General features: G+C 40.5%; 1 protein-coding gene and 1 long non-coding RNA gene across 6 annotated transcripts; one reads left to right on the forward strand and one right to left on the reverse strand.

The window, feature by feature from the left end:
* The first annotated feature begins 3820 nt into the window (after window positions 1-3820).
* On the forward strand, window positions 3821-12611 carry LOC140496813 (uncharacterized). Its single transcript, XR_011964403.1, has 2 exons — window positions 3821-4206; window positions 6607-12611. It is a non-coding gene; the product is annotated as an uncharacterized lncRNA (long non-coding RNA).
* A 10005-nt stretch (window positions 12612-22616) lies between these two features.
* On the reverse strand, window positions 22617-207687 carry PEMT (phosphatidylethanolamine N-methyltransferase). 5 transcript variants are annotated; one of them, XM_072597072.1, is made up of 9 exons: window positions 207593-207687; window positions 207235-207374; window positions 206900-207109; window positions 188043-188150; window positions 101744-101859; window positions 75501-75646; window positions 47097-47208; window positions 29012-29086; window positions 22617-22969 (listed from the first exon to the last, which is right to left on the reverse strand). In XM_072597072.1, exons 3-9 carry the CDS (start codon window positions 207041-207043, stop codon window positions 22912-22914), a joined length of 759 nt encoding a protein of 252 aa, XP_072453173.1. In that variant the 5' UTR covers window positions 207044-207109; window positions 207235-207374; window positions 207593-207687; the 3' UTR covers window positions 22617-22911. The 5 variants fall into 5 exon arrangements, with proteins under 5 accessions (XP_072453173.1, XP_072453174.1, XP_072453176.1 ...); XM_072597073.1 differs by having other exon boundaries at window positions 206900-207046; window positions 207593-207681; XM_072597075.1 differs by lacking the exon at window positions 188043-188150 and having other exon boundaries at window positions 207593-207681.
* Window positions 207688-288358: the final 80671 nt, after the last annotated feature.

A 288358-nucleotide genomic window follows, 5' to 3' on the forward strand; every position in this document is an offset into this window, starting at 1 on the left:
TCCATCTTTGTAACAACCCGGTGAGGTCAGTTCTATTATTCTCTCCCCCCCCCCCCCATTTTACAGTTAAGAAACTGAGGCAAACAGGTTAAGTGACTTGCTCAGGCTCACACATCTAGTAAGTGTCCAAGGCTAGATTTGAACTCAGGTCTTCCTGACTCCAGGCCCAGCATGCTGTCTGCTGTGCCACCTAACTGCCTTTCCTCTCTCTAACCTCCCATATACAGCCATGGGTCAAGCCTTAGCAATTCTACCTCCAAAAGAGCTCTCCCATCTGGAACTTTCTCTCTCTAACCTCCCACATACAACCATTGGTCAAGCCTTAGCAATTCTAGCTCCACAAGAGCTCTCCCATCTGGAACTTTCTCTCTCTAACCTCCCACATACAACCACTGGTCAAGCCTTAGCAATTCTAGCTCCACAAGAGTTCTCCCATCTGGTCCTTTCTCTCCATTTACACTGCCATCGCCTTAGTTCAGGTGCTCATCAGTTCTCTCCTTGTCTCCTAATCTGTCTCCATCCTTTATACAGTTGCTGAAACAAGATTCCTAAGTGTGAGCACATCACCCTCCTCTTTAAAAACCTTAAGTAACTCTAAGATAAAATACAAATTCTTGCTCTGGTATTTAAAACTCTCTACAATATTGGCCCTAACCAACTTCCCTAGCCTTATTTCACTTTGCCCTTCTTATACTTCATATTCTAGCCAAGCTGGACTATAAACTCAACATTCCTTCCTTGGCTCTCGATATTAACTGTGATTTGTAACAAGGTAAGGCCATTGCTGTCCAGGAATGTACTCAGTCCTTATCACTGCCTTTCAGATTCTTTATCTTCCAACAAAGCTCAACTCATAATTCCTGTAAAGTGCACAATATGAAACGTTAGTGCTGAGCCCAGCACCCCTAAGAAATTCACTGGCTAAGATTTAAAAGGGTACCAACATCAATAAAACCAAAGGAAAACGCCAATGGATGCAGTCCAGGGCTGCATAAGGAGACAGCAGAAGCATGCACAAGGGAAACATGAAACCACTATCATGTCTGGTAAACAAGGCCTGAAATCAGCGGGATCTTGGCCCTAGTCTTTTGGAGCAACAGCAAAGTACACAAATCACACGCTGGCAGGTCATTGTGCAAGGACACCTAGGTGAATTAGCCCCAGGCCGTGCATCTGTGCATGTGGGTCCTCTGGGAGACTATGGCCACAGCAGGGGACATAGCCAAGCTGCCAGTAGAGGTATGCCTAAGGAAACAGTGGGCTACAGTGCCTTCCAGAAGTCCTGTAACTAGTATGATCTCTAAAATTTGGTAGCTTTCCCAGAGGATTGAGGAGACAGAGCCAAGGATCATGAGCCAGAGTAAGAGGTGCCTTGGGGCCCTCCAGAAGGCATGAAACCATCAGTGGTTTCCAGTATCACGTTGTGGCTTGTCAAGACTCCAGCAGGGTATAAAGCCAACTTCCATTTGGTGATTGTGCAAGGAAAAGGAGACAAAATCAGAGATGAGGCCAAAACTCGTATTGGGGCACCAGGAGACCAAGGCAGAAGTCAGTGATTGCAACAGAGAGTGGGGGCATGGTCCCAGCTCTGGAACTGAGTTCCCCTGTGTTGGACCAGGACTGCAGAAAAGGGTGGAAAAGTAGCAAGGCAGCTGCGGCAGTAGCCAGACTGAAGTAGGGATAGGATCAGAAAAATTGCCCACCCCATTAAGATATATAGGGTAGGTCAGGCCCTGGAACAAGGTTCCAGTCTGGGAATTGAAACTGGAGACATGAGAGAACAGAAGAAAATTCTGAATACTCTAAGTTGAAAGAAACTCCTGAGGTAAATCTAAAAGAGTAAATCCACAGTACGTATAATCAAAACATCAAAGAAAAGAATTGTGACATGGCCACAAAGAGTCCAAGAGTATATGAAGGAACTAAAGCTAGAGATTAGAAAGAAAAGACATTAGAGCTCTCAAGTATAAAAAAAAGGAATAAAAAACTTAGAACAGAAGGTGGAAAACACCCATATGGAGATAGTGAGCTCCCTGAAAAATAGAATGGAGCACAAAATCCAGTGGTTCTGTGAGACAATAATATGTATTAGAACAAAGTCAAAAATTAGAAGAACATGTGAGTTATGTATCATAAAAAAAAAAAACTACTATAGGGAATAGGTTAAGGAGAAATCATTTAACAAAATCAGATTAACTGAAAAGCATGACCAAACCAAAAAACATAGATACCATAGCTCAAGAAATTATAAAACTGTCCAGGTCTGTTATAGCCAAAGGCAAAATGAAAATAAAGAGGATATACCAGTTACCTCCTGAAAGAAACCACAAATTGGAAGGTACTAGAATGTCACAGGCAAAATTCAGAGTTTCCAGAAATTCCAAGAAATTTTATAATCAATTAGAGAGTTTAGGTATCAAGGAATCACAGTTAGGATAACATAAGACTATACTGCAATTATTTTAAAGGAGAGGAAATCTTGGAATTTATTTCAAAAAGCAAAAGAGAAATGGCTTATAGTTATAAATAACTTACCCTGCAAAACTGAATATAATTCTATAAGGGGGGGAAAGTCCCTTTAACAAAATAAAGGACTTTAAAGTCCTCTATTAGCATTTCCAATGAAATGGCTAGAGAAAGGTAGAATCTTTGAAATGCAAATATGGGAAATGAGAGAAACCTAGAAAGGAACTATAATTTGAGGATTTGGAAGTGAAAGCAGATTAAAAAAATAATAAAATGCTCATGTTGTAATAGAAAGGGAAGAATAAAGTCTTCCTTAAGAATTCCATGGTCTTCAAAGAATCACAGAGTCTAAAGAAAGATAATTTTGCTCTGTTTTGTTGGTTTTAAGAAAAGAAAGAAAAGGGTGGGGGAAATGAATACACCAGGACAGAGGTGGGGAACCTTTGAATAGTTTGCATTCAGTCAAAGGGCCACAGTAGAGGACCTAGAGAGTCACATGTGGCCTCGGGGCTGCAGGTTTCCTACCCCTGCAATAAGGGGAAACGAAGAAGAAGGAGAAACTTATTGTTTCTTATAATTGGCCTGAGCCAGAAGAAGGATATACAAACATGAAGGAAGGAGTGAATGTGTGGCCATCTCATGAACCTAACTCTTATGTGAACTAAGTAAGGGAGAGCTGAACATACATTCTGTTGGGATTGGAAGCTCAATTCCGTGTGGACGGCCTCGGGCGGGTAAAAGTGGGACTTCTAAATCTTAGAGTCTTACGAGGCCCTCCATGAACAGCGGGGGATTCGAGAAGGTTAGACTGAGCTAGCTCGGCTAGCTCGGGTATTTCCGCCTCTCCCCGGGAGATACGTGATGGGTGGAGTCTCCCTGCCCTCGAGGTCGTCCCGGATTGGAGCACACCTAGTTACCTAACAGCACGGTATTTAGATGCAAACTATGCTGCTGGAGAGTTAAGTAGGATTGAGGAAGCCTAAAAGCTCTCTTAGCACGTGTGGAGCCAAAGAGGACAGTAGGGCTCCGCTTCTTTTCTTTCCTCTCTCCCCTCCCCCTCTCTCCCCGCTTGTACTTCTACTTCCAATCCCTTAAGCTTAGCCTCCTTAGGAAATCTCCCCCTCTTCCTCCTAAGGAAGACTCCCCTGCATTTGTAACCCAGACCCTGAAATAAAGCTCAACCCCTGTTCGACTCCGGAACGTCCTTTCTCTCATATGTGCATCCGGCGTGGCCAGCCGAAGACCTTGGAGGTGAGGTAGGAAAGACTCGGGTAGCCCAATACAGGCCTCTAGGCCTGGCAACATTCCTTTTCTCTTTCCTCCCTGTCTCCCTCCTTCCTTTCTTCTTTCTTTTCTTTTTTCGTTCAGCTAGATATACAGAAGAAGAGAGAGAGAGACAGACATTCAGACAGAGAGAGAGACAAAGAGGAGAGAGACAGACAGACAGACAGACAGACAGACAGATAGACAGAGACTAATTGCTGGGAATGCCAAGTGGGAACTCAAGCTAATACAAAACCAGTTCTCTGGTGAGGATGAGGTGTGGTATGTGAATGGCACTCAATCTTGTCAGAGGCAATGGTCTCAAGCATCTTTCCTTGCTATTGCCTCTCAGGAAGAAGATTTTTTTCCCTATCGGAGAGTCTGAGGATGGTAATTGGGGAGAAAGTCCTATCAGAACAGAAGAGTTAGGCAACAGTAGTGCTGACCACAAGAGAACAGGGACAAGAGAAAGAGAAGGTGACCAGTTCTCCTCCTTTTAACCCTCACACAATTCTAGTAGTAAAAATTTATCTTGGGATTTTCTTCAAACTTTTAATTTAGAGTTCATATATTTAATTCTTTCTTCCTTTAAGCCTAACTTTCTAGAACTACTAGCAAGCCTTGAAGATACCTATACTATGAAAATCTTAATCTTTATTTTTTTAAAGTGCTCTTTCTGTTATTTCACTTTTTTCCATTGATGCTTTGAGTTTATAATTAAATTGAGCTGCCCTCTTCGCTGTCTTTGGGAAGACTAGTTGATTGTTGAATTTTTTATTTTTGACATATCGTTTTGTTTGCTTTTGAAGTACACTTTTCATTCCTTTGGATGCTCCTTTATTTCCTTTCCCAATGCTATTTGCAGTTTGATTTTGTTTTGAATTCTGTTTCTATTTCTTTTGATTTGATTTGTGCTGTATTTGGTTTTTCAGTTTCCCTTGGGGAAATGCCTCCATCCCAACAGCTGTGCTTTGTCCCTGTGTTCCATTTACATATGAAAACCTGTTATTTAATAATGCTAACTGCAAGACTGGTGTTGCATTAAAGTGTTATTTAGTTGTCTGGAGGAGAATGGAATGTTGGTACTACCATTGCTGCTGATTTACATATTTGCTTTTCTATTTTTTACTGTGTACCAAAGAGCACTGTTTTCTATTACCATTGTAGTATGACTTCCTAGCTAGTCCATTTTCACCCTGTAGTCCGTCAAATATTATCATTATGGATTGATCTTCTGAAAATTTGTTTCTTATTGGACATTAACACCCATAGGGACTACTGATATTTGAAGAGGCAGCTGGATGGCTCAGTGGGTGGAGCACTGACCCTGGAGTCAGGAAGTTTTATTGTTGTTCAGTCTTATCTGACTCTATTTGGAGTTTTCTTGGCAAAGATACTGGAGTGGTTTGCCATTTCCTTCTCCAGTTCATTTTATAGATGAGAAAACTAAAGCAAACAGAGTTAAATGACTTATCCAGTTAAATGCTTTCACAGCTAGTAAGTATCTGAGGCTGGATTTGAACTCAGGAGGACTCATTTTCCTGACTTCAGGCATGGTACTCTATCCACTGCATCACCTACCTACCCTGGAGTCAGGAAGACCTGAGTCCAAACCAAGCACGAGCCGTGTGACGCTGGGAAAGTCACTTAACCTCTGTTTACCTTGATCCACTGAAGAAGGAAATGGCAAATAACTCCAGCCTCTGCCAAGAAAACCCCATGGACAGTATGGTTCATAGATCATGAAGAGTTGGACATGACTGAATGACTGAAAAACAACAGTAACATATGCATGGAGCTGCAGATATCACAAAAATTATGAGGGACACAGCAAAAAAAATTGGGGTGGGCTGCTGTAGAATAATTTACATATTATAAATAATGAGAGTAGGAGAATCCACTAAGAGCATGTTCTGTGAATCAACGGATCCATTTGACCAGCAATTCTTGACAAAATCCACATGGGAAAGTGCACAGGAATTAGCTGGCAGGCTCCTGTTTGAAGTGGAGGAACTCTGTTTAAAAAGCTGCAAAATGAACAAGTAAATGGGATGACATAGTGCAGCAATTGAGGGACAGACTTAGGTCTGCTCTAGGGGCTTCCTCAGAAATGGATACTTCATTTGTGGGTAAGGCTGATTCCATATTCCCTATGCCAGACAGGAGAGCTTTAATTCTTCAGGGGGAAGGTTAGTTCCTCTAAGCCATATAGAGGAGCATGTCCTGTGGAAGAGTCAAGACTAGGTCTCTTGTGGCACAAAGGGGCAGCTCACCCTCCAGAGGAAACCAGGTTAGCAGCTCACCTGTAAGGAATGCCAAGGCTAGGTCTCTTATGGCAGAAAAGGGCAGCTCATCTATGCATAAGGTGAGGCCTAGTTCCCTTGAGGATGGAGGGTTCCTCTATAAGGAGAAGCTCTTTTTGAACTTTAGGTAACAGCTGGATCCCCTGGGAGTCACAGAGAAGCCTCACTGAGAGCAAGCCTCACACTATCAGCGGTGGGGAACCAAACTTAATGGACTCAGAGGGCTGCACTTGAGGACCTAGAGGGCCACATGTGACCTTGAGGCCACAGGTTCCCCACTCCTGCACTAGATAGATACCTCATTACAGCAGCAAGGATCGACCCAAAATAGAAATTTTAGGATCTTATAACCAAAGGGCTGGCTGGTAACAGGGGCATGATGTATTATTTGATGGGAAGTACTAGAGACTCTGAGTTTGAAAAGAAAACCTTGGAACCGCACCTCAGGTACAATTTCAAAAGCCTGAGTAGTTCTATATCCTTGTCCTAATGGCTGAAATGGTGTTTACTGTGTTAAAACAAAACCCAAAACCATTCAGTTCAGAGGGAGTTACTATCCACATTTGCATTGCAGGTGGATGGCCACTTATTGAGAAGAAAAGATATTGACGTTGAAAGAGCGTATCTGACTAGACTGACCCAAAAAGCCAGAGGAGAGAAGGGAGGACATCCCAGGCATGGACAGCCAGAGAAAATTCCCAGAGCTGAGAGATGGAGGGTCTTGTTCAAGGAAGGGCCAGAAGGCCAGTGTCGCTGGATCTTGGCTTGTTTCCTCATTTATAAAAGGAAGAGGCTGGACTAGGTACCGTTTAAAGCCTCTTGGAACTAACTCTAAATTCTATGATGCTTTGAGTACCCACACCAATGGAATTATGACTCTATGGAAATAACGAAACAAGAAGTCTTCTCATTTTTTTCACCTACCAAGTGACGCCAGCAGGTGATCCCCAAAGGGATCCTCACTAATGGTCTCAAGTGCCTGGGAAGGATATTGAGCACAGCTGGGCAAAGGGATAGCTTATCTGGGGCAGATGTCCTACATCTAATTTGGCCAGAAAAAATTCATTTGCTCTTTTCCCTCAAGAAGGGCAGAGCTAGAGGCAATGGTGAGAGGTTGCAGAGGGTCAGGTTTCAGCTTTGAGTAAGGCAACGTTTCCTAACTATCCTGACTGTCCAAAAGTGGAATGAGCCTTTGGAAAGCAATCTATTCCCGACCACTGGAGGACTCTTTTTCAAGTTCAAGTCTGCTGGGGATGCTGGCAAAGGGAGTCCCATTCTAGCATACGTTGGACTAGAAGCTTCCAACTCTGGGACTCTGATTCTGCACCCTTGGAGGGTGACCTCTCATTAAGCCATTATCAGTCATTTATACGTTATCGTGAATGAGTTTACTAAACTTCTTTCTCCTGGCAGAAGCTGAGAGTACTCCCATGCAGAATATCAGCCACTATAGGGTAGGTTTTAGTTGAGAGGAAGAATAGAGAGGCCCAGGGGTAGGCACAAAGTAGAGGGGACAAGATGAAAGGGCTACTTTCTTAGGGGAAGCAACAGAGAGGGTGGGTCTCAATGTTGCACTCAATTTTGCCTTGGGATGTTCCTTTGTATAGGGATCACATGCCACCTCCTCCATGAAGCCTTCCTTGAACCCTACAATTAAACATTCACAGCTTCATAGATCTAGAGCTGGGAAGGGACCTCAGAAGCCACAAATTCCTCTTTCCCTGAAAACCTCATAAGTACTTTGTTTATCTCAATACATCTTGTTCTGCCTTATAGTTTTACGTCCTTGTCTTTATCTCCTCTACTAGTCCCTTGAAGGTCAAGTCAACATGTATTTCTTAAGGGTCTACCATGTGCCCAGCACTGTGCTAAGTGTTGGGTTATAAATATGTCTCATTCATCTTGGTGGGGGAGCAGCTAGGTGACACAGTGGATAGAGCACTGGGCCTGGAAGATCCGAGTTCAAGTCTGTCCTCAGACACTTTCTAGTTGTATGATGGGCAAGTTACTTCACCCTGTTTGTCTCAGCTTCCTCATCTGTGAAATGAACAGGTGAAGGAAATGGCAAACCACTCCAGGATCTTTGCCAAGAAAACTCCATGGACTATGAGTTCAGGTAGAGACAGTACTGAATGACTGGATAAAAGAACAATTCATTGGTACTCTCCATCCTTTTTGAAAGCAGGCACTGTGCACAGCAGCAGGCTTGATCAATATAGAATTGAACTGAACAGAGCAGCACCCAAGAGAAACAAAATGTTTCTTCCACAAAGCTCTGATGGAGGCAGGTAGTACCAATGGGACTCAGCTTTGGGACTGGTTTGTCATGGGCCTCCAGTGACCAACCATGATCCCAGAGGATTGATGAGAAGGTGAAGCATGCTGCAAGCTTTCTGACAGAGAAGTGATAGACTCAGGGGGAGGAGTGAGCTATAGCTTTTATCCACACATGGTAAGTGTGGAAATTAATTTTGTTTCTCCATGCATGTTTGCTACAAGTATTTTGTTTGTCTTTTCTATTTTTTTCATTGATGGCAGTGGACAGTAAGTGGTAGGGAGAAAACACTGATTTTTGTTCAAGGAAAAATTTAATTTTAAAAACTGGGGCTCTTAGTTTCTGGTCTCCTCCATACCTGCCAAAGGAAAAAGTAAGAAACATTTCTGTATGAGAGGGTCTCTCCACCATTATCAGAGTACAGCAGCCCCCGAGGTGAGGCAAGCACCTCAACAGTCCCCTAAAAGAACTCTTTTGAAGAGTGACCCCATTATATGGCATGCATGGAAGTGGGCTCCCTCAGCAGGAAGGGGCCCTGGATCCCCTTCCAAGAACATCTGGCCTTAGCGGCTAATGGAACTAATGAATGATCGTCTGGTCTCCAGACTTTGCGTCCAAATTGTCCCAGCAGTTGATCTGTCGCTGGGAGCACATGAATAGCACTTAAAAGGCTGCAGAAATAGTCCAGCCAAAACCAGTTCTCTCAAGCTTGCCTGGAATAATGGAAAATGCGTTTGCTTTCTCCGGTGACAGAGGAAGCAGATGCTTCTAGGACTAGGAACCGAGACAAGCTGCTGAGTTGGCAAAACATGTCTGTCTGGATTGGGAGAGCTTTCTAACAGAGACCCACATCCAAGGGGTTGACTGAAATTGCAAGGAAAAGCTTAAGGAACATGGCTTGTTTTAAAACATAAAAATAAACTGCCTTACTGAAAAATTACTGATACTTTATCCCTTGAAATGAGTTCATTTAAACGTAAATAGTTACTAAGCAGTTTTAGTTGCTTATGTGGGTACTCAGTTTTGTTTTTAATAAAACATTTAATTTAGAAAATCCACTAATTTTGCATAATACTTTACATTTTTCAAAATACTTCCATATGGGACTATTTTCATCTTTTATCCCTAGCACCTCAAATGTTGTATTTCACATTTTGTTGTTGTTTAGTCATTTTCAGTCATGTCCAACTCATCTTGACCATTATTTAGAATTTTCTTGGGAAAGATGCTTGAGTGGTTTGTCATTTCCTTTTCCAGTTCATTTTGCAGATGAGGAAACTGAGGCAGACGAGGTGAAGTGAATTGTCTAGTGTCACATAGCTAGTAAGGATCTGAGGACAGATTTCAACTCTAACCATTGTACCACCTAATTGTCCTTGTTTTTTTTCGCATAGTAGGTACTTAATGCCTATGAATAACTATAATCTTCTTGTAGTATCAGTGTTTGCAAAGCCCTAGTATGCATAGTATCTCATATCATTCTCATGACAACCCCTGAAATAGACAAGGAAGGGAGAGATACAGTTAGATACAGCTAGAATACAGTTGTCCAGACTTCTCATCTGATATGCCCTTTCCACTGTACCATACTGTTTTCTCACAACTACTTTATGAAGTAGGTAGAATGAATATTATCACCATCCTTTTACCGATGAGGAGATGGAAATCTGGAGAAGGAAAGTGACCTGGCCAAAGTCTCTCAGCAAGATAATGGCAGAGCCCAAACTGGAATCCTAGGGCTCTTTCTATGTACCCTTGCTGCCTGGATGGCTGGATAGATCTCTCCTGGGCAGGACTTAAAGGTTGGAGGAATGCCCCAAAATCCACCAACATCCTCTGGGACCTCTTCCCTGGGTCCTCTGCTCCTTATTTTCTTCCCCTCAGGCATCTCACCACTTAAGGAACTTTCCTTCCCTTGCTTCCCTTCCCCCAAGAAAGAAAGAGCATCCCCACCCCAGCTTCCAATTTCAGTTATGAAGTAAATCCCATTCTCCCATCCCGCTTTCTTTTTCTCTTGCAGATTGCTTCTCACAGGGCTGCTCAATTTGGGTTAATTGGCTCATCACTAGTTGGTAAGATATTTTTTTCCAAGGAAAGAGCCTGGGAGGATACAGATGCTAATGCAGGTGCAGACTGGAAAGACAAGATGGCCTAGTAGAAAGAATGATTGCTGAATGGGGAATCAGAAAAGCTAGGCTTGAGTAGCTCTGCCACTCACTAGCTTTGTGACTCCCAAGCCAGCCATTTGCACTCTCAGTTTCCTCACTTGTAAAATGGGCGTATCCATCTTGCAGGGTTGCTGTGAGGCAAACATTATAAAAATTCAGATTGCAAATGAGATGGTGTCACTTCAATGGCTGTCCCTCGATGTCTACAGTATCAGAAATATACTCATTCTCTCCTCCTTAGTACTGTTGGTTTTTTCCCATCTTGTTTATTTTTATTTTTATCCACTTTGCACTTAGCATAGTACTTGACATGTGTCAAGTCAGCTCTTAATAAATTGTCTGTCTATCTACTTCTCTCTCTTTCCTCTCTCTCCCCCTCCCTCCCTCCCTCTCCTTGTCTGTCTTCCCTATCAGGCAGACTCTTTTTTTTTCTTCCCTAGAAATGTTCAATTTTCTTTCCATTTTGGGGGTGTTTTTAAAAATTCAATTTTATTATATTTTCAGATCTGCATTCTTTCCTACCATTCCTGCTCTACCCCCTCGAGAAAACAAGAAAAAAAAACCCATTACAAACATATATAGTCGAGCAAACCAAATTCCTGCACTAGCTATGTAAAAAATAAAAAAGCCTTCTCTACACTGAGTCCTCACCTCTTTGTCGGGGAGGTGCCTCCTTCAGTCTAACAGGTTCTCAACAGCAGCCCTCAGGCAGAGTCAGGCCAAAACATCTCTGCAACTCTCTCAAGGTTTAAAAATTCCTTAACTGTCCTCCTTCTCCATGAAAGTATGAATCTATCTTTATATCTTAAGAGAGTAGCTTGTTTCAGTGAAACAGGTGCTGTAGGACTGGGCTTATACCCTAAAGATGTCTGTGGTAAGCAGAAAATCCCCACGCACACCAAAATATTGATAGTAACACTTTTTGTGAGGGCAAAGAATTGGAATCAAGGTAGATGCCCATCAGCTGGGGGAAAATGGCTACACAAATTGTGCAACATGAACGTGTTATCATTCCTGTGCTATCTTGTTGTTCAGTCATCCCACTTGTATTCCACTCTCCACAATCCCATTTAGGGTTTCCTTGGCAGAGATACTAGAATGGTCTGCATGTCCTTCTCTGGCCCATTTTAGAGATGAGGACCTGAGGCAAACAGGGTCAAGTAACTTGCTCAGGGTCACATGGGCAAGTAAGTGTCTGAGACCACATTTGAACTCAAGCAGATGAGTCTTCCTGACTCCAGACCTGGCACTCTGTGGGCTATGGCACTACCTAGCTGCCCCATGTCTCATAGTGACAGATACCTAAAAGGAAGCAGAGGGAATAAGCATTTATTAAGCACCTGCTAAGTGCTGGGCACATATATTATCTTTTAATCTCACAACAACCCTATGAGGTAGGTACTGTTATAATCTCCATTGTACACTTGGGGAAACTGAGGTAAATGGGGTTAAGGGACTTGCCCCTGATCACACAGCTAGTAGGCCAAATTTGAACTCAGGAAACTGAGTCTTCCTGACTCCTGGCCCAATAGACTATATATTGCACCACCTAGCTGCCCATTACTGTGTTATAGGAAATGACAAGTATGATGAATATAGAGAAGCATGGGAAAATCCATCTGCACTGATACAGAAGTGAACAGACCCAAGAAAACAGCATGCTCAATGACTGCCACAATAGAAATGGAAGGAATCACACCACAGATATAGACAGACAGAAACACACACGCACAACTGCTGCCAATTAACAAAGAACCAGCCTGGCTTGGAAGAGATATAAGAAGATACCCCCACCCTACTCCCTTTGTGGAAGTGGGAGGTTCATGAGTGTGGTACACTTCCCTTTTTCCCCTCAGATTATGCTTTTTATTCCTTTTTTTTGTCTCTACTTTTGTTATCGTTGCTATATGGGATGGCTCTCTGGGACGGGAAGGGATGCTGGGAGAAATTTTAGTGACTTAAAAGAACATATGTCATCAATAAAAACTTATTTGGAAAGAAAGATCCAGCAGGAAGCAGCAACCCCAAAAGGTTGCTGTTAACTCTGCTATGGAACAACTGTAAATAAAGCAATCACTGGACAACTTCTCATTTTAGTGGATGCAGTCACCAAAATAAATGTACTTTACAATATCACATGTAAGGCCCATTTCGTCTCTACTACGCTGAACTTTGCATCTCTCCTTTCTTTCCACACACGATAACATTTGGGTCACCTGGTTGGTTTTATGAGATCATGTTTGTCTAACGGGGCCAGGCAGTGTGTGTTTCAGAAATCGTGGGTGTGTGAAAGATGTCATCTACTGCCAGACCAGGCTAGGTGCAAAGCAATATGTGCTAAGTGGTAGGGTGGGGGAGGAGGGAGATACAGCCTCACCAGCTCCTTTATCGTCTCTGCTGACTGGCTCTTTTCCCAGATAACTTTCTCTCTGGGCTCATAAGTAGTCTAGCGCGTGAATTTGATCAAATTTACCCCAAATGTAGAAAGCTTTTTCTCTGTTTGGCCTCTCTTTGCCACTCCCTTTCGACAGAGAGAAAAATGTGTTATCCCTTTAGGCAAGTTTCTCAGCTCGCAATTGCAAACTGTGCCCTTATAGACGTGGACACAGATCATAAGTTAATTGGTCATGACCTTTAATGGCATTATCAAATAGCATAAAGCACAGATAGGTATTAAGTTATAGCCACAATATGGCTTGTAGGAGGAGGAGGGAGGTAGTAGGCCTGTTTTTTCCACCCCACTAGTCAGAAGGGAAAACAGGAAGAAAAATAGTCGGAGAGAAGTTTCCTCAGGCAGCCAAGACAAGGGTGTGGGAAGGAGCTGTGGGCTGTGCTTCGTTCTCACCAACTGCCAGAGCTACTGGCTTCTGGTCGTTTCTTCTGGTCTGGCCAGTACCTTGTTTTCATTTATTTCTGCTATAACTCTGCTTTCCTGCATGCCAGTCCTAAGCTACTTTCTGGGCTTGGGAGAAACCTAGTTGTGAATTGTTCTTTAACCATCTCCTATTCGCCTTCTTCTACTATAGTCTCAAGGATAGGGACAATATTTTACTTTTCTCATGCTCTGCCCACATCCCCCAGCTCCCTTTAATGCCTAGTATGGGGTCACCCACATAACAAATGATCAGCTAGTGCTATTGGCTGGAGTCCTTATGGACTCCTGTTCTTCAAGTCTAAAGAGGAGAGGCCTTGGCTCCTCTCTCTCAGGGGCCAGAGTGGTAAGGTTAGGAAGCAGGACAGAAAATCTGGGGCCTCAGGTACTTCTAGAAGGACTGGTACTAAGGAATAAGGCACAAGCAGAGGTCAGAAGACCTGGGTTTGAGGTCAGGCTCTGATATCCATTAGTTGTGTGACATGGGGCAAACCATAAGATCTGAGAATGAGTAGAACTTTGAGTTGGAAAGGACCTTAGTTCACCATCTTGTTCAACCTATCAGGCAGTCATCAAGAATTTATTTTTTAAAATTTATTTTACTTTTAATCTATAGAATAAAACAAGCATTTCCATAATATAGTATCATAAGAAAGTTGATTGCATGTCAGGCATTTATTAAGCACTTCCTTTGTGTTAGGCACCTTGCTAAGTGCTGGGGCTAAAAAAAGAAGGGTAAAAAACCAATCCCCGCTCTCAAAGAGCTAGAGGTCTGTGGAAAGTAAGGACCAGAGAAGCCAAAGTCACAGAGGTTGCTGGTAGGCCAGTGCAGACTCCCTACAGTCCACTCACTTTGTATTTACTTTGTATACGTACTTGTTTCCCCAATAGAAGGTAAGGTCTGTGAGGTCTGGAGCTCTTTCATTCTTGTCTTTGTAGCCCGAGTGCATTGCGCACAATAGATGCTTAAGAAGGACTTGTTGATTGATTCTGATTTCAAATCCAGTGAGCACTATTTCCACACACTCCATCTTCTTATCAGTTCACTGATTCCACCTTCCCTAGGAAGCAGGGACAAGGGTTAAACTAGGCATTGTGGACAGGTCCTGACTTGGTCCAGGTTCTAAAATCCCTGGATCTGAAGTGACCAAGTAATGTATCCTCAGTGGGGCAAGAGTCGAGACCTTGGAATCACTTTGTGGCCCTGTTTCCTTATCTGTTACCTGGGGATGGGAATGCATGTCACCCAACTCATAGGTTGTTTGGGCAAAGTACTTTGTAAGACTAATAATGTCGGTAATAATTATTACTATTTACTTTAAGGATTGCAAAATGTTATATATTTTCTCATTTGATTCTCTGAAAGATCTGTGGGAGTATATACTACAGGTGCCATCATTTCTATACAGATCAAGATACTGAAGTCCAGAGCAATCAAATGAATTGTCCAATGTCGCAAAACCAATCAGTGTCAAAGTTAAGACTGGGACCTGAATCCAAATCAATCAGTCAACAAACATTTTTAGAGCATTTACTAAAGGGTGGTGCAGTGGATAGAGCTCAGGCTTAGAGTCAGAAAGACCTGAGTTCAAATCTGATCTCAGACTAGATTTACTATCTATATGACCCTAGGCATGTCCCTTAACTCTGCCTCAGTTTCCTCATTTGTAAAATGAGCTGAAGAAGGAAATGGCAAATCACTCTAGCGTCTTTGCCAAGAAAACCTGAAATGGAATCACAAAGAGTGACCAAAAATGACTGAATAACAACACAGGATCAGGCCCTGTGCTAAGTATTTTGGTTACAAATACGATCAAAAACAAAGAAAGTGCCTGACATCTAATGACAAAGACATTACATAAAGGGACATGAGAAGGGGTGCAATAGTGGGAATGCAGCCTGGTGAGAAATCCAGGCCAAATCTGTATAAATAAATGTGTATTTATATAAATATAAATTATATTATGTATTATATAAATGTATTCTTGTTATTATTTTTCCCTGTGTGGATGAAGGGTGGTAGTGCTGTGGAGGAAGGGAGGGAAGGAGGGAAAAGGGGACACCTTAGTCTTATCAGGTAGTGTTGTTGCGTTCATCTGGAGGCCCTGAGCAGTCACACTTTCTGATATAGTTTAAAGTCCTGTAGGTTGTTCGGGATTAGGGAGGAAATGTCATTGGTAACCAGAGATGGGTTCAGCCTTGCAGCTCATTGTGCTGAAATACCAGGCACAGAGAGTACTGAGGGAAGAGAGCCTGCTTGGCCTCTCCCTGTGGCATGCCCCCTCCCTTGTCTCTTCTGCCCAGTTAAACCTGGCTCAGATTCCACTCTCACAGCCCTGGCCGATTTTAGGTTATTTTTTCATTTTATTCCCCTGACACTTACGGTGTTTATTATTGGCCCCACACACTTTAATGCTTGGTCACAGACTTCCTTGAATAGTTTCCCCAAGATGTGCTGTGTGTAGGAGGTTACTGTCTCTTTCTAAGGGCACACAGTCTCTGCTTTCTCACAGTATCTAGCATGAAATAGAGGTTCATCAACTGGAACCTACAATGTTGGTGCTAGAAGAGACCATCTTATCCAACATCCTCACTTAACAAGGTAGAACTAAAGCCCAGAGATGGGAATTGACTTCCCCAAAGTCTTACAGCCTTGTCAAGTTCCAACCTGGCTAGCTTCACCAAAAACTGTGGCAGTTAATGAATAAAAACTGAGGAAAACATCCAAGCAACATGATTTATTATCAAGGCAGGTGTAATAAATAGGTCAGTGGACTCCTCAGGCAGTACAAAGACCTTGAATACAGGGGGAGACACATTTTTGTGTATTAAGAATGATCAAATAAAGCTAATTAATTTTTAAAAAACAATCAACCAGGATACAAACCATATTAGGTAATCTGATTTCTAATCAAGGGAAAGATTAGGGGCTTTCCAAGTTGGGACGAGGTAAGAGTTAGCTTCCGTCAAATTGCAGGGGGGACGACAAGTGGGTTTTGGGGTCTGTCTGTTTGCAGAATTGAAATGCTGATTAATTGTGTCTGCCTGCATTTATGAAACAATAGATGACTTAGAGCATCCAATTTTCCATGGATGTGGCAGCACAAGATACACTGACTCCATTTGGTTCTCCTGATTCCCGCACTAAACCAACTCCATTTTGTAACTGGCCTTCACTCTATCTTATCAATGGGAAGTGATTTACTCAAGGTCTCACAACCTTCCTTTTTTTTTTTTTTTTTTAAAGGAAGAAGCTGAAATTAGATAATGCTTGGGAGCATTCTGGCAATCCAGCATAATATATCTAAGTTATAGTTTCTAAGTCAGGATGTTCTGGGTTCAGATATAGTCTCTGACACTGCAGAGCTTTTGTGATCCTGCCTGGGCAAGGATTTTTCCTCTCCAAGATTTATCTACTGAGTTCTAGATGAGATGAAGGAGTTCCCAAACCAAATATAAGCACAAAGCATTGTTGTATTGGTGGAGGGTTCTAGGAAACCATCATGTGACAAAACCTTGAGCCTGGGAGCATCTTTCAAATGTCAACCCATCCATTTTCCTACTTTCATTCATCTGACCCTCGGCTGGAAGGAACAATGTGAGAAGAGTGCTTGGGCCAATGGATTTTGGTCCTAAATAGTGGGGTAAAAGAAGGGAATGACTAAAAAGCTCCTGAAGACAAAGTTTTGGATGAGTAGATTCCATGGCCCTATTGACCTTGGTTCTTCAAACCGAGAGAGGGGGAGGTCCTGGTTCTTTTCTGTCAAGGGAGAGAATGGTAAGGGGCCAGGGATTTAGAGGGTAGAGGTATTGTGCAGCATGCTCCTCACATGTCTGCGCAGATGACTTTTGTCTATGCATGAGCTATGCCCACAAGGAATTTTCCTATATTATGGCCAAATTTGTCTCTGTTGTATGGAAAAGATCTAGGGATGGCCTCATGAAATAACAGATCAGGTAGCCCCCTACATACTTAGTTCCCTCATTCTTGGAAATACTTAGAAAGCGCCCCTAAAGTAATTTTCTCATCTGTTAGCTGACACCTGAAATTCTGTCATTTCTTTTTCTTTTCCTTGAAGGTTTTCTTCTTTGATTTTCAAATGCCCCCTAGGATCACATTGTAAACAATGATTAGCTCCTCAGTGTAAATGACTTTATGAGAGCAGATTTTGATAGGCAGGAGGGGATGGGGGCAGGGAGAGAGCAGCTGGTAATAGTACTTGACATTCATACAGCTCTTTAAAATTAAAATGCAAAGCACTCATTTGAGCCCGGATACTCCCAGGTGGCTTTGGGTCACGAGAGGCTGGAAGTACGGGAGACAAATTCAGCTAACTTGAAAATTCAAGAGGGTCATGGAAGCTCGGAAGGAGGAGGTGAGTTGGAAACTGAACCTTGAAGTGTGGGAAGGATCTGAGCGGAGAGCATTCCAGGCCCAGGCAATCAAGTCCTTTTAGGACTTCAATACTGAATTTATTTTTTGAAATTCAAGAAGGACCCAACTTACACTGAATTCCTCTTTACAGTGGAATGTCACACAGGAAAGTCTCAGTCATCTCTTGTGTTGTGATTGTTAAAGCATTTTCCATTTGGGTCCTAACCCAACCCCATTTGAAGTTCTCTTGGCAGGGATCCTGGAGTGGTTTGCCATTTCCTTCTCTAGCTCATTTTATAGATGAAGAAACTGAGGCAAACAGGGTTAAGGGACATACCCAGGGTCACACAGCTAGTAAATGTCTGTAGCCAGATTTGAACTCAGGAAGGTAAGTCTTCTTGACTCCAGGTCCAGAGCTCTATCCACTGTGCCACCATTAAGGGTCTATGACTTCTCCTGTAACCCTGACCACAAACTACTCCTTCAAACCCCAGCCACAGATAGAGCCCTAATTTAGCGTGTTCATTTGCCTCCTAACCTTGTTTACCCTAAAGAGTTGATGTAGCTCTCATCCCTGTCAGTCATTTATTTATTAAGTGCCTTATGGCCACAGTCTGAAGCCCCTTTCCTTTCTTTTCCCTTTGGGTCTGTGTCATTTTTCACAGTGACTAACATGGTAATGTTTTGCATGATTGAACATGTATAACCTATAACAAATTATTTACTATCTCAGGTGAGAGGGAGAGAGAAAATTTGGAACTGACATTTAAATAAACGGATGTTAAAAACTGTCATATCCCTGCTTTTCATTGAGTACTTTTTTAAAGTTGTCTCTCATACATTACTAGATCCTCATGATAATCTTGGGAGGAAGCCAGGGTTTTGGCATTATTATGTTCATTTTACAGATGAGGACACTGAGATTGAGAGAGGTCAAGAGACTTATCCAGTGTTCCATTGCTACTGAGTAGCAGAGCTGGGACTTAGAGCGCATTGAAATCTCCTTATTGGAGGACCAACCTTGGTTGGTGTTTTTTCCCACCCACATGTTGCTTCTAGGTCACATTCACTTACTCTCATTTTCCTCTTCTCTTTATTCTTCTTAAGAAAGCTGCTGGTTGTAGAGTGAGGAAGACCTGAGTTCAAGTCCTCCCTCTTGATCCACGTTGGTTATTTGAGGCTAGTCAAACCTTTAAACTTTCCATGTCTCCAGACAATTGTAAACAAATGGCGGAGTAGGTACTGATCTGCTTTGGTAGAGGGAATTTCTTCTCTTGGAGTCCCTAATACCAGTGAAATCATAAGTCTGGTCTGTGCTCTTCCCCTTCTGCCTCTCCCCCCCCCCCACCCCAAAATAAACCAGTGAAATCATCATTTTCTTCAACTTCCAGGGCAAGAGAATCAATTAAAGGTAAGTAAGTGCTGGGGAGGGAATAGAAGTGGAGGAAGGGAGAGAGGGGAAGAGAGGGAGAGGGAAAGGGAAAGAGAGTGTGTGTGTGTGTGTGTGAGAGAGAGAGAGAGAGAGAGAGAGAGAGAGAGAGAGAGAGAGAGAGAGAGAGAGAGAGAGAGAGAGAGAGAGAGAGAGAGTGTGTGTGTGTGTGTGTGTGTGTGTGTGTGTGTGTGTGTGTGTGTGTGTGTGTGTGTGTGTGTGTGTGTGTGTGTGTGTGTGTGTGTGTGTGTGTGTGTGTGTGTGTGTGGTGTGTGGTGTGGGTGTGGGTGGTACTTCTCCCCACCACCCCTGCAACATAATTTAGCAGAGCTCAACTTGTACTATATTTCAATTCAGTCTCTCACCTAATGCAGGGGACCCCTTTATGGTATCTCTGCTACATGGTCACTTAACTTCTCCTGCCATACTTTCAGTGTGGATGGGGTCCTCTCTCCCTCTAGAAACTTTTTTTTACTGTTGGACAACTCTCCCCAGGAGTTCTTCCTTTAAGACAAATAAGTGGGGAAGGCTGTTTACAAAGTGTATCAGCTTATGAAAGTTCTGAAAATAATGGTTATAAGCGGTTTGGGTGCCTTGGGAATTTCAGATTCTGCTCTCTACTTTTGGCAAAAGGTGGTATGTTAATTGTCTCCAAACCAGGAATTTCTACTCTGACTTCTTCATGATGACTCCTCAACGGGTACCTCTGCCTCCCCATTGCTTTTTAGCTCCCTTTTGTGTGCTGTGGGCTCCCATTAGATGGTAAGCTCCTCCAGGGCAAAGATTTATTTTTGCATGTGTATTCCCAGCACTTAGGCATTTAATCAACATCTACTGATGAACACTGCTTGTTTGAGGACTATGCACTGGGTCACAGACTAGGTTTGATAATGTCCAAACAGTAGGGAGATTCCATGAGGCTCAACCCAAGGCATTAAGTGCTGACTAAAGCTTGGTGCCAAGTGACAGAAGGGGACAAACATCAAGGAGTTGGAAGACTGAAAGACAGGAGTAAAAAGTAGATCCCAGGTTGGGTTTGAGAAACAATAACCTACCTACGTCACCTACTCATTTCTCCTCTGGTCTCTTTCACGTGGCTTGCTCTAAACACTGGCATTAGGGAGTTCTGAAAAGGTCTTTGGTTTTAACTTAACCATAAGGCCAGAAGACATCAACTATGACCTTTATTATTGTCAGCTGGATCCTGGCATGGTGTTATCCACTTGTGGAATTCCAGGGCCCTGCTCAGACTTTGGGGTTTAGGGAAGGGTAATGAGAACCTGCCAGAATCAGGGAGAAGCTGAAGAAGAGAATGTAACATTACAGGAGACCATAGGAAGAGGGAAGAAGCTCTTTCCAGCTCTAAAATTCTACAGTATTGACAAGGACACCTAACTAGTAGATTGAGACGTACCAGTAGATCTCAAAGCCATCATTAAAGGCACAATCTGTGACTGGGGTGAATGAGTTTGGTTTGTGGCTGGGGTTCACTTTGAGATCATCCACACAACCTTCTCATTAGTACCTGCACTGAAACATTGGGCAAACCAACAAGATGGGGCCACAGACAAGCATCAAAACAAAGGGGGCCTATGGATGGGTAGAAGAACCTTGGATCAGATCGAGAACATTAGTCAGTTAAACCTATACATTAGGGAAGATATTAGAAATAGAACTGAGTCCATCTCAAAGGAGAAACAGGTCGGTAATAAGATGGGAAGAAAGGAAGTAAAACCCCTCTGCAGGCCACTTAAGGAAGCTTTGCGGTTCAGTGGTTAGAGCACTGGTCCTGGAAATTAGGAGGACTTGAGTTCAAATTTGACCTCAGGCACTTACTGGCTGTGACCCATTGCAAGTCACTTAACCTCTGTTTGCCTTGGTTGCCTCATCTGTAAAATAAGGCCAATAATAGCACCTACCTTTCAGGGTTATTATGAGGATCAATGAGACAACATTTATGAAGCACTTAGCACATGTCTGATGCATTGTTTCCCTCCTTTCCCTTCCCCTTCAAAGGGAATTGTCTAGACTGAAGCTCACCCCATTCTGTGTTACATTGGCTTACTGAAAACAAGAACTGGCCCATCTCTCTTCTGAGTATTTAATTCTGGTCATTCTTTAAGTTTCACCTAATGCATACAGGCCTCCCTAATTTATCCCAGCAACAGTAATCTCTTACTCTTTTGACCTACAGCACTTACTGCTTGAGTTTATCCAATACAATATTTAATTATACTGTATTACAATTAAATTTTATTGCAAATATATAAGTGATATAAATATATTGCATTATAATTAAATTTATATCATTCACTAATATTTCATAGTCTTATCCCTTCAAACTTTCTGGGGCCTCCTTACTCTTTTTCATCGTGGCCTTTCCACCGTACCCTCTCACCCAAAAACCTACCTAGCACAGGGTTATATTTTGTAGGCTCAATAAATGTTGATTTGAGGTGACAGTCTCTCTCCCCACGTTGGATACGTTTGTGGTAGTAGAACAGGCAAAGGCCTAGAAATAGAGGGACCTCGAAAGGCCAATGTGAATAACGAATTACATTTTAAAAGAGAAACATAAACTGCCTATATCATGGGAAAAGCATAGGACTCATCTGGGGGCCTGGGGCAAAATGTCAGAATGGGTCCATGGCTCCTCACCACCTTCCTGCACTGCCTTACAAATCCCTGGGAGTAGAGGCATCTCACCTCTTATTCTCCTGTCTAACATAACCAGCCTCTTAGCCTCATTGCCCAGATACCCAAACCATGCTTTATTCTAGGTCTGACATGTCTGCAAGGGCTCATCATTTGGTCAATGGGTACAGAAGTTTTTCATACGGTGCAAGAAGTGCATCCAAATTTATTCTACTCACGATGCAACCAGTCTTCCAGTGGCTTGAGAACCTTGGTTTAGTGGAGATAATAGTTCTAGAAATATTCCTGACTCTGTGTATTTAAGTGCATGCGCACGTGCATACACATGTTTCCCTAGCAAGACAATCTTGCCTCTCCTGGACAACCTTTCCCCAAGACCATATACAGTTATATCTTCCACACTGAGACTTTCCCCATTGTGGTTTTGATATATCTTGGGTGAGGATAAGAAGTTAAATAGGAATTTAGGGGGAGTTTTGTGCAAGCCACAGATGACATGCCAAGGCCTGTAGATGATACAGAGTCTATGACCAAATACTTAACCCACATTTTATAATAAGGTACTATAAACACCACATAAAAGAAAAAGAAAAAAATTCGGATTTCTTCTCTGGTATGAAGAGAGGGCAAAAGAATTTTTCACAGAATTGCCAGATTGCAGAAGCGCCATGTCTCTAACCCCTGAGTTATGGAAGGGATAATTGTATTACTTTGTAGGTTTTACTCAGTGTCTGCTGATTATTCAAGATACCAAGAATTCTTGCTCTTACTTACTGTACTCATGTATGGAAAGATGAACGGAAAGGTAGATATGAATTAGGTTATTATTTTATTATTGAATTGGGAAGTTGGGGGTGGGTGGGTGAGGGCACGTACCCAGTGGTGTACTCCCCCAGCCCCTAGCCCCCAGGAGGCAGTTTTAAAAGGCACTTTATGTTACCACTCTGAGTCCCTGGTGGGGTGGAGAGGGGCTGGAGTACCCAAGAGGTCACCAAGCATTTCAGCTGAAATTATCCAACACATGTAGCCGACAGAGCTTGGCTTCCAGCAATGCAGCCAGCCCGACTCCTTCTACCACCCATTCTCCAACACATCCTGCCAGAATTTATTTATTCTTCTTTGACTTCGGAGATTTTTGCTGGTAGATCTTCTCAGTGAAAGGCCTGTATGAGGTGGTTTTTTTGGTGGGGGTGGGTGTGGGTGGGGAAAGGATTAGAGTAAGGGGAAGAAAGGGATAAGGAAGAGAGGGCAGAGATGAGAAAAAACCATTAGCCAATTGTTTTTCAAGGAAGATCTTCTCTCTCCTCCCAGCACCAAAGTTTTGAGCAATTACTCTCAGATTATCCAGATACTGGCAGTAGAGTAGGCAACTAAGCCTTCTTACCCAGGTGGCCCTTAGCTAGATGCCTCCATTCCCAGCCCCTGCCCAAGAGCACCCTTCTCAGACCCCAGGAGTTGCAGACTAAGTTCCCTCATAGAATGACCATATGTTCTCACCTGTCCCCTATTTAGGGATAGGGGTCTGATGAAATGTTTAGGCTGAGGATATATATCCCACTTTCTTGGGAGTTCTATCTGCCTTCTTCAGTACCTTTCTTTGCCCCCAATTTTGGGGATGAGATACAAAAGGGTAAAAGTAAAGGGGAACCATGATGATCAGTCTTTTTCAGAATGATCCCCGCAGCCTAAGGGATTATGCCTAAATTCTTTAGAATGACCCTCTACTACAAGCCCCCTGAATCTGACTTTCTAGCCACATTTCACATTATTCTCCTCTACTGCAGACACAGTGGAGTCATCATTCCCTGGATACTCTCTGTGCATCCTGACTTTCCCTGGAATATCCCCACCCATTTACTCAAATCCTATCTGTCTTTTCAAGGTCCAACTCAGATATTGTGTTCTGTGGGAAGACTTCCCTGGGGCATGCCAGTACACAGAGGAAGGAGGTATGGTACAATGGAGGGTCTGCTGGATTTGGGATGCTGGCTCTACTACTTATCTGTCTTAGAAAAGTCACTTTCCCAGGTTTCTCACCTGTGATGTGAGGAGATGGCTGAGATTGAACTAGAAACTAAAGTTCTTTCCAGTCCTTTAAGTACTGACCGTATATACACTACTAACTGTGACACTCATCACATTATAGTATCTATATTAGTTACTTGTGTGCATGAATTAGTTCCCCTATAAAAAGCTAAGTCCTTTAGGATAGAGAGACAATCTTGCAAACATTTCTCAATCTCCCTCAGAATCTGACACGGGGTCTGTACTTAGGCAAGAATAATATTTTTTAATATGTCCTACTATTTGTTTTTATGATATAGTCATGCCATGCTTGCCTCCATTTTAGACCCCCATGACCTTTGTGACAAAGAAAAACAATTAAGTAAAAATATCTGATTGGATGAGTCTTGACTTGTTCATGAATTGGATTTAAGTGAGGCAGAGTTGGGCGAAGTTGTCAGCCTCACTCTCTCCTCCCGAGTCACTGAAGTCTAGAGCAGGCCAAAAGTCAGGACAACAGGAGATGGGCTTGGATCTAATGGATGACCTTGGCATCTTCCATGTCTGATGAAGCTCTAAGCGCTACATAGAGCTAGCTTCAGTTGCCTTCATGGTCAGTGGAAGAAACTGTTCTTATCTATTCATTCTGCTGGGGGAAGTCTTCACATGCTTGAATAGACACCCCTTAAATCATCAATGGGTTTGAGGCCTGTAGATTACTCTCAACCTGGTTTAGCCCATCTGTTAAGATAGTCTTATGGGTTGTGGCCACTGTGCAAGCTACAGCTTCTTGCAGCCATGTGTATCTGATAGCGTGACAACAGCTGACAAGAACACAGTATTCGGTTCCAGCGTTCCCCCCACCTCTCTGTAGTAAGGGAGAAAGTCTATTCCGTTGTCTGTTCCTTGAGATCTTTGTTGGTTTCTCAGTTATGCATAGTTTGACTTCCTTTTAGTGATCTTTTTTATTTACAATGTTGCAGTCATCGTGTATATTATTCTTTTGGTCTGGCTTATCTCAGTCTGCATCAGTTCATACAAATCTTCTCATACCTCCTGGGTCCCTCATTTGCTATTTCTTTTCTCTTTTTTTCCAACTCGACCTCTTTGTACCTCAATTTCCTCACCTAACGCCATGTTTTGAACACAGTTCTTCTCAGTGTTTTAAGGTCTTGCTATTTCTTACTTACTTTCATTACATTTATATACCCTGGTTATTTTTTTAGCCATTCTGCGATTATTGGGGACCTATGTTGTTTCTACTTCTAGTTCCTTTGATAAAAAGAATGCTGCTATGTTTTGGTGCATTTTTTGTTTCTATCTTGGACCCAGGAGGAGGACCAGCTGGGCCAGAGGATGTTGCTACTTTTTCTTACAGAATTCCAAATTCAAGTCCAGAATAATTAATTCCCTGTATCACAGTTCATCCAGAGTGGAGCAATCTGAGTTTCTTCATATCCTTTTATCTCTTCAACAGTGACTACTGTCATCTTTGTCAATTTGTCAACTACACAGTTGTTTTAATCTACATTTCTATTGCAATGAGTGATTTGGAGCATGTTTCCAACGCTGTTTATAATTTGCAATTCTTTTGAAAATTGCTCATGGAATGACTCCAGACTTTATGACATCTGATACAGGTTTCCCATCCAAGTACTAACCAGGCTCGATCCTGCTTAGCCAAGATCCGGTACGTTCAGAGTGGCAAGGCTGTAGACCTTTCTTTTTTATATTTAGCTAACATTGCCATTTTGAGTTTATTGTGTTATATGGCATAAGGCACTGATGGCAAACTGAAATAGAAATGGGGGCTACTAAGGCATATATAAGGACCCCTGTGGGCTGTATATTGAGTTAGAAAACCACCTATTAATAATACCTATGTTTTATTGTCTTTTATTCATTTTGTTAAGTATTTCCCATTATATTTTAATTTACTCCAGTGCACTTGGGAGTGTGGCTTTGATGGGACTGAAGGCTGTGCGTTTAATAGCTATTTGTAAGGTGTTCCTGTAAACCTAATTTCTGCCAATTACTTTCCAGTTTTCTTAGCAGTCCTTGTAAAAAAAAGTCTTTCCCCGAATAATTTATGTTCTTGGGTTTATCAGACTACTCTTCCCCATTGCTTTGACTCTTGCTTAATTAAGTAATCTGGTTCACTGATTTTCTTTTCTGTTATTGTTTTTTTCAATCAGGACCATATAGTTTTGATGATTAGTTTTATAATTTAGTTTCGAGTCTAGTATATTACTATGCTACATTCACACTTTTTTGCTAATTATCTCTCTTGAGATTCTAGGCCTTTTGTTCTTCTCAATGGATTATTTTATGTTTTTGTCCATCCTCAAGCTTCCCCCCACCCTCTCAGGTATATACACATATATACACAGTTGTTTGAATGTTTCTCCCCCATTAGAGACTGAGCTCCTTCAGAGCACAGCCCTCCTTTGTGTCCTATGTGCTTATCACTGTGGCTGGGACATGGAAGGTGTTAAATAAATAAATAATGCTTGTTGACTTAACTTGTCTAGTTCAAAAAAAAGCAAAACATTTCTACAGTCCCTGATTGGCTAAATTTGTAAGTCAGAACAGTATTGCAATGTGTATTATACTGACATGGGCCAACTGTAAGTAGTGAATCTCTCTCCAGTTTTTTCAATCTCTCTATTTCTGTCAAGAGTGATTCATAGTTGTATTCCTATAATTTTCCGTGTCTCCAAGTTAACTCCCATATATTTTAGGTATGTTTTGTAGTTATTTTCAATGGGATTTCTCTTTCAAATTTCATTCCTTTTAAAAAAAACACTGTAGAGAAGTGCTGTTGATTTTTCTTATGGATTTATTTTGTCTTTGTTACCTTACTGTACTTATTAAATATTCCAATTTAGGGCGTGTTAGGGGCTGTGCAGTTTTTTTTGAAAGGTATACCATTATGCCTTTGAAAATAGAGCCAGTTCAGTATTCTCTTCGCCATTTTTGTCTTATTGCTATAAGTAACATTTTTCTAATTCTGTCCAACGATGGGGAAAGGGTGTTGTGTTTTTCCTGTTTAGTATAATCTTGCTCTTACACATTCTAATCTTCTTAGAAAAAACATTTTTTCCACTCATTCTCCTTCTGCCTCTGCATTTTTGCATTCCCATTCCGCCAGACACTTTACAGATAATTTACTGTTGGATTAGACTTGCTAATCTTTTCCTTCAGGGCTCCGATTCCTTATTTCCTGCTCTTTTTACTTAATTCTGACTGCTCTTTCCAGCCATCCTTGAATTACGTCATTGCTGTTACTGGGGCCTTGCAGAGTCTGTGGTGATATTTTTGCCTTCCTTTGCAGCCTGAGCTTTTTCTCCTGAAACTTTTTTCCCCTTCCTCGGCCAGCTTCTGGCATTCTTCATCACTCTGTCTGCTTTGCTACCCTATCCTGGATGAACAGTTGCTTGTGGCCAATTGCTTTCCATCTGAAGGTCTGGCACTGACCGTTGCTGCTCCCCCGTTAAGGCTATCAGAGTTGGATGCCATCTGCCTTCCTCAATGAATGAGGGTGACCAAGTGGAACACTGCGGTAAGGAGACCCCCAATTGTACAATGCAGGGAGGCCTATTCTAAGCCTTTACTATGCTATGATGCTCTATGTAACTGACTTTTTGGGCTATTTGTAAAAGGGTTAGAGGAAGGTCTCCAAGGATACTATATAGAGAGTACTAAGAGAGAGTACTCTTCTCCATCTTTCTCTCCCTCTCTCATCTGGCCCCATTTCCTCTGGTGCTGGGTTAATGAATTCTAATCGGTGCCATATTTCTGATGTCTTGCTTCCTCTACTTTCTTGTCCTCCAGCCTCCTCAGCCATGCCCCCTTTCCTTCTTGAGCTATGGAGCTGTAATGATTCGTGGGTTTTAACTCATCCTGGTAGAAGGAAACAATCTACCAAAGGATTAACTTCCAAAGTCTGGTAGTTAAAACTGTCTAGTCATTTAGGTTGTATTGCTGCTCCAGGCCAGCACGCTGACAGTAATGGGGGAATGAGAGGAAGTTAGTGAATAAGGGGATCTCCATCCATTCTGAGTATGGGGACCCCCTAGTGGATTGCCAAAAGTAACTGAAAAAAATCTGTCTAAAACTGTCACAGCCACAAGGGTTGGCCCCAGGCCTAGTGCTGGGGGTGGGGAGGGAAGGGAGTTGGAAACAATGGGGACAGAAGTGATGGAAGCTGTAAGAGTGATGGGCTGGTGAGATGGTTTTCAATTCTTTTTTCTGTAAGAATTACTTGGTGGTGAGTTCATTCACTTATCCTTTTCTTGTCCTTGCTGAGTTTTTTGAATCTGGGGTCTCCTACTATTTGGTATGGTGAGATGGAACATCCTTCCAGGATTCTGTCCATCGACATTTTTAGCTGACTTAAATGATCCTAGGTTTTAGTTTCTAATAAAATTTTTGCAAAGAGACCACTTTTTTTTTGATATGGACTCTGGGATGAGTTTCCTCCTTTCATGAGGTTCCAAGCTCCAAGTTCAAGGTGTCCTTGGGCCTGGTCAGTATAACCCATTTCCCTTTGCCAACTTCTTTGCTAGGACAAGGTCATGGAATAAAGGACATCAGAGAAGAGTCTAACTACTACTAAGAACTACTTTCAGAGTTGGATTCAGAGTCTATGCTCTTGAGCTGTGATTATTTGACTTGCAAACATCCTTTATCCTCATAGTTCCATTGACTGAAGTAGAGCAGTTTCTCTTCACACAGGAGAGGTTTGTGGGCATAATGCTGGGAGAAAGAAACATGGGTTAAAAGAGCAGGGAAAGGCAGGGAGATGAGGTGAGGAGAGCTCCACTCCTGAGATGATGCCTAATTAACAAAGCCCTTACCCAAAGGCAGGAGAGAAGCCAGATGTGTTACCAGCTGTGTCCTGCCCCAGGTGGATACTAAAGCCACCTCATTTCTACCTTCCTCTTCACTGGTAACAGATCCAGTTACCAGTGACACAGGCAGTGGTTAATGAGTCTAGTGAGGGCATCCAAAAGGTCAGACTGGTTCCCTGGGCCATGCGTAAGTCCCCCACTGTCCTCAAGAGAGGAAGAATCAATCATTCTCTCTAAGTCAGGGAACTAGAAGTGAGCCAGGCTCTGTCTAGTCTCATTCCTGCTCCCCACCTCCTCAGTCCATCATCTCTGACCATGCTAAAGATGCCATGCTTCAAAGCTACTTACTCTTCATATAAAATGGCAACTGCGTAGGTGAGAGCTACAACGACGGTCAGCAGGAGGCCTGTAGGGCTGGCATTCCTGGAAAAGAGAGAGGGAGAAGGAGAGGAGGAGAAGGGAAGGGAGGGGAGGGGAAGGGATGAGAGAGAATGCTTAAGTATTTGCATAAAATTCTAGCCCTGGCTCTGCCCCAACTAGCTATACAACTTTGAATGGATCACACTGCTCTAGGTCTCAGTTTCCTCACTTATAAAATAAGGGAATTAGCTTAGATGGTCTCTAATACCATTGAAGGTTCCTTGTAATTCTGATGGTCCATGATTTCTATATATGTCATTTTTAAAGCATGTGAGCTTAGGGTAGAGGAGGATCCCCTCTCCTTTTAGGAAGCAAACTACAGTTATCCCTTCCACATTATGGCAGCTGGGGGGGGGGGGGGGGGAATGCACTTTGGAAGGAGGGTTGTTACAAGTGAGGCCCCCCCATCTAGAAAATCCTCATAAAATGTTTTGGACCACCCTTTGTACCAAGGAATAAAGCTGAATTTTTCTTTTTCTTTTGTGGGGTGTTTACAGTACCTTATTGTAAAGTTTTGGTACATTTATGGTATTAAAAGATAAAATATGTTGATATCATACAACACTGGACATATAGTTTATGCATTTTTGAGTTACTAAAATTTTTCTGTGTCACCTGCTGGCCTTTGTATATCGTCAGGCTTCTGCAAAACTCTCCCAAAATTTCCATTTAATTTATTGTGCTGACTGGAGATATATGGAAACTGATGTGGGGAAAGACTTGCTGTGGAAGGGATAACTATACCTGGTTTCCATTATTTTGATTTCACAGTGAATTTTACCTTAAAAATTAAAACCAGCTTCTGTGGGTCTCTTCACTTTGAGGAGTTCTCATTGCCCCTTAAAAATCACTGGATTTGAGAGGTGGAAGGGAACTCAAGGATTGTCTGGTTTAACCTCTTCATTTTGTAATTAAAAAAAAAAACAACAAAATAGCCCCAGAGAGACAAGAAGTAATTCAACTGATGGAATTCTAATAAAGCTGCCCCCAGCCCCAGTATTCTAACTTCCTTATAGGCCCCACTGAACTGCAAGCCCACTGCCCTACATATACACACTCTATATCCTAACTTCTCCATACATGCCTCACTGCTCACTAGAACAACAGGTGTGTCTGTTAACTCCTATTTCTCACAGAACAGAAGGCATGTCCATGTGATGGGATCCCAGGTACTGCCTCTAGCTAGCTGCTGCCCCTAGACCTATTCCTCATCTTTCTTACAGAAACAGCAGATGTGTCCATGCACTCAACCACAACCACATCCATTTAGTCTCAGACAGGATCACAATACTCAGGAAGTCAGAAAGTAGCAGGATACCCAAGCAGGATGTGAACCCCAAAACAATAGAAGGGACTTTCCCTAAGTAGGCATCTGAGCAGTAATAGTAAAGAACTGAGTGAACATATACTGTAGAGAGGCTTATTATAATATCATTATCATATATACATACATACCCCTCCCCAAGGTATGCATTGTGGGTAATTGCATCAGCAGTTCCACCATGCCTAGTACCCCTCCCCTATTACCTAATCCCTTAACAAACTTCTCCTGCCTTTTTAATATTCATAATTTTTGTTATGCATTTGCATCTTTACCCTATAAAAATCCATCTTGCTTTCTCTGAAGTTGCTGGTTCCTCTTGGAGCCTCACTTCAGGAGAAGTGTCAGTCTCAATAAATGCCTGTACTTGGATCAGAGGTGGTCTGACTCTGAATTCTTTGAGAAGGTTTCACCACAACACATCATGAAACCCTGACAGTTTTTGGTATCCCTGGGTGGGCAGAGTTTAAACCGCAACACAACCACAGTAAGTAAGTAGCAGAACTGGATTAAAAACTGGGTCTTTCGATTCCACATTCAATGTGTCTTCCCTATGCTTACCTCCTCACATTTATTCATATCTGTCTGGAGGGTTTGTATGATTCTCTGACACTGAAGGAGATCTGAGAGGCAGCAGATCACATGATCAGCTTTAGTGCTGGAAGGGACCTTGGAGCACATTCAGTCCAACTCCTCTTTTACACATGAGGAAACAGAGGCTCAGAGAGGTTGTGATTTGTCCAAAGTCATGCACTAATAAGCATCAGGGGTTGGATCCCAAGCCCTCAGTACAGCTAGTAATATTTCTACTATACCAAGTTTATCTCCAAGGAAGCTTCCTTACATTTATAATGATTATGAGGTTTCCAGAACAAGGATGGGGGACTCAGGCTCACCTTCTATAGGTGAATCACAGACCACTTTTGGCTACTGGTCACTGAGAGGCAGATAGGCTACAGGTTGGTTAAAAAGGCTACAGAAATGTAAGGTGGCATTACTATCCTCCCTTGCCAGACTGTGTTTATTCTCTAGAAAACTGGAATACCTTGAACTTGATCAATATCAAAAGGCTGGTTCAGATTAGTACATAGACCCAGAAATGTTCTTTGAATATGGGGCTGTGGAGTAGTTTTCTAAATAGATTTTAATCTCTTTGAAGGCAAGGATTGTGGCTTTTATATGTTTGCATTCTAAGAGCTAATACCAAGCTTTACATGCAATAGGTGATCTATAAATGTTTATTGTTAGTGGTAATGATAAATACTTACTGCATATGATCAAGTCCTAGTACCTCCCCTGAGTCTACCCCAGGGAGAATCTGTGTACCTGAGTGTCCAAAGTCCAGGCATTACAGATGAGTGCATCAAAAAGAAAATAAAACACTCATCTTTCACTGTACATCTTGTGCCTATTTACGGAAAACATTTTTCTTTTGTTCATTCAATCATTGTACTTCATTGTGTGCCCGGCCTTGTGCTATCACACAAATACAAAGAAAAAATGAAATGGTCTCTGCCCTCAAGAAGTTTATTTTCTACGTTAGACAGCCTTGCAGAGAACCACTCTTCTAACAAAGAGGAAAAAAAATGCAATAAAATTAACCAAGAAATCACACACACACACACACACACACACACACACACACACACACACACACACACACATTATATGCAGTGTTACAAATCCATAGTCTGTAAAAAAATAAATAAATCAAAATGGGGAGACATCACTTTCCACGTCGTCCTTGGAGGCAGAGCTTGGTCACTATCATTTCAGAGCATTCTGTTTCTGTTATTTTGCTGTTGTCATTCTTTCCACTTATGCTGGTTATGTTTAATTTGTTTTGCAAAAAAGAGTCTGATAGTGTTTTCTTTCCCATTTTAGGGGGATTAATTTGCACAGCAAAAGCATCTGTTGTTCTTTAAAAAGTTGATCAAATGTTCTTGTAAATTCATCTGGACCAGTATTCCCCACTGCCTTTGGTAGATCCTTTATAAAATTAGTTATTCTTCTGGAATTGGATTGTTTTAAGATCTCTCTACATAGCATTAATTTGGGTATTCTATATTTTTATAGATAACTCCCTGTTACTGTCAAAAGCACCGTCACATCCTCAGTCATCCAGGCTTGCAAAGTAGGTGACATACCCTCAGACTTGCTCTCAGCTACCTCTATTCAATATGTTGATGAGTCTTGTGGACTTTGACAGTCTGGGTGATTTTTACCTTCACAGCGTCTCTCATATAAGGCCCCTTATCTCCTCTGACACTGCCGCATCACCTCATGCCTACATATTCTAATAGCCTGCTGGTCTGTCTCCCTGGGGTGTCTCCTTACTCCAGTCCACTCAGCTGTCAAAGTGATTTTCCTGAAGCGTCACCCCCCTCACTCAATAAATGCCAGAGGCTCCTTATTACCCCTAGGATGAAATAGAAAATCCTGTTTGGAGTTCAGAGCTCTTCAGAAAGTGCCTCCTTCTTGTTTAGTCTTCTTATACCCAACTCCCTCTCACCCCACTCCCCAGTCAGCTACCCTATGTACTCTTTGATCCAGTGACACCAGCCTCCTAGCTGTAGTTCAGACAAGGCACTCCATCTCTCAGGTACAGGCACGTTCTGTCTGTCCCCATGCCTATAATGCTCTTCCTTCTCACCTCTGCCTCCCGCATTCCCTGGCTTCCTTCAAGGCTCAGCTAAAACTTCACCTTCTGCAAGAAGCCTTTCCCTGTTTCCCCCTTAATGCTAATGAGGTGCCTTCCTTCTGAGATTAATCCCAATTTATCCTGCACATAGCTTGCTATTCCACAGCAGGTTTGCATGTTTTTTCTCCCATTATTAGACTGTGAGCTCCTTGAAGATGGGGGTTGATTTTTGCTTTCTGTGTCCTCAGTGCTTTGCATACATTCCATGCTTAATAAATGCTTGTGAATTGTTGACTGAGTGCTCTATCAAGTCTGGATGATATAACAGTGTATATACTGATAATTATTTTTATTTTTGCTTGTTGTGATTTCATTTTGTTCATTTTTTATTTTGTAAATTTGATTTTCCTTTTCAAATGTCAGGGTGGGCTGACATTTTATTGATGCTGCTTAATCTTTTCAAAGAATCAACTTTTAGTTTTTATCAGTCCATATTTTCTGATTACATCCCCCCCCCCCAAAAAAAAATAAATTTAAAATCTGTTTTGGTTTTCAAGATTCCTTTTTCTTGGTGCATTTTTGGATTGGTTTTCTAATTTTTAATATTCAATTTGATAAATCTTCCTTTTTCTATTTTGTTAATCAGTGTTCTCAGGGATATAAGTTTTCCTCTTAGGTCCATTTGCTTCATGTCAGGAACTTTGATACACTGTCTCATCCTCTTAAATAAAGTTATTGTAGCCTCCTAGGGTAAAAGTGCTTCATAAGCTTTAAGGAACTATTGGGCAGTTGGGTAGTGCAGTGAATAGTGAAGTCAGGTCCAGCCTCAGACACTTACTAGCTGTGCTGTACCCTGCTTGCCTCAGATACTCATCTATACAATGAGCTAGAGAAGGAAATGGCAAACCACTGGAGTATCTTGGCCAAGAAAATCCCAAATGGGGCCATGAAGAGTTAGACTTGACTGAACAACAATGAAGCAAATTACTGCTTTTATTATTTTATCCCAAGGTAAGATCTGCCCCTTCAAGACATTCCCTTATTATAAGGATCATACTTTACAGACTGGCATGTTGCTGCGAAATGAATAATAATAAAAGTGTTAACTTTTACTTAAGCGGGGAAGGAGGGTGATCAGGAGGGAGGAAAGATATGGTTATGGAGGCTTCAACGAACTCTGCATTTTTTGTTTGTGCTCTCTATATTAATTACTATTTTTATTGTTATGGTCTATAAAGGATATATTTAGTATCTTTTCCTTTTTTAATGTTAATTTACTCTCTGTGCCTTAATATCTATTTATTCCTCACAGGTTCTTTCCCTTTCCTCTGTCCCTGTATATCTACCCTTACCCGATTTTAAAAATTTTATTTCTGTTACTGATTTCTTTTATTTGTTTATTTATCTCTTCCCCTATATTACTCCTTCCCTTTTAGCTCTCAGTTAAAAATCTCCCATCCTGTCTCCTTCACATGTCTTAATTTTTTTACTATGACTTTAAAAAAGAAGTTTTCCTTGGTCTTGTTCTATTTGCTATTTCTCTACCCTTTCAGTTTATTCTGATTTTTCTTTTATTAACATATTAGACATTTCTTTGTTTCTTCTTTGTTTTTCTTTAGTCTCTTTATGGGGTTAAAGCTTTTGAATTACTGAATTTGAGTTCCCTCTTCTAACTAATTTCTATATTGTTGCCTTGATAGATCTTGCCTCATCATCCATACCCATCCTTCCCCCCTTCTCCATTACACTGTAAATTCCTTGAGAGCTGGGAAGTTTTTTTTTGCGCCTTTCTTTGTATCCTTGGTGTTTAGCACAGTTTCTAACAGAGTAGGCATTTAATTAACGCCTGATGACTTAGTGCCTTTTTGCTGTGCCTTATACATAGAAAAATATCAATTCATTAGAAGTAATGTTGGACAGAAACATTAAAACAAACAGTAAAAAATTACTCTGTATTAAATTGTATGGTTCAGTCCTACTCTCTCTCTATCCATGACATGACTGATTTCCTCATGACATTTCATCTCTGAGACTACATCATTCCCCTTCCCATCTCCCACCCCCATTCTGGGTACCAGCCTCCCCTGAGGAGCTTATACAGGTACTCTGTCTCAGAAAAGGTGACTTCCCCATGCTCTCATTTCTCCTAGTCTAGATCTATCACTAAATATATACACTTCCCACTCTGGACATATTACAGCTACTGCCTTCTCCCAGGGTAATGCCCTTTGGGGGGGATCTCCCCTATGTTGGGGTAAAATGCCAGCTTTAAAAAAACCCAGAATTTTACTCATTTTTTTGTCTTTATGTTGTTCAGATTTTCTCCCGTATCTCTCTCCCAAATATTCCTAGAGAGCTATCTCTTATAATATTAAAAAAAAACTTTTAAAAGAAAAAGAAAAAAGAGAAAATTCAGTTGATTTAACTAGTTAACACACTGAAGAGATCTACATGCAATGTTCTATATGTGTGGAATAATGAATGAGGCCCCTAAAGTGAACCTGATCCCTTATTTGAGGGACTTGATTTTCACTACATTATCTGAGCTACCTTAGTCTTGACTCAGCATTCTAGACTGTTGAAATCTTTTTGGAACCTATCTCTGTGGTTCACTGTGATACCTCTTCCTTCCACCCTCGTGTCATCTACAAATCTGATACATATTCCATCTGTAACTTCTTCCAAGTAACTGATTAAAAATTCAGAACAGAATGTGGCAGATTCCTAGAACCCTCTGCTAAAGATGACCCCTCAGGCTGATAATAAATCATCATAGATAATAATGATGATGGCCATTAGAGAGAGATCCAGAGCTTAAGGTTTACAAAGAACTTTACAAATATCTCATTTTATTCTCAGAACAACCCTGTGAAGCAGGTGTTACTATGGCCTTTATTTTTATAGGCGAGGAAACTGAGGTAAGTAGAAGATCACACAGCTAGTAAGAATCTTAGGGACAGATTTGAACTCATGTCTCCAAATCCAGTGCTCTATCCATGGCAACCCTAGCTCCCTCTCAGCAGGGGAGGGTGAGAAGACTAGATCTGAGCTCCACCATGGCCAAGATAAAGAGTTGGAAACAAAGTTGGTAGGAGGTTCCTCTAGGTTCTGGTGGGGTGTGAAAGGGAATAACCAGACTGTGTGGTTAATGAGAACAGAGATAAGGGTTGTTTTTCATAAACTGCCATCATTCTTGTGTGTTAGAATTGTCACCCTGTCTAGATGGAGAGTTCCTTGAGGTCAAAGTTCATCTCTTCTCCTTTTGTACAGCTTTGAACTTTTCAAAGCTCTTGCACATTCATGATCTCACCTGATCCTCACAACAATCCTGAAAGGGAGTATTATTTCCACAATCAATCAATCAATGATCATTTATTAAAAGCCCAGCACTTCACCTGTTAGGTAAACCTGTGTCTAGGATGGGGTCATCTCTGTCTATGTTCTTTCCTTTGGTACAGGACCTTATGAGATGATCAAAGGTCTGAAAAACTACCAGAAGTTCATGGCATATATTGCTGTGGCCAAGCTAGTGAGATGACACTGTAGTCCCAAGGAACAACCAGAGATCCAGACCAGAAGGGAATTGATCTGGCAGCTGAGAGATGCTGCGTCCTGCAAGTGAGGCAGGGAATTCAGAAAGACCACATGTGGGAGTGATTTTGGTGAGGTGAATGTTTTTATAGCATCAGCTTTAATTCTGAGTTCATTTTCTCTAGGGACTGAGATGACAGAGAGCAGAGTATGCTCTGGTTTGAGGAAATGTTTTTATAATTTGGTTCTTGCTGTATCTTTGAAGTAAAAATTCCCTTGTAAAAGCTAATTGATGTTAATTGGTTAGATGATATTAGGGAGCTGATCACGGGTAAGGATACTGAGTAGACACAGGAATTGGGAGTTCAGATCTGGTGGCATTAGAAAACACAATAACCACTCAGCAGCAGCCTGAGACTGAGAGATAGACAGGCCTGGAGACCCAGTCAGTCAGTGCAAGCGAGGGTTGGAATAAGAACTGCTAGAGTTTATACAGGCCATATTTACAGCAGTAGGCCCATAGTAGTTATTCAATACACCACAGTGACTTGACTTGTTGACTACCAGGTTCTGAAGGGTGCCACTCAAGCCATAGAGGGTGGAATACGTGCTTCTAAGTTGGCAAAGAATTCTCAGTATAAGAAATTCTTAAACTTTTTTTTTTCATCAAAGATCTTTTAGCAGTTTGGTGAAGCTTATGAACACCTCAGAATATTGCATAAACTAAAATTACACAGGAAACCAATCATATCGAGATAAAGTTATCAAAATGTTTTTTCAAAACATGTTCAGAGACTCAAGGTTAAGAACTCTATGTTTTCCTCTGGCTGGGAGAATGCATCGTTTTTCAGTGGCTCTAACTAGGGAACACCAAGAGACTTTCCCCTGCATCTCACCTTCCTCCCTGTCCCCAGGGCACTGATGTCTAAATCAATCCAACAGAAGCTGGGATTAGCAAATACCTGAGAAGAAAAGTGCTAGGCTGCCACAGGCAGGAGTCAGACAAGGGCTCCTGGGTACAATGTGTGGCTGTGGTAGTGTATCATCTCCAAGCCTTCTCACTGCCCTGAGAAACACTGAATCTTTACCCCAGCTCATGACTGCCCCCAAAGTATCAAGTAAGAGCCCAAGGGAAGAACTGAAGAGAATAAATAACCAGAAGGAGAAGATACAAGGGGAAAAGGGCCCCTGTTCATGAACATACTAGATAATCATCCCGTGATAAGACATACCAAACGCACAAATACTTTTAATAGCTAGTATTTATATTGCTGGCAAAGCACTATACATATTAATTCATTTTTAGCCTCAACTCTGAGAGGCAGGTGCTCTTATTATCTGGAAGATTTCTGTTCTTGCTTATTTCCAAGTTTCTGCCTCCATTCCATGGCTAGCTCAGGTGTTTATTTCACGGCACATAAGGTACAGACACCTATGTGATAAGCTGTGGGAAGGGTGAGAACATATCATCAGGGTCATGGTACTGTGTCTACTATTAATAATAACATATAAATTATGCAAGAAAATGGATGACCATTCACTCAAGGCCACCTATGCAAATTTAGGACCTAATGGCTAGCTCGCCAGACAAGGTGGCTAAAATAATTTTTCTGGAACTAACAAATGACAAATCCTCATCCTCCCAAAACAGATCTCCAAGTAGCCTTGAGAATTCAACCAGTGGATAAAACAATATACCCTCACAGGCTGAAGTGCTACCTGGCATTGCCTGGACATAACAGTGACAGACTTTATGCTGCCAACTGCTCAATCTCTAAGCTGAGGAGGGGGGAGGAACCCAAAGCTCTCACACTACTGAGTCCCGGCAGAAGGAATCAGAACCATGTGGAGCTGCATGAGGCACATGTCCCTGTCATCTGCTTTGCTCCTTTAGTTATACCAAGCTTACTGAAGACAAGTTTTCATGCTAATAGTTTTATTCAGATAAAAAAAGCAGCTTCTTAATCCACCTGTGCCACCGTCCATAGAACATATAAAATAAGAGAATTAAATAGCAAGATAGTGACTTGTCCCAAGACCATTTGTGCACGGATTCCACTGATTAAAGATGACGATTTTTCTATAATCACAGTAAGAACTGACATTTACCTAATACTATATGCATACATATGTATGTGTATATATAATATAGACATAACACCATATACATGTGTGTATGTATATATAAGTATGTATGCATACAAACACACACACAAAGTCATTTGAAGGTAGGGACTACTGTTACTATTCTCCTCATATTACGATGAGGAGACTGACTTGACTTGAGGCTTCTCCTTTCTTCTCTAATAAAAAAGAGGGTTGCAGCTGATGATTTCATCTTGAAGGACCTTTCCAGCACTGATTGGGACATCTCATTTGGGACGGGGGGTAGGGTTCAGATGTATGATTCCATTGGTAGACAAAGTTCCCTCTTTCAAAGTAGAACAGCAGTCGTGCTATAGATTGTAATTTTGGAGAGTTCTCTTGAGCATTGAGACGGTAAGCAAACCCAGGTCTTTCTGATGCCAACCCTTGCCTACTGTCCATCTAATCAGTATGATTCAAAATAGCTCTTTTTGAAAACAATAGCCCCTGAACCTTCCCCTCTAATTTCTGGGGATCTTTTTCTAGCTTAGTTGATATAATCAGGGCTGGGTAATGAAATCTTCCAATTCCCATTTTCAAGTCCTTCACAGATGATACAGTGGATAGAGCACTGGATTGGAAGTCAGGAGACCTGGGTTCTTCTTGAGTTGTGTCTGATATTAAACTGTTATTTTCCCTTGACTAAGTCATGTCCCCTTCAGTTTTCTCCTCTGTAAAATGAGGAAGTTAGAGAAGAAAAATGGATGAAATGCTTTCTGGAGCTAACATTTTATGATGCTGTGGGTACTTGGAGCTAGAAGAGAGGTATGTGGGGGAGAGTTGTTTGTAGAAATTCCCATCCCCAAACCTGTCACTACCTGGTAAGCAGTGTAGCCTTGTGCTGGAACACTTGCTGTCTAATTAGAGAGAGACAAACAAAAAGGCTACTGCAAGTAAATGGCCAGAGACCAAACCTTGGTAGTTCATAGTGGAGTCAAATCAACCATATGCTACTCTCTACATGAGCATCATGATTCAATTACTGTCCACTGGGACTGCCAGGCCCCATCTAGGTGCCTGTGTATGCTTTATGCTAGGATAAAGGAGAAAGCTGATAGTGGAGGTCTCAGCATAAAATCTGGAACATGCTATTGGATCTGCCTTTTCATGTGACACCTTATCAGTCCTCTGATGGAACCTTTCTATAATGTTTTTTTCAAGAATTTTATCATGGGATGCCCTCATATGGGGGAAACTGCCTCCTAACAAGGACCTTTCAAAACTTTAGGAATTAAGCCCCTGGGTATAGAAGACAGATCCATCTTAAGCAGTGTGGTATTTACAGTTTGTAGGTATTATAAGGAAGTTCTAATATGCCATTATTATTACGAATTTCATTGTCTGTTGGACCATACAATCATAAATTAAGAGCTGGAAGGGACCTTAGAGGTAATCTACTCCAACTTCCTCATTTTACAGATGAGGACACCAAGACCCACAAAGGGTTAATGACTTAGCAAGGTCATACAGAGGCAGGATTTGAACTCAGGTCTTCTGACTCCAAAGTCAGTGTTCCTACCATTGGACAGTAGTATTACTGTCCAAAGTCTCCTTCATCCCCAAATCTACTAAGCTGCTTCTTAGAGTAAAACCAGTATGAGATTTCCACTACTGGTGGCATTGACAGTGGTAGTGGCTGTCTATTCTTGAACATTCCATACAGCCCAAGGATCTGGTGCCCAAAAAATTCATTGGCCTCTGCACTGTCTTGTCATCTGTGCCTCTTGGAGCTGTATGCTCTAAGTTCTAATATCTTGGCTAAATAAGAATGTGGAGTTTAGGGACCCAAGAGCTCTTTGTGATTCCTCCTCCCTCACCCTAAAACTGCCACTGCATGTTTGGCTCTGCCCTGGTTACAGGAGAGGCAGGGAAAGGAGAGGCTCTTCATCATCTCTCTAAGCAGAATGGCCCATATGCCTGGCTGAGGGCAAAGAGAAGCGGAAATCCTACTGTTTGTTCATGGAAAGTCTTTTTCATGGACACGACTTACTTTTGACTTCTAAGGCTAATGAAAAGGAACAGCTCCTTCGTGACAAAGGCTGAGGAGTCATAGCCACATCTGCTTCCTGTTTCTAGAAATAGCCGCTGTCACACTGCTTCCCCAATTTATTTCTCTAGCTACCTTCTGATCCTTAGGCTGGAATAAGCTAGTTCTTACAGGCTAATAGTTAATGGGCTAATGGTTTTAGATGAATTGAAGGAGGGAGGTCTCTAGACAGCCAGCTTCAAAGTCAGTAGGCTGTAATCACTGGAAGCTCTCAATATCTGCTTAGTTTGGGCACTGGGCACCACAGTCTTATAACACAAGTTCTATATTGGAGCTGGTACACAAATTTTAAATCTCTCACATACTTTCTTCTAGGTCAGTGATGAGGAAAAGGCCAGGATAATATCCTCTATGTCTGCCCAGTAGGGTGGCCTTCTCAGGTTTTTCAGTGAAAACAAATTCTGGAGATAACAGTAGCAGTCAAGGGAAGTTCTAAAAGGATTTTGCATGTCACTCAGGGATGATTTGAGTAGGTCACCAGGCAATTCAGTTGAACAAATATTTACAAAATCCTCACTATGTTCAGAGCACTGTATCAGGTGCTGGGAGACAGGCAAGAGTGACAAGGAAAAATACGCCATTGTCCCTGCATTCGCAGCTCCTACAAGGCAGAAAATAAGATGAGGATCTGTTCATGTGTGGTGGGGAGTTGCTTATGTTTTTGAGACAATGGATGCTCTGATGTCAGTAGAAGTGTGGCTCTTTACTGGGGCTGTCCCTTGCCCTACTTTTCACTTTCCCCTCCCCCACTCTACTGTACACAGGTATATCTGAGAAAATAGAGAAGAGGTTGCTTACAAACAAGACCCTTTTCCATAATATCAGTCCCTTACAATTGCCCGACACTACGTTCTTCCACTCAATCGAAGAATCTTAGAAGGAGCTTTGCAGGTCATGTGGTCCAGCCTTTCATCCAAAGGAGAATTCCTTCTGTAGCAAACCTGGCAGATGCCTGCTTGCAGACTGTTCCCTTTTGTTTTGTTTTTTAAACAGGAATTTTCAAAATCTTCTCAGTGTGACTCAAATCTCTTCTTAGGGCTGAGAGGGAATGTTTGTCCCCCTGACCTATGAAGTCCAGAATGTCTCAGACCCCTACTTCAAGATTTCTTAATCACTTTGCCTTCATATTTCCAGGCTAAATAGGCCTTTTTCTTTGTCTTTCTTCATAGGGAAACACCCAACCCTTTGATCACTTCTATTCCCTGTCTCTAGCTCTGTCTCCCTTGAGGCAAAATGCCCAAAACTGCATGGAATTTTCTGGATAGGTATCTTGTAGTTTGGTACCCTGCTTGGTGGACTTTTCTTTCTTAATCCATGTTTTTGCACAAATTGTTGCATCCCCTTCCAACTTGTGCTGCTTAGAAGCTCTAGTTTCTTTCAAAGTTTAGCTTAAAAACTAATTTCTATGAGGCCTTTCCCGATTTCCCTTCCACGTTATACCCCTGACTTGCCCCAGGCTCTAAGACTCTCCTGCCAAAATTACCTTGTTTTTATTTTGTACGTTTTGTGTACCTTATATGTGTACATGTTGTTCCCCTGTCCCCCAGTTCTTTGATGATGGGGACTGTTTTTGTATTACCGGTGCCTAATAGAAACTTTAACAAATATGTGGTGACTGATAAAAGTTTTGGGGTTTATACTTTGGGGAATAGTCAGCAGTAACTCCTAATTCCTTTTTCTGTGTCATAACCACCCTTCTCTCCTAGGTCATTTATAAGAAACAGCCTGAGCAGCAATTGGGATCCTGTTGTTTATACTTCAGTGACAAGAGAAGTACCCTTTGGTCCCTATTTCTGATCACTAAGCTACTTCCCTATTAATAACAAAACATTCAATTAAAAAGAAAAAAAACCCTTTAAGTCAGCAACTTTGTTGAAAGTTTAAATAAATGGCATCTTTGTGTTTCCCCTTTAATTACATGTTTATTTACTTCCTCAAAAAGTTGAGTAGCCTTATGAGAATTACCTCTGCCCAGATGTGGATGCCAAGCAATGGCACTCCTTTCCCAGGGATATGGGCACAAGTGGCAGCTTTTTGTCTTGTTTTGTTTTAAATATGAGAACCAGTATGTTTTATGGGCAGGAGTTCCTAGGGTATACACGAGCTTTGTGACTTGTGGCACTGTCCTTTGGGTCTTTGGGTCTCAGCAGAACAGCTTATAAAATCATGGTAATGTCCCCAAGTCTTCTCTGGATTCTACACAATCGTTTAATGAATACCTTGGCTTCACCTTTCTTCCAAGAAGCTCAAAGCATCCAAATAGAGCCTCTCTTTGGCTCTCCTAATAACAGCTCTAAGTTGGTAGGAAGATTTTTCTTTTTTAAGCATTTATTGAGTCTATTACCTGGCAGGCACTGGGCTAGATTTTGGGGATAAAAATACAAGGAATGAAACAATCCCTACAAGGACATTTATTAATATGTACAGAATAAATGTACAAATAAGTACAGAGTAGTTAGGGAACTATACTATATATGTATATATGTGTGTATATGTGTGTGTGTGTGTGTGTGCTTATGTGATATACACACACATATATATGTATGTATAGTGGTTGAGAGAAATCAGGATAGGCTTCACATAAAAAGTGATCCTTGAGCTATCCTGAAGGACAAGAACTCTCACAGGCTGAGGTGAGGAGGGAGGGCATCTTAGTAAAGACCTTTATCTTTAGTAAAACCAGTTATAAGGTTCCCTGGGGAGTAAGTGTAGGAACTTCAGCCTCTTAACCAAAAGTCCTGTGATCAGTCTTTGTTGTTTTTAAAGGGTCTTGAAACCATGTGGCCAGTTGTATATAATACATTAGATATACAGATCAATTTACAGATGAATTCTGTTCCAGTCTGGGGAATAGGCCATGTGGCAGAGGGGCAAGAACTCTGGATTCTTAGCCCAGATTGACCGCTAACTAACCATGTGACCTTAGGAAGTCATTTCATTATTCAAGGCCTGGGTTTTCTCATCTGTAAAATGAATGGCCAACCGAGGTTTCTGAGGCCCCTTCTAGTGCTAGTATTTTAATTTAAATGTCTATTTTCTGTTTCAAGTACAATGGGATTAGCGGAAAGGAATGGGTCCTAGACTTCAGATTTCATTGCTATGGAGACTCCCTATCTGTGAAAGTCAACAGCTTCTCTGCACATTATAGTACTGGAGAGTTGCTTGAAACAATGATATCAAACTCAGGGGGTGGAGGGGTGGGATGGGGATGAGGGGGCTGCAAAACTCCTTAATGTGGCCAGAAGCAGATTAAAAGGTAATTGGGACAGCAGGGATCAACTTCTATTTGAGTTTGACAGCAGGGTATCAAAGCCAGTATGAGTCAGAGGCAAGACTTGAACCTAGGTCTCATTTTACCACTATACTATGTTGCTTCTGATTGGAGTAAAAGGGAGATAATCTGGAAGTTCTTACATTATTTTGGTCTACTGATTCTGATTTTAGTTCGAACTAGTTCTCTGAATTTCTTGGGAGCAGGAGAAAAAGAAGTTGAAAAAAAAAACCTAACCCAAAGAAATTTTGGTTCAGTTTGGGGTTTAGTTAAAAAACAATTTTTGAGGCTTAGCATATTAGCCTACTTCACTCCAAACTTTGGGCTGATGATTTGCTTCAGTTCAGTGCCTGATAGATATAGGTATTTATCCAAATGGTCTAATTTTCCTTTATGATGGAGCATCTCCCTCCAACTTGTGCATATCAGTTAGAAAGGTGGAAAGATGGGCAAGGAACGCAACTGAGGAGAGGACCCTGACTTTCTGGTACCTTCCACAGGAAACCTGGGACCAAAGCCTGGAAAAATGTGAAGTCAGTCAAGCTTCCTTTCAGTGACTCCCACTGCTCCCTTCTGCATCCTCCCCTGTCTCAGTGCTTGTATGAAAGTTAGGAAAGTTCTTGCACCACTCCATGCTTGGGTTTCTTATGTTACCCCAGTTCCCTCCATTTACTGAGGAAAGTAAGTAATGTTGGGAGTTTAAAATGGGATTCTTAACCAAGGGCCTCAGATTATACAACACTTTGTGCAGGTTCTCTGTGTCTTAATACAATCCATGACAATTCCTCCTTTCTCCTCCACCCCCACTTTCTCTCTGAAGCCACAAAGAGGAAGGGCACCGGGGGCTGAGGCAGATGGCCTTCAGTGAAGATTTACGAGGAGTCCTGCTTGGTCAGCAATGTGGGGCCTGCATGAAACATTGCCCATCTTTAATGGGCTCTCAGACAGGCCACAATCAATCCTTCTTCTCTCTTCCCCTGCTTCCTGACAGCAGCAGAGCCGAGTTTCCCTCACAGAACAGTAAATAGGAGGCATTCTCCCGAGAGTCCCTAAGGCTTACTTAGCAGTTCACCTGGGGAATCTGGGTTCCTTAAGTACTCCCTGGCTGACAGTCATAATCTCCAAGAGACCCATGAGTATTTTCCCCCATTAATAGTGAAAAAAACTTCTTGGTTTTTGCACAAAGGTTTACTTACTCTCACTGAGCTGGGAGTAGCTCAGACCATGTTTCCCAACAGCCATATTTTTTCCTCTCCACAAATGAATGATATGTAGCCTCAACTCCCAATACATGAACATATGCTTTTACACAAGCTATGGCCTTTCTTTGTCTGGAGGCCTCCAAAATCCCACATCTTGGGCTGGAGTCTATTTTTGTTTCTCATTTCTCCCAACCTCCCCCAGTGTTTTCAACTTGATGACTGAAATTGTTGCTAATACCTAGGCTGCTTTGTTATAGCTAAAACGATTTTGTAAGAGTCATTAGCCATCTCCTAAACATACTCCGGATCTAGCCCCATAAATAAGTGTACAAAGTCTGCCTCTCTGGGGCTGCTAGGTGCAGCCGTCCTTTTCTAACTGAGTAAAGTATCTGACCAAAGGAATCAATCAATTAACATGCATTAAGCACCTACTATCAGTCAGGCAAATGACAGCCTGAGACAGCAGGGGAAAGTTGTCATAACAGAGAGAGTGATAGACTTGGAGCCAGGAAAACCTGGGGTAAGAATTTGCTTCTGGATGTATTACTCAGTCACATCAACTCTATGGCCTCAGTCTCTTTATCTGTAAAATAGGGATAATACTACCTCTAGTACACACAAGGTTGTTGTGTGGCTCAAATGACTTTATACGTAAAGCACCATAGATATGTCTGCTACCATCAACTGAGTCTACACTTGTCCAGCTAAGAGTCGACACCATTCTCCTTGGCCAAGGAAAAATCAGAAAATATTAGGACATTATGGCTGAGAGGCCTGAAGAGGTCATCTTGTCCATCTTCCTCATCTTATAGGGGAGGGAAGGGAGTCCCAAAGACATGAAGTGACTTGCCCGATGTCACTGAGTTAGCTTTGAAGCCATGTCCTGTCCTCTGGACCACTCTGACACTGAAAGTGATTAAGCAGTTCTGATTTTTTTTTTCCACTATGGGAAAAATGATGACTTTACCTATAAAAATACCCTCCTTCCCTCTATACAACAATGCTCAATATAAATACCCTAGGGGCTTCCCATGTGGGTGAACATGAGATCGGTCTGGGTGACCACTACCTCAGCATTTATCAGGGATAATCACCTTTTTTTTTTTTTTGAGGCAATCAGGATTAAGTGACTTACCCAGGGTCATGAAATAGTAAGTGTTTGAGGATGGATTTGAACTTAGATCCTCCTGACTCTAGGGCTGGCACTCTATCCTACTGTGCCACCGAGCTATCCTGAATTCCCTCTTAAAAAGATCAAAGTGTCTTGACTGATTTCATGTCTCGCTAAAATCAGTCACCAATGTTTATTGAATATCTCCCTGCGTAGGCACCTGGCTACATATTACGGGAGAACTAAGAAGCATGAAAAAGAATAGAACAAAAGACAACAAAACAAAAACAAAACATAAAAGAAAAAAGCAGGAAAGAACTATAGACTGAATTATAGACTTGAGTTCAGCCCCTCCTCTATTATTACTAACTATGTGACCCTAGGCAAGTTACCTCCTTTCCCTGGATCTCAATTTTCTCATTGTGAAGTAACAGGATTAGAATGTCTTTTAAAGTCTGTTTTGGGTTCCAAATTCTGAATAAATCATGTTTTCTTCCCTTAAGAAGATTATTGTCAGTCAATCAATCAAGCATTTGCTAAACTCCTACTATGTTCTATGAACTATTTTAGGCACAATAATTGATAATATTTAATAACTGGTAATAAAAATAATTAATTATGGAGATTACAAGTAATATTTACAATAGATTTTAAATGACAGTATTATTAATAACAGTTTGGTATCTTACAGAAAGATGAGATTCATAATGACAGTAAAAAGACTACACATAGACTTATACTTACATTATTGACCACCCCAGGTAGTTGGCTGTGCTCCCCCAATACATGGGATTGTCCAAGACATTAAATGGAAACGTTGTCACTCTTGCTTCCTTCAAGATTCCAAAGTAATCACCTATGGACAAAAACAGGACCAGGAAAATCATTCATTCATTCAACAAATACTTATTTTTTTTTTGGAGGGGGAACGGGGTATGTGTGTGATATCTTTTGATTCATGCAAAAATTAGATTTAAGTGAGGCAGAGTTGCACGAAGTTATTGACCTCACTCTTTCTTCCACAGTTATCACAATCCTGTGGCAGAACAGAAAGAATCAAGCAGGTTGGTGACGGCTCAAGATGCAGGGAATGACCTTGGCGTCTTTGACGTTTAACCAAACTATAAGTTCCCCACAGCTTCTGTTTTAGCTCCCTTCATGGCTGTTACAACAGGTTGTTCTCATCTACCCATTCCACCAGAGGAAGTCTTCACATGCTTGGGGAGACACCCCCCTAACTCACCAATGGGTGTGAGACCCCTTGGTTACCCTTGACTTGGTTTAGTCTACATGCCAAAACAGTTTACCAGAGTGTGGCCACCATCCTTGCTGCAGCTTCTTAGAGCCACAAGTGAGAGTTGGATGGAATAGGTGAACATTAAAGGTGGAAAGCAGCCCCAAAAAGGGCTAGGCAGCCATCATATTGGAGGTACTAGTCTTTCCTGAACACATCCTATACCCCATAAAAAGTTATTACAGTCTACTATATGCCTAACACTTGCTAGCTACAGAGGAAGGACAAGGAGAATTGGGAAGGAGCAAGATGTATGAGACATCTGTCCTCCAGGAGTTTATAGCATCACTGAGGGATGTGTGCACAGGTTTAATAATAACAGAGTTGGCCCAAAGCAACATGTGTCCTCACAGAGCAATAGAAAGTGATGCACGGATTTGGAGGCAGGGAAGATGACTTTACTACATATCATTTTTCTCCAGAATTAAAAACATATAATCCCCAAACAATCCAACAGCTCACTTTGAAAGATGTAGTAAAAAGAAGTCAGGACCATAAATCAGGAGACACAGGTTCTAATTAGGACTATGTAGCATCAGAAAAGGGTGTCACAATCATCCAAGCTTCTGAGCCGCAGGTCACCAAAGCCTGTGCTTCCAATGGCTCACTCAGAGGTTGGGAAATCAGTGTTTGCCCTGAGGGCAGGTTGTCTTTTGGGTGTGCCTGATCCCCTATTGGGATGAAGCTACAGAGGTGACCCTGAATGTGTCCTGAGAACTCAAAAACCTCAGACACCAGAACAATTTCTGCTGTTATCACCCCAACTCGAATTCTCCAAGATTTGGAGTAAACATCACTCACTCCATGCTCAGTTCTCACAGGATCGTTCTACCACAGGCAAACTTGAACTCCTACAATTCAGAGTTAGCATCTGTTGAGGTGGAAATCTCTTTTTCCTGCTACTTCTCTCTTTCCTATCATCCCTGTTCACCTCAATCCCTTCCCGTTTCACATTCTGTTGATCCTATGGTGGACCAGATCTGCAATACACTTGTTGAATCCATTGCTTCCTGGTCCCACCATCACTCTTGTGGTGGTAAATTCAATCCTGGGTTACCCCCACCACCTGACTTGGCTATTTATACTTACATACTTCTGAAGCCTGCTGAAGAAAGTCATACAACCAAGCCAAGAGGGTCCACTACAAATAAAACTCAACTGGCTCCTCAGTGCTGCATGGAATTCCCTAACTGATTTTCTAACAGAATCCCTTCTCTTCTCAAGCAGGAATCTATTCCATTCACCATTTTGAATCCATTCCTCATTTTTTACCTTTATTCTCTCCTTATCCAATGGCTGACTTCAAACATGTTCAGGTGTCCCTCATCTTTAAAATCTGAGCCTGCATTCCCCTCAAGCAGTTCTACATCCTGTCTTCTTTTCAGTCACACTCTTAGAACATCACTTATAGTCACTGCCTTCACTTCCTTACCCGATCTTTTACTTCTCTGATGGTATTTTCTCATTTGTCCTTAGTCATTCCTCCTTCTGTATCCTTTCTTCTTTCTGGTATTTGGTGACACTTCATTTTCCTGGCTCTCTTCCTATCTGTCTAATGGCTCCTTCTCATTTTCTTTACTGGATCATCATCCATAGGTTCCTCATCCCCTCTCATGGCTTTATTTATCCTCTCTATGCAGATGACACACAGACTTATAAATCCAACCCCAGTCTCTCCCACATCAACTGCCTAGTGACATTTCAAACTGGATCTCAAATGTTGAGAGACATCTCAAACTCAACAAGTCCAAAACAGAACTTACTCTTACCTTTTCTTGTAAATCCATTCTCCCTCAAACTTGCTTGATTCTGAGGAAGGCACCACCAGTCAACCACACACATTCCCAATCTCAGTGTAAACCTCTTTTTCTCCTTCTTCCTTGACTTATTCAATTTGCCAAGTCTTGTTCATTCTACCTCCACTACATCTCTTGCATCTGTCTCTTTCTCTCCACTCATAATACCACCACCTCAGTGTGAGGTGAAGCCTCAGTTTTAATTTGCATTTCTCTAATTATTAGTGCTTCAGGGGTATTCTTTAATATAGTTGATAGAGAGCATTTATTATTTTGAAAATTTCCTCTTCATATCTTTTAATTCCTTATGTACTGGGGAATGGGGCTCTTACTTTTATAGATTTGTATTAATACCCAATATATCTTGGATATCAGGCTTTTATCAGAAATACTTCCTGCAATGATTTTCCCCAACTTACTGCTTCTTTTCTAATTCTAGCTGCATTAATTTTATTTGTGCAAAAGTGTTTCAACTTTATGTTTATGTAGTTTATTTCCTAGGTTCAACTCTACCCCTTGTTTAGTTAAAAATTCTCCCCCAGTTGTACTTGTGCAAGGTACATCTTACCACTGAACAGCCTTTCTAAGGAAAAAGATGGCCTTTTTCAAATAGTTGGGTTTTTTAACCAACAATGAATTTTAAAATGTTACCGTTCAAGTTTTGTGATTTTTCTAGATGAAAACTGAACCTGAGACACATGCACATGGGTGTTTTGTTTTTTAATAAATGGATTTTGGAGGAAGTTACATTGTATGAAAAGTCATTTTCTCCTTGAAGTTAAATATAATAAGATGTTGAAGAGCCAAATGAATGTACTGTTCTGGACTGGTAGGTAGGTGGAGGCTTTTCTGCCCACACAAGTTCTCTCAAAGCACAGAGAAAATAAACTTTGCCAGAGCTCTTAACCTGGCAATGAAAGTCTGGCAATGTACTATCCATAGGGTTGAATGATTGTGGACCATGTGTGTTTATGTTTATCTGTGTGTGTTTGTGTACATGTGAGAAAATCTTTTCATCACCACTCAAATTCACTGAGGACATGCAAATGCCCAGTCAGAAAGGGTTATGTTATAACCTCCTTCCTCACCTCTAAACTCTCAGGATTTCCCTTTGTTCTTCTCTGTAACCGAAATAGTCTTTCATTAGCTTCTGTGCAGAGGTACTGGGCCTTCAGCTGTTTTGCTCCTTATTACCTCAAAGAAGATCTCAGAAGTACTTCATAGAAAAGGAGAGTCCATTGGCAGAATGTCATATAGACATACTGTTGGAAGCTGTCAAAGCACTGAATCTGATGCTTTTGCTTAAGTGCTTTGTTGAGAAGTTTCAATCTAGATATTTACAGAAATAATTTGTAATATACAAAGGCATCAATAAGACATTTTAAAAAATTAGATTCCATTGATATACTGTGTTTTATGTATTTGCAAAACTGAGGTCTGTCTTTCTGGAAACAATTTGGTCAAATTAATATTCAATGTCCCTACCTGTTTAGGATTATCCAATCTATGGACATCTACTTTGTTTTTTATTCTTTGATATTATGAAAAGTGCTGCCATTTATAAATATTCTTGTGCAGATGGGACTTTTCTATGTTTGGCCTTCTTGGAGTATATACCTAGCAGTGGGATTTATGGGTCAAAGAGTATGGAAACTTTAGTCACTTTTTTCACACAATTCCAAATTGTTCTCCAAAATGGCTACACCAATTCATAATTCCATCAAGAATACAGCAGTATGCCTATCCTTCCACAACCCTCCCAACCTTGACTGTTCCTATCTTTTCTTTTATTTGCCAATTTGCTGTGTGAGGTGAAACCTTAAGTTGTTTTGATTTGCTTTTGTCTTACTATTAATGATTAAGAACACTTGTTTATACAGTTTTTTAATAGTTTGCAATTTTTTGAGAACCTCAATTCATATCCTTTGACTATTCACTGGGGGGGGATGTTTTTTGTCCTTATATATTTTTGTAGTTCCCTATATACTTCTGATATTATAATGTTACTGTAAGGTTAATGGTGGATGGGGGAAAGAGTTAAAGATCTTCCCCTCCTATTAATAGGCCCCAATACTTTGTTAATTTCATTGAGGCACTGGGTCAGAGGGTTGCCCTCCAGCTCTGAAAAGTGTATAAATACTCTGAGGTGAGGTTTTACTTAGAGGCTCACTCACTGGAAGTGTTTGTTTGGCCAGATGAGACTCTGGGCAGCCACTAAGGAGCCCACTTTGAAAACCCAGATGTTGGTACTTCTGTCTCTGGAACCTATGTATGTATGTATGTAATGGTCAGACAGTTGGATCTGTCTGTTGATTTGTGATATATATATATATATATACTGCTTATGGTCAGACAGTTGGAAGCCCTGTCTGTTGGTCTTTATTTTTCTGCTTGTATTTTCTCTATTGGTATATGTGCTTGATTAAAGGGATTGTTGACCTTTCAAAAGTTGCTATCCTTTTAGAAAAGTAGATCTAAGAACCTGTGATAGCAGGCCATCCTAGATGTGTCAGGGTGCTTGCTTTTTACAGATACCCTTATCAGAGACACTGCTGTTGAAATTCACTTTATTAGACAGGTCAATCCTCTAATCTGTGAAGATCTTTTGCAACCTAAATTTGACATCCACGTGTTAGTCTTACCTACCAGCTTTGTGTGTTTTACAAATCTGATGAGCATGCCATGCATGCCTTTACCTGAGTCACTGATAAAAATGCTAAACAGTACAGTCAAGCAAAGATCCCTGTGGTCCTCTACTAGAAACCTTCTGCTGCATAAATGTGGAACCATTAATGAATACTCTCTAACTGGTGATCCAACAAGTTCTGAATATTCAGCATTCGTTGGCTGGTTCACATATCTCTACATTCTCCACTCAAAAAATTATGATATATTTTATTGAAAGCATTGCTAAAACCAGGGTAAACAGTCATCGTCATCATCAGAGCATTTCATGTAGTGCTTTAAGGTTTATAAAATGCTTTTACAAATATTATCTCAACTCGTTCTCATAACAAGCCAGGGAGAGTGTGTGTGCATATGTGTGCATGCACTATTATTTTTCTCATTTTACAGATGAAGAAACTGAGATAGACAATTGTTAAGTGATTTGTCCAGGGTCATAGAGCTAGTTAAGGCTAGATTAGAACTCAGGTCTTCCTTGATTCTAGGTCCAACTCTCTATCTCCTGTACTTACTGACCTGTACTTACAAAATTCCCTTCATCTATCAGCTAATCACTGCCTCTTGCCCACTCATTTGCCCTACCATCTTTTGCCCTGTCATTAGGATGCTGGTGATCTCTGGGACATAGCACTACTAGCTGTTTCTTGTACCTGTTAAAGGCCAGATTTCTGGAAGTTTTGAGGAACCAGCAACCATGACTGCAATGAGGCCAAGCAAATGAGGAAGACTTTGAGGGCCTTGGTCCAGCATAGACCTTGAACCTTTTAATCATCTGCCTTACTCAGCAGATCTCCTCTCTTCCTCTGATATGCTGCCGGACTTATTCTCCCAATGGTTAACATACTTCCACCTCCTCATACCCTCCCTGTCCTAATGATATTGAACTCCTGATTGCCAATGAACAAACAGATAAATACCAATCCTCTATCCCAGTTGTATACCCTCTCATTTCCATCCACCTGAACCTTAATCCCCTCCCTACTCTGGATCTGTCTGCACCTTCCACTGGGCTATCCAAAGGACTTGTTCTGTAATTCTATAATGTTCTATAATTCGTTTGAGATTTCTTCCAATTCCAAAGGACTCATGATGAAAAATGCTATCCACCTCCAAAGAAAGAACTGATGGTGTCTGAATACAGACTGAAGCATGCTATTTTTCACTTCCTTGTTTTTTGATTGGTTTTCTTCTGTGTTTTCTTATACAACATGACTAAAATGAAAATTTGTTTTACACGATTACACATGTATATAACCTATATGAAACTGCTCATTGTTTCAGAAAGTAGGGAAGGGAGGGAGGGAGAGAATTTGGAACTCAAATTGATGTTCCAAAAAATGTTAAAAATTGTTCTCACACATAAGTGGGGAAAATATTATTAAAAAAATAATAATCATGGGAATTAGGGCTATTCATACCCTCATTTTACAGATGAGGAAACTGAGGAAGACAGTGTTTAATTGATTGATACTTTCTCTGAGGCTAATTTTAAACTCAGGTCTTCCTAACTTCAGGACCAGCTCTCTATCTACATTAGGCCTGCTACTCACATACTGTGTAACATGTCTGCAACCTTTAAATTTAATATACTTTTTCAATATTTTATTTTCCAATTAGGTGTAAAAAATTTTAATATTCATTTATAAAAAATTTTTAGTTCCAGATTCTCTTCTCTTCTGTCTCCTTTTCTCCTCCCCCCTCAATGAGAAGGCAAGCAATTTGATATGTTATACATGAGCAGTCATGCAAAACATAATTTTAATAGATTTCTGAAGGCAAGCCTAAGGTACAATCTAGCTTAAGCTAGTTATTTCAACAGAAGGCAATCTGTGTACCTTAATTACAATATTTAAACATTTGACATTCAAATCATTCATACTATAAAATGTGACACGATATTCTTACTCAGGACTGTTACACACTAGCTAGTATGAAATGTCTTTCAATAATTGAAAAACAATATTTTAATTGAAGACTTATTATTAGGCTAATTACCATATGGAAAATTAGGGAATTTAAGGTGGAACTGCCTACTTTTATTTAATTCAGTGGACCTGCTTTAGCAGGTCCTACCTTTGGATAGGCTGAGGTATACTGACTAACCAAGATGATTTTGCATACTAAGTAACTTATTCAAAATACACTCTATGTCAAAGGCATACAAAACCATTACATAGTTTAATAAATTTGTGGTGCTAGAATAAATTTTAAGAAAAATTCTTCCAAGATATTGAAAAGTAGAAACAGCTGCCTTTGGTCCTTGATCAATTCAATGAAATGTCAAACTTAATTAAATCTTTCAAAGAAAAACAAAAGTGTAATAACTTAGTTGTACCTGGAATTATGATCAAGATTGAAAATAATAATAATATAATAATATTCATTTAAACACAATCTTACCAAGTCTACACAATTTCTTTTTTAGGACGGATGCACAAATTTATTTTTGTATTAATTTTATTTTTATTTCTAAGTTTTCCCTTTTCTTCCTCTTCCACCCATGGAGCAGGCAAGAAATATGCTACCCATCATACATATGAAACCATGTAAAATATTTCCATATGAACCATGTTCACTCCTCCCTCCCAAAAAAATGGCAAGGAAAATAAAGGTAAAAAATATCCTTCAATCTGTATTCTCAGACCATCCTGAAGAAAACTTTTAAAGAGCCACTTGTGATTCAAGTTCTCTGGCTGATGAAACCAATTTAAATAGGAGACAGTAATAGTACATGTAAAATAAAAGAAAATCTCAGTGTAAGAGACATCTTTCTGTAATAAATTAGGTAGGAGATAATTATTATTCACTAGTAGCTTTTTTTTTTTTTTTTGCTATCAAGTCTCTTTCCTCCCCCTTTTCTTAATGCCAGCAAATATCATTTTTGTTTCAGGGATATGTTACTTGGGGTTTTCCAAGTATTCCATCAGTGCCACCAGCCTCCCTACAGGTGATGCTTTTGTTTCCGTTGGCATCTGGATAAAAGAATCCTGAAGGTAGAATAGTCTTTCATCCAGAGTCCAGTCAGATTAAATCTAGTCCTGTGCCTGAGTCTCTTTTCAACTACATGGTACTGTGCATACTTCTTAACAAAAATCTTCTTACCCTCTAAATACTGTCATTGTGAATTTGGCTCTGCCCCACAATCTTACTTGCTAAGCCCCATCCTGTGTCTTACTTCCTCTGATTCAGAGCACTTGGAAAAATAATATCATGGCCAATTTGACCTGCTGTTCTTCTTTTCATGCAAATAAAGCTGAATTATGCTGATTGTTATGCAGATGAAGTAAAAGGGAACTTTTGAGTTTCAAGAAGAATTTGGACTTTCAAGACTCTAGGAACTGATTATCCCTTTGCTCAAAAAGGGTCTGCTATGCAAATGCAAGAAAATGAGATGGAATTGTTATGTTTGGAACTTCATCTCTACATGCTAGTAAAAGAGAGCTCATTTTCTGGGAAGTGTTACCTCACAAAGAAACTCATTCTACTTGGAATGCACACTCTTCATAAGAAGTTGCTATCATGTGTACTTAGAGTTAACGTTTCTTGAACTGGGAGCCATGGAAAAGTTCCAGGGGGAAACAGCTACAGGGATCCAAGTAGGAGTAGCAGTGTGGCTCCTTGCTTTTTTGATGATAAAGAACTGCCCAAGACACAAACCCAAAAGAAGAGAATGACTCTAACATCTACAAGCAAAATCTCAAAGAAAAAAACTCCTTGGCCACAAAGACAACTAAAATTCATGACTTCTTAAACTTTTTCCATTCACAATCCCTTCAGTGGTTCTTAAACTTGAGACCCACAGTTTGAGAAGTGCTGAACTAAATGAAATAAGAATTTTAAAATGACACTATACATGAAAGAAGATCTCTAGAATAAGGAAGTGGAAAAAATGAGAACTCTAGAGGACAGACATGGAAGGAGAATTAATAGGTTATATAAAACCTTACACAAGTAACAAATCCGAATGGATCAAATAAAAGTAAATGAGTCCATAAAACAACAGGAGATATTAAAATAGTCAAAAGACTGGGAAAAAAGAGAAGAAAGGATATCAGATCTCATATTAAAAACTGACCTAGAAAGCAATAATCAAGAAATGAGAATTATTACCATGTTTCAAAAAATGCTGCATAAAAACTTTCTAGACCCATTAGAACTAGAAAGTAAAGTGAAAATAAAACCTTCTGAAAGAAACCTCAAAATGAAAATTCCCAGGAATGGTACAGTCATAATCCAGAACTTTCCAGTCAAAGAAAAAAAAATACTGTAAGCAGCCAGAAAGAAAGAGTTCAAGTACTGAAGAGTCACAGTCAAGATCATGTAAGACTTGACAGCTACCATGCTAAAGAGAAGAGTGCTTGGAAAGTGATATTTCAGAAGGTAAAAGATAAAAGTTTGCCATCATGAATAACTTACCTACCAAAACTGAGTGCAAACTTATGGAGGAAAAAAAACAGACCTTGAATGAAATAGAGAATTTCCAAACATTCCTAAAAAGAAGACTGAATAGAAACTTGAAATGTAAAAACAGGAGTCAAGAGAAAAATTTAAATACATTTTAGCAATTGGAAAAGGAATATACAAGGATGAAGTGTTTACTGTTTAATAAGGGAAAGAAGAATCACTTGTCTAAATGACAAAAAGAAAGAAATAGTTTTGATATATGATCTTAAGAGCAAAAAGAAAAGGGAAAAGAAAAAGAGAGCTAAAGGGAGAGAAATCAAGGCTGTGTGAAACTATCTCATATAATCTGGAAGTGCAAGTAGAAGACTATACAAAGAAGGAGGAAGGGGTAAGGAAAGTGTCATCTGAATTTCATTTTCATTGGAACTAGTCAAAGGAATATAGAAAATACATACATGTATGTAAATACCTTGAATTTATGAAAAAAATACATTTAAATCAATAGAGAAACAAGAGGAAACTGGGAGAGGAGGAGAAAAAGTAGATTCAGAGATGGATTAGTTATAAGAAAAATGAACTTCAACCTCAAAGGGTGGATTGTGAAGGAGAGTTTAAAAAAAGAAAGAAAGGGTACAAAGGTTATGATTGGGAACAGAGAGTACAAATGAAGAGCATCAAGCACAAATCACTAGTACCTTCTTCTCTCACCATCATCTCTTACTTCTACCTATCTAAAGTAGGTGAGGCAAAGAGGGGAAAAAGCATAAGAGAATAATATGAAAGGAAATACAAAATTAAGGACCACAACTGTGAATGGAATGAACTTTTCTATAAAAAGGAAGTGGATAGCAAAATATTAGAAGGCAAAATCCAACAATATCTAGCTTGCAAGAAACACACTTCAAGGGAAGCCTAAATGGTGGTGAAGCAGGAAAAAGTACAGCTGATCTCTACCCCACAACTTTTTACCCAGAAACAGAAAATATACCAGAATGAGTCCTGACTGGGAAACCTAAAAAAAGAAAAAATCAAAGTGAGTCATTTTTTCAGTGCAGGTTGGTAGAGAGAGAGACAGAGAGAGGTCATGGACACTGGGGACAGAGTCTGGCCAGGAAGGACCATGTAAAGCCTTCCAGTACAAGGAGAGATAGTGCACTAGGGCAAGAAGATGTCCCAGAGCCTGCAAAAAAAAAAAAAAAAAGGATTGTGTAGGGAATAGATACCAATTGGCATCTCTGTGAGCATCCAGTTCTAAATCATAGCTCAAGGTGGAATGAAGAGGGGACTTCTTTCTAGGGGTGATGTTTCAGGGTGAAGAGCAGTCCCAGGCTGTAGGTTGCATACTGAGCAAGGGGCAAAATCTGAAGCAAGCAGCAGGTATGCGTGGGAGTTCAGTAGGGTCTCAGTTTCAGCCTCTAGCACAGTCTGAAGCCTATAGACAGAAATCTTAGATGAAAAGGGAGATTCTGGTTCTGTCATTCTGAACCAGTAGAGCTTTCTATCTTGCAGATAATGGTTAAATCCAGTAGCAATCTACTAGAACTTCAAGCAGGGGCAAGCCCACAGGTGTGTTGTTCATACCAAATCCAGGTTAGGAGCTTGCAGAGTTCAGAGCAGGAGGGCAGTTATCAGTCTTCACTCTGAATCAGAACAATTTAGGAGCATTGCAAGTCTGTGGCTCCCCAGCCTGAGCTATCCATGAGATACTAGAATATTGCAACATTCAATACTCCCAAGAAAGTAACAGCAGGATCCTAGAGGACACACGTTCAGTCAAGACATTCCCCTCTAGCAGTGTAAAGGGTCCTATTTAAATATAAAGTCAAATGTCAGGAAGAATGCGGAAATTGCGAGCAAATGAAAAAAGAATCCCATCACAAAAAGCTATTATGATTGCAGGAAACTTAAGACACAAACGAGAATGATCACAAAATATTTATAAGCAAAGTTTCATGGAAAAAATACAGTTTGGGAATAAGTTTAACTAGATCTCTTGCAAGAGATGAAGTGAGAGTTTTTAAAAGCTTAAAAATGTTTTCATAAGCGAGAGAGAGACAGAACCATGATGGTAGAGTAGGAATAAATACAATACACTCCTCCCACCAAACTCTTCCAAACAAATCTCAAAAATGCATTCAGACTGAATCCTGATGGGAAAATCCAAGAAAAAGTGATGGATCATTTTTCTACCCCAGATTGGCACAGAGAGAAAGACAAAGAAGTCTGCGGATGCTGGGGTCGGGATCTTGTCTGAAGCAACTACATAGAGCCCTCTGGCACCAAGGGAGGACAACACAGAAAGAGGAGGATCCCTATTCATACCAGGGCATCACAGGGTGTGAGAACAGGTGACAACTTGCAGCTTTTTCATTCACTACCCAGTTTCATGTCACTGCACAAGATGAACTGCACAAGGGAACCTACAGCCAGAGGTGGTGCTCCAAAGTAGGGATTGTTCCTGGGTAAAGAGGAGCCACAGACCCTAGGTTGTGAGGAAGTTCAGAAGCAAAGAGTAGTGGCATGGCACTAACCCTAGGAACAGAACAGGGTCTCAGTTCAAACTTCTGGATGAGTCTGAAGCCTAAAGAGGAACAACCAGGGAAAGAATCCCAGAACAAAAGGGATGCCTGCAGTTGTGTCACTCAGAACCAGTAGGGCTCCCAGAGTGTTGATAGTGGCTGAGTCCAGATGCAGCCTATCCAAAGCTCAGTCCCAATACTAGGTCAGGAATTTGTAGAGCTCAGAGCAAGGGGGTGGCAATAAGATTTTACTCTGGATCAGATCATTTTGGGAGTTCTGAAAGTTTATAGGTCTCTGGTCCACTGAGATCTATAATAATACAAATTTAGTATTCCAGGAAAGGAGCAGCAGGAGCAGCAGGACCTTTCCTCCAGAAGTGTGAAGAGACCAGCTGTAACACAAAGTCTGCAGTTAGGAAATAGGCAGGGGGCCTAGCTGTAACAGATCTCAAATTGTATGATAAAGCAGCAATCATCAAAACTACTTGGTACTGGTTAAGAAACAGAGAGGTAGAACAGGGAATAGGTTAGGTATGCAAGACAAAGTAGTCAATGAATATAGCAGTCTACTGTTTGATAAACTCAAGGGCCCCAGCTTCTGGGCTAAGAACTCACTGTTTGACAAAAACTGCTGGGAAAACTGGATAATAGTGTGGCATAAACTGGGCACAGAACAATGCCTGACACTGTACACAAAAATAAAGTCCAAAGGGGTGGGTACATGATCTAGGTAAAAAGGCTGATACTATAAGCAAATTAGGTAAACAAGGGATAGTATATTTGTCAGATTTATGGAGAATGGAGAAATTTATGACCAAATAGGAGACAGAGAACATTATGAAGTGCAAAATGGATAATTGTGATTACATAAAATTGAAAAGTTTTTGCACAAACAAACCCAATACAATCAAGTTTAGGAGGGAAGCAGAAAACTGAGAAAGAAATTTTGCAACTAGTGTCTGTGATAAAAGTCTCATTTCTAAAGTATACAGAGAACTGAGTCAAATTTACAAGAATACAAGTCATTTCCCAATTGATAAATGGTCAAAGGATACGAACAGGCAGTTTTCAGAGAAAGAAGTTAAAGCTAAAATGCTCTGAACCACTATTGATTAGAAAGATACAAATCAAAACAACTGTAAGGTACCACATCACACCTGTCAGATTGGCTAACATAAAACAGGAAGATGATATATGTTGGAGAAGATGTGGGAGAGTTGGAATACTAATTCATTGTTGGTGGAGCTGTGAGCTGATCCAACCATTCTGAAGTACAATTTGGAACTATGCCCAAAGGGCTATAAAAATGTGCATGCCCTTTGACCCAGCAATACCACTTCTAGGACTGCATCCCAAAGAGATCATAAAAAAGGGAAAGGTATCACATGTACAAAAATATTTAGAACAACTCTCTTTGTGGTGGCCAAGACCTGGAGATTGAGGGAATGCGCATCAATTGGGGAATGGCTGAATAAGTTGTGGTATATGAATGTAATGGAATACTATTGTGCTATAAGAAATGATGAACATGAAGACTTCAGAGAGGCCTGGAAAGACTTACATAAACTGATGCTGAGTAAAATGAGCAGAATCAAGAGAACATTATACATAGTAACAGCCACAGTGTGTGAGGACTGTTTCTGATAAACATAGCCCTTCATAGCAATGCAAGGACCTAAAACATTCCCAAAGGACTCTTGAGGCAAAATGCCATCCATATCCAGAGAAAGAACTATGGAACTGGAATGGAGAATGAAGCAAACTCTTGTGTTATGTTTTGTTTTTCTCATGGTTTCTCCCACTCATTTTAATTCTTCTATGGAACATGACTAATGTAAAAATGTGTTTAAGAAGAATAAATGTGTAGAACCCATATAAGACTGCATGCTATCTCAAGAAGGGAGCAGGGAAGGAGGGGGAGAAAATTTGAGACTTATGAAAATGATTGTTGAAAACGGAAAACAAATTAATTTTTAAAAAAGGAAATAGGAAAAATGAGCAAACAAAAAAGAATTCTACCAACGCTATTTTGGTAATAGCTTTTGATAATGGTAATTATGTATGCTCAAAACAAAAACCCAGAAGAAGAGAATGATTCCAAAATACCTATAAGCAAAGCCTCAGAGAAAAACACATCTTGGGCATACATTCAAGAAGAATTCCTGGAAGAGATGATGCATGAAAGTAAAAAAAAAAACAAAATGTTTTTATAGAAGAATGTTAGAGGGAAAAACTGGAAAAGAAATGAGAACTTTGGAAGAAGGAATGAGAAAAAATTAATAACTTGGTACAAGAGGCACAAAACCTTGACCATTCAACAAATTTCCTAAAAATTAAAATGAACCAAACAAAAGTTAATGACTTAATGAAACAAGAAATATTAAATCAAAGTCAAAAGACTAAAAAAAAAAAAAAGTAGAAAATGTATATCCTAACAAAAACTGACCTGGAAAACAGAATGAGGAGAAAAATAAATTAAGAATCATTAGATTACCTGAAAGCCAGGGGTAAAAGAGCCTATTCATCATCTTTCCAGAAATCACAAAAGAAAACTGCCGAGATTTCTTAGGAGGCCAAATGGAAACAGAAAGAATCTATCATTCACCTCCTGAAGAAAACATCAAAACAAAAACTTCCAGAAACAATTGAGCCAAAATCCAGAGTTTTCAAGTTGAAGAAAAAAAAATACTGCAAGCAGTCGGAAAGAAAGAATTCAAGTACTAAAGACTTGTAATCAGGATCACACATGATTTAGAAGCCACCACTACAAGGGAACAGAGAGCTTAGAATACAATATTTCAGAAGGCAAAGGATATAGGCTTATAACCAAGAATAACTTACACAGCAAAACCGAGCATAATCCTACTGAGGGGGATATGGACAGAGGAAATGAAACAGAGGACTTCAAAGCATTCCGGACCAGAGCTGTATAGAAATTCTGAAATTCAAACACAGGAGTAAAGAGAAACATAAAAAACTTGAGCAAAGAATCATAAAGAACTAAACAAGGATAAACTTTTTATGTTCAATTATGAGGAGAGGATACATAGGTCCCTTCTGAACTCTATCAGCATAGGTGTCAGAGAAGGGGTCTAATTAGACACTAGAAAGTCTGGGAATTGTTCTCTTATGTCTTGATGATCTTAAAAGAAGAATGGAAAAGGAGGGGGAAAGGAGTACACTGATGAGTGGAGGGAGGAAGGGAAAAGATGGATGAGAAAAATCTCAAATAAGTAGGGTATATAAATAGTCTTACACAAACAAGGAGGAAGGAGTGGGGAGAAGGCAAGAACATTACTCTTATCTGAACTGGAGGGAAGGAGACACACAGAGTACTACAGAAACACATCACTCAACAGGGAAACAGGAAGAAAAGGGGAAGAAGGGAAATGGGGAAATGTAAATAAGAATCCCACCATAAAGAGAAAATGAGGGCAATATCCCTAACATAATGTCAGGAGTGAGGAAGTAGGCTGGAAGAAAAAGCAACCAAAAAAACCAATGTCACCATAAAAAAAAAACAAAAAAACTATTATGGTGACAGGTATACTTAAAACACAACCCCACAAGAGAGTGACTACAAAACATTTATAAACAAACCTCCCATAAAGGGAAGGGTTAGTCCTAAGCAACACAAACTCTAACTAAGAATCTACACAAATATTTATAGAAGGTTTTTGTGGTAGCAGAGAATTGGAAACTGAGGAGACTTTCACTAATTGGAGACTGGCTGAACAAATTATGGTATATGAATGGGACAGAATAATTTCTTTGCTGTAAAAAATGAAGCAGGGGATGGTTTTGGAGAAACCTGGGAAGATACGCATGAACAGATGCAGAATGAAGCTATTATATAATAATATAAAGAAAAACAACTTAAAAAGATTTAAGAATTCTCAATCAATATAATAACCAGCCCTAATTTCTGAGTACTGATGATGAAGCATGTGTTGCTTACTCCTGATATAGATAGAAATGGTAGAATCAAGGTAAAGGATAGATATATTGTTGGATATGGCGAATGTGGAAAATTGTTTTGTTTGACTCTGCACATATTACAAGGTTTTATCTTCATTTCAGTAGGAGAAGAGGTGGAAGGAGGGGTTAACAATAGAAATTCTACCTCTTTGCCCCCAAATCCTTCAAATGAGAAGACCACAGAAAAAAGGCCATTAGGAATCATAGATAAGCAGGACAGCTTTGATAAATTTATTACATAAATCAAAAGAAAAGCAAATGCAACATAAAAGAGATTCTTGGTTTTATGTATAATCTCCTGTTCAACAATGTCTATGGAAATGCGCACTTTATTTGGTGTTAACAAACTTAAAAAGGGGGGAAAACACCCCATCAGCATACTGACATCATTTTGTACTCTAAGGCTATCATTTCTGGAAAGAGGTGGAAGGTCTAATTCACCATCAGCGTAGCCATGATAAAGAAACTAAGTTATGTCTATGGTTGCATTAATTAAGGAATCTTGTAGGATCTGAACATAGGCTAGGGATAAGAACAGGGACTGAACCTATGATGTCATTGGATTAGAACATCTCCATTGGGGAATTCCTTCTATCAATGGAGACCAATACTTTCTAAGCAGTGAGAAGTAAAAGGCATTTGCCCAGGGTTACACATCCAGTACGTGTCACGATGGGACTTGCACTTAAGGTTTATCTGACTCTAAGGCTGGCTCTCTATCTACCATTTTTTTTGTATTATTCCAAGATTTCAGGGATAGCTCAGACTGAGAACCCACAAGCTTGCAGTGTTCCCAAATTGTTTTGCTCCAGAGCAAAGATTGGTAGCTGCCTTCCTGCTCTGATATCTGCAAATTCTTGAGGAAGCAGCACATTGGTGGGCTCTCTATCTACTACTTTATCCTAACATAACATGAAAAACAATTTAGTGGAAGAGAAAGTAAGTTTTGTTTTACTCAAATACTTTTATAGAACTAACAAAAAGATGCAGCTAGGTGTCACAGTGGATAGAGCACCTGACCTGGAAACAGGAAGACTCACCTTCCTAATTTCAAATCTGGCCTCAGACAATTACCAGTTGCATGACTCTGGCCAAATCATATAACTCTGTTTGCCTCAGTTTTCCCATCTGTAAAATGATCTGTAGAAGAAAATGGCAAAAATATTCTTTACCAAGAAAACCCCAGTGGGGCCACAATGAATTGGACATGACTAAAAATGACTGAACTAATAAACAGAATGGTCTTGTATTTCTTACACTAGACACTGATCCATTATGTGACTGTTGGTAGGTTGGTTGTCGTTCTTTGTTCTCGAAGAGGACCAAAATGACATCACTGTGAGAGAGTGAAATTTCAGTGTGTCTGACTGTGGCTGATCAGACCAATATGAGCTCGCAATGCTCTACCACAGGTTGGGCACATGTAGTTCGTTTGAATATTTGGGGTGAATATCTCAAATTTGCACATTCTGCATTTACTTTGTGCTGTCTCAATTCTGCTTTGCTCAAAGAGCACAGCACCTTTTCTTATGTGGGCACGCCATGCTGAACGGTCCTGTGCCAGTATCTCCCATGTTGCACAGTCAAATCCAAAGTTCTTGAGAGAGACCTTGAGAGTGTCCTTGTATCATTTCTTCTGGCCACCATGTGATAGCCTGCCCCATGCAAGTTCTCTGTAAAACAGTCTTTTTGGTAAGCATACTTTTGGTATTCGAACACTGTGGCTAGCCCATTAGAGTTGCCCTCTCTGAAGCATAGTTTGAATACTTGGCAGTTCAGCTCCAGCAAGGACTTCAGTGTCAGGTGATCCTCAGAATCTTCCTAAGAATTTAAATGGAAGTGATTCAGTTTCCTGGCATGGCGCTGGTACTGTCCATGTTTCACAAGCATATAACAATGAAGTCAGCACAACAGCTCTGTAGACCTTCAGTTTGATAGTCAGCCTAATACTTCTTCTCTCCCAAACTTTTCTTCAGAGCCTCCCAAACACTGAGCTAGCTCTGGCAATGCATGCATCAACCTCATTGTTAATGCGCACACCCCTGGAAAGTACACTACTAAGGTAGGTGAACTTATCCACAGCATTCAAAACTTCTCCATTTGTTGTAAATGATGGTTCCACATATGGATGGTGTGGTGGTGGCTGATGGAGCACCTGTATTTTTTTGGTGTTAATTATTAGGCCAAAATTAGCACAGGCCATGGAGAATTGATCCATACTTTGTTGCATCTCAGCTTCAGAGGCTGCATTGAGTGCACAATCATCTGCAAACAGAAAATCACTCCCTTCACTTTGGTCTTGGCTTGTAGTCTTTTCAAATTGAAGAACTTACCATCAGTAAGGTAGGTGACCTTCATACCATGTTCATCATCACTGAAAGCATTTGTCAACATGGCTGAAAACATCATGCTAAAAAGCATGGGAGCAAGTTCACAGCCCTGTTTTACTTCACTGGTCACCAGGAAGGCACAAGAGCATTGTCCACTATCCAGAACCTGGGCAAGCATGCCAGCATGAAATTGATATACAATACTGATGAACTTCTCTGGGCAACCAAATTTTGACATAATTTTCCATAATCCCTCATGACTAACAGTGTCAAAGGCCTTGGTCAGATCTACAAATGTTGGGTACAGACCTCTGTTCTGCTCCTGGCATTTCTCCTGGAGTTGTCAGGAAGCAAATACCTTATCGTCTGTTCCTTGGCCCTTTCTGAAGCCACACTGGCTCTCAGGTATAAAACCATCTTCCAGGTGAAGAATCACCCTATTATGGAGGACTCTAGCAAGAATTTTGCCAGCAATGACTAAGAGAGAGATCCCCCTGTGATTGTCACAGGACAATCTATTCCCTTTACCTTTATAGAGATGGACAATGGAGGCATCCTTGAACTCCTGGGGAATAACCTCCTCTTGCCATATCACCTGGAAAATTTTAGTCAGCTTTTGTTTGAGCAGTGGTCCCCCTACCTTGTAAATCTCAGCTGAAATAGAATCAGCACCAGGTGCTTTGCCATATGAAAGGAGCCTAATGGCCCTCAAAATCTCTTCTTCAGTTGGAAGTTCAGCTAAGGAGGGATTGACTTCAACCTGAGGTAAACAAGTCAATGGCCTCAGCATTGATTGATGATGGTCTGTTGAGAATACCATGGAAGTGTTCAGTCCATCTCTCTAGGATCATGTCCTTATCACTAATCAATGTGGCTCCATCAGCACTGAGTAGTTGTGATGCACTATTGTTTTGGTCCATAGACAGCTTTCAAGGAATGATAAAAGTGCTTTGGATTGTTACTATCAGCATAAAACTGAATTTCATCTGCCTTCTTACTGAGCCAGGAATCTCTAAGCTTTTCCTATACTTTGCTTTTGATAGAATTAAATGCTGCCTTTTTAGAGGTAGATGAACTATCCTGCTGGTAAATCCTGGAGTTCAAGTTTTTCATTTAGCAGCTTCTGAATTTCCCCATCATTTTCATCAAACCAGTCTTGGTGTTTGCAAGTGTTCTGACCCAGATGAGCCCTGAGTGAAACAAGGTTGGCAAATGAAGGCCAGCTTACTGAGGTTGGAGCTGGATACACCTTTTTCTGGAGTGGGTGCAGTGAAGGGTGGAGCTGTGAAGCTGGCATGAGTTTTGTAGTCAAAACCAATCTAATCAGCAAGCTGGCTTGCCTGCCAAAAAGGAGTGAATGACAAGATCATGACAATGTGATTGCCACTCACAGGAAAACGCCATGCCACCATCATCAGTGCCTATGATCCCACCATGACAAACCCTGAAAAAGTCAAAGAAAAATTTTGTGAAGACCTAGAGAGCTTATCATCAACGTGTCAAAAGAGGACAAGCTTATAATTCTGGGTGACTTCAATGCTAGAGTAGGCTTAGACTACCAGACTTGGTAGGGAGTCCTAGGAAGGAATGGAGTTGGAAACAGCAGCAGCAATGGTCATTTACTGCTGAGAACTTGTGCATCGCATGACCTTCTCATCACCAACACTGTCTTCCGTTTACCTAAATTCAACAAAACTTCATGGATGCACCCTCACAGCAAACACTGGCATCTAATAGACCAAGTGTTTGTAAGGAGAAGAGACAGACAAGATGTGAGTGACAAAGGTGATGTGTGGTGCAGAGTGCTGGACTGATCATAGACTTATCCTTTCCAAGCTAAATATTTAGATACATCAAAAGTGCCACCCCCAAGGCAAAATGACTACCAGAAGAATTAATGTCAACCAATTAGAGCTCTTCTCTGAGCGTGAACAATTTGCTGTTGACTTGGAGGGAAAGTTGAGCCAACACACAGTTGGCAACAGTGGAGCAGAAAAGGAGTGGGCAGCATTCAGAGATCTGGTGTACAGTACAGCAGTGCATGTGACTGTAAAGACATATTCTCTGCAGAAATTCTTCTGTGAAAGATTATCTGTTTCTCTGTCATATTTTCATCCAGGATATCCTCAACAGAACATTCTCATAAAGATTTAATGATGTTGAAAAAGTCAAGTTGCATGTTTGTAGTTGGTGATGCCACTAGCTTTATTTGGCAATGATACAGTACATCAATTTCTCCATTATTCTGGTATCCACCTCGTTGAGATATTTTCAGCATGGAATTTACTTCTTTTTTTGAATTTTTTTTCCACATACTTGACCATCTATCTGCTCTCCCCCATCTTATCTTCAGGGTCATTTCATTAGGTACGGTGGTGTCTGAGTCTAAATGCAGCAGCTGAAGATAAGCTTATCAGTAAAAAGGATAAGCTGTTACAGAATCACTCACTTTGCATCCATTTATTGCCTTCTTTCCAGTCAAATCTATAAATGTTCTTGAAAATGATGACTTGTTTAGGTCTCATACCAAATTTTCCTCAGGTTTGTTTTCCCTTCCATTACTTTTCATTGTTTTGTAAGGTGGTACCACTTGTAATATTCCTCCTCTTTATCTATAAGTGAGCTTGGACTCTAGGCCAATGCTCCTCTTGGCTGCCATGTAGAAAAATCATCAAGTGTTTGCTGGTTGAGATGGTTTCTGTGCTCTTCTGGCCTTGTAGTTGGAGTATGAGTAATTTGCATCATAACCTACTCTAAGTGAGAATTAAAGCTCTGACTTTCCATTCTTTAGAGTCAATAGCTTGTTAAAATAAATTGGGTTGGGAACTGTTGAACACTGTCTTCTCATCTTCTCTGTACTTTTAATTTGGTATTGACTTTTATCTTTTCTCCTGTCTGATGGCATACAGAAAGTCAATTAAGAAATGAATTCCTCCTTCAGTAATCAATTGTTTCTTATCTGTTAGGATATGGTCAATTTCATCACTGATGTTCTTTTGATTCTCTTCTGGATCGATAAAAGCCTTTCGGTGGTCTCAAAGCCTCTGTCTTCATCTTTCTGTCTCCACAATATCTCTCTTTATTCACACATGCATGCACATACACGTGCGTGTGTATATGCATATATATATATATATGCATATACACATAGTATAATATAATATATACTATAGAATTATATGACATATAATTCTATAATATATATTATACGTACATATATATGTACGTGTGTGTGTGTCTAACTCCTTCTGTCTATACATACCACCATCACTCCAGCTCAGGGCTCCATCACTCAAACTGCTGGTCTCCTTGCCTCATTTCTCTCTCCCCCATTTCAATCTTCTCACCTATCAAAGTGATTTCCTAAAGCATAAGCCTGACCATATGACCCTCTATTTATAATGTTAATAAACAGTAATTTAATTATTGGTATTCTTAAGGGCCTGGCACATAGTAAATGTCTAATAAGTCCTTGCTTACTTGATGTGAGATCTTAATAACTTCCAGTGCCTTCCTATTACTTCCTAGATAAAATATAAATTGCTTTATTTAGCATTTAATATTCTTCACAATCTGGTCCCTTTCTACATTTCCAGTCCTTGTCTTTCCATTGGCTGTCCCCCATGTCTGAAATGTTTTCCTTCCTCAACTCCACCTCCATCAAGAACCAACTCAAATGCTGTCTTTGGCAGGAGGCCTTTCCTGGCTTCCCCAGCTACTAAAGGTTCCTTTCCATCTACTCTGTCTATGCCTATTGATTTACACGATGCCTTCCCCATTAGAATGGAAGCTCTTGAGAGCAAGGACTGTTTTTATTTTTTCCTTTGTATCCCTAAATATTGAGCACAGTGTCTGACAAAGAGTAAAGACAATAGACATGCTGACTAACTTTGGATCCTTTCATTTTATAATCTTACTGAGTATGAAGTTAGATAAGAACTTGATTTAGAAGACCTATCATATGCTTCACAGAACTTCTGTGCTCCTTCAGCTCTTCAACAGATTCTACATAAGCTGAGGTTGTCCTGTTTATACTCACCATGAAATGAAAAACAAGATGTCAATACTGACATGGCTCAATTTCTTCAGTAGTTTTCTCATTTTTATCAGACAAAGATCTCATATCAATCAATCAATGGGAGATACTTAGAATACCAATAATTAAATTAAATTGTTTATTAACCTTATAAATAAATTAATGTTTTAGACAGTTTAAAAAGCATGTAGTCCTCACTCTTTAATGTTACTCTACCCTATCACTGCAGTAATAGTAGTAGCAGAGGGCCATAAAGGAATGAGGATGATTTTTTACAAATTGTTCTTCATTTCATGGGTTGCCAGGGGCAAATAATTCATTACCTAATAGGCAAATTTACCAGGACCTGCCAACTTGGCCTTCCTGAGGACATGAAAGACATTTGCCAATCAAGATTACACATCAGGATAGAACTTTTGTGGAGGAAGGCCCTTGTTAAAATGACTACTGAAGGTGGCACATGCCTGTGGTCCCTGCTACAGGGAGAGGTTGGAGCTGGAAGCTCATTTGAGTTTGGAAAGTCTAAATTGTAGTAAGGTTAAAGCTGACTGAGTTTCTGAGTAAATTACAGTGCCAATATGGTGAGCCCCTGGGAACCTGCCAGGTTGTGTGAGGATGGGAGAACTAGCCTAGATCAGAAAAATGGAACAGATTAAAGCTTCAATACCGATCAGCTTTGGGATGTATAAGTGGTTGTTGCCCTTCTGGCCCACGAGACATGGGGAGACCTAGTCTCAAAAACCAAATGTGCAATTTGAGAAAAGAGGATATCTTCAGCTTTCCCAGATGAGAGAAACTGTCCTTTTGTAAGGCAGAGATTGGGGCCATAAAGGGATGAAGCAGAGGGTGTTAGGACTTGGAAAAAAAATCACTATAGTGCAAAGTCCAGGCCTGTAAATGAGATGGGGATGGGCTGGGGCTGATGGACCCAAATTATCCCCACTTTTACCATTTGTCCAAGAACTAGCCCTGTTAAATACTATGATTTTACCCTGCTTCCTTACATATATAGGGCAAATCTGAGATCCTCAGAAACTTTTATGAGTTCATCCAGGCTATAGAAACTAGAGGCATTCTGTTCCCATCTAGAAAGATCCTAATTTGTCTCCCTTCTAAGAGGCCAATTCTGTGTAACCAAAGGTGGAAAAATAGGGCAAAGAGCCTTTACAATGGGCACTGCTTTGGGATCCAGTTAAATGAGTTTGGGGCCCTTTGCTAACTGCATCACAGCAATTGTGAAGGCACAAAGGGCAGAGGAAACCCTGAGGTGCTGGCCCTGGGGGCTGCTAGAAAGCTTATTCTTCCAAGGAAGCAGGAAGTGGCATTATGGTGGTAGGGGTGAGGTGATAATGCCAACACTTCAGTGGGGGAGAAGCCACCTGGCACAGAAACCTTGTTTGAGAAGAGTGACTCATAGCCCTTGGGCTCGCCCTACATTTGATGCCAAACACAATGTTCCCATTTCTAGGTCAATTCCACTCAGGATAGGCAAAATCTAAAGACCGGACTGAGAATAGTTTTAATGGGCTTCCTCCTTCCTCCCAGAGGACACAAGGACTTCTACCATGGCCATTTCCCATACCAACTGGATGGCAAGATGAAGGAGAACCATGAGACAGTGTTTGCTTTGTGTGGCTACGGCAAAAGGTGCTAGATTTGGTGGCAAAGAACCTGCGTACACCATCCTGGCTTTGCCACTGACTACCTGCATGGTCATGAGCAAGTTGCCACTTCTCCAGGCTTTAATTTCCTCAGTTGAAAATTTTGGGGCTTAGACAAGGTAGCCTCTAAGGTCCCTTGCCAGCTTTAAATCTATGATCCCATGATTCTGTGATCCTAAGATTAGGGTCCCCAATCATTTCCTTATGAGGAGCTTTTGATTTTTATTTCTTATTACTGCCAAATAAAAAATTATAAAGGGAATGGCAATGGAGAATTCCCATAATACAGGAGAGCATGGGGGCAGCAGGTAATTTGGAAGTCAAATAGGTGAGGATTAGAATTGAATGGTAGAAACAGAATTATTTAAAAGAGTTAGGGGAAAAAAAGTAGCATTTCATATTAAGATATACTCATAGTTCAGTAAGCATCAATCAATTAACCACCATTTATTATGTGCCAGGTACTGTCCTGGGTCCTAGAGATAGAAATACATAAAGTCCCTGCCTTCAATGAGTTTACATTCTATTAAGAGAGACAACATGTACACATATAATAACATCCAAAATTTATACATAATAAGTATAAAGTAATTTTGGAGAGAAAGGCACTAGTAGCTGTGGGGATCAGGAAAGGCTTTGTGTAGAAAGTGGTTCTTGAACTGATCTTTGAGGACAACTAACTCATATATATTTGGAGATTTCACATTCTCCATAGCAGCTGTTCCAAACCTTCTCTTCTCTAAAGCCACCAGCTCTACCTTTCCCACTCTCTTTTGGCACAGGACCTTGACTCATACTTTGCTGAAAAAAACTGAGATTATTTTATGCATACTCCCTTTCCAATTCCACATTTCAATCAGTTTGACATCCTCCCTAATCCCATCCTCCTTTGCTCCAGTCTTAGAGGATTCCAAATCAGTCCACCATGTACCCTTCTTTATTAAGACACCTGTTCATCATTTCTTATAACACAATAGTATTCCATTACATTGATATTCATAACTTGTTCAGTCATTCCTCAATTGATAGGGATCCCCTCAATTTCCAGTTCTTGACCACAACAAAGAAAGCTACAATAAATATTTTTTTACATATGGAATGTATGTCTAGAACCCATAAGACTGCATGCCAACTCGGGAAGGGAGGGGAGAGAGACAGGGAGAAAATTTAAGACTTATGGAAGTGATTGTTGAAAATGGAAAACAAACAAATTAATTTTTAAAATAAATAAATAAAATTTTTGTTGAAGGACACCTGAATCATTCTACTTTCTTTTTGTCAGATACAGGACAAGCTGTTCTACTTCCCTGTAGACATGAGATCAGAGGATATGAAAAAAGTCTTCCAAAAGAAGAAATATAAAAAAGAAATACCAACAAATATCTGAAAATTATTCAAAATCATGAATGAACAGAGCAATTCAAAATAATTTAAAATAACCCTGAGGTATCATTTCACACCAAATTGCCAAGACAACAAAAGCCAATGTTGAAAGGGCTGTTGGAAGATGAACATTAATTCAATGCAAATGAAGCTATAAGTGGGTCCAAATGCTATGGAAAACAATTTGAAATTATTTAAGAGAAGGTACTGAATTATTTATGCTTTCTAATCCCAAGAGCCTGAGAGCCATTTACATGGGAACAAAGTCAGTGACAGAAAGAAAGACTCCTAAAAAACATTCTTAGTAACACTAGTGTAATAATAGAAAACTAGAAACAGATTACATGTCTCATGACTGGAGAACGGCCGAAGAAAGTATGATTTACAAATGTAACTATGAAATAACAAATATCAAGAATTCAGAAAAACATGGGAAGATTTATATGGCTTGATAAAGCAGAGCCAAAGGAACAATAAACCCAAAAACCATGGGCTACAACAACATAAATGAAAAGAGTACTGAAGGCAGCAAAACTCAAGACAAAATACACAAGACAAACTACTGAAGGGCAAACCAAATAAAATTAAGTAGGTTTCTTCCCCCAAGATTTGTCCCTATTCTTTCTGACAAGCTCCCTCCTCTTTCTCCTTCATCCTCCTAGACTCTCCATAGTTTGTTTCCACTTGCTGGTTTCCAAGATAGAGGGAGAAGTTGCATCGTTGGTGCAGGTGCCTCGGCTAGTCTTACAAAGCCTGTGTTGTTGATTTCGGACATCAAATAGTGACAGCCTGATCTGAAAACCAGGACCCATGAGTGAACAATATTAATAGTAAACTACAGCAAGGGAGCCCTATGCCAGAGCTGTTCAGACTCTGGGGGCAGGAATCTCCATTCAGAGGCAAAGGATCTCATCCAAGGCACAGACTCATCTACTTTATAGGAAACTGGACTGCTGCTCAAGGGAAGAGTCTATTTCCAGGCTAACTTCAAGAGGCCTGCTAGGACAGGAGTTTTTCCCAGAACTGACTAGACTGGAGTTGTTCCACTTTGTTGGCTATTTAACTCATGCCCTTTATTTTCCAGTAAAAACAAACCTCCAGGAGTTTTGTGGAAAGCAGTAAATCAGGTTGAATATAGAAATCATTCCACCTGAAAAATGTTTATATGACAGCACATGTATAACCTATATCAGTTTGCTTACCGTCTTGGGGAGGAGGGATAGAAGGGAAGGAGGGAGAAAAAATCTGAAACTCAAAATCTTATAAAAACGAATTTTGAAAACTATCTTTACAAGTCATTGGAAAAAATTACTATGTATCCAAAAAAAAAAAAGGAAAAAAATCATTCCACTCTAAAACTCATTGCCCTGTTTTCCATTTGGAGGTAGAAAAAGAGGAATAATTCAAGTCCCTTATGCCACAAGTGAGAAAACTGAAGCAAGAAAAGTAAAGTGATGGGTCCAAATTTCCATATCTAGTACATGGCAAAGCCATGACTAGAACTAGTCATTCCTTCATTCCAGCAGAGCTAAAATCCCATTTCTTTCATGAGCCCTTCCCTGAGGGCAAAACCAATAGGTCAAGGTCTTCATGTAATAGCTCTGAGCTTCCTGAACTTTTTAACAATGGGGGTGTTTTAGAAATGGAGTTCCATACCTTGCCATGAAATGTTCAAGTTCAAGCCAAGTCTAGGTGGTAACCCATTAGTTCTATGGAGAGCCTTTCTCTTTTGGGTTGGCCTCGAAGGTCCCTTCAAACACTAAAGTTCTAAGAGTCTGTGGTTCCATTTTATCCCAGGTCCCAGCAATCTCTCCTACAGCTGACCGAGCGTACCCAATGTCTATCACAAAAATTTACCATTTAGTGCTTTATCCGGCTGGCTATCTTTCTATATCTTCTTTCTTTTTTTAGATAAGATGGATGTAAAAGAGACCAAAGGCTTTTCATAGTCTACTAGCTAACTAGCAGTTAAGAGTGTGACAAAGCAGCAAAAAATTAATGCAATCTTGGTCTCCACTAAAAAAAACAGTGTTCAGAATGAGGCAGATTCTAGTTCTTTTGTACCTAGATCTCACCACATCTAGAATGCTGTGTTCCGTTGTGGGGTTCACATTTTAGAAAGGTTGCTGAAAAGCATGGCCAAGGAGACACAACTCAATGGTCCATGGACGAGAAGCCATACCAAGATTGGAAGACTGGTTGAAGGAACTTGGTAGTGGGGAGAAGACTTGGTATTAAAGGGAGAGAGAAAAATTATAATTTAAATATTAACATGCGATGCGGAAGAGGGCTTAGATCTTTTCTCTTTGGTGTCAAAGAGAAGGTCTAAGAATGATGTGTTTAAGTTGCAAAGGAGACCTTGACCTAAAGTAAAACTTTCTACTAATTAGAGCACTCCTAAACTGGAATGGACTGATGGGAAAGGTGACTGAATTCCCTATCACTGGAGGTCCTGACTCAGTGGCTAGATGACCAGCTATGGGGTAATCTGTGAAGCAGATTCCTGTTTGGATATGGGCTGGGCTGTAGGTCCTTTCCAACCCTGAGCTGTGATTCTATTTGGTAGTATACTCCCAGCGGAGAGGGACCAGGCTTCATTCAGCTTTTTATTTCACATGGCACCTAGATGCCAAAACAATATTCTCTCAACATGTTGGGTGTTTAAATATTTCTTCAAGGCATTTATAGAATCACAGAATACTTGGGTTGGAAGCAATTTCAGAAGGTTTTTGGACCAATCTCCTTATTTTACAAACTAAGGCTCAGAATAAATTACTCTCTTAAGGTAGCAGAGTTGCTTGTGTTTTTTAAATTAAATCTGGAGGCCAGAATTCTTGAACACAAGTTTTATTTTCTTAGGATCCTTAGGGAGCTTTTTCCTACTAAGATAAGGTAGTAGAGCTAGTTATATGATGCCATTTGCAGTGAACCTTGAGAATATAGTTGATATTGAGTGTGGAGCTTCCCCAGTCTCCCCCACTGCCAGCGCTGTCTGGGTGAGGTAGGGACAAAAACCGTGTCTCAGAGTCAGGTGTTCTGTCATAAGCTCCTCAGGATCTTACCTAGATAAGTCCCAATGAATCCAAGGGCATAGAAGCTGGAGAGCACAAAGATGATGCCAACTCCCAGGATGAAGAGGCCTACATAGTAGGCCCCTGTGCAGTCCAAGCCTTCCATCTTCGGCTGCCTCAGCATGGCCTGGGTAAAGCTAGAAGGACAGAGGAGAAAAGACAAGAGGAAGTTGTGGTCTGTAAGAGCCAGGGACTTATTCCTTCAAATTTGCCAAGTCCATTAAAGCCATTAAAGCCATCATATCCAGATTCTTGAGTTGGTTTTACATAGCAGTAGAACCCTATGATGACTCAGGTTATTCAATTCAATTCAACAAGCATTTATTAAGCACCTACTCTGTGGCAGGCCCATGGTGAACCATGGGGAATACAAAAGCAAAGATGGTCCCTGTCCTAAAGGAGCTCACTGTCTAAAGAGGAAGACAAAATGCAAGCAAATATATACAAAGCAAGCTACATAGAAGATAAATCGCAAATAATTTAAAGAGGAAAAGCATTGGATATAGCAAACACTTCCTTTAGGAGGTGGGATTTGAGTTGGGAAATCAGTTATTCAGAAGGGACCACAGCAATCACTTAGTTCAAAATCCTTATATGAATATGGGTTATTATTTTTATTAATAATAACAAGCCATTGTCAGTTATTAACACATTAGTTTTGTTTAGCTTATCCAGTTACTCCAGGTGATCAGGGTTAATCTTCTCTGAGGGAGGAGGTCATAAGACTAGGAAATTCCAAGAGGGAAGGTGGATCAAGGCACAACTGTAGAGGTGAGGTAATAAGGAATGGACCCCCACAGATACATTTATCCTAGACTGCTTCAGCAGACAATCAGAAAAGTTCATGATAAGCAGGGATTTCAATGGTCATTCTAGTGTAGCCTTCCACTCATTATACATATCCCTTCTACCTCAATAGTTACAGCAATGAGATGCTTGCTACTATCCAAGGCAGTCCCTTTCTAAGGGTTAAAGTTCTTCTACTTATTAATCCCTGTTTTACCCTTGGAACCACTCAGATGTCTAATGCCTCTTACACAAAACAGACCTTCAAATATTTAAATACATATATTTGTTAGTCATTTTTTCTCCTCTCCTAAGCATTGTATAGGAGCGACTAGGTGGTACAGTGGATAGAACACCAGGCCTGGGTCAGGAAGACTCATCCAGCCTCAGACACTTCCTAGCTGTGTGACTCTGGGCAAGTCACTTAATTGTGTTTACCTCAGTTTCCTCATCAGTAAAATGAGCTGGAGAAAGAAGTGGCAAATTACTTTAGTGTCTTTGCCAAGATAACTCCAAATAGGGTCATGGAGAGCTGGATGCTACTGAAAAACAACTAAACAATCACAAGAAAAGCATAGACAGTATGACCAGTTGTTTCAAGTATCCTTTACATGACACCGGCTTCAGATCCCTCATCATTGTGGTCACCCTACAGCTTGCCCCTCTCTCCCTTACACCAAGAAAAGAACATACTACTTCAGATGTGCTCTGATCACGATGTTATTCTAACATGGTCGAATCTTGATTCCAATATCAATGTATTGCAAGTATCCTCTCCAGAAATTGGTATGGTGTTTCCTCTCCTAATTCAATCCTAATTCATCAATAAGATGGACTATTTTGTGGCAAAGTTCTGATCCTCCTGTTCTTGGCAGGATGAAGGAAATTGGCTCTGTACTTTGCTTCACACATCTCTCTCTGGCATTTGTGCCAAGGGATTGAATGACTGCTTCTAGTAACGTTTCTTTTTCCACTCTCTCAAAGTTTGTTTGGAAATTCAGCATGCTTATCTATAGCTTTAGGAGAGGCCAAAGAGAGATGACTTATAGATTTCCAAAGGCAGAAGTAGGAAGAGAGGAATCTGGAGGACGGTTGAGCCATAGGCTCATTTGCCTCCCAGTGTCCTGAAATGTAGAGGCTCATATACTTTCAGTGGTTCTTCATAGCCTACTGGACAAAGTCCAAACTCTTCAACGTGGCATTGAAAGGCCCTCTAAATCAGTTCTCAATCTACTTTTCCAGCTTTATCTCCCCCTTCCCTAATATACATCCTTGACTCAAGAAAGGCAGGTTTTCTCATTGAACTTGGAATTGGAGTTTGCAGAGGGCAGAAGGGTGATGTGAATATGAGGAAGCAAACTAGAGCCTTAAATGTTAGGACAAGAAGCTTTTATTTTATCCTGCAGGGAAGGAAAGGGGAGAGGCAACGTATGGAGAATAGTTTGGAGGCTATCATAATAGTCCAGACAAGAAGTAATGAGAATTTGGATAGGCTGGTAATGATAAAAGGTTCTTATAAATACTTGATAAAAATTGGCTCATTTTATTCTCACAACAACCTTGGGCAGGAGTTGCTATGATGGTCTCCATTTTATAGATGTGAAAACTGAGGCAGAGGTTAAGTAACTTGCCAAGGGTCATAGAACTGAGTATGTCTGAGGCTGGATTTAGCTCAGGTGCTCCTGACTCCAGGCCCAGCGTTCTATCTATCTCACCACCTAGCTGCCTAGTAGTAGTGGAACTAGAAAGAAAGGTACTGATGGGAATTATCTTATACTTTACATAGAGACAAAGGATTTGGCAACAAAATGCATGTGGGCGTTGAGGGAAAGGAAAAAGTAAAAGCTAACCTCAAGTGTTTGAGCCTGGGTAATGAGGAGGTTAGTGATGCATAAATAGAAATAGGGAAATTTGGAGGAAGTATGGGTGTGGAGAGATGATAAATTGAGATCAGAACATGTTGAGAGTAAGATGCCAGTGGGAAATCCACGTGGAAGGCTCCAACAAGCAGCTGGAAATGTGGGAATGGAACCTGGGGAGAGGTCAGGGCTGCATATGTATGCATGTGGGAGTCATCTACATAGAGAGGGTAATTAAAAGCCAGGAGAACAGATTGTCAAGGAAACAAACTAGAGGGGGATAAAAAAGAAAGAAGGCCAAAAATGCCAATACTTTGTGGGCAACAGGAAGAGGAGAAGAAGTTTTAAAGATGTTTTATTGGCTACACTATCTGTGGACTCAGTTCTGAACACAAAGAAGGCATAAAGAGGACAAAGAGCCAATAGATTTAGTCTGAGGTTCAGATTTCAGCTCTGATCTGGCCAGACTCTGGACACTTAATCTATACGAAAGCCATCTGCTAATTCCTACCTGTCTTGACTGCACCCCCTCCTCTTCCCCTCACTCACCTTGATTCTTTGTCTGTGTTATTCTGTCAGATAACTTCATGATTTTCTTGATTACTGATCCTGGCCCCTCATGTCCCCTGCTGTCCATATTCCACAGTGAATTTGGGGGGCAGAGGAGGGGGAAGGCTATGACATCACATTAAGTCCAAATGTTTTTTCTTCGTTTTCAAAATTCTCTTCAATGTTTCCATTCCACTTGGCCAACATGCAAACTCTGTTTCAGCATCCCAGATCACGTCCCAGTGCTATGAACACACCATGTTCATTCTTACTTCCTTATTTTATGTCTTCTGCATCTTGTCCTCTCCAATCTTTAAGACCCTCCATCTTAAATTCTCTATCTTCTGGGAAGGTGAAATTGAAGTGACAACTTCAGCCCATAGAATTTCTCCTTTCTGATCTTTTTCCTTCACTCCATACAATATAATTTGGCACTTAATGATAGCTCATTAATTAAATTAATTAATATGGAGAACCCTGGTTGTCCATATTTCCTTTTAGACCAAATCTGGTATTTCACTGGTATTGGAAAATTCCCTCTACCAACAAAAATCAGTGTTTGCTTTTGTTAAATCATAGTTCCCTTCACATTTTGGAACACAAAGTCTTGGAGAAATCCCTGGGACACAGAGAATGGTTAAGTGACTTGCTCAAACAGCCGCTATGTGTCACAGACAGCACTTGAGCTCAGATCTTCCTGCCTTTGAGGGAAGTTTTTTATATTTTGCGTCATGCTGCCCCTTAGGTTCTCAATAAAGATCTTTTCATTGATTTGTTGGGGAAAGGAGATAAAGGGAAGGCAAAAGGGAGAAGATGAAGACCTGGAGGAAAGAGAAGGTGAAAGGAGTGCCCCAAAGGAGTCAGTGTCATTTCTGAAATTAGGACTGAAATGAAAATTGATGTAACACAACCCAAGTTACCTACCTAAAAAGTCTGGAATAGCTAGCTCCCTGCTTTAGCGGGGAAAAGGGCAGGAAGGGGGAGACATAAGGGGGAGGGGGGCAGGGAAGAAATGTTAAATCATCTTTCAGTTGGATAGATTAGATTCCTTTTCTTTGGATCATAGATCAAACCAGTATAATTTTTCTTCTTAACAGATACTCTAAACCAGGGTTTTTTAAACCTTTTCTACTCATGACCCCTTCAGTGCTTCTTAAACCATGAATCACGACCCCATACCCATGGTTTAAGAAGATCTGCTAAATCTTGATAAAGATAATAGATAGGTAGTATTATGGTTAGAAAAAAACCATCTGACTGGGAGTCAGAAGATTCATTTTCTGGTTAGTCTTACCACTGCCACTGGGTGACCATGGGGGAAGTTAGTTTCCCTAACATTCAATTTCCACATCTCTCAAATAGAAATATTATTTTGGGGGTATAAGGAGTTAGTGGTGGTTGGATTTGGGAGGAGTTGAGGAGCTCCTCAAGAGCTGCCTAGTCCCATCAATATGAATTCCCTTTATAACTCACCTGACAAATGACCATTCATCCACCTTTTGTTTTAAAACCTCCAGTGAGGGAGAAACTACCACTTCTGCAGGCAGTCCATTTCTTTCAATGGTCATTTTTCCCTTACATAAAATCTAAATCTGCCTTACTGCAAATTCTATCCATGACTCTTATATCTACCCATGGGGGTAAAGTCGAATTAAATCTTGATTCCTATTCCACCTGGCATTTCAAATTTTTGCAGACAACTACTGTGTTTCCCCTAACCGATGTCAATTTTTGGAAAATGTCCCTCTTTCCTTTCATTTTTCCTCATGTGGCATGATCTCAAGCCTTTCACTACCCTGGTCACTCCCTTTTGGATATTCTCCAAAGAATATCAAGGCTTTCCTAAAATGTGGTGCCCACAACAACAACACTGTTGGATGACTAACTTTGATAGACTTAGCTCTTCTCAGCCATGCAAGGATCTAAGACAACTGCAAAAGACTCACAATGGAAAATGCTGTCCACATCCAGAGAAAGAACTATGGAGTCTGAAAGCAGATTGAAGCATATTATTTGCTCTCTTTTTTGTCGTTTCTTCTTTCCTGTGGTTTCTCCCATTGGTTCTAATTCTTCTTTATAACACAAGTAATGTGAAATATGTTTAATATGAATGTATATGTATAACCTATATCAGATTGCACACCATCTTGAGGAGGGGAAGAGGATGTGGTCTCTCAATGACAGAGTATAATAGGTTCATCACTTGTTCCTGGACACTATGAATCTCAAGGCAAACTAAGATCACATCAACCTTTCGGACCATGATGTTCCACTGATGAATCACACTGAGTATGCAGCACACTAAAACACCCAGATACTTTTCAGGGTCGTTGCTCTCTAGCCATCTTGTCCCCATTTTGGATTTGTTAGATTGATTTTTTTAAACCAAATGTAAATCAAATTTCATAATAATCCCTACTATCTTTCATCTTCTTGGATGTGGCTCAGATTTTAGTCTATTGAGATCTGCCTGTATCCTGATTCTTTCATCTAATATTTTAACCAGCCCTGTCCCCCTAATTTTTGATAAAAATGTAAAACAAGAGGCAAACACATCCCTGAGGTAGGTATTCTGTTAGAGACTCCTTCTAAATTGACACTGAGCCATTATAATGACTCTTCTTTAGGTTTGGCCACTCAATCAGTTCCATCTTACTATGATAAATATGCCAAATGGTTTGCTAAAATATAGATAAATCCAGCATTTCCCTCATCAACCAGTTTAGTAAAAAAGGTCAAGGTCTCCCACTGCATCCAAGACCATCTCCAGTTGTCCTGATCTATATCTTGCCACTGGACCCAGATGATTCTGGAAGAGAAAGTGAGGCTGGTGCACAGCCCTGCCTCACTTAAATCCAATTTGCTTGCATGTCATGGCATCACCTCCCTGATGTCATAGTCCCCTTCTGACAATGAAGGACAAACAACAACACTGTCAAAAAAAGAAACAGACTAGCCTGGCATGACCTGTTTTGGTGATCATTAACTACTCCTTTAATAATATGTTCTAGAATTTTACCAGGAATCGAAGTTAAGTACATTAGCCCATAATTTATGGATTCGATTTTCTTCCCATTTTTCAAAATTGGGACATTTGATCTTTTCTAGTCCCAAGGCACTTTTATTTGGGTAGTTAACTAGAAGGTAGATCAACAACAGCAGTAGATAGACCTAGAAATTCATTCCAGATAAAAATCTAAGAAATACCAAAACCTGCAGTTTCAAATGTCAATACACAGGGTATGGGTAACAAGCACAGGGAGTCAATGATCCTAAAGTCAAGAGGCAAATTTGACTTTGTAGGTCCATTGAGACTTCACAGAATGAAATCTAGTTTTAGAAAGGTAAGCCTTATTCAAAAGGAACAGACAAGGTTGACAAGAGCAAAGGAAAAGTAGCACTGAATTTTACAAGAAACCCTGATGGGGAGATCTAAGGGTCAGAGAGGTAAGCATGGTGGAGATCCTATGGGTGAAGATCAGTGGAGACAGAAACAGAACTGAAATTATCATCAGAATATGCTACAGACCACTTGGACAGAAAAGGAAATACAAGAAGACATTTAGGAAATAGACTAGAAGCCTGGTATGGAGGCATAATATAGTAGTAATGGGGGATTTGAATTATCTGAACATCTGCTGCCAAAAGTTGTACAGTCAATAATGTCTGGACTTGTATTAATGATAATTTCATCCTTCCAAAGGTAGAGGAAGTAACAAAGGGAAATGCTATTTTGTAGCTCATCTTTGCCAACAAGGAGAAACTGGTTGCTGCAGTGAATTTGATGAGAACTTTGTGGGAAAAGTGCCAGCCTAGTCTTAAGAGCTGGCGACAGGAAAGAAGAGAAAATCAGGGCACAGTCACAAATGTAGGCCAGATTGTAGGAAAGTAAAAGCATATTTCTCAACATTTTATTTAAAGTTTTGAGTTCCAGATTTTATCCCTCTTTCCCTCCTCTCCCCCTTCCCTGATATGGTAAGCAATCAGATGTAGGTGATACATGTGCAATTATGTAAAACATTTCCATATTAGTTATTTTGTACAAGAAGAATCAAAAGAAAAGAAATGAAGGAAAGAGTGAAAAAAATAGCATGCTTCAGTATCTATTCAATCAATATCAGTTCTTTCTCTGGAGGCAGATAGTATGCATGAGTGCTTTGAGATTTTTCTTGGATCGTTGCTGAGGGAAGCTAAGTCATTCACAATTCTTCACTGAACAATATTGCTGTTACTGTATACAATGTTCTCCTGGTTCTGTTCACTTCACTCTGTATCAGTTCATGTAAGCCTTTCCAGATTTTTCTGAAATCATCCTGCTTGTCATTTCTTTAAGCACAATAATATTCCATTACAATCATATACCACAGCTTGGTTAGCCATGACCTAAATGAAGGGCATTCCCAATTTTTAGCCACCACAAAAAGAGGTGCTATAAATATTTTTGTACAAATAGGACCTTAAGAAAACATATTTCAAAGAGAAAAGATAGGTAGGATCTCATGCCCTTAGAACTTTAAGAAAACATATTTCAAAGAGAAAAAACATGTAGGATCTCATGATCTAAAATTCTATCAGGAAAGTTAGTCCTATAGGAAAAGGAAACTCTACAGAATGAAATTCAGAAGACATTAATAGAAACAATTATAACGGGGGGAAATGGCCTTTGTCTAAAGAGATGAGAGTGAATGTCCAGAGAATTTATCAATTAGCTTAGATGGAAAAAAAAAAAAGAGAGATGTAGAAGATGGGAAGCAAAGGCGGATGTAGCTATGGAAGAATAATGCCAGGAACTTAGAATGAGTTGAGATTGGTGAGAAAATATATGGGCATTATAATCTAAAAAAACCCCAAAAAACCCAAACCTATATATTGGGGAAAGAGGCATCATGGTATAGTGACTTGGAAAGATCTGCATCCAAGTCCCTCCGCTGCCCCACAAACTGGCTCTGTGACCCTGGACCATTCACTTAATTTCTAGTCTGAGGCTAGTCTCTAGGACCTTAGAAGAAGGAGCAGAACGCTTGCTTATTTATACCAGTACAGGCAGCTCTTCTTGACTTGTTCCCTACATAGGTCTAAACTCTCTTACTCCCTGAAAAACTGAGGGGAAGAGAAATATTAAAGAAGAGAAAAGATTACAGTTCATGGTGGATGACACTGGATAAAACAAAACAAAACTGCTTAATGCTTATTTGTCTTCTAATTCTTTTCCTCCAAGGAGAGTAATCTTTGGACTGGAACAGAGAGAATAAAAAATGGCCAACAAGGAGTTGAGACCCAAGGTATATAGGAAGATGGGAAGGCACTGCTGAGCTTCCCATGATGAGGTGCAGTCCTCAGGCCCACATCAATAACATTCCCTGATCTTCAAAATACTGGAAATTAGGAGAAGTGATGCTGGACTGGATAAACACCAATATTGTCCTAATTTAAAAAAAAAAAAGGACAGGGGAGATACCTGTAAACTATAGTGACTGGGACTAGGAGGTGATAGCACTAGTGTAGCCTGTCCTGCCCTGGTCAGTTCTGGGTACTTTGGAATGAGTATATTCAATGGTCATAATTTCTGGTTTACAGGAATCATATATTTCAAATCCAATTAAGTCAATAGTTGGTGTCCTCAGTTCTTCCATTCAGAGAGAAGGTACAGTTCTTTCCACACATAAAATTAATGGAGGAACAAGCAGCTCTTTTGGGCCACTATCTCAGTAATACAATAAAGTAATAGAAGGCAATTTCCTTTGGAAAGTAATCTGTATGGGGCAGAAAGGTGTTGGACACACAGAGAGTGAATATTTATTTACATTTAGATCTATTTTTGAAGTTTCCATGGTATCTTTTTTTCCCCACCAATGAAACCTCAGGACATTCTTTCCTGTTCTTTATGAAATACGGGAAATCCTATAACAGGGGTGGGTGAGTGGGGAGGGAGAGGAGATGGCCTCACCAAGTAGCTCCCTCCCAGGCTCCTTGAATTAGAGGTGCTTAGGTCATGACTGCTTCTACTTATCAGAAGAGGGAGGGCAAAGAGGGTCTGGCTCTACTGCAGAGGTCAAGTTATCTAATCCTGCTTCCCACTTTCTTTCAAGCTTCATAAAACTCCTGCTACAAAAAAGAAAATAAAACTCCACATCCTGACTACAGTAACTCCAATGCCAAAATAATCCCTTGCATTTGTTATGACATTTTGCACTTTTCAAAGTGCTTTTCACTTCATTATTTCATGAAAGTATCACTAAAAGCCTGGGAAGTTAGCAGGTCAGAGACTTTTGTTCACTTTCTATAAGTGAGGAAATTAATGATCAGAGAGCTGTGACTGACTTCCCTATGGTTATATAGCTATTTAACACGAAGGTTAGAGTACCTCCTAATTTTCAGCACTACATTCTATCCACTGCAACATACCATCTCCTTATCACCCCTTAAAAATAAAGGAAGAGTTTGCTTCATCCTATCATCATAGAGCCCCATTAGGCTACAGATAACAAATAATAGATTCTACTTCTTAATCAATGTTTTTAAAATATATAGATAATGAACCCTTTAACACTGTCAAAAAAAAAAAAAATAAGGGAAGAGGATGTCTTCCCTGTCTTTACTGGGAAGTTTGTGACTTTGGGTGTTGCATTGGACTCAGGAGTCATCAAATCTTGGTTTTGGTCCCAGTTTCCTTTCCTTACATAAAGGCAAGAAGGACTTTGCTATGGTAATAGGAATCAGACACAATTGTTTGTGTCCTCCGCACCAGGGTTTTGGGACCTTCTTTGCATTTACAAAAGACAATTTTACATGGCAGGATATGATGGGAATAGAAGGAAATAGGCTTGATGCAGAGGAAGACTCCTGAGTCTTCACTACCTCACCCAATGGGCACAGAGACAGCTTGGGGCTGACAGCGACAGGGATATGATGGGAGCCTCACTCAGTAACAGGGGAGAAAGCAAGGTGTTCAAGCTATAACCCAGGGCAGTTTTCTCTATAATCTCCTCAGAGGCATAGGTTAGGAGGCAAGAAACCGCCCAGAGAGGCATTCTAGAGAAAACACAAAGAAGGCCTCCCTCCAGGGTCACAAGAGCCAGTTCTAGTATCCACCCCAAAACTTATTCCCTGGGGAGGAGATGATTTTCAATTGGTTTTTGAGTTAGGAATCATAATAACAATGGGAACAGCAGCTGACATTTACACAGCACCTACTAAGTGCCAGGCCTTTCACTAAGTGCTTCACAACCATTATCTCATTTGATTGTCGCAACAACACTGCAAGGGAGGTGCTATTATTATCTCATATTACAGAAGAAAAAAATGAGGCAAATCAAGGTTAAGTGATTGCCCAGGGCCATACAGCTAATAAGTGTCTGATCCTGAACTCGGGTCTTCCTGACCCAACACGATCCACACGCAGCTGCCCTTTAAATTACACAGATTTTCCTGTTTGGGTTTTTTTTTGTTGTTGTTAATATCATTCCATTTAATTAAAAAAATGTGATTTCTGGTGATTTACCAATGGATAGGGCTCAAGCTAAGACTATATTTCCTTTTCTTCTACAATGAATCCAATCATAGTGAGGGCCCTCAGAGTGGAAGACTCCCCATCACATGTAAAGTGGGGGTAACAGGACCCCTACCAGCTGTATGCAATCTCTAAATTACTACACGAAGGTATCCTACTCTTACTGTTGTATTGTAGTTGCTACCCAAGGGAAGGTAAAGCCAGAGAGTCCAGCAGGCCCTCAGCAAATATGAAGTAGGAGAGGTCTGGAGAGGTCTTTAGGCTCCCATTTTTTCTTCCTCCTTCTTCAGGCTGCCGAGGCCCATCTCTCATCAGTCAAAGAACTATTCTACTGAAGTAATTTACAGTGTGTATATTTATTTGGGAATACTGTCTTTCACTTCTCAGGGTGTAGCTGCACTACAATAGAAGAGTCTCGAAAGTAGGGAGTGCAATTCTAGGCATCAGTGGAGGGACTCTACCACACAGGCTATTAGACTGAATGTAATGCTGTCCTTGCTGGCTTTTCTAGTCAAGGGTAGAAATAAAAACAATTCACGTACCTATAGCCCACTAATCAAGGCCAGGACACACTGCTAGTCCCAATGTACAAGAGGACATTCCTTAGTTGGAGCAGTGCCAGTACTTATCCCATCAGTGGGATAAGTGCTTAGTAACATCCTGCTCCAGGTGATAAGATGTCACGGGAACACCTAGCTGAAGGACTTCTCTCTTTATCTGGGGTAGAGTGTGAGGATTATGGGAGAGGGTGTGTGAGTTATATGTACTTTGTTTTGCTAGGACACCCCCACCAGAGCCACCTAAGACCTCATATATTTTTCTCTTTCACGCTTTGTGGGCAGTACAAACACATCCCACTGTAATCCAGGCGTCTGGCTGTAGTCTCCTGTTTAGGTTACAGAGAGGTGTGGTACTGTTTGCCCAGAGATAACGGACTATCTCAAACCTTGGCAACAAGGCCTCCTTCCCCAAACAGAATTTGTGTTTACCCTGCCTCAATGTGAGGAGGGTTTTGCAGGATTGCTAAAGACTCCTTGGGACTGGCTCTGGGCTACCAGCAACCACAGCAGGCAGGAAGGATTCCATTGCCACCAGCTACTGTTGCCTTCTTCATATATACAAAGCCACTCTCCTGGGTTCATTCAGACAGATTGGACAAGGCCCTATAAACACTTGGGAAATTTGGTTCCTTGAGACTACTCCTGGTCTATGTTAGTTCAGAGAGCAAAAGTTTTACTTCTGACTGTTGGAAATACCCTGTGTGACTGTGGACAAGCTTACACAGAAAGGACACCTTTATTTTTTGTTATCTCCTCTTCTTAAAAAATTATTATTTTTAGCATTCATTTAAAATTTTTTTCAGTTCTAAAATTTGCTCTCCCTCTCACCCCAAATGAGTAAAAATGCTCCCAAGCAGCACTGGCCATTTACCCAATGAGAAGGCAAGACGTGATCTCAATTATAAGTGTTAAGAAAGGATGTCTTTAAATGAGGATGTTGGACCATATGAACTTTTTTCTAATTTTTTAAATTTTACACTTAAATATAAAATGAGAAAAGGAAAAAAACTGCTACGTACACAGCAGACCCTAAGAGAGGACTCAGTATAAAACAAATTTCTATTTCAAGAAAGCCTACATAAGAAATATCACACTTTGTTTTCCAAACTACTTTTCTTTGCTTCCTTATTGGTTTTTTCTTGTTCTCTGTTGAATACTTTTACTTTTTTTTTCTCCCCCCACCCTAAAATGGTTACAATTATGCAAGGATATACATACTTAGATATCTATAAGCATGGACATATATACAAATATACACTCATACACATACAAGTAACACCATACTATATTTATTTCCACTTGTCATCGGTTTCTCTGAAGGTGGATAGCATCTTCCTTCATAAGTGCAAGTCTTTCCATGTTTTTCTAAATCTATCAGCTCATCATGTCCTACACCACAACAATATTTCTTTCTGGATTCAAACATCAGAGCATATGATCTCCAGGGTCAATCTGCATCTAACATTCCATGATTCTGGTTTATACTATCATTTGGATGGGTCTCTTTGAATCTGGGATGATGCTTAGAGACAGGTATCGGGATTCAGCACAGCACTTGGTATGTAGCAGGTGTTAAATCCATGCTGAATGCTGAATGAATGGAAGAACAAATGCTTATCACTACAGCTCTCAACCACTTATTTGTTGCTCCAGGCCCACTTTATCTATCTAGATTGTTAACTTCATAAGGACAGGGAGTTTCTTCAGCTGTCAAAGGAGGAAAATGGCCTCTACCTCCTGGGAGTGCCTGAGGATCAAATGAGATGGTATCTATAAAGCACTTAGTATGGTGTCTGGCACACAGTAGGTGCTATAGTAAATGCTATTATCATGATCATGCTGCTTGTGGTTTTTCCTTCAACCTCCAGTACTTAGTACAGTAGTAGGAGTCAATCCAACCTAATGAAGCCCTCTTCCTCAAAGCAGCTACTTTATCTACTTCATATATGTTATTGCTTTGCCCCCTACCTGGAATGCTGTCCAGATGTCTATTTCCCACAATCAATCCAAAACTTTTGAAATCTTGCTGAATTTTTAGTTACAATGGTTGTATGAACAGTTGTATTCCAGCCCTATCCAAAGACCTCCTGCAAAGATCTAAAAAGAGCACCAGAACAAAGAAAGATGGAGAAATCCAAAAAGAAACTACACTATGTGCCTTTATCAAGTCTAAGGCACACAAAAGACAGACAATGCCTTCGTTCCTGTGGGCACTAGAAAAGGGGCATAGCCAGAAAAGCCAGCATGCATACTATAGACAAAAAAGCCAGATGCTTTTTTCTAGAACAGAAATGAGATGCTGCAGGGACACCCGATGCTTAGACAGTTCAGTATCCAAGGGCTAGAAGACTGGAATCTTTTCTCAAATGAAGATGTTCCAGGGTGCAGTGCTCAAAGCACGAGCCCTAGGGACACTGGAAATTTGAAGCACTCTGACCTGAGGAACTTCAGAAAGCCCCAAAGACCACATCACTCTGAATGCAATCTGAAGTGAGAGGGGAGCTGGCGGAAAAGAGAGGGGAAGGGACCAGGTTAGAGAGAGAAGGGTACCAAAATCAGAACTCTGGAGAGCAGACACAACAGGGAAAGTGGAAGACAGCAGTAACCTAGACAATCAGGACCAAACAAGGACCATCTGAAAGTGTGGGAAGGGGTGGAACCCAGATGTGGCACAGGTTCCCTAATCAGGAACTGAGGCTGGAGAAATGAATAATTAAAAAAAGATTTCAAACACTACAGAGAAATATTATGGATTCAGGGATACCCAAGACTCAAAAAGTAATTCCACAACAACCACGAATAGGGCATTAAAAAAAATGTCTTGGTAACAAGGATCTAAAAAAGAATGAAGCAAGAGATTAAAAAAAATTATAATTGAAATGAGATCTCTGGAGAAAAAGTATTAAAAGGTAAAGATATAGCTCAGAACAGAAGACAGAAAATCTTACTTTACTCAAGAAACAGACTCCAGGAAAATTGAAATAGACCAAACAGAAATCAATGACTTCATGAGACAAGAAATATTAGATTAAAAAAATAGAAGAAAATGGTGTTCAAAAATTGACATGGAAAACAGGTCAAGGAAAGATCATTTAAAATCATATTGAAAAAAAAAGCCTAGATTCCATTATTTCAAGAAATCATAATAAGAATTCCCCAGATCTATTAAAATGAGAGGGCATATATAGAAGCAATCCACAGGCCAACTCTTGAAAGAAATCCCTCAAATAAAAACTTCCAGGAATGTCATTGTTAAAACTCAAAGATTCCAAATCAAAGAAAAAGTACTGTAGGGAGACTGAATATCATAGTCAGGGTCACATAAGACTTTGCAGTAGCTGCTACAATGGAGAACATATTCAAATGTTATACACCAAAAGGTAAAGGATAAAGGATTACAACCAAATGTAATTTTCCTTGCAACATAGAGTATAATTCTACAGTTAAAAAAATTAGAACAGAGGGCATGCAAACATTCTTGATGAAAAGAACTTTGAAACGCACACTCAGCAATCAGGAGAAATCTAAAAAACAAAATACACTTGCACAATCAGAATGGGGCTAAATAATGATGAATGTTTACAATACAATACAACAGAAGAAGAGATATATAACCCATGAGAACACAAGGTCATGAAGGAGTTAAATAATAAAAAAAGGTATTTTGGTCTGTTTGATGGTCTTGAGAGGAAAGAAAATGTAAATAAGAAAGGAGGAAGAAGGACTGGTAGAACTTATTTCTCATAAATGGGTTATGCTAGAAATGACTTTACAAATATTGAGGAAGGAGGGCAATAACCAGGCTTCCCATGAACCTCACTCTAATCTGAATCAGACAAAGGAGGGTTGAATCAATGCATATGTGCATAAGCACAGAGCATGCACACACACAAACACAGGAATCAAGAGAAACTGAGTTCAAATCTGACCTTAGATACTTACTAGTTTGTGTGACCCTGAGCAAGTCACTTATCCCCAACTGCCTTTAAAATCATTGATCACTAAGTTATCTTGTTTGCCAGTGTCTTTCTTGACACATGTGTGAATGCATGTATGCATGTGTATATGCTTTCTCCATATCTCTTACTATGTGCTCTTTGAGAGTAAAAACCCTGACTTCTACTTCTATCTCCCACAGTACACATCATGGAAATCATGATAGAGTAGATTCCTAATATGAGCCTTAATTAATGCACAATAATAACTTTATTCTAATTAACTTGATCTATGTGATTTTGCTAGGCTGTTTGTTTTCCAGAAATAGGTGCAATTTACTGCCTCTGACTCTCTCTCAAAATCCAATGCCCCTCACTGCTGTCCTTCTGAGTCAGCATCCGTCTCCCCAGGTACCAACAATGTGGGCAAGCTGTCATTTTTTCCCCTAAAATATAAAGGAAAACAAAAGGCCTCTAGCGTTCCATGACCTCCATCTCTCTCCACATTGAATCTCTCCCCCAGGTGGCTAATTAGTGAAGTTAAGTGTGAGGAAATCAGAGGACGGGGGAAAAAAGAACCCTAGGCTAGGCACAATGGTGACATTCAAAAAGTCTGCAGAGAAAGAAATGGATAAGAATATAGACTTTGTCACCAGTGTAGAAATATAATGATTCCTTCTCAACTACCTCAGAGTCAGTCTCCTGAGTCTCAAACTGACATGAACCAAACTGTTCTAAGCCACAGGCCATGGTTTAGGAATTGGGCTTCAGGTAGATCTGTTCTTTCCATTTCCTCGGTAATCACAGTCTCAGGTTAGAGGTGAGAGTGAGGGGAGGTAGAAGAACTCCCCCTATTTCTCTGCTTCTAGCTATAAGCATCACCCTGGCACCCTGACCACTGGTGAGAGAGAAACTGCCAATCAATCCCTGTTAACAAGGAGAGTCAATATTGCTGACAGCCAGAGCATTTTTCTTTGCTTTTGTTAGTTTCATTAAATATAGGACATAACACAAAAAAATTAAGAAGGAAACAGAAAGCAAAGTGAAGTGGTCCAACAGGTACCTTTGCAAATGTTAATTCTGAAGCTTCAGTAACAATAGATTGGAGAGGAGAGAGACTGGAAGAAAGGCCTATTAAGAGACAGGTACAAGAGTCTAGGTCAGAGATGCAGAAGGCCTAAGCCAGGGTATTGGCTGCATGAGTAAAAAAAAGTGGTTGGGTGCAAGAGATGGTGTAGAGGTAAAGTGGACAAAAATCCTTGCCAAGAGCAAAGATCTAGAGTTATAACTCTGAGGCTTCCTAGGCTAACCTCATTTTACAGATGAGGAGACTCAGGTGGATGAATTTGAACCCAGGTACTCTAACACCAGAGCCAGTGAACGTTGTTCAGTCATTTTCAGTCATGCCCTAGTCTTCATGACCCCATTTGGGGTTCTACTGGCAATGATACTAAAGTGGTTTGCCATTTCCTTCTCCAGCTTATTTTATAGATGAGGAACAGAGGTACTGTCCAGGATCACACAACTAGTAAATGATTAAGGCTGGATTGGAACTTAGGGAAATGACTCTTCAGGACTCCAGGCCCAGCACTCTATCCACTGCATCACCTAGCTGTCAATGAGTGTTCCCCTAATATAAAGAACAAAGGAGAGAAATCAAAGAAAATTCTAAACAAGGTGATGAATCTGTATGACTGGAAGATGGTTAAAGCCCTTAACATGAATGGCGAAGTTTGGAGAATGGCAGGTGTGGGGAGGATGATCAGTTCTGTTTGGGCATGGTGAGTTTAAGGTGCTAGCAGCCAGAATTACATGCCTGGAGCTCAGGGAAGAAACTATAGCTAGATATATAGATTTGAGAGTTATCAGATGAGTTCACCAGAGAGCTCACCAGGGAAACAAGAGGCCAAGACAGAGCTTTAGGAGAACCCATACTTAGAAGACAGGATGAAGACTGATGAGTCATCAAAGGATCACACCAACAGATAAGAAAGAGGAGAGACTAGAGAAGAAATGTCAGATTCCAAAGAGATAAGGAATAAGTAAGAGAAGAAATGGAGTCAGTGAATGCAGACATATTTAAAGACATAGCTCAATAGTTTATGGGGACAAGAAGACGCAGATTTTAACGACATAGGAGACTCTGGCATGTCTGAAGCCAGTTAGGAAATAAATAGTTGATAGACAGTTGACAGACAAAGATCTGAGGTGGAGGATGATTGAAGATGCAATCTGCTGGAGATCAAGCAAACATGTAGAGGGGTTGCTCAGAGACTAGAGGAAAAGCAAAGGTGAACAAAGATCTATAGGGGATTGAAGGTATGAGGAAAGAATAGATGGCCCCTTAAAGGAAGAAATGAGGCTATCACCTGAGGAGAGGGGCTGGGTTGGTCTAGTGGGGATGAAGGAAAGACTTTATAATAATAACTGTGGGGAATGTGATAATCTGCCAGGGAAGAATAAAAGGACTGTTGTGTAATAATCTCAGATGAGATTAAAGGACATGAATGACATTATGGTATCCTTAGCATGTTCAGTAACATAGGAGTAGGAGCAGAGATGGTTGAAGGGGGAAGGGGGAGCTGTAACCCAAGGTTGAGGATTGGAAAGGTTTCAATGAATCAGACACAACTCAGACAAAGGATTCAAGGGTGAAGAGGAATGTACAGTTGAACATAACTGGAGGAACAAAATTGAAGAAAGGAAAGGGAGACCGGCTTGGGGAGAAAAGGAGGAGATGGGGTGGATGGAGGTCACAGTTAGGATTAAGAACAGTTAAGAGAAACGAGATAGAGTGAGAATACAAATACAGAGGTTCAAGAGATTTTGAAAGGGGAATTTCAACAGTATCATGGAAGTGGTACAATTGTGGGTGATGGAGAGATCTAAGGTTTGACCTATGGGTGATTAAAGTAAAGTCCTTTAGCTCATGAGAATTGTAAAAGTTAAAGAATTTGAAGGGCAAGGTGTTTGAGGGTACCTTCTCTCACTGGCAAGTTGTTCTTGGAACCTACATTTTGAAGAAGGATTAAGACCAGCCACCCTTCTTTCTGCAGACTTGTGCCACCTCTGCACATGTAACTCTCCCTACTCTCTTTCCTATTTCCCTTTTCAGGTCCCTTTTATGTGTTATCTTCCTTCATTAGAATAATTAGAAGAAGTTCCTTGAGGGCAAGGGCTGTCTTTCTTTTTGCTTCTATCTAAGCACAGTGGGCAGCTAGGTAGCACAGTGATAGAGCACTGGACTTGGATTCAGAAAGATCTGAGTTCAAATCTAGCCTCAGACACTTACTAGCTTGTGCCCTGGGCACATGGGCCCCATTCTGACCATACAAAGTGATGGGAGTAGGCAGTGACCACAGCAACAGACAATTATTTGAGCTACCAGTTTAGGAAAGAGGGCACCTGTTCAGAAACAAGCCAGAAATATCTTATGGCACTGGAAAAGCTCTAGACTGGAAATTTTGAGTTCTGCCCAAATTAGTATGTCCCTCTTTTCTTTACGAAGGCAGTTGGCTGGTGCAGTGGATAGAGCACTGGGCCTGGAGTCAGGAAGACCCAACTTCCTTTGTCCAAATCTGGCCTCAGAGACTTAATGAGGTATGTGACCCTGAGCAAGTCACTTAACCCTACTTGCCTCAGTTTCCTGATCTGTAAAATGAGCTGGAGAAGGGAATGGCAAACGACTCTAGCATCTCTGTCTAGAAAACCCCAACTGAGTTCACACAGACATGACTGAAAATGAACAACAACAAATTTCTTCCTAAAGTCCTAGGAGTTGTTCACTTGAAAGGCAGTGATAGCAAGCAAGCAAAAGAGAAGTTTAGGGGCAGATGGAGGGGTCATTTGTTCTACTTAGTTTGTAGGCTGCCAGGAATATGGTCAGGTTATATAAGATGAGTTCAATAATACAAAATGGTGGGATTGGTAAGGAAGGAAGCTGTTACAATTTCCTCACAGTTGACTCTTCAAAAAGCAGCACTTGATTGCGGAGTAATTGGACAAACAGGACTGACTGGGAAGAAAGAAACAAGCCAATTGCACTAGAAACAGCCAATCCAGGAAATAAGGTTTCATAACAACGGAGTCACATACAAAGCTTTCTGCCAGTCCACTGTCTTCCAACAAAGTCAATCTGACCAGTTTCTTCACTGCTTACTCTCATCCACCGAGCTTTCTGCTTCGCAAAAATTATTCACAGGTTTCTAGGTTATCATATAAATACTTGATTCTCTGCCCAATCCCTGTGCTCCAGGGCTGCTGAACCAAAAGACTGAAGCTCTGAATAACACAGAAAAGCATTTACAACAGTCATCTGGTTCAATGGTACTCATATTTTAAAAGCATTCTACTTTTTAACACAGCATAAAAATCTTTAAACTGCTGTTCTATAGTATCAGGTCAAATCTGGATTTCAGGACCCCATTCTAATTACTCAACCTTATCTTTAATTGCCCCAGTCAGATAAGTTGCCCACTATACATGTTCCCAACTAACTTCACTCCTTTGTGGAAACTATTCCCCTTCCATAGAATGCCCTTCTCTCTTCTTTCATTATCCAAGCCTTATCATCTGTCCTCAGCTCAAGTTCCCCCTTCATGAAGTCAGTGAGTCAGGTTCTGGGTTTCTGTATTTGTATCCCCAGGTCCTGGCACAGTGGCTGGCACCTAGCAGGCACTAAATAAATGTTTGTTGATTTACTGATTGGTTATTCAAGATTCTATTATGTGTATACCTGTGGGCAGCTAGGTGGTGCAGTGGATAGAACACCAGTGCAGGAGTCAGGAGGACCTGAGTTCAAATCTCAGCTCAGATACTTGACACTCACTAGCTGTGTGACCTTGGGCAAGTCACTTAACCCCAATTGCCTCATCCTGGGTCATCTTCAGTCATCCTGATGAATATCTGGTCACTGGAATCAGATGGCTCTGGAGGAGAAGTGAGGCTGGTGACCTACATAGCCCTCCCTCACTCAAAACAAGGTCAAGTGCAAGTCATGTCATGAGTTCTCTGATGGCATGGTCTTCAGCAACAAAGGACAAACACACATGTGGATATTTGTTATCATCTACCTACATATATAGGCATCTGTATGTATCTATATGTATGTGTATGTGTATATATAGAACTTTGGATTTGCAACATGAGAGATGCTGGCATAGGACCATTCAGCACGGCGTGCCCACATCAGAAAGGGTCCTGGGCTCTATGAGCAAAGCAGAATTGAGACAGCACAAAGTAAAAGTAGGATGCGCAGATTTGGGGTATCCACCCCAAATATTCATATGGACTATCTGAGCCTGGTCTGTGGTAGAGCATTCTGAGCTCACATTGGTCTGATCAGTCAGTCAGACACACTGAAACTTCACTTTATTATGGTGATGTCATTTTGGTCTTCCTCGAAAACAAGGGACACCAACCAACCAACCAAACACACACACACACACACACACACACACACACACACACACACACACACACACACTTCTAGTCAAAAACTGTCAAAAGGGAGGGACAAACCTTAAGGCATTTTGATGTGCCAGGTGTTCCTTCAGGGCATCCTGAAGCGTTGTTTGCAAAGACTGGGAAACAATAAACACAAAACCTTCTGTGTGCCTCTTGTCATTCCTCTGACAGGCACTTGGCTAGGGAGACGAGGCTCAGACCCTCAGCACTGGACCCTCTCACCCTTCTACTGCTATGGGCTATCACCACCATGTATCCAACTTGCCCAGGTCAATTTAGCACTTGCTTCAGGCCAGTAGGCAAGAGGTTGACGATTTCTCTGCATATTGGCTCCATTTTCTTCCTTTTTTTTTTTTTTAAAAAAAATACAACAAGTTAGCCTTTTTCATTACTAAATTAACATGAACAAATCCAAAAATTTCAATATATAAAGCACAGAAATGAGGATTTTATATGAAAAGATTAACTTTCATCGTGTGAAATGCATGTTAAATATAATGACAGTAACAAAACTACCCTGCTTCTATGGGTCACAGGGCCCGTTTTCCAATAGTACTAATTCATGGAGACCCAGCTAAGGTCCTAGGGAGAAACTCTAACCAAAACTAGCCTAAATCAAAGAAAGAAGGCTCAGAATCTCTCTTACCCATATTCAAAACCAGCAGGAGAATTGAGGGGAAGAAAGTCACTGGTTTGATCTATCTCCTGGTCTCAACTCTTAGCAAACTTAGGAATCTAGAAAAATTTGTCTCTGGGGCTCTCTCCACCCCTTTTATTACTCTTCTCCCTTGCTAATCTGTTCTATAATAGCCTGTTCCAGCAGGGAACAGCTCTAAATTGAATCCTGTAAAGATAGTAGCAGATAGTGGCTTAAAAGGATTCCAGGGCCATCTGTATTATACAAATGTAGGAACATTTTTGTATACATGTATGTATGTGTGTATGTATATATGTATGTATTTCAAACATTTTATTGGTGTCTTTTTTTTTTTTTAACACAACAGATATTTCTCAAAGAAACATCTATATTTTAACAAGGGACACAAATTTAGCCTTCCAAAGCTAAGGATATTAATCTTTAATGGTACAAATTTCAGCACTGTGGCAGTGAGGGAGGCTTTCTCAACCTCGACAATACAGAAGAGATCTATTGTGCCTTAAAAAAGCTTATGCCCTAACTGGGAAGACAAAATGAATGCACCCAATACAATTAGGAACATAAAAAATACTACATGACTAAATCTTACATTACGTGGTCGAAACCACTGATACCATAAGCATTCAGGGCACAGACCTGCAGAGGCTAGACAAGTAAATCAGAAGGAGGTGGGGCTTGAAGGGCAAGTAGGATTTGATTAGCTAATTAGTGAAGAATTCAGGCTCTGCTATTTACTCTGTGCGACCTTGGGAAAGTTATCTCCCCTTTCCAAGTCTCTGTTTCTTTTTATAGAATTTTATGGAAATGAGGTCAGATTAAGTGATCTCTAAGGTCCCTTCTAACTAAATCCAACATTCTTACATATCTTTCTGGGGCCATGACAAGACACTGAGCCCCTTCTACCTTCAACTTTGTCATTTTCCAGTTTTTCTTCCCTATTTTAACAAAACATACTGTCACAGATATCAAAAAAGTTGCTTTGTGATCTTCAAAGTGACCTAGGAAAGACTTATACGAACTGATGCAAAGTGAGGTGAGCAGAACCAGGAGAGTATTGTACATAGTAACAGCAACATTGTGCGATGGTGAACTATGAATAACTTCTCAGCAGTACAATGATCCAAGACAATTCTGAAAGACTCAAGATGGAAAATGCTACCCACATCCAGAGAAAGAACTATGGAGTCTGAATGCAGATCAAAGCATATGATTTTCACTTTACCTTTTTCGTGCTTTATTCTTTTTGATATGTTTCTTCTTTCACAATTTGACTAATGTGGAAATGTTTTCCATAACTATACATATGTAATCTATCCACCTTATGATGGAGGGGAGAAGAGAAGGAGGGACAAAATTGGAACTTAAAATTTTTTTAAATGAATATTGAAAATTGCCTTTACATGTAATTAGAAAAAATAAAATACTACATAACAACAAAACAAACCCCAAAGTGACTCAGAATCAACTTAGGTGTTCTCTCTCACTCTCTAACAAGTGAGCTATTTTCATCCAGCACAGACACAATATGGAGGAACATAAGTGCCACAGAGTCATCTATTAAAACCAACATCAGGGCAGAACAGAAGAGAACTTTCAGATTTGCATTTTCTTGGCAGCAAAGAGCATGGTGAGCTCAGGGAAACCAGATCCTAATCCCCACCCCCACTGGCAGCACCGAGTCCCACTGTGACACTGCGCTCTGTAACAGCACTTTGGACATGAAAGAATGTTGTTGCCTATGGAAAGAATTCACCTTAAACTATGTGATAAGCACCTGTTTTAACATAATTGTTATGCCTTGGTCATAAGATAGCTGTAATTACATAACTGAATAAAACAGTCCTGCTGAAGACCCCCTTAACAGGGCTGACTCACATAGGGGAATTCATTCTCATTTTATCTGGACACTAGGGAACCTTCCCCCTAGATCCATCTTCACTCACTCCATTTCTAGAGAAAAAAAAAGATTGAAATAGGAGAACACCTTTAATTAAAATTAGGACTAGTTCAATGCTTATCTTCTCTGTTAAGAGCAACTATTTCTTGAAACATTCTGTACTTTTTTGGCACAGCACAATCCTCAAATGTTCAGACACCGTGCAGTGGTAGAAATGAGGAGAAAGAAACCGGAATCTCAGAGAAGGGAGCTCAAGGCAAAACAGTGAAACTAAAATGTGTGGTAAAGCTGGAAGGGGACCTTTCAGACTATCTAGTTCAAACCTTTTATTTTGTAGAGAAAGGTAAGGAGAGCCAGAGAGGGGAAATAAGCTTCCTAAGGTCATACAGTTAGTGGAACACAAGAGACTAAAGCTCAGACCCTCCAACTCCCAGCTCTGTGTTCTGATCACAAGAAGACTAACTCTTCCTTAAAGACAAAAGGCTCTGACAACCTCATTCAGAAAAAAGTGCTAGGGTTTTAATATTACACCCTCCTAGTAATATTTACATTTTAAAAATAAAAAGCAGAGGAAGGGCAATGCTTTACTCAAAGAAAAGGATCATCAGTGGTGGAATTCTCAGCTTTCACAAGGGGGTCTTGTGAGACTGTCAGGTGTCACACTATACCACTGATCTTGGCAACTTCAGAGGACCTGAGATATTCATTTTTGAGGGAACCTGAAAAGGCAGAAGTACACTTTGTTCTTCCTACTCATGCATGTTTACATTTTATTACCGTAATAACTGCAAAAGTTAAAAAAAAAAAACTACAGCTCTGGGCAGGTACATTCTGTGTGGGCAGTAATGGGAATTCAAGTCCTTGAGATTTTCAGCCATCACTGAACCTGCTCCAGCTGTAGCCTCAGCTGCTTCTGGGAGAGTAAAGAGTGGATGGAACCCAGGGCTTCTTAAAACAAATAGCCAGAAGTAGCCACCCAGCCTTTGTTTTAAAATTTCTTTACTGAGGGGAAGCCTGTTAAGTTCTTAAGGTAGTCCATTCATTCCTCTGTGGGATAATGCTAATGTAGAAGGTTTTTCCTAAATCTAAAACTTCTTTTTTTTATAAAAGAACTTCTCATCTTCTCTAACATATTTCTTAGCCTATCCCATGACCCTAGCCACCAAACTCTGAATTAGAAACTAATGAAGTAGTCAGTAGTACATCAATTATTTGATGCCCAAATTAGAAGAGCAAGTACCTTTGGCCTAACCTGAATAGTATAGAAACAATATCTATTTAGAACACCATTAAGTTCTTTTCACCCAAGGTCTTGCCTCCACCTTTAACTCCAAATAGGCAGGACTAGCTCTACACATAAGCAGAACAAATGATCATCTACATTGCAGAGGTTTACAAGAGACCCATATCTGAAAATATCTCTCTACCAACCCTGAATATTCTACTACTTCTGCTTTGGGTTAAGATACTATGCCCTCCCTGGTAAATGGGTATATTACACATTAATCCACTGGTCCCAATGAGTAAATTACTCTGAATTCAGTTACCAAATTACATAGCTGTCACCTTCTGTGACTTTGAGGAAATGGGTCAGGTTCAATTAATGGAGAAAGTACAGTGCTGGGTAGGTGGAATAAGGGTTCTGAATGCCTGGGGTGGGAGTAGAGAGGAACAGACCATAACTAAGGGCTACTAAAGACAAATTCTGCCCAGAGGAGGAGGGAGGCTGCAAAGGACAGATTCACTCCAGGTAATGCAGAAAATCTGATATACCTGGGAGTTAAGTTCAGGTCACCTTCTGTTTCCAGAGGGGTACTATTTTGGTTCATCTTTCAGAGGTGGTTGGAGGGCAGAAGTTGCTAGAAGTAGAAGGATGGAATATACAATGATTTCTGAAGCTCTAAATACAGTAAGAAAGCTGATGTTTCTTAAGAAAGATGACACAAAAGAAAAGATTAGTCAGTGGGTGGATTATCTGTTTTTCCTTTGATTTTAAGAGTGTATATCCTTGGAGACTGCCAGAGAGACAGAATGAAAATAATGGTCAGAATGAAGTTTTTGTTTCATCTAGGGATTTTGTTTATTCATGCTATTTATCTCTGGCCCTATTAGCATAGACCATAATCAGGGAAGTAAATGTGAAGGATACGAAGAAATTAGACTGTGATCTAAAGAGACCAAAATTCTCTGCTACCAACTAGCTGGTGACCTTTGGGAAGATAATTTCTCTTTTCCCTGGATCTTAGCTTCCTCCTCATGGAGCAAAGGGGCCTGAGCTGCACTAGGTGGTTGGTCACCAAGGTCGTTCTGGCACTCACTTTCTAACTCAACATCAAGACCCCTAGCACCTTCGATTCTCCAAGAGCACTATTCTCATCCTACTTATTCCTTAGTCTAGCGATAGAGATCACTACAGTTACACACATTTTGCAGAGAGATAAAAGAAACTGAGATTTGTATGTTTCTACATTTTGAACCTCCCGAGTAGAATCTACAATACCTAGATTTGAATCTTGCCTTGAACTTTTGCTGGTTATGTAATCAGGAGTGTGTAATTTAATCTCTCTGAGCCTCAGTTTTCTCATCTGTAAAATGGAGTGATGAAATTCTCCATTCCAGTACATTCTCCATCTCCAGTTCAAATATATTCTAGATACCCAACAGATTCATTGTGAAGAGAGCATTTTTGTAAACCTTAAAGCACTACTTAAATGTGAGTTATTATTTAATATATATCCCCTATTAGTCTTCCAGGTACTATACCATTAAATTTTATTTTATTTTTTTTGCTATTTAAATTAAAAACAGGTTTACTTGTTTGTTTGTGGGGTTTTTTGGGGGGGGAGGAAACAACTGGGGGAGTTGGGAAGAATTACCCTTGAGGAAAAGCTGAAACACATCAAAAAGGCAGGAGAAGGGAATACAAAAAGGGGCCAGAAAGTACTATGCTGGGAGATGGATAGGATAGGATGGTCTCCAAAAGAGGGCTGCTCAAAGACAAGTCATTGGCTTACCAGTGAGACCTGAGGAAGTTCAGCAGCAGGACAATGATGCCCAGACAGGAACATGCAACATAGGGAGACCCAAAGGCCCGGCTCAGCTTGCGTGTTCTGTATTCCCATCTTGCAACCTACATATGAGAAAGAAGAGGAAAAGGAGAAAATATTTTAGGAAATCCTGCCAACCCATTTTGTGTGAACGTTTAGTGACTTTAGCAAAAATACATTCACATCAACAAATATGTCATATTTATTCATGAAAATAGATGACTTAAAGATCTCTATTCTGGCAACATAGGTTGATGTTGTATGGCTGGGGACACTTCCCTATGACGAACCGACTATCTAGAACATAGTCAAGGACTGAAAAGGAAACAAAAAAAAGTCCTTGGAGCAGCCAAGCAGGGATAAAGTTCATGCCTTTCACTCAGAGGTCTTCATTTAGAGTCAACTGACTTTTAGTTTATAGACAATATTAGAAGCTTTAGTTATCTGTATTCCCAGACTAGAGCAAATTAGAAAGGACATCAGCTGCTACTGCAAATATGAGTGTTATGTACTGCAGATAAAAGAAAGCAAAAAAGCATAGTCTTTTGGGCAAGGGTTGGTCTATCTCCGAAATAAATTAACAGCTTAAGTAATGTTGTAATCGAGTGGTGGTGGGTGGTATAATTAAGCTATTTAGGTGGAGTGAATTATTTCCAAGTGCTTTAGAATCACCATTTACATCCAGAAATGAGTATGCTAATTACAAATCCTGTTTATCTATTAGAACAGGCTAAGGACCTTCATTAGATGACACATACTACTATGTGTGTTTAAAAGCAAAAAAAAAAAAAATACACTGAAAATGCATATTCTATAATTTAGACTTTATATTCATTCAGGCTGGTGTCGGGGAAAGAGCTCTGAACAGATCTAGATTCCAATTCTTGCTCTGTGACTTACTAGCCACAAGACCTTGAGCTCGTCACAAAGAATCACAGGGCTGGAAGACACTTAGAGGTCAGCTGGTCCAACTCCAAATCTGATCAAGAATCCCTTTCTTAAGATCTCCAACAATACAGCCTCCACCTAAAGACCTCCAGGAAGGAAGAGCCTAGTAATTCCTGAGGAAGCATCTTCCATATATCTCTAATAATTAAGTTTTTCCTTACATCATTGAAACTCTCAGCTTTATTCTCATACTAAAGTCACAAAGACGTTCTAAAGAACTGCATGTTACATATACATCTCAGATTCAACAAAGTCAAAACAGAATTCATTTTCCTCTCAAACTCATCCATCTTTCTAACTTCCTTATCTCTCACCAGCCTCCTAGTCATCCATGTTGGCAACCTTGAGAATCCGCTTCAGCTTTTCACTCTCATCATTCCTGAGATCATCAGTTGCCAGGGTTTTTCACTTCCAATCCCTTCTCTCCACTCACACTACCACTACTATGACCCTCATTACTCCTCATCTGAATTATTGCAGTTGTCCCTTAATTAACTTCTCTGCATCAGATCTCTTTCGTTCAAATTTATCCTCCACACGGGCACCATAAGTGATGTACCTAAAGCACAGGAACATTTCGTTGCTCAAGAAGCCCCTATGATAAGAAGCTATGATAAAACCCAAACTCCTCTGGTGGACATTTAAAACCCTTCAAAAGCTGTTTTGTGCCAATCTTTTCAGGCTTATTGCATATTACCCTCCATCTACTCTACCTTCTAGCCAGGCTGGTCCATGCGATGTTCCTCATACAGGACATTTCATCTCTTGTCTCTGCCTTCCCCTGTCTGTTTTGCATGCCTGAAATGCATGCCTTCTTCATCTCTGTTTCTTGAGTTCTCTACCTTCCTTCAAGGTTTGGCTCAAGTATCCTCGAGCTACAGCCTACATGAAGCTACTGCCTACCCCCACCAGGTGTTAGTGCCTATCCCCTAATTACTTTCCACCTACTTCTCTGTGTGCATGTTGCTTCTTCTTTCCTCCCCCATGAAGCTGGTGGAGCAGTGGATAGAATACTGAGCCTGGAGTCAGAAAGACTTGAGTTCAAATTTAGCCTCCTATATAAGCTGTGTAACCCTGGGCAAATCACTTAAGCTTCATTTGTCTCAGTTTCCTCAAATGTAAAATGGGGGTAGTAATAGCACCTCCTTCACAGGGATGTTGTGAGGATCAGATGACATAGTATCTGTAAAAGTACATAGCACACTTGGCACATAGTATTTAAAGACTTCCTCCCTTCCTCCCTTTCCAATGGAATGTAAGCTCCGTGAAGGCAGCAGCTGTTTTGTTTTGGCCTCTGTATTCCAAATGACTAGCAGGCTGCCTGGCACACAGAATTTTTATTAAATTTTGAATAATAGTTTCTACAGACTAAATGTGATAGATATCTCACAACTATGTATTACTATTTTCAAATTTATAAAATGCAAACTCATTTGTAAAGTAATACTGAATTCCTGAGAGCATTTAGTCATCATGTATTTTCTCAACAACAATTATCATATGAAGGTCTGAATAACTTTGGAAACCATGGTAATGGAAAGAACGACAGATGAGTGGAAAGAAATCAAGAGACCTGTAGTTGAGCCCTCTCTCCCACTAACTAGCTGGATGACCTTGCAGGTCAGTGTACCTGTCTGAGTCTCAGCTGCCTCACTTGTAAAATTATACTCTCCTGGAGTTGTAGGGGCTCTCAGAGGTCATCTCTGGGATGATACAAGGATAAATGCCTTTGAACACTTTGGTTCAAAGAATCAACTGCACAAGTACTGAAAATTTGACTAGACAAATGTAGAAAAAAAGTTGGATCTCACTAATAAATCAAAGAGATTCAACTTAAAACAACTCTGATATACCACCCCAAAACCTCAATGGAAGGAAAAATTCCCAAAGAGAACTATCCAAAAGTGGAAACAAAGGGATCTTGGTTCAAATATGAATTGGACTAGATGGCCTTCTGCCAGCTCTGAGCTGCTATGATTAGAGAAAAGGGTAAAATTTAAAAAAAAAAATCTTTTTTCCTCATATGGCTGAAGTAGAAAAAGTACTGAGAACAGACTGTTGAGTCGTTTTCAGTTGTGTCCAATTGTTTGTGACCCCATTCAGGGTTTTCTTGGCAAAGCTACTGGAATGATTTGCTGTTTCCTTCTCCAGCTCAATTTACAGAAAAGGAACTGAGGCATGCAAAGTTAAGTGATTTATCCAGGGTCACATAGCTAGTAAGTGTCTGAGGCTGGATTTGAACTCAGAAAGATGAGTCTTCCTGACTCCAGACTTGGCACTCTGGAAACAAAGGACCTAGGTTTAAATGCTGGCTCTGATACTAACTGCACAACCTTGGGCAAAGACACCTTGAATCTGGTCCAAACTTACCTGTCCAACATCATTTCTTTCTTCCCAGAAACGCTGGGAATGCTCCCTCCATTTAGGTACATCTCAACTGTCCGTAAACAACTCATGTGAGTCACCACTTTTGAACTTTGTCCACACTGTTCATCTCACCTGGAATGTCCTTTCCCATCCACCCTACCTAATCAAGTCCAGGTCTAATCGCACCTCCTCCATGAACCCTACCAAAAATGTTTCAGTCCACAATGACTATTGCCAAAACTTTTTTTATAAACTTGGAGTCTATGATGGCATGTGTGGGACAGCTAGGTGCACAGCGGATAGAGTGACAGGCCTGGAATCAGGAAGACTCATCTTCCTGCATTCAAATCCAGCCTCAGACACTTCCTAGTTGTGTGACCCTAGGCAAGCCACCTTCTCTGCCTCAGGTCCCTCATCTGTAAAATGAGCTGGAGAAGGAAATGGCAAACCACTCCAGTATCTTTGCCAAGAAAACCCCAAATGCGGTCATGAAGTCAGACATGATTGAAATGACAGAACAACGGCATTCTCACTTGGGCTGTAGGTATGATTGTGTCTAAATTCCAAAGATAAAGTTATCAGGGTATAGATTTCAGTTAAAGTTGGGTGTTCCCCGAAGTGAATTAGGTGGAAAAGCTATTAGTTCATTTTGGAGAATTCAATAATTAATTCCATGAAGTAAGCGGCCCAAAAATATATTCTATTGCCAGGGATCCACCCCTAAATTGGGCAGTTGATCCTTCAGGGTAGCATGCTTCTGGCCACCTTGAAGTATGCTTGAATGAACTCCAGACAAGGAGTCACATAATATGGGGAAGGGAAAGGTAGTCTCTCCTATTTCTCTAAATCTCTTCAGTGGGAACAGGCTTAGGGGTGTGAGGGGCATCAAAGCTAAAGTTTAAAGCAACATCTTAGCCTAGTACCACAACTCTTTTTGGTTTTTTTTTTTTTTTTGGAGGGGAGGCTGTATTTAAACTCAGGTCTTTTTTGGGTTTTATTTTTGGAAGGGGTAAGGGATCACCAACTCTTGAACGGATGGGGGGAGGGAAAGAGGGACAGAACTTGAATGGGAAAAATTACATATTTATTTTTCACTAACCTCTAACTGAAGTTAGAACAAAAACTTACTACAACTGGAGTTTAACTCAAAAAGTCTTTTAGAATTCTGGTGCTCCTTGAGAGAAACCCTTGTAAAGTGAGCTGTAGAAACTATGATTCCATATGCAACAACATTTTAGCAAATTGGAATTTTTAACACTTATAACCATCAGAACAGAAAATTCAAATCAACTGTACATCAAATATGACGTGTTTGTGGCCACATCAAAGACCATCTGGAGTTTAATGTTCTTATTCAAGCTAAGCAACAATAATTTTCACACTGATAACTTCAAGAAATAAAATTTAACTTTACTTTGTCTACATTTTAAATGTTTTTTCTCATTACTTAGTGTATTAATAAAGCACAAATATTACTATATCACAATTTTTATTTTAATATTTATATTTCCCTATAGTTTCTTTTGTACTCCTATGTATTTTATTTTACGCATTTAAAAATATTGTGTTGAGAAAGGGGCTTCACCAAATGGCCAAAGGGGTGAAATCCACAAAAGTGATTAAGTACCCCTGGCTTAACAGGGAGAAATGAGAGGTGTAGCCTGAGACTTTCATCCTGTTGATCTATTAGTAGGCTGGTAAGCCTGCCAGTGTTCTGAGGAATCGGTAACCATAATTAACAACAGTGACTAGCATTTATATAGTGGCTACTGTGTGCCTGGCACTATGTTAATTAAGTACTTTACAAATGTTTTCTTGTTCCTGAAACACTCTAGCTATTTCAACTATTGACCTTTCTAGCTAAAATTCCACCTTCAGGAAGCCTTCCTGAACCCCTCAATTCTAGCACCTTCTCTCTATTAATTATTAAATGTTTATGGGTTATTGATTATCTCAGTTGAACCTTATGAAAACCCTGGGAGGTACAAGCTATTATTATTCCCACCTTAGTGGAGGAAACTGAGGCCACATTTGAACTCAGGTCAACCTGACTCCAAACCCAGAGCTCAATCCACTATGCCATCTAATAAATATGTGGTTTGGGGAAAGTATCCAAATGGTACTCATGGCGGACAGCAAGACAGTAAAGCATAGTATGGCCTGGAGATAGGCAGATTTAGGGCAACAGGCAAGTTTGCACTAACTTAGATATCAGTAAAAGCCCATCTTCAGGAATGGAAGACCAATTCAAACCGCCCATCCTTAGGATAGTGGAACAGTCAACAGTATTGTCCTTGGGTGCAAAGGGTGCACATTTTAATAGAGTGCCTCCCAGGAGCTGTGATAGGAGTTTCATGCGGACAGCAAGGTGGGGGGCTGGAGAGCTGCTGTTGAGAAGGAGTAAACAGGTTGAAGCTAGATCCCCTTCCTCCTTCCCTTTTCATCACAGACCCTCCTCTTTTCTCCGAATACTGTATTTACAAGGTGATCTTTTGGCAGCACACCAGGCTGGCCCCTTTAAGAAGGGTCTAAGAGGCTATGTGCTGGAAACATAGTTCCTTGTGGAGGTTTCTTATAAGAATGCCTTGAGCCCTGCAGAAATTAGGATTATAAAACATGAAAATAAAAGTTGGGGGAATCCTAAAGAGAATTAGAGCAGATGGTAAAAGAGCCTCAGGCTTGTTCTATTACTTACCCCACCCTGCAAACTAATTCTTGTGGAGTGACATTAAGTAAGTAATCTGAAAAAGACAGGTTTTTAACATTAAGGAATTGGCAAGCTGTAAAACAAATTTAAGCAGCAAGCCAAAGAATCCTTAAAACAATAACTACTGAGGGTGTGGTCTAATGGGTGTTGATTAGAGGCAGAATTCCCCTGGCTGGAACAGCTAGGAGATAAATTTGTTCTAGTATAAGGAACTGAATCAACTGGAGGCTTTTAAGAGGGGGTCTGCCTTTTGTCAATTTTTAAGTGGATGAAATAGTGAATTCTGCATACTTGGACCATAAAGATGAATTCCCTTTCTAGCATGCCCTGAAACAACAAGCAAGGGAGGGAGAGGGCAAAATTTTTTTTAAAGAGATGGATTTGAAGAACAGGATTTATACTCCTTTCTTATGACTCCCCTCCCCTTCCCATTCCTTCTGACCAGTAGTAAGCTTCTGGTGCAATTATGTCCTGCCTTTGGAATAGGACCTCACCTGAATAAGGTCCTCCATGGGGGTATGGGGCAGTGAATTTTTACTGACTACTATACAGATGGGACAACTGGTGAAATTTGAATAGGAAATTGGTTCAGTCCTAGCAGCTGTTCAGACAAATAGAGATGTCCATAAAAAGAAGTGTTCTAGTGAAGATGGGGAGTAGGCATGATGACCACAATGTTAGATGGGCAGAGGGTGATGATTCTCTCCTCCATAAGAAGGAGGTATGGCTTTTAAAGTATGGAGTAGATAAGAAGAATGACCTAGGTGTTAGAAAATTTGTATCAAGAGATCCAAGACTAGGGCAGCAAGGATCTTCCTGAGTCAACAAAATTAAGATATGCAAAGAAAACTCTGCTCTTCCTGGTCATACCTCCATTCCATCTGGTTATTCCTCCACTGCTCCTGTTTTTTAAGACCTACTCAAAAAGAACAAGGTGGCATTATGTAGTGATATAATAAAGTGTTAAAGCAGACTCTTCCTACCTTTAGGAAGAGTAACCTTTATTTGTTATTGTGAATTTAACAGTTATTAACAAACAAACATTTAAGGATACAACCTCCTCCCCCTGCCAAAAAAAACCCCTGAGCTTCAACTGGGGATTTGCAGGGAATAGGGAGCACAGTAAACCCAACAAGGGAAGGGGTACTTTTGCTCACAGGAAGGTAGGTGAAAGATCCCTTGTTTGGGTCTTAGTTGTGGTGATTTTTCAGGGGAAGTATATTTTTGGCATTGAAAGTATGAGTTCTTGGGAGTCAGTACCTGGACTGGAAAATGGCTTCTATGATGGTTATTGTGGGTGGGAATAAGTGGAAGCCCTTGAAGTTGCCTGAATTTCCCCATGTAGTTATTATTAAATACTAACAGCTCCTGGGAGGAGAAGGGTAAAAGAAATCTCCTACTAATGGAGATGAAGGAAGCTAGTGTACAAACTCCCTTTTATGGCTGGTGAAGAAAATTTATGGTATGCCGTGACCTACTGAAGATTATAGTGAACTGATGAATTATACCTACTGATGTGGCCAGGTAATCCAACCTCCAGGGCAGGCAGTACTAGAATACTGATCTTGCCAATGTCTTCTCCATTCTTGGGATTGAGATCAGTCAAAATCAATTTGCTTTTACTTGGGAAGGAGTTCGGCATACTTTCACCATAGTTCAGGAAGGTGTTTTGAATTCTTTCTATTACAACAATTAGGTGAGAAGAGACCCGAAGAAGCCCCACTTCTGATAGAATATTGATGTCCATCATTATAAGGGCAAGGTAATGTTGCCTGGATAAAGCCAAGGTAGCAGAGGTCCTAGACCAGATGGTGACTCATATAAGGGACAAAGTGTGAGAAACAAACTGACCAGTTAGGTTTGTAGGGATCTTGTTGTGTTGTTTATCCATCGTTTTTGAAGAGAATCAACAATATCACTGTTTTGAGGTAAAGTAGTGGATGTTGGGTGATGTCTTGACTTGCTCATGAACTTGATTTAAGTAAAGTAGAGTTGCACAAAGTCATCAGCTTCATTCTTTCTTCCAGAACTGGCAATGGCCTGGGATGGAGTCAACGTCTGATCAAGCTCTAAGTACTCCACAGACCCTGCTTCAGGTACCTTCTCAACCACCCATTCTCCCAAGGGAAGTCTTCACATCCTTCGGGTAGATACCCCCCTAAGTTACCAACAGGTTTGAGGCCTGTTGGTTACCCAGGTACTGAGATAGTTTTACTGGAGTGTGGCTACTACAAATGCTACAGTTTCTTTGAACCGCTGAAATTTTGGGGGTTATATTTTAGGATATATTAGAAGCCAAGAAGGTGCAGTAGAAGGATGGACTTCATCTAGCTCTTCCGCCATAGCCCATAAAATACTTGTAAAAATGACTCTAAACAAATTCTAGAGCAGCAGAGTCACAAAATGATAGAGTGAAATGGATTTCTAGCCTGAGACAGCCTGGAAGGCCGACAGGAAAGGTCTATCGCATGAGAGCACAGCCCAGCATGGGTCACATGGCAGGGACAGGGCTGGAGCAGGCTTCAGGGTGCCAAATCATGGGCAGCTGCTGGAGTTCCCAGATTTCTCAACCCACAAATGCCAAATAGAGTTTCAAAGGCCAGTAAGAAATATCTTTCAGTTGGGTGAAAGGGGAGGCTGGTCCAGGCCCAGTCTGGTCCCAGGGTAGCAGCAGCCCATAGTAGCAATTTCCACTTTTGGAGCCCTCAGCCTAAAGACCCTGGGGGGACTGAGTGGCTGATCTGTCCTTAAGGGTACTCCTGGAGAGAGGAGGAGCACTGGGGGGACTGAGTGGCTGATCTGTCCTTAAGGGTACTCCTGGAGAGAGGAGGAGCACTGGGGGGACTGAGTGGCTGATCTGTCCTTAAGGGTACTCCTGGAGAGAGGAGGAGCACTGGGGGGACTGAGTGGCTGATCTGTCCTTAAGGGTACTCCTGGAGAGAGGAGGAGCACTGGGGGGACTGAGTGGCTGATCTGTCCTTAAGGGTACTCCTGGAGAGAGGAGGAGCACTGGGGGAACTGAGTGGCTGATCTGTCCTTAAGGGTACTCCTGGAGAGAGGAGGAGCACTGGGGGGACTGAGTGGCTGATCTGTCCTTAAGGGTACTCCTGGAGAGAGGAGGAGCACTGGGGGGACTGAGTGGCTGATCTGTCCTAAAGGGTACTCCTGGAGAGAGGAGGAGCACTGGGGGAACTGAGTGGCTGATCTGTCCTTAAGGGTACTCCTGGAGAGAGGAGGAGCACTGGGGGGACTGAGTGGCTGATCTGTCCTTAAGGGTACTCCTGGAGAGAGGAGGAGCACTGGGGGGACTGAGTGGCTGATCTGTCCTTAAGGGTACTCCTGGAGAGAGGAGGAGCACTGGGGGAACTGAGTGGCTGATCTGTCCTTAAGGGTACTCCTGGAGAGAGGAGGAGCACTGGGGGGACTGAGTGGCTGATCTGTCCTTAAGGGTACTCCTGGAGAGAGGAGGAGCACTGGGGGGACTGAGTGGCTGATCTGTCCTTAAGGGTACTCCTGGAGAGAGGAGGAGCACTGGGGGGACTGAGTGGCTGATCTGTCCTTAAGGGTACTCCTGGAGAGAGGAGGAGCACTGGGGGGACTGAGTGGCTGATCTGTCCTTAATGGTACTCCTGGAGAGAGGAGGAGCACTGGGGGGACTGAGTGGCTGATCTGTCCTTAAGGGTACTCCTGGAGAGAGGAGGAGCACTGGGGGAACTGAGTGGCTGATCTGTCCTTAAGGGTACTCCTGGAGAGAGGAGGAGCACTGGGGGAACTGAGTGGCTGATCTGTCCTTAAGGGTACTCCTGGAGAGAGGAGGAGCACGGGCTTGGTGGAACTGGTGGTAGCTGTGGAGAGGGAATCCTACTCACAGTTCCAGGGAAGAAAAGAGCGCTTTTGATTGTCCACAGACCAGAGCGCATGCTAGGAGAGGTATAAACTCCTCTCCCTTAATTGTGCCACCTTAGAGGAACTGAAAACTTACAGGTCCCTAGAGTTTTCTTAGCAAACAGCTGCACAAAACCTCTGAAGCCTAGGGTAGTACACCTTCCACTTGATAAAGGACTCAAAAGTCAAGTAACTGGTTGGGAAAATGCCCCAAAAAGGGGGAAAAAATAAGACTATATATAGAAGGTTACTTTCTTGGTGAAAAGGTATTTTTTCCCATCCCTTCAGATGAGGAAGAACAAAGCATACCAGCAGAGGAAGACAGTAAGGTAAAGGTTTCTAGATCCAAAGCCTCCAAAATAAATATACAGTGGTCTCAGGCTATGGAAGAGTTCAAAAAGGATTTTGAAAATCAAGTAAGAGAGGTGGAGGAAAAATTGGGAAGAGAAATGCAAGAATGCAATGAAATGCAAGAAAATCATGAAAAGCAAGTCAACAACTTACTAAAAGAGGACAAAAAAAACACTGAAGAAAATAACACCTTTAAAAATACCACTAACCTAAGTGGCAAAAGAGGTCCAAAAAACCAATGAGGAGAAGAACGCTTTAAAAAGCAGAATTGGCCAAATGGAAAAGGAGGTTCAAAAGCTTACTGAAAAAAATAGTTCTTTAAAAATTAGAACGGAACAGATGGAAGCTAATGACTTTATGAGAAACCAAGAAATTATGAAACAAAACCAAAAGGATGAAAAAATTGAAGACAATGTGAAATATCTCACTGGAAAAACAACTGACTTGGAAAATAGATCCGGAAGAGATAATTTAAAAATTATTGGTCTACCTGAAAATCATGATCAAACAAAGAGTCCAGATATCATCTTCCAAGAAATTATCAAGGAAAGCTGCCCTGATATTGTAGAAACAGAGAAATAAATATTGAAAGAATCCATCAATCTACTTCTGAAAGAGATCCTAAAAGGAAAACTCCTAGGAATACTGTAGCCAAATTTCAGAGTTCTCAAGTCAAGGAGAAAATATTACAAGCAGCCAGAAAGAAACAGTTCAAGTATTGTGGAAATACAATCAGGATAACATAGATTTAGAAGCTTCTACACTAAGGGATCAAAGGGCTTGGAATATGATATTCCAGAGGTCAAAGGAGATAGGATTAAAATCAAGAATCACCTACCAAGCCATACTGAGTATAATACTTCAGGGAAAAAATTAGAATTTCAATGAAATAGAGCATTCCCAAGAATTCTTGTTGGAAAGACCAGAACTGAATAGAAAATTTGACTCTCAAATACAAGAAATCAAGAGAAACATGAAAAGGTAATCAGGAAAGAGAAGCCTTAAGGAACTCACTAAAGTTGAACTATTTACATTCCTACATGGAAAGATGTTATTTCTCATGAGATCTCTTTCAGTATTAGGGTAGTTAGAAGGAATATATATATATATATATATATATATATATATATATATATATATATATATATATATATATATATATATATATATATATATGGAGAGAGAGAATGAGAGAGAAAGAGAGAAATATATGTGTGTGTATGTATGTATATTATATATGTATGTAGGTTTGTATATGTACATGGGTATATGTGTGTGTGTGTGTGTGTGTGTGTAAATATACACAGACAGAGGGAACAGGGTGAGCTGAATATGAAAGGAGAATATCTAAAAAAAATAAAATTTAATATTGAGTGGAATGTACTAGGAGTAAGCAAAAGGGAGAGGCAGAATGTAGCAAATCATCTCACATAAGAGGCAAGAAAGCTTTTACAATGAAGGGGAAGAGCGGGGAGAGGAAAGAAAATAAGTGAGCCTTACTCTCATGGAATTTGACTTATGAAGGGAATAACACACACTCAACTGGATATGGAAATCAATTCTTACCCTGCAGAAAGGCAAGGGGGAAGGGATAGGAGAGGGAAAATAAGGGGCAGCAAGTTGGGGAAAGGAATAATCAGAAGCAAATATTATTGTGGGAGGACAGGTCAAGGGAGAGAATGGAATAAATGGAGGACAGGACAGGACAGAGGGAAATGTGGTTAGTCCTTTGCAACATAACTATTATGGAAGTGTTTCACATTGTCACACATGTATGACCTATACTGAATTGTTTGTTTTCTCAATGAGGGTAGTTGGGGAGGGAGGAAAGGAGAGAATATGGAACTCAAAGCTTTAATAATGAATGTTAAAAATTGTTTTAGCATGCAACTGGAAAATAAGCTATACAGTCAATAAGGTATAGAAATCTATTTTGCCCTATAGGAAAATAGAGGGGAAGGGGATGGAGGAAGGTGGGTAATAGAAGGGAGAACAGCCTGGAGGAAGGGGTGGGATGGGATGCATGCTGTCTTGGGGTAGGTGGTGGGGAGAGATGGAGAGAAAAGTTTGAATTCAAATTCTTGTGGAAGTGAATGTTGAAAACTGAAAAAATAAATATATATGTTTAAATAAAAGAAATATATTGGCTAGGGAGATCCAAACAAAGAATCAAAAAGGAAGGGGGAGGTTGGTGGAAAAAATATTTCCTGCTTGAGCAAGTGATTGATAATAAAAAGGCTGGCTTTACCTATAGCCTCAATAGGCAAACGCCTACACAGTATGATCTAAGGAGTACTAAGAAAAGGTCCCTTTGAAAATCCACTAATGTACATGTTCAGTACATGTGATAAAATGCAGCCTTTCCCCCCACTCCTTTTCTTCCTATGAAATACTTTAAATGCCATGTGCTAGAAAAATAAAACAGTGAGCTGTGTGACTTAGCAGCAGTTACTTAATCTATCCAAGGCTCCGTTTTTACATCTATAAAATAAAGGACTTGAACTGGGTAGGGGGAAGGGGAGGAGAGTGCAAGGGAAACAAGCTCCATTTGTCCAAACAAGCTCCATTTGTCCCAAATTATCTCCCAACCCCAAAAGGCTGACTTATCACAGAACCTAAAATTCTACCACGTGTAGTGCCTATCCTTACCCTGACACTGGGACCCAACTGCGATGTGTAAAAGGGGACATTTACAGAGAAGGATGCTGTAAGACTGGTACCCCTCTTATGCACCTTATACATCCTAATCCAAATTATATGTGCCTATCTATATGTCTAACATCCAAATATAGATTAAGGGCAAGGTTATTTCATAGTTATTTTAATAACTCGATAACAGCCATCACAATGCATTGTACACAGCACATAATAAATGTTGAATCAATAAATGTCAGATTAATAATATCATCACAAGTTCATTGTACATAGCACATAATAAATATCTGGTTGAATAAATAAATATTCAAAATAAATGATCAGATTAGCAGAATTTGGAAGAGGTTTAGAGGGGCTTATTTTGATGGAGAGGACACTAGATTACTTTAGGGCCCCAGGAGGATAATGGGCAAACAAAAAAGGCAGCAGAAGACATGGCAACTTCACATTTTGTCAGTCTTAGGTTGGCCACGGAGCTGGGACTACCTGATCACCAACAGTTCCTTGGGGACTTTAACTCCATATGAACTCTGATTCTTCTCCCTCATCTCCATCTCTTGGAACACCTTGCTTCCTTCAAAGCTCAGCTCAAAGGCTACCTTTTATACGAGACTTTTCCTGGAACCTAGATGCTGACCAGCCCCCCAAATTACCTTGCATTTGCTTTCTACCCATTCTGTGTATACTTATATAAGTATTTATGCATGTAATGCTTACCCATTAATTATTATTACATTAACAATGTAAATTTGTTGAGGGAAGGATCATTTCATTTTTGTCTTTGTACCCTAGGTGCCCAAAATAGTAAGCATTAGTAGGCACACTGCATTGCAGATGCCTAATAAATGAATCAAAAAACTATGTGTAGAGAAGAGAGAAAACGTCTCAATGGTGTCCACCATGGGATTCTTCTGGCTGCGTTCTCAAACCCCAGAAATACTTATTTTAAGCTTCTATTGCTTAAATATATGCAATGAGGCAGCTGAGCTCATCTGGAGGTTGTTATGTAAGCACAAGATAAATGTTCAGTGTGACCCTTCCCAGAACAACCCCATTAACTTGGTGGCATTCAAGTATAATTTTATGTTACATATAAGAAGGAATAAGAAATGTACCAGCAGGGATTTTGAGTCATGCAAGGGATGAGGATAACACAGGAAGTGGTACATAATGTGTGATAACTAGATAGAAAAGGAAAACACCACACTAATCCATGCTTTGTGAGCTCCATGGTAGGGATGTGAGCGCAGTTTGAAGCTGGAGAGGTGGCAAGCAGTGCCAACAGCTTCACCTTCAAGAGTAAGCCTTTGTCATGGAAATAAAGATGAAATTATTCTCTGTGTCTCAGGAACAGGGAAATTTCCATTCTGGCTGTAGGATCAGTTCTCTAGAACCCAAGAAGTCCTTAGAAACTCCTCTTTGCAAGGGACTTAATGACAGAATCCTTCCTTGGGGTAGAGTGGGACTGGTCTTTGGAAACAAAGGTCAACTTCTTCCCATGTCCAGAGTCTCAGGAGAGTGTTAAATTTTGAAGGAGAATATATCATGTAGAATCATCATAGCATAATGGGGAAAAGCAATGAATTTAGAACCACAAAAATTCATTGTGATCTAGTCTCTGCTACTTACTTTTCCAAAAAACAACTGGGCAACGATCCTCAGTTTCCTCATCTTTGAAATTAGTCAGATTTCCTTAATTCCCTTAGATTTCCTGGGAATCCCTCTGGGTAAACCAAGGTCTTCATCCTAGTCCCAGATATGTGTGGGGTTCTGATGTACTGAGAATGGCTCCTTTAACTCCTCTAATAGGTATATGCACTCTCACGTATGTAGAATGGCTCCACTCCTGCACAGATTCCCCCTGCTAAAATTTTAGGTTACCCTTCAAAATGCAACCCAACTTCTGAGTCCTCCATGAACTTTAGCCTAGATAAACACGATGTCTTCCTCTGCATTCCAACAATATAGAACTTTGTTCTTATTTCTTCTATTGCATTTATCACAGCCTGCCTTGTATATCTGATGATGATGGTGGTGGTGATGGTGTGTGTGTGTGTGTGTGTGTGTGTGTGTGTGTGTGTGTGTGTGTGTGTGTGTGTGTGTGTGTGTGTGTGTGTGTAAAATAACTACTCTTACAGATTATAAGCATCCTAAAGGCAGGAAATGTGTATTTTCATTACATAGCCTCTGTAGCATTTTGCACATGGGAAGCACGTAGTGAATATATAATAAACTGAACTGAACCCAAGATTAGAACAAAGGTTTTCTGACCTCTACTGAGCCAGGCTCAGTCACGTATCCTTTTCCAGTAAAAAGATTCACCCAGATATGAGGGAACTGAAATCAATACTTCTAGCAATGTGAGGAACATCTGTGTGCCTGCCCTAAAAGATAGCACAAGATAGTAGGGAAAATTCCTGCAAAGGTCATCACAAAAGACAAAACTGACCATTTTGACTACACAAAATTTGAGTTTCACAGAAGAAAGTATAATTAGAGTAAAATTAGAGCAAAAAATCTTGGTGATTCTCTTTTTCTGAGTGGAGAAAAAAATCTTCGCATCATAAATTGAAACTCTAAATCTATGATTTAGCAATCTATGTCTACGAATAAAAGTCTCTTACCCATACTATAGAAACTGATATACACACACACATTTAAATAGACATTCCTCAAAAGATGATCCAGGATGTGAGACTTTCTCAAAAGAATACAAGAAATTAATCTTTTCTTTAAGTGCTGCAAGTCACTAACAATTAGAAAAATGTGCATTAAGTCAACTCTGTGGTTTCACTTTACACCAATAAAAACAGATCCTATAATTGCTGGCAGGCACTCTGAGATAACAATATAATAATAATATAATATAAGCTTAATAATATCTGTGCCACAGATATTATTAAGCTAAGTTTATGCAAGATAAGATGGAACCAAGTCACATCCAACCCCATTTGGGGTTTTCTTGGCAAAGATATTAGCGTGGTTTGCCATTTCCTTCTCCAGCTCTTTTTACAGATGAGGAAACTGAGGTAAACAGGGTGAAGTGACTTGTCCAGGGTCACACAGCTAGTAAATGTCTGAGACTGGATTTGAACTCATAAAGGTAAGTCTTCCCAATTCCAAGCCTAGTGCTCTATCCACTGTACCACCTAGCTGCCCATAGGATTACCTTACACTAAATGGTGCTTGTCCTCCATGCAAGTGAATTGGACTTAAGTGAGGGAGGACTATGCAAAGTCACCAGCTTCACTCTCCTCCGGAGCCATCTAGGTACAGTGGCAAGCTACAAATCAGGATGACTGGAGATGGACTCAGATGCAGTGGGAGACCTTGGCCTTTTTTAAACTAAGGTCTTCCCCAGGTCTCAGTTTGACTGAGGCAATGACCATTGAGTGATTAAGTCTGGGTAAGAAATGAGACAAAGAATGACCTCTTCTATATACAAACAAAACAAAACAAAACAAAACAATCTGGGGGAAGGAGAGGGAGAGAGCATTGCCCAACTGGAATTGGCCAGTTGGGTCCCCAGTGGGGCAGTCTATATTGCTCACAGATTGTTGTCTGTCCTTTGTTCTCAGAAGGACCCTGGGGGTGAGGCTAACTGCAAGAGTACTAGACCATGAAAGCACAGCCCGCTGGGCAGTGACTTCTGGTATCCTGGGATCACAGATGGGCTTTTTTAGTGGAATTAGGAAGACAGGGAATTGCACTCAACCATCACATAGCCTGGCTAGTTGTTTCATTTGCATCCTTTAACAAACCAGATGAATGGTACTTTGGCTCAGGTCCTCATGGTAGCACAGCACCAGGCCTAGTCCATGACAGATGATAAACATATGTACATGGTCACTGCTGAAAGCGTTACGGGAAATCAGACACACTAATACACTGCTGGTGGAGCTACAGACTAATTCAGTCTGGAAAACAATTTGGAATTATGTAAGAAAGTTACTCAGCTCTTTATACCCTTTAAAACAATAATCCCAGTACTGGAAATATACCCTAATGAAGTCAAAGATAGAATATACTGTTTCCAAATCTATCAATATATCCATAGCAGTAACAAAACAAACAAACAAAAAACTGGGAACCAACATGTCCATCAACTGGGGAATAGCTGAAAAAACTGTGATATATGAATGTAATGGGATATTACTTTTCCATAGTATAAGGAATTCAGAGAAACATGGAAAGACTGATATGACTTGATATAAGAGAGAGCAAAGAAGAAGAGAAAAAACAGAATGGCCAAAATTATGTAAATAAAAACAACATGAAAACAATAACATGGAAAACTAGAAACATTCTCCAATACTCTCAAAACTCTCTAAATTAGAATTAAGCACAAGAGTTAAGCAAGGTTCAGTTGTCTCTAAGGGCTTCAAGAAACCTAATGAAGTTAAAAACCCCAATGATCCAACCACAAAGAAGACTAATCCCTAATGCCTAACTCACTCACTCAACACCCCTTCCCTGATGACCACCATACTCTGGCAGGGCTGCACAAACTAGCCCACAGGCTTAAAACAGAAGTCAACTCTACTTGCATCTCCACCCCATCATGAAAAGCCAAAAGGTAGAAGCTTTTTCTGGTTGGGACTACAATGTAGCTGTGCCTTGTGCAGCTGTAGCAGTGCTTAGCCTAAGCCCAAAAAGAAATTGGGCAGTATGGCACTTGTGTTTCCACCAGGCCATCCAAACAAAGCATATTGGCAATCAGCTGAGGCCAGTTCTGTCTCCCAAGAAGTCCCTTGGTGCCAAGAAGGCACCAGTGAAATGAGAATTGCTTAACACAGAAAAGGCTGAATGGGCTTTTTCAGTTGGGCCTTAAATAAAGCCAGGGAAGCCAGCAGGCAGAGATTTGGAGGACAGCATTCCATGTATGCAGGACAGCCAGAGAAATACCCAGAACTGAGAGAGAGAATGTCATCTCTGTGGAAGAGCCAAGAGGCCAGTGTCACTGGATCAAGGAGTACCTGCTGAGGTAGGAGGAGGCTAGGCTATGAAGGGCTTTCAATACCGAACAGAACATTTTGTATTTGTTTCTGGAGGCAATATGGAGCCATTGGAGTTTACTGAGTAGGGGATAGTGACATGGTTGAATTTGTGCTTTAGGAAAGTCACTTTGGTGATTTGTTTAAATGGAGGATTGTTTGGATAGGGGAGAGACTTGAAGCAAGCAGCCCCTCTAGGAATCTATTGTAATAAAAGTTATCAAGGCACAAAACAATGAGGGCCTATCCTAGAGAGGTAGCAGTGACAGAAGAGAAGATATTGTAGAGATGTGCAAAGGTCAAAACAATAGGCCCTGGAAACAGAATGGATATGAGGAGGGGGGTGAAAGATGGCGAGGAACTGAGGATTACACCTAGGAAGTTAGCCTGAAGGACTGGGAAGATAGTGGTACCTTTGAGAGTAACAGGGAAGGTAGGGGAGAGGGAAGGTTTAGGGGAAAAGATAACATGTTATGTTATGGATGTTGAGTGGAAGATGGCTACTGGACATCCAGTTTGAGAAGTCCCAAAAAGGAACTAGAGATATAAGACTGGAGATCTGCAGACAGGTTAAAAGAGTGTAAGAAGATGAGAACTGTTAGCATAGCTAGGTGGTGCAGTGGATAGAGACCTGGCCCTGAATTCAAATTCAAATCTGGGTTCAGACACTTATTAGTTGTGTGACCCTGGGCAAATCACTTAATCCTGATTCCCTCAAAAAAAACCCAAAAAACACCTCACCAAAATTAAATTAATTTAATCCATGGGAACTGATGAGATAAACAAATGAAGTACTATAGAGGGAGAAGAGAAGAGAGCCTAGGGCAGGAGACTGTGGGACACCAGTCATTAAGAGGGTTTGATCAAGAGGAAGATCAAGCAAAGGAGACTGAGAAGTGGTCTGATAAGTAGGAGGAGGAAAACCAGGAGAGGAGTGTCATGAAAACCTAGAGAAAACAGCATCTCAAGCAGTGTCAAAGGATGCAAAGAGACTGAAGAGAATGACTGAGAAAAGGCCACTGGATATGGCAATTGGTCATTGGTAATTTGAGAGAGAGTAGTTTCAGTGGAATGATGAGATTGAAAGCTGAATTGTAAGGGGGTTAGAAAGTGAGAGGAGAGAAAGGAGAGGTACTTGTTATATCTGGTCTTTCTTGTAGACCTCTCTTTCTGTCTTCCTAAGCTACTTTGAGCAGGAAAAATTGCTCACTGTGAATTTTAATGGACTTTTCTGCCCAGAATTCCATTTGATGCCTTTTTTGGGGGGTTGTTTTAGAAGGAGTATGTTTTGTTTTGTTTTGTTTTAAGATTTTTCAGTTTTTCCAAAAAAAAAAGGTGTTGTACCTGACAATTTACATCGTTTTGTTTGATAATACTGTCCATTAAAATGGAGGGCTAAGAGCCTTGTTTTTATACTCCAGTCTTTTTCTTTTAAAAAAATATTTATTTTGTTTTCAACATTCACTTTTATAAGATTTTAATTTCTAAATTTCGCCCCCTAACTCCTCTCTCCCCTTCCCAAAATGGCATGTAATTTGATATAGGCTATATTATGTGTGTGAGTGTTTTTGTCCTTCATTGACAAAGAAGACCATGCCATCAGAGAAATGATGACATGGCTTGCACTTGACTTTGTTTTGAGTGAGGGAGGGCTGTGCAGGTCACCAGCCTCACTTCTCCTCCAGAGCCATCTGAATCCAGTGATCAGATGTTCATCAGGATGACTGAAGATGACCCAGGATGAGGCAATTGAGGTCACACAACTAGTAAGTGTCAAGTGTCTGAGGTGAGATTTGAACTCGGGTCCTCCTGACTCCTGCACTGGTGCTCTATTCACTGCACCACCTAGCTGCCTCTTATATTATGTACAATCATCTTAAACATATTTCTACATCAGTCATGTTGTGAAAGAAGAATCAAGAAAAAAGGGAAAAACCATGAGAAAGACAAAAAAAAACAAACCCAAAAGACAAAATAGTATGCTTTGATCTACACTGAGACTAAAGAATTCTTTCTCGGGACATGGACAGCATTTTCTGTCATGAGTCTTTTGGAATTACCTTAGATCTTTGCAATGCTGAGAAAAACTAAGTCTATCAAAGCTGGCCACTGAACAATGTTGCTGTTAATGTGTACAGTGTTCTCCTGGTTCTGCTCACTTGGAAGGAGCATGTTAGGAGAGCTCAGTAAAAATGCTGCTTTCACTCTGCCATCGTGACTGCTCCCCCTTTTCAAGGAATCTGACTGCAAAAGGCAGATAAGATGAAGAATAATAAATAGTGGAGATGGAAACATCAAGTGAGGGCTTTTTTTTTTTGAGGATGGAGGAGATAGGTAGTAGGAAAGGAGTCAGTAGACAGACTGAAAATAAAGGACAGAATGGGAATGACTTAGTGGGGATTCTGTTGGAAGAGATGGTGTAAAACAGAATCACTTGTGAAGGTAGTTAGTTTGTAGTAAAGTGACTTTGGTAAGATCACCCCTTTAAGGACAGGGGAAAAGAAGCAATAGTGGCAAAAAGTATATGAATAATGGGAGAGGAAGAGAGGAGAAGAGAGTTCATGGTGAAAGTCTTCAATTTTTTATGTAAAATATGAGGTAAGGTTGCCAGCTGAGAAAGCAGGGGGAGAGGGAGCCAAGGGAGATTTTGAGGAGACATGAAAAAGTTTGGGAGAGCTGATGTGGAGAGTGAGATAGTGAGTTGGTAAAGGATGTATAGTAGGGTTGCCTAGCCAACAGTAAGGGCCCCCTTGAGATTGATTAACACAAATCTGTCATGTACTCAATCAGGATAACTGCATGATTTTCTTCACCTTCATTCAGTAGCACATATGTAGGAGCAAAAGTGGAGAACAGTGGAATCATCTAAGACCTAAGCTTGACAGGAAACAGTCAGTAATGAGTGATATGATCAAGGAACCAGAGAAGAGTCAACATGGAAAGTAAAGAGTCAATATGGGGAAAAAAGCATGCAGGAATGATGGCCAGGAAGAGAACTGAAGATCTGAGGAACTGAAGGGCACAGTGTGGATAGTGTGGACAAAGAGCAGGATTTTGGAAGGGAAGTAGAGGAAGAGGTGGAAAGAAAACAGATTATAGTCAAATAAAGAGAATTAGGAATTTTTGAACGGTGGCGCATGAGGAACTTATCAAGGGTATGACCATTTTTGTGTGTGGCTGATGTGGGGTAGAGTAGGTCATAGGAAGTGAGTGGGTAGAGGAACAGAGGTGGTTAAAGTATTTGAAGGAGAGTCAATATGTGTGTTGAAGATCCTAAGTATGAGGGGAAGAGAGAAATAGTGAGCCAGACACTAAACTCATTGAAGAAGGGGAGTGACCAGAAAGTTTGTACACAATAGCTGCCAGGATTTTGATTGGGTGGTAGATAAGAGCTGCATGAACTCAAAGGAGAGGTTACTAAGAGATGGAGGTAGAGGAAGAACCTGGAAGTAGCAATGGTGAGCAAGGAGTACTCCAATTCCCCTTCCTTGCTCAGTAAATTGAGGGAAATGATTGAAGGTGCAGCCAGTACTAGAAAAGGTGTACAGGAAGGTTATCTTATAGGAAGAAGTCAGGTTTCAGTAACAGCTAGAAAACACAAGTAGGAGAAGAAAAGATTTGGGAGGAAGTTTGTTGCCTATGGAATAGATATTACCCAGGGCACAATGGAAGGTGTAGGAGGCATTTGGTTGGAACTTTGAGGTCAAAGGGTTGCAGGGGATGGGAATAAGGAATCAGGTAGTAGAAGATCATGAATGGGGTTGGTATGAAGACCTAAAGGGATTTAGAATCACCGCGATGTGTAGGGTAGACCAGAAGCGAGAACAGTCATCATTGAGCAGAACTTGCCACTCCTTAGAATTGGCTAGAGATCAGTCTGGACACAAATGTAGGATGAGAGAGAAGGCAGATGGTCAGATGGGAATCCCTATTTTACTTTTCCTATTCCCTTCAAAGGCTGAAGATTAGGCAGGAAACTGCCCGGGAGGAGATGGAAACCTAATCTGCATGCAGGAATTGAAAGTCCAAAACCCCACTTTCTTCCATCTCTTCCCTCAAGGGACAGGCACAGTTGGAGAGAAAAGCCCTGAGGTCAAAGGGTATGTTGCTCTTTTTTGCACTATAGGTTTCCCACAACGTGGCTGGGAGATTAGGCAGACATTAGGAGGTAGAATAGATGATGCAGATGGAAGTCACTCCAATAGCAACCTTCCCTAGTGGATCAGCACAGCAGAAAATGGAAAGCCCAGTCAGAGGAAGGGTTTGGTCTTCTCCCCAGAAGTTGGAGACTGGGAAGGCACAACAGGAAGTGGGATTTGCCTCAGGGGATATGCACGGAAGCAGGTGGAAGGTGGCAGGAAGGTTCAAAGGAATTTCTCACTCTTCTCAAATATAAAGGAATGGAAAGTAAATTCTACAAACACAGGACTACTGTATACCCACCAGAAACCATAAGGAATGGAATGGTGTTCAGAAAATAAAGGAGTTGAAGATGTAATTCAAGTTGACATACTGGGCAAAATTGAGCCTAACCATTAATGAAAAAAGATGGATACTCAATTAAAATAAAAGATCAGAACTCAATAAATGTAGTGACTAATCTTGGTTCCAGAGGGCTGAGGATGAAATACACTTTGTTCCTCTTAGCAGAGAGAGGGTACAGGATGTTGTATATGCTGCCTATGACATCTATTGGATAGTTTATTTTTGCTTAGCTGTTTTTCTTTGTTAAAAGGGAAGGTTCTCTGAGGTTTTACCTCACATCCTGCAACTGGCAAAGATGACAAAGGATAGGAATAGTTGATGTTGAGGGGGGTGTGGTTGGTGGAGCATTTTAAACAGTACAAGCATTTTGGAAAACAGTTTGGACTTATGTAAATAAAATGACTAAAATATCCATACCCTTTGACTTAAAGATTTCACTACTATGGTTATGTCCCATGGAAGCCACTGACAAGAAGAAAAGTTTCTATGTACACCAAAATATTTATAGCAGTAGTTTTTGTGATAGCAAAGAATTGGAAACAAAACAAATGCCCATTAATCAAGAACTGGCTAAATGAATTGTGGTACACAAATATAGTAGAATATTATTATTTTCTAAGAAATGAGATTCATGAATATGTTATCCTGAAATGGTTATATATACAAAGAATGGAAAGATATACATGAACTGATGCAAAATGAAGCAAGCAGAGCCATGAAAACAATATGTGCAAAGACTACAACAATGTAAGTGGAAAGATCCCCTCCACCCTAATCAAAATTGCAGAGAACATGCAAGGCTCCAAAGAAGAGATAGGAGAAGATACCCCTATCGAGTAAGATAGAATTCTCTGCAGAATTGGGGGATCCATGAGAATGGCATCTTGCACTTATTTTCAGACTTTTCCAATGCACTTATCCGTCATGTCCATTTTTTCTCTCTCTCCCATTCCTACTCCCCCTCTTTAAAAATAGTATGTTATATGGGATACTTCTCTGGGAGAGGGAAGAAAAGAGACACTGGGGAAAATATGATGATATAAAAAATTAATAAAAAACTTATTTAAGAAATAAAAAGGAAGGTTCTACGTAGGAGCGTGGAGGTGGCAATAGGTGGTATAAAAATGAAAGCATCAATAAAAAATTTTTAGAGCCCTGAAGTGGGATTTTTGAGGTTTAGGAGATATTTTTCTATTCTCATTTCTGCCACTGATTAATTGTGACCCTAGACGAGTCACCTCATCTCTCCATGCCTCCTGTTTCCTTATGTACAAAATAGAAATACAATGTGCCCTCCTTCTAGTAAAAGGATGCTTGAAAATACAAAACTTCAAAAAGCAAAAACAAAGAACCCCCCCAAAACACTACTAAAATTAAGTGAAATTAATGTAAAAATGAATATAAAATTTATGAATAATAATGTTCATAATAATCAAATACAAGTATGTTTTGGTCCAAACGGTCTAACCAAGCTCCTTGCCCTAGTCATCCAAACAACATGAAAAAGGTCACTTACATAATGTCACAATGACCAAAGCTGCCTCCTGGTGGCATATTCTCTTTCTTTTAGAAAACAAAAAACAAACCCCTCCCCTCCAAAACTCACCTGTTATAAATGTCTTTTGTTTATATCATCTCATCTACCTATTCCTTCTCCCAGAAAGCCATCCCTTACAACAAAAAAGGAGGAGAGAAAACAGTTCAGCAAAACTATCCAACACATCAAAAAAGTCTGACATTACATGCCCCATTTTGTACTCATAGTCTCCTACCTCTGCAAAGAAAGAAGGAAGAATCCTCTTCATATTCCTTCTTTGGTGCCAAGCTTGGTCACTATAATTTCACATCAGTTTCAATTGTTTTGTTGTTTTTCCATGAACTTTGTGGTCACAGAATGTACTGTTTCCCTGGTTTTGCTTATACCACTTTGCATTAGTTCATGTGTCTTTTCATCCTTCTCTGTATTCGTTGCTTTTTCTTGTTATTGTTCAGTTGTATCCGATCCTTCCTGAGGTCAAACCTGTCTCAGACACTTACTAGCTGTGTAACCCTGGGCAAGTCACTTAACCTGTTGGCCTTAATCCACTGGAAAAGGAAAAGGCAAACCACTCCAGTATCTTTGCCAAGAAAACCCCATGGACAGTATGGTCCACGGGATCATGAAGGGTTGTATATAACTGTACAACAAGAAGAAACAATGAATACAGAGAAACATGAAATTAAATTATTGGAATGGGCTACTCACAAATATTGAATATTCCTCCATTTTTGAAAATTGTTCTTTATTTCAAGGTTTGTTTTTTTTTTCTGTTGACTTTGTTTTGTTTTGGTAATTCTATCCATACAGGTGTTACATGTGCTTTGGTTGATTGACTCCCAGACATTTTATGCATTTTGTAGCTCTTTTGAATGGGATCTCCTTTCCATTATTTGTTCCTAATAATGATGCTACTATATTAAAAATGTATAGATTTTTCTGGATTCATTTGGTATATTGCTACTTTACTGAAGCCATTGTCTCAGTCTCTGTTGATTTTCTAAGTAAACTATCATATCATTAGCAAACAGAGATATTTTTTGTCTCCTCTGTGACCTTCTTTGTGCCTTTGATTTCTTTTTCTTTTCTTATTACTATGGCTATCATTTCTAGAACTGTCTTTCACTGTTTCTGAGAGAGAGAGAGAGAGAGAGAGAGAGAGAAGGGAAAGAGAGAGACAGAGAGAGAGACAGAGAGAGAGAGACAGAGAAAAGGGAGAGTGCTGAGGGTTTTGTTTTTAAATATCAGCACATGGCATTAGGATGCAGTCCCAAGGAGGTAGGAATTGTGGTGGTACAGGGAGTTTGTTAGTTGTGAACAGTATCTGAATCATGCAGCCACATAGGTATCCCCAGGGGAGAGGAAGCTGCCATGAATAACCTGATGGCAGTGGGCAACAGAAATGGAGATAGGCTGTATCTCCACCTCTCTCACCTTTCCCCACTGCCACCATCCTCCTTCATGCCCTTATCACTGCATTTCATGCCTCAGCTATTTCAGCAGTCCTGTCTCTTCCTAACGCCAATTCAGTTCACATATTATTGTCACATACATTTTGTGAAAATACTACTTTCATTGTAGTGTTCCCTTCTCAACAATTTTCAATGGATCCACAGAATAAAGTCACAGAGTGCTATAAATCCCGCCTCTTTAAAGGGACATTTAAGATTCTTCCGAGGTGTTTGTTCTTGGTCTGTTCTACTGAACATATCAAATTTGTACATGACATAACTCCAAAAGCTTGTGAATATACTGCATGAGATAATCAAAGCTAACAATAGTCATGTATTACAGTTCAAATAGTAGACTTTACAAGCTAAAGAAGACATGGCTATAAAGCAATTTATTTAAAAAACAAAACTTCTTTTTAAACCCAGGGGTCTACTTTTTTTTTTTTTACCCAACTGTAAACTCAATAAAAATCAGCTCAGTGTGATGTGGCAACCAAAACAAAATGCTATGTAATCTTTTGTTGTTTCAGTCATGTCCACCTCTTCATGACCCCATTTGGGATTTTCTTGGCAAGGATACTCAAAAGGTCTGCCATTTCCTTCTCCAGTTCATTTTACAGATGAAGATACTGAGGTAAATGGGCTAAAGTGACCTGTCATGGATCACATAGCTAGTGAGTGTCTAGATTTGAACTCAGGGAGATGAGTCTTCCTGACTCCAGACCAGGCCCTCTACCCACTTTGCCACCTACCTACCCACTGTCTAATCTTAGACAGCATCAACAGTACTATGCAAAGCAAGGGGGATAATAGTCCCTATTGTCCTCTGCCTATTCAGCCCATATCTATGAAATACTGGCATAAAGAACACTAACAAACTGAAAAGTATCCAGAGGAAAGTGACCATGGTAGTAAGTGGTGGTAGTATTCAGTTGTTTCAGTCATGTATAACTCATTTTCCTGCAAAGATACTGGAGTGGTTTGCCATTTCCTTCTCCAGCTCATTTTGCAGATGAGAAAATTGAAGCAGACAAGATTACGTGACTAGCCCAGGGTCACACAGCTAGTAAGTGTCTGAGGCTAGATTTGAACTCAGGAAAATGAGTCTTCTTGACTCCAGGCCTGGCATCTATCCAAGTTAAATAAGGAAAAATCTTCTAAAATGTTAAAGGTATTAAAAAATGGAATGGGTTACATCTAAGAAACCAGTGAGAGTCCCTTCACTAGAATTCTTCAAGCAGAAAATGGACAATCTCTTGTCAAGGATCACTTAAATTCACTTAAAGTTTATCATGTAACCCAACCTATCATATTACAAATAAGGACACTGAGACTCAGAAAGGTTAAATAACTGTCCAAGGTCACACAAGTCTTAAGGAGGGGATGAAGGATTTGAACCCAGGTTCTCTGACTCCAAATCCAGTGTTCTTCCTAATATTAGATCATGATGTTATTTTTGGACAGACTCGATTCTGATGTTTTTTCAAGTTCTGTCAATTTCAATTCTATTTAACTTTACCTTGTATTTCTGGCCTTTTCCCATCCCCTGTACAAACTTTCCTCCCTACAGAAACTTTCCATCATCCAGTGTAGGTAACCTATTCTCTCTACTTGCTAAATATCTCACCTTCTGCCTACCCTAGACCCCTTGCCACTTTCCCATCCCTTACCTTCTGCTCATACCTTCCTTTTAATACTTAAAATGCCTCCCTCATCTTTATAATTTGTCCATATTTACCCTTTCTGCAAATCCCATCTTCTCTGTGAAACTTCTTCTGACCACCTATGCCATCCCACCCTCCTCTGAGATATTCACTATTCATACCACGGGGCAGCTATGTGGTGCAGTGGATAGAGCTCTGGGCTTGGAATCAGAAAGACTCACCTTCATGAATTCAAATCTGGCCTCACACACTTACTGGTTATGTGCCCCTGGGCAAGTCACTTAACCCTGTTTGCCTCAGTTTCCTCACATTAAAATAGCTGGAGAAGGAAATGGCAAACCACTCCAGTTATCATTGCCAAGAAAACCCCAAGTGGGGTCATGAAGAGTCAGGCATGACTGAAAAAACAACTGGGCAACAACACCATTAATATACTGCCTTATTTTTTATTCACTTTTGTCCATGTCTTATCTGAACACAGTGGAGAAAGAGGCAGATGCTCTGTCTTCTATTTATCTCTCTTTATACGCCCCATAACAACTAAGGCAGTGTCCTCCAGGTGCTTAATAAATCCTGGCTAACAGAATGAACCCAATGGCTCCACGCTCTAAAGTGCACCTGAGTCTCCAAATTGTGCTGTTTACTTCTCTCATGCAAACTCACTCACATCCTTTAGGACAATAAGATGAACTGAATTTCCTGATCATTCTTTCTATAAATGGATATGGTGGATAGCTGGAGATGAGAGTGACCTGCCCTGAGGTGTTAGAAGTCTCTTCAGCTCTGGAGCAGGGGAAAAGATGAGTGGAAAAGGGAGAAAGATGGTGAGGGAGGAAAAAAGAGGAACAAAACTGAAACAAAGGGATAGAAAGCCCTTATACAAATGTCAAGAGGGCGATTAATTTACAGAGTCCTAACCCAAAGCTAATAGGGTGGTGGCGTTTCTTTCCCAAAGGAAAACAGACTCTTAACTCAGGTTCTTCTGATATGGCAGAAAATATGTCCAGAGTAAAATGGCCCTAATGGCCCCAATTCCCTGTTCTCTGTCCTTCCTTACCTTATCATCAATGACACAGTCTAGGTAGGAAGATGAAGTATTCAGGATGGTGAGGTGAGTTCACCTGAGGTGAGCTAACAAATGAGGCTAGAGAAGTGGGGTAAGTTTTCAAATGGAGGTCCCCATTTGCACTCCAATTCCCACTAAATACAGAGGTTATGAGACTATAGGTACTTTGCCATCAAATGTAAGGGCTTGGACCCTAAGCCTGTAGTGCACCTTCATCACATACCCTGAGATATTATAATTATGTTTAGGGGAGGGAGGGAAGAAGGGAACTGTTTTCCCCCCAACTTTGGGGAATTTCTGACTGATGAGATAAAAACCTGGATCATTAAACACTTTGTGGTTAAAGGCTAAACAACATACGAATTTGTAATATAGACCCTAGGTAGTCTTGACCTGAGATCAGGATTTCCACCAAGCTGAACTGTACTTGGGAGAATCTGCTGTGAAAGCACCATTTCCCGTTCTGATTACTCCTCCCACATATGGATGACGTGTGTGAATTTTGTAATCACCTTTGGTGGGGGGCTGGGAGGGGGGGTGGAGGAGAGAGGAATAATTCTAAACTCTACTCTCAGCCTACATCTCTTACCTTAGATCCCCTCCTCCATGTGCCAGCTTAAAACTAATTTCTTTTAGAAGCCTTCTCTGACAACAATCACAGGACTTCAGAAGAGGAAGACACCTCAGGGACCATCAAATTCAGCCTATAGTTAAACATGAACATTGCTATAATGTAAGGGGTCACTCAGCTATCAGTCTGAAGACCTAAATCGATGGGGTACTTGCTCCTGCTTGGGGTAGTACTAATTACCCATACCCTTACACTGAGATAAAACCTGCCTCTTTACAATTTCCACTTATTGCTTTAGCTGACTCAGCCAAGATCCTTCAACTCTTGGGTCTCAGAGTCCATCTATAAAAGAGACAGGTGCCATTATTATCTCCAATTTACAGAACAGGAAGCTGATTTTCAGAGTTTTCCAGGAACACACAGCTAATAACCATTTGAGGCAGAATTCAAACCTCGATCTTCAAGTCCCATGCTCTGGCCACTATAACCCCACAATGTCTCTTAAAATGAAAAACACCCCTCTCCCCCATAAAAGGAACAAAAAGGGACAAAAAGGGACATCGCAACAGCTAAAATAGAGAAAAGAAAGTAATCTGCCATGGGAAAAAAACAGCAGAAGGCTGAGGAAAAATTATAATGATCAGTTGCTAAGGGGATAAGAGAATCACAAGACGAAACACCAAAAGGAAACAATTCTGCCACAAATATAACTAGAAGAGAATATCTAAAAGAACTGAAGGAAGAAATAAAGAACGAAATCTGAGGTCCCAATAAGGGGGAAAAATAAAACCAAAACTTTAAAGGAGAACTGAATGTTTCAAACTAAAGTTAAACATCTTTATTACACCCTAACCAGGACCTCAAAAATTCAATTAAAAAAAAAAAGAATTATTAGAGATAATTCAGAAGACAAAATGGCAGACATATGTATAAAAAACAACTCATACAGTCATTAGGACGTTATCAGAAGCAATTAATTTTTATTACTTATTCAATTTTACAAAATTGAAAATCTTTTGCATGAAAAAATAAGTAAAGAAAGAAGAGAAAGTACAGAGTGAGAAAAATATTTCCATCAAATTTCACCAACACAAATCTGATATTCAAGAAATGTGGGAAACTGATATAATATTGATACCAAGAATTATTTTGAAACAGATAAGTGGTCAAAAGTACAAATAGTTATCAAAAGAGGAATCACAAACCATCAATGATCATTTAAAATATATATACCAAATCATCCGTAGTAAGAAAAAAATGCTCATTGAAAGAACCCTGAGGTTCTACTTCACACCCTGCAAATGGGTTAGAATTGATGACAACTGTGTCCTTAGGAACCTCATCATTAGAAGATTCCTTTGGCTTTGATACTTACATATCATCCTTACCCTCTGTTCCCCTCTGAATGATGAGTGGAAGAGATCTTTCTGAAATCTCCACTTAAGAAGGTTATCCAGGTGAGCTACTTTTTCATTTCTCTCTTTCAGACATCTTCCATGCTGACCACCTTCCTTATCCTCCCAGTTCTATTTTCTGCATCCTTTTGTGTGTTTTCTTCCCCTAGCAGATTGTAAGCTACTTCAGGGCAAGGGTTTTCTCTTTTGTATTTGTATATCCAGTACTTAGCATAGTGCATGGCACATAGTAGGCACTTAACATATGGTTACTGACTGACAATCAACATGAATTCATTCAGCGTTTATTAAGCACTTACTATAGAGGCAGCTAGTCAGCACAGTGGATAGAGTACCAGGCCTGAAGTCAGAAAGACTCATCTCCCTAAGTTCAAACCCAGCCTCAGATACTCACTAGCTGTGTGACCCTGGACTGGTCACTTAATCCTGTTTGTCCCAGCCTTTCATCTGTAAAATGAACTGGAGAAGGGAATGGCAAATCACTCTAGTATCTTTTCCCATAAAACCCCAAATGGGGTCACAAAGAATTGGAAACAACTGAAAAGTCACTTACTATGGAGCTTATGGAGAGAAAAACATGTACATGTATAGATAAACAGGAAAAAAATAGAGAGCAAATAAAAGGAAAGGAGGGGAATATTAGCATTTTGGGGTGGAGAGGGAGAAACAGGAAAAGCCTCCTGTAGAAGGTGGTATTTGAGTTGACCTCTGAAGTTAGTCCCAATCTAAGAAGAGAGAACCTGAAGATTTAGGTGTTCAATACCAATCTCTCCTTGGGTTACACTTAAAACAAAAAAAGCTTCCTACAACCTTGAAACACATTGCCGTAAATTAGGGATAATTACAGGCACCTACCTCAAGTCCCCTCCCCTTCCCCAACAAAAAGGAATTAAAGACACTTGCCACCATCTGTCAAAGAACCATACTCCATTTGTCTCACTTACTCAATGGTGGCCAAAAAGACAGGTGAAAACAAACAGAAAAAACCGAAAATTAATTCATCCAAGCTGGGAACAATAATAGCCACCTGGGTGCCATCTCTAATGAGATGATTTCAATGTGTTCTCCCCATGGCCAGCTCTTCTAAAATATCATCAAGGTGTTTGGGCAGATGAGATAATAGTATGCGAGCCGTCTGTGTCCTGTCTGGGGAACCGTAATTAGTGGCTGAAACAATACTTGACTGTTGCTACTTTCTCCTAATTATGAACAATCTTATCTCCATCCCATTTGGGAGATGCTAGCAGTGCATCTATCAAGGTCCCCCCTGACACTTAGCATTCTGGAATTGATTTTGAAGAATTGATTTTGCAGATAAATGCTACCTCCATTAGCTGGAACAGCTCAACTTTGCCATTACAACAGCTGATTCTGGAAACAAACCAGGCCAGGTTTAGAAGCTGGGACAAGTCAGTTATGTGTTGGCTTTTTTTTCTTATTTTTATCTTCTTTTTTCTTATTATTATCCTTATTATAGTCTGAGCCCATAACTTGCAGCTGATTACCAGCAACTTGGGAAGGCACAAAATATTTGGGGAAATTCACCTTCTACAGTCTTTAAGCAGGCCTCAAGTGACATACCCTAAGACTAAGGGAAGTTGGGAGTTTTGACTTTATGGATATATGGGGTTTTCATTACAGGCTGAGTTTTGACACTGGCTAGTACTAAGAGCTGTGACAGTGTAAGACATTCTCTCCATGTTAAGTTGAATGGAATTTCTAGCACAGGGAGCTTTTAAATAATGATAAAAGGAATAGACATAGAACCATAAATTTCTGAAGCATTAGGAGAACTAAGAGCTTAGTTTCAATGCCTTTGTGTTACAGCTACAACAATTAACTTGTCCACAGTAAAAATAAAATAAAATAAAATAACTACATGGCCAACCTGAGCCTAGATTAGGAAACTCAGAAATATCACGTAAGTGGTCACATTTTCAAGGACAACAAAGTGATGATCTCAGCTCTCTGCCCCTTTCTCTATGATCATAAAAATTCCCAGAAAACTCATCTGCTTCCCCGGCTCCCAAAACTTGAATGACTCCCAAATTTTCACTGTCAGCCCTGACCTTTCATCTTCATTCCCAGGTCTCTATTTTCTTTCATTCAATGTCTATTTATTGACAATCTTGATATGCAGTTCACTGTACTAAAGACTATTTGTTCCCAAGTGTTTCCCAAGTCAAATATTCCACTATCACCTTAAAAATTCAACATGTCCAAAATGAATGAATGGCATTGATTAGATGCCTTGCACTACATTACAGCTGAAAAAATAGAGACATTGCCTGCATCAAAGACGTTTACCTTCTAATAGGGAAAATAACAAAATGGAGGGGAGTGGTTTCCAGGGAAGGGAGTTTTGGCCTGGAAATTCATAGGAAAGGTAAGTTAACCCACAGTGCGGTTGACTGACATACCCTTTCCAGAAGCAGTTTTTATGATTCTGTGCCCAAATGAAGAGATGGAAAGCTTAGAAGGATGGGGTTTACATGTAAAGTGGCAGATGGAGGCAAGCTTTCCTGGTGGAAAGCTATTGGCATGTGAAGACGAAGCAAGACCTGAGTTCTGGGGCCAGCTAGATAAAGGCAACTAAGCTGGCTACTTTGTACTCAGCTACCAATCAACATGGGTGGGTCCTAGGGCAGGAGTTCCAAGGACAAGTAATTCATCCTTTCTCCACTCAAAATTTGCTCCCATACCCAATCACCTCACATCTGTCAGTGTTACTAGAAATAATGTTGTTACCTCGGGTTCTTCCTTCCTTATCTTCTATATCCATTCTGTCACCAAATCCTATTTTTTTTCTCATTAAACGACACTTGTATTTGTCTCTTCCTCTCTATTTCTATGGTCACCATCCTAGTCCAGGTTCTCATTTTATGCCTAGATTAGTGCTACAACAGGTCCCCTTGTTTCCATGTCCTTCCACCTCAAATACACCTTTCTAATGAATAGCAGTGGAACCCATGGTCAGAACCCCAAACCCTGGGTTTATCAAGATGATGTCCAATCTTAAGGGCCTGCATCCCACATCTTAACCTTGTGGTCCATTGTGTCTGTCCCCTTCCTGATTTTACCCTGGGAACCTCAGAATAAAAGTTTTGTCTAGGGTTCCAAAAATAAGTCCCCAGGTATGCTGCAAGTAAGGTTCACAATACTGGATATAAGACAGTTTTATTTCACCTCTCAGAAAAAATGCAGAAAATACAAAGGACATATAATAGTCCATCCCAATAATCCAGTAAGTTTTACCTTCACTTCATGAACCTATGTAGGCCTCCAATCTCAAAGTATTACTCTAAGAGTTTAAACTCCTCATGGCAGAAAAATGAATTTATCCTTATTTGCCAGACTCTTTTTTCAACTGACTTTTTTCAACTAACGCACAGTAGTAGCAAAGGACAAATTCAAGGTTTTGTCCTTCGTCATCGAGAATCAGTGCCTTACTGACCTTCCCAGTCTAGCCCTGTGCTCAGTCCTCAGTTCAGAACACTTGACACTCCTCCAAAAGGTTGGGTTTCAGGAACTCTCACCACTCAGTGAGGCAGTTTTCCTCTCCACAGCCATCATCTCAGGTGTAGTACTTGTATCACTGCCTCTCCATAGCTGGTCCAGGAACTCAAGGGCCCAAGAACTAACACTAATCCACCATAACTCAGGACACAGCAACTTCAAAGGGAAGAAAGGTACTGATAGTGGCTCTTCATGACAGTCTCCTCCAGGGCTGGGAGGGGCAATATATGTGGTCCCTGGGAAAGGCTTTACCCCACCCCTCCATCCAAAGGGACCAGAGTCTACTCTTAAGTCTCTGGCTTATGCTAAACAGTTCCTGGATATTCTCACAGATCACTATGTGTTTCCTTTCACAGGCCTAACATAAAAAGGTGACTCTAATCCACCCTGGACTAAGTCAATCAAAGTATTCCCAATGCTGAAATGACAATGTACTCATCTTCACCAAGGTATGAATAGGTCTGCCAAGTCCAGGGTACCTTTCAGAGTGATCTCAATTCCACATTCATACTTTTTAGGAGGCACATCTGATCTTCTGCACATAATCAAAGACCAAAAGTCCAAAACAGTGTTCTCATCCCTTTAACTTCAACAAGCTGATCCCCTTACCAAACTTCCACAGTAAAAAACAAAAAATTAAAATCTCTACTCATAAATGCTGGGGCCTCGCTCTCCACAACTGAAAATATCCTATCCATTTAATCTTTCCCATTCCTGTTCAACATGGATCTCTAGGGCTCCAAATCAGGGAGATTGGGTTCTATTTCCAAGAGCTAACACTAGTCAGGAAATGAACACAAGACTAGTCACTTCATCTTGCTGATAGCTTCCTGAGGAAACCCAGTTTCCTTGCTGGGAATTTAGAGAGAATTTGGTGGTACACTGGAAACAGGCATTGGATTTGGATTTGGAGTCAGAGGAGGTGGGCTCAAATCCCAGTTCTGATACTTACTTTATTAGGCAAATCATATTCCTTCTCTTGACTTCAGTTTCCTCACAAATAAAATGTGGAGGTTGAACTAGAAAAATCTCCAAAAACCCTTCTGGTTCAAAATCCTAAAATCCCCATCTCAAAGGGATGCTGAAAGACCAATGAACTCATTGTCATTGAGCCACTAAGATTCACAGTATAACTATATATGCGTAGTGCCTTGTACATGATATAAATAAAATTATTATTAATAACAAATAATAGTAAATAAAAATAATAATAAATACACAAAAATACCTGATTTCTATAATCTTATGACGCTGTTTTTATTATTATTGATAGCGTTATAAAATGTGAAAAGCACATGACTCCCCAATCTAAGCAAATAAAATACTCTTTTAATCTATTTGAAATCACAGAATTACAAAGATCCTTAGAGATCATCTCCAGGGGTAGGAAATCTGCAGCCTCGAGTTCACATGTGGCCCTCTAGGTCCTCAAGTGCAGCCCTTTGACTGAATCCAAACTTCACAGAACAAATTTCCTTAATAAAAGGATTCGTTCTGTAAAACTTGGACTCAGTCAAAAGGTTGCACCTGAGGACCTAGAAGCCCTCATGTGGCCTTGAGGCTGCAGGTTCACCACTCTTGATTGATTCTAGTCCAATTCCTTCATTTTACAGAATCTGAAGCCCCCACAATTGATTTGACCAGCCACATAGCTAATTTGATCCACTTTACAAAAAGAAGGACCCTAATATTGCTTTAAAAAAGCAAATCTTGTTGCATTAAGATAAGATTTGATATACAACTATTATATTTCAGGGTAAGGCAAAACAACTATATTAATGACTGTTTAAGCTATCAGACTCAGGAGTGAATCTGTAGCTATTATTTAAACTGAAAAAAAGATGATCCACTTTCTTAGGTAAAAATGTATCATAAGCCCAGCATGCCTCTGAAAGGGAATCTGCAAGGATGCTATGAGAAAGACTGGGAGTTTGTCTGGTTACATGTGGGTTTCTATAAATGATACCAGCTCATGTTTCTGAACCTGCTTTTTATTAGAAGGTCAGTCAACACAAGTATAGCTCTGACGTTCATTCAAAAAGACAATTTTGCCTTCTACTCTGAACAAAATTGTGTTCTGCTTTCCCCAGTCATCCCGAAATTACAGTGATAACAGTACTTCACTCCCACTACTCCACATTGCTACAGGAACCAGGCATCTGACGGATAACACTGAATCAGAGAGAGGAACCTGGTGGGGTGGGGAGAAGGCAGCCATGTGAGCTAAACTAATAAATCCCCTAGTAATTCAAAGGTAAAAGAGTGGAAGGATCTTTCCTTCCACATACTTGTTTTGGTGACTTCTCCTTCTAAGGTTACCTTTAATAATCACTAACCTTATTTCACCTAAACACAACTACTGGGGGGAGGTGTAAGTAAGTACACAGTGTGATTTTCCACTCTCTTCCTTCCCCCCACCCCCCTGCCCCCAATGCATCTCCTCAACCACTCCAAACAGAGAGAGGACAGATACATGCGAGGCAGCACCAGGGATCTGTCCTTCAAGCTGTCAAGCAAAACAGTTATATAATATCTGAGCTGTGTGCAAAAGACACCCAAGACATTTCAGACTCTTCCGGAGAACAGCATGAATATGTTACTTGCATTCCAGGGCTCAGGGAGCCATGTGGAGCATCATGTACCCACAGTCACATGTCCAAGGAAGGGTGGGATGATGGAAGAAGAGGAAAGAAAGGAGAGGACTGCAAAGAGATAGGAAAGAACTACAGTTCTATAAGAGGTCTTGGTGGGATGTGTGTATGTGTGTGTGGGGGGGGTGTCATCTATTCCAAAGCCCTCATTTTACAGAGGAGCATGCTAAGGCCCAGAGGAAGGAAGTAACTCAGCCAAGAACACCCAATGAGTTAGAAATAGGATTTCAACCTAGGTCTCCTGACCAATGGAGCACTAAATGCCAGGGATTTGCGTGGGTAAATTATTGTTGTTTCTTATGTACTAACTTATGTGCAAAGCAAACAGGCATTGTGGATTAGTGACGTGTGTTCAAGTACCATGTGAACTAGGTAACCTTCCAACTCTGAGAGCCTATAAAAAGTGTAGGTTTGAGAGGGTCAGAGAGAGATTGGCTCTGGTGGGATCTCCCTGAAGAAGGTGAGGAGACATTTCTGCCACCTTCTGGTCTGTGGCTGGATTGACCTCCTGGAGCCTTGAGTGTTACAAATCCCTCACTTTAAAGCATCATCAGATTTTAGCAGCCAACAAATACTTCTCACTCAACAGAAGGGTGGAGTTACAGCAGAAGTCAGAGGGCATGATATACTAGGGAAAGAGTGCAGAACACAAAGGGAGGGTCCCCCAAATAAGCTTCTTGCTACCAAGACATCTTTTTGTTCTGCTTAATGTTGCCTTTGGAGTACATGCAAATGAGAAGACCACCTGAAGAAAAATGATGCTATCAGCCTAGTGCAATGAGAAACACACTAGATTTAGAGTCCGAAGACCTGAGTTCAAATTATTGCCTTGCCACTTACAGTATGTGTGACTTTGGGTGAGTATTTAACCTCTCTGGGCCTTAGTTTCTTCATTTATGAAACAAGGTGGTTAGATTAGATGGTCTCTAAAGTCCCTTCCAGTTCTAAAACTATGAACTCAAGCATGAAGGTAATCTGCTTGACTCATTTATTTTAAAGTACTAAATTGGGCTAAAGGATAATGTATTCCCTGGTGGCCTACCACTATGTCCCTACCAATTCATATATTTACATGTTAATAGGGACCCAAACCAAAGGAATAATTAAAGGTGGAATTGCAGGCAAGTCTGTGGGGTGATGGGACAGGAAATGGGGATGGGTGAATGGAGTTGAACAGGGACAGATGACCAGCTCAGCCTGTCAAAAGGAAACATGATGACCCTTCCCCGGAGTCTTATTCTCCCCCATCTAGAATGTTCTCCTCAGTTTCATCTGCTTATCATACCTGCCTTGTACTTCAAGGCATGGCTCAAATCCTCTTTCCTCCTCCATGAAGTCTTCTTGGGTATTCCATTTCTACTTGAGTTGAATCTCTTACAATGCTTATGTGCAAGGGACAGGTAAGGAGAGTGAGGAAGGTCCCAGATGGCCATGTAGAAAATGAAGAGTGGATCCAATGTCCTAAATCAGTATAATAACAGTCTTTTTGGTGTGGGATGAAAGGGAGTGTCTCCAAATCTTGCTGAATTATTGTGTTTATATTGAAATACACTGAATGGTTCTACAACAGAATGAAGCTATGGCATAAAAGACAAACCCATAAAGTTTCTGGCCATGATTCCTTTATTTTAATGTTTCCTCAACTTTAAAAATATTTACAAGATTTTATTAGTATCTCTACATTTTCTAATCTATTTGAATTAGCTATTTTAAGTGTTTTGATAACACCCATTTCAATTCCTTTGGAGGAGGGGTGGAATGGAAGTGAAGAAATACTATTATCTCTGGAATGTGGTAAAACTTTATTTTGTGGTCTAGAAATAACAACTGTTAAAAACTATCTTGTCCCTTTAGTTGAAAATGCTTTAATTTCTCACATAAATTTTTCAAATTAAGTACAGTATTAGCAAATGTACAATATCTTTTAATAAATTCCCTAATGGGTTACCCCTTGATACCTACATAATTCCATGATCACTTAAGGGAGCTTTGCAAACACAACACAGGAGGAGGAAAAGAAACCTCTGGAGAGAAATGCCTAGAGTTTTATGAAAACATTTTGTTGAAACCTATTCCCACTGTAACAACAGTGGGGGCAAGATGCAGTCAGTACTCTGTGATTTGGGGAGAATCTCTGATTTTATCAGCATAAGAAGTTTTCCATATGGATGCAGATCAGCAACTCAACTGTAATGTCTGTAACTTAGAGTCTTACAAGAGCTGTCTGGAACAGAGGTGAAGTAACTGGCTTATGTAAATAGCCACAAAGATACTTCCACACAGCATTTTATCCACTACAATTTGCTGTCACTGAATAAGTAACTATTATAGGCAACACTGACCACTGTTCCACTACAGGGCAGTGAGATGCTGCAGTGGATAAAGTGCTGGGCCTGTTGTCAGAAGACCTGAGTTTGAATCTCCCCTCAGACAATTTACTAGCTGTGTGACCCTGGGCAAGTCATTTATTCCCTCAGTTTCCTCAACTGTAAAATGGGGTTAATAATAGCATCTACCTCCCAGGGTTGTTGTGAGAATCAAATGATTTAATAACTGTAAAGTGTTCACCATAGCGCCTGGAACACAGTAAATGATATATAAATGTTAGCCATTTGTATCCTGTTAAATATTCTGAAAATTGGATGATATTGAGAAGTCTGGGACTTTTGTTATCCCATATGCCTCCTGAACTTTACCCTGATTTTCACTCTTTTTAAAAAAAGTACCTTTTTTTGTCTATGTTTTCTTTTACACCATGACAATTATAGATATGTTTTGCATGACTACATGTATAACCTATATCGAATTGCTTGCCTTTTCAATGAGGGAGGGTGGGGAGGGAGGAAGAGGGAATTTGAATATCAAAGTTTTTAAAAGTAATGTTAAAAATTGTTGATATATGTAACTAGGGGAAAATTAAATACTAAATAAATACCAAAAAAAGTCCCTCTGACAAAATGATTTAGTCACAGTCAATTATACCTGGGATTTTGTGGTGGTTGTTTCGTTTGTTTTTTTTTTAGTGTTAACAAGCTCATATGCTAACTGCTCTATGTCAGAGATATAAACTAGACCTGTGACTTCACTCATAGAAGGAGTTCTGGTGAGAACTTTCCTTTATCAAAGCAGTTCAGCACCTTCTCTGAAAAATGGTGCAGTAGAGCCCAGAAAGGGTCCTATGTGGTCACAGGTGGGACCTGAACCCAGATCTTCCTAGCTCCAAGGTCCCCTCTCTATTCACTGTCCCATGCTGCCTCTCGTGTAACACAGTAACCTTACACATAATAATTATTATTAAACCTCATCTCCTTACTCTTTAGCTAAACTTGGTTATGGGTTATTCCTCTTCTACATACTGATTCCATTGGGCAACTAGGGGGTGCAGTGGATAGAGCACCAGTGCAGGAGTCAGGAGGACCTGAGTTCAAATCTTAGCTCAGACACTTGACACTCACTAGCTGTGTGACTTTGGGCAAGTCACTTAACCCCAACTGCCTCATTCTGGGTCATCTCCAGTCATGCTGATGAATATCTGGTCACTGGATTCAGATGGCTCTGGAGCAGAAGTGAGCCTAGTGACCTGCACAGCCCTTCCTCACTCAAAACAAAGTCAAGTGCAAGTCATGTCATTATTTCTCTGATGGCATGGTCTTCTTCAGCAATGGACGAACACAGACACACACAGACACACACACACAGACACACAGACACACACACACAGACACACACACACACACACACACACACACACACACACACACACACACACACACACACACACACACTGATTCCATTAGAACCAAACAGTGTTTTTGTCACTTTTGAATGTCTCCATTTAATTTGAGCATAATCCTCGAGGTAAGAATTCTCAAGTACCTTCCTTTTTAATAATACTGCGAATTCTACGGCAAATTCTATCAGCCTAGTCATCTCTTTTTTAGGACAAGCAATGAATGCTTCAAAAGGAATCACAACGCAACTATTGAAATAAATGGCAAAGGCTAAAGATGCTATTAGATGCCTAGCAATCACACATGTAAGTAAAATCCAACAGACAAATCTTAAAATAAACTCCACTATGAACTCTTCAATTGCTATTTATATTTCCATTCGATGACCTGGACATCAATGAATTAAGCGGGCTTTTTTTTTCTTTTAAAGTCATCACTTCACTGGATTTATGCAAAGATATATCACTAATGGTTTTCCTTAAACCTTATTTCCCAAGAAGAAAGAATAAAATTACCTGAGTAAAATAAAAACTTTTAACTTAGGTTACATCCTATCTGAATATAATCTATTGTCCTCACCTCCTATTATCAGCTATTCTGTAGCTCTCCTTCCTAGCAACAGGGATATTTTGTCCTAAATGGTAATGCCTATCACATTAGAGAGAAAAAAAATCACTCGAATCATCACGTACTAACATGGGGGTCCTAGTGCATCCTTCTTCACATGTGGTCATTGGTAACTTTCTACTCTTCATTCTTTCAGTAGTATCTGACTTTTAACATGACCCTGTGAACCACAGCATGCCAGTATTATCCGTGGGGTTTTCTTGGCAAAGATACTGGAGTGATTTGCCATTTCCTTCTCCAATGAATTGAGGCAAATGGAGGTAAAGTGACTTGCCCAGAGTCACATAGCTAGTATCTGAGGCTGGATTTGAACTCACATTTTCCTGACTCCAGGCCCAGAGCTCCAATCACTGAGCCACCTAGCTGCCTGTATTATTATGATAATGTACTGTTCTCAAAATGGCAAAAAGCAAACTTGTGATTAAACCCACAACTGTGGTTACTACATAGGCCCCAAATTTCAAAACCCATCAGGGTATGCCAGCCTTGAGTCCTGGGTCTTGTACCTATACTGTGCGACCCTGGGAGAGTCACTTTATCATCTCTGGGCCTCCACAGCCTTTAAATGTGGTAGACAAAAAAAAGTGCTTCCAGAGACTCTCAGACCCAATCCCAGCTCTTTTAAACTATGTGAGTCACTCACCCTCTAGGCCCAAGATTTCTTGTCTATAAAACAAGGGGGTTGTACCAGTCCAAAGTGTCTAAACAAGCGGCATTGCTCCAACTCAGGAGCACTGGGTAGGTGGAGCAGGGCTCACATAGATTAGGTCAAGGTGACCTTAGTGCAGGGGAATAGGATAAGCAAAGGGAAGAGGGGGAGTTACTTCCAAGAAGAATGGTCCCAGCAAACTAAAGCTTTGTCCTTGCCTGGGGCTAGTCACCTATCAGAGTGTCATGCTAAACAATCCAATGCCCCCTTGTTCCTGATTTCAAGCAATAGCTGCATCCCTAGAAAAATGATCTGTCAAATGAAATTTTAGAAATCACATCCAATTTCAAATGCATTAGGGGAGCTCTATAATTAAAGAAATTTCGCTGTGAATTTTTTTTATAAAGAAAATGTAATACTCCTAATTTATCCATGTTTAATACATTTTGTTGGACTTGAGTTATCTGTCTTATACATTTAGATTTTCATGTATCAAGATTCTCATACATATATATGTGTATGTGTGTGTATACATATATGTATATGTATACACACACATACACAATCAAGTTTCAACACCAATGAAAAGCAGGCGCAGATATTCTGAAACAGTAGGGATTCATTTTTCTATTGCTTCAGGATTGAGGTACATACTCTCTGACATTCACCCAAGCAATAGCGCCTTCATCCAAGAAACCTTCCCAGATTAACTGCACATTCTGATGCCTCCTCTGGTTTACACTTGAAAGCTGTGCATTACTTTCACTTGTATCTTTTGTGTGTTGTAATTATGCAAGTACCTGTTCATGTGTCTGTATCTACAAAAAGGTAGATTCTCTATTTTCTCAGCATCAACCAGTCATCCAACAAGCTTAGCTAGTTATTGGGGATGGAGGGGGAGAGGAGGTAACAAGAGAATGCAGGTAAATGATACAATTTTCACATGTGAAACAATAAGAGAACAGTTCAGTGCTAAACTAAGAGGTATCCTTATAAAGGAGAAAGAGTACTTACATACAGCCAAGTGGGGACCTGAGTTTGACTTCCAGCACCATCCCTGAATAATCTCAACATGTAGTGACACATTTAATAGAGGTGTGACCCTGGGCAAGTCACTTCACCCTGTTTGCCTCAGTTTCCTCATCCATAAAATGAGCTGGCAAAGGAAATGGCAAACCACTTCTATATCTTTGCCAAGAAAACCTCAAATGGAGTCACAGAGTCAGACACGACTGAAAATGACTAACCACAACAAAAGCCTGTCTACCTTCCACAGTTGCAATTTACTCATTTATAAAATGAGAGGGCTGAACAAGATAATTTCTAATATTCCTTCCAGTTCTATGAATCCATGTTCTATAAACCAGTGCTTTGTACGGGGCTCTCCACATAGGGTACAAGTGATATAAGGTACTCCCTCAAGCACTCTAAACCTCACAGTTTCTTAACTTAAGTCATTTCCCATGATTTACTCCTCCACCCTACATAAGCCACATACAAAGATGGGTCATATCCTTGATCTTGCCGTCACCTACATATGTACCACTTCTATATTCATAAACGGTGAGATTCTTTCATCTAATCATAATCTATTGTCATTCCACAACTCCCTCTACTCTGCTCTTTATCTATATCATGACCTCTAGTTCCCCCACTCCTCAGTTCATTCTCAATCTATCACCCTTGCACTGGCTACATTCTCCTTCCTTCCTTATCTTCACCCCTTAGTGTTCAATTCTACACCATCCTCTTGAGTCCCTTGCCCCATCCTGCCCTGCCAAGCCTTGGCCTTGAATCATTGCATCATCAACTGCCCTCACTTGTACTGCTGGATTAGGTGGAGAAAATCATAAAACTATGAAGATTTGATCCACTACAAATTTATGCTACATAACCTCAACTGGGCCTTCACTGCTGCAAGGTAATACTTTTACACTTCCCTAATTAACTCATTATCCCATTGACCATTGTAGTTCTTCCAAATCTTTTCATCCCTCTTTAAATTTCCCATGACTCTCCTTCCCCCCACCTTCTCAGCTGAAAACCTTGTCTCATATCTTACTGGAAAAAAAATGGGGCTATTCACTGAGAGCTCCCTCATCTCACATCATCCAAATGTCTTCTACCACTGTTTTCTCCTTTACTCATTCACATGATGAAGTGACTTTTCTCTCTGCAAGAAAAATCCCTCTACTAGCACAAATGATCCTATTTTATTCTTTATCCTTCAACAGGTATCTCCACTCTGTCACTTAGCTTCAATCTCTTATCTACTGGATCCTTCCCTATTGCCTACAAACATGCCCATGTCTCTCCATCCTCAAAAATCCCTCACTTGGATCATCCATCCTTGCTAGCCATTGTCCCATATCTCTCCTCCTTTTGTAGCTAAACTCCATGAGAAGGCAATCTACAATAGGTACCTCCACTTCCTCTCACTCTTACACTCTCTAAAGTCTAGTCTCTGACCTCATCATTCCACTGAAGCTGTTCTCTCTAAAGTTTCTAACTCCCTCTTAGTTGCCAAATCTAATGGCCTTTTCTAAATCCTTATCATTCTTGATGCTCTGAAATCTTTGACATTTCACTATCCTTTTCTTCTCTCTCGCTTCTACGCTCTCTGCCTAATTATCCAACAGCCCCTTCTCAGCCTTCTTTACTGGTTCTTTGTCCAGGTCATGCCTGCTAATTGTGGGCATCCCACAGCTCTGTCCTGGGCTCTCTTTCTTCTTCCTCTATGCCATTTCACTTGGTGAATTCATCAGCTGCCATGGAGTCAATTATCATCTCTATGCTAATGATTCACATATCTCCTTATCCAGTCCTAACCTCTCTGTTGACCTCTTGTCTTGCATCTGCAACTGTCTATTAGAGATCTCAAACTGGACATCTAGTACACATCTTTAAATGTCCAAAAATTAACTCATTATTTACCCCCTTCCACACTTCCCCATTAATGTCAAAGGCACTACCATCCTCATGGTCAACCAGGCTCACAATCATCACCAAGGCCAGTCAATTTCACCTTTATGACATCTCTTTCAAATGTCCCCTTCTTTAATCCAACACTGTCACCACCCTGGTATGGGCCCTATATCCTCATACTTGGATTACTGCTAGGAGCCTGCGGGTGGGTCTCCCTGATAGAAATCTCTCCCTACTATGCTCCATCCTCTCCTCAGCTATCAAAGTGATCTTCCTGAAGTGAAGGTCTGACCATGTCACCACCTTACTCAATAACCTCCTGGGGCTCCCTATTACCTTCAGGATCAAATATAGAATCCTTTGTTTGGCATTCAAAGCCCTTTATAAACTCTTCCCCACCCCATTGTTCCATCCTACTGATATCTTATACTCCCCCAATGTCCACATACTCTGGGATCCAGTAACATTAGCCTCTACTCTTTATCAAACAAAATACTCCATTTCCTGACTTCAGGTTGTCATGCTGGGAATATTTTCTCTCCTAATAGCTTTCCTTCAAGTCCCAGGTATCCCCATCTTCTACTACTGGAAACCTGTCCTAATCCCCCACAATTCTAGTGCCTTCCCTCAGTGAAGTACTCGGCTTGTTTGTATGGAGTTGCTTGCTTGTTGTCTCCCTATTAGAAGGCACCTCTTTTTGTCTGCCGTGTACTTAGCACAGTACCTGTCACATAGTAGGTGTTTAATGGATTTAAGGGACTTCGTATAGGGAAGTTAGGGTTTTAAGGCCTTGCACCAAAGCTCTTTTACATGGATGTGTCCTGGACCTCAGAAAAGGTCATTCTGGACCAGTGGTAGCCTTTGAATATTAGCAGCTGAACTGGCTGGAGGCAGTTAATCTCACTATTCTCAGGATAAAGACCACATTGAGGGAAGTAGTTTGCTTAATTAAACTGAGAAAGAAAGAAGAAAATACCTTGAGTGTATTAACTGTACTGACATGACACCAGTCTCCTGGCCTCCAAGCCAAAAAACTCTTGTTAAGGTAAACCCAGATGAGGGCAAGCAATGCATTTACCTCACAGTGGACTCTTAGGATTACCTCTGTAAGATGTATCACCTCAGTTCCACCTGTGATAACACACCCAGATAACAATCCAATTTCTCTAATGTTGTTTATGTGCTTCTGCAGGAGATCTATTAACACCTGGCCTGAGTGACCCAAGGGAGAACTAGTTCTAGCTAGAGGACATAAACCCAAGCAAGTATGCAAAAAAAAAATTAGAATAATAACTCCATTTTAATGTATTTATTTTTTTACGTAGTACTATCATTTATGAAAAAAAAAAGAAGAAAATGCTAACATCTAATACCCAAGGGAGGAGTGTGTGTATAGGAGTATTGAGGATCTGCTGTTGCCATTCAGTCATTTAAGTCATATCTGACTCTTCAGGATAAATTTGGGGTTTTCTTGACCAAGATACTGGAGTGGTCTGCCATTTCCTTTTCCAGCACTTTCTAGCTCACTTTACAGATGAGGAAACTGAGGCAAATAGCATTAAATAGCTTGCTCAGGGTGACACAGTTAGTATGTGTCTGCGGCTGGATTTGAACTCAGGTCTTCCTGATTCCAGGTCCAGTGCTCTGTCTAGCTGCACCCTACTAGGATGTACAAGAACAGTTTATTCCCCCAAAGGAATCATCAACTTCTTGGAAGTTGATTGGTTGAAAAAAGATCCCTAGAAGTCAATTTGTTCATCCCCTGCCTTCAAATAGGGATAAAACTGTTATACCACAAGATCAAAAAAAAAATTGTAAGCTGGAGGAGATTAGAGACACTTAACTGAGTTCACAATGCCTGACATTAGGGAAATTTTCCTGAGCTGCTGGAAAGTTATCCAAGTCTGACCACCACTAATCAAAGTTTCTGGAATGTTCACTGGTTGCATAGAGTTGTCCTCAGAGATCATTACTGCTCTGGACCCAGTTCCCTCCCCCCAGTTTTCTTATTCAATGTGAGCCAAGTTCCCAAAGAGCTGGGTGGATTCTCAAATCTATGATTCTATCCCTAGTGTCTAGGATAAACTATTCTAAAGGCAAGTGTACCTACTTCATTTATTTAGACTACTTCCCACCTACTTCCAAAAGACAAAAGATTGCTGGGACCCTTCTTCTACATCTCCAAGTACTACCTTCCATCTGTTAATTAGTCATGAGGGCCACGTGAATTATTTGCATATAATTTGCATTTTCTGGCTGGCTACCTAATATGTTAATGACCAAAAATGTCCCACACTGACAATTCTCAAACACAGAGTTAATCAAACCTGAAGCCATTGTTTACCACAGACTGATTTACAGAGACCTGAGAAGTCTGGAACTTACCTCTAGCTTATTCCTACAACACCCATGGATCAACAAAATAGAGTTCTCATCTAGAGAACCCTGCTCTTCTGGAATACATGCAGGCAATAGGAACCCTACAGATTCCTGACCCTATGGACAAAATCTTAGGGAAGCCATGCGTACTTCTAAGAGATGATGGGATGGGAGGGATACAGGAAAGGAGGGGTGATAGAGGAAAAGGGGGAAGGAGGAAGGGAAGGAAATAATAGCTCAGGGTTCAATGGGGACTCCTTCTGCCTTCCTCAAAAATAAGACGGCTGGTCTCAAGATCACTGACAGCAACAAGGGTTCTGGCAGTATTTTAAATAGGACTTCCCTAGCTCCAGAAAGGATTGAAAAGGTAAGGGTTCCCAGTTGGTGCAGGTAACTAAGTCCAAAGAAGGCCGTGCCCATAATTACACTGGCATGCCAGTACTAGTCAAGGCAGGACACCTAAGCCACTGCTAAAAAAGGCCTTAGCTGTAAGGAATTAGGTTAGGTAGAACAAAGCATTAACTTCTTGGCACTTACTGCATTCTGACTTCCTACAGATTTCCCTTGGCTAGGAAATTACCTAGATCTTTGGGATGACTTTTGTTTGATGTTGGGTTATGTGCAAAGGGTGCAAGATATGAAATCTTCAATGTTAGACAAAATTCAAAACTTTGCATGATTACACGAATGAATTCTCCTAAATGAGAGCATTTAGGACTGAAAGCAAGTAGTCAGTTGATAGAAATACTTAAGAAGGGTCTGAATGGTCACAACCAGTTAATGAGACAATATAAAAGTCAAAGAGGACCCCAGTTCTCTCACATCCACTCCAGCAAATTTCTAAAGAAGCACAATCAGCAGTAAGTTGTGTCATCTTGTTCAAGACTATACAAGAAGACAGCCTGCAGGGACAAAGCAGGGACTCCCTGGTGGGGAGGGGGGATCCTGAACCCAGCCCAATCTCGCAGGGCTTTAAATATTCAGAAACAATTACACACACACACACACACACACACACACACACACACACACACATATACTGCCTATACCCTTTGACCCTGCAATATCTATCACTACTAGGTCTATATCCAAAGCTGATTAGGGAAAATGGACAAGAACCTATACTTTCTAAAATGTTTATAGCAGCTCTCTTTGTAGTGGTAAAGAACCGGAAATGACAAGGATTCCCATCAATTGGGGAATGGCTGAACAAATTGAGGTATACAATTGTGATGGAATACTACTATGCTATCAGAAATGATGACCTCAGTGATCTTAGAAAAACATGCAAAGACTTGATGAAGAGTGAAATGAGTGAAGCCAAGAAAACATTGTATGCGGTAACAGCAATATGGTTTTAAGAATGACTCAGGTTGACTATCATAAGTACCCAATTAACTATAAAGGACCCATGAAGAAAGACACTATCTGTACCTAGAGTATAGAATAATTTTTCATTCATATATATATGTGTACATATATATATACACACACACACCTATTTGTGTCTAATAGTAGCCAATTCTAAGGTTGGGGGGGGAGAAAAAAGGGAAAAAAGGACATAACTTTGCTGTGTATTTAAAAAGAATAACAAGTTTGTACATAGTGGATATGCAGTTTTTATTGTACTGTGTTATGGAAATGCTTGTTTTATTCCATCAATTTAGAAACAAATAAATTTAAATTAAAAAATATACATATTCAGAAGTTCTAAGCTAGGACTCATCAGGGAAGGGAGAAGTCAATATAAACAGTAGCAAACAGGGCCTAAAGCTAGTAGGATCTCAACCCAGATCTATCAAAACAGCAATAGAGGACAGAACTGCCCACTTTTATAGACCACTGTCCTCAGAGCCATGAAAGGGCAGAAGGCCAGCTCAATGGCCACACAAATATGAGCTGGGGGAGGGAGAAGGGTCTGCACAAGACTTGGAACCAGCATGATAATGGTCTGCAACAGTGGACCGAGGCCTCTTAGGAGCACAGCAGGGACCAGAAAAAGTTTTTTTTCTTGGGGACTGAGAAGACATTAAAAAAAATGACCAATACACCATCTTTGTTTTCAAGAAGTTATTTTCAACCTAGGGGAGATTAGACCATAAGCACCATTAATTCCAGTAGAAAGTAAAACATGATAAGTTGCACAGGAAAGAGAAACACATAATTTGATGGGATCTCAGAGGTAGGAGAAATGAATTGTGGTGAGGGAAATCAAGAAACACATATATAGCTGGGACTTACCAAAGATGAATTGCAGAAATTGGGTAAAAAGGGTTAAATGCCAGAAACAGGGAAAACAGTTAGGAGGCTATTGTAATAAACAAAGAGAGAGGATATAATGGATGGCCCGAACTTGGGTGATGGCAGTAGGAAGAGAGGAAGGGATGGATCCAAGAGGCCATTTAGGGAAATGAGCTGGCACATCCCACTGCCAAGAGGAGCCTGAATTTCAGGACAAGGTACAAGGTACAAGGAAGTCTTGATGTCCGTGATTTTAGAGGTAGACTATGCATATCCAATTTGTCTCTCATAATTGCCCAGCTCATATGCCAGCTAAGTCTGCCTCATTATCCTCACAGCTGCAGCCAGTGCTAAGTTGGGATCACTTCATTTGCCACACGCTGACCTAGTCTCCTCCCTACTGGGGTTGTTTTTCTTTCCCTTAAAAAAAAAAGAAATGCAGTCATAGTGATTGGATTCTGGTGTCTTTAACCAAGTTGTTGATAGTCCAAGTTTCTTTCTCAGAGAGTGAAAAACCTGGATCACCAGGTGAATAGGTTAGAAAAGACAACTCTGTTCTGAAATACATACTGCTCCAGAAAGTACTGCACAAGAAGCACTGCAAGTATACTTTTCAGCCAGCTGGTAATGTGGTTCTGTTCCTAATATGGTACCTAATGTTCTACACTAGCACTGCCCATTTTAATTCAGAAAAATGAGGCAAAGCAATTTGTACTTAGACCTGGTAATTAACAGGAAAAAATTTAGCAGTCTGTGTGCACTGAAATTTTGCTTTAAAGTGTACATATCTCCATGTAAATATCTCTTAAAAATCAATCCACATTTCTCCCCATCCAAATACCCTAAACACAAGTAAATTAGGAGTTTAGCTGCTTGGTTTCCAAAGCTGCAAAAAGTATGCCTCTTCCAGAAGGTCAGATCCCCTCCACCTCCCAAAAACAGTAGGAAGGGGAGCTGACCAAACCGGTGATCAGCAAGGTTTCTTATGGGAGCTACTGAGAGGTCTCCATTTGGAACCCTTTTTACAAAAATAAAACACTGTGTTTACATAAACAAGTTACTTTCCTCATAACTAGTTAGAGGCACATAATCTAATTCATACTGCAGTCAACATCCAATTACTGGTGGAGACAAGTTAAAACCATTCCCAAAAGAAAATCATAGATTCAGGACGGTACATCAGGAAGAGTGATGAATTTAGAGTCTGGAGGCCTGTGCTCAAATACTGGTTCTGCATCTTACTCCTTATGTGACCTTGCACAAGCCACTCTGGGCTTCATTTCCTCTGTGTATCTTCCTTTTAGATTTCCTATTTATCCTGTACATAGCTTTGTTTGCATGTTGTTTCTCCCATTATAAGTTTCTCAAGGGAAAGACTATCCTTTGCCTCTTTTTGTATCCCCAGCATTTAGCACGTTGCCTGACACAGAGTAGACATTAAATACATATTTACTGAATTGAAAGTGGCTGTCAATAAATGACCCTAAGGATCCCTTCAAGATCTAAATCTATGACCCTATACCTCAGAGGATCTGAGAGACTGGAGAGCACTTAGAAATTATTAAGTATCCAATCTGGCACCTAGTAGGCTTTTAATAAATGTTTGTTGAATGGACTTAAAACAATCCCTCCCTGGATTTTATAGGAGAAACTGAAGCCTCCCTTCTACCCCCTCCCTAACTGAACTTAAATGAAATGACCTGTTTGACTATTGTAATTTACATATACAAGTACCACTGTGCAAGACACAAAAATAAAGAAAAAACAATCCCAGCCTTAAGGAGCTTACAGACTAGTTGGGAAGGCAAGCCTTACAGACAAAATAAAGTTTTAACTGGCAGTATAGTTGAGTAGATAATGATTACTATAAGAACGCAAAGATCTGAGGTAGTCTGAGAAAGCTTCCCAGGAGGTACAAGGCTGTGGAAAAAGCATATAGGCTCTGGAGATGGAAGACCCAGGTTGAAATCCTCACTACCTGTATAACCTTGGGCAAATCATTTAATCTCCCTAGGCTTATTTCCTCAACTGTAAAAGGAGGGGGTTGGAATGGATGGCCTCTCAGATCTCTTACAGTTCCAGATCTGTGATCGGATGACTAGAGCCTGGCCTCAAGGGATAGATTAGATTTAGACAGAAGGGAAGGGCATGACATTCACATCAAAAACTTCCTGGCCATACATGAGTATCTGTGATTGCACTTTTTTTGACTTGTTGGTCTGGTTCCTTAAGAGAATCTAAGTTTGTGTGTTTGTTTTCTGCATTTGTTAACATCCTACCAACCAGAGCTTTTCTGCATTGCAAATTAAGAGCACTTAATGGTTTCAGCTCCAAGCTTATCCCACACTTATAAGAGTTCTACCAGAGGGTATAAAGGGGAGAAAATGTGAACCTACCTACAAAAAAACAACAACACAGCAACACAAAAAACCTGACAGAAATCCAATATCCTTCACAAGGTGGTATGACTTCACCTGAAAAGAATATTTAATAATGGGTAGCTTTGTAGACTACGCACAAATTGGGCAGAAGAACTCTGTCTTCCTGCTAGGTACAGTCTCAGTTCAAAATATCATGTTCTGTGTTAATTGACCCACTGGAACATTTCCCGTGGACCTCTGAGGACAAGAATGTTTATGGTTTTACTGTCATCCATGGAGGCCAACTACATGGTACAAGTTGATCTCTTCCTATTACAGGGAGTATTACCTCTTGGACTCTCGGGGGACTGCCTTGTCCAATGATGCTATAGTACAAAATGAACTAAAAAAAAGAAAAACTAGGCCTATTTGGGGCTTCACTGGAGAGCAACTAGGATGACAGTTAAGACTTCTTCATACCTAACTCTCCTAAAGGCCATTCTTCCACATGTACACTATATTGGAAGCAAACTGTACTACTTCCAGTCTCCATACTTTCCACACTTTCAGGTCTCAGCACCTTTATTCACACTGTTTCCTATGCACCTTTCCCCATCATTCCCAGTCTGTCAAATCCTAGATCTAATGCTAGCAGTTTCATAATATCCTCCAAATGGAAGTGAGGTCGCTCAGTGTCCTAGTAATTTTTATTCCTATTATATAACTATCATATTCTAACTTGTACCATATTTGTATATGTAAATGTTTCATCCTTGAACAGTCCTAAAAGTAGAAGTCATTTATCTCTGTGGTTCTCCCAGTGTATTCAATACATAACAGGTACTTAAAGGATGATAGGGTCATAGATTTAGAGCTGGAAGGGACCCCAGAGATCTTCTAGTCAAGCTCCCCACACCACATTTCCAGGCAAGCCAACTGAGACCCAGGGAGGCTGAGACTTGCCCAAGGTCACATGGCAGAAATATCTATTTTTTCAATAAACCTTAATGAATGATAATGAATAAAGGAAAGAACTAATGAGTGTGTGGGATTTTTACATCTCACGTCTATTCGCAGATGTTAGCAACAATGGACATGTGTGCTTCATATCCAGCTAAGCAAACAGATAAAATAGAGTTTAAGAATTCAGAATAATTTAAAAATTTAAAGACAAATTGCTTTGAAGAGCTGTGAAGAGAAGTTTACTTATAGAAGGAAGTCCCCAAATGGTTGATCAAACTGTCCACTCAGGAATTTATCAGGAATGATTATTATTAAGGAAACGATTACTATAATTGTTCATGCCATCAACAAAATAACAATTACATCCATTGATCTAGCAAAATATTTTAACAAAATATGGAACCTATTTATGTTAAAAACACTAAAAAGCATAGTAATAAAATAAAATTTCCTTTAAAAAGATTATCCATTTAATTGAAAACAACTAGATGAACAGAGAATCAAGCAGCCATAGACATAGTTCCCCTACATGTGACCCACTAGCAAAGTATAATTACTGCCTAATTTAAGTAGAAGTAATTTATATAGAAACTTAATTATCTAGAATATTGTCAAGAATTCTAAATAAAGACAGAAGTCCCAAAATCCAGGCTAAAGTTGCCTGAGCTTTACTCAAAGGAAAAACCCTCCAATCTTTACTCTGAGTACATTTACTCTTTAACTTGCACATTTCTAACAAGTTTAGTTTTGTGGTTTCCAGATTATATCAGATAAGAAACATTAGAAAGGGGAATGAAAGGAAACTGCTAGGAGCAGGTGCACTGATAGCCACCAGAAGTGAATAGTCCGATAATGAGAGAGAAAACAGAAGAATTGTAAAAAGCAAACAAAAATTCAAAAAGTACAGTCTGGGGATATGAAGGCTAATGGATCTATCATCTCATTGGTTCCTGAAAGCATCATCATTTTACTGCAGGGAACAGTAGCAGGTATTTTGTAAATTATCAATACTAATAGCTTTATTATATTATAATACTAATATATATGCTAATACCTGACAGAGAACAGTGAAGATCAAATGAAATAATACAGGTAAAACATTTTGCAAACCGTTTTTGTTCAGTCTTTCAGTTAAGTCTGACTCTTCATGACCCCATGGGCCACAGCACTTCAGGCCCTTCTATGCTCCACCATCTCTCTCCAAGTTTATCCAAGTTCACGTTTGTTGTTTCTGTGACATTATCTATCCATCTCATCCTCTGCCATCCCGCTTTCCTTTCACCTTCACTTTTTCCCTTAAAGTACTATACAGATGCTAGCTATTTATAATGATATAAGTATGCATCATCAAGAAAACATTATGTCTCTTATGCATGTAACTTAAGAAGGTAGGAAAGTGTATAATACTTTTAAAAGCTTTGCTTCAATATGGTTATAATCAAAAACAACTTTTTTTTCACTTAAACAGGTGATCTTTGGCTATTAAAAAAATTTACTGATGTGAAAAAGCTTCTTATTCAACAACACTGGATAAATGAGGTGCTATTGGACAAGTCACTGCCTTAAATTCTTCCTCCTAACTGGTCCATACCACCTAGTATAGTCCTATGCTTTCATGAAGTAGGACCAAAATATAAATTTATTAACTTATTTAGGGCTTACAACCTAGTTGGAAACATAAGATTACACACAATACAGAACAGCGTACAATTCATTGCCTAAATTACGTGTCACAAATTACAGTACTAACCTAAGGCATATTCTTGGGAATGAGAGACAATGAAGTTGTATCTGAAAAGCATCACCATGATTCCAAGACCTTATATGATCAGGGGTTTAACTGAAAGCTGACAATAATAAAGTCTCACATTTTAATATCCATTATCTTAACTGATGTTCCTAACAAGCCAGCTGTTACAGCAGAGCAGGAACTAGAATCCAATTTTTATGACCCCTAAGTACAGTGGTCTGTCCCAGCACATGCCTTATTTGGCTTGAGAGCACTAGGTCTGGAATTGGGAAGATCGGGGTTCAGATCTAGCCTCAGATACTCACTAACTGAAACACACTGGGCAAGCCACTTAATCCCTATTTGCCTCCATTTTCTCAACTATAAAATAAGGATAATAGCATCAACTTTACAGAATTGCTATGAGGATCAAATGAGATGATATTTGGAAAGTGCTTAGGACAGTACCTGGTACATACATGCTGTATAAATGCTTATTCCCTTCTGCTTGAGAGAACTTTGTCAGAGAAGCAGTGAGGGGAGGATGAAGTAAAGGGTATAGAGACTTTGAGACAACAGTGAAATCTGAACATCAGTACTGAAAAGCCAAACTAACCTGGGAATGTGAAGATGAAGTCATTACACCCTTCCCCTAAACTAAGAAATTTATCATATGATTGAGCGGCTAACACAATGGTTCCCAGTCTTTTTGAACATGAGGATCCCTTTTTAATGTCAAATAATTTCCTGATATTTTTATACTATTAGTATCCACTAATTGAAACAATAGCTACTATGAACTTAATCTTTTAAATGAATTTCTGTTTTCTTAATTTGTTATTTCACAAAATTTGAACAAAAGGAAAGGTCATATTTTATTCTAAAAGGCCAGAAAAAATGTACAAAAAAATGTACAAATGAAACACTGACAATATAAAATTGTGGACATAAAAACCATTATTCATGATGTACATTTTTCTAGAACTACATAAAGATACAAATGGCAATGATTGGAGCAATCTGGGTCCTTACAATATTACTCAGAGGACTGCCCCCTTCTCCCAAGAATCCTTGCCTCCAGGTGATGAACCACTTCCCTAAAGTCAAATTTAGATAGATCTGTTCACTGTTCTCTATGAGAAAAAGGCCATGCAGGGAGGTAGAGCTCTGAATTAGTACAATCATTCTATGTAAGAAAAGTGACCAAAATGTCCACACCTTTTGATCCAGAGATTCTACTGCTAGGAAAGCCAAAAGAGGTCAATGACAAAAAGAAAGGCCCTGTATACACCAAAATATTCAGAATAGGTTTGTATGGGTGTGAGAAAAGCAGAAACAAAAGCAGTGCGCACAGACTGGAGAACACCGAAGCAAATTGTGGTACATGAACATAGTTGGATTATCATTGTGCTCTAAGAAGCGATAAACACAGACAAGCATGGAAAGACTCAAATGAATTGATTCCAAATAAATAGAGCTAGGAAAACACATACACAATGACAACAATCATGTAGGGGATTGGGGGGGGGGGGGGGGGAGAAACATCACAAAATAATCAAAACTGAATGTTGTGAAAATTATAAAGAATAAACTTGGCCCCAAAGAAGAGAGAGAAGACATCTATTCCTGCTCCTTAGCAGAGCCCAGGGTCCCTGGGTGGCAAATACTGCTGGCAATTTTTTTGTTGTTGTGTTCATTTCTTTTTTCTCTTTTTATTAAAAATGTTATAAATCTAGGAGGGGAGGAGGAGAAAGATGCAAGCAGAAAACTAAATGAGGTAAAAACAAAAATATCAATTAAAAAGTTGATTTTTATGACTTTGAAACACAGATCATACACACACTAGACTTTTTTCCTCAACCCCATCCCCACCCCAAAACCTGTTTATTTTGTAATTAGCCAAACATTGTGGCTAGAAGAGGTCTGTTTCTTACTTTTTGTAGGTCCAGAGTTTAAAATTAAGCCAATGAATCAGATCTCTATCCTGCCCCCACTGTGGGTTAAGTAGGAACAGGTGTCAAATCCCTGCTGACACAGGGTAAAGTGTTCCCTGAACACAAAGTCATTCCAAGGACAGAGCATCATATCAACTTCCGATTACTTACAAAAGGTCCTGGGTAAAATAGGCCTTATCTCGCTGGCTAAGACTTCTGTTTACACATACACACACATACACACACCTGCTCCCAGTACTTTAGCATTTTCTTTAACATTTCAATAATTCAAAGATTTCTGACTTCATCTGTATGAATACTCTTTCCATCTATGCAGGTCACCACTCCGTTTAATTTAAGAGATCTTCAAAAAAGTAGTTGTGACCTAAAAATTAAAGCTTCTTCTTAACTTGATTTCTACCATTGTACTTACTAACACATTCTCCCATCTTCTTCTTATTACATAAACATGCACAAACACACATTTTGGAAAGAATTTTTTTTAAAGTTTTTAGAAGAATCTTATTTCAGTGCCACTAATACACTGTAAAACCCTAAACAAGTCATGTACCCACTGACGGACCTCACTTCCTCTGATGATGATAGCCGCTTCCAGATTTATGGTTCTATTTTATTCCAAAAAAAAAAAATTCCCTAAATAATTCTTGGCTTTTTCATTATTTTTATTTCCTACATGTTTAATTATCTTCTCTATGCAGATGATTCTTAGAGCCATAGATTCTGTCTTCTGAATTCCAAACCTTCACATCCAACTTGGCTATTGGACACTTTGAACTAGATGTCCCATGAGTATCAAACTCAGTGTGTACAAAACAGAACTCATCATTTTCATCCCAAATCCTTCCTTCTGACAAACTTCCCTGTTACTGTTAAGAGCTTCCCAGTCACCTGGACTCATAACCAAAAAACATTCGTCATCAACTCTTCATTCACCAACCCCACATATACAATTGACTGCCAAATCTTGTATTGCTACCTTCCTATCATCTGGTGTTACATCCATTCACACAGCCAACATCCTGTTTCAGGCCTTTATCACTACATGTAAGGAGGATTTTGTGATCCTTAGAGTTAGTTTCTCAGGATTCATGGCCGTGGGAATATCTAGTTTCCAGATATTAGATAACAACCCCAAGGACTCTAGATAGTAGTTCTTCAAAATGACTTGTGACAGACGGTCCTACTGAGGCTGTGTGTAAGATAAGGAGTGACAGATGATACTGCTAAAGTTAACCTGTGACTTTAATGTTGGCAAGATGCCTTCTTTGTCTGTTGCCCTATAAAGCAGGTGGGCGCTGGTCAGTAAGTGGGGAAACCATAGGTAATGCATGGAGACATGCATATACCTGCCTCAACCCCCATTGAGGCTTAAGGGGATTTAGGGGAGTGCACAAGCTGTGCCTGTCTCAACTGATGCCATCCATTGTAGGGGTAGTTGCCCCGTTTCTCACTGCCCTCTGCTAGAAGGGTGATTAGGGAATGCTTTAGTAGTTAAGGCTTCCATTATCAGCAGCTCTTCTGAGAAGACTAAACTAGAATAAAGTCAATTATTAACCCATCCAAAGACATCTGCCTGTCTGACCAGATCAAGAGTGAACCTGTTAGAAGCTAGAGACTGAAAACTCCAGTGCCTCCTGTGTGTTCTGTGAAACAATCACCCTTCACCTGAACTACTGAAATGCTTTCTAATTGAGCTCCTTGCCTTAGTCCTGCCTCTCTCCTATTAATCCTCAACTTAGGTATCATGTCAGTGATCTGCCTGAAGCACAGATCTGACAACCTACAGGAGCGTCATTAAGTCCTCTTCTGAAGATGTAAGGCTCTTCCCAGTCTGGCCATCTCCTACTTTTCCAGTCCTCTCACACTTTACTCTCCTATACACACTCTAAGATCCAACCATATAAAACATGGCTTCCAGAAACGGTCTCCATCCCCACCCCAGGGGATTTAATCCATTTAGCTTTGGGACCCTGTCCTAGGGCTAAGCTGTCCTGATGCATGAGTAAGGAAAACCTTCACCTTACCCACTCAGTCTAGCTGGCCTCAGACTATGCTTCACAACTCATCTACCATCCAGCAGGAAAACAGGACCTACCACTGTAGGCCTCCAGCCATCTTCACTCTTCTTTTTTTTCCATCTCTCACTCTGGGAACAATAATTAAATTAATATTACCAGTCTGAATGGGATGAACATAAGAATCTGCTACCCAGAGCCTGCACTCACAGTCTCAGAGACTAGACCAAAAGTCCTTTCCCTAGCAACTATTAATTTTATATGATGTATTGTATCTCCCATTAGACTTTAAGCTTACCATAATGGCAGTGCTAAACTTGGAGTTAGGGAGATTTAGATCCAGATTCTGAAATGGACACTTACTAACTGGGCAAGCTACGCAATCTGTGTCCTCATCTGTAAAATGAAGGCTATGATAGCAACACAGGTCCCAGGGTAAAGATCCAATGAGGTATCTGTAAGTACTTTGCAGACTTTAAAGAACTTTATTTAAAAAGTCAGTTGTTATTGTTTTTACACAAACTCAAGAGACCAGGATGCAAGTCTTAGCTACCAGTAAGTGAATTTTGACCAGAAGTAAGTCACGCCCCTTCTTGGAGTCCCCTCAGTTTCTTCATCTGTAAAATGCAGAGGTTGTCTCCCCCAATTCCATTGCAGAGCTTGGGGTCCAGGGGTATGGAATACTACATACATCATCAGATTTTTTTTTGATAAGTTGGTTGGATTTTCTTAATTTTTTTCTATTTTCCTTATTTTGTTCCTCTTATTTTTCCTATTTTTAGAAGGAATGGCTATCTAGAGAAGAAGGAGGAATACTGAGAAATGAGGGCAATTTAAAAAAAACAGCAATAAAATCTACTTTTAAAAATAGTTTAAAATCTTTTTCAAAGAATGGGGAAGGGAAAACTTATATTTATATATATTTGTATATATATTATTTATACATGTTTTACATAATTTATATGTATATTATTTATATATATTTTATATATATTTTTAAACGACCATAATATAGAAACAAAAGGACAAATTAAGCTTTTTTTTTAATATGGCAGTTGTTAGATGGCACCTCTTTAGAGATGTTCCTCTGTTTGCTGCCTATCTGAGTTGCTGTACACCCATCCACTTAGTACCTACAGCAAGCAGTGCAGGGGGCAATGAGAATCAGTGGTCACAACAAGGTCAGATCTCGAAGTAGCTACAGCAGAGATTCCATGACACAGGAAGAGGGCTTTGTCTCCTGTGTAAAAGCAGTCGTGCTGCTTACAGATTCTTAAGAACCATTACACAAGGCTCTTCTCTGTGGATTCTAGAAACTGGGCTTTCACTTAGAGGAAAACATTACAGAGCCACACGTCTGAAAGATAAAAGCACTAGAAAAGTTCACATTTTCACAGCTTGTGGCTTCTAGAGGTTGAACCCCCGATTTTCCTACATTAGAAATCTGTTTAATTGTGTAGAATATAAGATTGCAAGCCACATCAGGGAGGGAAAAGAAAGGGAGGGCAAGAAAATTTAAGACTTGTGGAAGTGATTGTTGAAAACTGAAAACAAATAAATTACTCTAAAAAAAAAAAAGAATTGTATTTTTTTTCTTCTTGGCCCAATACCTTGGGTTTAGTCCCAAGGAAGTCAATTTGGTGCCTTGTGCCCCCAGAAGGAGCACTGCTTTGCAGGTTTCTACTCATTAATGTCTATTTTTGAGGGGTTGGGGTAGTAGAGTTTGAAGAGGCAGCTCCTGAGTTCTCCTGAGTCAGAAAGTGCCGTATCTACTTTTATTGTTGCCCTGTACAGAGCCCATGGCTGCCATCTTTGACTTTTTGGATTCACTTGAGGCATAATAATTATACTTTAGCCTTTCATTTTAAGTCTTTAAGTCTTCATGTTTCAAATGTGACATTCTTATAAACAACATATTGTTAAGATTCTTCCTTATATAGGAGTAATTTTTAACAAAATCACAAAACCAAGTTGTATGGGTGCGTGTAAATTTATGTTACTTAACTAAAATTTAGACCTCACTACAACAAGGCAAATATTTTATTCCTCCCTAATTGATTCACTCCATTCCCCACAGCTTCTGTTCTAAACCTTCTCGCCTCTCCTCAGGCCTTCCATGGAATATTCTCCTCCTACTTGGACTATTGCAAAAACCTTCTAATTCGTCTTCCTACCCTATCTCTCTCCAATCCATCCTCTACTCAGCCACCAAGATGATTTTTCTGAAGTACGACCGTGTCATCCCTCTGGTTCAAAGACCTCTGGTGGCATCTATTATTTGCAGGAGCAATTAGAAACTCCTGCTTGGCATTCAAAGTTCCTCAGAATCTGGCTTTTCCTACCATTTCAGTCTTCTTAGACCTCCCTCCCCTGCATGCACTCTGTGGTCCAGCTCCATTGTCAATATTGAATACAATATTCCATCTTCTGCCTCCATGCCTTGGACTGTCTCACATGCCTGGAATATTCTGCCCATCACTTCTGCCTTTTAGTTTCCCTGGCTACCTTCTAGACGAAGTTGAAATCCCACCTTCTGGAGGAAGTCTTTCCCAGCATCTCCCACAGCAGCTATTTAAAAAACACTTATTCACTGACTGCTAGGATCACTACTATAAAAAACTCTTTAGAGAATTAAAGTGAGAAAGGAAACAAGCATTAATTAGGTTCCTACTATGGACCAGGCACTATGATAAATGCTTGACAAATATTCTCTCATTTGATTCTTACAACAACCCAAGAGGTGGCTGGTGTTAAAGACCTCAGAACTTAAACTTAAATAGATGTTAATTATTCATGGTTGTACCGTGAATAGTTGAATAAATGAGATCATGAATAAAAATACTACCTAAATTGAATTATAGATTTAATGTCAAACCAAATCACCAAAGGTTACCTTACAGAACCAGACAAAAATAATCTGGAAGAACAAAAGGTCAAGAATCTCAATGAAAATAACACAAAAAGTAGGAAAGATAGGAGTCTGGCATTCCCAGACCTCAAACTATACTATTCAAAATACTTTGATACAGTTTAAAAAACAGAAAAATTAATCAGTGGAAGAGATTAGGTATATAAGACTCAGAAGCCAATGAACAGAGTTTCATAGTATTCAATTCACACCTGAGGAATGAGAGAAAAAAGAGAATAAGCATTAATTACATGCCTACTATATGTCCCGCACTGTGCTAAGAGCTTTACAAATATTATTTTATTCGATCCTCACAACAACCTGTTAGGTAGGTATTGTTGTTCTTTTTTTTTTAACAGTCCAGGAAACTGAGGCAGACTTGCCTTGAGGCACACAGCTAGCAAGTGTCTGAGGCCAGATTTGAACTCGGGTATTTCAGAATCTAGACCCTGTGTCACCTAGCTGCCCAATAAAGTCAAAGGACTCCAACTCCTGCGATAAGTACTCACTGCTTAACAAAAAACACTGGGAAAACTGGAAAATTGTCAAAAGTTAGTTTTAGGCTAACATGTCACATCGTATACCACAATAAGCTTCATAAGATACATGACCTAAATATAAAAGGTCATATCATAAAAAAAAATTAAGGCCATAGAAATAGCAGCAGAATTCTTAATTAAACAAGAAATAGAACTAACTATAAAAATAAATGGGGCAGTTTGGAAGACAAAATTTAAACACTTTGACACAAGTAAAATCAATGCAGGGGCAGCTAGATGGCCCAGTGAATACAACACCAGTCTTCCAAGACAGGAGGACCTGACACAAGTAAAATCAATGCAGGGGCAGCTAGGTGGCCCAGTGAATACAACACCGGTCCTCCAAGGCAGGAGGACCTGAGTTCAAATCTGACCTCAGATACTTGTGTAACACTGTGTGACCTTGGACAAGTCACTTAACCCCAACTGCCTTGCCTGTCTTTCTCTCAAAAAAAAAAAAATCAATGCAAGCAAAGTTATAAGGGAAATAATCAGCTGGAGGATGGGGGGTGGGGGAAAGAGAGGATCTTTACAACAAATTTCATTGATTAAGGACTCATATTCAAATCATATAGGTAACTGAGACGAATCTATAGTAACAAGATTCATTCCAAGTGCTCAAAATATATGAACAAGCAATTTTCAAGGAAAGGAACTGAAGTTATCAACAGCCATGTGAAAAAAAATGGTTCAAATGACTAATAATAGAAACATAAGTTAAAACAACCTTACACCCATCAGATTGACAAACACAACAAAAAAAGGAAAATGGCAATTGTTGGGGGTACTGTGAAAGGACAGACACACTAATGCACTGGTGGTGTCCATTGTGAATTTGTCCAACCACCCTGGAAAGCAATTTGGAGCTATATCCAAAAAGCCACGAAACATGTATGAGTAAGTGATTTAAAAAAATCATGAAACTGGGCATACTCTTTAACTCAGCCTTACTAACACTAGGCATACACCTCAATGAGGTTAAAGACAGAGAAAAAGGCCTTAGCTATACAAAAAATGTGTAGAGTAGTACTTTGGAAAAAAAATGTGTCCCCATCAATTGGGGAAGGGCTAAACAGATTATGGTATATGAATATAATAGATTATTGCACTATGAACAATGATGAAAATGGCAAAGTCAAAAAATCCAGAGATTTATATGAATTGGTACAGAGTGAAATAAGCAGAAACAAGAATAATTTATATACAACTACCACAATTATGTAAAGGAAATAAGTCTGAAAGACTTCAGGATCATGATCAATGAAGGGACTGCATGGGACTTCAAAAGGCCTAGGAAAAGACTATAGGGATAGAGTAAGTCATAGATTTGGAGACAAGGCGTGGTTTTTGTTTTGTGTGACTGTACTATACAACCTTCTATCAGAAGTTGGGAGAGTTGGTCAGCTATTGATAGTGATGCAAAGAAAAAAAAAGAAAAAGCCTCAATGAAACATTTTTAAAAAACACAGAAGATAGCAGACGGTCAGAAAGGTATACAGACAAGCAGGTCACTTTTGTTGGGATCTTGTTAAATTTAATAGATATACACAAAAATGAAACCCAATAAAAGTTAAGAGTTTCATATACAATTCTTTTTTTTGGTTCTTCGTACACTAAAATGTATTTGAAATTTTTGTTGATGGTTGTCAAGTCCATAATATAGAAAAGGATTTTTTTTAAAAATTAAATTGTGCATGGTACCAAAAAAAGACAAGACATTCACTTTCAGGCAGTGTCAATATAAAAAACTGTTACAAGTAATTCTGGGTAAGGGGACAGAGACAGGAAGGGGAGGAGAATCGGCGAGTAGTAATGATACAGATAAACAAAAGGTACAATGTAACATTAAAAATACACAGAAGGGTTCACGGACCAAAAGGACAATATTGTTACTACCATGTTAAATTTAATATATACTTAAAAAAAAAAAACTTCACTTAACAGTGGTTCACATAAAATCCTCTTTTCTGTTCTTTGTATATTACAATGTTTATGTTTCTTAATGTTTCTTAAATTCACAATTAAAAAACAAGAAAATTTACATTTATAAAGGAGAGACAGTGAGTGGAGGGAGGGTGAAGTTTGGAGGAGGACATCCTTTTCTCCTTTGCCATCCCTATGGTAAGTGGGGGAACACATACAGGTAGGTGTATATGTGTATATGTGTGCCTGTCATTCTGCAGTGGTAGGAGCCTCCTATGGCCTCAGGGCTTCCTCCTCCCACAGTGTGCCCTAGAATCAGGGTAACATGGCAGTTGTAGTCAGTCAAACAGTCAAATCCCAAACTCCATCTGCAGTTGAGCTTTTATTTCCTATTTGGTGCATAGCCCAAGGCCTACATATGTTCTTCGCCCCTCCCCAGCCTGCCACACACCCAGCATCACCCTATACAAAAAGTTAAATCAGATATCCCAGAGGCTTCAGTATTCAGGAAGATGTAGCATGGTTTAGTCGAAAATCCTGGCCTTGAAATCTAAAGACCTGTGTTGGAGTCCCAATTCTGTCACTTAGTAGCTATGTGGCCAAGGGCAAGTCAATGAACTGCTCCAAATCTCCGTTTTCTCATTTATAAAAGGACAATGACTAAAGTAGGTTTTCTCTCCTCAAAATGCTCTTGTAAGGAAAGCACTTTATAAACTACCTAGAGCAATGAGGGGTTAAATAAATAATTCTTCCAGGACATGTAAAAAGCGGGTCTTGAATCCAGGTCATCCTGACCAAGATTGGTTCTCTCTCCCTGGCACTGTACCACCTCACAAAGGCAGTTAGGCAAGCCCCAAATTGGTACAGCCTGAGAAAAGGGCAAGGTTTCAGCTCCCTGGATTATGAACACTACCTAAGGGCAGGCAAGCCTCATATTTTCCAGGTGTCAGGATTCTAGATCTGACAGCGAACATTCTCATAGGACTGAGAATGCAAAGGAATTCTAGCCAGAAAGGAATCACAAGATACTGGGCAAGCTTGTCAATAGGCTTTACACTCAATGAGCCTTTGGGAAGCTATGCCAGAATGGGAATCATCTGGCAAGATCCCTTCTGAAGTGTTTAGCTCTAGGCCAGGGCCTGCCTGTAAGCAGATGGCTGGGAAAAAACTTTCTGGAAAACATCCAGGGAAAACCACCTGTACTTCAGACAGTACTGAGCAGGCATTTGGAATAGGGAACATAGGCGCTGGTATTTGGCCATACCACCTACTGGAAAGAGGAAATAGGCCTTGGTATTTGGTGGTTGGCACTAGGTGGGAGAGTATTGGACAGAAGCAGGAAAGGAGAGATAATACAGCAGAGAAAACAACGCTGGGCAGGATTTCAGGTCTGACTCTGCTTAACATAACTAGATGTGGGACTTTGAGCACATCATAAGCTCTGTCTCAGGCATCCTTATGGACAAAGCATGGAGCCGAATGAGCTACAGTCCTTTCTTACTCCTGAGGTTCCCTGATTCTGTGGAGCCTAAGACGGTAAGTAATATTGTCCCTGGGCCATTATAGCCCCATCCAAACCACACCACCACTTTTCTTTTCTCCTTTCAAAAGCAGCTTGGTAGTCACTTGGAATGCAGTACTACCACTGTACACAACAGCTCAGGCCCCAGGGGACTGATAGTGCTATAGCATTTCAATCATACAAGCGATCAATGAGACCATATTAAGAAACGAAGGGAAAACACTTGTCTCTGTCCTCAAGAAACTTAGACTTTATTTGATGATGCAAGACTCACATCTGAAACAATCATTCATCAATTATATATCAAGCACCTCTAGCTGGGTGACCTTGGGCAATCACTTCACCCCAGCTGCCTCGTCCTGGGTCATCTCCAGTCATCCTGATGAATATCTGCTCACTGGATCCAGATGGCTCTGGAGGAGAAGTGGGGCTGGGGACCTGCACAGCCCTCCCTCCCTCAAAGCAAAGTCAAGGGCAAGTCATGTCACCATTTCTCTGATGGCATGGGCTTCTTCAGCAACAAAGGACAAACATAACAACACCAAGCACCTGTTCTGTGCCCAGTCATGTGCTCAGTTCTGTAGGATACAGGAAATATAAGACAGTCCCTCCCTCAAGCGGTTCATAATCTAGCTGGGGAAGCACACAAATGTAAGGGACACAAAACAATGGGAAACACAGTATGACTGTGCAAAGCTAAGTGACAGAATATCCTGCCCTCAGTAAAGTCCAAGCAATGGTTCTGGATGAACCATCGATGTGGGTACTGAGGTGCCACTACTGATCTCTAGGGAAGGTGCCAGTATGACTAGAGCCTGCCAAATGTGGCTCCTCTTTTCAAATAGAGAAGTATGATAAAGGATAATGAGCTTGACTTTTGATTCCTGGCAGATAACACTTTGCTCCACCAATTACCATGCTAGGATCCCCTCACACTCCCCCAAAGGGAATATCTCTTGCACATGCCAGATTTAAGACTAAAAGGGGAAGTTTGGAAGTCATCTTTGGAGCTGCTGCCTCTACAGTGCAGGGAATCGGTGACAGCCCCAGTATGGAGGCCCACGGTATCCCAATTCCTGTCTTCAGCTGGCTATGAATATTTTTTAACAAATCTCCTTTAGGCATCTAAATCTCCCGTGGTTTCCTTTTTTCCCTCCCTACTACTGATGCAGGTTGTCACCACACAGTAGCCCATTTGGAGAGATTATTTGTTGGGAAATGGATAGAGAACTGATCAATTCTCTTCCTCATTTTCAAATGCCTCAGAAGTAAGGAGCCTTCATTCCAACTGCTGAAGTAAGTGGCCCTAACTGACCCTGCCACCAGAGTTGATCCACTGGCACAAACCCAGACAGGGTCCATCACATTCACCAGTGACTTGGTGGCAGCAATAAAATCACAGACACAGACTCCATCCCTACTCCCCAGACCTCAAAGCCATGACAAACTGTAATGGAATTGGCAGAAAATTCTACCATTGTACACACTGTGTTCTGGATCCTTTATTCTCTCAGGTCCTATGCCTTTACCCATCAACTAAGTACCGCAAGTGAAAATGTCACTTCTTCAAGTCAAGAATCTACAGGACAGTGTAGTTCAGAGTCAAAGTGTACTCTAGCTGAAATGACTTGTAGAACTAGGAAGATATAAAGTGAGGAACATAACCTCGGCAGGTAAACCTCGAAATGGACCACCTGAGCAAGTGGGAGGGGCTCTGTGGCCTCCAAGGGAATCTACTGGTGTGGAGGCCATCAGAAAACAGCCAGAACAAGATCCATATAATCAAAGCCTTCCAGAGGCTGCTGGCAGTCAGTCCCCCAATTTAGAGACCCTTCTGGCTGCTCATAGGATGGGCTGCAAATCTGCCTGAGCAGCTATCACTTTCTCTAGTCATAGGCAATCCTCAACATTTATGCATTTAACTTTCACTACTTCAAGCATTTTTGTGATTTTATAAGTAACCTCTCATTTTCATTTTTTCATTGGCAATTGTGCACATTCAGAGTTATGTGCAATAGAGAAAAAATGAGAGGTGCAATGCATGAAAATTTATGGAGCAGCTGGTATCCTACTGGATGCTTCATTGGTCTCATTTATCCTACCATAATTAAAAGCTCCCTGTACACATGCATATATTTTCATTGTTTATCTTTATGACTCAAGTTTATGCTGCAATTATGCCCCCAAAGCACACTGCAAGTCCTTTGGGCTATAAGCCTAAGTGTGCAAAGTCAGTGATGTAGCTTACTAAGAAAATAAAGGTGTTAGATAAACGTTGTGCCAGATGTCTGCATCTGTAGTTGGCTGCAAGTTTGGTGTTCATGAATCAACAATTCATTATGTCCAAAAAAAGAAGAAAAGTATTTCAAAAAAGAACATATTTACAATCTCTAATACCATCCACCAGCCAAGAAGGACACAGTGTTGGAGGTGATGTCAAGACCTTGCCAATCTTGGCATCTTGTAACGGCAGCAACTAAAGGACCAGCAACCTCCCTTTGATTTTCAGAGGGCAGTCAAGGTACAGAGGGTTACCGCAGTATAGAATGTGGCACCATGCCTTCCTGCTGCCATCTGACAAAGTAGAAGGTAAGATTCAGGTTAAAAAGTGTTCTAGTTTTAAGAATTTCATTTGCTATACAGTATTTATGGTATTGTAGATTTCATGTGTTATGAAAAGTGAATATTGTCTGAAATCAATGGGTTTTTATTGAGATGTTAGCACAAAAGGTCAAAAAGTTAGTAGCAAAAAATGCTTTGCATGTTACCGATTTCATTTTGTGTACAGCATTTTATAAATTATTTCATGGTTGCTGTGTTAGGAAACGTGTATATTATCAGAATTAATGTTTTGTTATAAAGAATAGTATACAGAAAAATGTATTTTCAGCTATCTCTAATGAAAGATAACAGGTTTTAGTGGTCGCAGGAACCCAATCTCCTATTTCCCATAGGTTCAGTATAACATCATTTGTGTTTTTGACTTTCAGGCCATTTTCCAGGAATGCTACCCCCATGAAGTTTAGAATTTGACTGTATTACTACAGGCTTCTGTTCTCGTGCTTGGTCTGCCTATCAGACTGGGAATATATGCTAAAGAAAGATGACTCTATCTACATGGTGATGGAAAGAGTAGCTAAGAAAAGTGAGATCAACCAAAAGGCCCAGGTGGAAATGATATGACAAAGAAAGCCAGGAGACAAGAAGTTTCCTTTAGAAACATGACAATAGCTTTGGCTACAATGTGGGGTCTAGTAGAGAGGGAAAGTAAGCAATCTCAACTAGGGCATCTATAAGAAGCAAGGGAACAGCCTTCATCCAATGGTAGTATAAGGTCCTAATGTCACAACCATCCAAGGAAGGAGGGGAATTGGCAAGGGCCAGAGCCAGTCAATCAATAAACTTTTAGTAAGCACCTACTATGTATGAGGGACTGTGCTAAGGGATGGGGATGCAAAAAGAGGCAAAAGACAGTTCAGTCTACTGAAGAGCTCTCAGTCTACTGGGGGAGACAGTAAGCAAGCAAATATGTACATACAAACTATACACTGGATAAATGGGAAATAATTAAAGAGAGAGAAGATTCTGCAGAAGATGGAATTTTAGTCGGGCCTGAAAGGAAACCAAAAAGGGCAACAGGTAGAGATGAGACAGAAAAGCATTCAAGGCATAGGGGACAGACAGAGAAAATGCCTGGAGCCAAGAGATGGAATGTCTTGTTCATGGAACAGCCAGGAGGTCAGTGTCACTGGATCAAAGAATAAGGTGCAAAAAGACTGGAAAGGTAGGAAGGGGCTAGGTTATGAAGGGCTTTGAATGCCAAAAGAAGAATTTTATATTAGTTCTTGGAGGAGTTGAGTAAAGGAGTGACACAATTGGACTTGCCCTATAGGAAAATCACTTTACTGGCTGAATGGAGGATGGAGTGGAGTGGGAAAAGTCTTGAGACAGGCAGATCCACTGGCAGGCTAATGTGGTATTTGAGACATGAGGTGATGAGAATGGTGGGAACACTAGAGTGGCAGCAGTGTCACAGGAGAAATGTTACAAAGGTGAAATTGATAGGTCTTGGCAACAATTTGGATTTTGGGAGGAATCGGAATGACTCCTAGGTTGTGAACCTGAGGGAGTGGGAAGGTGGTGGTTCCTTGAACAGTAACAGAGAAGAAGGCAGGAGGCGAGAAAGGTTTAGGGGAAAAAGACGGTGAGTTCAGTTATGGACATATTGAGTCGAAGATATGTTCTGGACATCCAGTTTAAGATATCTGAAAAGCAGTTAGAGATGCAAGATTGAAGGTCCAGAGAGGTTAGAGCAAAATAGGGAGATTTGAGAATCATGAGCATGCAGATGAGTTGATGAGGTCACCAAGTGAAGTAGTGTGGAGGGAGACAAGAAGAGGGTCCAGGACAGTACCCCAGAGAGGCACATGGTTAGATAGAGTCTTAATCTGGATGAGGAACTGTAATGCTAATGAGAGTTAAAGATCTTCCCTACCCATGGATGGGCCATTAAGGGAAGTTTGACTGGGGGAGACTTTTATTTTGTTGGAAAACTCACACCTTTTGTTAATTTCTAATGAGGCACTGGTTCTCAAGGGTTGTGATGCCCTCTGGTTCTGAAAAGTGTATAAATACTCTGAGGTGAGGTTTTGTTTTGGGGCTTACTCACTGGAAGTGTTTGACTAGACAAGACTGGACAGTGGCTAAGGAGCTTCTCCTACCCCTACTTCTCCCCCCTCCCCTGCTTTGAAAACCCAAAATGTTTCTCTCTCTGGTGACTATGTACATATGGTCAGACAGTTGGATCTATCTGTTGATCTGTGATGTATGTATTTCTTAGGGTCAGACAGTCAGTCTGTTTCTCTGTTGATCTTTGTTTCTCTGTATTTTCTCTGAAGTTCAAGGTGCTGACTTTTTCCCCTGAACTAAGTGAATGATACATGTGCTTGATTAAAGTGACTGTTGACCCCTCAAAAGTTGCTTTCCTTTTAGAAAAGCAGATCTAAGAACCTGTACAGCAGGCCCTCCTGTGTATGCAGGGGTCCTTGCTGTTACAGGAACCAGCAAAAGAGACTGAGAAGGAGCAGTCTAACAGGTGTGAGGAGAATCAGGAGAAAGTAATATCTCAAAAACCTAGAAAGAGGAGAGGAAGAGAGAAGGAATATGGCCTCAAACCCCACCTATACTAGGTGTTGTAACAGCAAGCAAAGTAGGATCTTATGCTGTTTTTCTGGATTGAGTTTTAGCCAATCAGACATGTAAGTGGACTCTAACCAATCTGATGCTGAATAGAACTGTATGTAAAGAGAGCTGATGTTGAGAATGCAGACACTGAAGAGAGCCAGAGTTGAAGGGGTGAGCCAGGGTTGAGAAAGAGAGAGCTGAGAGGAGACCTCCGAGAGTAGAGAGGAGGTCTCTGATGGCAGAGACTTGTTGAAGGAACCTCCAAACTTTGAAAGCAAATAGAGCTGTAGGGCAAAACTCTGCCCATGGGAAGGAGGCTTAGTTTAAGCCTTTTTTCAGAGCTGTTAAAGTGAACTGAGTTGTTATTACAGAGCCTCTGGACTTTGGAGGTGAACTGAGATGACAGTGCTAGCAGTATGTGTCAGTATTGTTGCTGCCCTGTTGAGCTTTATTTTCCCAGAGGCAGAAGCTGTGAAATAGAGCAGTCCCATGGAGCTGAGATACAGAGCAGGAGTGCAGAGCTGCCCACATTTAAATCCAAGTGAGAGTTGGGAGTGGTCAGCCCACAGAGGAAGAGTCATCAGACTTGGAAGTTAACCTCAAGTTAAGATGAAAGAGGACTTTGCTTGGACACTTGGTGTTGATTGGGGAAATTATTCTTACTGTGACCTAAAGGTGGACAGTGTGATATTTTCTGCATCGTGCTAGGGAAGACCCTAGACTGAGACCCCCTGATTTTGGGGATGCAATGATATATGCTATGTAGTGTGATATTCTTACTGTGACCTAGGGGTGGATGGTATGGTATTTTCTGCTACCCCTCAAGGATGTGTTGTGCTAGGGGAGTACCATCCAGGCTTTGCCTGGATAGTACTCTTGTCATGCTCAAGACAATAGTTTGGCCATATGCAGTATCCTCCAAGCTAAGTAGGGTCCCTAACATCATGCAATTGGTTCCTGGTGAGTGGGCAGAGAAAGTGTTACAAAGTCTGCCAGAAACATTGGCTTTGAGAGAAACTAGGTCTTGGTGAGCAGATCCAGATGACTGGATAAGTGGAAGTAGATTGGTTTCACACCTACGCAACCTAAGTCATCCAAAAATGGATCGACCAGATCAATAGAATTCAATAGCAAATTCTGACTTGGGGTGCAGAAGCTGCTGGCATCAGAGTCATGAAGGGTCCCTGATGGGTAATTCTACCATAATTCCTGGGGCTCCCTGTGTAACAGATGAAATCTGAAATAGCTGAGGAAACAAAGGTTCAAACTTCCAGAGAGGCTCTGTGGTATCTAGACTAAATCTTCACTACTATAATTTTTTCTCACTAATCCTAGTCCATTAACTATCACCGTTCAAAAGAAACTGTGGTACTGACCCAGATTGACTTTTTTTTTTAATCTTTATGTAGATTCTGGTTCTAATACAACAACAGTAGCTAACATTTATATAGCACCAACTATGTGTTAAGCACTTTACAAATATTATCTCATTGGCTCCTTACAAGAAGTCTGGGAGGTAGGTGCTACTAGTATCCCCATTTTATTGATGAGGAAACTGAGGTAAACAAGTGAAATGACTTGCTCAGGGTCACAAAGCTACTAAGTGTCTGAGGCCATGAATTTGAACTCAGGTCTTTCTAACTCCAGCCACAGTCCTCTATCCACTGTGCCACCTAGGCACCACTGCCTATAATAATTATTTATCATAACTATTATGCACCTATAGAAAGAGTAAGCGACTTGATCAGAGTCACAAAGCTAGCATCTGAGGGTAGATTTGAACTTAGATCCTCCTCAATCCACGTCCAGCTCTCTATCCACTGATCTATATAGCTGCCCTTACACTGAGGTCACTTATCTCTCCTGGCAAAATCACAGGATCATAATCTAACACATTGCATTAGGAATCTTAATAAAGAAAATGGCAAGCCTCCTCCTAGCCTATAAGTTCCTTCAAATTTTAGGATTCTCTCATTTCCCTTTGACCCTACCTCTCCATCTATTTGTCACTAAATCTTTTCAATTTTTTTCTTCAAAATGCCTCTCATAAAAGAACTCACATGGACAAAAAATATTTATAGCAACTCTTTTTGTGGTGATCAAGAATTGGAAATTAAGGGGATGCCCATCAACTGGGGAATGGCTGAACAAATTGTAGCATATAAATGTAATAGAACACTATTGTGCTATAAGAAATGACAAACAGGTGGACCTCAGAAATAATTGTTTAGACTTATATGAACTGATGCTGAGTGAAGTGAGCAGAACCAGGAGAACATTATACACAGAAACAGCCACAGTGTGTGAGGACTTTTTTTTGATAGACTCAGCCCTTCACAGCAATGTAAGGACCTAAAACATTTCCAAAGGACTCATGATGCAAAATGCCATCTACATCTAGAGAGGGAGTTATGGAGTTGGAACACAGAATGAAACAGACTATTTTCTCTTTCATTATGTTTGGTTTTGCTTAGTTTTCTCATGCTTTCTTCCACTCATTTTAATTCTTCTATGCAACATGGCTATTGTGAAAATGTGTTTCATAAGAATGTATGGTAGAACCCATATAAGATTGCATGCCATCTTGGGGAAGGAGGGGAGGGTGAGAAAATTTAAAACTTATGGAAGTGATTGTTGAAAACTGAAAACAAATAAATAAATTTGGGGGGAAAATGCATCTCATATATGCCCTTTTTTCTCTATTCTAGTGTCATTATCTTGTCCTAAGCTTATACTTGGATTACTAAAACAGTATCCCAGTTGGCTTCCCTCCTTGCAATCTTTCCCCTACAATCTATCTTGCACATGGCTATCTGTCAAATTAATGCCACAAAAACACTACTTTTTAGAATGGTACCACGCTCCTCACCCATGTCCCACCTCCAGAACCTACAATGGTCCCCTATTTCCTACAGAATTAAGCTTAAACTCTATGGATCTATGCCATCTCATCCTACCCTAACTATTCAACTTTATTTCCAACTATTTCCCATAAATACCCCACTCAGTCAAGCCAACATCCTCAGCACCTGTGAACATACTACGAAACTGTCTGTCCTCTAAACCCCCACTGAAATGATCACCTTCCCTCAGAATGCTGTCCCCACTATACCCTTCCTGTCTTTCAAATAAGCTCAAAATCCTGCTACCTCTTTCATGAGCTCTTGTCATATTATTTCAGTCACCCATCTCTCCTTCACTTCTGTGGAATTAAATGGGCCAATAGTACCCCACAATCAGAGAATCACAGAGCTGGAAGGGATCCCTGAAGCCATTTATACCCAAGTAAGAATTCTCCTTGTCTCTCCTGACCTCTAGTAAGAGGGACCCCTCTGTCCATTTTTTGGACGGCTCTGACAGGAGTCCTTCTTGACTTCCCTGGGTCCTGAACTCCTTCAGCACTTTTAGTTTGGTGTACACCAAAGCAAAGAGTGACAAAATGTCAGCGTTAAAAGAAACTACAGAGTTCACATAGCCCTACCCCCTCATGTTGCAGATAAGGAAACTGAGGCCCAAAGAAGCAAAATAACTTAAGGTCACACAAATAACAGGACCAGGACTAGAATCCAGATCCAGATCTGCTGACTCCAAATTCAGTGCTCTTTTTACTATATGCTTTCCCAGCTAATTATACATACTTCAGTAATCTGATGGTGCTATGCTCTCTCTGACATGGGTATTCTCTCCATCAGTACACAATACGACCCATCCACGGCTTCTCATATTGTGTAATTCTTGTCCCCATCTTCACAAAAATCCTGAATGCTCTATAAAAGATCTACACAACACACTAGAGGCCTTTCTGTGATTCTTTTCAAATTTCGTGAAAAACAGTCTCACACAACATATCCGGTCCATTTCCCTTCCCAGTTCTACATTTCTTCGATGCTGTCTTTTACACCACTTCTTGCAGGAATGTAACCACTGACTACTGTAGCCTATTTATAGATACTGAGTATCCTAATTATATATTCTCTTACATCAATCATTTTTGCTTCATATGTCTTAGAGAGTCAAGCCCCAATAACCCATTTTGGAAGGAGAACAGTCACATGTAGGTAGAATAATAATAGAAAGTTAAAGATAAACAAGAGCCAGGAGATCATCTGGGCCAAATGTCTCTTTTTATGTATGAACACAGTTTGTTAAATTACTTTAAGACTACATTTCGATTTTCATTAGGCTTTATTTCCTTCAGACTCTGGATGCCAAATATATTTCCTGCTTAGCCAGGAAAAGACTCATCTTATGTGGGATTATTTCAAAAGTGATAATGACTGGCTGAAACAGGAATGCCTGGGCTGAGACTGGCCTGGAAGTAGGCAGGTCTATGAGGGGCTGTTTTGAAAGCTCATTAACAAACTGGAGAAGGTGGTCATTTAGCAACCCCAGAGACTGAGTTCTCAAATCCAAGGGTAATAAACATATCCACCTCCACATTTGTTGTTAGATAGCTTCTTAATGAGCCCAGCTTTCCTGGCACACTTGGAATTAGTATCCCCGGGGACAGAGGGAAGAGAGGCTACTGCTTATAGTTCTCCATTCTGTGACCTGGCGCCCGGATGACCCAAGTCCTATGTTCTTTCCACTAATACCAACCACCCTGATGATCCCAATCCCACATCTCATCCCAACCTGACCACAACCCATCATATTCAATGACTGAGAAGCACAAGTGAAGCTTTCCTACAACTCACTAATTGTAGCATTTTGTGGAGCTCTGTGCTGCTGGGGATAACAAGTGGTCCAGGGAGGAAGTAGTAATGCTAGAAAAGGGGAGGATTTGAGATAGAGGGTGCAGACATGAAATCTTAGGAGGAATAGGCAGACTAACAACTAATCAGATAAAATAGTTCCATAAGGTGCCACTGGTTGAATATATTCTACACCTCCCCCCCAAGTAATAGATGAATTTCTACAAATGATCATAGGATCACATAGTATCAATGATTCCAAAGGGATCTGAATGTGAACTGAAAAGTTTAGATTCATTGAGGACCTAGAGGGCCACAGGTGGCTCTGAGGTCACAGGTTCCCCAACCCTGATTCTAGCCCAATCCTCATTTTATAAATGGACAGATTGAGACCAGAGGGACTAAGTTGCTTGCCCAAAGCACATTGCTGTTATGGTCAGGAATGGGATTTGAAGGTAGATTTGTCAGACTCCAAGTCTCATCCTCCATCTGTGGCTTCCCAAATGGATTTCCAACTCAGGAAGGGCAGGAGATAGGAAAGGAGGGAAGGAGAAGTGAAAGGATTGTTGATCCATATGTATATCATACATTGTTACTTTGTCACTATACATTTCTTCAATCAAAGCATTTAATAAGCCAATCATTATCGCAAGTGGTTCCACAAAATTTGACATCATCTTAAAGGTTGGGATATAACTTAATCTAATGTAATCTAACCCTCTATAAAATGTATAGTCGAGGAACGGACATCCAAAATGATAATGAACTGCCCAAAACCAGTTACGGTCAAAGCTAGGAGTAGAACCTTGGACTCCTGACTGCCCAGCCAGCTCTCCTTCCACTTGATCACAGCAGATGGGAGGCAGATAGCACAGAGGGCACTAGCTGTTCTTTGGGAAAACATGATTCACAGCGCAGAGGCAATGAGGGACTGTTAGTCATATCACACTCTGTACCCTTCAAAAACCTAAATGGTAACACCGTGCATGGCACAAGCCAGATCTTGCAGACAGGATGTGCTCTCTTGAATACATTGCTTGAGTTACTACTGTCACTCAAATGCTGCCCCAGCAGCACAGCCAAGAAATTAGTATTCCCCGAAATCAGCCTCAATCTGTGCCGAGTCCCAATAAAATCTGTTCAGTCTTGCATGTAGTTTCTCATATACTTTTTAGGATGCTAAGGTTGGCAGGGAAGTCACTGAAACAATGTTATTAATTAGCCCAAGTATCAAGTTCAAATTCCCTAGCCTAGCATTCAAGGCCTTCCACAAATCATTCATCTATTCACTCAACAAATAGTTACTGAGTACCTACTAGATACAAAAAGCCTGTATTGGGTGTTAGTGGAGATAGACAGTCTCTGCCTTAATTGAACTCATAGTCTAATAGAGGAGAAAAGGCAGGGACACAAACAATCCCAAAACTAGTTACATGAAGAACCATGTTAACTCAGGAGGAAGCCCCTTTTTCTTTCCCTGGTGTCCAGTGAAGAAGACAAGCTCTCTCACCCAGAGCCAGTATGAAGCTGTTAGCGCTGAGTCCTGCTGCTGCTAAGCAAGGCAGGATCAAGGCCAGTGTCTTACTCTTCCCACTTAGGCCAATGTGAAACCATGAACACACAGCCTTGTAATTTGCTACTTTACCAGTTGTGTCTAGCATTTTTCTACTCTTGGGTGGAGAAAAGTGTTGGAGACAGAATAACAGATTCAAGAGGTCAGTGGACCAGCGGTCCAGTGACAGGAGTCCATAACCATGCCTGGTGAAGCGCCACTGAGGCCCTCAAGAGAACCACAGGACCAACCCAGTCCAGCAGTGAATCGATCTCAGCAGCTGAGATCCTATACCTAATTCTGCTGCAGCAAGCAATCTTCTCCTGGTGGCTATGCCAAATTCTAAAGTGAACCTGGTGGGCTGAATTTTCTTTGCAGTCATTTTAAGCCTGAGCTTACTTTCTCCAAGGTACTGAAGGGGGCAAAGGAAGAAGGGAGGACAGAAAGTGTGCCCCTGGGTTGGAGAGAAAGTATATATTTCTGTTCTTGCTATACCTTTCCAGTAAATACTTCCTTTGGAAAAACTAATTGATGTTAACTAAGTAAATGATACGCTTCGTATCTAATCACTAGTTATTGATATTAGGAATCAGAATAGGGACTCAAATCAATAACTTAAAAGAAAAAAATCCCAACTTTCTAGGGACACCAAACTCTCAGGAGTAGCTGTCACCAGTCCTCTGGGAATCAAAAGAAATGGAAATTAGGATAAGGACCCCAGGAGTCCATATTAAAGCTACAAATCTGTTCAAACTTATTTTTCTATGCTTTGTCTCTTCCCAATAGGACATAAGCTCCTTGAAAGGAAGAACTCGTTCATTCTTTTTTATTTGTACACTTATTGGTTGAAAAAAAAATTAAGGAGAAGACAAGATGCCTTTTGTCTGGATGGGGATTGATGAAGGCTTCATGGAAAAGTTGGCATTTGAACTGGGCCAAGAAAGATGGATCTGTGGTGAAAGAATATAACAGAGTATTCTAGGGAGAAGATGATAAAAATGCTTCATGGGGCTATAAAGTCTAGTTTTGTCCCACTTAATTAATGTAATTTAACTCAAGAAACATTTATCAAATAACTACATTGGGCTGGGTACTCTTGAACAGTGGATAGGTTCCAGTCTGGTATCAAGAAGACTCATCTTCCTGAGTTCAAATCTGATCTTAGATACTACTAACTATATGACCCTGGGCAAGTCACTTAACCCTGTTTGCCTCAGTTTCTTCATCCATAAAATGAACTAGAAGAAGGAAATGACAAACCGCTCCAGCATCTTTGCCAAGAAATCCCAAATGGGGACATGAAGAGTTGCATACAACTTTTAGGGTTAGGGTTAGAGTTAGAAAAACAGCTGAACAAATTCAGGTAGAGGAATTTATCTTCATCCTTCTCTTCATCTATTCTTAATATAGATATTATTATGTCTATTATATTGTTATATTATCTATTATATTATTATACCCACCACCCTTTATAAGCTAGCATTCTGTTATACTACAGCTCATCCTGGGTCAACAGTGCAGTGGACCCTTGGAATGGTTTTCCCAGAGCCAACTCTCATGTTCTCAACCAAACCTCTTGTTTGACTCATGACACACACCTGTGAAATAACTGAGTGAAACTGGAGGGGAGAATGGAAGGAGGGCAGTGTCAGTGACTTAGGGCAGAGCAAACTGTGGCCCTTTGGAAGAGGAAGCAAGCCCAGCAGCCAGTGCTAGACCAGCAAGAGAAAGGACAGGGACAGGCATTCACAACTTAGCTCACTGTAAGTAACCCAAACCAGTCCACCAGGTGCTTGTAGGGCACCCCACAGTGCAGAGTGCTAGGAAAGGCCTGACTTTGGGCAACCTTGGGGCTTAGCCCTGAAGCCATGGGCAAGGAAACTGTTAATTTTTACTATGGTGGAGATGAGTCAATCTGTAGAATTCATCCGGGGTAGAGAACCTTAATTTGACAGGAGCAGCATGGTTTTCACTGTTATTTTTACATTTTCTGGAGTAATCCCTGGGACGTGCTTGGGTATGGCCAAGTCAGAGTGTGATGGGGGAGGAGGGGCGCTCCAGTTTTGAGGGGATGAGCTTTTCCTCCTTTGTCCCTAACGATGAACCATCTTATTCAGAACAGATACATCAGATTGCTTCAAGACATTTAAATTTGTATTGGGACTCCCCTATTCTTCCCATTACATTAATTTGTCCCAACAGCATTTTTGTTTTTCAGATTTATTAAAAATCACCTTAGGGGAAAAAACAACAACCTTCAACTGTCTGGTATTGTTAGTTTTCTTAAATTTTTGCATGTCTGATCTCTCCACCTGGAATATGCTCTGGTCAAAATAAGTACTTAATAAATATATTTTAAATTGAAATCTACTGCTATCAGTTCAGTGAAGGCACGAATTAGGTCTTACATCTCTCTAACTTCTACCTCCTAACAGGTAAAGAACTGACTCTTAATAACTGTTTGCTGACTGAGAGAATGAAATTGTTAGTTTCAGCCTTGAATTTCAACTGTTTATCATCCATCTCAGTACTACTTATGAATCTTAGGCTGGGAAATCACTTCTGAAACAGAACTACTGAATCAACCAGTGGATGGGCTCCCCTACTTTTTGTTGCCACTAGCAACAAAAAACTTGGCTCCTTCCTGATTACAGGAATTCCATCCCCTATCCCTTATCTCCCATACTCCTTCATCATCTATGATGATGTAAATCATCAAACAACCCACTCTCAAGCTAGTTGTCAAGAAAGCAACAGAAATTACTCCAGAAACCAAGACATATGAAGGTAAAATTCTACATGGAGTCATGAAGTTCACCTCTGCCCCACTTAATTCAATTTAACTTAAGAAACATTTATCAAGCAACTACATTATGCTAGGTAATCTTAGCAAATCTTAATCAATGATCCCTCCAACCCTGACAGCAAGATACCCTAAACAGGCACAGGCAAAGCCAGTGGGCTTTTTGTTCTAGATATGAGGCATCTAAAAGAAGACTCTAGCAGTTAGGGTTATCAACCTTTCAAAAGAAGATTTTAAAAAAAGTAAACTGGATTAGGGGCAGGAGGAGAGGGGGAATACTAGGAGAGGAAGGAAGAGTGGAAAAAAGAAATGGTGAGTATGCCAACCATCATGGTAGGTGAAAGAAGATGATGGTGGCAATTGGTAAGGATGACAATTTGGCCTATGGAACTGGCCAACGTGCTCCCCAAACATGAGCCTGTGGAAATCATGTCATAGACTGACAATGCCTGTTCCCAAAGCTTTCTGGTGATAATGATAGGGAAAGTAGCATATTATCATCCCTAGAGCACTCCAAAGGTGTAGCAGACCATCCAGGTAAATAAGGCACAGTTCTGCCCAGAGACAAGAGAAAAGATTCTCTTCCAACCCTGTGATTTTAATGAAGCCACCGGTAGAATTGTTTACTCACTGTCTTCACTTTGATTTAACTATTGTCATATCATGTAATCCAGAGATCTCATGACGTATAAACAGTAAACATCAACCAATATCCTTACATAAAAAGAGGGAAAAGAATTGACTAGAAAAGTTTTGGATGAGGAAAAGAATAATTCAGAATTATGAATAGTGTGAGAGCCATTCCTAGAACAGTAGTCACCTATGTGATATGATTTTGGGGTGAGAAACAAGAAAGACCTTCCAGTTCCAAAATACATCATCTACCAGCCTGATACATTGTCTGATATCCTACCATCACAAAGTAATCCCTTAACAAGACGTCAAAGGAGAGGAACAAACAATTCTTGAAAAAAAAAGAACTGTAAAATATTAACTATCACATGAAAGAGTCAATAATAAATAACAGGAGAAACGCAAAACAAAACAACTCTGAAGGTGCACTTCCTACGCGGCAAAGTGGCAATGCTGATAAAAGAACTGAAATAATCAATAGGGGAATAATATGCTATTGAACCGTGAATTTGTCCAGCCATACAGGAAAGCAATTTTGAATTGTGCTTTTCAAAAAAGTAACTAAATTTTCCATGCCCTTTAATATTCACTGCTAAGCATTTCCCCCAAAGAGACTGATAATGACAGAAAGATTCCGTATATAGCAAAATATTCAGAGCAGTACTTTTTGTGGCAACAAAGACTTAAAAACAAAATAGAAGCCATAGTGAAACAAAGTTTGTTGCATAAATGTACTGGAATATATTACACCGTAAGAAACAATAGATATGAAGATTTCAGTGAGGCAAGGAGGACTTATATGGACACAGGCTGAGTGAAGTAAATAAAACCAGAAAAACAAAATATACAACTGCCACAATGTAAGCAGAAGCAACAGTAAAAATGAAACTAAATCATACATAATTACCAAACTTGTCCAAAGTGAAAAGATAAGAAAGCGAAACTCCCTTACTTGTAACAGTGAAGGAATACATGTGGGTCATTTCCTTTTCTATTACACTCAGTCAATATGCTGGTTAATTTTATTTAACGGGGGTTTTTTTCTAGTTCTTTTCAATTTATGGTAACAAAGAAAGGCTTAAAGGAGAGGGAAGAAATTATTTGGAAATGAAGGTGATACAAAAACAGTAACAACAAAAATCAATAAAAATGAAAAACCAAAGGAATTACCTTGCATTGAAAAATAATATTTTTCAAAATGCAAATCCCCCGGGGAGGGGGCAAAAATTAAGCTTGTCATCTACTTTCACCATAAGGTGAATTCATTTATCAGATCCTTTCCTCTGTGAGGATGGATAAGGCATGAATGCAGGGGATTCTTAATCTGGGGTCCATGAATTTGCTTTTTTAAATATTTTGATAATATTTTAAATATTTAAATATTTAATGTTTTGATTGTATTTCAATGTAATGTGTTTCCTTTGTAATTCCAGGTGTTTCATTTTATGTATTTGAAAACATTCTGAGGAGTCTATAGGATTCACTAGACTGCCACAGGGTTCTGTGACACAAAAATGGCTGAGAACGTTTGCATTATAGAAATGAAAACTTTGATGGCGGAAGCGAACCAGAATAATTTGGAAATATGAGACAGGATGGGGTGGTTAACCTTCCCACATATACCACAGTAAATGTATCTAAAAAAGAGAACCCTAAAGAGTAATGATCAGGAACATCAATGAGAAGTAGCAATAAGCTTCACCACCCTGTCTAGGACCTCACAAGAAGACCAGAAACCTCAGAGAAGAGCAGGGATAGGGGATGCAAAAAGGCAGTGAGGTAACAGCAAATAGCTTGACGGCTTCAGGCACTCTGAGCGGGGACTGTGGGGAGGCTGTATCCAGCCTGACCTCACAGGGCCTGAAACAAGGGGAGCTTTTGAACCAGCAAGCTCCAGGGAAGATGGATGTCAGAACAAGCCCTGATACATGTAGGCCCAAAGCCAGAGAGACCACAGAGCTGGTCCTTCAGAGCTTCATCATGAATGACTGCAAAAGGCCCTTCCTCTAAGAGCTCAGAATCATCCTTGTATTTCAAAGATGATAGGAAGAAGGAACTTGAAGGAGAAGAGGCCCCTACTCTAACATCTCTCACAAATGTTCATCTGTTACTTATTTAAAGACCTGTAGAAAGATAGGAATCTACGACCTCCTAAGATAGCTGATTTCATTTATATTTAATCACTGGGGTAGCTAGGTGGTACAGTGGATAGAGCACGAGTCAGGAGGATCTGAGTTCAAATTTCATCTCAGACACTTGACACTCACTAGCTGTGTAATCTTGGGCAAGTCACTTAACCCCAATTGCCTCATCCTGGGTCATCTCCAATCATCCTGATGAATATCTGGTCACTGGATTCAGATGGCTCTGGAGCAGAAGTGAGGCTGGTGACCTGCACAGCCCTCCCTCACTCAAACAAACAAAGTCAAGTGCAAGTCATGTCATCATTTCTCTGATGGCATGGTCTTCTTTGGCAATGAAGGATGAACACACACACACACACACACACACACACACACACACACACACACACACACCCATATATAGGCTAGGCTGGTTCTTTTCCTAAAAACCAAGGAATCTGTCTCCAAGTCTTGATTGGCCCAATAATATTTCTTATTAAGGAATAAGCTGCCTAGCTGAGGGTAAAATTTCCTGGTGGCCTCCAACCATATTAAGGTGGCTTCTGATTCACCTAAAGGCATAAAAAGGTTTGTCCCTGTGGAGTCTGGGCCCTTTAGATTTGGAGGATCCCCAAAAGCTCTAAGAATCACCATATACTACTCTGATAATCAGATTCATTTCTTTTCTTTATGGAGAACAGGGGATTCAAGTCTACCTAAGAAGAATGCTACACCCTCACTGAGTATCTCTTCTATTAGTAAGCCTTTTTTCGTTAACTGCTGAATGACCTACAAGCATCTTATTTCATTTCAATATCAGACCTAATCTGCTAGGGGATCAGCCTACTATAGGGGCAGAGCTGGCCTCCAATACTACCTAAATTAATTCACAGATTCAATGCCATACCAAACTACCAAAAGGTTACTTTATAGAATGCAAAAAATAATACCCAAATTAATGTAGAAAAACAAAAAGGTAAAAATTTCAAAGGAAATTATAAAAAGGTAGAAAAGGAAGGGAATCTAACAGCACCAGGTGACTTTAAACTATGCTAAACAGTGAAAGTCATAAGAATTATTTGATACTGGTTAAAAACTCAAAAAGTTGATCAATGAAACAGACAAAGTACTGTATATAAGAAGCAATTGAACATAGTAGCACCATGATCAATAAATCCAAGGACTCCAACTAGTAGGATAAAAATTCACTATATAGAAGAAAAAAAATCAATGAACTACTACTAGAAAAGATGGAAAGTAGTCTGGCACAAAATAGGCTTTGACCAACACCTCACCATATCACAATAAGCTCCAAACGAATACATGATCTAAAGATATATAAAAGATCGCATTGTAAACTAAACGACAAAAGAGATACCTTTTACAACTATGGATAAAAGAAGAGCTCTTGACCAAATAAGGGCTAAAAGGATCACAAGGAGATAAAACAATTTCAATTGTTCAAAACAATTTCAAAGACATAAAACTGAAAGTTTTTGCACAAACAAAATCAATGCAGTTAGAATAAGAAGGCAAATGGTTTACTAGGGAAAAAAAATCTTTGCAGCGAATTTCTCTGTATGGCATACACGATATATAAATGTATTAGAAACAGAATCACTTCCCAATATAAAAATGACCAAAGTACGTGAACAGGCAAGGAAAGAAAGGCAAGCTATCAACAGTCACATGGGGAAAAAAATGCTTCAAATCACTAATAATTAGACAAAAGGCAAATTTAAATAACTCTAAGATTCTACCTCACATCCATGTGATTGGTAAAAGTGACAAAAAAGGAAAATAGAAATTGTTAGAGAAGCTGTGGGATGCCAGGCGCTGTTGAGGGACATATGAAATGATCCAACCACTCTACAAGGCAATTTACAAGTAGGACTGAAAACTCACTAAACTTTCTGACCTTGCGATATCACTAGTGGGTCTGTAACCCAAGGAATCAAAGAGAAAGGGAAGGAACAGAATCAGGGGAACAATTTATACAGTAAAAACAACAACAACGTAAAGAAATGCAACTTTAAATTACTTAAGACAGCTAATCAAGGAAGTGGTCAACCAAGACTCCAAAAGACTGATGATGGCAGACTAGAAGTATAGAAATTGTTTTGCAATGTACCCATTGTCCATTAGATACAATAGCTTGTAACAAAAAGCTGTTTGTTACAAGGACTTTTTTTTTTTTGCTGGAGGGGGATGACTTATTGGAGTAGTGAAGTGGTGTAGTGGATAGAGTGCCAGGCCTAAAGTCAGGAAGACCCATCTTCCTGAGTTCAAATCCAGCCTCAGTCACTTACTAGCTATATGACCCTGGACAAGTCACTTAATTTTGTTTGCCTCGGTTTCCTACATCTGTAAAATGAGCTAGAGAAGGAAATGGCAAATCACCCCAGTGTCTTTGCCAAGAAAACCCCAAATGAGGTTGTAAAGAGTAGGATACAATTGAAACAAATGAACTACAATAATGGATTACATATTGGGGAGATTTAGTGAGGTAGCCATAATGAACCAAAGGAAATTAACGTCTATGAAACATTTAAAAAATGAATAGAACAGAAGGAAGTTTAGAAGGGACCACAAACAAGCAGGACAATCAATGTTGGTATTACCAAAATTATACACTTTTTAAAAAAAGCTGTTCTGTCATAGAGATCATGATTTCACATACACTCTGCTTTCCTTGTTCTTTGTGTATGAGAATACTCATTTATTTATGTTCATAATAAAGAAAAAAAACAAAGGAGATGAACTAGAGGATCCTTAAAGTATTGTTCCAGTTCTAAATTCTACAGTCCTTCTTGTTTCACTACCACCAAGAACATCTAAACTGAACATTCTTCAGAGGCAAGTCAAGAGACAAGTCAACCTTGGACATCTTGAGAGGGGATTCTAACAGAGTAAAAAGATACAGTTGTCACCAAACACATAGGCATCTGGAACCTGTTACTTGTGCTGCAGAAAGCTGTATAGGACACAGTTTAGAACACATGGGCCATTTAGGATACAATTTTCAAAATTTAGGTACAGATCCCTTAAACTTTCCAACTGGCATCCAACAAAAGCACTAACCATCATGCCTGTGAACAAAGCTTAAGAAAAGGAGCTTCAGAGATGCTGATGTGCTTCTAATGATGCAAGAACTGACTAGGATGGCATCATCACGATGACCAAAGGACCCAATCAGCATGTGTTCTTCCTACTGTACCTCAACACTTTTTCCCTGTGAAGGATATTCATATAAAAGCAATGATGCTGGTCATCTATGGAGCACCTTATCCATTTTAAGACTCTTCCACATCCATGATCTCTCTTGGGTATCACAACCAGAGCCAGAACTAGGGAGGCAGCTAGGAAGAGTGGGTGGGGCTGGGGAAAGGTGGCAATATGGATGAGTTCTCACTGTCCCTCACTGGTGAGGACTTTGTTCCATCACTGATGAAATTTCACTGTACAAAGTATAAAAGTCCTCACTAAGGATTTACTTTTCCTTCATAAGGTGCAGAATTCCCTTGACAAGGTTAACTCTTTGACAAAGTATGAACTGCTCTTATCCAGGATATCACTAAATTAACCTCATTTTGAAGATGAGATTCACAGATTGCCTACTTGGCACCCTACTGCTCTTGAAGTTAATGTTTGTATGCTTAGCTTGGTTTGATCTTTAAAAGAAAGGCAAGAGAGCAAGAGCCAATCAAGGAGAGAAGAGAACCAGTGATGAGAAAGCCAAAGAAAGGCAGTAGAAAAAGCTCTGCAGTGGTCAAGAGGAAGCCTGCCTAGCTACTAGCCCCCTTTCAGGGAAGCACTTAGCTCTAGATGAGGAGGGAACCAGGTGACCCACAAGACTTCAGTACAGGCAGGGTTGAAGCAGCAAAGAGTTTCTGGGCCATTCTGGGAACTGTAGGAACACTAAATAGTAACATTTTCTCACAAGAGATTTCTGATTTTGGGTGATATCTATTAAATGTCCATTAGGCACACACCAATGCCCTAAGAGTCAGATTTCTAATTCAGGCATAAGGATACACAGGAAAGGGCCTCAGATATATTTATTCATGTCAGTCATCCAAACTCACTTGCCTGCTCTTCAGTGAGATCTTAGCAGACAGCCTGACATTCTAGGCCCTCAACAACAGTCTGGCCTTCACTCAGCTTTCTAATCTTACCTCCCAGAGCTCCCCAACCTTGCCCTATAATCCAAAGTTGAAATCAAATCATTTTTGTGGGACCCAATGTGTGCAGTATTATTGTGTTCAAAGGATAACAGAAGTAACTGTAACATAAAGTGAGACATTTCTTCCCATTTCAAGCTTGCTCCATAGCAGGAAAGGAAGGAAGATAAGAAATGGGGACTCAAAACTTGATCAATATGACCAAAAAAAGGGTCAAAGTAAATACTGTCTGCCTGACTTCTGGGAATCTATCCAAAAGGGAAATGTGTCCTTGGGAAATATTACATCATATGGTTTATCTGACAGTGGAACTACCTGGTGTATGTAACCATGTAGTATGAGCATGCATCATGCCAAACAAGCTTACCACGTTCCAGAAAAGGGGATTGAAAATGATGCAGAGGGCAGCAGCCACAAAGCTGAAATCTGTGACATCGATGTAGCCAAGAAGCCGGGTCATAACGGAAAGCTCTGCCTGGAAGGAACACAGCTCCATTAGTGGGCCAGCCTCTCTGGCAAAGACATGTAAGCTCAAATCTCAGGACCCCAACTGATGCAAAGGGTCCTCCATGAGACATCATACTCAGAAATATCTTCACCCAACCTTCTTGAATCCAAACTCATCTCCTCACCAGATCCCAATATCTGCCATGATCATTCTTACCTGGGCCTTTGCTTATACTATTCACCTGCCCTGAAATGACCTCTCCCCTCCTCTCCCTAATTCTTCAGGGCCCTGCCCTGCTCCACTGTTACCTCCTCCAATAAGTCTTCCCTGAATACCCTAGCCCCCACCCCATAATGATAATAGTGATAATAATAGCTAATATTCATATAGTATTTACAATATGCCACACACTGTGCAAAGCACTTTACAATGATTATTTTATTTGAGTTTCAGGACAACTCTGAATTAAAGGTGCTATTATCCTCCCCATTTTACAGATGATAAAAATCGAAGCAAAGAGAGATTAAGTGATCTGCCTAGGGTTACATAGCTAATAAGTCTCTGAGGCAGGATTTGAACTCTATCTACTATACCACCTAGCTGTCTGTAAGTTTTTAACCTCTTTCTGGGCAAGGTAATGTCTTCACTTCAACAGCCATAATGTGCCCATAGTAGAATCATATTAAAATCCTCCTTTAACCAAGACTGATGGCTCACACTTATAATTCCTGCTACCAGGGAGGTTGAAGCTGGTAGATGGCTTGAGGTCAGTAGCTCTGAGTTCTAGCAGAACTAAGCAGATTCAGCAACCACATTAAATTAAAGCCCAGCACCAATACGGTAAGCCCCTGGGACTGGGGAAGGCACCAGGCTGCCTAAGGAGGGGAAAATCAACTCGTGTAAAAAAAAAAAAAAAAGAACAGATGGAAACTTCTATATAGACCAAGCATGGGATCAGGCCTGTGACTGGTCTCTGTACTTAGTCTGATTGAGAAAGGGAGACTCAAATTTAAAAAAATAAGACAAAACTTCCTTTTTAGTTTCTCCAAAAATATTAATAAATGACATTTCTCTGGTCTAAAAAGGGAAAGAAAAAAAAAAAGCTCCTTCCAGACACCCCTTCTAAAAGGGAGGGTAGAGTCAGAACAAAAAGATCTTTCATAAAAGAATAGATTAAGGATGGAAACCAAAGTTTGAAAAAAATAAAAAAGACCTCTCTCCAGTCTTATTTATCCCTAGAAACATCCACCCAAAGGAAGTGTCCTTCATTCCTTTCAAAGGAAAGCTCTCTCTTCTATTATCCAGAAGAGATTCTCTACAGAAATTTCTTTGTAGATTTCAAGAGGAGAATGGTTCAGGAAAGAATGGGATGGAGACTTTGTTACTCAAGTATGCTAGAATGTTAACCAAGAACAGTATTTTTTATATGGTGTGATTTTTTTCTTCATGATGACTATGTTGCCTAAAACTATCTAGGAACAGAGAAACACATCACAAGGCAAGGAGGAACTATGTGAATTCTTACATCTCTCTCTCCCAAGCCAGAAATGAGTTGGATATTAATGTTCAACCGAATGAAGTTATTTCTGGCAGACTTGTGCCTAAAATGCAAAGTAGAGTATTAATATTTGTCTTTGATACCAGGTACAAAGCATTCAATATAAACTAGGTAAATGGCGTAAAAAAGGTATGATTGACAATGATGACACCAGTGAAAACATCGAAAAAAAAGACAAGTGAACACTGTGTAATTAGGATGCCCAAACTGAGTCCTAGAGAAGGGCTGATTAAAGGCACCTCCGCCTCTTTACAGAAATGAACAGCTACAGTTGTGGAATATTAATTGTATATACTGTCAGACCTGGCTAATGTGTTGGTTTTGTTAAATTGCTTTCCTCCCTCTTTCCATTTTAGCCTGTATTTACAAAGGATGGCTCACAAAGTAGGGGAGAGGGAAATGAAAGTGATGTAAAAATCATCCAGAAAAATAAGATTCTTTTTAAAAAAAAAGAAGGTGATTGAGTGGAATGAAAATGTGGAACTACACGAATGAAAGATAAACTCTTTTTCTTCCCCAGTATGTAATAGACAGCATTTGTGGATTTAAGGAAGGACAGGAGGAAATAGAGGACTGAGTGCTTTCTAAGGGCATGGCAGCTCAGACTGGAACTACTGAAGTCCTGGAAACACCTATTTTGCAAACATTAAACTGAAAGCATATAAGTGTGGAACTTTGCCTTTAAATTTCTTTTTATTCTTTCCCAGGTCACCACACCCCAGGGAGGACACATGGAAGGGATGCATCACCACTAAGATGACAGAAATGACTTTCTCTTTTTCCAGGGCTTCATGGTCCTTCACGAGGGCAGTCAAGCTCAACACAGGTCATCAAGTGATTCCAGGATTAAATCACCAGAAGGGTAAAAGCAACTCAGAAGAAACAAAGATCTGGAACAAGCCTAAAAAGCAGGGTAGGGCTAAAGTTCATATAACTCAATTATCACCCAAGGGGAAGAGGTAAGAAGAAATTGTGGAATTAACCATCTAAAAGCCACCTTTATCAGCCTAGGACATGCAGAAATGATTGTGCTGTAAATTTACTTTACATACTTCAAACAAATGATGACTTACATATGGAGGTGGGTAGCTAGATGTGTTCTACATTGTAGAAGGAAAAGTTGGCTGGAAAGATACTACTCTGGACCTCGATTTTCTCCACTACGGAATGAAGGGATTGGATTAGATTCAGGGTTGCACTAGAGGACCTAGAGGGCCACATGTGGCCTCGAGGCCAAGGCCAAAGGTTCCTCACCCTGACTCTAGCCTCTTTTGTCTCTAACAAAAACAATCTTGAATCATGGATCAGGGAAAGCAGAACAGAAGGGCTGAGCCTCAGCTACTAGACTTTGGGAAAGATTCAGCTATTAGGTCAGGGGCAGGCTATTTCTCAAATGGCACCTTCTGGGATTCCAGAATTGGGGATCTGCCAACCCCTAACAAATGGCCCTTAGCTTAGGAGATTTGGTCTCTTTCAGATTTTTGTCTTGAGGCTTAGTTTTAACAGCAGCCGAAACACTGTGCTTTGAGGTCTGACCTTATTTTTATGGGTTGTCATGCTAAGACATCACAAAATACTTTTCTTTTTTAAAAAAATTTTATTAATTTATTTTTAGTTTTCAACATTCACTTCCACAAGATTTTGAGTTCTAAATTTTCTCCCCACCTCTATCCTCCCCCACCCCAAGTTGGCTGGCACTCTGATTACCCCTCCACAAATCTGCCCTCCCTTTTATCACCACCTTCTCTTATCCCCTTCCCTTCTATTTTCCCATACAGCAAAGTAGATTTCTACACCCCATTGTCTGTATATCTTATTTCCCAATGGAGTCACAAAACATTTTACAATTACTAGCAGATGATGGGAGGGCAAGAATGTTCAAAACTAGGGGGTAGGAAGAGTTTACTGAGATTCCCAGACACTATTCCAAAAGACATGAGGATGCAGCATCCTGTCCATATGTGTGAAGATGAGAAACATGCTTCTGTCTTAGAGGCCACTTCAACTGCTAAGCTCTTGTTCTGGCCTTCTATGTGACCTCTATTTTAGAGTTGGTAGGAGAATGGGATGATAAGTAAAGAATACTTTGAACTTACTGCCTATGGAATTAAATCCAGAATTCACCCGCCTACTTGCATTGACAGCCAGAACCAGAATTTTCCCATCTATACTGTGCTGCAGATAACTAACCTACACTATTAACCATAACTCCTCATTAAATTCCTCTCCTGCACAGCTCTGATAGTCAGTTAATCAGTCAGTCAACAGATACTTATTAAGCAGCAACTCCGTACCAGGAGCTGTGCTAAAGTGCTGGAGATACAAAGAAAGGTAAAAGACAATCTCTGGCCTTCGAAGCTCACAATCTGTTCAGGGAAACATACCAGTAACTGTCTACCTATAACAAGCTAAATGCAGAATAAATTGGGAATAACCAATAAAGGGAAGACATGACAATTAAGAAGATGTGGAAAAGGTGTCCTGCAGAAGTTGGGGTTTTAGCTAGAACTTGAAGGAAGCCAGAGAAAGTAGGAAGGAGACATGACAAGGGAAAGCATTCCAGGCATGGGGCACAACCAGAGAAATGCCCAAAGCTAAGAAATGTGCAATGTCTTGTTTGTGCAAGAACAAGGAAGGACTGTGTCACTGGATCAGAGTGTGTGGAAGGGGGTAAGGTGTAGGAGGGGTGGCTAGGTGGCACAGTGGGTAGAGCACCAGGCCTGGAGTCAGGAAGACTCACCTTCTTGAATTTAAATCTGCCCTCATACACTTTTAACTGTGTGACCCTGGGCAAGTCACTTAGCCCTACTTGCCTCAGTTTCCTTATCTGTAAAATGAGCTGGAGAAGTAATGGCAAACCACTCCAGCATCTCTAAGAAAACTCCAAAAGGAGTCACAGAGACACAACTGAAAATAAAAAGTTATATGTAAGTTCTCTGTTAAACAGAAGTCTATGTGAACAAGAACTGCCTTTGAAGCAGATTTATTAGCCTATTTCTATACATTATATTAGCCTATTTCTATATATAATTCTCACATGTTCCTATATATTTCTATTAAGTGGCCCTTTTGCTCCTCTCCATCACCATGAAAACTAATGACTTCACTAATTAACCCTGTAGACTTGAAAAGATCCTAAAGAATCCTCTGAATCATAAAAAAATTAATTTTGTCCGTAGTAGATTGTTAATAACATTTTGTTGTATTGTGATTCCTATTAGCCAGAATCCTAAATTCACCAAGATATCACATTCTCTGGTGATGTCACATAATCGAACTGGCTGTAATTCAACATTCAGTTCATTCAAGGGGAGTCAGTCTTTGAGGAGTTTTTACAGGCAGCCACTCTCCTTTCCCCTAAACCTACAAGGATCTCTAAAGCTTTTACCCCAGCCAAGGAGGAAAGAGGGGAAACCATGAAATACATATTACATTCTCATCCAGCTAGAGAAAAGGGTACAGACAGGGCAGAACTCAAAAAAACACAGTGGGGAAATGAAAGAATCCAGATTACAGGGCTGAAAAGGAAGCCCATGTTGGCTTCAGGGTGGGCACCAGAAATGATCCTATCCATAGAGGATACAGGTCAACAAAGGTATGATAGGAGAGAGCCTGGAAAGGGTCTCCGGTTCAGAAAGATCATTCTCCCTATGTAGAGGACAGTTCTACCCTCAGAAAGTCATTCATACTTCAGTGTTAAGCATTCTAGTTCCTCTTTTAAAATATTTTTTTGTCCATGATTAGAATAGCCTAGACCAGAACAAGAACAAAAACTGACATTTTCGTATAGCATGTTAGGTTTTACAAGTATAAAATTTATATTCACATATACGATCTTCCTTGATCCTAGAAATCACCCTTCAATGTAAGTAGGGAAGGTATTTTTTTGGTTGCATTTTAAATTCCAAACTGTCTCCCTCCATCCGTCCATCCCCACCTTGTACTAGAGAAAGCACTATCTGATATAGATAGGTAGATAGACAGACAGAAATGGGATAGACAGATAAAACCACAATATGCATATATCATTCTATCAGTTCTTTCTCTGGAGGTGAATACCATCTTCACAAAGGTATTATTGTCCCTATTTTACAGATGAGAACACTGAGGTTAAGTGGCCTGTGCAAAATCTACTTCACTTAGGAAGTAGCCACATACTAGCTTTGAGACTCAAATTCAGGACTCCTAACTCCAAATTCGATAGCCTTCTCACTACAACACAACTGAACCATTCATTCCCCTCCAGACTCCACTCATATCTAGAGGATTTTCTCTACCTTGCCATAGAAAACTCTTCACCCTGGAAGCTCACTATACCTTCATCCCTTCTCCCCTTTTTCTGATTGGCTGGTTCCTCCAAAAGGCTCCACTTTAAAGAGGATGCCCAGGTCAACTATTTCTTCATTCTTTTCCAGGCTATATTCCAAACTGGGCTTTTTTAAATCATGCTTTATGCCAGTACCTCCCTCCCTACTCTAACCCTTTTCAACTTTTCCCCCAGAATATAAGCTTACTTAGGGCAGGGACTGCATCTAGAATATAGTTAAGGACCTAATAAATGCTTATTGGCTTAACCACATGTGTCCCTGAAGCACCTATGGAAACTTTGAAAGGAGACCAAATGAATAGAGGCAAAAAGAATTACAAAGATAAATTTTGCCAACGCAGTGGGATAGGGAAGTCCAATGGGGATCCCAAGCAAGACCATAAACATACACCCGCATATCAGAAAATGATCTCAGATCACAGATACAGTGCTACAATGGACTATGCAATTGTACGACCAATGGCACCAGCTCATCTGCTTTCAGAAGAAGCAGCTATGGTCTGTGTAAAGAATACTGGATTTGGAATCAAGTCAAGTGAACTAGAACTTCAGTTCCAGCATTTACTAAATGGTAACCTTGGATAATCACTGGATCTCCCTGAGCAACTTACTCAGTTGTAAAATGGGAAGAATGTTTTTCACTATCTGCCTCAGAGAGTGGTTGTGAGGAAAGTGCTTAATAACGCTCAAAGCATCCAAAAAATTAGGGGCGTGAACTAAACTATCTCTAAGCTTCTTTCCAACTCTAAATCCATTGACTACAAAGTAAATACTATAGTATTACTACGTATCGATCCATATTGACTTCGCCCATTTCACTGGTTCTGTGGCAAACAACTTCACTGACTTGCCAGGCCAGTTTTATGCTTAGACAAGACAGACGGACAAAGGCATTATGTAATTTGAGGAGCATCAGAATGTTAGGTGAACGGATTCCCTCAAATTATTTCCTTCTACTGTGGAGGCAGCTAAGCAGTACAGTGATTAGAACACAGGGTCTAGAAACCCGAGTTCAAATTTGGCCTCAGACACTTATTAACTACATAATTGTAGGCAAGTCATTTAACTTGTTTGCCTCAATTTCCTCATCTGTAAAATGGGTATTAAAAATAGGTACCTACCTTCCAGGGTTGTTGTGAGGATCAAATGAGATAGTACTTGTAAAGTACTTAGCATAGTGCCTACAACACAGTAGGAACTATATAAATGTTAGCTATTATTACTAATACTCAGGGCATCTTAAACTTTTTCCACTCATGATCCCTTTGGCGCTTCTTAAACTGTGAGTCATGAAGTCAAGACTCACAGAAGTCTAGATGAGGGGTTCTTAACTTCAGCTCTGTGAATTTGGGTTTTTTTTATGTATATTTAAATATTTACCAAGAATATTTTAAATATTTGATAACTGCAAGTCACTATAATTGATTTCTTTTGTATTTCCTCTTATGCATTTAAAAACATTATTCTGGAAAGTCCATCAGAGTGAGTCAAATGGGTCCATGACACACACAAAAAGTTTAAGAACCCCTATTCTAAATACTATGCTTGAAATCAGCAGTTCAGTTCCACGGTATAAGCATGACCCTTAGCAGGCCTCTCTTTTCTAAATCACTCTTGGGAAAGGAGAAATGAGTTCATTCCAATACATAAGTACTGATCAGGAGATCCCTTTCCTCCCTGGCAGGATATCTTGCCATTTGTGAGGAGGTAAGTAAAACCAAAGATGAAACATTTGGCTCCACGCTAGTCCCAGAACTGGAGATTTGATGGAAAGAACCCAGCTTCAAACTGCCCAGAAAACAGAGGAAAAAAAACTTCCCAAAGTCAGCCAAGAGGGCTGTGGGAGACCAGGAACCAAGGCTAGTGAAGGAGGAAGGACATCAGGCAGTAGGCACAGGGTAACAAACAAAGCAACAAACTACCTGAGTTAAGAATCCAGATCTCTTGACCACAGCTGGCACCTTGGTGAAATTACGCAGTTGGCAACATCTGTCGGTAACATCTGCTACCTCCCCTTTTCTGTACTCATCCCTCAGCAACAAACCAGTCTGACCAACATCCCACCCATCACCCTAGGGGCACCTGAAAATCTCAAGTAGCCAAGCTCTTTGCCATAACAAAGGGTAGGTTCATTTCCACTTAAGTATTTAATGACCACAATAAAGTGAAGGAAAGCAACGTGGAAGACTTCTGAATCAATGTAGTGACTTCATAGGAATGACAATGAAACTTGCTTCCTACCTCTACGAAGATCAGTTAGAAAATGGGGCGGTGGGGAGAGTCATTGGGAAATGACAAAGAAAATTTGTTTTTGGTTTTAAAGACTGAATGAATCCCGGGCAGGGCTGTGTCTTAGAGGAGCCGGAAGAAGGCAATGCTTAATTCAAAGGTTAGAAATTCTAAGGGTGAAAGTGAAGACCAGAGGTGCCTTCTTAGCATTCTTCACACCCTACCAACGAGGGGGCCACCTCCTAGGCTTATGCACAGAGTCAGAGGAATGAATTAATGATGGTAGGATTTCAGGCATTCAGGGCATCTGTGTGGGAGATTTTTTTTTCCACAACAAACAAGCAGTCACCCTGTTCTTGTGGCTTCTCACTAGATCACATTCTTTTCTTTTTTCTCTCCTACCTAAGAGAAGTTAGTCTCCATCCTAGAATTTCTAGAACGTTAGAAATGGAAGAATCCTTAAAGACTGTCTAGTGCACAATGATGTCAAACTCAAATAGAAATGGATCCTTGCTGGACTTGGAAAACTGCAAATTAACATCAGTTCTGTTGTATTTATTTTGTTGAACATTTCCCAATTACATTTTAATCTGGTTTGGTGGTACTTGGGAGTTGGGCATGACAGGAATGACACCTCTGGTCCATACCATGAAGTTAGCAAAGAGGAAAGGAAAGAGGATCAGAGAGAAGGAGTGGGAAACCTATGGCCTCGAGGCCATATGTGACCTTCTAGGTCCTTGAGTCCAACCTTTCGACTGAATCCAAGTTTTACAGAACAAATCCTTTTACGAAGGGGATTTGTTCTGCAAAGTTTGGATTCAGTCAAAGGGTCACACTTGATGACAGAGTAGGCCACATGTGACCTCAAGGCCACAAGTTCCCCACCCCTGCCCAAGATCCTACACCTTGTTAATGACAGGTCAGGACTACAACTTGGGTGTCCTGCTGTGAGGGCAAAGTAGGATCTTTTGCAGCTTTTGTTTTAGTATAAAGTGCCTCTAACTGAATAATGTGATTAAAGATCTTCCCCACCCATTATGGGTCTGGGGAAGATTTGTAGGGAGGCTCACACCTTTTGTTAATGAGGCACTGGTTCTCAAGGATTGTGATGTCCTCTGACTATAAAAAATGTATAAATACTCTGAGGGTGAGGTTTTACTTTGGGGCTTAATTTTTAGAAGGTTTGTGTGCCAGATAAGACTCTGGGAAGGTGCTAAGCAGCCCCCCACCCCACCCATCCCCGGCTTTGAAAACTCAGATGTTGGTGCTTCCCTCTCTGCTAACTATGATCAGACAGATGGGTCTGTCTGCTGATCTGTCAGACATTTGGAAGCATGTCTATTGACCTTTGATTTCTCTGTATTTTCTCTGAAGTTCAGGGTGATTACTTTTCCCCCTGAACTAAGTGAATGTCAGTCAGTTCTCTGTTAATGATGGCTATGACTTTGGGCCAGTTCCCAAATCTGGAAACAAAATTTAGGTAGAATACAAACTTGTATTGAATACAAGTATGAATAGCTATGCTTACAGTGAATGGGGATGAATTTAAAACTGCATTTTCTTCTCTACTGAATCCCAAAATAATGTCTTGACTCTTCAGGGACTGAGTTAATAATGCACCCATGGTTAGAAGTTATCTTGATTTGCTTTTGGGATTGGATTGGCAGGGGAGGACTAATTTATTCAGCAAGCCTAGTTTATTCAGCAATTTGGGAATAGTTCAAAGCAATGTTTTTCCTGGGAAATATCTACAGCAGATCAATAAATAGCACTGAAAACACAACTTACACCATGACATCAGACAAACAGTAAGAGGACAACAGTCCAAGTCACTTTGATTTCCATGCTGAAGGAGAGGAAGAATTAGGGGGTACTGAGAAGGGATGGAGTGACCTAACCCAATCTGTCTTGTCATTCTGTGATTCTGAGAACTGTATAAGCTTCACTAAAGTCAATATATTTGTTACTAGTCACTTGACTTTGAATCATTTCCCCTCCCCCCAAAAAAGTACAGTCTTTACAGTCGAAAGAGCTGGAGCCTAACCTTGACACTTGCTAGCCCTTAAGGTATGTCCCTTCTCTGCAACTCAGTTCCCTCAACAACAAAATGAGATGATACTTTAATTAATAATAAGCTGATTTGTGTATATATATAATCATTCCCCTGTAAGCATATTCAGTAATTTAAGGTTTGCAAAGGAAGGCAGTGTATTTTAGTGAACAGAGAATGGGTCTTGGGAATCAGAAAACCTGAGCTGCCTCTGATATATACTAGCTATGTTACCATGAACAAAGTATGAAACCTCTCAGGTGCCCAGGCAGCTCCCTGAGATCTTAAGTTATAGATAAATTGCCAATCTGCCCTGGTAGAGGGATTTTTACAGTAATAAAATTAGATCTGATCTTTCCCCCACCAAAAAAAAGTTATCAACACATGATTTCCTTAGAGTCACCTTCTGAGGTAGATATCACAGATATTGTCACCCCCATTTTACAGATGAAGAAATGTCACACTTGCCCAGAGTCACTAAACTAGTGATGGGGGAAGATTTGAACCTAGGGTTATTGTGAAGAAGAGCTAATAACTTGTAAAGCACTTTATAATTTTTAAATGCAAGCTACTACTATTTATCACTTCACTTTTCAGTCTAAAGACTTAGGGTTTACCTCAAAACACCTTCACTACTGCTCATTTGCTCCTTACCCTGATGACCGAGTTTTTGAAGACAATTCAGGAAGTTAGAACAAAGCACACACCATCACGATTTTGCCTTACATGCTTCTGCTCTAACATTCCATTTATTTCCAGCAACACACTACATTTAAAAATGGAGGCTGCTAATATTATGAAATTTTAAGTGGTCTCTGGTAACATGATGCATTTCAAACTGAAGACTTCTGGTTAGTGTGTTTAGGGATACCTATCTTGTCTGCCTGACTAAACCGCACAGGAATGCTGTTGCCTGCTTCATGCTTCTCCATCACTCATAAAAAGTAGTCTTTCTTGATTTGCACAAACATTAATTTGAAAAAGTTTGTCTGAAATAGGCTTTCTCAAAAAAAAAAACCAAAAAAACATATTTGCTGTCTAGGTATTTTCACATGTCCCACTGCAGCAGAGGTCCTCTAGATCCCTCTGAGGATCTGCAAATATTCTTGCTCCTACCAATTCAGAGGAAAAAACCTTGCACCCATGGTAGCTGCTGAGACCATAGTATGGATCTCCTAGGTCCAGTTCAGTAGTCCTCACTCCAGCCAACCTGGCAGTCAACTTGCATCATATAGTCACCATGTTGAGTAATGGGATCACATGGTGGGGAAAGGGTGGCAAGAAGAGAAAAAATGGACAGAGGCCTTTTATTGCTTTGATTGCATAAGGCTATCATACCTCACCCTTAACCCTAATTCCACAGAATCAGATTTTGTTGGGGGAGAGGGGATTAAAAACTTTTTTAAAAGATTAGACACTAGCTGAGCCAGGGCACAGGTCCAATGACACCTATCTAGGGACATGAGCTGGTTTGTGTATATAGTCAATCACTCCTTGAAAGCATGTGCATACAACATCAGCTCCAGGAGCTGGTAACTTCTACCCCTGCCTACTTGGGCACTGAGTTTACTTTGTTTTGTTTTGCATAAAATCAGAACTGTAGAGATTGGAGAAGGGGTAGAAATGATACTAGTGACACAATATAAAAGAATGTAAAGAATTTTTGTAGATCTATTTAATATAAAGGGTTTAATAGAATCATTCAAAACAGCTGCAAGTTCACAAGGCAAAGTATATTAGTCAGTAGTGATAGTTCCAACCCAGGACCACCCCCACCCCCACTGCTCTATAGTATTCCTTCTCTGTACTATATTACTGAGGGCATGGGAAGAGAATGTTGCAAGCAGGGTCACCTAGTAATTTAGTAATTCATTGGCCTACAAGCACTAAGAAAAGGAAGGAAGGGAGGGAGGAAGGGAGGGAGGGAGGGAGTGACAGAGGAAGAAAGGAAAAAAGAGGGAGGAAAAAAAGAAAATAGATCTCTCACTACACAATGACTGATGCTTAAAATTCTGCCATTAGTGTTTCACGTCTTTATTTGGGTAGCTCTGATTCCAATTAAAAGGCAAATGCCTAAGGAAAGTAGTAATACTTTTTTTTGAGTTACCTCCTCTCTGCCACAAACATGCCTCATGCTTTTCCCATTTCTGCCTTGGAATGTCCTTTCTATTTGCATCCCCACTCCTAAGACTTCACTGCTTCTTTCCACCTCACTACCTTGTCCCGCTTCCATGGGAGATCAGGTAAACTTATACAAATCAATTCTACTCAGTGCTGCCAGATTAATATATGCCATCCTCTCCTTCAAAAACACCTCCATTAGCTATTGAATATAGATTATAGAGATGCAGCCTACACATCAGAAAGACCTGGAGTCAAGAGCCTCTTCTGACCCCTAATCCCTCAATGTCTCAAGAATATCTCCTAGATTCCAAATTGCAGAAAAGATAACCTACCTGCATTAGTAAAGGAATCTTCTCACTAAGAGTACCTGATACCAATGAAATCACAGGACCAGTAGGGGAAAAAAAATTAACTGGCATTCCATGCCCTTACAATCTGACCACAACCTTTCCAAAATTAGCTTCACACTTCTCCCCTTTACAATTAGAATGTCAGACTTGTAACTGAACAGGAATCCCTGATGCAATAGTCCAACACATAATCATTCAGCTTTGCACTACCTCCCAGGCAACTCACTGAACATTTGAACAGCTTTAGTCTGGAAGTTTTCCTTATGTCAAGCCTAATTGTGCCCACTTTGCTATACTCTAATTTCAAGCAGAAAAAAGCTAATTCCTCTTCCTATCATGAGCACATCCCCCTTTTTTCCAGCCAACCACTTTCAGATTTACCAAGGCATAAAACTCAAGTCTCTTCACAACCCCCTATCCCCCAGTGGTCACATGTCAGCTGATCAATGCCCATCCTAAAATATGGTATCTAAAACAGACTAGAGTTGGGGACAAGGTGGTGTTCAAGTTATCAAAGAATAGGAAAATGAGGATTTAATTTGCATGGACCCAGCAGGAATCCAAGAGACAAAATAAAAAGAAAAATCAAAAGGTAACTAATGCAGCATAAAGGAGGTTTCTAGCTTGAAAAATACCAGTCCTACTGCCATAATTTCAAGAAAATAAGTTTGTTTTGAGGAAATACTGTTTGGAATGAAAATAAGTCATTTAAATAGACATTTCCTCAGAACAGACATAAATGTAAAACTGGAGTCTTTAGAAGGAGGGTCAGGACTAAAATGATATAAGATTACCTCTCAGATACTCCCCAATATTCTTTCCCTTTCCAGACTCCAGTCAATCAACAAAGATTTATTAAGTACTTACTATATATATATATATGTTAGGCATCATGCTAAGTGATAGAGATACAAATAAAAACAAAATGAAAGACAGGCCCTGAGCACAGGGAGCTTCCTTTATTCCTACTGGAATGCCTTCCCCATTAGTTCTACCCAATTCCTGCCTGTTCTTCAGGGTCCCAGCACAAACATCACCTTCTCCATGACAACCCTCAGCCAACAATTCTTTCTTCTCTGTACTCCCACAGTATTTTGTATCTTACTATATTTTCACATTATATACCTCAGATTTCTTATATCTTAATTTTACCCTCCCCTTCTAGACAGTTTATGCTTCTCATGGTGCTCGTCTCAATTCTGTCACCTAAATTTGTACCTCCACCCTGGTACTACCCACTTTTGTGGACAATAACTTCACCCACTATCCATTTAATTCAAATGTAGGGGTGTATGGGATGTTTAGGGAGGACTAGCACCTCTGGTATAAGGGCTTGCTAAGCCTTTTTCAGGGCTGCCCATCCACCTTTGGTGTCCACCTGAATTCAACCAACTCTCACCTGTGGCTCCAAGAAGCTGTAGCATGCCCAGCAGTCACATCCCAGTAAAACTGTCTTGGCAGACAGCTAAACCAAACAGAGGGTAACCAACAGGCCTCTCAAACCCATTGGTAAGTAAGGGGAATGTCTATCCTAAGTATGTGAAGACATCCCCCAGCACAACAGGTGGATGAGAACAATTTATTCCAATGGCCATGAAGGCAGCTGGAGCAGGTACTATGGATCCCTTAGAGCTTGGTCAGGCATCAAAGATGCCAAGAACACCCACTGCATCCAGTAATCTTGTCTTTTGTCCTGCTACTGGACTTTGATGACTCGAAACAGTAAGGCTAATAACTTTTTGCAACTCTGCCTCACTTAAATCCAATTCATTCATATGTCAAGACATCACTCATGGAGTTAGTGGCTCTGTTCAAAAATGGAAGGATAAACAATTCAAATATAAGTCCCTTTGTAACCTATCCACCACCCACTCAACCTCCAAATTTAAGTTGATTCAATCAAAGTCCTTGCAGACTACACTCATGTACTCCCACTTCCTAATGAGAAAGTAGTGGGGAGGAGTTGAGGTGACTTAACCCATCTCCTCATTAAAATGTCTATCAATGAGATTGTGTTGCCTTTGCTAGGAGAGGTTCAAATCATGCATTCTTAGGTCAATAAAATGATACATCTAAGTTTAAAAGACCCTGTTGGCTCTCACTCTGAATCTTTGGTCATTGAGAAAGGCCACTGACCCAATTTATTGGTTCCTGTTAGCCTAACATACATTGATCATGCTTGGAATCTCGTTTCTCAGTTTACCTTAATTTTCAAAGGTAATAACTATTGACCCATAAAGGGACAGGAGCAGGGAGACCAGTATTTGAAATAACCCTCCAAGGGTTATATAACCCAAGAGCTCACTAGTGGAATTTGCCACCAGGGGCTTTTTCTATAAAGTACTACAAAAAGGAACCTGACTCTTCCCTTCTAGCTCCAATTTCTTCCGAGCTTAAGATAGGCACCATCAAGGAAAAGTTAATTTTGTCTGTCTCCATCTGTATTGGGGTGCTGTTTTGTGTTCAGTGTGACAGTTTCATAACTGGCAAGACAAAGCCCAGGTAAATCCCCTGGGGATAATCTCTTGAAGAACATTTTTTTCCCTCAAAAAAGACCCTCAGTGGAGGTTGGGAGGGGAGGGGAATCTGAGTGATACTGACACTTCAGAGCCTGTGAGGGGTTGAAGTAGCTATGTCTTTCCTATTAGAGAAGGAATGACTAAAGCTAAGAACAAGTTAATTTAAATCCCATTATTGGCCTGAAAGGGAATTTTTTTTAGCTCCATTACTAGTATTTCATATCACTGTATCTGTTTATTTGTGTCAATCAAGATGTTTTCTTCCCATGATCAACCTGGGGAGTTGTACCTATGTGAAGAGTTCAGAGGAACAATTTCTGTCTCCTGAATCTGGCCAAGTTAGAAAGCAGACAAAAAACACAGGCAGGATCCTCACTAGTCAAAGACTAAAATGTAATTTCTCTACTGTGAATTTTCAAATTGTGATTTGAATGCTTTTGTAAATGCTAAAATCTCTAAGTGAGTTTCAGTGTAGCATTTCATACAATGTGTTTTAAGGAAAATGTTACAGTTACTATAATAGGATGCAACTATGTAAGATCTTGCTCTTTTCAATCTGAAATGATACTCATTTCCATATCTTAAACAATTAAATTAGGTTTTTGGTTTGTCATCTTCCTTTCCTAATAGTTATATATTCATGTATAAGATTAGGTCCCTGAAAGTATCTCATTCTCTTAGAATGAAATAGGGATTATGTCTTTCCAAGGGGGAATTAAACATAGCTGTAAAGGTTTTTCTACTTTAAAAAAAATTTTTAAATTAAAAGCAATAGAAAACTTTGAGAAAACAGGATCAGACTTTTCTCTAAGAAGTTGTATGTGTGTGTACATACATACCTACATACATACATGTTTGGCTTCCAAATGTTCATAATGAGAAATACAGGTTTTGAGTATGTTTTAGTAATGAGCTCTCAAAATTAAATGAAAAATTGGCATATAAAATTGATGACTGTCAAGAAATAAAAAATATTTTCCTATTAATAAAAGAAACAGGCTCATTTTCACAATTCAGACCCTCATGGATTTCTTTTTTTTAAGATTTTTCCTTCAGCCTGTTATTGGCAGATACAGGGTTCAGAGAAAGAAACTGCAAGGGGTATGTAAAAGCTTAAATGCTCTGAAGTGTTGGGTGAATTATGAGTTCCTGATGTTTGAGCTGGTTATTGGAAAACTAAATTCAGGAGGATGTTTGTACTAAATTGTACTGATCTGTTTTGCAAAAGATTATAGCAGAAGTATCTAAGGTAATCTGCAGGTAATTTGAACCAGAGAAGCAGGTCTTATAGAGGCCCCATTCAGAGGTATTTTGAGAAGAGGCACATTCCAAAATGCCCAAGAGGAGATGTTTTCAGAAACCAGACAACTGTAGGAGACACCTGAGTCCTAATAAGCTATAATGTGCAGATGAAATGGACAATGGGAATGGGTTACTAGGAAAGAGAATGAATGTTCGCCCTTCTCTCATTCCTTCTCCAAGCACTGCTGTTTCTGTAAGGTCAACTTACCAAAAGGGATTGCCGCCCCCCTCAATGGAATTTATCAATGCCTCAGTCACTGGTGGTCTCAAAAATCAAGGGGTGAATGGTTTTAAGCTTGATAGTTTGGGGGCCATCCTCTCTCAAGTTAGTCCTATTAAAACACAATATCTGGGGTAAAATTTCTTTAGTCCCTATTCCGTCTGGTAATGACTCAGATAGCCTCTAGTCATTTGGGTCTCAGTTCTGTTATTTTAATTTGTATTTCCACTCCAGCATGGTCCACTTTTGTAACTTTATGCACCTCCCACTCAACCCAAATTCAAGTTAATTTAATCAGCTTGGGGGATTACTATGGGAGGAAGTCTACAGGCAGGGAAGCAAGCTATTGTATAAGTCTACGCCAAGCAACAAACTTGGTTTTGCTAACTACACTCTGCTCAACTCTGGAAGTACAAAGAAAGGCAAAAATTTGGGCAAAGTATTCCATAAGTATTTGTTGATTTCCTTATTCCTACCTTTGCATACAGGTCCTAATGCCTAGAATGCTTTCTTGCCTTCACCATCGCCTTTTAGAATTCTTAAATTTCCTACCAGGCTCAGCTCAATAGCCATCCTCTACACGAAGTTCCAATTAGTGTTTATTTACTTAGGGTGATAAATGTCATGTCCCCACAGCAGAAAGTAAACTCGTAGAGGGCAGGATCTGCTTCTTCCCCTAGTATTTGTGTCCTAGTGACCGACACAGATTAGGTGCTTAACAAATGTTTCTAAAAGGAACAGTGGAAATGGAAGCTATTTAAAGCAAACCAAGGGTTCAGGTCACTAAAGACACGTCAATGGGAGTGAGGGTCCCCTTGGGAGGACAGTGGAGGAGAATGGACCAAATTTTCTTAACTTCCCATTTTGCTGAAGAGGAAAGGTGAGGAGGGCGAGAAAGGGGAGAGAAATCACCACCAGCTCTGAGAGCAAGGGCTCCGGAGGCCGCCGAGTTTCCAGCCTCCCTGGGTGATGGAATTGAGGCACTGAGGGGGACACAGTGGGGCTACCTGCGATCAGAAGCCCCGACGTGCCGGTCCGACAGCTCCTGGAGGCTGGAACTCAGCCAGAGCGCTCGGTGCCCCTCCAATGCCCCTCGGTGCCCTCTGACCCCGTGCACTGACCCGACCCCGCACCTGTGCGCCTAAGAAACCCTGCACCTGCGCACGCCACCCCCGCATCGCCCCCGCACGTCGGCAACTGCGCACCCACACACCCCGGCCCCCCAGTACGCGCCGCCCACCCTGGCTCCGCCCCGTACCTGGTAAAAATTCACATTCCCGAGTCCTCCACAGCAGTCGTACTCCGCTACCTGGCCCCACATGGTCCCCCGCCTCGGGTCTTTCCCCACCCCGCCTCCTGGTCCGCCCAGTCACCCCATAGTCCCAAGGCCGCCGCAACCCTGGATCCGGGAGTGAGGTCAAGAGGGTCCCCCACTTTCGCTAGCCCCTAAATTTCTTGGTCCATCCCCACTGTCACTTCCCAGGTTAACCCCAGCTGCCCGGGATCCCGATTCACAAGCTTCGCGTAGAGCCTTCTGGGAAATGTAGTCCGCTCCCTCCCCATCCTCCATGGCCTTTCACGAGCCCCGGAGCTCTACAGGAGGGGATGGAACTACGAGTCCCAGGAAGTTTCGAGGGGGCTCTTCCCCAGTCTCTTAAAGAGAACTTCCCAGGTGGGTCTCAGGTGCCCGAGAGCCACCACGTGTCCTTCGGTACCTGGCGGACTGGATCGGCTCTGGGTCCCGCTGCCGGGGGCTCACTACCCCCAGCCCACCCGCTCTCTACACGCTCAGTAGCAACCATCCTTCTTATCCCACCTGGGGTTACTGACCTGTTGGCCCTCTCCTCTGCTGGTGAAGGGATTGGGAGGTTAGGATTGGGGGGAGTAGATATAAATAACTTCCCCTGCGGGAATCGAGGAGGTGGACTTTGTCCTGGAAAGAGCCCCCTCCCCCAGCCTCTCCACCTCCTCTCCCCCCCTCCTCCTACGGGAGTTTGGCCTGGGGCCGTGCATGCCTAGTACAAACAGTCCCAGTTAGACCCAAAACTGATGACCCGCACCCTCGGCGTCGGGGAGCTGGCTTCTCCGCCCACTCACCTCCAGCTCGGCCTTAAACTCATCCAGGGTCTTCCCCTTCACTCCGGGACCCCCGGAGTCAAACTTTGCAAGGTGTGCCATTCCCCCAAGTCCATTCCGAAGGAATGCCAGAATCTCTAGGGGCGACTGTCGATCACTTTCCATGGGCTAGTAGGAGGCAGCAAAAGCATGCAGAGAACGCTTTATTTCACAGTCTGTCGGAGTGGGAGGCTGGAGCGATTGAATGGATGGAGGCAGATTAAGAAAGACTTCTTGAAGAGCAGAGTTGGAAAGGAGAGAGGGAAGTAGCAGAGGAACAGCAAGAGGAAGAGGCTGAGGAAGACGCGAGATCTTACCTGGACTGTGATCTTGCTAGGGACGGTCTGTAGATCTGCAAGGCCTTTGCACCCCTTCCTTCTTGTCAGGAGAACATAAGTTGCTTGAGTGCAGGGACTTTTCTTTTAGGTCTTGGTATCCTTATGACCTACAGAAGTGCCTGGCACATTGCAGGTCCAAATGAATTTTGAATTAGCACTTTGGGGGTATTGGAGTACCTCCTTTCCCCCAGCTAGTTCCAGAGTACCTTGAAACCAGAGACCAGTATTGTCTTAATCTTTTTTTTTTTTTGTCCTAGAACGTGCAGATTACAAAGTAATCCGTTCAATAAAGACTTAATTGATCTACTGTTGATTCCCCCTTTCCCTCCTTCCTTACCTCTGCCCCCTGGCCGGTTCCCATTTCAAGCACTAAGGAAACATCACTGGTGGTAGAGATGGTTCTTCTGGCCCGACACAGCCCTATTTGCAGCCCTGTAGTAGGTGGACAAATAAATTTGTTACTTGACAGACTATATATGCTGTGGGTAAAGTCCTGGAAGCTCAAGGCTTCTTTCTCAGTCATTGCCCCTTGTCAATCATTGATCATGACATTGAGCATACCAGCATACTGTCAGCCTGACGTGATTCCCTTGAAGAGAAGAAGGGAGAGGAGGAAGAAATAACCACTCTTTTGGAAATATCCAATGATTCTTAGTTATTGCTACCCATCATATTTCTCAATAGAAATCTAGGAGGCAAAACCAAGGTTTATTATACATGCTTCTGCAAAGGCCCAGAATTTTCAAATAATTCTGGATCCTCAAAAAAAGCTTTCTTAAAAGTTTAGGTAGTCTCCAATTAAATCAAACAGATAAAGAAAAAGAATACAATTTTTGGACTACTTACATTACAAAGATGTGCTTGTGAGGTTTACATTTTAAAGAAAATAGAAGGATAAAATCACATCAGATCTAGTTTACAAAAAATCTTTTAACAAGGGTGGAGGGAGTCTGGGCTTTACAGCCACCACATGTATCACAAATTCTTTTACTAGGTGAAGTTTCTTATCTCAATGGAAATAATTGAGTATCAGGAAAATCTCAGCAGCTAAGTGACTTTTCTCATAATTAAAGTCTTGCTGGACACAAATTAGTAATGGAGAAAAAGAATTTTAAAAACCTCCTACAACACCACTGTATCCTCATGTGTCTATATCACTGGAGGCCTGTGGTCACTCTTTACCTAACTTTCCTCTCACAAAGTCCCAACCCTTGCCCTTTATTCCCCAAGGTCTGAGCAAAGTTTTTCTTTTAAGTCTGATTTTTATCTCCAAATAGGGAAAGGTCAATATTAGAGATCAAACTGTAGCTGATGCAACCTGGTGTATCTAAGCTCCTCCTACCCACCCACTCTTTTTGCTTTGTTAAAATTTCAAACATCTTTCATCTGAAATTATGTGTATAAATTGTAATGGGATCCTAGTCATTCAAGTGAAAAGCTCTTCTTTGATCACTGCCCAGCAGGAACTTTTATTTTATCATAAAACCATTGAATCTTAAACTCGCACTTGACCTGAGAGCTCCAGCACAGTACAGAAACCCTGTCTGAGAGCCCCAGTGAGGGAATTATTTAACCTCTGCCTAACACTTTCAGGCTCAGAACTCCCTACCTCACAAAGCAGGCCTTTAGATTGCTGAATGGTTCAAGTTCTTACAAAGTTCTCTACCTTTTATCAGGGCTGAAATCTGCCCCTATATAACTTTCACTTTTATTTTTCTTAGTTCTGCCTTCTGAAGTTACTCAAAACAAATTTCCTTTCCATTTCACCAGGTACCCCTTTTAATATATTCAATTCAATTCAGTTGAATGAACATTTATTAAGCACCTAGTATTTGAGAAAGGCCCAGTGTTAGGTATTACTAATACAAACACAAAATAAATGACATCATCCCTGTGTTCGGGTACAGAACGTAAGGACACATTTATAATATCAGGAGAGATAAGAAGTTTACACAAATTACGTTTGATACAATGATGAGGGCAAAGGAGAGATTCAGACAAAATATTCTAGGGAAATCTTAGAAGGTTCTGAACATGTTTAACTGGGAGGATAAGAAAAAAAAAGCTACACTACGAAGTAGTATTGGAGGTGAGCTTTAAAGATAAGGATTCCAAAAACTGGCTTTGAGGAAGTGAATTTAATTCATAGAGGAATAGATAAGTCTACACCAACTCATGAGATTGGCACGTTGATTTCTAGGATCACCTAATAGTCCAGTCTTGTTAGAACTCAGGTATTCGTGAGAAAGGAAGGTAGGTTGGAGTTAGATTACAGAGGGGCCTTAAATGCCACATTAAGAGTTTTCCATTTTCTAGCAGTAACAGACCAGCACTAAAAGTTTCTGAGCATACTTAGGCCTAGGCATTAGGAAGATTATTTTGGCAAGATGGATTAGAGGGAAAGGGACTGGAAACAGGGAGAGCATTTGGGAAGTTATTGTCACAGTCCAGACAAGAAGTGACTAAAGGATGAATTTAGGAGAATGGCAGCTTGAGTGAAGAGGAGAAGCAGTTCTATAATCAACAGGACTTGGCAACTGATTCATTGTGAGCAAATAGAGAAAGAAAAGATGGAAACAGGGTTCCAACTTGGGTGGTTTAGACAGTTTCATAAACAGTAATGGGGAATTTGGGAGATTGGGCAGTTTTAAGAGGGAACTAAAGAGTGCCATTCTGGACTTGGTTAGCTTGTGATAGCCTCAGGCTTTCATGGTGAAGATGTGGTATTGGATCTCAGGGGAGATTCAGAGACTAGATACATAAATTTGAAAGTCATGAAGTTGAAAGAACACTGGAATCAGAGTTGTTGTTTGGTCATATCTGACTCTTCATGACACCATTTGGGGTATTCTTAATGGCATGGTTTGCCATTTCCTTCTCTAGCTCATTTTACAGATGAAGAAACTGAGGCAAATTGGGTTAAGTGATTTGTCCAGAAACACATAACTAGTAAATGTCTGATGCCAGATTTGAATTCAGGAAAATGAGTCTTCCTGCCTTCAGGCCTGGCATTCTATCCATTGTGCCACCTAGGTGCCAGATTCAAATCCCCATTCTGTTTCTACTACTTGTGTGACCTTAGAAAAGTCACTTAATAATAGTTAGAAATGTAGAGCCAAGATGGTGGAGACTCAACAACCCTGCTGAACTCTCCCAGTAATTTTATTTATCTCCTCCAAATAACTTGAAAATAACACTTCGAATCACATTTTGGAGTAGCAGAGCCTACAAAAGTTCAGGAAGAGACATCTTTTTCAGCCTAAGAAAACTTAGGAGGTTAGCAGAAGAGGTCTGTGACACTGAAGTGGGGCGTAGCCTGAAGCTTGGGATGTGGCAGCACCAAATGCCTTAGAGTCAGCTTGGAGAGCAACAACAGCTGCTGCTGCTTCAGAAACTCTCAGCCCAGGGATGGTAAAAGGGTCAGACAACTGGTCAGAAAGAGATTAAAGAGAACCCATTCCTGGCACTGGGTAAATCTTGTGCTGATTAGCAACTCTATTACCTATATGCAGTTCTGGACCACAGTTGCAGAGTGGAGAAGATCACTTGTGGTTGGTCACAAGAGAGCAATAGCCTTGGATACAATTTCAAGGCAGAGAGGAACACCAATGCTTGCAGCTGCAAGGGAGTAGGAGCCCAGACCAGGAGAACAGTGGTCATACATCTCCCCAGATCACAACAACTTGGAAGCACCAAAAACTTGCAGACCCCTAGAACTAGCTCTGAAAACAATAACATGAAAAAGCCTGAAGCTTGGGACAGTGTCTTCCCACCCCAAAGTGAGCAGACCCCAACTCTAACATAAAGTGTGAAGTCAAGAAATAGGCTGGAAAAATAAGCAAATAAAAAAAATGATTGTAAAAAGCTACTACAGTGACAGTGAAGAGCGAGACATAAAAATGTTACTTGTTGCTTGATGTTGATGCTTACTAGCTGTGTGACCAAGACCTTTGACACTGTTAGTCATGAGAGCTTATGGAAAATGATACAAAAATTTGGTTGCTTGGAGAAGTTGATCGGTATTGTGCATGAATTTCATGATGGCATGCTTGCTGGGGCTCTGGATAATAGACAATGCCCTTGTGCTTTCCCAGTCACCAAGGTAGTGAAACAAGGCTCTGTGCTTGCTCCTGTGCTTTTAGCATGATATTTTCAGCATGTTGTCAAATGCCTTCATTGAGAATGAACATGGCATCAAGGTCAGCTACTGCACTGCTGGTAAATTCTTCAACTTGAAAAGGCTACAAACCTAGACGAAGGTGGAGGGAGTGTTAGTGCATGATTGATTGTACACTCAGTGCAGTCTCTGAAACTGATATGCACCAAAGTCTGCAGTTGTCTGATGCTTGTACTAATTTTGACATAACAATTAACAGGAAAAAAACATAGGTGCTCCATCAGACAGCACCACACCACCATACATGGAACCATCCATTACAGCACATGGAGAAGTTTTAAATGCTGTGGATATGTTCACTTACCTTGATAGTGTACTTTCCAAGGATGTCCACCTTGATAATGAGGTTGACACAAGCATTGTCAGAGCTAACTCAGTGTTTGAAAGACTCTAAAGTAAAGTGTGGGAGAGAAGAGGTATTAGACTGACTACCAAACTGAAAGTCTACTGACCTCATTGTTTGTATTCCTGTGAAACCCGGACAGTCTATCAGCACAATGCCAGGAAATTGAATTGCTTCCATTTGAATTAGTTTAGAAAAATTCTGAAGATTAACTGGCAGGATAAGATACCAGATACTGAAGTCCCTTCTCAAACTGAACTGTCAAACATTCAAACTGTACTTTAGAGAACATAAATCTGATGGACTGGCCATGTTGTTCCAATGCAAAACATATGCCTGCCAAAAAAGACTATTTTATGGAGAACTTACACAAGTCAAGTGTTCACATGGTGGTCAGAAGAAGTGACACAAGGATACTCTCAAGGTCCCACAGAACTTTGGAATTGATTGTGTGACAAGGAAAACACTGACACAGGACCTCTCAGCATGGCATGCCTACATCAGAGAAGGTGCTGTGCTCTATGAGCAAAGCAGAATTGAAACAGTTCAAGAGAAATGCAAGATATGCAAATTTAAAGAATCCACCCCAAATGTTCACATGGACTATTTGTACCAGCCTGTGGTAGAGCACTCTGAGCTTGTACTGGTCTGATCAGCTACAGTTGGACACACTGAAACTTTATTCTAGCATAATGATATCATTCTGGTCCTCTTTGAGAAGAACACAGCCAAACCAGACCTTGAGAAAGTCACTTAACCCTGACTGACTAACCAAAAGAAAAAAAAATTACTGGACTACTTAAAAGTCATGACAAAAAAAACTGCATAGACATCACACTTAAAGAAATTATAAAGGAAAACTTCCTTCATGTTTTAGATCCAGGTAGTAAAATAGAAATGAAAAGAATCTATCTCCTGAAAGAGATCCCCAAATGAGAACTCCCAGGAATATTATAGTCAATTTCCAGAGCTCCCAATTCAGGGAGAAAATATTGCAAGCAGCTAGAAAGGAACAATTCAAATATTGTGGAGTCAAAATCAGGATAACACAAGGTTTAACAGTTCCCACACTAGAGGAACTGAGGGTTTGGAAAATGATATTCCAGAAGGCAAAGGAACTAGGGGTACAATCAAGAGTAACCTACCCAGCAAAACAGAATAATCCCTCAGGGGCAGAAATTATTATTTAATGAAATGAAAGACTTTCAAACATTCCTAATAAAAAGATTAGAGCTGAATAGAAAATTTGACATTCAATGCTATTTTATGCTTCAAGAGAAGCATAAAAAAGTAAATATGAAAGAGAGATCATAAGGGATTTAAGAACAGTTAAATTACTTACATTCCTACATGGGAAGATTTTATATGTAACTCCTAAAAACTTTATTATTATTATTACCTCTACAGTTAGAAAGAGTCTAAATAGACAGAGGGTAGGGGTGTGAGTTGAAAGGTGAAGAGGGAAAGAGAAAGAAAGGGAGAGGTAGAATGGAGAAAATTTTCTAACATAAAAGGTGTATAAGCACCAAAACAAAGAAAGTGAGAAAATTGTATTTCAGTTTGCACTTAGAGTTAATCAGTCCTCTCTCTGGAAAGGGACAGCATTTTTTTCATCATGAATCCTTTGGAATTGTCTTCGATTATTTTATCGATCAGAGCAGCTAAGTAACAGTAATATTGTAATGATGCTCAACTGTGAAAGACTTAGCTGGTTCTCCTCACTTGCCTTTACATAAGTCTCTCCAGGATTTTCTGCAACCGTTCCCAACCATTTCTTATAGCATAGTATTACTCCATTATAATCATATGCCACAATTTGTTCAGTCATTCCCCAACTGATGAGCATTCCTCAGTTTCCAATTCTGTGCCACCACCAAAAGAGCTACTATAATTTTATAATATAGGTCTTTTTCATTTTTATGTGATCTCTTTGGTGTAGAGACCTAGTAGCTAGGTCAAAGAGTAAACACAGTTTTACAGACCTTTGGGAATAGTTCCAAATTTTCTCCAGAATGGCTGACTTCATTCACAGCTCCACCAATAGTTCAATTTTCTCACTTTCTCTGTTTTTGTGCTTTTTTGTGATATGGCTAATATACAGATATGTTTTGCATGATTTCTATAAAATTGAAAATTGATTTAAATTTTGTTAAGACTTAGCTGAGCTAGCAGATGTTTTAAGTCACTCACAGCTGATCATCCTACAATATTGCAGTTACTTTGTACCAATTACATTTCACTTTGCATCAGCCCATGTAAGTCTTTCTAGGTTTTTCTGAGAGTATTCTGCTTGTTATTTCTAATAGTACAAAAATATTCCATCATAATTACATACCACAACTTATTCAGCCATTTCCCAATTGATGTGCATCCCCATAACTTCTAATTCTTTACCCCCAGAAAAGAGCTGCTATAAATATCTTTGTACATACAGGTCTTTTCCTATACAGGAATACATTGGCATTGCTATGTTAGAGGGTATGCATGATTTTATAGCCCTTTGGGCATAGTTCCAAATTGCTCTATTGAATGGTTCAATCAATTCACAGTACGTTAATGTCTCATTTTTCCCACATCCCCTCCAACATTTGTCATTTACCTTTTCTGTCCTATTATCTAATCTAATAGGTATGAGGTGGTACCTCAGGATTGTTTTAATTTGCCTTCCTGCACTCAATAGTGAGTTAGAATATTTTTTCGTAAGGCTATAGATAGCTTTAATTGCCTCATCTAAAAACTGATTATATCTTTCAATTATTTATCAATTAGGGAATCGCTCTTATTTTTACAAATTTGACATAGTTCTCTACATGTTAGAGAAAAGAGACCTTTATCAGAGAATCTTTCTTCAAACTTTTTTTTTCCAGTTTCTATTTCTAACTGTATTTCCCTCCATCCTATTCCCCCCCACCATTCTTTCTCTCTCTTTTTCTTTCTCTCTCTTCTCTCTCTCTTCTTTCACCCTCTCCCTCCTCAAAAGTGCTTTGCTTCTGATTACCCCTTCCCCCAATCTTCCCTCCCTTGTATCACAACCCTGCCCACTTCTCTTATCCCTTTCTCCTTATATTTTCCTGTAGTGTAAGTAGGTTTCTACACCTGTGTATCTTATTTCCCAGTTACACGTAAAAAACAATTTTTAATATTCATTTTTACAACTTTGAGTTCCAAATTCTTACCCTTCCTTCCTACCCACCTTGATTGAGAAGACAAGCAATTTGATATAGGTTATACATGTATAGTCATGAAAACAGTTCCATAACAGTCATGTTGTTTCCTTTCACCCTGTCCCTCCTCAAATTACACTCTCCCCCAATCTACCCTCCCTTCTATAACCCACGCTCCCCTGCACCTTGTCCCTTTCCCTGCTCCTTTCCTGTAGGGTAAGATAGATTTCCATACCCAAATGAGTATGTATATTATTTCCTCCTTAAATCAACTTTAATGAGAGTAAGCTTCACTCATTCCCTCTCACCTCCTCCCATTTTCCCTGCCACTGTAAAAGCTTTTTCTTGCCCCTTTTATGTGAAATAATTTACCCCATTCTACCTCTTCCATTTCTCCTTCTCCCAATACATTTCTCTCTCACCCCTTAATTTTGTTTTTTAGATACCATCCCTTCATATTCAACTTTTGTTCCCTCCAATTACCCTAATAATGAGAAAGGTCCCATGAATTACAAATATCATCTTTCCATGTAGGATTGTAAACAGTTCAACTTTAATAAATCTCTTATATTTTCTCTTTCCTGTTTACCGTTTCATGCTTCTCTTGGGTCTTGTATTTGAAAGTCAAATTTTCTATTTAGCTCTGTTTTTTTCTCAAGAATGCATTAAATTCCTCTACATCATTGAGTATACATTTTTTCCCCTCATGGATTACATTGTTTTGCTAGGTAGGTGATTGTTGGTTTTAATCCTAGTCCTTGACCTCTGGAATATCATATTCCAAGTCCTCCAATACCTTAATATAGAAGTTGCTAAGTCTTGTGTTGTCCTGATAGTGGTTTTACAATACTTGATTTGTTTCTTTCTGATTGCTTGCAATATTTTCTCCTTGATCTGGGAACTCTGGAATTTGGTTAATATTTCTGAGAGTTTTCCTTTTGGGATCTCTTGCAAGAGGTGATCAGTGAATTCTTTCCATTTCTATTTTACCCTCTGGTTCCAGAATATCAGGGCAGTTTTCTTTGATAACTTCTTGAAAGATGATGTCTAGGCTCTTTTTTTGATCATGGCCTTCAGGTAATCTAATAATTTTAAAATTTCCTTTCCTGGATCTATTTTCCAGGTCAGTTGTTTTTCTAATGAGATATTTCACATTGTCTTGTATTTTCTCATTGTTTTTCATTATTTTCTTGCATCACGCTCATTTCTCTTCCCAATTTTTCCTCTACTTTTCTTACTTGATTGTCAAAATCCTTTTTGAGCTCTTCCATGGACTGAGATCAATTCATATTTTTCTTGGAGGCTTTGAATGTTGGAGCATTGACTTTGTTGTCTTCTTCCAAGTGCATATTTTGATCTTCCTTGTCGCCAAAGTAAAATCCTATAGTCTGAGGTGTTTTTTTTTCCCATCGTTTGCTCATTTTCTAAGTCAATTACTTGACTTTTTAATTCTTTGTTAACGTAGGATTCTGCTTCCAGTGTGGAGCATATACTGTCTCAAGCTTCAGGGATTTTGTATAGCTGTTTTCAAAGATACTTCTAAGGACCTGTAAGCTTTTAGTTCTTCCAAGGTATTTATTCTTCTCCTGGCCTGTGGTCTGGTCTGTGAGTGACACAAGCACTCTTTTCTGCTCAGAACTGTGAGGAGGGTTCTCTCTCCACTACTGCCACAAGTTCTGCTATGCCAGTGTCCCTCCTCACTTCAGGACTGTGACCAAGATCCAAGTACAGGCAAAGCTACAGAATCCTGCCTCAAGGCCAGCAAAGAGGCCCCTGTAGTCTTTTTCTGATCAACTGTTTGATCCCTTTACCATCTGTGGGCTAAGAGCTCCAGAAATACCCACTGCAACTGCTGCTGCTGCTACCACCACTGCTGCTGTTTCAGTCACTTCTAAGGCCTGCTCCTGGTTTGTTGGGGCCAGTGCTGTGTTGGGGCCAGGGCTGGACTGCACTCCTTTCTCACCCAGGTCAAAATAGCCCTTTCCTACTGACTTTCTAAGTTGTCTTTGTTATTTCTGGGTTGAGAAGTTTGAAAACTGTCACAACTGCCAGCGATTCAGTCCTCTGGGGCCTGGTCTGTGCTGGTGAGGCCTGCACAAGACTGTGATCCTCTCCCAGGCTGGTGCAACAGATCTTTCCTGTGAACCTTCCAGGTTGTCTTGGGCTGGAAATTTGTTTCACTCTGTCCTTTTGTGGGTACTGCTACTATATAATTTGTTTAGAGTCATTTTTTACAGGTATTTGAAGGGGTGTCGGGGAGAGCTCTGGTGAGTCTCTGCTTTTACTCTACCCTCTTGTCTCCATCATTCACTTGCATTTTTGATGAAGTAAAATGCTACCTTCTATGAGGATGAAAATGGCATCAAGGTCTGCTATTGCCCTAGTCATAAATTACTTAACCTCAAAAGGCAAAACTAAAGTGAAAGGAGAGTTGGTATGTGGCTTTTTATTGGCAGATAATTATGCACTCAATGCAGCCTCTGAGGCTGAAATGCCACAAAATATGGATCAATTCTCTGCTGTTTTTGCTAATTTTGGCCTAACAATTAACACCAAGAAAACACAGGTGCTCCATCAGCCAGCATACAACTATACATGGAATCATCAGTTATAGCAAATGGAGATATTTTGAATGCTATGGATAAGTTCACTTACCTTGGCAGTATACTTTTCAGGGATGTACATAGATGATGAGGTCAACACATGCATTGCCAGAGCTAGCTCAATGTTTTCAAGGCTCCAAAGGAAAGTGTAGGAGAGAAGAGGTGTTAGGCTGCCTACCACACTGAAAGGTTATAGAGCTATTGTGCTGACTTCATTGTTGTATGCCTGTGAAACCTGGACAGCATACCAGTGTCATGCCAGGAAACTGAATTGATTCCATTTGCATTGTCTTGGGAAGATTCTGAGGATCATTTGGCAAAATAAGGTACTAGACATTAAAGTCCTTTTTCAGGATGAACTGCCAAGCATTCAAACTCTCCTGCAGAGAGTACAACACCAATAGGCTGGCTACACTGTTCAAATGTGGAAAGTATATTTGCCAAAAAGACTATTTTGCAGAGAACTCACACAAGCCAAGTGGTCATGTGGAGGTCAGAGGAAGCAATACAAGGACATTCTCAAGGTCTCTCTGAAGAACTCTGGAATTGCTCATGAAATATGGGAAACAGTGACCTGACATGGAACCACCCAGCATGCCAGGTGCTCTGAGTAAAGGAGAATTGCAGGAGCTCAAAAGAAATGTGAGATGCACACATTTAGAGACATTTATTTTAGTTTGTATCTGAATCCTAGCATTGTCCATCTTTGTAAACTCAGCCACCAACCACTCAACCCAAATCCAAGTAGATTCAACCAAAGCCCTTGCAGACTCCACCCATGTCTATAGACACCTATCACCTGAGGATGATTTGAAGTCACCTCCTCATTAAAATGTCTACCAATCAGCCTTGTCTTACCTCTGTCAGAGGAAGTCTGAATAATGTTGTTGTTGTCCATTGGTTTGAAGAGGACCAGTGATATCAGGGGTGAATGTCTTGACTTCGGTGTGAATTGAATTTAAGTGAGGCATAGTTGCACAAAATCATTAGCCTCATTCTCTCTTCCAGAGTCATTGAAGTTCAGTGGCAAGAAAAAAGTCAGGAAGACTGGCAATGGCTCAACATCTTCAATGTCTGACCAAGTTCTAAGCTCTCCAACACACCTATTTCTGCCATCTTCATGGCCATTGGAATAAATTGTTCTCCTCTGCCCATCCTCCTAGGACAAGACTTCATATGCTTGGGGTAGACATCCCTCTTATTCACTAATAGGTTGGAGATCTGGTTTGGCCCACCTGCTCCATGGTTTTCACTGGAGTATGGCTGCTGCACATGCTGTAGCTTCTTGGAGCCACAGGTGAGAGTTAGGTAACAGATGGACACCAAAGGTGGATAAGCAGCCCTGAAAAGGGCTCAGTAAGCCCACACCAGAGCTGCTAGTCCTTCCTAAACACTCCATACACCCCTCCAAATGTTGTACTGTTGGGCCAATCAGAAGGAAGATACATCTAAGTTGAAAAGATCCTGTTGGCTCTCACTTGGGATCTTTGGTCATTGACTCCATTGACCTAGTTTATTAGTTACTGCTAGCCCAACTTATAAATGGATTGTGCTCAGAATCTTGTCTCTCAGTTTACCTTAGTTTTCAAACATAACTTTCACTTGTATAATTAATATCACATTGCCTTCTCAGTTGTGGAGGGAGACAGAAGGAGAGAATTTGGAACTCAAAAAATTTTTTTAAAGAATCTCTCCCCAAATAAATAAATAAAAATTTCCCAAATAAATAAAGTGATAACTAGAATTTAGATAGCACTATAAGGTTTGCAAAACACTTTACATATTTCTTTTGATTCTTATAACCATACTGCAAAGTTAAGTGCCATTATTATCTCCATTTTTCAAATGAGGAAGCTGGGACTTGCCCAGGTTCACATGACTGAGTATCTAAGGCAGGATTTTCAATCAAGTCTTCCTGACTCCAAATCCAGGACATTCAGTGATTCAAGTTTGAAACCTCCTTGATGTCCAATTTCTTTAGTTTTGTAAATCTATAATAAAGGGATTATTCCAGATGACTTCTAAAATTCCTTCCAGCACTAAAACTATGGCCCTATTATCCTACAGTGGAATGAGAAGTAGATGAGATCACCAAGGAAGGAAGTTTAGAGAGGAAAGAGAAGAGGGCCTAGGACATTTTCATTGGAGGCACCTATACCTGAGGGGATGGTGAAGGTGAAGCAGAAGGTAAGATGATGAACAAATGAAAGAAACCAAGAATTGAAGAACCAGAAGAGAGTAGAAGGTCAAGGAAGGAAAGGGCTAATTAGCACTGTCAAATTCTAACTAAAGATCTAGGAGGGTAACTGAGAAAAAGTCTCCTTTTATTCTTCTGTGATTTTTTTCAAGATGTCTTTGTATGATATATTTTCTAGATACTTCAAGCTTTGAAGTCTCAAACCAGGGCTAGGGACCCTGGGAGCATCATATGGGAAAACCACCCTTTAGCTCATACCACCCATTCTCAGCTGGTTTCCAACAACTCTTTGCTGTTAGGTTCTTCCTTTGGTCTCTCGAGGTCCCCATCTGGCTCTGCCACTCTATGTATTGCCAAGGAAATATTCACAGCACCTATGGTGACTATGAATATGCCAGTGCAGTTCTGAATGCAAAGTATAACAGATTCTCCATATAGAAGACAGAAGAAAAACACTTATTCAGATACCAGAAAGCCAAATCCCAATACCAGAAAGCCAAATCTGTCACAGTAATTGAGAAATCAACATGCATTAGCACTGCAGAGAACAAAGCCATTCCCAAGCCTTGCCCCCTATGCTGGGGCCTTCCCACAAACAAACACTCACAAGACTAGCTGTACCTGCCTGTGTCCTCTCTCTCCTCCACCCTAACTAGTCTCACCAACTTCCTCCCAGTTCTGTTCCACCCTTCCTGTTCCACCTGTACAGCAAGCTCCTCCCACCACATGTGACTTAGGCTATCATGTGATTTAAGCAGATCACATGGGCCTATTAATGAATGGGAAAGGTCTTCCCATTTCAATTACCATTACACTCTACTATTCCCCCTCTCCCACCAAGGACACTAGTAATCATGCTCTTTCTGGAGGTGCAAAGACAATGATGTCTTAATGATGCAAAGCTATGATGGTGCCTCACTGTAGATTGAGGAAACATACCCTCAGTGTAGGTGAAAGCTCCTTGACTTCAGAGGCTGTTTTAATTTTGTCTTTGTATTCTCAGTGAGAAGTAACATAGTACAATGGATAAAGAGCCTGTCTCAGAGTTGAGAACACCTTTATTTAAATCCCTGCCTCTGGCATATAATAAATGTGGGATCCAGAGTAATTACTTAATTTGTTAGTGTAACATGGACAACTACTCTCTCATGAAGATAAATAGCAAAAGCTCTGCTTTGGTGTAAGGGGTTTCCTTACTGAAGATTACATTTACCAGTGAAATCACGGTTCAGACTAAAAGAATGAATGAATGAATGAATGAACGAATGAATCTACCTCTCTGGTCTTGAAGGAAAAACTGAATAACTGAGCTCAGGACAGGACATTGGTCTGGAGAAGAAAGGATAATAGCAGGTCACATGGGGTGGAGGGAGAAAATGGGATGTTTTTTGTCTTAAGAATGGTTGGTAGTGCCAAGGTCATGTGCCATTTATTTCTCCTTGTGCCAGGGTTGAAAAGTGAGGAAGTAGGTATAAGGTTTGCCAACACCCTTCCTATACTGCCTAACTTAATGGGGAAAAGCACTACCCTGTTGATTTGCTCCCTCTCCCCAACATACATCCCAATCTCTCTCTCTTCTGATGTGCTTTTTGCACATACCCATGTCCCACTTTGGACAAGCAGAATCTTTTCCCACTGTGGAGTCCTTTCTTTCTGGAGGTCCAGTCCCTTAGGAGTTAACCACCTCAAGGGTGAGAGGTAGTTGGCTCTCCCACTAGGACCATGACTGTTGTATCCATCCTCCCTCTCCATCATACTCCCATGGCCTGCCTGGACTGGTTTTTGGTGCACAGGGATTTTTTCTTATAGTTTAAACAGGCTCAGTGTGGTGGGATCTATTTAATGGCTGAGAGATGCTGTTAGAGGTTTTTAACTGATTAAATGCCCAGACCATGCAAAAGGAAAAAAAACCAGAATGAATTCCCAGGGCCCTGCACAATGCCTTTCAAGTATCAAGGATTTAATAAACATTTGTTGAATTGGATCTTGTTGTGCTGCCCACCCAACCCCACCTACACACAGCTAACTATCTGTGTCCCAGTAATTCTGACCAAGAACACACTGGTCAAGGTGTGAAGGGAGGTGGGAGAGGGGATGAAAATGGAGAAAGCTCTAGCTGTGAATCAGATAGACGAAGGGAAAGAAGAAAGAATAATGAGTTTTATAGGAGGGAAAATGTGGTCTAGGGATTAGTGTAGATAATGGGAGGTGTGGACTAGGATAAACTGGCATCATGTGTGAAAGGCTTCTTTCCGTTCTATTGCAAAGGTTCTTAGGTTTAGAGTCAGGATGGATTTTAAAGTACATTTAGTCCCAGGACTTTTATCCTTTTTTGTGTTTTGCTCCCCACTCCCTTTGTGGTGATGGTGATGGTATATGGACCCCTTCTCAGAATGTCTGTAAATACATAAAATAAAATACATAGAATTTCAAAAGGACATCAATTGTATTAAACTACAATTGGTTTGTTTTTTTTTTTAAAGTTCACAGACCCTAGGTTAAAAAACCCTGATCTAGCCTTCTGGGGGGGGGGGGGAAGAGGGAATGGGGGGAGTGGGTAAGGCTGGGTTCCCTATTTCCTCCAGCTTGGAAGTACAGCATCCACTCATGGGCTCAATCCCATTACTGATTGTCAAGGGCTCTTTGAGCTGTTGTATTTACAACCTGGACTGGTTTATTACCTCCTTAGTCAACCTGGGGCACCCCTTCCCTTCCTGGGTCACCATATTGGTACTAGATTTAGCATAGGTACTAATCATAGGGTATTTCAGTTCAGAACTCCTAAACTCAAGTGATCCATCAGCTGAGGTTTCCCACAGCATCAGGGATTATAGGTATGTATGTACCACCATGCCTAGTACCCTGATCTAACCTAACTCCCTCATTTTATAGATGAGAAAACTAAGACTTAGAAAAGTTAAGTGACATGCCCAAGGCCATACAAGTAATAAGTAGGAGAGCTAGCATTAGAACTCAGGCACCACAGGCAACATGTTTTCTACTACATACCAACTGCCTTTGACCTTGAGTTGTAGTTTCTTATTATCTACTCTTGGGTCCAGATTCATCTTAGGCACTGTGGGAACACATAATACAAGAGTATGACATTATAATTATCTTTCCCCTAAAATCCTGCTTTGAGACTCCATATCACTGATCTGATTGGGAGTTCTCAAAGGCTATACTGGAAATGCAATCTGGAAAGACTTCCAGGGTGGGTCTGTTGAGGTTTAGGGTGCTGGGGACCCCAAAATACCAACATACCGGATCCTGCTTGAATGAATTCAACTCAAGTCTTCTTAAAGTCAAAGAAAAACAAAGTTTATTAAAGATTCAGCATATTGGGTTGACTCTCAAGGAGCCTAAGCATTTGTAATGCTTATATTAACAAGGGAACAAGATAGAATCTCAGGTAGACAGAGTCTGAGCTGGATTGAATTTGAGTGCCTTCATGGAGGCAAGATGGAACTTAAATACAGAGATGATTTTAGGAGGGATTTGGGGGGTAGTCTAGTAGTCTAGGGTGATGGAAGGAGGGGTTTAGGGAAGGTCTTGAGGAGAAATCCAAGGAGGGGGTGACTGGTCAAGTGCTGGAAACAGCTAGAGGCAATCAGGAGATATCAGACAATGGAGGGCCTGGGCCAGAAGCAGGTGTCACCAGGTAGTCTGGGGTTCCAGGGATGGTCTCCATAGATCAAACTCAGGAAGGATCCTGATGGGAGTGGTCAGCAGCCTGGGGAATGGGGTTTTGATAGGATCAAGGGTGGGGAGTGCAGCCGAGACTGACAGAACAAATGGGAAGATTAGATTTGAGTAAAAAAGGCCAGATTAAGTGGAAAGATTCAAGGAGAGCTCAAGGAGTCTCCCAGAGTCCAAATCCCATCAAGAAGACTCTTCTAGAGTTCAAATATGGCCTCAGACACTTACTAGCTAGGCAGTCCCAGGCAAGTCACGTCACATTGTTTGCCTCAGTTTCCTCACTTGTAAAATGAGCTGGAGAAGGAAATGGAAATCACTCCAGTGTCTTGGCCAAGAAAACCCCAAATCGATCAAAAGAGTTGGAAACAACTGAAAATGAAAAAAAAAAACCCAACAACTGATAAATTGGTATACTGTTTCAATTGGTATACACTATCCACATTGATGAAATCATAGTTCCTTGAAATATCAAAGTGTTATTTTTATCTCATACTCTCTTCCCTCAAGAAGCTTACTGTCCAGCTGAGAGAAAACATATATGCAGGAACTAATTTGAATCATGTCAGAGTTGGAAATGTCCTGACAAGTCATCAACCCCTTCATTTTACAGATGAGAACATGAAGACTCGTTTTGTATTAATTGTATCTCCATCCCTTAACACAGCACCTGGCACATAGTAGGTGTTTAATGTTTATTGGATTGAATTGACTTTGTCTTGTTGAGGTTCAGGGATGCTGGGGACTCTGAAATACCTACACAGTGGGTTATGCTCGAATGAATTCAACTCAAGCCTTCTTAAAGCCAAAGAAAACAAAGTTAATTAAAGATTCTCCATCTTGGGTTGACTCTTAAAAAGCCTAACTCTTTGTAACCTCAACTAGACAAAGTCTGTGCTGGATTAAACCTTCAAGGAGGCAAGATGGAATTTAAATACATAAAAGATTATAGGAGGGATCTGGGGGTGGTCTGGTAGTCTAGATGGGAGGAGGGGTTTAGGGAAGGTCTTGAGAAGTTCAAGGAAGACCTCAATGGGACTGGGGTGATTGGTCAAGGGTTAGAAAAGAGTGGACTCAATCAGGAGATATCAGTCAATGGAGGGCTTGGGTCAGAAGCAGGGGGGGCAATCCAGAGGTCTTGATGAGAATGACTAGTACTCTGAGGTGAAAGGAAGAATCCAGGTGCCACCAACTAGTCTGAGGCCCCACGTATAGTGTTGATAGGGGCTGGTACCCTGGGATGAATACAGATAAACTGTAGGGAGGATCTTGATGGGAGTGGCTGGTAATAGGAACAAAGGGAGGGATATCAAAAGAATGCTAAATAGAATATAGGGAGTATCTCGCCTGGGAGAAGTGAAAGGGGAATCCAAGGAGCCCCTCCCAAATGCCAGACTTTCCTGGGGCCCTTCAGACTAATGGGCAAAAGCCCTAATGATCCAAGGGAAAAAGGTCTTTGCTGGGGCTTATACCTCTCAGTCTGAGGTGCTTTAAATGGTAAAACCAGGTTTCCTGATTCCCAAGCTAGTGGTTTGCAATAATACAGACAGTCCCTAACAAATTATTGTTTTCCAGATGTCATTTGTAAATGACAAGATTATAGATCTAAATCTTTTAAAGACTTCAGGGGTCACCTAGTCCAAACCTTTCATTTTATTATTATTTTATAATTATTTATTATTATTATTTATTTATCTTCCTTCTTTTCTTTCTGCAGGCAATCAGGATTAAGTGACTTGCCCAGGGTCACGCAGCTACCTGAGGCCAAATTTGAACTCAGATCCTCCTGATTCCAGGGCCTGTGTTCTAACCACTTCACCACCTAGTTACCTCTCAAAGCTCTTCATTTTATGGATTAGGGAACTCCAGCCAAGGTAGGATTTTGTGGCTTGTGCGAGGTCTCACAGGTTGTAGAAATGGGAAGGACTTGAACTCAGATCTTCAAACTCGAGGGCTGGTGCTTTTTCTCCTGTGCCAGGATCCTTCAAAGTCACCCAGAACTTAAAATACAGTTTCCTATAAACATACAGTTATAAATGGTGGTTAAGTTCCCAGGCTAAATCACAAAAACCTCTTTAATTCTCTTTGCTATTATTAATGTTCACTGGTGACCTGATCTGGGTTTTTCTTGGCAAAGGTACTGGACTGGTTTGCCATTTCCTTCTCATTTCATAGAGGAAACTGAAGCAAACAGGGTTAAGGGACTTTCTCAGGGTCACACAGTTAGTGTTTGAGGTCATATTTGAACTCAGGTCTTCCAGACTCCAGGCCTGGCTTTTCTGGCTCTATGGCCACTTTCCTTCCCCAATAGTTGTGTGACCAGAGGCAATTTACTTTTAACCTTTTAATGCTTCAGTCAACTCTCTAATAAATGCTAATTGCCTAATTGATTTTTTTTTAAGACTGTAAATAGAAAGTGATAAAACCAGAGATCTTAATTTAAACCCTAACTCTGCCTCTTACAATTTGTGTGACCTCAGGTAAGTCACTTGATTTCTCTAGGTTATAATTTCTTCATCTGTGAAATGGAGGTATAGGACCAGTTAGGGGTGGGGAACCTTTGGTCTTGTGGCCACATGTGGCCCTCTAGGTTCTGAGTGAATCAAAGGGTCACACTTGAGGTCCTCTAGGAGCACATGTGACCTTGATGCTGAAGGTTCCCCACCCCTGGGCTAGATAATCTATAAAATCCTTTACCAGCTCTAGATCACAGGTAATAAGGAAATATGATCCTAGAGGTAAAGAGAGAAGTCAGTGCTTTACATAAAGATTTGGGATTCATTCCCATAGAGGTATGTGTGTGTGTACATGGGAAATTGAGGAGGAAAAAGCCACTGCAGGGCATTGGTAATTTCACACAAAGTAATTTCAGGCAAGTGAAGTGTGAAGTGCCTACTATTTGCCAGAGGGGCCAGCTAGGTGGTAAAGATGGGGTTCAGACTCTGGGAGCCTCCTTGAGCTCCCCTTGAATCTTCCCACTTCATGTGGCCTTGCTTACTCAAATCTAATCTTCCCATTTGTTCTGGCAGTCTCTGAAAGCCCATGGGCTTTCATTATCACTGTGCTCAGGTCTCTGTTGCGCCCCCCACCCTTGATCTCATCAAAACCCCATTCCCCAGGATGCTGACCACTCCCATCAAGATCTGTATTCATTCCCATACTGCCCCTATCAAGATCTCTGGATTGCCCCACCTGCTCACAGAAACCCTCCAATGTCTGATATCTCCTGATTGCCTCCAGCTGTTTCGGCCTTTGACCCTCCTTGGATTCCCTCCTTGGACTTCTCCTCAAGGCTTTCCCTAAACCCCTCCTCCCATCACCCTGGACTACCAGACACCCCCCTCCCCCCATCCCTCCTATACTCTTTTTTTGTATTTAGTCCCATCTCACCTCCATGAAGGCACTCATGCAATCCAGCTCAGATTCTGTCTAGCTGAGATTCTATCTGGCCAGCTTATGAATATAAGTGTTACAAATGCTTAGGCTCCTTAGGAGACAACCCAGTTTGGCGAATCTTCAATAAACTTTGTTTTCTTTGGCTTTAAGAAGGCTTGAGTCAAATTCATTCGAGCACGACCCAGACTGTCGGTATTTTGGGGTCACCAGCACCGCTAAACCTCATCAGTATAATGGATAGAGCACCAGGCCTAGAGGCCTGAGTTCAAATCTAGCTTCAGACACTTGCTAGCTGTGTGTGACCCTGGGCAAGTCACTTAACACTCAGTTTCACTTCTATAAGATGAACTGGAGAAGGAAACAGCAAAGCACTCCAGTATCTTTGCCAAGAAAATCCCAAATGGGGTCACAAAGAGTCAGAAATGATTGAAAATGACTGAAAAAACAATAGTGCATTGCATGGACTATATATGTATGTGTATATATGTATACACATATATGTATTGCACATATACCCACACATGTATATACACACACGCATAAATGTATGTGCATAGATACAAGCATGTGTGTATACATATATGCATATGTATGTAAATGTATGTATTTATGTGTGTATTCATGTTTTCCACATCCTTGCTCTTGACCCATCACATTTAAGGGAACAGCACAGTCATTACATTTTGGTCACCTTATAAATAATTATACATTATAGCACCAAAGACACTGTAACATTCTTCAGAGGGGAACAGGACTTGGAATTTCATTAGTAGCAGATTATGTGTATGTATGTATGTATGTGCACACACACACAGAGTAGTTTGGAAGTAGAAATAGTGAGTGTGGAGAACTCTTCAGAGACTGTTATTTATTTCTTTATTTTTGCTGAAAGAAAGAACTTGAAAGGATAGTCAGATCGGGGGAAGGTTTTTGTCTTTCTTAAAAATTAGGAAAGCTGTGCCCATGTTTGTAGTTAGAAGGGAAGCCTTCAATGGAGGTGAGATGGGGAGGGGATAGGGAGATTAGAGAGGAAAGGGAGAAGCTATATGAACTGAAGTAAACATTCCTGATGAAATGGGAAGAGGCAGAATGAAGGGTCCGGTTGGAGGGCTGGTTACCCCGTGGCAGAAAGGAGGACCATCTCTTCCTCAGTAACTGCTGTTGTTGTGTTCATCCTTCGTTGCCGAAGAAGACCATGCCATCAGAGAAATGATGACATGACTTGCACTTGACTTTGTTTTGGGTGAGGGAGGGCTGTGCAGGTCACCAGCCTCACTTCTGCTCCAGAGCCATCTGACTCCAGTGACCAGATATTCATCAGGATGAATGGAGATGACCCAGGACGAACTGGGAGACCTTGGTCGCTTTAGGCCAAAGTCTATTCAGGTTCTCATTTAGGATGAAGTAACACCCATTCATTGAATAGGCCTGTTTAAGAAAGGGATGGCCCCTTTAATGAGGCAAAGAAAAATCAAGACATCAGGCTGGGAGGGAATATTGAACTAGGATAAATGAAGATGGAATGAATGAAGACAAAGGGAATGAATGAAGACAAAGACATTTTAGATGCTGAGTAGCACTCGTTCATTAGGTGTCAAAGTGATTTGTTAGGAGTAGGGCATGGGAAAGAAAGCATAGAGGGAAAGGGATTGCGAATCCAGCCACAACAAACTCTCTTGCCTTTACTCCCTGATTAGCTAAAGACTTCTGCTAGGACCATTCCTAATTTAGGGTTAGGGTTAGCAGCTTCCATGACTGGAGTACAGCAGATATCTTTCCCTAGGCCCATAGACCTGACTTGGTTGCTAAAAGTCAGGTTCATTTTCCTATTTTGCCAGAGAATGGGAGATTGTTGAGGGAAATAGCTCCTTAAGGAGGTCAGGAAGACAAAAAGGAAGTAATTATCCTCCACTCCACTCACTGGGACTCTGTCCACCTACACTGCTGCTGGGACTGCCTTCTATGCTTTGTCCTAGGGCCCCCTTAGGAGACTGTACCAAGTGTCAAATACAGATGAAAGCAAAATAGATGGAAACCCTTTGGGAGAAAAACAGCTTTCAAGAACTGAGTGGCAGGCTCTATAACCGTGTTCTCATACAGCTTGTCATTACCTATTCTATTTTAAGGACTTCTCAATGTTTCTCAATAACTTCAACATTCACTCAGAGGTGCCTGGAGTTCACATCCACCCCAGCCTCTCCCCTTCTGAACCGAGCCACTAAGTCAGCAACAGAGAATCGGAACAGAGAACCTGATTTCCACATCCCTACTTCCTTGCCTACATTGCAGCCATAATAAGGGCATTACTGTGTTTTGCTAATAGTACAGAACTGAATGCCAGATCCTCCCCCTGTGGAAAAGCTGCGGTTGGCTTTCAAGGCCTCCATCCCCGGTTCGTATCATAACAACAGATTATTCTCAATTATTCAGGGATTGATTATTCAGTCTGTTCATTATCCAGGGCTCCTTTCTACTTTGCCTTTTTTTTCTCTGCAACTCTCCCCCTTTTTCCAGGTGCAGGTTGAGTTTCATCTTCTAGATTTTTAAATTCTCTTTCTGTTCTGCCTCATCCTGTCCAGTACCTTTTCTCCTTTTCTCCATTCCTAGATGGCCAATACCCTTCCTCTAGCCCTAACTATCTCTCTCTCTCTCTCTCTCTCTCTCTCTCTCTCTCTCTCTCTCTCTCTCTCTCTCTCTCTCTCTCACACACACACACACACACACACACACACACACACACACACACACACACACACACACACACACACAAACACTCACTACACACATTGGTACCTCTACCATTCAGTGCCTGGAGTTCTACATCAATCTTTATTCACCCATACCCTGGCCAAAGAGAAGCAATCTATTGTAACAAATATGTTTAAAAAATAAATTAGCAAAACAACTCAACATATTGGCCATACCTGAGAATACGTATCTATCTAGATCCTTGTGCATCTCAAGATCGTTACCTTTGTGCCAAAAGATGGGAGCTATGTTTCATTTTCAGGAGATATGGAGGTAGGATCAATAGATTATAGCAACAAGATCTCAAAAGGGAGAGAGAAGCTGTAGGAAGTGATAAAAAGGAAAAAATGACTGAGGTTTCAGAACCTGGGTGACTGGGAAGAACTAGACAGTTAAACAGAAATAAAATTGGAAAAGGGAGTCTGGTTTAGGTGAGAAAATGACAATATCGTCTTGGATAGGTTGACTTTGAGGTGCCACAAATACAACCAAATGGAGATGTCTATGGGCTGTTGGAGATATGTGACTGAAGCCTAATATGTCAACAGTGTGATGAGTAGGGTAGGCCTGACTTAGACTAATCAGGTGGTTCAGGCTTGAGAACAGATAGATAGGTAAGAGCATTTATTAAGTGCTTGATATAAATACATGCCCCAAACAAGATAGTCCCTATTCTCAAGAAGCTTACATTCTAACAAGAGAAGACAACACATCCTATAAAAAGGGGAAACTGTCAAATGCTGGACTGAAAATTAAAGAGGAGAGGGACAAGGAGACCCCACAGGACTAAGGTCCATCCAGAAGGAGTCCGAGGGGACATCGTCTAAACCTGGTTTCACAGAAAGCATGGCTGGCAGGAATTCTTCCTCAAATGAAGGACTCTGTAGAGGCAGAGGTGTTGCCAATGTGAAGACAGCTGCTGGAATGGAGGTACAGAGGGATTCTAGGGAGTCATGGGCTGAACTAGGCTTGGAGTAAACTAAAATCTTCAAATGGAGGTTGGAGGACAAGCTCACTCACTACTGGAGGAGGGGTTTGTAAAAGTGGAGGCATTGCCAGGGTGAAGATGGCCATTGAGAAATGGAATAAAATAAAATACTTGTAGACCATCTAACATTTCAGAAAAAGAGGTTAACTGAGCAATAGCATGGAAAGGATACTTAGCAAAGACACAGCATTGATGTTTGCCAGAGGGATGTACTCCAGTCAGCTGTGTATGTGTCAAACCTAACCAGCCCCAAGTCCTTGGCCCATGACTTTTTGTACTTAGGTGACCAGAAGTGATTTTGTCAGAGGTTTGAATCTTAATCCCCTCCACCAATTAAGTTTCAAGGGTGGTTTTATTACCATTTAGGCAAAAACTAGCCTACCCTAGGTGGCAAGGATCTTAGCAGATGTTGCTCCCATCCATATCCTATCCCTTAATGAAATGGTCCTAATGATCTTATAAAGGATCTTCCACTACTCAAATGGTCTTAGGTTCATTAGTGGACAACCCTGACTTCAGTCAGCCAACAATAATCATTTATTAAGTGCTTGCTTTGTGCTTGGCATTGTACTGAGAACAGAGATGCTGAAGTCAGGAAATCATATGTTGAGGTTTGGGGTGCTTGGGACCCCAAAATACCAACACCCTGGGTTCTGCCCAAATGAATTTGACTCAAGCCTTCTTTTAGTCAAAGAAAAACAAAGTTTATTTAAGATCCGCCACGTTGGGTTGACTCTTAAGAAGCCAAATTGTGAGGCTCTAAGTGGGCCAGATAGAATCAGATTGAATCTGAGTACCTTCATAGAAACAAGAAGGATCTTATATATAGAAAGACTGTGGGAGTAATGAGGGTGGAAGGGGTCTAGTTAGTAGTCTGGGGTGTTGGGAGGAGAGGTGTAGGGAGGCTCCTGAGGAGGAGTCTAAGGAGGATCTTGATGGGACTGGGGTGACAAGGTCAGAACCTGGAGAGTGGGATTTTGATGTGATCAAGGGTAGGAAGTAACAGACAATGGAGGGCTAGGCTAGGTTAAGGGTAACAGATTTAGGCATGAAAAGTCAGATTAAGTGGGAAGATTCAAGGAGAGTTAAGGGGATTCCCAAAGTCTGTACCCCATCAGGGATACAAAAAAAAAAAGGTAAAAGATGGTTCCTGCCCTCAAGGGGCTTATAGTCTAATGGGGGAAACAACAAACAAACAATACATACAAACAAGTCACATATAGAAGAAACCAGAAATAATTAGCAGAGGGAAGGCACTAAATTAAGAGGGGTTGGGAAAGGCTCCCTGTAGAAGTTGGGATTTGAAGGAAGCCAGGAGACAGAGAGGAGGAGTTACAGGCATGGGGGACAGACAAAGAAAATGACCACAACTGAAGGATGGGGCATCTTGCTTGTGGAACAACAACCTTAGGGACTGGAAAAGTCTAGCATGGTTGGCACTACTGGAGGAACTTAATACAGAAACAAAAAATGGGAAGACAACACACACACACACACACACACACACACACACACACGATAAGCAATGGAACTGACCCCTTGAAAGAGTGAACAATTATAGAGGAGAATAAAGATTCTAGGCTTTGTATCCTGTCTTCAGAAGGACTGAGTTCTGGATCTCAATGATCTGGTTCAAGTGGTGGGTGATGACAAATATTAGCCATTCACCGCGGGTCTCCTGATGTAAAGTGGGTACAGTAAGCAGGAACAGCATGAAAAACCACAGGGTCACAGAACAAAAGATGATACTTCTGGCACAGTCACCAATCCTCATCACAGATCACTCATTTGTAATAAGGCAGCTAAGAGATCATTAGCCTCTCATATTTGGTCTGTCCTGGTGTCAGGGTCAATCCTGACTATTACCCAGCAAGTGTTCTCCAGATCCCCAGCCAGATCCTCCTCCTTTCTCGGAGCCTTATTTATAGGAAGGGGGGTACAGTTAATAAGATTGCCATTCTTGCCCTTTTAGAGACTTCTGATGAGTGTCTGCTCCCTTTCTTTCATGGGGACTTGGAAAGGATTCTCCCTCACCCTCATCAGAGAATCAGGATTACCACCAAGTTGGCTAAGGAATGTCCTTTCTTCCAGATAAATCCACATTCACTTTAGTTATGCAGAAACAGTTTCATTTCTCCTATGTCATTAGAAAGCAAAGTATATCCCAACAATGCCATCCTTTGTTCTCTCCCCACTCCTCCTCCCCTCAGCCATTTCTGGGAGTTTTCTGAAAAATCTAGGGAGGAAAGGAGACCTGCCAATTAACAGGAATCAGAGACATTTTCCTGGGGGATGGGGCCCTCCGAGGAGGCAGGGACCATAAAGCCCTGAGCAACTCTGCACAAGAAATGGAACAAGGGCCAAAGAGGCTCAAAATGGCTATGTTCAAAAGCTGCCTGTGTTTATTAGGTCTCTCTGGAGAACAGAGGAACCAGAGAGCCCTCTCTCTTCCTAGGGTGGTACTGAATCTTCACAGACCTGACTTCTGGGAGATGAGATGCCTAAGCTTTGTAGTCAGGGGCACGATGATAAAGCAGTTATTTCAAAATTATGCCACACTGTCACTCTGATTAGCTTGAGGAACACTGTTGGGTATAAGTAGCTCCCTCATTCTCTACTAAGATGGAAATAACATTGCTACTGCTGTTGCTGACTGCCCACTCTGCTGCTGTGGTCTGTTGCCAGTGCCCAATGCTCTGAGAGAAGTCAATAGCTTGTTCTAGATCAAATTTATAATCATCTGTGTTCTTCCTATCCACTGTATATCCCCAAAATTGACTGATCAGCTTGTACTCTGGATTTTCTTAGGGTGGATCTCCCATATCTTATTCCTCATGTGGACCACTAACTTATCTGAGGCCTCTGCCACCATGGTCTCATTTAACCCAGGCATCATTATCACAGTGTAGTGATAGACCTCAGTGCCTTCAGGAAGGGTAGCCTTTTTAAGGTCCCTAAGCACAACTACAGTAATATGAAAGAGAACCTAGATAGTTCTGGAGAAGGATAGTGACGATGAAGGTGGCCTTCTCCCCAAGCAAAAGCAGACTTCTCTTAATTAATGTCAATCATAGTAATAGAGAAAAAGGTAAGATTGGCAATCACATACCACTCCGTGAGGGGCTGTAATGCTAATGGGATACCCATAGCAGCCACTATGAATATGCATGCATATTTGCAGGGTAAATTTGCAAAGTATAGGAAACTCTCTTTCTCAAAGGCAAAACCAAAATATTTATTTGGGACATCATTAAAATACCAGAAGGTAAGATTTATCAGGGTACTAATCTAGGGAGCCCGAACATCTTAAACTTCCATTCTGCTAGGCCTCCCCACAAAAACAAGCTCCCCTAGACAAATTCCTCCCTCTGACCATTCACAGCTTGCTTTTCTCTCTCTCTCTCCTCTGCTCCTTGGGCTGATGACTCCCACTCACAGCTTGCTTATCTCTCTCTGATCTGCCTACTCTCACTCTGCTGGTGCTTTCTTTCTCTCTCCTCCCTGGGCAAGCTCCTCCCAGTCTGAACTCCATGTGACAGAGGCTCCATATGATCACAGGCTTCATGCCTTAGGCCTATAAATGGGCAGAGAAGATCTTCCTATTCTATTAACATTACAGGGGCTTGGGCTACCTGGTTTACCACAAAACCAATTCAGAAATGGTTGCAATGGGCAGCATGACAACTTTGGCAACCTGTTCAGCTGCTAAATGCCATCTGCCTTCCTTGGAGGCCACACGGCATTTGTAAGAGGAACTGGTACATCCAAGGATGCTGGGCTCCTTTGTCTCTATCAGCTAAGGAGGGTATATAGTTTTTACTTCTCCCAGGACCAGTATGGTTTCTGTTAACTAGTTCAGGCAACTCCAGAGGTTTACATTTGATCCTAGTCACAATAGTGGACACAAGGGTTTATCATAAGGATTTATATGAGTACTAATTCCCAAGAGCTCTTGATGCCCCTTTACTTGGTGGTTTGAACCCCCTTCATCACTCATGAAAGCTAAGATGTCAAAATGGAGTTGCTGGGGATTCCCTGGTATTATAACTCAGCTGCCAGTACCTAACCTACTCTATATAAGTTAAGGACTTTAGACATACGCTAGGTGTGGGTGGGGTAAAAGACCCCCTGGATAGCATGGTACTCTTTTACTAGTGCCATGACTTGCTATTAGTTTTTCCTTATTAATCTCATATTTCAGGTGAAATGCCCATGGCTCCTTGAGGGAGGTAGCATTACTGTCCACCCACCAAATGGGGCAGTGGGCACCTGGCCTCTCCCAGCCATCCATCCCTAGAACAGCTATATGCCCATTTAGCCTCTGAGGGTTTCTGGATCTCCCACTCACGTTTCACCAATTGGTCTGCCCAAGCCTATATGTTAACATGGAGGCCCATTGCTAAACCCAAGACCACTGAGGTGGAATTGTGTAAGCTAAAGTCTAATTGCTCCCAATGCTAGCTGGTCATAGGGTGGAGGGTGATGGAGGGTAGTGAGGCCATGTATATACAGAGTAGGAAATATAGTGACATAGATAAAGTCCACCAAAACCCATCTTTTGGGGGGGAGTTTTACCTTTTCCTCTGTTGACCATAGGAAAACTGGATATAGAAGGGAAATTATCTTTAAGAAATATGGTAGGGAACAGCTAGGTGGTGCAGTGGCTAGAGCACTGACCCTGGAGTCATGAAGACTTGAGTTCAAATCTGGCCTCAAACTCTTACTAGATATATGATCCTGGGCAAGTCACTTAACTCTGATTGAGAGAGATGGTAGGAGAAATATTATCTACCAAGAAACCCTGTGATGGGAACTCTACTAGTTTAATCAGCTTACTGGTCACCTAATGGTATAAAAGACTCCTTCTCATATGGAGTCGGGTTCTTGCAAGTGACCACTCAAGGCATTTTACCCAAGCTAAGTGCTTTATCCCTGTTGAGTATGCTATGTCTAAGTAAATCTTCTTTTATTGACTGTTCAATGATCTTTGAGTGTCTTAATTTGTTCCAATATTAGACTGAAACCACCAAGATACTAGCCTGAGTCAAGTCTTGCCTAAAATGCAATCAAGTACACACAACCCTCTATGTCAGACACCTAAAAAGAGACAAAGATAGTCTGATCTAGGACTTCTAACTCATTTTGCATCAGTCATTTTCTATAGGGTCCTTACGCTGATACAACACTTGATCCAAGAAGTTTTGCATAGGCCTTAATTTACTATGCCCTCAGCAACCACTGTTCTATTGATCCATCAGATGGTTGATTAAATTTCTGAAGACTCCCATTCTTAAATCAAGAATGAAATCCTGCTTGTGCTCCAAACCATTCTGTGGGTGAAGTCATCCCCTAACCCTAAAGACAACAGTGTGCCAGTTTAGCCACCTAATGCACAAGTTTCTTCAGTGACTTGCCTAACAATACTATGGAAAGATTATTGAATGCAGATTCCACCCTGATTCAATTGGGCACAACTCCCCTGCTGCCATATTTGTAATGGTAGCATGCCCTCTGTCAGCATCATGTGTCAAGCCAAGCCTATAGAACTCCTAACTCCTTATTTTCTTATTATTTTGTACTTGGGCAACCAGCAATGTATGTTAGTGATTTGAATGTTGTATCCTGGGCAAATTATGTCTCAAAGACAGTTTCATTACCTTTTAGAGGAAAGTTTACTAAGTTTACATGGCTAAGACCTCAATGTTATGTTCTTGCCATAACATGGCAGCCCAAAACTAATGCAATATGAAGAGGCCATTCAGAGAGATATAATGTCCAGAAGACAGGAGGTTATAGGCTTGCTACATTCTCCCCTAGTCAGACTACAGCTAAAGTATATAGTTTTTCTGCATTCTGTATACCACAATTTTTTAAAGGTTGAAATTATGAGGCAGCTAGGTGGCACAGTTGTTCAAATCCTGCCTCAAACAGGCGAGCCATTTAACCCTAGCCTCAATTTTCTCATCTATAGAAATGGGAATAATATTAACACCTACTTCCCAGAGTTGTTGTGAGGATCGAAATAGATGATGTGTGCACAGTGCTTTACAGACATTAAGGCTCTATATAAATGCTAGATATTATTTAAAATTATGCCCCATGAGGATCAATTAAAGGTAGGGAGACTGTTTAGCATGGAGGAGAAAAGACTTAACATGGAAAGATGATAATTGGCTTCAAAGACTGGGAGTGGTTAGGTTTGTTCTGCCAAGATATAGAAAGATGTGAAAGTGTCAGATCACTATACTCTATGTAGGGAAAACCTTACTAACTCAGAGAGCTATCCAAAGTGGAATAGGACACATCATAAGATCCCTCTCACTTGAAGTGTGTAAGGGGCCCAGAGGGTCCCAGGGGGTGCAAGTCAGAGGCAAAGCCTGTTCCCGTGGGAACGGTGCTGATGCGCACCCTGGCAGAAGCTCTGTGTGACCCTGGAACCTGATGTTCCTGCAGATACCAATGTCCTGTACAGTAAAGTTACAAGTGAGCCTGGGAACCCAGGAACTAGCTGCAGGAACAAGATAAGCTTTCTTCCTTACTGCGGGTGTAAGGATGTGGAACAGTCATGAGATGGTGAAGTAATGGGATGAGCTCAGCATGTATGTGATTGGTGGATCAGCCTTTATAAACCCTAACCCTCAGCTGAATAAAGAGTTGTTGCCTGGATCATCTTGTCTCCAGTCTCCTTCCTTCAGGGCCCACAGAGTAGAGGCCTGTGGGTCAGGGGGATCCAGGGGTTCGGGCCCTGACCCCGAACAATTGGCGCCCGAACAGGGACTGGAAGGGAAACCGAGGTCCCCCTGCAAGGCGTGGGCTCGGAATCGCACGAGAGTGATGCCACCTGCATGCTCCAGTCAGTGCCCCGATGGTTCTGTGGAGCTTGGGAGAGACGTGCACTCGGCTGACTGGGACAAGAAGAAGAAAGTTACAGACTGTGAGTAACCCTGCTTATAGATAAAACAGGTAGAGAGCTTAGTCCAGAGAGATCATATCCAAAGCTACAGAAAAAACGAACAGGAACTTATACAGATGGCAGAATGGCTATGACAGGATTGCCCAGAACTGCAGGAGTGGAAGAGATGATGCAAAGGTGTGAAGATGTAGGTTCGGTAACATTCGCAGCTCATGTGAAGGAACAGGTAAAGAGACAGTATAGAACTGAAGCTGCCAGCATGAGACAAGGACAGAAATGTTATAGCTGTGGAAAAACAGGTCATTTTAAACAAGACTGTAGGAGCAGGCCAGGAGTGAGGCCTAAAACACCATGCCCAAAGCGTAGAAGAAAGGGTCATTGGCCCTCAGAATGCCGAGGAGCCCTGCCACAACAATACTCTAGCCCAGGACCTGAAGGAGGGACAAACCTGACAGCATGGAGAGCCAAGCCCAACAAGGAGACTCAACGCCTCAGACAATGGTACCGAGTGGCCACAGTGAAAGAAAGAAAGCCACATACCTAGGTTGTACATAGTGTCTGTGTCTGTGTTCTGTCTTTCTGTAATTTGTGTGCATGTGTTTGTGTGTTAATACCGCCGATGCCCTTGTGCTGGTTGGAATGCAGTTATCTCTTTTCCTCCCCCTCTGTTTCTCTCTCTCTGATGGCTGCAGCATCAGGGAAGAGAATGGGAGAGAGAAAGAGAGGAACTCCTCTTGTGTAGTTTATGTGACTGCTAAAGTCAGTTCAGGTCAGGTCAGAAACATGTACCAAGAAACAATGTATGTACAGTTTTAGTAGGGGCTGCTATCTAAGCCCACTAGAATAACTTGGGTAGTACCTTGAAAAGTTGTTGGTAAAATTCTCTCTCTCTTTCTACCTTTTAACCCTGGCCAGGTTGTGAAGGTGGGGAGACAGACCAGAAATTGGGGAACTTTTTCCCCTCATCTTATGGAGGCAACCTAACTAGTGTTTTAATCATCTCATGCCTCACCAAAAAGAGAAAAAGTTTCTTTGCTGTAATTGTTTTAAGTGTATGATGTCACTTCTCATTGGATAGTTCAGACAGGGCAGATTCACAAAGTTTTGGGGACTGGGGTAAGAACAGGGACCGAAGGCCCCCCGTAGCTGGGAAGAAGGACCAAACGCCCGTAAGCGAGTAAGGTGAGCCCCGCTGGGAGCGGGAAGAAGTCGCTGTTCATCAGCGCAGAGATCCCCGCTGACCGCGGGAAGAAGTCGCTGCCAGGCAGCGCAGAGATCCCCGCTAACCGCGGGAAGAAGTCGCTGGACAGCCAGCGCGAGTCCCTCACTGCGGGCAGTGGGGAGACGGGGGAGCCCCGCTGGGAGCGGGAAGAAGACGCTGTTAGACAGCGCAGTGAGCCCCGCGCGCGCAGCGGGAAGAAGTCGCCGTCAGCCGGCGCAGAGATCCCCACGCGCGTAGTGGGAAGAAGTCGCTGAGTAACAGCGCAGAGAGAGCCTCGCAGGAAGCGGGAAGAAGTCGCTGGGTAGCAGCGCCTCGCAGTTAAACGGGAACCATGGGTCAGGGGTATAGTGTCCCACTGATCAAGCCTGAGGAGAAGGCAGTGCTTGCTAGTCACTTATGAGTGTATATTGGAAATGTAAATAATGGTACCTACAGTTCACTGTTTGGGTTACTATTGTGTTTCTAAACTGTAATAACACTGTCTTGTATTGTACATTAAGTGATCGTGGTATTCCAGAAATTGTGTTACAAAAGGCTAGAGATGTTGGGAAGCTCGTGTAAAGCAAGTTATGTTATTGTAAACTTTACCTGTCCTGTACCCTTGTCTTATAGTGTTATGTGATTGCCCTTCAGAGTAACCAGGTATTTTCCCCCTACGTTTTGCAGTTGCTGTTTTAATGCTAAACCTAAAATTGTTAATTGATTACTGTGTAAAAAAAGGAACGGAGTAAAAATTTTATTTAGACTGGTTCTGCCCATTCAGAACAGTCCTCCTATATGTTTGGGGTTTGGCAAGCATGGGATCCATACCAATTCCTTTTAGTCTGTCAAACTGCCAAGGCCTCTTTCATGTGGACAAGGTCATCAGTCCCAAGAAAGATATTTGTTTAGCTTATATAATTCACAAACAATGAATGTGACTTGCTCAATAGTTGTAATAGATAGAAAAGATTTTTAATAATTGACTTTTACATCAGGACAAGTTTTAAATTTGAGAAGGAAGGATTGTAAATGAAATCCCATATGTATGTGAGTCCTGTTAATCTTCATTGCTTATTGCAACTCCATGAGTATAGAAAGAACTGTGTCTGGCTCTGAGCTGTGAGCAGTGAAACTTGCTGTTTAAGGTAAAGGCATTTGGGACTATAGCTAGTTTCCTTTTAAGTTTGAGTTTGAATTTGGGTATCGTTGCTTGCATTAAATCAGTATCTGAGAGAATTGCCACAAGTTACTCAGAAGGACTGTGATCCTGCACTGTTAACAGGTGAAGTTTGTATCTGGATAGGAAACACCGAGGGGACAATTCTAGACTCACTCTAGGATGGGATCCTCCTGGTCAGTTTTTCCCTTGTGTCCTGGAAAAAGGAATGTTTCTCACCTGACTATTCCTGAGTCTGGCTATGGAATAGATACTGCATGGTTTGGAGTATTGCACTGTTACCCAATTCAAACAGAGTCAGGGATGTTTTACCCTGTCTTATTTGGTATGCCACATGTCCCTGCTTTTCCTTCTATAGCAAATTTCTCTGAATATAGCAAGTGACCAGCAACATATGTGAGCCCTTTTGTACTGGGAACACCAATATTAGTTTTATCGGAACACTGATATTATTTTACCTGAACTTGGTATGATCAAACATTTATGTACATTCCTTTCACCCTAAGATGTCCTCATTGTGTAGAAGCATTTTAAAAGAAGTACCATTTTTCTGTAATCAGTCTTATACTGTTACCAACACGAAATTCCCCTGCGCATTTTCCCTGGGCATTCTGTGATGTTTACGGCTTTGGTTCATTTGAGGAATGTTACTTTCGCTTTCACTATCATTGTAAACGGTTTTGTCTTCAAGTGACACTGTTGTAAAGGCACCGGACAGATTTCTGGAAGATGTGCTGCAGCAGAAAAGATCTTGCTATTTTGACACGCAAAGGTTGAAATCCATGTGTGAATGTATTCTCCACTTCATTTCTACGAGTTTTCTTCCAGCATGGACATAAACAAGCCTGTGCAACATTGCTGGACGTCTCTTCAGTTGTGCAGTTCGAGTTAGGGGTCTCTTTTGTGTATGGCCCTACAGCTCTGGTAGTGACGCTATGCCTTGTGTGCTACCTGTCTGTGGTAGGAAGATTGTGGAAGGTAAAGCAGTCTGGATGGTGGGTTCAACAGCTTTGGATGCATAACAGGTTTGATTGACACTATGGAAAGCAGACGGGAAGGTGGGGTGTATGGGGTCATCACGGTCCTTCATATCCTCCGATCGTTGCTCCAGGTACTTTTGTGCCAGTTTCAGGGGGTTTAAGCATGTAGGGACAGTGTGGGGACGTATGTTCAGAAGACAGCAGAATGATGTAACTACCATTTTTAACCCCTTCTGGTCGATTTTGGCCTTTGCTTGCTTCACCTCCTTGCCAGCTTTGTCTCCTCCAGGTTTCGTGTCTTCCACTTTAGAGATAACGGTTCTGGCTCTATGTGACTTACTGTCCGTGGCTCGTTACCCTCTGGACTGCTGTGACCTCTCCACTATCGGGACCTTGTGTGCCTGGGACGGCTCTCCGTCCCCTCTCATCAGGATGCCAGCTGCAGACGCTGAGACCTTCGTCCCTTACGCCGTAGATCTGGGTTCTTCTCTTTATCAAAAAACAAAAAGGGGGAGTGACGTGGGCCCTCAGTTTGGCCGTAGTGGGCCCTCAGTTTGGCCAGATGTACTTGGGCCCTAAGACTGACTTCGCATTGTATACAGTTGAACGTATGTCCTCGGACCCTAATACTGAAATCACTTTTCCCAAATATGTTTCTCTCTAGCCCCTAAATACCATCTCAGGCAGTTTCTCCCTCAAGGACACAGTCTGCCCCAGCAGCAGCCGCTATCTCCCTTCCTCCTGTAGTAGTCAGCTGAACCTATAGGATTCATGTGCCAGTTACGTATTACTGTTCACTGACCAGTCATGTGTATCCTAGACTCAGTTGTATTTATATTGTCACTCAGATGTCAGATGTATGTATATTGTTACTCAGATGTATATATTGCTATTTTGATTGGAACGGGATCCTCACTTATTAGGCCACCACTCCTTCCAGACCAGACACACCACCATGAGGTATTAAGGATGATATGTATTGTACTTTATCTCGATGTATCAATTCTCAATCAGACCCCTTTGCTATGATTATACAGCAACCCACATATGCTATGTTCCCTGCTAAGGTAAATCATACTTGGTATCAAACTCAAGAGTATACATTCTCTGTAGAAAGAGATGGTGCAACATCTGGCTGTTAGATGTGACAAAAACTATGTATTAGCTGTGTTGTGATTGCTTGTTTCTTTACATCTGCTATGGCCTTAGGCCTGCTAATTAGCTATATGTACTATATGTAGGAGGGTTAGCAAGAATGTGGGCAGAGGTGCAGAGCAGTATAATAGTAGTGATTGTGATGGGACAGATACCAGACTTCACCTGTATAGAACTACGGACTTGGATCAAAACTGTGGCTCCCCTGGAATTGCTTGTATGGTACCTCAGAGCTGCAAAAACAAAAAGGGGGAGTTGTAAGGGGCCCAGAGGGTCCCAGGGGGTGCAAGTCAGAGGCAAAGCCTGTTCCCGTGGGAACGGTGCTGATGCGCACCCTGGCAGAAGCTCTGTGTGACCCTGGAACCTGATGTTCCTGCAGATACCAATGTCCTGTACAGTAAAGTTACAAGTGAGCCTGGGAACCCAGGAACTAGCTGCAGGAACAAGATAAGCTTTCTTCCTTACTGCGGGTGTAAGGATGTGGAACAGTCATGAGATGGTGAAGTAATGGGATGAGCTCAGCATGTATGTGATTGGTGGATCAGCCTTTATAAACCCTAACCCTCAGCTGAATAAAGAGTTGTTGCCTGGATCATCTTGTCTCCAGTCTCCTTCCTTCAGGGCCCACAGAGTAGAGGCCTGTGGGTCAGGGGGATCCAGGGGTTCGGGCCCTGACCCCGAACAGAAGTGTTCAAGCAAAGGACAAGTGATCTACTTCTAGGGATGTTGTAAAAGGTATTTTTGGTCAGGTTCAGGTTGTATTAAAAGGCTTTCAAAATCCCCTCAACTCTAAGATCCTGGAACACCTTTCTATGTTTCTGGAGTTGGTCTTCTCCACCCATATGGAGCTTTAGCCTCCAAGCAAAAAGTCTTGGGAGCTCATTTTCTTACAATAAAATATGTGATTATGATAATCAGTCTTTACAAATAGTCACAATTCAGATAAAAATGCTTGGCTTATCCTTGACTTCCAGTTTTTGGCAACTACATAGAGTGCTGCTATAAATATTTTTGTACATGTGGGACCCTTTCCCATTTTTATGATCTCTTGGGGATATAGTCCTAGTAGCGATATTGCTGGGTCAAAGGGTATGCACATTTTTGTAGCCCTTTGGGCATAGTTCCAAATTGCTCTCCAGAATGGTTGGATGCGCTCGCAGCTCCACCAACAATGAATTAGTGTTCCAACTTTCCCACATCCTCTCCAGCATTTATCATTTTCTTGTTCTGTCATGTTTGCCAATCTTATAGGTGTGATGTGGTACCTCAGAGTTGTTTTGATTTGCATCTCTCTAATCAATAGTGATTTAGAGCATTTTTTCATATGATTATAGATAGCTTTCATTTCTTCCTCTGAAAATTGCCTGTTCATATCCTTTGACCATTTATCAATTGGGGAATGGCTGAATAAATTATGGTATATGAATGTAATGGAGTACTATTGTGCCATAAGAAATGATGAACAAGAAGACTTCAGAGAGGCCTGGAAGGACTTATATGACCTGATGCTGAGTGAAAGGAGCAGAACCAGGAGAACTTTATGCACAGCAACAATCACAGTGTGTGAGAGTTTTTTCTGGTAGACTTAGATTTTTGTAATAACACAAGAACTTCTTACCAAAAAAAAAAAAAAATCCCAATGGAGGATCTCAAGGCAAAATGCCTGCCACACTCAGAGAGAGAAATATGGAAGTCACTCACATATTGTAGCAGATCATGTTTGTGTATGTGTATGTGTTTGTGTATCATGTTCTGATTTGTTATACGATTTCTTTCATTTATCTTAGTCTGACTACATAGCATGACTATAGTGAAAATATACTCAATAGGAAAGTATATGTAGAATCTATACAGAATTGTATGCAGACGTGGGGAGGGAGGGGGGGAGTGGGGGGTAGGTGGGGGGGATAAAATCACAATTGTATGGCAGTGATTGTTAAACATTACAAAATAAAAAAAAACAAACAAAAAAACAAAAACAAAAAAATGCTTGGCTTACAACCCCACCTCAGCAAACGAGCATGAGATCCTGAGCCCCTCTTCAGTGGAGAGGCAAAGACTGACACCAGGACATATCTCCCTTCTCCCCAATCATGTGTCTCAGCATGGCCAGGGAAGTGGTTAGACTCCGGCTCTAAGAACTGCCATGCCACGTGCTTCAGCATAACCCTGGACAAACAGGTAGATGTCAATCCTATGGGTGCCTAAGCAAATGAACAGTCACCATTGCAGGCCACCCCTATCCCCCATGTACTTCAGCATAATCCTGGGAAAATAGTCAGCCTCCAGTGGCCCAACTACCATATGCTTCATTGTAGCTCCAGAGAAACATGGAAACATCCCACTGGCCTCAGCACATGCCACACTTCAGCACTAGGACCCCAGCTCAGCTCCAGGTGAGCTGCCAGACTCCTAGAGCTGCCAGACTCCTACAGTTGCCAACAATGCCAACCACTTTCCACTTCACCCCCTCAGCATAGCACCAGACACAAGGGTCCCCCATGGGCCTCAGGGCAACATCAATGCACTACTAGGTAAATAGCCAGGGTCTACAACCCCTGGTATAAGAAGCCTGAGACAGTTTTCCTTCCCTGCAACCCCAGGGGCAGATCTCAAATTTAAAAGAAAGGAAAAAAATTAAAAAAGATGAGCAAAAAACCAACAAAAAAAGAATCTTACCATAGGAAGTTATTATAGTGACAGGGAAGACCAAGACACAAACTCAGAAGAGGACACCTATGGGAAAAGCCCCAAAGAAAAATGAGAAATGGTCTCAAGCCCAGAAAGAGCTCATGGAAGAGCTCAAAAAGGAGCTCAAAAATCATATAAGAAAGGTAAAAGAAACATTTGGAAAAGAAATGAGAGTAATGCAAGAGAATTATGAAGTCAACTGCTTGGAAAAAGAAAACAACTGCTTAAAAAGTAGAATTGGGCAAAGGGAAAAGAAGTTGCAAAAATCCATTGAAGAAAATAGCTTCCTAAAAAATGCAATTGGACAAATGGAAAAGCAAGTACAAAGCTAACTGAGGAAAACAACTCCTTAAATGTTAGAAATGGGCAAGTGGAAGTTAATGACTGAGAAATCAAGAATCAATCCAACAAATTGAAAAAAAAACAGCAGAAAATATAAAATACCTCATTGGAAAAACAATTGACCTAGAAAACAGATCCAGGAAAGACAACATCAGAATCATCGGACTACCTGCAAGCCATAATCAAAAAAAGGACCTGGACTGCATCTTTTAAAAAATTATCAAGGAAAGTTGCCCTGTTATCCTGGAACCAGAGGGCAAAATAGGCACTGAAAGAATCCACTGGCCACCTCACCTCAGGAAAGAGATCCCAAAATAAAAACTCCAAAGAACATCATAGCCAAATTTCAGAACTATCAAATCAAGGGAAAAAATACTGCAAGTGACCAGAAAGAAACAATTGAAGTATCAGGGAGCCATAATCAGGATTACACAGGACTCAGCAGCTGCATGATATTCCACAAGGCAAAGGAGCTAGGACTACAACCAACAATCACCTACTTAGAGGAATTAAGGATTTCTCTTCAAGGGAAAAAAAAATGGTCATTCAATGATATAGAAGAATTTCAAGCTTTCATATGGAGAACATGAGAATTGAACAAAAAATTTGATCTCCAATATCAAGACCTAAGAGAAGTTTAAAAAGGGAATAGAAAACATAAGGGATTCAATGGAGCTGAAGTGTTTACATCCCTACATGGGAAGATGATACTTGTAATTCTTAAAAATTGTACCACTAGTACAGCTAGAAGGAATATATATATATATATATATATATATATATATATATATATATATATATATATATATATATATACACACACACACAAACATATGTAGATATAGATATCTATATCTATCTATCTATCTACACACACGCGCACACACACACACACACACACACACACACACACATATATATGGGGGGGCATGAATATAGGGTGAATTCAAAGGAATGACATAAAAATAGTTTATTAAGGGATGAGAAGAAAGAGTACACCAGTGCAGAAAGAAGGGAGGTAGAGTGGGGTAAATTATTTCACACGAAAAGGCACAAAAAGCCTATTACAGTGGAGGGAAAGATCAGAAGGCGAGCGATGGGCATCAGTTGAATATCACTCTTATCAGTATTGGTTCAAAGATGGAACAATAAACACAATCAGTTGAATATAGAAATTTATCATACCTGACAGGAAAATAGGAGGGGAAGAAATTAAGTGCGAGTGAGGACTGACAGAAAAGAGGGCAGGTGGTAGAAAGAAGCAAAACACTGCCAAGGAGGGAAAAGGTGAAAGGGGAGAGAAGAAAACAGAAGGAAAAATAGGATAGAGGGAAATACATAGTAATCATAACTTTGAATGTAAATGGGGCAAAGACCAACATCTTACACCATATATCAAAATAATGGGTACATGATTTAGACATAAAGGGTGACACCATAAGCAAATTAGAAGACCATTGGCTTGGAGTCAGGAAGATCTGAGTTCAAAACTAGTCTACTAGCTATATGACTCTGGGTAAGTCACTTAATCTCTGTTTGCCACCGTTTCCTCATCTGTAAAACAGGAAAAATAACAGCACCTGAGGGCAGCTAGGTGGCTCAATGGATAGAGTGCAGAACTTGGAGTCAGGAAGACTCATCTTCCTGAATTAAAATGTGATCTCAGACACTTACTAGCTGTGTGACCTTGGGCAAGTCACTTAACCCTGTTTGCCTCAGTTTCCTTATCTGTAAAATGAGCTGAAGAGGGAAATGGCAAACCACTGAAGTATCTTTGCCAAGAAAACCCCAAATGGGGTCACATAGGGTCACACATGACTAAAACCAGCCATTGCACTACCTCCCAGGGTTGTTAGCACAGTACTTAGCATAGATGCTGTATAAGTGTTAATTAATATTATCTTTTGTTTATAAGTCACCTAAATTTCTCCCTGTGTCCTCTCTCCCTAATGCCTAACATAGAATCACAGAACATCAGACCTGGAAGAGACCTTATAAATTATCCAGTACAATCTTTCCCCACTCCCATTTTATACGCAAGGAAAGCAAGACTCTTGGAAAGTCAGTGTAGTACAGGGGAAGGAGTCTTGGCTTGGGATTAGAGGTTCTGGGTTCATATTCCACCTCAGGTGCTTACTACCTGTGACATCTCGGGCAAGTCACTCAGCCTCATCAGTTCTCAGTTTCCACATCTGTAAAATGAGGAGCTTGCACTAGGTGGGCTCTGGGGTTCCTTACAACTTTAGGTTTAAGATCTCCCGGAATAAGTCATTATACATATTTTGTTGTTGTTGAGTCATTTCAGTCAGCCCCTGACTCTCTGCGACCCTGTTTGGGATTTTCTCAGTAAAGATACTGTAGTGGTTTGCCATTTTCTTCTTCAGTTCATTTTACAAATGAAGAAACTGAGGCAAACAGGGTTAAGTGACTTGCCTAGGGTCACACAGCTAGTAAGTGTCTGAAGTCACATTTGAATTCAGGTGTTCCTGACTCCAGGGCCTCCACTCTATCCATTTCACCACCTTGTTGCCCCCTCATATATATATATACATATATAGTATGGACTTAATATTTGTTTGACTGAATTGAAATTCTTAGCTATGTGGGTATGAAAGGTTGCTAAATTCCAAATAGATAAGGTATTACCATAGCTTCCCCTTATCCTTAGGTGGATATATATGGGAAGGGTGGTAAGGGTACCTGAAAAAAGTCTGGGTCAATAATCCTTAACTGAATTTGTACAGATGTATGGAAAGATGGGAGAGAGGCTATCTGCCTACCCATATTGATGGAAACAACCTAAATTTGCAATGCCTCATTGGTGCCCAAGGTTAATCTCCAGGACTCTGTGACTTAGTCACCAGGGATCTGTCTCTGTCATCTATTTCTCCCATGACTCATAATTGCTCCATAAAGCTCTCCCTGCAGCTGAGCACGGGATTCACAGTACACGAGTTACTAAAAATAGGTCTCTTTCTTGAAGTCAGACCTTGATTTAAAAAAAAAAAATAGATAAGACCCAAACACCTTTGCAGGTGTTCTTAGCTTGTGATCTGTAAAAGTGTTTTGGTTTCTAAGTTTTTTGATGAATGTATTTCAACGTAATTAATCTCCTTTGTAATCTAGTGTATTTTATCTTACACAATTTTACTCTGAGAAGAGATCCATAGGTTCCACTGGACTGCCAAAGTAGTGCATGATGAAAGAAAGGTTCCCTATTCTAGGGAACTTATAAGGTTTGAGGAGTTCCTAGGAAATGACCTCTTACCCCAGTGAGCATACGATTCCTGAAATGTTGTCTAGACTATTTCAGGGATCCATCAGTCTTTTGTTTGTTTTGTTTTCTCTTATTTATTTAACTATCTCCCCTCTTCCCCACTCCAAATTAGAAAAGGCCACCATTTGATTTATAAATAGACATAAAACTGTAATGTGTATACTTTTGTTTTATCAGTTCTTTCTCTGGAAGCATTAAAACATCTTCCCTCCTCATAGGTCCCTTAGAGTTGATTTGAGCACTTATGGTACTCAGAATAACTTGGCTGTTCAAAATTATTCTTTGAACCATATTGCTATTACTGTATACAATGTTCCTTTGGATCTGTTCACTTCACTTTTCATTATTTCTTGCAAGTCTTTCCATGTTTGTCTAAAAACCAACCAGCTCATTAATTTTTTTTTTACAGCATAGTAATACTCCATCACAATCATGTGCCACAGCTTGCTCAGCCGTTCCCCAAATGACAGGCACCCCCTCAATTTCTAGTTCCTGGGCACCACAAAAAGCACTGCTATAAATATTGTGTTTATTATTTATTATAACAGATCTAACAGTGGTATTGCTGGGTCAAAGGGTATACACAGCTTTATAAGTCTTTGGGCATAATTTCAGATTGTTCTCCAAAATGGTTCACAGTTCTGATGAATTCTTTTTTTGCCTGGAAAGACTCTGACTAAGCAGGGACAGGATCCACAGTCATGAAGGGAATAGCTATAGTTCCAAATCCCATAAGTGGGATTCTCCCATCTTGTCTTCACTCCCACCCCTTATATCCCAAGGAGCTGAGTTCAAATTCCATCTCTGTTATTTACTAGCCTGTGTGATGACAGAGAGCAAATCACAACTTTTCTCAGGCCAAATTTCCTCATCTGTAAAATGGTAAAAATAATAGAACCTACCTCATAGGATTGCTGTGAGGATTATATAAAATATATATATATATAAAAAGTACTTTGCTAATCCTAAAGTACATGTAAATGTTAGCTATTTTTGACTGAAGGTCAAAATGGTGCTTTTAAGTCAATAAATAGAAAGGTAACTTCTTAAAACAAAGCTTAAAAGGTGAGAATTCCTTATCCCTAGATCAGTCACAAGTTAAAAGTCTGCAGTTTCAAAAACTGGTTAGATCAATGGGTTAACCCTTTCTGTGCCACAGTCCCCTTTGGCAGTCTTGTGATGTCAACTGCATAAAATAAAATAGACAGTTAAACAAAGGAAGGGCAACTAAGTGGTACAGTGGATAGAGTGCTGGGCCTGGAGTCAGGAACACTCATCTTTATGAATTCCAATCTGGCCTCAGACATTTACTAGCTGTGGGACCCTAGGCAAGTCACTTAACCCTGTTTGCCTCAGTTTCCTTATCTGTAAAATGAGCTGGAGAAGGAAACAGCAAACCACTTCAGTAATTTTGCCTAGAAAACCCCAAATGGGGTCACAAAGTCAGACATGACTGAAAGGCAACTCAACAAATGGAATCAATTAAATTGAAGTGCAGTTATCAAAATGATTTTAAGAACAAGTTCATGGACCCCAGCCCCAGGGGCTCACCATGCTTTGTTTTTAACTCTACTGTAGTTCAACACTCCCAAGTTCTAGAAATCCATGAGATTCTGTCTCCATAGCAATAAGGATTACAAGCATGTGACACCATGGTTCTCAAGGACATCCCTTTCCATCTTTGGAATGGTCTAGGAAGGAATACAGTAGTGTCTATTCTGAAATGTTAATCCAAAATTGTATTATAACATATAATGATCTTTTTCCTTCTTTAAGATTTTTTTCCCGTAAAATTGTTTTAGGGCAGGGAGATATCAGACAGCATGGTCAAACTCTGCTATTTTAGGCATCTCTCCTCTCTCTCTCTCCCTCTCCCTCCCTCTTTCCCTTTCTCCCCTCCCCTTCCCTCCCTTACCCTCCCCTTTCTTTCACTCACTATCTCTTCTCCCCCTCCTTCTCTGTGTGTGTGTGTGTCAGAAATGACTCAGACTAAATAATAATAAAATAAATAAAACTATTTCAGGCAGGCAAGGCAACACCAGAGTACAGTATTCATATTAATGTGGTTATTTTTCCCCCTTCTTACCTCCCTTCCAACCAATGAGGTTGACAATTAGGACAAGAACACTGTCGTCACAACTTTCTCATGTCAGAAATAGCCTCCTAAGCTGTAATGAGTCCTGGTCAAACCAGAAGCCTGATAACAAACACTCAGAGTTCTTTAGAAACAACTGAGTATAGCAATGAGTTAGCAGTCAAATCAGCTAGGGTAGATGTTGAATGCTTTTTCCCTCCTTCCTTCATGGTGTGCCCCAGCCACCCTCACCCAGTCAGGAAGTTCCAAGGTCCATATAACCAATGCAACCTCCTCCTCCACCTGAACTGGAACATATTCTGCCCTGAGCACCAAAATGGTTAGTTATGGCTTTAGCTGGGGAAGGTAGGTGGCAGAGGGGATAGAGTGTCAGCTCTGAAGTCTTCCAGATTTCTTTTTCCTGAGTTCAAATCTGGCCTCAAACACTTACTAACTGGATGACCCTGGGCAAGTCACTTCACCCTATTTGCCTCAATTTCGTTACCTGAAAAATGAGCTGGAGAAGCAAATATCAAACCACCCTAGTGTCTTTGCCAAGAAAAGCCTAAATGGGGTCGTGAAGAGTCAGGCACGACAGAAATGACTGAACATGCGTCAGCTGGATTGGATTTAGGAGGTGACTCATTGTAAGTAGTCTGATGTTTTTACAATCTTACTCTTGTTTTCAGGCCTTTTGCTTCAGAATTCACCTATATTTGGCTGGTGTGAGGAACTAGGGAAAGCAAAAAAAATTACATTCATAGCCCTTTAAGAGCTCACTCTCTGTCTCTCTCTCCCCCTCTCTCCTTCTCTTCTCTCCTTTCCTCTCTCCTCTCTTTCTCTCTCTTTGCCCCCTCTCCTTCCTCCCTTCCTCTCTCTCTTCCTCCTCCTCTTCTTCTTCTCTTCCTTCTCTTCCTCCTTCTCCTCCTCCTCCTTTCTCTCTCTCTCTCTCTCTCTCTCTCTCTCTCTCTCTCTCTCTCTCTCTCTCTCTCTCTCTCTCTCCCTCTCTCTCTCTCTCTTGCCTTTTCCTCTCCTTTTCCTCTCCTCTCCACACTCTCTTCTCTCTGTCCTGACAGAGCTCCTTTTCTTGTCCTTGCTCTGTCCTTCTTCCCTTAAACCTCTTAAGGAACTCGAGTCAAATGCCCAGTGGTCTGACCTGGAAGCCAGAATGCCAGCTCATTCATTTCCTAAAATGATATAGCCAGAAGGGAGTCTAGTGGAAAGAATATTGAAATTGGAAGACCTGGATTTGAACTCCAGCTCTGATAATTTAGTAACCTCAAGCCATGACCTCAAGCAAGTTCCTCATCTATAAATGAATATAATAACAGCATCTATCTCCCAGGATTGTCATGAGAATCCAAGGAGATATATATAGGAAGCCCTCTGACAAACTTAAAGTGCATTAAAATGTTAGCTCTCATCACCACCACTACCACCATCATCCTCATTCTCATCTCTCCAGTTTTACAGAGGAGAAAACTGAGGCACAGAGAGATCAAGCCATTTACCTAAGACCACCCAACTTGTAGAGAGAGAACTTGGTCAGACCCTGTCTTCTGAATCCCATTTTTAGTGTTCCTCCTTTGTGATCAGAAGGATAGATAGAAAAAGGCAAAAGACAGACAGATGAATACATTTTCTCCCCAGCTGGGGAACCCCCTTGGGAAGACAATTCCACTCCAAAGACTGCTTGGTGAGTCCCAGACTTGAGTCCCAGGGAGTTTAGATGGTACTTCTGTGGTTCCGGTGAGTCACTTTTTCACTTGAAATTCAGACCATACGTGGAGTTCAGCAGGTCAGGGCACCTTCCCCTTGCTGAATGGAAAACGGACGAGTGCTCTCTTTCATTTTCTAGCTCAGGCTGGAGGAGTATTAAGTGGTCTGGTGTCTTCTCATGAGCTTTTGGGATGGAGTATAGAAGAACGAGCATTTGATTTAACTATCCTGGGAAAGTCATTTACTTTCTTGGGGCCTCAGTTTCTTCATCCAGACAGTTAGATGGCCCAGTAGATAAAAGTATTAGACTCAGAGTAAGGAAGAATTGAGTCTTATTCTGCCTGGGACACTTACAGCTGAGTGATCCTGGACAAGTCACTCAACTTCAGCTTCAATTTCCTCATTTGTAAAATGAGGATAATAATAGCTACCTCTCAGGAAAGTTGTGAGGGTCAAATGAGATAATATTTGTAAATTACTTTGTAAAGCATAAAGTGTCATTTAAATGATAACTAGTATTATTAACTATTAAATTAGGGGGAGCTAAGTGGCCACAATAGCTAGAATGCCAGGCCTGATTCATCTTCTGAGTTCAAATCTGGCCTTAGACATTTAGTAGCTGTGTGACTTTGGCCAAGTCACTTAACCCTGTTGTTTACCTCAGTTTCTCATCTATAAAAATAAGGTAGAGAAGGAAATGGCAAGCCACTCCATTATTTTTGCCAAGAAAACCCCAAATGAGGTCATAAAGAGTTGGACATGACTGAAAACAACAAAGCACTTATTTTTTCCTACCCTTCTGGGTTGTTGTGAAGAAAGCAATTTGTAAATTGCAAACCATTATATAAATGAGAGTTTTATTATATTTCATGCAAGTCAATCAATAGAAATATATTGAACACAATATCTGCATGAGACCCCATGGGGTAGAAAGAAGTGTAAGATATGTCCCCCTCCCCACCTCAAGGAATTTACAATCTCATTGTGAAATGATACTGACACATGAAAACAAGCAATTACTAGGTCACCAATGAGTGGTACATATGGTAAGCAATGAAGAGGGAGAGATCTCTGTGGGTTGGGGTGGTTATAGAGGAGGCAAGATTTGATCTGGGTATTAAGAGATTGGTAGGCTCTGGAGAGACCAACAGGGAAAGGGGAAGGTATTCCAGAAATGAAAATGCAATGTGTTTCTTCTCTCCATCCCACTACATAAACTGCCCCTTGGAGATCCCTAGTGGATTGCCTTCCCTTGGATAGCGAGCCCTTGCTCAAAATCCCACATGGCTTAAGCACCTGTTCCTCATCTATAGAATGAGCTGGAGAAGGAAATGGCAAACCATTCCATTATTTTTGCCAAGAAAACCCCAAAATGGGGTCATAGAGAGATGTACACAACCAAACAACAACATTTTTTTAAAATGCATGCCATGTATGCCTTTAATAACAAGAGATCACATGTATGTGGTGCTTTATATAGGTTATCTCAAGATGATAAGGGCTCAGCACAAATCCCAAAGCACTTGAGTGCTGAACACCTTTCAAGTTGCAAACATACAGGAGTGGTTGCTATTTCCTTCAGCTCATTTGCAGATGAAGAAATTAAGTAGGCAAGTAAGCAAGTAGGATTAAGTGACTTGCCCAGGGTCACACAACTAAAAAGTGTCTAAGGCCAGATTTGAACTCAGGAAGGTAAGTCTTCCTGACTCCAGGTCTAGCATTCTATCCACCTAGCTTCCCTAATTCTAGAATTCCACGAATTCATAATTACTTGAGCAGCCACCAAATTGTCCTATTCTCACCTACTTTACTTTACAATTTTTTCCCCCATATCTCTCCATCTTTCACGTTGGAAGCATGATATTCAGGAAGTTCTGTTCTCTGGCTGAAGGACTATGTACGGTTCTGTTTTATTGATTCTGTTGGTTATAGAATCTAATAGATCATACCTCTAGGTTTCTGTTCCTGATTCGGACCACGGAATATCAGAGCTGGAAGGGACCTTCAAAGAAATCATCTAACCCTATTTTTGATAGAGCCGAAAATGGAGGCAGAATTGACTCACCCATTAACGCACAGAGAATTAGTGCCAGCTGGTACTAGAACCCAGCTCCCCTAAATCCTAGGCTATTGCTCCTTCCTCTGTGTAGATTTTTTTTATTGAGGCAGTGAAAACATTCCCCTGGAAACCTAGAATTACGACCTTGGGGCCAAGGTTAGGAAATGGTAGCTGTTACCACTCCTTCCTCCCAAATGCTGACTGGATTGCCATCAGCAGCACGGCTGCTGTTGCTATGGCAACAGGAAACAGCTGTGTCGTAAGAACACAAGATTTAGAGTTGGAAGGGAAGGAAAAGAAACATACATTTATGTAACACGTACCATGGGCCAGGCACTATGCTAAGTAGATGAGATTATTATCTTTATTTTACAGTGGAGGAAACTGAGGGAGAGATTGAATGACTTGCCTTGTGACCACACAGCTAGTGAGTGTCTGAGGCTGGATCTGAACTGAGATGTTCCTCACTCTGGGGCCAGAGGTTTATCCAGTGCAGCACCAAGCTGTCTAAGGACAGCACTTTACCTTACAGGTGAGGAAATAGAGGATGCGAGAAGAACCAATGTCACACAGGTGGTTATAACAATTATGTTGGCGGCTGACACTTAGCTAGCCATTTATATACATTATCTCATTTGAATCTCCTATCAGTCTTGGCACTCAATAAGTAACAGAGGCTAGAGTGGAACTGGATCTCTTTTAGTCCAATGTTCTATGTGTTATACCACTGGTTAGGTAAACTTACATTTGTGCTTTTGGAAGACAGAATAGATGCTGCTTTCAAATCTGTGACTATTGAGAGAGATCCCAGCAGGTATATGCTGGTAAAAAGGCTCTCTGCGGGAAAAAAAGAGAAATATTTTAAAGTTTAATATTCATTTCCTCCATCACAATCAGGAGTGGGGAACCTGCAACCTTGAGGCCATATGTGCCCCTCTAGGTCCTCAAGGGCAGCCCTTAGACTGAATCCAAATTTCATAGAACAAATCCCCTCAGTAAAAGGATTTGTTCTGTAAAACTTGGACACAGTCAAAAGGCCACACCCAAGGACATAGAAAGCCACCTGTGACCTTGAGGCCATAGGTTCCGCATTCCTGGCAACTCTAGGCAATCAATAGAACAATAAATCAAGCCTTGACTGATCTGTAGTATGTGCCTATTTCCCAAGTATAAACTCTCACACTAAAAACTTCAAAGTTGGCACTGTTGAGCCAGAATGAGCTGCTCCCAGCAGACCCCTGGGGATACTTCTGCTCACCTGAGAGAAGCTCTGATCTCACCCAAGGGGGAATTCCCCAAAGTCTCCAGTGTGGTAAAGGATCTCAGCCTGACTTCCCTACATGGTGACTTAATCCCAGAATCCTTCTCTCTCCAGAGACTTTTCCAGAGAGTGAATCTCCAGAGCTGTTTTGAAATGGCTCCAGTACATCCCTAGATGAGCTCCTGAAGCCCCTAAACAGTCTGGTTTTCGGAAACAAAATCTGAGGCAGAAGTATGGGCTGACTAGTAACCTTGGAATAGTGACTTCTCCCACTTTGACCTGTTTCTTTATTTGTAAAATGAGGGGGTTGAACTAGAGATAGATTCTCTTTCTCCCTCTCCTTTCTCCTTTTCTTTTGTTCCTCTATTCTCCTTCCCTCTGTTCTTTCTCCTCTCTCTCTCTCTCTTTCTCTCCCCACCCCCAAAATTACATAACATCCCCACATCAGAGAACTCTCCACTAATGAGACATCATTTCTCCTTCTGTGTACACAGTACTCAATATTACAAGACTGTCCTTCCCCAAACCATGTAAGGCTTTGGTTTACACTTGTATCACTCAATTCACCTGCTCAAAAGTGCACCCTCCCCACACACTTCCCGTACTATGAGTTGGAGAACTATGGAAAAACAGAAACATAGTATATTTCTTCTTTCTAAAATTTTTATATTTCATTTTTTCCAATTACATGTAAAAACAAATTTTGACATTCTTTTAAAAAATTTTTGAGCTCCAAATTCTCTCCCTTCCCTCCCCACTATGAGAAGGCAAACAATTTGATATAGATTATACATGTGCTGTCATGTAAAACATATTAGCTGAGAAACACAAACATAATATGTTTCTTTTCTTTTTTTGCAAGCCAATAAGGCTTCACTGATTTGTCCAGGGTGACACAGCTAATAAGTATCACATGTCTGAGACTAGATTTGAACTCAGAACCTCCTGACTCCGGAGCCGGTGCTCTATCAGTTGCCCCTATAGTATATTTCTTGAGAACTACAGTCTTAATAATTTATCTTTAAGCAAATAAGTTATTTTTACTATTATAAATACCCAAATTAACTATAAAGGACATATGAAGAAAGACTATTTGCATCTAGAGAAAGAACTGATAAATAAAAGCATGTCTAGGATAATTTTACATGTATACATATGTATGTATGCGCGTATGTATGTATGTGTGGGTGGGTGTGTATTTGTGTTTAATAGCAGCCATGGGAGGGGGAAGCAAGAAAAAAAGGGGAAAAAAGGGATTTACATAATCATTTTGTTGTATATTTAAAAGGAAAAGCAAGTTGTGCATAACAGATTTGCAGTTTCATGTGCAATCATCTTTTTTTAATTGTACTATGTTATGGAAATGCTTGTTTTATTCCATTTTTTTTAAAAGGCATTCTGAAAAAAAGGAATTTTCGTAAGCACCCACAGAAGAAGCATGGCACCTAACCTCCTTTACTGAAGGTATGCACAATAATTTTCTGTTATCCAAAGTACATTGTATATATACATATAAGTAATGAAAAAAAAAAGAATTATAATCCCCCCCTGGAATGGCTTTCTATCTTCTAGGTCACTGCTTAAGTCCGTATATACAAACTCACACACACACACACACACACACACACACACACACACACACACACACACACACAGAGTCAGAGACTGAGAATTCTCTCTGTGTAACGCTGGAGAGGGTATTGTGTCAGAGTTCGTATTAAGATTTGGTTTGGCCTAACTGATATCACAGCTCAGAGACTCTGATGCCAAGACCTCAGTATTCTGTACCTTTGCTGTCTCCACAATGAAATGAGGGAGTTGGAATGGATAAACTTTACATGTCCTTGCAGCTCTGATGGTCTGTGGGTCTAGGATGTCCTTAAAGGGAACCTTGGATGCTCTGAGGTCAATCTGAACCCTATTCCAGGAGATTTGCATCTGATACTGTGCACTGTGTCCCCACAGGAATATGCCCTCATTCTGACAATAGTCAGATGGCTCTATCTCAGGATCATTTCCTTGACTTTTCCATAAATTCAACTCTTCTATTTGTTATTTAGGGCCTTCATATATTCATTAACACTCTAGTCATTCTCATTTCAGAGACTGCAAATCCCTTTTCGTCCTCTTTTCCCCTTCTACATAATCATCATTATGTATGAGGCAAGAAATGGCAGAATTAGCCAGGAAACATCAGACAATGGGTGGTTTATTGTAAGATTAGAACTTTCCTTATAATACAAGGGCTTTCTAGATTGACTTTGTGACCACACATATTATGAAACTTCATCATCATCACAGAATCACAGACATAGAGCTGGAGGGGAATTCAAAGGAGATCTGACTCCTTTATTTTACACATGAGGAAACTGAAGACTAGCTCAAGTGACTTGTCCAAGATCAAAAGGCCTTGTAAAAATGGATATAATAGAGTCAGAAAGACCTGAGTTCAAATCTGGCCCCAGATATTTACTAGCTGTGTGACCCTTGGCAAGTTACTTACCCTCTGTTTGCCTCAGTGTCCTCAGTTGTAAGCATTTACCTCCCAGGGTTGTTATGAAGATTAAATGGGATTATATTTGTAAAGCACTTGAGAACAGTGCCTGGTACACAGTAGGTACTTAATAAATGCTTGTTCTCTTTTCCCAAGTAATAAGCACTAGAGGAATTTGAATGCATGTTCTCTGACTCCAGAGTCAGGACTCTGTCCACTGTACTATTTGTGTTATTCAGACATATCTGACTCTTTTGACCCCATAGAGCTGACTGTCCACAAAGATACTGGAGTGGTTTTCCAGTTCCTTCTCCAGTGGGATTAAGGCAAGTAGAGGTTAAGTGACTTACCCAGGGTTACACAGTTAGTACATATCTGAGGCCAGATTTGAACTCAGGTCTTCTTGACTCCATACCCTGTGCTCTATCACTATGCCATCTAGCTGCCATTGTACTATGGTACTTCAATTATTATCATCAACATTTGTTGCATCACCATATTCCTTTACACTTTGATAGTTCTTTCTAGTTTCCAAAGTCCCTTCACTTGATACTTTCAACTCCATGATAAAGATAAGACAGAAATCATCCCATGGTCTCTTATTGGCAGATAATTGAAATAAGGCTCAAAGAATTTTCCCAAAGTCACAGTTAGTAAATGGTGGAACCAGGACTAGAAATCATGTCTCCTGACTCTTAGTCAAGTACTCTCTCCTTTGAGCCACACTATGTCCTCTAAGGCAGTACCGTGTCAATAGGAAAATCAGAAAACTTTTATTAAGCAGCCACTCCATGAAAGGACTGTTGCAGGCTTTGACTATACCAAGAAAAAGAAATAATTTCTGTTCTCAGGGAGTTTCTGTTACATTGGTCATAGTTTCATGAGTACCAGAAAGACCATCCTGACTTTTCAACCATCTTCCTTGTTGACTTTGATGTTTGAAACTCAAGAGACATGACCTTTAACTCCACAGTTAAAGAGATTAGGCTAAAAACTGAGCAAGTCCCCAACTGAAATATCCCCAATTATTTGGAGTCTTGCTTTGGTGATAGTGGCCTATGTGACCTATTTATTGTTCAGTTGGTTCAGTCATGTCCCACTCTTCGTGACCCCATATGGGATTTTCTGGGTAGAGACACCAGAGTGGTTTACCGTTTCCTTCTCTGGATCATTTTTACAGATGAGGAATATGAGGCAAACAGGGTTAAGTGATTTGCCCAGGGTCACATAGCTAATAAGTGTCTAAGGTCAGATTTGAATTCAGGAAGATGAGTCTTCCTGATTCCAGATGTGTCATTCTATCCACCTAGCTGCCATACTTTAAGATACTGATGCTTTATTATTTAACCTTAACTACAAAAAAGTTTGCTAAGTATATCAACTCCTAATGCCCACATATTGCCTAAAAAGATCCTTTTTTGTAAAGTGAAAGACTGTATTCTAGGTTCAAGATGATTGTGTTGTGTTCATTCTTCATTTTTGAAGAGGACCATGATATCAAAGAAATGATGACATGACTTGCACTTGACTTTGTTTTGAGTGAGGGAGGGCTGTGCAGGTCACCAGTCTCACTTTCTCTTCCTGAGCCATCTGGATCCAGTGACCAGGATGACTGGAGATGACCCAGGATGCAACTGGAGACCTTGGCCAGTAAACCCCAAGTTAACTGAGCAGCTTCTGGCCATCAAAATTTACCTTCTTTTGGAGAGGAGAAGGAAGAGGAGAGGGAGAGGTTGAGAGAGAGGAAGAGTTGAGCTACTTGAATGCATTTTTATGTTGAACTCAATGAATCCCCACCTGTGAACTCTCAGTTTAGCTGTTTTCTTTCTTGTTCCACCCATGTATTTTGTCACCAGCTGTGTACAAGAGTCACTGTGCCCAGGGCTGTTAACGAGTCACCGTGCTTGGTTGTGGATAGCAGTGGTGATGACCTCAGGAGCGGGACACACACCCCTTCTAGCCTTGAATGACTAATGCCTTGAACCCATCAGACCTTTCCCCAGAAAGTAAAAACCAAGGAAACAAAACCAAACTATTTACAGTCAAATATCCTGAAATTCACATAAGAGAAAAAAGAGGAAAGAGACTTCTGGTAAGAGAGGCTGGGGCACAAAACAGCACTTACCCTATAAGGCAATTGAACTAAACTCCTGTGCTTCCCCCATCTCCATGCCTAGGGGAGTGAGTTTTACCTTTTACCTTTTGCTCTATGAGACCAAGACTGACAATTGCAACAAAGAGACTTTTGTGGACTAGTCAACTGCAGTTTGTTGTTTGCCCTCGGTTCTCCAAGAGGACCATGATATCAGGGAGGTAATTCCATGATTTGCAAGTGAATTGGATTTAAGTGAGGCAGGGAGGTGCAAAGTCACCAGCCTCACTTTCTCTTCTGGAGCCATCTGAGTCCAGTGGCAAAATATAGATCAGGACAACTGGAGATGGCTCCAGGTGCAGATGCCAAGAGACCTTGGCCTTTTCAAGCTAAGCTCTTCAACATGTCTCAGTTTGACTGAGGTAGTGCCCATTCAATAATTAAGACTTAATAAGAATTGAGTCAGTCAATAAACATTCATTGAGCACCTACACAGCGCTAGGCACCAAGCTAAGCACTAGCCAAAAACAATCCCTGCTCTTGAGGAACTTATTGGGGAGACAACATACAAACCACTGTGTGAGAACATGCCATAGATTCAGGATAGATTGGAAATAGTCAACACCAGGAAGGAACTAGAATTAAGAGGCATCCAAAAAGGCTTCCTGTAGAAGGTGGGATTTTAGCTGGGACTTGAAGGAAGCCAGAAGGCAGAGGTGAGCCAGATGAGGGCTCCATGCATGGGGAGTAGCTATGGAAAAATATCTGGATCTGAGAGATGGACTTTCTTGTTAAAGGAACAGTAAAGAGACCAATGTTGAGGGCCTACATCATGGTGGTGGTGGTGTAAGAGGAAAGAAGGAAGTGTATTTTGGAGATATTAGGTAAATAAAATCTATAGGCCTCATCATAAAGGCACAATTGGATACAGGGAGGGAGAGAGAATGAGAAGTTAAGGACAACACCTAGCTTGTGAGTCTAGCTGCCAGCGAGGATGGTTGGGTCCTAGACAATACTAGAGAAGTTAGAAAGAGGGGAGGATTTGGGGAGAAAGAGAACGAGTTCAGTTTGTCTACAGGATTTTCAGTTTGAGATGTCTAATAGGCAGTTAGAAATGTAATACCAGAGGATGGCAGAGAAATTAGGGTTCGATAAGTAGATTTGAGAATCATCAACACAGAAAGTAGAATTAAATCCATAGGAACTGATGAAATCACCAAACGAAATAGCATAGAGGGAAAAGAGAAGAGATTACCTGGAAATGTATCCAACATGGATGCAATTTTTTTTTCAAAAAAAGTCTATTGGAGACAACTACAAAGGATTCATGGAGGAAAATGCTATCCACATTCAGATAAAGAACTGATGAACTCAGAATGCAGAGTGAAATATATTTTTTCACTTTATTCTTTCTTGTGTTTTTATTCCCTTTTGATCTGTTTCTTCTTCTTTGTGATGAATATGGAAATATGTTTTACAGACGTATAAACTATGTACTCTTTCAGAAGAAGGGAGAGGAGGGAGAAAAATTTGTAACTCAAAATCTTGTAAAATTGAATGCTAAAATGTTTCTTGATATATAATTGGGGAAAAAAATAAAATACTATTTAAATTTTTAAAAAAGTTTGTTGGTACCTTTAATTTTTTATCACTGTTACTTCCTAATATCCTCTCCCTCCCTCCATTAAATACTCCTTCTAAAGAAAGAGAAAGTATAAAGCAAACAAATATAGACAGCATTCTACATCCAGAATCCACAAACCCCCTCTCTGTGGAGAAAAGAGAAATATATAAGGTGTTCCAAAAATCTTAGTGCAGTTTTAAGCCAGTAAGTTAAAAAATGTACCTTTGCAACATGCCATATTGCACCATCAGCTGTCGCAAATTAAGACTGGTTAATCTACTAAACGGAATTCTGATATCTTGCAATCTCCTCTGTTCTATAATCTGAAGTCTGTAAACTTGGATTTTAAAAATATATATTTTAATAACTGTATTTCAGTACTCTTGATTTCTTCGTAATCTGATGTATTTTATGCATTTGGGATATATGTGCATATATGTGTATACATATATGTGTGTATATATATATATATATATATATATATATACACACATATATATAAACACACACATATGGGTGTTAGGGGAAGGCTAGCACTTCTGGTGTGAGGGATTGCTGTTCACGTACCTTTGGTTTCTACTTTTAGCCAACTATCACCTGTGCCTCCAAGAAGCTATAGCATAGACTGTAGCCACACTGCAGTAAAACTGGCTTGTGGAAATGTCCATATAGTGTTAGGTATAAGAGGGACCCATTAGCTATTATCACCCATTACTACTTCATCATTAAATGGCTGATCTCATTTCCACCAATGTGATCTTGGTTTAAATTCTGTTTCTGGCACATATTGTCTCTGTGACTTTGGGTAAGTACTCCTAATTTACATAATAATAATAAACAATTATACTATGTCAGGTACTGTGCTAAGTGCCTTACAATTAGTATCACATTTCATCCCCACAATAACCCTGGGAAATAGTTTGCCCATTGTCACACAGCTAGTATGTATCTGATGTGGGATTTGACCTCAGATCTTCCTAACTGCTTCTAGGTAGCATCTAATAACAGATGTGAATCTTCATTGGTGGAAGGAAGTTCCTCACCTGGAAGATTATAATCTAAAATTATAATCTAGAATTATAAGAAAGATGTGAATCTTCATTGCTAGAAGGAAGTTCCACACCTGGAATCTTCCTTTACTGATGATATCATGGGGAAATGGGGGGTGGGAGAATGGAGAAAGATATCTACCAATAGAGACTCTACCTGGACAGGAGTATGCTGAGGAAACTAGAGAGAAGTCAAGGATTTTGTTTATTGTATTTGTGTGGGCATTTTTTTGTTTGTTTTTTTGAAGAGAGTTTTAGAAATATGAGGGGGAAAGGACTGAAATATATGGTGTGGTGAAAGACATAGGTAAGAAAGAATTAGCCAAAGGGTATAAGTGATGACAAATCCACAGGAGAATATTGATGGAGAGCCACTGAAAGTACTTTTGGTCTCCTTTATAGTCTTGTCAGGTGCCAGAGCATCAGAAAAGCAATGATCCTTCAAAGGTCTGTTCTAGCACTGGCTCAGGGTACCAATCCAGGCATCACCTCCTCATCCCAAATCTCCCTTTCCTCAGCTCCTCACCATTTCTCATTCTAGTATATCCAATCAATTGCCAAGTCTTGTTGATTGTATCTCTGAAAAACGTCAACTTTTCTCTCCTCTTACATAACCACTACCCTGAATCAGGCCCTCATTACCTCTAACTTATGTTATTTCAATACCTTCCTGATTGATCTCAATGCCACAGGTTTCTTTCCTCTCTAACTCATCCCTGACATGGCTGTCAAAGCGATCATTCAAAACCATAGCTCTGACCGTGTCACACTTTCCTACCCCTCAATAAGAATGAACAGCTTCCGAATTTTTCTAAAATGAAATATAAATTCCTCTGTTTGGCACTTAAAGTCCTCTATAACCTCTATGACATTTACCAGGGTTATTACACCCTTTAGTGACTCTGTGATCCATCATACTAGCTTTTTTATTGTTCTTCACAAACAACTCCCATCTCTATGTGCTTGCATTAGATTGTGAGCTCCTTGAAGACAGGGGACTATCTTTTGACTCTTTTTGTATCCTTAGCCACTTAGCACAGTGCCTGGCACAGTCAGCTCTTAATAAATGTTTATTTATTGATCAATTAATTGATCGATTGGATAGACTGTCGCTCATGTCTGGAATGGATTCCCTTTCAACTTTTGCCTCTTAAAATCTCTAACTTCCTTCAAAGTTGGATTCCAGTACTATTGTCTACATGAAGTCTTTCCTACTCTCTTTAGTCAAATGCACCTCCCTTTTCTCCCCTTATGTATGTGTGTGTGTGTGTATCTGTGTGTGTGTGCGCACACATGCTCATATATAGACTGGAATTGTGGTTTCTTAGTCTAGGGAACTACCTGCAAGAAATTTCCCCTACCAGTGCAGACTGGCACTTTATCCACACTCTCTCACCTTAGAGAGTTGCACTGAGGGATTTAAGGACTTGCACAGGGTCACAAAACCAATATATATGAGATAGAATTTGGACCCAAGTCTTCCTGACCCCAAAACCAGTTGTCTATCCACTATCCTATGTTGCCTTTCAGCATAAATATCTTCTACTTGTTTTGATATACTTTGTATATCAAAGTCACGAAGAGTTGGATACAATTGACATGAGACAACAACAAACAAACTAATTTGTTGGCATTTATTTTCTTCATGCTTATTCTATAGATACATATATATTTGTGATCTCCTCAATCAGAATGTAAGTCCCTTGTAAGTAGGAATTGTCCTATTCTTTGTACTGTACTTTTTTCCCCAAATTTCCAGTGCCTGGCACATAGTAGACAATGAATACTTTTAGATTGATTGCTTACTTGATATTAAAGAAGTTACTCTTGTTTAGCTATCGGTTGGGCTAGATGGTCTCCAAGATATCTCCCAGTTCTGAGATTCTGTTTCCTAACACATGGCGAGCATCTGGCACTTGGGGAATATCGCTTGGCATAGTCAGTTACCTTTCCATGTTGTGGGTGCCTTGCATTTCCAGGTAGATTGTAGAGACTTAGTCTTATGTTCTATATCCCCACGGCAGCTAACAAAGAGCCTTAATAAATATTTGTTGTTTGAATGATTGATTCAATCATTCAAGGTTATCTTTCCTGTGGAAAAAGAGAGCACCTGCTTCCCCTTCTACATGGCAGAGGAAGGAAGGAAGGAAGGAGGCTCAATCCTTTTGTCCCTTGCTTCTAGTGTTGAAGAAAATAGCTTCTTAAACAGCTTCATAACCACACACATATAGACATACATACACCATGGGCCAACTCTGATTGCCAGGCTCAATCTGTTGCTAGGAAAGCTGATTGTATCAGTTCCAGGGTCTATTCAAAGAGCAAGGGCAGGTGTTTGGTACAGCAGGACAGTGCTTTGAAGCAGTCACTGGATGGGTCACTCTGACCCCATACTCATTGCCAGCTACCAGGCAATTGACCATCTGTCCAGGAAATCGAAGGCTTTGTGGTTTATTAGTGGATTGCAAGGCTGAATTCAGGGGTCTGGGCCACTAAAAATGGAGTGGGTAGGATAGCTAGTGAGGTAGAGGTAGAAAAAGAATTAACTATTTATAAATTATGTTATAAATTATTTATAAATCAATTATTCTTTAGTATCTTGACTCTGTTTCTAAGTGAAAATTCCAAAGTCTGAACCAACTTTACACTTCATTTGTATTTATAGTTTCCAAAGTACATTTGTATCCATTATCTCACTCTGACATCCCAGTCTGAGGACCATAAGGCAGGTTATTGCTAAATTCAATCTACAGATGAGGAAAGGAAGCAAAATCACCATGTCAGTTAACAGCTGAGATAATCAATCGACAAACATTTATTAAGTGCCTGATATGTATTAGGCACTAGGCTAGGTGATAGGGATGCAGAGCTACAAAATGAAACAATCCCTTCCCTCAAAATGCTTACATTCTACCTGGGTAGACAGTATATACGTATAAATGTCTGGAAGGAAGTGGAGGATTCTCTGAGGAGGAAATAAGAATGGATTGGAGATAAGGTATTCCCAGTGAAGAAAAAAAAGGCCAGTCTTTAGCTAGACTGGGAAACTGAGTCATATATAATGAAATAGATTGAGACCTGGCTGCAAAGGGTTTTACAAGCTAAACACAAAAGTTTCTATTTTGTCCCAGAGTCAATGGGAAGCCAACGGAGTTTATTAAGTACATGGTCAGATCTGTGTTTACGGAATTTACTTTGGTCGCTGTATGGAAGTCACACTGAACTGAGGTGTGGACAGAGATATTGACAGTAAAACACAGAGACTTAAGCTCCATCCCTTCTCCTCCAAAGGAGTGCTGGCTGGGTCTGGAGTCAGGAAATTCTGAGTTCAAATTCAACCTCAGACATTTACTAGCTATGTGATCCTGGGCAAGTCACTCAACCTCTGTTGGCCTCAGTTTCCTCATCTGTAAAATGGCAATGATAACAATAGCACCTACCTCCCAGGGCTATTGTGAGGATCAAATGACATAACAATGTAAAGCAGTTCGCACAGTGGCTGACACGGAGTAAACACTGTACAAATGTTGTTGTTTTTTAAATTTTGCCTCTATAATGTACTGTGTTAGGTATTTCTCCCACCTTTGTGCCATATGCGAATGTGGTGATCATGCTTTTATTCAAGTCATTGACAAAATAATAAATAGTACAGGGCAAAGCATATGTCCCTGGAATACTGCACTGGAGACTTCCTGCCATGTTAACATTGAAGGGTTAACAAATTCTTTGAGTCCAACCATCTACCCAGTTAAGAATCTATTTAATTATCTTATCATCAAGTCCTCCCCTTTCCACTTCCAAACAATAGTGGGAGATGAGTTATCACAATCTTTGTTAAAATCTATGTGAACTGTATCTGCAGCATTCTCCCCTAACCTACCAGCTTGGTAGTCCTGCCAGAAAAGAAAATGAGGTTAGTTTGGTCTGACCTATTCTTGATGAAGCAATGCTGGCTCATCGTAATCACCACTCCCTTTTCCAGGTATCTGCTAACCATCCCTTTAATGATAGGTTCTAGAAGTTTCCTAGGAATTGAAGGCAAACTCATTGGCCTTTATTGTTTGCAGACTGCTCCCTTCACTTTTTGAAAATTGGGACATTTGCCTTTCTCCAGTCTTGTGGCAATTCTCCCATTTTCCATGGTCTTTCAAATATTACTGTCAGTGGCTCAACAATCACATCTGCCAGTTTCAGGATTGGAAATATAATTCATCTGGACCATGTGGTTCGCCTTCATCAAGAGCAAAGAGGTACTCTCTTATTATCTCCTTACTTTTCTTGAGAATCAACTAACCCCATCTTTGTCATTTTCATTCTGTCAGTATAAAGGTTAATTGCCAGTAAAATGAGGATCGAGCAGCTCTGCTTTCTCGCCCTTGTCTATTACTATTGTTATCGTCCCATCGATTTCCAACCAAGGTATTATCTCTCCTTTGATTCTTCTCTGCCCTTTATATAGATTTTAAAAACTACAGCCCCAAAACAAATAAATCTTGTTCTCCTTTATTTCCCTCATAAACCCTAGCTCATTCTGAGCTTTTGCACTTCTGTTGTTATTTTTCCAGGACAGTGCCATGCTCTTAAATTCATCATCTGTTACCTGGCCTTGTTACTATCTTCTGTATATTTCATTTTTAAAGCTGTTTGTTGGTGAATTTCTTACAATCATATTTTCAGATAGATCTAATTTTTCTTCCTCATTATAACATTTTTATGTTTTATAACTTTTAAAACACTTTATGTTTTATAACATTTATATAGTCAGAATTTTATTCTTGAGTATCTCTCATTCCTCCTGGGCTGATTTCCTTTACAGAGGTTTTGTCAATGGAATCCTTTGTTTTGGGCCAGGCCTAACTCAGGCTGGTTTAGTGGTCCAGACTCGGGATTGGAAAGAAATGAAATGCTTATGATTATTTTTACTACACATATTTATTTTATTTTTTCTATTAAACATATATTTTTTTTCTTCCCACCTTCCCCTCCACTGGAAAAAAAAAACAAAAATAAGACCCTTGTAATAAACATTCTGGTGAAATAAATAAAATTCCCACATTGGACATGTACGATATAGACCATGTGACTTCCCACAAAGGGAAGATTATTAGAAAATGGCATAGAAAGGATATTCAACAAAGATATAGCTTTGGTTTAGTTGGGCACAGCTCCCTTGAACTCCTAATTTGCCATGATGTGTTGGATCAGAAGGGTGTACAGTACTGACTTTGCTTGAATAGCAGCAGGAATTTCATCAAGCTTATGGAGTGACATTCACTTATGCCCTAGGCCAGGGGTGGGGAACCTACATGTGGCTTTCTAGGTCCTTGGGTACAGCCTTTTGACTGCATCCAAGTTTTACAAAACAAATCCTTTTATTAAGGGGATTTGTTCTGTGAAGTTTGAATTCTATCCAAGCACTGTATTTGAAGACCTAGAAGTCCACATGTGGCTTTGAGGCTGTAGGTTCCCCACCCTGCCCTAGGCTTTTATGCCTTAGGTGACTGGAAATTACTCTAACAATACTTCCAGCCTTAGTCTCTTGCAACAATTAAATCTTCAGGATGGTTTCATCATCTTTTCGTTGTGTTCATCCTTCGTTGCCGAAGAAGACCATGCCATTAGAGAAATGATGACATGACTTGCACTTGACTTTGTTTTGAGTAAGGGAGAGCTGTGCAAGGTCACCAGCCTCACTTCTCCTCCAGAACCATCTGAAACCAGTGACCAGATATTCATCAGTATGACTGCAGATGACCCATTATTTTTTAGGGAAAAACTAGACTATGTAAAAGGGACTTTCCAGTCTTACTGCCACAGATGACTAATAAATATTCCTCCTAAATTTGACTTCTATTTCCTAAACTTAAAATCTATTTGCCAAAAGCTAGAGGGCATGTCAGACTACCTCCAGAGTTTTCTCTCCTCTCTTACTAACTCTAGGAGTCCCATCTTTCCACTCTCAGAAAGTAGTTCCTTGCTGTGAAGGAGGATCAGTCATATAAAATTTTCCCTCTATGACTCCTCTGTCTTTTGAAGAATGAAATTATCACTAATGCAAGTCAAAAAGTTATTACTTCTTTGTTTTTGTGAGAGGCAGAGAGGGACAAAAGAGAAACAGAGGCAGACACTCCAGGAGATGACTTGATCATTGAAGTGCCACACTGCTACTATGTCATACCTCAGTGCCAGGCTTGTGATTTGTTTCCCAAAGTCTTCATTTATTTCTGCTTTCTGTCTAGGTGGTTTAGAATATTTTGCAGCGATAAGATCACTTTTGTTTCTCCCTCTGTTGACCTTCACTCAAATACTCTCCACTGTTCTTGACCCATATTGTTCCTGATTTCTTCTCATGAGTATGCCTTCCTAATAAATGCTTCTGACGCAGATGCTTAGTGGCTATGTGATCGTGAGTCCTGGATCACTTCACTTCTGTCTGCCTCAGTTTCCTTATCTGTAAGATGGTAATAATAATATTGTCTACCTCCCAGGGCTGTTGAAAGAATCAGACCAGCTCATATTTGCAAAGTGCTTTGCAATTTCAAAGCACCATGTAAATGGTAGCTAGCTATCATCGCCATTATTATCATTACTGCTACTACTGCAGCACCTATCCACATCCACTGTCATGAGTTTCATTCCACAAAGTCTCAGTAATACCTGTTGTGTCTCTATAACACAAATTTTCTCTCTGCATTTCTCTTGTTTGTTGCCTAAACTTTGGCCATTTGTATATAAATATTTGAGGCCATGGTTTTTGCTACTGATTCCTTTCTTAGATTTTGTTTCCTGTGAACTTCTAGATATCTCATTCTTCTTCTTTTATTATAGCTAATCTTTATGGTATCTATCTTAGAGGCACTAAATAAGCAGTCTTTTCCTTCCTCTATCCCTCCCTTCCCCCCATTCATTAAGCCACTTTGGTTAGATTTGCAAGACAACCAGTAAAGATATCCTCACTAGCCTTTGTTAGATGTACTCTGTCTGTGGCCAGGAATCTGTCATGCTTGTGTTTTAAGTCTTGATTCAGAAGTTCAAATCTCATTCTTAGACACTTCTCAGCCAGTATTTCCACTTCCCAAATTAATTTTTCTCTTCATTATCCCTTGCTTTCAAATGATGACAGTGAGGTAAACACAACCTGTTTCTGTATGGTCTTTAATTTCTTACTTAGATTTCATAATCATTGGCAACATTTTTTAGGTTGATTCTGGCAGTATCATTTGTGCCCACATGAATGAGTACGAGTGGGTAGATGTTATCTGTTTTGGAAAGCCTTGTGAGGTTCTCTCTTAGTTCTTGGATACTTGCCTCAGGAAGACAACAGACATCTTTGTTATCAGTTCAACAAATAGCTGCTCCCATGTCCCTATACATCAAATCACCAACTACTACTATTTAATTTTTCCTCTGCCCATTAATGGGTGATCTTACTTGCTACCTTCTTTGTCTCTAATATAGTATGTTCATCCTTCATTGACAAAGAAGACCATGCCATCAGAGAAATGATGACATGACCTGCACTTGACTTTGTTTTGAGTGAGGGAGGGCTGTGCAGGTCACCAGCCTCACTTCTCCTGCAGAGCCATCTGAATCCAGTGACCAGATATTCATCAGGATGACTGGAGATGACCCAGGATGAGGCAATTGGGGTTAAGTGACTTGCCCAAGGTCACACAGCTAGTAAGTGTCAAATGTCTGAGGTGAGATTTGAACTCAGGTCCTCCTGACTCCTGCACTGGTGCTCTATCCACTGCACCACCTAGCTACCCCTTGTCTCTACTATGCCATCTTTGGACATCCTTCTTTTTCAGAGTGACCAGCTCCTTCCTCTTCAACAAGAGCCTCCAAAATGTTTTGCAAGCTCTAATTGTACAACTGTCCTTTTCTTTCCTTTTCTCCCCTGTACAGCCAGGTGATGCAGTGAATAAAGTTTTGGACTTGGGAATCAAGAAGACCTGAGTTCAGATATTCCCTAGACACTTAGCCATATGGCCCTGGGTGAATCATTTGTCGTCTCTCAGCCTGTTTTCTTATCCATAAAATGTTATTGGTAGTAAATACTATAATAATAATAGCATCTGCTTCACAAAGTAGCTGTTAGCATCAAATGAGTTAACATATGTAACCTGCTTGGCAAACTTTTAAGAGCTATTTAAATGTTAGCTATTACAATTATATTTATAATTAATAATTATATAATATTATTATATTCTTTGACATCCTGATAAGAGTCATCTCCCCTTCTCTACCTCAGCTTTCTTTTTTTCCTTCCCCATTGAAGCCTTGCATTTGCCTGTTTTCAGAACACTCCAGTCTTCCTAATAATCTGGAGTATGAAAGGTGAGAGCTTCAAGTTCCTTCACCTTTCCCAGGAGCTAGATCAGCCTGTACTTTGTGACATTTAAAAAGTTCAAGAGACATAGTTTCTGACTAATTTAATCATTTTATTAACAAGGCTGGCTTGTTTATTAATCAAAACCGGTCAGTCGACCTCTCGAATGCCAAAGACTGCTTATGATGGTGGGCTCACAGTTTATATGCCCTTGGAAGAACGAGTATTCCTGAGAGTGGCGATAAACTCTGACTGATTTACAATTAGAAAATGAATATTATAATAAGATGTGGGCTCATTCCAATGAGGGTCTTGGGAGTACTGACTTGGATCACCCAAGGCTTGGTTAAGGAGACTTATCAATATATACGTATCAAAGAGGGAATCCACTTCTACCCCAATGTGTCTGATCAAACATAATGAATCAGTTCTCTTAGCCTGTTTGAGTAAAGCTTTGTCCAAGAATTCCCACACTGGCAGACTTCTGGATAAAGAGGTAGAAAAGGGGGAAAACCTTGGTCCTAATTCAACAATTAGTTATTAATATCGGAGAAATAACCATTTCTCTCAACTTAGAACACAAATAACAATCTCTTGACTATGGCAGGAATACAGATAAAATATGCTTGATATAAGTCATACAATTTCCCCTACTTTTCATGCTGGTTGAGATTTCCAGTCTCAGAGTATTTGTTTGGCATTTACACTTTTATTTTTAATTATTTTTAAGTTCTTGCATAAATTTTATTGATATATTTTGTTTTTATGTCCCCTAGATTTTCCTCATTAGCCTTCCTCTTCTCCTCTCCCAGAAAGTCATCCCTTAATATAAAGAAAAAAAATTTTTTTAAGAAAAAAATTTATTGAACAGAACTAAGAGGAAGTTAGAGAGCTGTCGGAACTGAGGAATGCAGTCCAGCAGGCAGCTAGCTGTGAGTGAGAGAAAGATATTGGATCATAATTGAATCAATGGTATGATTTTCACTTTATCACAAGGGGTGGAGCCAAGATGGCGGAGTGAAAGCAACGACTCACCTAAGCTCCTGGACAAACTCCTCTGGATATCTCTGAAAGGAGAATCTGACCAGACTTTGGAGGTGTAGAATCCAGTGGGTGACAGACTTTGACAGATTCAGAGCCTAGGTTGGACTGGAAGGTCCACGGGAAGGATCTGTTCCGCGGGGGTAAGCCCCCAGCGCACAGCGCAGCGCGGTCAGCGCAGCAGGGCGGAAGGGACCTGAGAAGCCCGAGAGTGGCGGGCGAAACCAGCGGAGCAGGAGACAAGCCAAACCGAGCCGGTGAGAGCCGCTGAGCGCCAGATATCAGCACAGCAGCCCTTGAAACCTTCAGCCTGAAGACTAAACTTCGGTAAGTCACCTACTTGAACTTCCAGGAGCTAGGATGGCGGAGTGATCAGTAAATGCTCTCTCCTCCCCCCTGATGACCGTGAAAGAACCATAAAATTCTTCCCCAGATAAATCCTGGATCAGCGGGAACAGCAGAAGGGGGCAAATAGTCTCATAACACCAGAGGCTAGAAAAATAGCAAAGGGGGATCCTTCCTACTGTGGCAGAGGTGATCTGGAAGGACAGACGACCCAGGGCAGAGAAAATTCGCACTGAGACCCAGGCAAGCCTCAGAGCCAGGAGACAAGCCCCAGGAGGGGCGGGAACACGCGTTAGCTTCTAGGCGTGCCCCAGCCCTCCAGGGGAAAAGGGAAGACAATAGGGAAGCTGGGATCACCATCCCCGGACCTTGCCTTTGCCTCAGGTCAGCTGAGGAGATCTCCTGAGACCAGACCACCCCTCCCACACACCTAACAAGCTAACCCCAGGGTTGATCTGGGAAACAAAAAAAAAAAGCCTGCTTTTAGCCTAGACACACATCAGCTCAACTTAAAGATCTGTACCTTCTGACTGAAAGAACCAGAAGCTACAACACTCAGCCAACATCATGAATCGGAAAAAGCAGACGAAAAGTGAAAAAACCATAGAATCTTTCTATGGGGATAAGGACCAAAACACAAACACCAAAGAGGTCAGAGCTGAGACTGTACTTCCATCTGAAACCTCAGATGGGACTATGAATTTCTCGCAAGCACAACTAGATTACCTGGAACATCTGAAGAAGGATATAAAAGAAAAACTGGCCAATGATTTTAAAATTATAAAAAAAGAATTCACTGATGAGAACATCACTCTGAAAAGGAAAATTGAACAAATGGAAAAGGAAGTTCAAAAATTAACTGGAGAGAATAATTCCCTAAAAGGAAGAGTTAATCAAACGGAAAAGGAAACCCAAAACCTAATTGGGAAAATTGATCAGATGGAAAAGGAAACCCAAAACCTAACTGGGAAAATTGGTTGAATGGAAAAAGAAGTACAAAAATTAAATGGAGAAAATAGCTCCTTAAAGGGAAAAATTGGTCAGATGGAAAAGGAGATGCAAAAGCTAACTGAAGAAAACAATACGATGAAGATTAGAATTGGGCAAGTAGAAACTAATGACTCAATGAGGCAACAAGAATCAGTCAAACAAAATCTAAAGAATGAAAAGATAGAAGAAAATGTAAAATATTTAATTGGAAAAACAACTGACCTGAAAAATAGATCCAGGAGAGAAAATTTAAGAATTATTGGCCTGCCAGAAACCCATGATGAAGAAAAGAGTCTGGACAATATCTTCCAGGAAATCATCAAGGAAAACTGCCCAGAAGTACTAGACTCAGAGGGCAAAATAGTCATCGAAAGAATCCACCGTTCCCCTCCCGAAAGGGATCCCAACCTCAAAACCCCAAGAAATATAGTTGCCAAATTTCAGAGCTATCAAGTGAAGGAGAAAATACTACAAGCAGCTAGAAAGAAACAATTTAAATATCAAGGACACACAGTCAGGATCACACAGGACCTTGCAGCTTCTACATTAAAAGATCGAAAGAATTGGAACCCAATATTCCATAAGGCAAAGGAATTGGGACTTCAACCAAGGATCAACTACCCAGCAAAGTTCAGCATAACATTTCAGGCAAGGAGAAAGTCATTCAATGAAATAAGGGATTTCCAGAGCTTCCTGACCAAAACACCAGAACTCAATAGACAATTTGATCTTCAAATGCAGGTCTCCAGAGAATCATAAAAAGGTAAACAGGGGGGAAAAAACAAAAACAAAAACTTGCTACTCAATTAGGGCAAACTGTTTACCTCCCTATAAGGGAAGATGATACCTGTTAATCTTGAGAACTGTGCAGCTATTATGATAAAAGGGATATATGTAGAGGGAACGGGCATAAAGTAAATGATGTCATGTCAAAAATATGATTTAAGTATGAGAAGGGATTGTAATAGGAGGTGTGAAAAGGGGGAAGCAGAAAATAGCAAATTATATCACAGGAAGAAGTACAAAACTATAGTGGAGGGAAGGAGGGGAGGGAGATGAGCATTGTTTGAGAGGTACTCTCATCTGATTTGTTCAAAGGAGGGAACAATAATCTTAAGTAGATAATCCTAACTAGCTCTATAGGTAGTAGGAGGGGAAGGGGGAAGAAAGGGGAGGGTGGCTAAAAGGGAGGAAAGAAGCAATAAGAGTAAAGGGGAGTAAAAGGGAGGGGGGCTAAAAGAAGGAGGGGAAGGCTGCAGGAGGAGGGGGAGAAAAGTGAGTACTATTGAGGAGGGGAAGCGAGATGGGAGAGCTAAAAGCACAAATGGTGGGAAAGAGGTTGGAGGGAAATATACAGATTGTAATCATAACTGTGAATGTGAATGGAATGAACTCTCCCATAAAACGGAGATGGATAACAGAATGGATTAAAAGCCATAATCCAACAATATGTTGCTTACAAGAAACACATTTGAAACGGGGGGATACACATAGGATAAAGGTCAAAGGATGGAGCAGAATATATTGTGCTTCAGCTCATGTAAGAAAGGCAGGAGTAGCAATCCTAATCTCAGACAAAGCCAAAGCAGAAATAGATCTAATCAAAAGGGATAAGGATGGAAACTATATCCTGCTAAAAGGCACCATAGATAACGAAGCAATATCATTACTAAACATGTATGCTCCAAGTGGTATAGCATCCAGATTCTTAGAGGAGAGGTTGGGGGAGTTGAAGGAAGAAATTGATAGCAAAACTATACTAGTGGGGGACCTCAACCTCCCCCTCTCTGAACTCGATAAATCCAACCTCAAAATAAACAAGAAAGAGGTTAAGGAGGTAAATAAAACTCTGGATAAGGTAGATATGATAGATCTTTGGAGAAAATTAAATGGGAATAGAAAGGAATATACCTTTTTCTCAGCGGTACATGGAACATTTACAAAAATTGACCATGTACTAGGACATAAAAATCTCACAATCCAGTGCAGAAAGGTAGAGATAATCAATGCATCCTTTTCAGATCATAATGCATTAAAAATTACATGTAATAAAAGGCCATGGAAAGAGAAACCAAAAATCAATTGGAAACTAAATAATCTAATTCTAAAGAAGGGTTGGGTTAAAGAAGAAATAATAGAAACAATCAACAATTTCATTCAAGAGAATGACAATAGTGAGACAACATACCAAAACTTATGGGATACTGCAAAAGCCGTTATTAGGGGAAGTTTTATATCTTTGAATGCTTACATAAATAAAGTAGAGAAAGAGGAGATCAATGACTTAGGCTTGCAGTTGAAAAAGCTAGAAAAAGAACAAATTGAAAATCCCCAAGTAAATACCAAATTAGAAATACTGAAAACCAAAGGAGAGATTAATAAAACTGAAATTAAGAAAACTATTGAATTAATAAATAAAACCAATAGTTGGTTTTATGAAAAAACTAATAAAATTGATAAACCTTTGGTCAATCTGATTAAAAAAAAGAAAGAAGAAAATCAAATTACTAATATTAAAAATGAAAGGGGTGAACTCACCTCCAATGAGGAGGAAATTAAAACAATAATTAGAAACTACTTTGCCCAACTTTATGCCCACAAATTCGATAATCTAAATGAGATGGATGAATATTTTAAAAAATGCAAATTGCCCAGATTAACAGAAGAGGAAGTTGAATACTTAAACAACCCCATCTCAGAAAAAGAAATTGAACAAGCCATCAATGAACTCCCTAGGAAAAAATCTCCAGGGCCAGATGGATTCACAAGTGAATTTTATCAAACATTTAAAGAACAGTTAATTCCAATTCTACATACACTATTTTTGAAAATTGGGGAAGAAGGAGTCCTCCCAAATTCTTTCTATGATACAAATATGGTTTTGATACCCAAACCAGGAAGAGACAAAACAGAGAAAGAAAATTATAGACCAATTTCCCTAATGAATATAGATGCAAAAATTTTAAATAAGATTTTAGCAAAACGAATACAGCATCTTATCACGAGATTAATACATTATGATCAGGTAGGATTCATACCAGGACTACAGGGCTGGTTCAATATTAGGAAAACTATTAGCATTATCGATCACATCAACAACAAAGCTAACAAAAACCACATGATTATCTCAATAGATGCAGAAAAAGCTTTTGACAAAATACAACACCCATTCCTACTAAAAACACTGGAGAATGTAGGAATAAAGGGAACTTTCCATAAAATAATAAGCAGTATCTATCTAAAACCTTCAGCAAGCATTATATGCAATGGGGATAAGCTAGATGCATTCCCAATAAGATCAGGGGTGAAACAAGGTTGTCCATTATCACCACTATTATTCAATATGGTACTAGAAATGTTAGCTGTAGCAATTAGACAAGATAAAGATATTCAAGGAATAAGAATAGCCAAAGAAGAAACTAAGTTATCACTCTTTGCAGATGATATGATGATTAACCTAGAGAATCCCAGAGATTCAAGTAAAAAATTACTTGAATTAATAAACAACTTTGGCAAATTTGCAGGTTACAAAATAAACCCACACAAATCTTCTGCGTTCCTATATATTAGCAACAAAGTCCAACAGCAAGAGATAGAAAGAGAAATCCCATTTAAAGCTAGGGTAGACAGTATAAAATACTTAGGAGTCTACCTGCCAAAACAAACCCAGGGATTATATGAACACAATTACAAGACACTTTTTGCACAAATAAAGTCAGATTTAAGTAAGTGGAAAAACATTAGTTGCTCATGGGTAGGCCATGCTAATATAATAAAAATGACAATTCTACCTAAATTAATATACTTATTTAGTGCCATACCAATTAAGCTATCAGACAATTACTTTCTAGAGCTGGATAAAATAATATCAAAATTCATTTGGAAAAACAAAAGGTCAAGAATATCAAAGAGACTAATGAAAAGAAATGCTTGGGAAGGTGGCCTAGCGCTACCAGACCTCAAACTGTACTATAAAGCAGCAATTATCAAAACCACTTGGTATTGGCTAAGAAACAGAGAGGTAGACAAGTGGAATAGACTTGGCACTCAAGATGCAGTAGGCAAGGAATATAGCAACCTTCTGTTTGATAAACCCAAGGACCCCAGCTTCTGGGATAAGAACTCATTGTTTGACAAAAATTGCTGGGAAAACTGGATAACAGTGTGGTGGAAATTAGGCATAGACCCATACCTGACACCGTACACAAGAATAAAGTCCAAATGGGTACATGATTTAGGTATAAAGATTGATACCATGAATAAACTGGAGAAGCAAGGAATAGTGTATTTATCAGATCTATGGAGAAGGGAAGAATTCTTTACTAAAGGAGAGATAGAAAGCATTATGAAATGCAAAATGGATAACTTTGATTACATTAAACTGAGAAGTTTTTGCACAACCAAGCCCAATGCAACCAAAATCCAGAGGGATGTAGTAAATTGGGAAAGAATTTTTACAGTTAAGCTCGGGGATAAAGGCCTCATTTCTAGAATATATAGAGAACTGACCCAAATGTATAATCATACAAGTCATTCCCCAATTGATAAATGGCCAAAGGATATGAACAGGCAATTTTCAGAGGAAGAAATTAAAGCCATCTATAATCATATGAAAAAATGCTCTAAATCACTATTGATTAGAGAGATGCAAATCAAAACAACTCTGAGGTACCACATCACACCTATAAGAGTGGCAAACAGGACAGAACAAGAAAATGATAAATGCTGGAGAGGATGTGGGAGAGTTGGAACACTAATTCATTGTTGGTGGAGCTGCGAGCGCATCCAACCATTCTGGAGAGCAATTTGGAACTATGCCCAAAGGGCTACAAAAATGTGCATACCCTTTGACCCAGCAATATCGCTACTAGGACTATATCCCCAAGAGATCATAAAAATGGGAAAGGGTCCCACATGTACAAAAATATTTATAGCAGCACTCTATGTAGTTGCCAAAAACTGGAAGTCAAGGGGATGTCCATCAATTGGGGAATGGCTGAATAAATTATGGTATATGAATGTAATGGAGTACTATTGTGCCATAAGAAATGATGAACAAGAAGACTTCAGAGAGGCCTGGAAGGACTTATATGACCTGATGCTGAGTGAAAGGAGCAGAACCAGGAGAACTTTGTGCACAGCAACGACCACAGTGTGTGAGAGTTTTTTCTGGTAGACTTGGATTTTTGTAATAACGCAAAAACTTCTTATAAAAAAAAAAAATCCCAAAGGTGGTTCTCAAGGCAAAATGCCTTCCACACTCAGAGAAAGAAATATGGAAGTCACTCACATATTGTAGCAGATCATGTTTGTGTATGTGTATGTGTTTGTGTATCATGTTCTGATTTGTTATACGATTTCTTCCATTTATTTTAGTCTGACTACATAGCATGACTATAGTGAAAATATACTCAATAGGAAAGTATATGTAGAATCTATACAGAATTGTATGCAGTCGTGGGGAGGGAGGGGGGTAGTGGAGGGTAGGTGGGGGGGGATAAAATCTCAATTGTATGGCAGTGATTGTTAAACATTAAAAAAGAAAAAAAAAGAAAAAAATTTATTAAAACATCTCAAAACATTGAAAATAATCTAACCTTCTATGCATTGTGCTATATCTATGGATCCAGGACTCTGCAAAGGTTGAATGGAGAAATATCTCCTCTCTGGAAACCAAGTTTGTTCTTTATAATTTTTATAAAATTCAGTTTTGAATACTTTTCAGTTAATCTTTTTTTCTATTTACATTGCAGAGACTATGTGTATATTGTTTTCCCAGCCCTGTTTACTTCACTTAACATCAGAACATGGAAGTTTTTCCACATTTTTCTGTATTGACCATGTTTGTAGGTTCTTAGAGCACAGTAAGATTCCATTATATTCACATCCCACAATCTGTTTGGCCATCCGCCATCAAAAGCCCCTTTTATTTTCATCTTGACATAAACCTCTAAGCCCAGTTAGAACCAAGCTACACCCATTTTGAGTCTTTGGTTGTTCAGTCGTTTTCAGTCATGTCCAACCCTATGTTGACCCCATTTGGGGTTTTCTTGGCAAAGACAATAAAGTGGTTTGCCATTTCCTTCTCCAGATCATTTTACAGATGAGGAAACTGAGGCAAACAGGGTTAAGTGAGTTGCCCAGGCTGACCGATCTACTAAGTGTCTGAAGCCTGATTTGGACTCAGGATAATGGGTCTTCCTGACTTCAGGTCCAGCACTCTGTCCACTGTGCTCTGTTCCCCCAAATTTTGTTCAGTTGTTTCAGTAATGTCTAACTCTTTATGATCCCATTTGGAGTTTTCTTAATAAAGATAGTGGAATGATTTGCCATTTCCTTCTCCAGATCATTTTACAGATGAGGGAACTGAGGCAAACAGGGTTAAGTGACTTGTCCAGGGTCACACAGCTAGTCTCTGAGTCTGGATTTGAACTCTGACTTTCCTGACTCCATGCCTAGCACTCTGTCCATTGTGTCACCTCGCTGCTATTTTGATTGTGTAGCCTTAAATCCATTATCATCTCCTCTAAACAGAATGAATGAATAACAAAGCATTGCTTATGTGCTCTGTATTCATCATGATTGTCATTTCTTGGAGCACAGTATTTCATTATCTTCATACGTGAAGGTACGCATGTATTTTGTTTAGCCATTCACCAATCCATGGGTACTTACTTTATTTCTGATTCTTTGCTACTACAAAAAATTAACATCTTTTTGTTTTTTAACTACTTGGAAATGTTTATGCCTCTGACTGACCCCAACTCTAACTAAACTCTTGGTTAATACATTTGTAGCCAGTGGTCACTTCTTAATAATTTGACAAGTCATTCAGCTCTCCTTGGTCTCAACAACTCCATAGCCAAACTCTTTCCCTGCCCTATTGGTGCTTATATATTGACAAATCCCAATAGGCACATCTTTTACTCGTACTCATAAGCTGTTGAACAGAGCTGGAAGAAATCACTCAACTGAGCTAACTGGGTCAACTGAAAATTTTGTTATCTAATCTCATCAAAGCCTTCATCAAAAGATAAGAGGTTTTCCAAGTGTTTTGGAAAGGGCTTTTGAAAAAAATATTATTTCTTAATATTTCTAGAGAAGCTAAAAAGTTTTTAACTTGCTTCCATGCTTCTGGTTACTTAGGTTCACAACTTTGGTGTTATCCTTGACTCCTGGCAACTAGATGGCACTGGACCTAGAGGTAGATTGTCAACACCCTGAGGACAGGGGCTGTCTTTTGTCTTTTTTTTGGATCTCCAGCACTTAGAAAAGTACCTGGCACGTATTAGAAAATTAATAAATGTTTATTGATCAATCAGATCCTATCTTCGACACTTACTTATAATATTACTCTAGGCAAGTCACTTAACTTACTCTTAACTTACACTTAATATTACTCTAGGTAAGTCACTTAACCACTGTCTGTCTCAGTTTCTTCAACTCTAAAATAGGTATAACAGCAGCTACCTCAATCAAATGAGATAATGTTTGTAAAACCTTCAGCACAATGTCAGGCACATAATAGGCATTTAATAAATGCTTATTCTCTCCCTTCCCCCTTCCTCAATGTTCTACCCCACACATCCAATTAGGTGTCTATTCTTATAATTTCTACCTTCATAATATCACTTATAACCTTCCCCTTACTTTTACTCACAAGACCACTTCCTTAGGTCAGATTCTCATCATTTCTTACCTGGATAATTGCAGTAATATCCTGATTGGTCTTCCTCCCTTGAGTGTCCCCCCTTTCCAATTCATCCTCCAATCCAAACAACTGCAAAAATTATTTTCCTAAAGCACAGGTCTGAATATTACTTCTAGGATCAAAAATAAGGTTTAGAGTTTAGCCTTCTCATATGCCCATATTTTGTTATCTTAGCTAATTTTCTGGGTATGAGGTGAAACTTCAGTTTTTTTTAAATTTGGATTTATCTTACTCTTCATGACTAATAATGATCTAACCTCAAACTACCTTTCTGTCCTCAATATACAATACTCCCCTTCCTACACACTATAGTCTAGCTAACCTTCAAGCTAATCCTCCCACACAATGGTACCTACAGTTTACATATTTTGGACTTTCCCCTATACTTGGAATATTCTCTGATCTTACTTCTGCTTCAGAATTCTTTGTTTCCTCCAAATCTCTGCTCTGGTGGCATCTTCTATATGAAGCTTTTCCTGCTAAGGTCAGTGTCTCCTTAAGTAATTTTATTTCAAAGTCCTTACTTTAGTCAGAGTAGATTCTGTCAGGGATACTATACTCTGAGAGTATTATATTATGAGAGTATTTTTCCTATGATACCTTAATGATTATAGTCACTTTCTGATTTCTTGGTTGGATATATCTAAGCATATCAGATGAGATGACCAATCTCTACTAGGATATGACATTATCTTTATATTCTTTCTTCCAGAGAGAGAAAATCAACACATACAGACTCCAAAGACTTGGTGATACTCATCAGTAGGTATGTTCCTGATACATCCATGTATATAGCACAAGTAGGTAGTACTTTCCTTTGAACACATTGAGCACTGATTCTATGCTTTGTACAGATATCTGCTATCAGTTGGTCCAGCAAAGTTTATTTCTCTCTAGTTGAGGGGCTACCTAGTGACCCAAATGTCTAAAGTCATCATGTGGTACCTTTATGGCCATATAGTAAAACATGTGTGTCAGTAAACTGTTTCCTGGTACCATGTGTGGGAGCAGCTAGTCTAGTAAGGTACTCCACTGCACAGCTCCAATTTGTGCCATTTTCTTAACATTTAGGTGCCATTCAAAGGATGAAATAAATTTTCTTTGGGTTGGCTCTTCACCTTTTCTAGTATCACTCACTGTTTCCAGTTCTTCACGTTGCATCTGTTCCTGTTGGCAGTCATTCAAGGATAAATAAAAGAGACTTGCTTGATGAGACAAACTTCACATACACTCTGTATTCATCAGTTCTTATACAGTACAGTAATATTCTATTATATTCAAGTACCACAACTTGTTTAGATGTTCTTCAATCATGCATGAATTGGATTTAAGTGAGATAGAGTTGTGCAGTCATCAGCCTTACTCTCTCTTCCCGAATCAAGGAAGTCCAGTAGCAAGGCAAAAGTCAAGATGACTGGCTCAGGATGCAATGGATGACCTTGACATCTTTGATGTTTGACCAAGCTCTAAGTGCTCCATAGCACCTCCTTCAGCTGCCTTCATGACCACTGGAACAAATTGTTCTCATTCACCCTTTCCACTAGGGGGGAAATGCTTGGGGTAGACATCCCCCTTAACTCACTGAAGGGTTTGAGACCTGTCAGTTACCCTCAACCTAATTTAGCCCATTTGATAGTCTGACCAGAACAGAGTACAGACTTCGATTTCCTATTCCTAGAAGCTACACCTCTCTTAACACAGCCCAAGAATAAATTGCCTTTTGGCTACTATGTTACAAATGGCTATTTAACCATATCTCCTGCATGGTATATTTATAATGTTGGGGGTTTTTTTTGGACTGCAATACTTTATATTTATCCCTATTGAATTATATATGGTTCTCTCTAACTCTAGCCTGTCATGAACTTCTTGGTTCTCAACCCTGTCATCCATAGGGTGATAATCCAGAATCATAAATTTAGAGGTGAGAGATACATTGAAAGGCCAACACCTTCATTTCAAAGATGATGAAACAGAGCTAGAGACTGCTCACTGCCTTTCACCATAATAAGCATGCCATATATGCCTTTATCCAAGTTATTGATAAAAAATATTAAGTAACATAGGGGCAAGTTGAGATCCCTGGGACAGTTCACTAGAAGTCTCTTCTGCCGTAATGCAGTGGAGAAAGTTCTGGAGTCAGAGAATCTGGGTTCAAATCTCAGTTTTGCCAAATGTGACTTTGGGCAAGTCACCTTTCTAGGTCTCAGTTTCCTCATCTGTAAAAGGAGGGGATTGGGCTATATGCCCTCCCAGGTCCTTTCCTGCTGTAATTCTTAAGATGTGATGTGATCATAACATTGCACCTTCAATGACTACTTTTCATCCATTGAACTTGTTCCAAATCTATTAGAACAGATATCTATTCCATATCTCTCCATCTTGTCCACAAAATACTTTACCCAGTCTAGATGAATTGTGTCTGCACAATTTCCCTGGTCTGCAAGTTTAGCAACCTGTGGGGAAGGGGATCCAATAAGAAATAAATTTAGTCTGGCAAGACATGTTACGGTGTAAATGACCAATTCACCCTGAGGTGTTGATGACTGATTAGGCTTAATTTATTCCTCCTCTTAGGTGGCTTCGTATGGTAAAAAACAGAACCATAACCACAAAATAATGGAAAATGAATGTTGAAAAGTTATAGAGAATAGTCATAGTCCCAAGGAAGGCATATGAAAAGACCTTCCTACCCCATAACTTCAGAGAACTGAGTGGTTCACAGATATGGAACATTGTATGTATTTTTAGGCTTTCTCTCTGTATTAATTGATTTTTGCTTATTTTTTCCCATCTTTCTTTTAAAAATTATTATTTGTTATAAGGAGACCATCTCCAGTCATCCTGATCTGTGTCTTGCCACTGGACCCAGATGGCTCTGGAGGAGAAAGTGAGGCTAGTGACTTTGCACAGTCCTGCCTCACTTAAATCCAATTCACTTTCAAGTCATGGCATCCCCTCCTTCATGGCATGGTCCTCTTCGAGAATGAAGGATTACCAGCAAGAGCAGCTTTTGTTATACAGAATGACTCTCTGGGAAGGGAAGAATTGGGATGCTAGAGAAAGTTTGGTGACATAAAAACACCAAATATCAATAACATTTATTTACATGGGAAAGGGGGACTTGGAGAAACAAACCTTAAGCCAAAGAAATGAAGCACTCATGAGGGACTTTGAGACAAGATAGTAAGCTCTAGTAAAGCAGATTTCATTACGCCCTTCGAATTGGACTACATAGGCCGACAACTAATAATAATGCCACCTCAATTTGTATAGATCTTTTCAACTTACAAAGCACATTAAAGTCCATTATGAGTGCTTATATCAGTCCTGGAAGGTAAGTAGTTTAGGCACCGTTATTATAAAAATATGGAAATGGAGCCCCCAACTCTTAATTCATCTCAGAGCCTTTCAGTTATACAACACTGCTTCTCTTCGTCACTTTCTCTCCCATCTCCCTATCCCTATTCATTGGGAAAACAGAATGATGAAATGAAGGCTCATCTACAGCTCACTCTTCTTTTTCTCCAGAGCTATGAACGTTTGTTCTGAATGATGTGCATGAAGAGTATGGATAGTTGTGACGTCAAACGTCTCTTTAACCAGAGGCCTGGAAGGCATCCAGAATCAGAACGTCAGTAGACTATCAAGGGAAAACAGTCATAAAGGAAATGAATTTTTGTTGGAATCTCTATGCAATCCACTGATTCTCTGCTGGAACCTCTTAGAGCTGACCTCTTTGGAGTTTGGGGGTGGAAAAGTGCTTGTTTTCCAGCTATTGCATTTCATTATTAACCTTTCAGACCCTCCAATGTTGAGATTTGTTAAAGCTTCTTCCAAACCGCTGAGTAGCTACAGCATGTTCAGCTGTCAGATCTGTACCACACTGCCCCCACCTAATATAAGATACTGCGTTTGCTTCCAAAGTATCTATCTTTTTTTTTGTTGCTGCTATTTGTTTTATATACAATTTATTTTTGGCTTTATCTCTTCCCCTAACTTACCCCTGCAACCATCCCCTTTGTGGCACCCTCTCTTGGCTATCCCTCCAATTTGTCCTTCCACTTATGAATTGAGACACCCAAAGGTTAGCTGCTACTCCCAAGTTCTTGGGTTGTTCCGTGGGTCTGTATTCCTAACATATATACCCTCATCAATATGCTTCCCCTTAACATGATTAATTCTTAGTAAAGGTATTTACTAAGACTTTTTAGTAAGAAAAGTAGCTACAAAACATACTCCTTATAAATGTGAGGAACTCTCCCACAAATCTGGAGGCAGGATAGGCACAAATGTAAAGTATGAAGATAGCAAGATGCAGATGCAAGGAATACATATGGCCAAGACAATTCATGCCTCTGATACTACAGGGCTTCTATTTCCTTTCTCTCCTCATGGAGTGCTCATCATGGCTCCCCAGAGTCCAGAGTCTGCTAGGCAGGTAACTTAGCTGGACTGCCAGAGTCTGATCCTCTCTTCAGCTCAGCTCTGGTCTCTAGGCTCTTGATTTCCAGGGCTCACTTTCTCTTGAGTCCATAGCTAGCTCTTTCCTTTGCTACAAGGGCTCCCACTCTTTTTTTCCCTTTTAAAAATTGTTTATGGGGGCAGAACCAAGATGGCAGAGTAGAAGGTTGGACCTGCTCTAGCTCTCCCCCCATAGTCCATAAAATACCTGTAAAAAATGACTCTAAACAAATTCTAGAGTAACACAAGCCACAAAACAACAGGGTGAAAGAGATTTCTAGTCCAAGACAGTCTGGAAGGCTGACAGGACAGGTCTGTCACACCAGGCTCAGAGCGGAGTGCAGCCCAGCCTAGGCCATGCAGCATGGACAGGACTGGAACAGGCTTCAGAATGCAGAATCACTGGTAGCACCTGCGGTTCCCAGATTTCTCAACCTACAAACACCAAAGATAGCTTCAAAGGTCAGTAAAAAATTATTTATTTAAATAGTATTTTATTTTTTTCTAACTACATATAGAGTTAATTTTAAATATTTATTTTTTAAAAGTTTTGATTTCCAACTTTTCTTCTTCCCTCTTTCATCACCCCTTCCCTAATATGTTAAGCAGTTTGATATAGGTCACATATGTACAATCATGTAAAACATTTTCCACATTAGTTATGTTATGAAAGAAACAGAGGGCTCCCACTTTTTAAAACTGCTTGAACATTGCCTCTTTAGGTCCACATCCATCTAAAAAGTGTGTCTCTGCTCTCTTCTGGATGCGATGTCTCTTACAGTTAGAGTTACAAAATAAAAAAATAAAAGCAAAAAAAATAGGGACAATTCCATTTTAATACTTAAAAAAAAATGAACTCAGGGCATTGAACCTAAATTCAAAGGACTTTGGTTTAAATCCTAACTTTGCTTCTTACCACTCGATGGGTCATATCGTGTCTCTAGACCTGTTTCCATGAGTGGGTTGGACTAGATGACCCCTGAGATACCTTATGTTCCACATCAATGATTCTCTAATCCCATCCCAAAGAACATGTTACCAGGAAAAAATTAGACAGTGTAGCTCCCCAACATTGGTATTTATGAGTTGTGGTTATGGTATATGTTTGATTATGGTGGAGGCCAAGAACAGCCCCCAAAAGGAAAAAATCTCAAAAGAGCAACTTGAGATATGTGCCTCAGGAAGAGAGAAGGATAGTCTCACTCCTTTGCCTTAGTATTGGGAGACTTATCAGCTGATTTTTGGATAATAAGACCAGATCTTTTACAGCACCAGCTATTTCCTTTTGCCTCCTGGACTATCTCATTGAGTTGCTTCTTATTATCCAATAGAGAATAGGGAGGAACAAGGCTTTCACACTGGAAGAATTCTCATGGGTTTGCAATGCCCTAGGGAAGTTTCTGACTGGAAGGATATGTTAGCATCAGATGCTTTTAAACCACAAAGAATCTTTGAGCTCTGCATATTGGAGTTGTGCGTGTGTGCGTGTGTGTGCGTGTGTGTGTGTGTGTGTGTGTGTGTGTGTGTGTGTGAGAGAGAGAGAGAGAGAGAGAGAGAGAGAGAGGATGAGTGAGTGTGTGTGTGTTAATTCCTGCAGAAGAATTAATTCAGCCCTTAGTCATCTTTGAAAGGAAATGAAGTATAAACCAAGAGAAAAGGAATGATATAATGTCCAACAGATCAAAGGCTCTAGTTCTTACTAAGCCTGGTATGATTCATATGTTGCTTTTTTTGATATACAATTACATTTAGACCATCAACTCAAGTTTGTTCACCTTCCCTCATCCTTTAACTTAAAGGAGGGACATTGTTGGTGGGGTATAGAATTATAGATTTTGTAAAAAGTACGAATGTATGCTATTTTTAGATTTCTTTCACTTCTGAATGTATCCCTTGATTCTCCCCATTCTTGTCACAAAGAATTAAAAAAGAGGGGGGTAAAGAGTTCAGGAAAACAAAGCAATATATAAACCGAATCTGACTAAATCTGGAAATGTTCCCCATTTGTAATCTTCCCCAAACTGAAAGGATCAGGGGACACACATTTTTCCATCTCTTTTTGGGGACCAAATATGATCATTATAATTACATAGAATTCAGTTGGACACAATGATTATTTTCCTATTGTATGTAGTCATTTTCCAAATTCTTTTCCTAGTTTCCATCCAATAAGCCACTGGACTCCCTTTTTTGCATTGTAGAAAAATGAGTGTCAATAGCTTATTTTGGAGTATACCCAGAATCTCTAGGTTCTCCCTATCAAGTGTATTCCCCAAATTTGGTTCGTGGTCTAGACTCTGGATTTTTTAGGTTGATTTCCCACCTGTTGCTCCTCTGTGGACCTGGTCTGGTCTGGTCAGCATTGTGCCATCATTTGTACACATCAAAGCCTCTTTCAGGTCCCTGCTCATTACAATATGGTAGCATGAGGGAGGGTTCAGATAGCCCTAGGAAAGAATGGGGACAGTGTATTGAACTCCTTCTAAGATGAAAGCTAATAATTTCTGACTAGTCTCAATCATAGGAATAGAGGAAATAGAGTCGGTGAGATTGATAACCCCATATCACTCACCTGAGGCCTTTTCACCACACTGACCAGGTCCAGAATAGCTGTAGTAATAGGTATGATAATTTTGTCCAACTCTCTGTAGTCTCCTGTAAGCTGCCAGGTACCACACACCTTCTTCACTAACTATTCAGGGTTGTTGTAAAGGGAGTTGGCAAGGTGAAGTACGCTGGTCCCCTTCATGGCCCCCATCACTAAAAAGGAAGTAGCTTTCACTATTTTTCATCGGCC

The sequence above is a fragment of the Notamacropus eugenii genome, chromosome 3, assembly GCF_028372415.1.
Source record: "Notamacropus eugenii isolate mMacEug1 chromosome 3, mMacEug1.pri_v2, whole genome shotgun sequence".
Taxonomy (NCBI): Eukaryota; Metazoa; Chordata; class Mammalia; order Diprotodontia; family Macropodidae; genus Notamacropus; species Notamacropus eugenii.

What these genes read in the sequence shown, in the direction of transcription:
- PEMT (XM_072597072.1), bottom strand. Translation starts at nt 207,043, where the DNA reads ATGGAAAGTGATCGACAGTCGCCCCTAGAGATTCTGGCATTCCTTCGG. An exon ending in ATTCATTGGGACTTATCTAG is followed by an intron (nt 47,209 to 75,500) that starts GTAAGATCCTGA and finishes TTTTGTCCATAG; the next exon opens with GTGATTACTTTGGAATCTTG. An exon ending in TACCTGGGGTGGTCAATAAT is followed by an intron (nt 29,087 to 47,096) that starts GTAAGTATAAGT and finishes TCTCTTTTCCAG; the next exon opens with GAATGCCAGCCCTACAGGCC.